At 37.3% G+C, this 219,015-nt stretch overlaps 10 protein-coding genes across 17 annotated transcripts; 5 read left to right on the top strand and 5 right to left on the bottom strand.

Annotated features, from left to right (window-relative positions):
• Positions 1–10,527: 10,527 nt before the first annotated feature.
• On the top strand, positions 10,528–26,244 carry LOC127631952 (TBC1 domain family member 15-like). The gene is made up of 10 exons (XM_052110373.1): positions 10,528–10,791; positions 16,743–16,928; positions 17,092–17,210; positions 18,003–18,106; positions 19,964–20,031; positions 20,242–20,388; positions 21,069–21,159; positions 21,646–21,794; positions 22,532–22,673; positions 23,820–26,244. Exons 1-10 carry the CDS (start codon positions 10,548–10,550, stop codon positions 23,980–23,982), a joined length of 1,413 nt encoding a protein of 470 aa, XP_051966333.1. The 5' UTR covers positions 10,528–10,547; the 3' UTR covers positions 23,983–26,244.
• A 3,792-nt stretch (positions 26,245–30,036) lies between these two features.
• LOC127631950 (C3a anaphylatoxin chemotactic receptor-like) lies at positions 30,037–38,478 on the top strand. Of its 3 annotated transcripts, none has more exons than XM_052110370.1 (4): positions 30,037–30,327; positions 31,482–31,634; positions 34,686–34,776; positions 35,769–38,478. In XM_052110370.1, exons 1-4 carry the CDS (start codon positions 30,175–30,177, stop codon positions 36,836–36,838), a joined length of 1,467 nt encoding a protein of 488 aa, XP_051966330.1. In that variant the 5' UTR covers positions 30,037–30,174; the 3' UTR covers positions 36,839–38,478. The 3 variants fall into 3 exon arrangements, with proteins under 3 accessions (XP_051966330.1, XP_051966332.1, XP_051966331.1); XM_052110372.1 differs by lacking the exon at positions 30,037–30,327 and adding an exon at positions 31,854–32,067 and having other exon boundaries at positions 31,521–31,634; XM_052110371.1 differs by lacking the exons at positions 30,037–30,327; positions 31,482–31,634 and adding an exon at positions 31,659–32,067.
• Positions 38,479–41,096: 2,618 nt separating this feature from the next.
• On the top strand, positions 41,097–44,037 carry LOC127631988 (chemerin-like receptor 1). Of its 2 annotated transcripts, none has more exons than XM_052110429.1 (3): positions 41,097–41,234; positions 42,175–42,201; positions 42,379–44,037. In XM_052110429.1, the coding sequence occupies exons 2-3, from the start codon at positions 42,189–42,191 to the stop codon at positions 43,434–43,436; spliced, it is 1,071 nt and encodes a 356-aa protein (XP_051966389.1). In that variant the 5' UTR covers positions 41,097–41,234; positions 42,175–42,188; the 3' UTR covers positions 43,437–44,037. The 2 variants fall into 2 exon arrangements, with proteins under 2 accessions (XP_051966389.1, XP_051966390.1); XM_052110430.1 differs by having other exon boundaries at positions 41,152–41,179.
• A 4,029-nt stretch (positions 44,038–48,066) lies between these two features.
• On the bottom strand, positions 48,067–54,848 carry lin37 (lin-37 DREAM MuvB core complex component). Of its 3 annotated transcripts, none has more exons than XM_052110264.1 (10): positions 54,776–54,848; positions 54,115–54,205; positions 53,450–53,525; positions 51,752–51,802; positions 51,210–51,239; positions 50,527–50,612; positions 50,102–50,259; positions 49,079–49,210; positions 48,525–48,598; positions 48,067–48,378 (listed from the first exon to the last, which is right to left on the bottom strand). In XM_052110264.1, exons 2-10 carry the CDS (start codon positions 54,146–54,148, stop codon positions 48,300–48,302), a joined length of 720 nt encoding a protein of 239 aa, XP_051966224.1. In that variant the 5' UTR covers positions 54,149–54,205; positions 54,776–54,848; the 3' UTR covers positions 48,067–48,299. The 3 variants fall into 3 exon arrangements, with proteins under 3 accessions (XP_051966224.1, XP_051966225.1, XP_051966226.1); XM_052110265.1 differs by having other exon boundaries at positions 54,744–54,832; XM_052110266.1 differs by lacking the exons at positions 53,450–53,525; positions 54,776–54,848 and having other exon boundaries at positions 54,115–54,196.
• Positions 54,849–54,991: 143 nt separating this feature from the next.
• proser3 (proline and serine rich 3) lies at positions 54,992–71,088 on the top strand. Its single transcript, XM_052109517.1, has 14 exons — positions 54,992–55,020; positions 55,307–55,332; positions 55,412–55,523; positions 57,728–58,023; positions 58,620–58,774; positions 59,652–59,767; positions 62,024–62,109; positions 62,415–62,548; positions 63,288–63,496; positions 66,270–66,727; positions 67,133–67,316; positions 68,530–68,704; positions 70,641–70,722; positions 70,943–71,088. Exons 2-14 carry the CDS (start codon positions 55,313–55,315, stop codon positions 70,998–71,000), a joined length of 2,085 nt encoding a protein of 694 aa, XP_051965477.1. The 5' UTR covers positions 54,992–55,020; positions 55,307–55,312; the 3' UTR covers positions 71,001–71,088.
• Positions 71,089–71,144: 56 nt separating this feature from the next.
• On the bottom strand, positions 71,145–75,612 carry hspb6 (heat shock protein, alpha-crystallin-related, b6). Its single transcript, XM_052109518.1, has 3 exons — positions 75,290–75,612; positions 73,154–73,276; positions 71,145–71,792 (listed from the first exon to the last, which is right to left on the bottom strand). The coding sequence occupies exons 1-3, from the start codon at positions 75,443–75,445 to the stop codon at positions 71,625–71,627; spliced, it is 447 nt and encodes a 148-aa protein (XP_051965478.1). The 5' UTR covers positions 75,446–75,612; the 3' UTR covers positions 71,145–71,624.
• Positions 75,613–79,354: 3,742 nt separating this feature from the next.
• psenen (presenilin enhancer, gamma-secretase subunit) lies at positions 79,355–82,654 on the bottom strand. The gene is made up of 4 exons (XM_052110312.1): positions 82,570–82,654; positions 82,077–82,171; positions 81,879–81,983; positions 79,355–80,160 (listed from the first exon to the last, which is right to left on the bottom strand). Exons 2-4 carry the CDS (start codon positions 82,135–82,137, stop codon positions 80,021–80,023), a joined length of 306 nt encoding a protein of 101 aa, XP_051966272.1. The 5' UTR covers positions 82,138–82,171; positions 82,570–82,654; the 3' UTR covers positions 79,355–80,020.
• Positions 82,655–83,805: 1,151 nt separating this feature from the next.
• Positions 83,806–134,660, top strand: kmt2bb (lysine (K)-specific methyltransferase 2Bb). The gene is made up of 37 exons (XM_052109959.1): positions 83,806–84,114; positions 86,461–86,539; positions 86,849–90,121; positions 91,300–91,493; positions 91,756–91,860; positions 92,356–92,512; positions 94,977–95,187; positions 95,357–95,421; positions 96,982–97,233; positions 97,476–97,582; positions 97,709–97,819; positions 99,115–99,228; positions 99,574–99,720; positions 101,592–101,684; positions 102,235–102,352; positions 103,956–104,069; positions 106,330–106,535; positions 107,213–107,314; positions 107,810–107,920; positions 109,977–110,053; positions 110,572–110,789; positions 110,898–111,001; positions 111,434–111,571; positions 115,223–115,381; positions 115,485–115,602; positions 115,689–115,767; positions 115,886–116,046; positions 116,341–116,478; positions 116,577–119,559; positions 119,660–119,752; positions 119,895–120,004; positions 120,117–120,254; positions 122,299–122,551; positions 123,529–123,636; positions 125,268–125,351; positions 130,437–130,566; positions 130,974–134,660. Exons 1-37 carry the CDS (start codon positions 83,806–83,808, stop codon positions 131,247–131,249), a joined length of 11,235 nt encoding a protein of 3,744 aa, XP_051965919.1. The 3' UTR covers positions 131,250–134,660.
• Positions 134,661–134,802: 142 nt separating this feature from the next.
• Positions 134,803–143,908, bottom strand: igflr1 (IGF-like family receptor 1). Of its 2 annotated transcripts, XM_052109760.1 has the most exons (7): positions 143,747–143,908; positions 143,468–143,660; positions 143,064–143,121; positions 138,475–138,604; positions 138,268–138,360; positions 137,379–137,510; positions 134,803–135,360 (listed from the first exon to the last, which is right to left on the bottom strand). In XM_052109760.1, the coding sequence occupies exons 1-7, from the start codon at positions 143,835–143,837 to the stop codon at positions 135,038–135,040; spliced, it is 1,020 nt and encodes a 339-aa protein (XP_051965720.1). In that variant the 5' UTR covers positions 143,838–143,908; the 3' UTR covers positions 134,803–135,037. The 2 variants fall into 2 exon arrangements, with proteins under 2 accessions (XP_051965720.1, XP_051965721.1); XM_052109761.1 differs by lacking the exon at positions 137,379–137,510.
• A 16,175-nt stretch (positions 143,909–160,083) lies between these two features.
• On the bottom strand, positions 160,084–178,965 carry zbtb32 (zinc finger and BTB domain containing 32). Of its 2 annotated transcripts, none has more exons than XM_052110536.1 (5): positions 178,867–178,965; positions 172,237–173,332; positions 169,373–169,473; positions 162,294–162,464; positions 160,084–160,468 (listed from the first exon to the last, which is right to left on the bottom strand). In XM_052110536.1, the coding sequence occupies exons 2-5, from the start codon at positions 173,232–173,234 to the stop codon at positions 160,239–160,241; spliced, it is 1,500 nt and encodes a 499-aa protein (XP_051966496.1). In that variant the 5' UTR covers positions 173,235–173,332; positions 178,867–178,965; the 3' UTR covers positions 160,084–160,238. The 2 variants fall into 2 exon arrangements, with proteins under 2 accessions (XP_051966496.1, XP_051966497.1); XM_052110537.1 differs by lacking the exon at positions 178,867–178,965 and adding an exon at positions 178,629–178,653.
• Between the last annotated feature and the right edge of the window lie 40,050 nt (positions 178,966–219,015).

Raw genomic sequence — 219,015 nt, 5'->3', positions numbered from 1 at the left:
GTTAATGACACTCTTTGGATTGCTGGAGTTCATGGTTTAGCTATAAATCTTAGTTTCACAGCTGAACTGGAACTGAATTGGCCTGAGTTGACTTTTTGTGTGTGTGTGTGTGTGTGTGTGTGTGTGTGTGTGTGTGTGTGTGTGTGTGTGTGTGTGTGTGTGTGTGTGTGTGTGTGTGACAATACACACACTTTTCACTTTCATTTCCACTGCCAGTGAAGCTTCTGGAATCTTGAATCATTTCCCCAGAAATGAAAGTGAATATAGATTCACTATTAAAAGAATATTGCCACACACACACACACACACACACACACACACACAGACAAAGTCAACTGAGGCCAATTCAGTTCCGCTGTGAAACTAAGATTTATTTATTTTAAAAGAACAAAAACAGAAGTTTTAATATTTAACTATGTTTGTCTATGTCATAGAGCCAGCTTTCCAAGTGCCTTGTGATTTATGAGTGGTGGTGGCGTAGTGGGCTAAAGCACATAACTGTTAATCAGAAGGTCGCTGGTTGCTCCGGGGGATTGTCCCTGTAATAAGTGCGCTGTAAGTCGCTTTGGATAAAAGTGTCTGCAAAATGCATAAATGTAAATGTAAATGTTTACTACTGCTATTGGCTGAAGTATTGTCAGCTATGGCTCCACATGTCAAATTATCTCAAAGAAGGTGTCCTATAATTTAGTGGATGGGTCAACTCAACTGTATCTGACTCACTTAAAATGACTTGATTTACTTATTTCATCTACTAATATCAAGGACTTCATTAGTCTAGTGCTGGAGAAATAGTTTTTACAGTGCAAACTATAGTAAATAAAATTATAAAAAAGGAAGATGCTTTTTTTTTCTTTTCTTATTTTTTTATTTTCTATAAAGCATCACAGGGTTAATAGTGATGCCAACCCACTTTAAAAATGTCAAAGTTACAAGTGTGAAACATAGGGGAGAGTGGGGTAAAGTGAGACATTTTTTACATTTGCTCCCCTCTAAGTGAGCTAAAATGATATATAAGTAAAATTTACACATTTCCCATTAATTCAGGATGTTTCCTAGCAATGGACATTATCAGAATGTATTCAGGACGAAGGGCAGTGAAAATATGATTTTTTAAAAAGTGGTTTTGTGTCTGACTTTACCCCAGCTTAGGGGTAAACTGAGACAGACCAGAGAAATCAAAGGGGTAAAGTGAACCAGCTGGGGGTAAACTGATCCACTTACTTTTTCCACTCTGAAATTACCATAACAACATATGTTGTTACAGTTAAAATCCTGACAGCTAGCTTGACAACCACACATTCAAAAACTAATGTCGGAATAGTAACAGTGGGGATTGGTCAATTAAGCACATTGTTTTTCTAAACACTTGAAAGTAACTCTGAACAAAATCAAATACAACATATTATAATTCATAATGTTTTAATTAACATTCAAATGACAGTCTGGGGGTCAGAACACAGGACCCTTAGAGCTAACTAGTGTCTGGGGGTCATAGAGATGGCGGACAGAGAGATGGCGACGTGCTAGGAAGCTGCCAAACCAATCTTCACCTAGAGTAGACAATTCATTATTAGCTATAAGATTTAGCTTTGTGGCAAGATCAGTTGGGCTTAGTTAACCTACAGATTCATGTGATCTCTTGCACAACATAGCCTACCTGCACATTGTGTCTTTGTCCAGTTGGCAGGGACAGGGATATTGTTTATCTCTGTGTATTCAAATGCCAGTTGACGGCACATAACTGGAGGAAGGCCATGGAACTGATCAGCTAGTTGTTTCAAGTGTTTGGCAAGCTCCTCCTCCATCTCATCTGTGAATATTCTCTTTGCCTCAGCTACTGCACCCCAGGCTACTGGTTTTACTTCCCCTTTCTCTTTTTTCTTTATGAATCTTAGGAGGCTTGACTTGTCAATATTTCTATCCCTTGCAGCTGCTCTTATAGACTTCTTTCCTTCCTTGACCTCAGCGGCTGCACTCTCCATCTCCTCGAGGGGTGTTTTGCCCCAGGTTGTCTTCCTGGTGTATTGCCTTGGCATGATGGCTTTTCTACAATGTTTATGACATTAAAAATAAAACATATGTAATGTAATATTACATTAAAATATGTTTAAGGCTAAACTTAACTTGTGCCTCATGTCTCACTTTACCCCACAGCATTTGTCTCACTTTACCCCACCGCTACATTTTAGAAAAAATGATCTCTCTTAGCAATTCAGGCTAATTTTCAGCTAGCATAATCACATGGTTTTATATGTTGGTAGTTTATCAACATGTATGATATAAGTTTTTCTACCTGAATCAATTTACTTTGGCACAACAGATGATTAAGTTGACAGCAAGAAAATTTACTTTTACATGCAAAAAAAATATTTTTGTGAAAAAAACATGCTTAACACAGCACCATAATGTCCTCTCCTTAATGGCCAAGGGGAAATGGGAGGGGCTTGAAAAAATAATGGTCACTTGACCACAAATGTTTTCCGTTGCCTAGATACAGGGGGTGTCTCACATTACCCCGTTCTCCCCTACATACATTTGGCATGTCAGTTTTGGGTTAAACCACAAAAAGGAGGTTCTAACCCTGCTCTGAAACAGGGTTTCATAACACAGGGCCTTAACCCAGATATAAATATGACTATAACCCAGGGTTAAGTGTGGTGTAAAAAGCCCTCAACAGAAACATAAGGTAGACTTTTTGAGTTTCGCCATATAAACCCAGTTTAGAGGAAGCAAACGATGTACAAAGCAGTTAAACAATGAGGCACAAAAGAGAATACGGTAGAAGATATTGGTGCCATCTAGTGATTCATTGTCCAAATGTAATTTTTTTTATTGACAGTTGCTATTTGCACCCTAGTGCAAATTTAGGAGTGGTGGTGTAGTGGTCTAAGCACATAACTAGTAATCTGGTGATCAGAAGGATGCTGGTTCGAGCCACCTCCACTGTGTTCTTGAGCAAGGCACTTAACTCCAGGTTGCTCCAGGGAGATTGTCCCTGTAATGCACTGTAAGTCGCTTTGGATAAAAGCGTCTGCCAAATGCATAAATGTAAATGTAAATAATGGTATATGCTATTTACACCCCAGTGCAAATGGTGGCAGATATTATTTGCACCCATATTTAAATAATAACATACATGATGGACATCACTGCAGTGTGTTTACTGTGTTTATTTAGAGTCCAACAGACATACTACATTAACACCTACGCCTAAATAACCTTGGTTTTACTACAGTAAAACCAAGCCTCCGAATTTGAGCCTCCGAATCAAACCCTTCTCTGCACTCCCTGACATTCAATGTGACAAAATCACAGCAATGAAATCAACATTTCTATTCATTAGTATCTATTACTTTGAGTAGTATTAAAGGAAATATAAAGAATATTAATATTAAGAAATTCGAAACGCGGTCGCTAGGACAAAAACTGCTACACATTTGCACACCGTATTTACACCCCACACCACTCCAGCGACATCTATTGGTTAGATTGTCACATATTTCTGTTGTTCCACCAGACAATATGGAAGCAAATAGCTGCACTGTGTGGCAGATGCTGTTTACATCGGGGTACAAATAGACACTTTATTCACTTTGGTACAATTTTCACAAGTGGTAAATTACACTTAGTACTTATACTGTAACAGACCATCAGAAATGCAGTTTATTTTTTTTTTACATTTCAACATATTTTCAACTGACTAAGCACAAAACACAAATCACAAAGTAACATTTTCACCTCATCCAATAAGTATTTTATTAATATATACCTTTTATTGGCAGTAACTGTCATTCATAATGCCATTACCATCAATCTTATGGTTTGCATCTGTTCTTCTTCAGATTAATACATTTGTCTATCATTTGATCCAAAAGATCTTAATGGTTAATCAATGATTAATTTGGTATACCTATTGACTTTCATCTGGTTTGACTTTTATGTGTTTGTAAAAAATCAACAGTAAATCGCATGTTCAAAACAGGACAACATACGACATTGTAACAATATTGCTAAATTCTATTACACATAATCACTATTGTTTACAGTATGGACCATATGCATTCAGAGTATGTGTATGAGCATTTGCAATTGGTCTCTCATTTGTAAGTCACTTTGGTTACTCTAAATGTGTCTTCTAAATGACTAAAAGTAAAATGCAATTGCTAACCCCAATCTGAAAAAGTCAACGGTCAATTCAGTCATACTGTACTGTAAGAATATGGCACAGTATGGTACAGTAAATTACATTAGTGTACATTACTGTACTTGTTACTGTAACGTGAGCCAGCTAGTAGAGCGCTGTGCCGTGTGTAAACCTCACTTTGTTAGAGCACCCGCCTCCCACGCTGGAGACCTAGGTTCGAGTCCCGTTCGGAGCGGGGCGAGCAGGACCGGTTACATTGGTGCCGTGACCCGGATGGGAGTGAGGTTTAGGGGGGTGAGTGTAACGGGAGCCAGCTGGTAGATAGCTGTGCAGTGTGTAAACCTCACTCTCCTGACCTCAAGAGGTGCTCTAGCGACTGATGCTAGAGGCTGTAGCATTTAGAGCACCCGCCTCCCACGCTGGAGACCTAGGTTCGAGTCCCGTTCGAGCAGGGCGAGCAGGACCGGTTACATTACATAATTCTTACAGTATCACGTATTGACAACATACTCTGTACTGTCAGAATTGACAGAGAAAGTCAGTCCAGCATCATACTGTATCTTCATTGATCACATTTTTTGATTACACTTTGGGTTGACGTTACATGCATGAATTTACAGTTTAAGTCTTTAAAGTTCATTTGAAACATGTATCTTGCATTGTTTGCTAAATAATGAACAGATTGATAAAATGAATTCATTGAATGAAGATCATTCTATTTAGTTTGGTTGATTAACCCAAATGTTCTCATTATACATCACAATAATCTTATGTTCTGAAACCGTGATTATACTGTATGAAATGAAACATGTACAACTGATGAAAGTATGTTAACTGGTTTTGAACGAATGACTAGTTTTGTTACAAGTGTGATCAGTTTGGTGTTTTGTTCAAAGAGTTCTGCAAATGTACCACTTGCATGTGAAAATAGTACCAAAGCAATAAAAAAAAAACTGAAATCAAGTTAATCAAATCCATACCATAAAATGTATGTGTGGCAGTGGGGGCGTGGTCAAGCGTCCATCCGGAGAGAGAGAGAAAGCGGTAAGGGACCTGTACTTTTATAGATTCTCAAATGTTTTTTTTAATTTCCTTTTAAATAATTTGCATTATTGTAAATTGTTGTACAATGTAACAGCATGCACCAATGAACTAATTTGTATCTCTAGCAGAGGTACATTTACTTGAGTAACTTTTGGGGAAAAAATACTTTGAGTAGGTGTAAAAGGGTGAACTTTTTACTCCCACTCAAGTAAATGCCTAATGATTTTTTTTTTTTTTAGATTTACTTCTTTACAATGGTTGGCATTCCTGTTGTTACATTACAGGGTTTAATTTTAATGAATGCATAATTTTTTGAGAGATTATTGAATGGGACTTATACGAGAGCAAAAGTTCACACAGCAGCACGCTGAGCCGCTGTCACAGACTGTCACTCAATCACTTCTGCAGCATCAAGCTCTTCAAAGTGAAACACTTTCTTCGCTCCGCACAGTAAAAAGTATAGTTTCATCATGCAATGCCTTCATTTTACACCAAGACAAAGTGATATTTCAAGATTAAAATCACAGCTCCAATTTAAGGTCACATTTTGGCTCTAATCCTAACGCGGGCTTTTCTGTGTAATGATATGGTCATTTTCAGGGTGATTCTGTAACTGGGCTCTTATGACATCAGTTTCTAAGTGTACATATTTAAATCAGTGCAGCAATTTATCAGTGTGCTTTGTTCCGCATGTCATGAGCAGTATTTACACATTTACCCCGTGCCCTCATGGGAGTACTGGAAACTATCGCAGCTACTTCAGGCATATTAACTATAAATCCATGTAAACATCCAAGTTAAGTGTTAATAAATGCCTTTTGCTCTGCCATTCATGTGATTGATAACTGGAACGCGAACAGACAGCAGTTGGTCACGAGTCGATCATATGGCGAAGAGAGACTGGCTGTGTCCAAAATCGTTCACTCATTCACTATCTTCTATATAGTTAGTGAACTTTATCTCAGCAGTAAGTGAACGAAATGAGTAATTTGGATGCTGAGGTATATACACTGAGTGTCGGAGCTCTGGAGCTGTTGCAGAAACAACATCATTTATAAAATTTGAAAATAATTGGGCCTTACTTGTTATTCTTATTAAATAATATATTAATACAATGCATCTTCATTCTATTTGTCATTGTTAATATATACTGTATGTTAATATAAAGAGTAAACACAATGATCAAATAAAGAGTACATTAAAATGTATCTGTATGTTTTGTTTCTCTATATGTCATTATGTTATTTTAATCCTGTAATGATTTGTCAAAAAGTAATTTACTACATTCAGCAAGAAATAAATCATTGTAGGAGTGAAGGAAGCAGTAAACTCCCAGCTGCTACCTCTTCCCTATGTTGGATTGTGGAAAATTAGCCATCGTCGCGTGTACATCAAATGTACACTCGAAATTAGAGTGCATTGTGGGTAATAATGAGTGAACAAAAATTGACAGACACGCAAAATAGTGCACTATATAGTGGATAGGGGGAGGTTTCAGACATAGCGAGTGTTCCACGATCATGGTTGGTGCCCTACGTAGGCTGCGTACTGCATTTAGAGAGCGGCAGAACTGCTGATCTAAATTCTTTCAACACTTAAAACTGTAACTACACTGAAATAAGAATCCACACAGAACTTTAAAAGCTATGAAATAGTGAAAGAAAGCATTAATAAAACATGATCTTGCTTTGATTTATATTACATCATTATATATAATGTCCTTGTGGGACATTTTCACGTTTTCACTCTAATAATTACTAGAAATGTTACCAAACCTCTCTTATTTACAAATTCATCCACATCTGACAAGAGACCTTAAAGGGATACTTAATCCAAAAATCTAAATTCTCATTATTTACTCACCCTCATGCCATCCTAGATGTGTATGTCTTTCTTTCACCTGCTGAACTCAAGTAAAGATTTTTAGAAAATTTTCTCAGCTCTGTAGGTCCATACAATGCAAGTGAATGGGTGGCAACATTTTAAAGCTAAACAAAATTACATAAGTCAACATAAACGTAATTCATAAGACTCTAGTGGTTAAATCAATATCTTCAGAAGTGATGTGATAGGTGTGGATGAGAAACAGAGAAACAGAGAAACAGATCACGTTCACATCCTTCTTCTTGTGTTTTTGGTGATTCAAATTCTTCTCTGCATATCGCCCCCTGCTGTCTAGCAAAAAAATGACAAATATGGATTTCTGTTTCTCACCCAAACCTATCATATCACTTCTGAAGATATGGAATAAAACACTGGAGTCTTATGGATTACTTTTATGCACCCTTTATGTGCTTTTTGGAACATCAAAATTTTGGCACCCATTCACTTGCATTGTATGGACCTACAGAGTTGAAATATTCTTCTAAAAATCTTAATTTGTGTTCTGCAGAAGAAAGCAAGTCATACTCATCTGGGATGGCATGAGGGTGAGTAAAAAATGAGAGAATTTAAATTTGGGGTAAACTATCTCTTTAAAGTGATAGCTCAGCCATATTTTCATATTCTGTTATCATTTCCCTACCCTTAAGTTGTTCCAAACCCGTGTGATGCTTTGTATTCTGTGGAACCCAAAAGATGTTAGAAAGAATGTTAGAGACTGACAGTCTCAGTCACCATTCACTTTCAATATATGGAGAAAAAAAAACATTCACTGAAAGTAAATAGTGACTCACATAGTGACTAAACGTTCTGTCTAACATCTCCTTATTGTGTTGCATGGAAGAAAGAAAGTCATACAGGTTTGGAACAACATGATGGTGAATGATGACAGAATTTCCTTTAATAATAATAATTCTGTAATACAGGTTCAATGTGTATTATGTAATGGAATATAGGGGAGTTAACGTCCATTATGTAATTTGTGAAAGTAACAAGTTATTCACTACTTGAGTACTCTTTTAATTGGATACTTTCTTACTCTTACTCAAATAATTATTTATGTTAGTACTTTTACTTGAGTAATTACTTTTTAAGTAATTGTACTTTTACTTGAGTACAGTTTTTGGCTACTCTACCCACCTCTGCTCTCTAATCATCTCAAAGTTGGCATATCAGTTTGTATTTTCTCTATCAGCCTCTCCCTTAAAAAGTGGGAAGCACAAATACAAACTGTTGTAATTCCTTCACCGTTCACCTGATGTGGATGTAAATACCCTCAAATTAAAGCTGAAAGTCTGCAGTTAAAGCACATCTTGTTCGTTTCATTTCAAATCCATTGTGGTGGTGTATAGAGCCAAAAAGATTAGAATTGTGTCAATGTCCCAATATTTATGGACCTGACTGTAACTAGCAGAATACATTCATGCTTTTTATCTCTCTGTTTTGGATATACTTTGAGAGTTCTGACTGGCGTGAGAAAAAAAACTAAATGCAAAAGAAAATAGGTATTCATACAATTTTTTCTCTTGAATTCTGAAAACACTATCTTAAATATGAGCATACATCCAGTTTAACTGTACTGTTCTGAATGTTTCACATACAGACGAGCCACGGACGCATACACACTTTTTGTAGAAATACAAAAGGATGCTTTCTTATTTTCTCTCTTTCATTTCATTCTGTCTGCAAAAGCATTGTTCCAAGCATGTCTTTGGCAAACATAAAAACTTTGCAAGAGACATAACTGATTTTTTGCATAGAGTGGACAAGTGTAAAAACAGACAGCGCTCTACATTTGTCTCTGTCTGGACTAACTTGCAGGGAAAATGAGCATCTTATTCCTTTCTGAATATACGCCAGAGGAAGTGCGACTGTAACAAATGTGTGAAAGCTCCCTCACTGACTGCAATGTGCATTGCATTTAATAAACAAGAAGCCAGGGCCTGATACGAAGAAGAATATATGCACATTATAGGAAGCCCCCTATTTCTGAGAAGCACAGAGGTAAGTGAAACAACAACAAAACAATTTCATCATTATTTCAAAAGGAATCTGTGATCGTACCAAACAAGATTGCATTAAGATGTGTTTTTTCTGAAGGAATAATGGTTAATGGTACTGAATGTAACATGTAAAAATGCATGACTTGTCTTGGCAAGATTGCTAGAGATTGTTCTAAAAAGTGTGATTTATTTGTGTTTTGATAATGTATCTAGTAAAAATCTGTTTCCCTTTCCTATATACAGACAAAGATATGTTATTCTATGATGTTGTCATTGCTGCTGTCTTCTTTCTTTTTGTCTCTCAGGTAACACAACTTTTCTCTAAATTGATTTTATTTTGTTTTTATCATAATTTTTTTAGCTTTTAACCCACGTGTGCGTCTTAAGGTGCCAAAGCCTCTGCCACTCTTTTTCCATATGTGAATATTTTTGGGTGACTTCAGGTGTTTCAAGCAACTGGTTAAAGTAGAAATTTAAGAAAAAGCTTTTGACCCACCATGCATCCAACAGCTTATAATAATTGGCACCCTTTATTGTCTCAATCTGTTCATATGTTTCTATATACTGTTAAAGAATCTTATTGTTTCAACTTACAAAAGAAAATGTCCATGCTGCCTTCAAATTTTAAGTCGTGTCAACTTAAAGGGATAGTTCACCCAAAAAATGAAAATGCTCTTAATTGAGGAACAGTAAAGAGTTTAAACTAATTATTTGAGTAAAACAAGAGGCATCCTTATTGTCATTGATAGCTTCACAATCTGATTGCATCACTTTAAACTAATGAATGGCATGAAACGTACTAAAGCTCTTAAATTAATTCTTTACAGATTAATATTTAAGTCTGTTTAACTTAAATATTATATTATTTATAATATTATAAATATAACTGTGTCTCATCCACACCTATCATATCACTTCAGAAGATATGGATTTAACCACTGGAGTTTTGTGGGTTACTTTAATGCTGCTTTTATGTCCTTTTTGGACCTTCAAAGTTCTGGCCACCATTCAATTGCATTGTATGGACCTACAGTGGTGAAATATTCTTCTAATAAGTTAATGTGTGTTCTGCAGAAGAAAGAAAGTCTTACACGTCTGGGATGGCATGAATGTGAGTAAATGATGAGAGTGTTTATTTTTGGGTGAGCTATCCCTTAGACTTGAGTCCTCGTGGAAGAGAAAGGAAGGGTGTCCCACCACAAGGAGGAGACATTTCAGCATTTATTTCAGGACTTTCGGCTCAAGGGCTTTAAAACCCTGATGTCATGGGAGAGCATTCAAGTCATATGACAAGAGGAGGGGGTGTGTTTAGGTCAAATTACTTTCTCGTCCAATTATCTCGAATGCGCTGTCTGAAAACGGCCGACAGTGACGAGGGCTTTTACTTGTTGATTCTAACCCAATTATGACCTCACAACAACTTTGATTTTGAAATTTTTTTGGGAGAAAGAATGTATGAGGAGTTAAGCAGCATGATCGCATCTTGTGATGAATCACATGTAGAAGGGAACGGGGAAACCCATTTGGAAAGTAATGAACCTGTTGGGAAAGTTAAGGGAATGAACTGCAGTGTTTCTGCGGGGAACAAGGCCATCCGGTCGGTTGCACCCGTGATCGCACCTGCGTCTACCTGTCAACGCGTCTCTCTGCCAGGTGTGATGGACGCCGAGGGCAGAGTGGACGAGTCCAGACTTCGGATGTATATATTTAAAAACGGTAATTTTAAATGGTGATCTTGAAAAGGCGCCTTGGTCATCATGCATATCTACTTCTATATTGATTTATTATTTTACATATTAACTGCTTTAGATATCATGATATTGAGACAAACTCTTATGAAAAACGGCTAATGGGATGATATGAAATTCATTTCTATCATAATTAGCAATCTGGGATCAAAAACGGACCCTCTAAAAATCAAGTAAGATCCAACTGGATAAACTAAAGTGAAACATTAAATAATGTAGGCTACAACAACAGGGCTAAAGGCACACCTTAAGGAATTTTTTTTTTTTTTTCTTCTGGTCAACAAATTGTATCAAGATTTTATTTCTTATTCTTTTTTTTTGTATTGAATACTGATGAAGCAACATAATTTGAGTGAAAATAAATAACAACTGAGGCTATATTGATAAAATTCTATGTAAAAGTACTATGTAAAAGCCCCCCAAGTGATATTGCTTATATACAACAGTTCAATTAACAAGTAAATTAAATAAATAAATAAAAATTAGGAAAAACCGAGTAAGGTCATAAAAACGCATTTGTGCATGGAACTACTTTATTACGCTACGGATCAGAATCTGCCATTGCTGGTTCAAAACAAATGATGCGTCCAAACCTCCATTAGTAATTCAAAAAGTTCACTTCAGAAATGGTATCACGGCTTGTAATGTTTCTAACAAGTTATTGGATAGACAAGGACGGATTGATTGATTGATTGGGCCTGTGTGTGTGTTTGAGAGAGAGAGAGAGAGAGAGACAGGTGTGTGATCACCTGTTGCCACTCCCAAGCAGATAGCTGTGCAAGAGTCGATCACTATAGAAACAGTGAAGTCCTCTGCCATTTTTAAACAATGCCTATCCAATGTGGAAACTAGGTAAGTGCTTCGAGTTCTGTAATCAAACTGTCCATTGTGTCTCTCAGCTGCCAATGAGCCTTAATCCTGAAATTGTTAATTTAAGCTAGCACATTGTTTTAAACCGCTTTAAGTAATATAGTGGTAATACCAGCGATCATAGATTGCTGTTCTATGTAAACAATGACTAACGGATTCACTTTACGTCACCAACTGGCTCATATTACACACAGAAATTATCTTTTGCCACCACCTGCTGGCTAACATATGTAATTTCACAAATAAAGACAGTAACTCCTAACAGATATATACTGCTCTTACACCTTAGTTTAGAATGGCACGAACAAAAGCGGAGTGATACACACAGTGAAGCATCCGAGTGCTGATGCCGTCAGACATCAGTGCTCATGGAACGTCTCTCGTCCAATCAGATTTGAGGACCGGAACTAACTGTTGTATATTGAGTACTAGCTTATAGCGATATTGTGTAGATATAGGAACAATAGTTATAGGGCAAAATTTGTCAACTTAGGCAACTACGATTGAGACAGCAAGATGTTTTTTGTGTAACAAGTTAAAATAATGCTTATTCAAAATAAACGATTCAGAAAAGGTTTAACACCGTTGGCATTTCATAACATCTCAAGTATTCTTTTAACAAATTAATCTCCATTGTGATTGGATCAGTCAATGTGATCCCACTTTGAACATTCTTTATAACAAATTTGTTCCCACACAGAAAATCATTGTTTTAAGGGGGCCTTTAGTCCCTGCAACAGGGAGGCTTTTTACCCCAAATATTATCCTTTCACTTATTGGACAGTTATTAAATTTTTTTATTTGTGTTTAATCAGCTTGAATGAAACTGAAAATGAAATGCGTACTTTTACTCAAAATGAATGTGATAATTTCAGGGATTCTCATTAGCTATGTACATTTGTAACATTTTAAAAAGGATTAATTATTAGATTAAATGAACTTAAAATCAAACTTTAGACATTGCAGGCAAAGATCTCATAGATCAGGAAAATGTTGCAGTACATAGTGGCAAAGTGACAGGTGTTTAGGAAAGTATTGTGTTCGTTTATTATGCTGTTCAGTGTTTTGAGAGAAAATTACATGTAAAGTGTTTACACCCATTGCCCCATTGTACCCTACAATTATGAATGTCAGTTTATGCAGTAGGGTCATTTTGGTTCCTAGATCTTAACAGGACTGCTTCCAAATTATAATAGACATTCCATTACTTTTATATGACAATGGAAAGGTAGGACAGAAAATATGAATATGATCGTTTTATTCAAATACCTTTTTTATTGTATTCCAATGGAAGTATTTTACACATCTGCCAAGTTTAATACACAATAAAACCCTGCTTGACTTGAAATCAGTGGCCTACCCATCCTCTTCCTGTCAAGTGCTAGTCAAGTGATGCATTGCCCAACAAAGTTATGAAAATGTCCTTGGTAAACTGAAGAACAGTAGATTCTGGGCCTTGTAGAACTACAATCATGAGATTCATGTTTAAGGCATTGGCTATTGGCTCCTTCAGAAAGTACTGTAATAGTCAAAGAAGACAGCAAAAGACATGCTAACAGTTGTGTCTTTGTTAAACAATTGAGTTGCAGGTCATGTGTAACCGGTCCTGGTCGCCCTGCTCCGAATGGGACTCGAACCGGCGTCTCCGGCGTGGGAGGGGGGTGCGCTAACAAGGAGGCTAAAGGCTACAGCCTCTAGCGTCAGTCGCTAGTGCACCTTTTTGCGGTCAGGAGAGTGAGGTTTACACACTGCACAGCTATCTACCAGCTGGCTCCCGTTACACTCACCCCCCTAAACCTCACTCCCATCCGGGTCACGGCACCAATGTAACCGGTCCTGGTCTCCCCGCTCCGAACAGGACTCGAACTGGCGTGGGAGGCGGGTGCGCTAACAAGGAGGCTAAAAGCTACAGCCTCTAGCGTCAGTCGCTAGTGCACCTTTTTGCGGTCAGGAGAGTGAGGTTTACACACTGCACAGCTATCTACAAGCTGGCTCCCGTTACACATGCATATGCAGAAGTAACTGGTATTGGCTGGGATAATGTTCATGGTTTCCAGCTGGTCTGTTTAGTTATAGTATCAATAATTGAAAACTAGCCATGTCAAGTATGGTATACCAGACCAGGAACAACCCTGCAAGAAACCAAGATAGGCCTGCAGTTACTGGGTCAACCCGGTTGATACTTTGATCTTTCAAATAAATAAGTACTCATCCTTCAGGATACTTTGTGTTGAATGTGTTAACATTGTTTACTCTGTCCCTCAGAATCTTATGTCTTCTTCCTTTAAATGAATATTCAGCGTTCAACACAATTTAAGCTCAGTCGACAGCGTTTGTGGCATCCTTTACAAAAATTGAGTGTTCACTGCAAATGTGTCGCAAATGAGCTTCGTGGCAAATCTTTCATTGTTGCCAAAGTGGTTCAGTGGTTCACCACTAGTGGTGAAGAGCTGCAAACATTTGAGGCAAATCACAAGCTCATTTGCCTGTGAAAATAACAAGATGCAAATTTGCAGCAAGATTTAAACAACTTTACAGCTTAAATAATACACACATTTTAACAGAAGACTTAACGCAAGCGTGTTTATAAAGTTATGAGCTTCATATGTTTAAACCCTCCAAAAATTGTTCCCATTCACTTTCATTGTAAGTGCTTCACTGTAACCTTGATTTTTGCTTCTATCTTTTTTTTTTTTTTTTTTTTTTGGGTGTTAATCAACATTATGCTACAAATGCTATTGATTGTGCTAAACTTGTATTGAACTTGGAATATTCTTTTAAATTCAACATGCAGCATATGTGGCATAATGTTGTACCACCAAAATTCAGTTACAGTGAGGCGTTTGCTATGGAGTTGAATGGGGCTAATTGTAAACGTTAAAATACTTACTGTTTCTAAAGTATAAAGCCACAAATGCTGTCGAATTAAACTTAACTTGTATTGATCCCGGAATATTCCTTCAATGTCAAGACATTCTATTATTTCACTTTTTTTAAGAATCTCTAAATTTGTTTATTTCCAGAAGATGGAAAAAAATTGAAATCTGAGATTTTTATTTTATTTCTTTTTTCAATATGATCTCAGACATTGGGACCTCTCTGTATGTTTTTATAAAAGTTTGTTTAAATCATGGAAGCCACAGAGCAATCATCTAATTTGTATCTTTTTGAATAATCTTCAAATAAGCTTCATAAATCTCATATTTGTACAGAATACAACAAAACAATCATACATTTTATCAGCTGTGTTCCTTGCTGGGCTTGGTTGTAATCCTCTCAAAGTAGCTGTTGGTCATTGCACCCATCACCGCTCATGAGATCCAATCACATTTGTACATAAGCTACTGTAATATGCAAGATAGATACAGTACTATCTTACTGCAAATGTGTGTTGCACGAGTGTGTGATGAAAAGGGTGATCACGCCATATAATTTTGTTCCGAACCCAAATTACTTTTTTTTTTTTTTTTTTCGGACATGAACGACAAAACGAAATGTTAGGGAGAATGTTAGTCTGTCACCATTCACTGTCACGCATTTTTCTCCATACAGTGAAAGTGAATGGTGACTGAGAATGAACATTCTGCATAACATTTCCTTTTGTTTTCCACAGAAGAAAGAAAATCATACGGTTTGGCACAACATGGGGGTGAGTTAATGATGACTGGTGAACTATCTCTTAAAAAAAACACAATATAAATCCAACAGAGCTGAACAAGCATTAGAGATGAAACATTTACAGAACATGCAGATGGCGATGATTACATTCCTTCAGCGTATGCTGTGCTCTGCATGAAGGGCTTCTCATCCTCAAAACACATTCCTCTCATTCATTGACATGTCATTTGTTTGCGCTTTGCACAAAATCTCATGATGAAGTCCTCTCAAGCTCTGTAAGAATGGGGATCAAGCTGACATAGAAGGGGATTAGAGGTTGTTTTTGTCCTGTGTGGACCTTCAAATTCTCTCTGCTCCAACCAGGCAAACGCATTGTGAAATGTGGAACTAGATTGGCCTCTGTATTTGAGCTAGTAATTTGTTTAAACTCTTTACTGTTCCTGAATCATTGCCACACTCCGTAGTAAGGTTATCCGTTAATGTTAATCAGTTAATGGGATAGTTCACCCAAAAATGAAAATTCTCTCATGATTTACTCACCCATCTGGCATGCCAGATTTGTATGACTTCTATTCTTCTGCAGAACAAACATTTTTAGAAGAATATTTCAGCTCTGTAGGTCCCCACAATGCAAGTGAATGGGTGCCAAACTTGTGAAGATCCAAAATCCAGATTCAGGGAGCATAAAAGTAATCCATATGACTCCAGCGGTTAAATCCATGTGTTCAGACACGATATGATAGGTGTTGGTGAGAAACAGATCAATATTTAAGTCATTTTTGTGATAAATTCACCTCCCTGCCCAGTAGGGGGCAATATGCACGAAGAATCTGAATCACAAAAAACAATAGAAGGAGAAAGGGAAGGAAAAAGTTATTGATTAAAAGTTATTGAAAAATATTGATCTTTTTCTCATCCACACCTATCATATCACTTTAGAAGATATGGATTTTACCACCAGAGTCGTCTGGAGTACTTTTATGATGCCTTTATGTGGAATTTGGTTCTAAATGTTGGCACCCATTCACTTGCAGTGTATGGACCTGCAGAGCTGAAAATTCCTCAAAAAATCTTCGTTTGTGTTCAGCAAAGTCATACACATCTGGGATGGCATGAGGGTGAGTAAATGATGAGAGAGTTTACATTTTTGGGTGAACTGTCCCTTAAACAACTTCAAACGATCCAAATGATAGATTGAACTAGAAGCGTTTTTCAATAAAGTAAGCCTACTTCTAGAGCAGTTTAAGCGGTCATTATCATACATTTTTACTTTTATGACTTTAAATATTGATTACGTATTGAAATGTGTCACACTTTTACAGCTTGCTGAAATAAATTGAAATTGTTGCTTTCCATGTCTCAAGCAATGTTTTGAAATTACACCTGCAAATCATTTGCTAATGCATGACTTGTTCTGTTTGGGTGTTTCAGGTGGTGTGTCGCCTGAGGAACGGGGTCAGGTATGGCGCTTTCTGTTTGGGATGTATCCCTGCAGCTCAACGGCTCTGGAGCGCTCCCTATTGCTGGAGCAGATGGCAGTGCGCTATCAGGCCATGAAGAGGAAATGGCAACAGCTGCTTCCTGAAACCGTTTGCCTGCATCTCAATGGCACAGATGGTAAATTATATTCTTGGGTAGAACTTCTGCAATCTTATTTAGAACAATAAACCCCTAAATTTGCATTAATCCCCCACTAATATGCTATTTAAAGTGTCTTGATTCATTACTGACATGGTGTGGCGATGTGAAAGAAGCGCTATACTGTTTCTTTATTTCCTAGGGGAACTCTTGAAAGCTGTGAAATATTTTGATCAGAGGCAGGACAGAGAGCGCAATCGGCAGCAGTACCGGTCAGAAGAAGTCAAAGAGGGGTTGTCTTTTTTGGAGCTGCAGGCTCAGGTAAAAATACTCCATACTCTTACTAATTATTTTTTCCTTAAAGGGATAGTTCTCTCAAAGTGAACATTCTGTCAACATTTACTCACACTTATGCCATCCCAGATGTGTATGACTTTCTTTCTTCTGAAAGAAGATAAGCTATATTTATTATGAGGGCTTTTCTAAGGACACGTCAATGCACACCTGCGTCAGATGCTTTTGGAGCGTCTCGTTTGCATCACGTCATAAATGTACCGTTTTTAGGTTGCTGTGTTAAGTTAAACATAATTTCAAGCTTAGAAAAACACGTCTTGAGATCCTTGCGTTCGTTTTTGCACTCCAAGCTGTGTTTCAATGGAAGAATGTGTTTTCATCTTGTTTTGTCTACTGTCGTTGGGTGTGGTTTGTTCTCTGTTTAACTGCCTTGCACAAATAGCTGAAATGTAACTTACTGCCCCCTGGAGAAAACAGGTGGTACTACAAGCTTGAATTGCTCAGATCACAGTCCGGGGACACGATTACTTAAGTAATTTTTTTTAAAGCGTTATTTTTTTTTTTATATAATTAATCGCATGGAATTAACACATTATATCGACAGCCCTAATTATTATAAGTAGTATTAATGGAAATCTTAATAGTGGAGACAGGAAACAGGATAGGGTCGAACCCGGGTTGTCCGCACGAAAAGCACATTCACATGGTCGCTACGCCCACTCTACTGCAGCTACAGGGTTGCAATTTGTCTTCAGTTTCTGTGTTTCCACCAGACTATTGGAGTCCACATTGATTTCATGTTGACTTTTTAATGTGCAGGTGCTGTTTGAACGGGTAACCTTTGACCTGGAAGAGCTTCAGGAGGCCATACGCATTATTGACAAGGATGTTCCTCGAACGGACAGAGATCTGCCTTACTATCGGTAAGACCTACCAAAGTTGTGCATTTAATATGCCAAATACAGAAAATGTTGTTTGTGTCTGGTTTCAATACAAGCTCAATCGACAACATTTGTGCCATAATGTATATAAACCCCTCCCTTTCTTTAGAAAAGCAAAAATCGTTACATTGTGAATGGGGGCAATTTTTGAACGTTTAAATACTGTTTCAAAAGTATAGCCACAAGACACAAAGAATATGCGTTAACATGATTTTAGTGTGCCAAAATTACTTACTATCCTTTTCTGTGTAAAGTTATAGCCAATTTTACAACTTTGTTGCCATGGCGACGTAATGCCATCAAACCCTAAAATGACTGTAAATATGATTTATCTATTTATACAACTTTATAGCTCAAATAATACATGGGTTTTAACAGAAGAATTAATGCTAGTGCTTTTATTAAATAAGTTTCACATTTCTGTTTAAACCCTCCAACAATTGTTCCCAATCACGTCCATATGTAAATAACTCGCTGTAAACTGAGCTAAACTTGCATTGAACTCAGAATATTTCTTTAACATCTTGTTCTGGCTCTATGGAGCTCAAAACAACAGGGACAGACATGCAATTCGCAGGCTTTGTTTATGCCTCAATAATTGATTATATCTGCTCACTTCCTTTAAGACTTCCTTGTTCAGATGATTGATTTTCTTTTGTCCTTTTTTATGAATATATAGCCATAAAGATCTGGATGTTGGAAAATTGGTTGCTTCTAAAAAAAAGTAAAGTGCTTACGTGTTAATAAGGTCTGTTGTCTTTTGCGTGATGGTCTAGAACAGATCCACCATCTCTGTTTTGCCTTTAGTGCAATTGGAAACGGGAATTAGCACTAACATTTCAAGTTGAACTGTAAAGTTTAATGTTTGTTGTACTGTTATACAGTACTTTTGTCAAACAACACAGTTCCTCAGAATTCTTTAAAGTCAATTACTGCGTACTAATGTTTAAACAGACAAGGTGTGTGACACATATGGCTCATTTTCCATTGCAAATGTTTGTTGCCTGTGCTAAGCATTGCCACACTAGTTTATCACACAACCTTGGAACTCAACGCAACTAACACTCATATCAGCTCTCATATCAGATTGGGAGAGAGGTTCTATCACACCATTTTACTGTGGTTAAACAATAACAAGCTGATGATTTGAATACTGTCAGTTTTGCTCACTGCAGTAGCAAATAGACCATGTAGGATTCACAATAATGCCAGTTTAGTAGCAGTACTAAATGTGTAACTCTTGCCTTAATCCACTGAGGCCTATGGTTCTAAACTGTAATGTGATAATTAAATGCATTTTGATTTTCTCCCGTTCTTCTTCCGAATTTGGAATGCCCAATTCCCAATGTGCTCTAAGTCCTCGTGGTGGCATAGTGACTTGCCTCAATCCGGGTGGCGGAGGATGAATCTCAGTTGCCTCCAATTCTGAGAGTCAACCCGCGCATCTTATCACGTGGCTTGTTGAGCACGTTATTGCAGAGAAATAGGGTGTGCGGAGGCTTCACGCCTGCCACCCCGCCATCATGCACCCAACCAAGAGTGAACCACATTATAGCTACCATGAGGAGGTTACACCATGTGACTCTACCCTCCCTAGCAACCGGCCAATTTGGTTGCTTATGAAGCCTGGCTAGAGTCACTCGGCACACCCTGGGGTTTTGTCGTTTTTTGTAGTTATGATTTTCTACAAAATACCATGGTGAAATGATGGTTACTGCAGTAAAACCATGGTTAATTTTTGTAAGGGAAGGTTAGGGTTTGGTGTAAGGATTTTGGGGGGTTGCAGGTGAAGCATTTACATTTTTCCAATTGGTGTGTGTGTGTGACTGTTTCTCACAGGAATGAAGGCTTGGGAAACCTACTTGTGTTAAGAGATATCCTGATCACATTTGCTGCTTTTCACCCAGGTATTTGGTTGTTAACATATTTGTCCTTTCATATTTGGATTTATTTGTTCAGATGTGTTCGTTGCATGAAACCTATTTCACCAAGAGAAGAGGGCGGCATCTGGTGGTTGAATTGAGAAGTTGAATTGAGTTCATTTTCTGTTGTGTGTGTGTGTACATGGTATTCAAGGTTTATCATCAGTTTCTTGCACTCATTCTCTTTCTCTGCAGAAGTGAGTTACGCTCAGGGTATGAATGACCTGTGCAGCCGCTTTCTGGAGGTACTGGACTCAGAAGTAGACACGTACTGGAGTTTCTCCTGTTACATGGAGAAGTTTTCCAAAGACTTCTGTGCTGATGGACTGTATCGCAAAATGAGTGGGTTACCTTTTAGTATTCAAGACCTGTTATTAAAATGGATTCTATGTTTTTTAGTGATCGACCAATATTGGTTTGGATGACTGATATGATTATTTTTGTGTTAAATTGTCCTGTAGTCAATTATATGATTAACTGATTTATAATTCTTGTTATATTTCTGATTTTAGGCACATTAACAACTTAATCATTTATCAATAACCTCTGGTGGACTGCTTTACAAAACTAATATTGTGCACTGTCTCCAAATAACTAATTTGACTAGTTTTAGTAGCAATATACAATTGTTTAAAGACCAACAATTCATTCATTTTTTTTAATCTAAAGTATTTTGTGCCCATCTTTATCTGTAGACCTGATATTAAAGAACCTATAAATGGTAAATGGTCTGCACTTTTATAGCACCTTTTTATCCTCAGCTGTTACAAAGCGCTTTACACTGTGTTTCATTCACCCATTCACTCACGCTAATGGCGGCAGAGCTGCCATGCAAGGCACTAGCCTGCCATTGGGAGCAACTTGGGGTGGAAAAGTATATATATTTGTTTAAAAAAAGTATTGTTCAGAACGATTATTGGTCAATCTGTAATGTTTTTCTTGAGAGTTGCAAAGGGGTGGAACTCTAATTGTTCATTATAACGTATTGGTAAAATGCTTTTTTCTGCTGTGGTGTTTCTCAGAGCTGGAGGCTGCTTTACTAAAGGAACTGGATCCTCAGCTACATTCTCATCTGGTCACAGATAGCATGGATAGATTCTCATTCTGTCACAGGTGTGTGTGTGTGTACTACATTGTGGAGACCAAATGTCACCACAAGGAAAATAAAATCTGAGATCACCAACCTTGTGGGGCACAGAAAGCGGGAAATGGCTTATTAAACATACCAAAGTTTTCAATGAGGGTTAGTTTTAGGGGTAGAGTTAGAGTTGGGGGATAAAAATTATCTAAAATCTGTATAAAATGCATGGAAGTGTATGGAGAGTCCCCGCAATCGTGTGTGCGGGCGCGCAGGGTGAATTCAGCTAAATTAGGCCACTTTTTTTAAATTGAGAGGATTGTCAAAAAGTGTCTGACTTTACTTGAATTCACCCTGCCTGCTCTACAATACTTCATTGTTTTTCCTAGCCTAACTCTCTTTCTTTTATTTGTCTCTCCTATTTTATTTACAAACCATCTCTTTTCTTTTTTTTTTTAAGTTGTCAGTTGGTAATTAATATAGCATGACTCCCCCAAACCACCCTTATTATTATCTTTTAGGTGGCTGCTTTTGGGTTTCCAGCGTGAGTTTGAACACAGCGAGGCTCTGCGTCTATTCGAAATTCTCAGTTGTGATCACCTGGAGCTCATCTCACAGCAGGTGGATCAAGCTCGATATCGGGAGAGACTGGCACGAAAACACAGCCTGGGTATGATTTGAAGTCATGGGCTTGATTCAAGGAATGCATAGATGGATAGAGAAAAGGCATGCTGTGAATTGCTCTGTATGAAAGTGACTGCCGAAAGCATTCATGTAAATGTGTTTTAGGCAATCAAACTTAGAATTGTTGTGAAGTGTTCTGATTGGGTAGCATGCAGGCTGCAATCTTTTTGCTGTCTACAGTGTCTAGGGCTGTCACAGAAACAGGTGTGATTTCTCATGACATCAGTTTCAGTTATTCTGTATCTGTCACATAATCGCAGCAGCTTTGATGTAATACGTTGATAAATAAGGTTGTCCGAGGTGATAAAAAAAGAAATATCTTTTAATAGTCTAGTTTAAAACACACATCAAGATTGTAGTAATGTAATCTTTGTGTCCAATCTGGTTTTATATAGTTTTGAAAAGCATTTGTAGCATTTTCTAAAAAATAAAAGATACCACAAATGTCATGTGGTGTAACCATCAAGTAAAATGTATTACTTTCCTTGCACCTTTAATACATGTGTACATTTATGTACTGCATAATCTTTCATTTACAAAAAAATGTTTCAGAACAAATTTTTCAAGGATTTTTTTAATTTTTTTTATTCATGAATGTTTGAGTCAAGAATATATAAGAAGTCTTCTCAGTGTCACTCCAGTTGACATGAACAAAATATGTCTTTCATGAGGGTCTTGTTTTTTTTTTTAAACACTTTTGATTTGTGATTGTGTGATCTCCAGAGGATGAACCTTTGACGGAAGCTCAGGCGGTCAACACAGACTTCACCTTTGAACTCTTCATGTGTGCTGCTATCCTGCTGGAAAACAGAGATACTGTACTGAGCTGCAGGAACGAGATGGAGCTCATCCAGTTTACAAGCAGGTCTGTGTGGGCATGAGTTTTTACCATTTTGAATTTCGAATTAATTAGATACATTTTGGAATTTATGCACCTTTTGTAGCCTTGTTGTCATCTTGATATTTTATTACCTTACACGGATATTAACAATAAAGGTATTCAGTACAGTGGCTCCAATTTTTGTACAATTTAGCCACACTTTTAGTTTTTTATTCCCTTTCAACTAGCTGGTCTCAAGATGATTTTTGGGATGTATGATGTCAGGTCCCCTCAAATTCACACCGGTGTCTTAGCTAACACAGTAAAAACAAGTGCCGTTTCTAACTCCATTTAAGTTCCACTAACATTTCACAACCAAAAAGTGTCCAAACACTTTTTGTCTTGATTTCAAAATGTACTGTATATCTATTGTTTTATCATTTTAAATCCTATCAGACTTCTTTTTAAAAATATTTAGCTTACAAATGTGCTGTATAAATTCCACTTGGTTTAATATTTTGTCATTGTGTGTACATTAAGTGTACTGTAGCTTAAAGGAATATTCCAGGTTCAATACAAGTCAAACTCAATCAACAGCATTCATGGCATAATGTTGATTACCACAAAAATAAATTCACTTTGTCCCTTGTTTATTAAAATTATATATTTGTTTTAAATACAGGAAGGTGTTTACAATGCATGTAAATGGGACCAGTCCAGAAACATTAAAATACACATTGTTTTAAAAGCATAATTTTTTCAATTTTTATCCAATATTATAACTTTATTGTCAGAACAATGCAGCGCCGGTAAACACAGAGTGATTTATCACTCTAAAACCATGCGGAACTGAGATGTAATCACATTGAAATCATGTTAACATGTATATTTCTTACGTCTTGTGACAATACTTTTGAAACGGTGTGTATTTGAATGTTTATAGACTGGCCACATTGACTTCCATTGTAAATGTCTTGCTGTAACTGCAATTTTTTTTTTCAAATATTTTTTTTTGTGGTAATCAATATAATTCTACAAATGCTGTTAATTGAGCGTAACTTGCATTGAACCCAGAATATTTTTTTAAAATGTCCAAATGCAATTTGGGGCCACTGTATAATTGAATGTTGTTATGTTTCTCGTGGAGCACAAGAAGTTACTAATGATTCTAACAGTGCTGTCACTGGTCAGTCTGCAGGGCAAGCTGGACCTGAACAGAACCTTACAAAAAGCTGAGGAACATTTTTATAACTACTGCAAACGCTCGGCTTGGGACTATTTGATCGCTCGCTATCGCTTGCGCAAAAGCAAAGAGGACAACTTCTTATATCAACTACGTAACCTTTTCTCCTGAGACCAAAAGGCCTGCATGGGATTTTTCTGGGAAAGGTTTTGTTTACTGATACTCATGAAACTCGGGGTCTTGGGTTCTGTGTTCTCATGGGACCATCTGATTTTATTCTGAAGAATGATGCTGCTTTTATCCAGGGATTGGTTCAGGAAGTTCAGGAACAATTTAAGGACGAAGGATTTTCCATTCCAAACCATTTCAGTTTCTTCTAGGATGATTGTTGGATCTCCGTTTATGAGCCTTCTATTATGGTGTCAGGGTTTAGTTCTCCAACAAATGAAAATTCACTTATTATTTACTCACCCTCATGTTGTTCCAAACCCATATGCTCAAAAACACTACTGTCAAGCTCCTAAAGGATAAAAAAAAACACTACAAGTACCATAAAGGCAGTCCAAATGACTTTAATTTATTTACTGAATTTTCCTTTCTGCCAAAGCTTTTAAAACTCATTCAGTATGTGTCTGATTCAAAGATTGAGCACTGACATGTCATGCCAGGTTTGAAGCTATTGGTTCTAGGACATTTATGGTGTTTTTTTATTTTTTATTTATTTATTTTTTGGGCTCTTTTTGTTGTCTTCCAAATAATAGCATGCAGGTTTGAAATGACTTGAGGGTGAATAAATAATGACAGAATTTTCATTTTAGCTTGAACTATTCCTTTTAAGAAATAAGACACTTACTTGATTAATTTAAATACTTTACAACTATAGTTTTAATTACCTTTTACCCTCATTGTGCTTGAAAATATAGGTAGGATTTTGAAATTAAAATGTTTTAGATTTTTATTTATTTATGTTTTATTCTTTTGGTGTCACTTAAGACTTGATTAAGCCCATTGATTTCAGATATGCTTCATTTGTTACAGTGAAGCTTGCAATATCAGACTTGGCAACACAGGGAACAGAAATCCTACTGCTAATTTAAGCAGGACCTGACCTGTGAGTATTATTCAATCTCACAAGTATCAAGTGCTGGCTTATGTATAGGCCACATTAGAACACGAAATAATAATAGAAACACTACATTTGAACAGCAAAAGTTCTAGAAGACACACTGTGGTGTTCTATGAACAAATGTAAAGAGTTCTCAAATTTCTACTCATCAGAAATAGCTTATTTAAGGGTTGGGGGTGACCCATGAGTCTGTACCCTTGTTTTAATATGTAAAGGCCACAAAATATAAGTGTACATGGGTATGTGGAATATTATACGAATAATGTCACATGTAAGTAGGATGCAATGGTTAAATAATTTTTTTTAATGTATTTTTGGTTCTTATGAACTGACAAAATATGACACTGCACATTCAGAGAGGGAGTGCTGTTAAAGTGTGTTTTCTACAGTATGACTGATCAACACTTTTGGGATCGGAGACTGTTATTTTAATGCAACCCATTTTTTTTAATGCAACCCATTTTTTTTTTACCACAAAATAAATAAATAACTTGTCCCTTGTTTATTTAAAGAAAAAGCAAAATTTGTGCTTACAGTAAGGCACTTATAATGGAAGTCACTAAACGTTAATAAACGCACTGTTTCAAAAGCATAGGCACAAAATGTTATGTTTACATGATATTAGAGTTATAATATTTATTTTCTGCGTTATGTTAATTAAATCACTCACAGGGTTTAAACGTGTTGCATTGTCATGGTAGCAATGTTGAAATATTGGCTGTAACTTCACACAGTAAATTTCATTTATTTTTCATTTAAGCTGTAAATAAAAATAATGTTCGCACTTTTAATGTTTACATCTTGTGGTTATACTTTTGAAACGATGTGTATTTGTTTTGTTTACGGACTGGTCTCATTCACTTCCATTGTGAACGCCTTTCTATAACAGCAATTTTTGCTTTTTCTTTATAAACGGGACAAGTCTATATATTTTTTTTTTTTTTGTGGTAATCAATATTTTGCCACAAATGATGTTGTTTGAAACTAGAATTTTTTTTTTTTTTTCATTTAATGTAGCAAGAGTTAAAAGCAATGTTAAATAAAGTGTATGAATCACAGACTGATTTTCTTTTATCTATTTATTTTTTGAGGTGACAAACTTATGTGATGTCTCTGTACTTCATATCATTCACAAACTGTATATGTGTGAGAGATGTTGAGAGGGAAAAGTCGTGAGTGTTTTATTTTAAGATTACTGTCACATTGTCTCTTTCTAGAGAGTCACTTCACAAAGAATAGACTCATCCACACTGGCCTTTTTGAACCCACAATACTGATCTAAAGTGAAATCTTCTTGTGAAATAAAGTGTGGCAATCTGAATATGACTGCTTGACCTCATTTGAAGGCTTCTCTGAACAAAATTACACATACTCCTAAAGCTGAGCTGTAATACATAATATTTAGTCTACATCATTAGATGCACAGAAAGCTAAATGTGTTGTGTATGGAGGCTAAGACTGTGTTAAATGATGAAAATCATTATTTGAAGTCCATAATTGGGACTTTTAAATGTGCTTTTAACTGACATATCCTGGAAGAATGTCTTACTCTTAAAGGGATAGTTCACCCAAAAATGAAAACTCTGCAGGAAATATAATAACAGAGTGAAACCGGTGCATATAATGGCCACATACAGCATGTTAGCACATTAGCGCCATGAAAGCAGAATGTAAACATGGCAATTTACACATATCCACTGCATGTACAGTATATTACTTTAAATCATCATTAAGTGGTTAAAATAGCTGTGTGTGAATTCTACTCATTATATATAGTTTGTGATTACAAACTATATATAATTTTAATGTCACGTTAGTTAAGGTTTTACATGTAGTCTTGTGTGTCCTCATATTTAAATGCTCCTCTAAATGCATCCCCCAGTGGCGTGTCTGGCGTCTGAATGTCCGCAAACTGTATACCATTACTCGGCTGTTTCGAACTTCTATTTGGCTCTGATTGAAGTATGAAGAATTTCTCTGTGTATGCATTAACATGAATGTCCAAGCTGCTCTTTTCCAAATAATGAAAGTGAATGGTGACCATGGGTCCACAGCTGTCAAATGAGAATTTCAAGGCAAGATTTCTGGTAAATAATTACTTAAATGTGGATATCGCTGGACATAGCACACAAGTCAGATGGAATACTTTTATGATGCTTTTATGGTGCTTTTTGTCAATTTTTTTTTAAAGCTTGACAGTCCTTCTTCCCCATCTGCTTTCATTGTATAGAAGAGAGCACTTGTTTTTCCACTGAAAAAAAGAAAGCCATGTGGATTTGGAAGGGCATGAGGGTGAGTAAATAATTAAATAATTTTATTTTATGTGTGGACTATCCCTTTAAGTGTTACAGTGCTGAGCATTTGTCTATTTGCATGTTGCACACTACAGCAACACCAGTCATTTTGAGGAAAAAACACAAAAACATTCTGAATGTACTTAAATATGTAAGAGCACTACACTTAAAGAGCCTGTACTACACTTAATGGAGACAGACAATCCACTTGAATGGAAACAAGTGCCTTCTGTGTTTATGTGCCTTGCTGACACAGCTCTGAATGGCTGGCGAGCCCAAAGCACATGAGAGCGGCAGCCTGGAACATTCTCTGCTCTGGGGTCAGGTGACTGCAGTCTGGAAGCCCTCCGGCTGGTGTGGCTATATACATAGGAGAGTCCAGGGCTTCTGTCTCCGAATCCAGCAGTGCAGGAGTGCGCAAGGCACCAGAACACGCTCTAGCATGGCTTTGGCCGAGGGCACAAGGAAAGGAAACACATCCACTCAGTTATCTCTCAAGTTCAACTTTGCCAGTAAGGTAAAATTTTTCACTGAAGCCATGCAAGCAGCCTGGAAACACTTGGCTTGGTGCTCTGTTCTGTCCACTTTAGTTTGTTTTAGATTTGGATAGTTTTTTTTTAAGTTTCCGTGCTTCTTGATTATTGTGTTGCGTTTGCTATAGGGCCACTAATTTCCAAAGCTCTGTGTTCTAGCACAAACTGCACTGGCTGTGCTTCTATCCTTCAGAGCCCAGAATAAACATTTGATATCTGAGAACTAAACATAATTTGTACTATACTGACAGAGCGTATTATTTAACTTAGTGGTGATAATAGTACCTTGCTGTAAAGGCATGCTTACATTTCAAGCATTCATGTGCATGAATTAGAAACACACTAGTAAAACATTTGCTCACAGTAATTTATAATTGCCTTTGTCCACATTGTGAGTAAAAGTAAAGTCGTAAAAAATGGAATAAACCAAATATAAGTATGGAAGTTATGTAGTGGGCAAACAATCACATCCATTTGATTTTTTTTTTGTTGTTGTTGTTGTTGTTATTGTTTTGTGTGTGTGTAACAAGTGTAACAGCCCTTTGTCTAGATTAGTGCTCAGAACACTCCGAGCATTCTCTTAACCAACTTTATGAGGTGCATCTTTAGAAAAATAAATAAATAAAATTTTTAAAGGCGACCCCATGTATGCAAGCCACTCATTGGCTGCTTTTCCTTCACTAAACGGAAGTTGTCCATTTAAAGAAATCTATAAGTAGTCTACAAAACTAATTCAAAGCATTTTAGCATTCACCTTTAAATAAAAGGTTTAGGCTTATAAGATCATGAGAAACATCAATTCAGTCAAGTGTGCCCAAACGTTTGACTGGCAGTGCATGTGTCAACATGCAAAGTGTGCTGTAATCTTGGATTTGATGAATGTGACACCCTCAATCCAAGGACAATCCACTGAAGCAGTCAACATACACACACTGCACACCACATACTGTACACGCTTCCCTCGTGTCTCAGAACATGCAGATGCAGCTACGCTTGACGGTTCAGGCCACATGACCCCACTAGGTCACTAGGTTATTTGTATCGCTCAACTTTCTCAGTGTGCTCCAGTCAGATTGGCTGTAGGAAGCAAAATAGCAAATATGATGCTTTATCAGGCCTGTTTTTTTTGTCATAAATCCTTCTTAATCATTTAAAATGGTCTTTTATATGTTATAATTAATTAGAATTCATTTTACATATTAAAATGTCTATTAATAGGAATAAATAAATCATTATAATGAGAATAAATGAGTGTCGCCAGTAGGCAGTGTCAGCTGACAGCACTGGGCAACATCATAACATTGCACAACGGATGTGGTTGCAGCTAGAGAAGTGCCAGTCTGTCTATTTTATACATTTCCTTCATAAATACAAATTATGCATTTATGTTTAGAGATCAACCAATATTATTTTTCATTACTGATACCGGCATCCTACAGATTTCCTTTTGTGTTTAAATTTCCAATAACCGATATGCAGAACAAACTGTAAAGTGTGCAATGCTATGCATTTCTGACTTGAGAATGAATGTACAGTATGTTGCATAAAAAGTTGAATGATTTATGCAAACAATAACCTATATGTTACTTCACCTAGACCCACTGTGAGACCCACAAAAGGATGGCACTTGTGTAGGCATCTTCCAGCATGGAAAAGTGGAGATCATTGCCAACGACCAAGGAAACAGAACGACACCCAGCTATGTCGCCTTCACAGACACAGAAAGACTGATCGGAGATGCAGCCAAGAACCAAGTAGCCATGAACCCCACCAACACAGTGTTTGGTAAGGCAGTCCTTTCCAGACTTTGCATACTTTATTTGAGATCTTCAAGTGTTCAAGCCATTATTCAAGCCATCCTTTGCAACACGTGTTCATACCATGTGAGGCTCCATATGTATAGATGAAGACGACATGCTCGATTCAGACAATTATAAGTTATGATGTGTTACATGCTCAAAGAAGACTTGTAAAAGAATGAAATATATTTGTTGAAATTGCATTGACTCTTGTATGCATTCCTCTTCACCATTAAATGGTGTTACAGTTGATAATGTTAATACTGTAATTTAAGTGATAAATACAGTAAGTTCTATAAAGTATTTAAAAACAGCTACCAGACATTTTATTGGTTCAACAGATGCCAAGCGCTTGATTGGTCGATGCTTTGATGACCCAGTGGTCCAGTCTGACATGAAGCACTGGCCCTTCAAAGTCATCAATGAGGGTAGCAAGCCCAAGGTGGAAGTGGAACACAAAGCAGTGAGGAAGACCTTCTACATTTACATTTACATTTATGCATTTGGCAGACACTTTTATCCAAAGCGACTTAAAGTGCCCTTATTAAAGGGACAATCCCCCTGGAGCAACCTGGAGTTAAGTGCCTTGCTCAAGGACACAATGGTGGTGGATGTGGGGCTCGAACCAGCATCCTTCTGATTACCAGATTACCAGTTATGTGCTTAGACCACTACACCACCACCACACCACCTTCTACCCTGAGGAGGTGTCTTCCAGGGTCTTCACTAAAATTAAGGAAATTTCAGAGGCATATCTGGGCAAGGTAAGAAGAAGATTTAAATAATTCAAGGGTCAGACAAAACATTTAGTACTCAAGAAAAGTTACACTTCTAAACTCTTTCCCTTTGTTAAGATTGTTGTCGTCTGATCATTCAAAAGTAATAGAACACATCTCCTCAACAAGCCGACAATTTAATTTATGATTCATGTCCATAGCACGTGCCACTAAATAAACAGGAACTGGAAGACCATGCCAAAGAGAAGATTACATTGTTGTTAGATTCATAATAAATATGTGTGCAGTGCATGTATGAAAGATGCATGCATTGAAACTAATGAGAATGTGGTGGTAAATTCTGAAAAAATAGACGCAGATGATGAAATGTGCATACACAAGAACATTTTCTAAAAAAAAATTCTAAGAAAAAATTCCCTAAAGTATATTAAAGTAGAACCTAACCTAACATATACAAAACTAAAGCAGAAAAACACAAGTACTGTGGTAAGGAATAACTAAAATCTAGCACTACAAGTCTTTTTGTAACATGTTGAAGGGTGGTGGAAGGTAGAAATCGGCATGTTACATGTTGAATTATACATTCAGTTTTGTTTGAGATGTGTTAGAAGATTCAGCCATTTGATAACACTGCAAAACAACGGATTACTGTTGTTACAGGAAGAACATGAGTGTAGTGAACTTGATAGTAATCAAAAAGGTTGTATTTCTGAACCTATTTTTCCTGTAAAGATTTTCATATTGCATTATGTGTAGCAAGAAATGTTCCTGAACCACTGTTTCTTCTTGATAATTGTAATGGGAAAATAAAATGTTACAACCAAAGTGAAAAAATTGGTAATCATCATCACTAACATCACAAACAAGACTCTTTCATTATTCATTTCATAGATCAAACTTACATTTAACATTGCATCAGGCAGACACTTGCTTTTCAAAGTGACAGTGCATTCAAGGTATATACCTCTTATCACTTTGGGTGATTCCTGGGATTCAAACCCACAACTTTAGCATCGCTAGTGCGATGATCTTTACCAGTTGAGCAATAGGAACTGTTGCATAAGGTTCCTAATAAACAGGACACACTTAATGCTTGTTTTACAATGGATGCAAAACAAATTAAAATATGCCTAAATTATGTGAATTAAACGAATCATGATTTGATCTTCTTGATATTTCAGACTGTATCAAATGCAGTCATCACAGTGCCAGCTTACTTTAATGACTCTCAGCGCCAAGCCACCAAGGTTGCCGGGACCATTGCTGGCCTTTATATCCTGCATATTTTCAACGAACCAACAGCAGCTGCCATTGCATATGGATTACACAAAAAGGTACACAGATATCCTGATCTACACTGGTCTGTACTAGTACAGCATTTTGAATATTATTAGTTTAAAGGGATGGTTCGCCCAAAAATAAAAATGTAATTTTTGTCATCAGTTACTCACACTCATATTGTTCATTTAACTTTTTCTTTGGAATACAAAAGGAGATGCTAGGCAGAATGTTCTATCACAATCGCCTTTCGCCTTTTATTGTATTGAAAAAAGATGCAGTGAAAGTGAATGATGACTGAGAGCCAGTGGAAAAGGCTTTGCGTGATGCTAAGATGGACAAGGCGCAGATTCATGACATTGTGTTGGTTGGTGGTTCCACTCGCATTCCCAAAATTCAAAAGCTGCTTCAAGACTTCTTCCACCAACCATGATGCAATCCCAGATCAAAGAACAGAGTTACCGTCCAATTTCCCTGATTCAGCTAGAGGTAAAAATATTGTCAAAAGGTCTGGCTAACCAATTACGTAAAGACATCTCTTATAGATCAGGTGGGGATTATTCAGATTTGTAGCTCTTCTGATAACATTAATCATTTCCATGTTGCACACAGAAAAGTACAAATAAATACATGTATAAATAAATATATATGGGAATATATAAATATGGAAATAAATATATGTGGGAATAAATAAATATAAAAAATAAATTAACACATAAATAAAAAAATATGCAAAATAAATGAATAAATAATTAAAAGCTAAAAAGAATAAAAATAAAGTTAAAAATAATAAAGGAATAAAGTCATACAATAATAAATTCAGGAATTAATTTAATTAAAAACTAATTATATTTGTTTTATCAAGACTTTTATTCCTTTATTTATTTTTGTATTATTACATTTATTCATTTATTTATGCAGGTTTAGGCCTCCATACATTATAGCTTAGCGTAAAGCTGACAATTTCACAAGGTTTATTCTATGTAACTGTATCCTAATTACCAATTATTTAGATTGTAACTGTAGTTGAGTACAGTTACTTATATTTTGTATTTTAAATACGTAATCCTGTTACATGCATTCCATTACTCCCCAACCCTGGTTCTGGCATGGTGGCAAATTGTATGGAAAACAGTTTACTTCTGCTTTTCAAACTTCATAGGTCCATTTACCTCACATCAGCAGTAAAATCTGACAACAACGGTTTCATCAAATTTTCTTCTTTATCTCATATCATGTTAAAAATGCTATTCATCAGGTTGGGTTAACTGACAGAGGTAATATTTGTATCTGAAAGGGGACTGGCTCGTTTCCTGTAAAGCGGAACTTCCTATTCTACATCCGCCATATTGGATGTTCTAATTTCTCCTATTGATTTTAACGCAAGTGCTCCATATCTAGCTACATAGTCTGGTCTAACGCTGACAGGTGTGATTACTCAGGGCTTCTATTTCAGTGATATCTGTCAGGTAACATGGACATTTTATGAGTGGTATTTTTAAGAAATCACTTACAAAACTGTTGGGGTAACCATTTTACTTGAATTTTCGCTGAATTTTGCTGTCAACATCTTTTTCACATCATTACAACATAATTTACACACACAGGTAATCATGTAATATTTTCTTCCAATTCCTGCTCGACTGTTTTAGACCATGACTTATTCAGTTAGCATACAAGCCTTTCACCAGTGTCTGATTTTACATCATATCCTTCTAGCTGCTCCATATAAACGTCACAAGCAATTAAATTACATGAAGAAGCTATCTTCAGCTTTTTCTCAGTATATGTAGAAATAAAAAAACGATTTGCTCCATTATTTCATTAGGGTAAAACACCTCTAGATGGCACACTCTCTGCAGCAATAAAACCCTCGAGAAGCATATTATACTATCAACTATCAGCACTTGTGTCAAGCCAAATTTGCATGTTTTGAATCATAAAGAAGTACTGAGTTTCCTTCTTAAAGCTACACTATGTAGCTTTTTTATTTTAAAAACAACAAAATTGTATTAATGAAAGAGTGCAACAAACAACCATCTTCCAAACCATGTCTTTACTTTACCCATATACACTTTCATAAACCTATAATAATTATTTATATTTTAGAGCTGCCGGGACGGATTTTGCATGAAATTGGATACATACGTCATTCGCCCGTGCATGTCACGTCATATCCGTTCTTAGAGAAATTAAGTGAGTAGCATGAAGTGAGTAGGTTTGTGAGTAGCATGAAGCTGAAATTTTGTTGTTACAACGAATGAGAAAAATTGACCATGGATCACATGGACTGTGTGTGTGTGTGTGTACATGTTTAGTGAAATACAATAATTATACTGTAATCGGTGCAGGACTGTTCACTTGCTAGCACACGTAGTCTATTTGTCTTTATAACGGCAATAATTTATATAAATAAATCCTTTAGTCCTAGGCTTGCAAGGACATGTGAGTCTTGAAATGATGTTGACCACTGGTTGGAAACAATGACAATCTATAAATTAGTTACTTCCGTGGTCTATTTGACCAGAATATCCTGCAGGTATAAAAACTTTACAACGTTTGACCTTATAAGACGACCAATCATTGAGTCTAATGTTAACAAATGTTGCCTAACATTTGTAACGTCATTTATTTCAAAACATCAATGTTTCCAATAAGTCAAAACAACAGCATAATATATGACACTTATCTGCTCAGATGACATGTTTTCAGATATCAGTCTTTTCCTTTCTTTCGTTATTTATTTGTCAATTCGCTCTGATGAGATTTCCTGTATCCATGTGTACAGCGGTGCCTCGAATCACATTCATCCGCACAGAGGAGCAGAGCCGAAGCACAACCAAAACAATGTTCTTCCGCAAGACGCATGCAGTTTTATAGCTAGAGGACCAAAAATTACATAGTGTAGCTTTAACTGCTATTGTAACATTGCACATTTTTAGAATATGCTTTTATAAATAAAATGATGTATGCTTAATTTAGGGTTCCTATGGGAGATAGCACATTTTTTCCTTAGAAAGTTGATATTCAAAATTGTTTTCTACTGAAGCACATTTCCCTTCTTCCATCATCACTCGCCCCACCCCACTCCACTCTCCCTATAACAGCTACCAGTTGTTCATGCAAAGAGATTGTTGTGGGCTTTCATAACACACACCCGAAGAGAGAAAGAAGGAAAGCAAGAAAGACAGAAAATGGGTAAGAATCTATGAAATATTTGTTATGCTGATCAAACACATTTTATGATGCATAAAATGAATAACTGTTGTAATTCAATTTAACAATCAGTATAACTGAGCAAAAATGTGTTTATCACTTAAGAAAAAGGCAGGCATTTGTTCTTCCCTCACTCCTTTATTTGTGTCATTATATAGCCTTCTTCAGAATCTAAACTATGATTAAGATTGAGCAGCATGACCACTTAAGTTAAAAGCATGGTTTCTAATAGACATTTAACAGATATGGAATTGAAATTTCTCAGTATGAACTGCTTATAAATAAATGTTACAAACAATCTGCAGTATGTAATAATGTAGTATTCAGAAATTCACATGCAGTGTAATTCAGTGGATACAATGTGCAATTATACTCTCTAATCATGCTGCAGTACATTGGGGGAGCATTTGCTTAAATGCAAAATGGGCTACAATCTGTATAAAGTTGTAACTTCAGAACAGAATAACAGGTAAATAATTATCCTGGGTCACAGAAGTGCCATTACAAAACAGAATGGTGTGTTTGTAGTCATATTCAGACAATGCGTTGCATGTGAAACCCATTTTAGTTTAGCTGACATGGTATGGACTTTCCTTCCTGACACTCAAAAGGGGATGTTTCAGGAACAATTCACTTTAATTACATCTTTTTCTTTTTTCTTTTATGAATGAATGAATGAACGAATGAACGTTACATTTATATAGCACTTTTCTGACACTACAGTACACTCAAAGCACTTTACACAGTGCACAGTGGACTCTCCTCAACCACTACCAACTGAGCCATTTCTCTAAGTACAGATTAAGTGTTTTGTGCATCATCAAACATTTTAAACCAATGGATTCTAACATTATTTTACCTTGATCATGCTTTACATGATGGTTTATTTATTTAATTTCAATTAAATTTGACTATATATAGCCCATGTTTGTTTATATTTATCAAAAGCCATTTTCTCTTTTTTCTTTGTGTAGTGAACACCACTTTGGGACCTCAAAATGCGACCAGAAACCCAACAAACAATTCCACAGGCTTGTCAAGCCTTAATATCTTCATTATATGCATGTATTTTGTCATCTTTGCTGTTGGTATCATTGGAAATGGGCTCGTCATATTTGTGACTGGCTACAAAATGAAGACGACGGTCAACTCCATTTGGTTTCTCAACTTGGCGATTGCAGACTTCATCTTCATTTTAGTCCTGATTCTCAATATTGTAACTGCCTTTTACAAGAACGCTTGGCACTTCGGTGACTTCACGTGCAAGTTTGTCTCCTTTGTGGCGGTGCTAAACATGTTTGCAAGCATTTTTTTACTGACAGGTATCAGTCTGGACCGATGCTTGTGCACATGGGTGATTGTGTGGGCTCAGAATAAACGGACTCTTGTCAAAGCCAGGATTATCTGCACATTTGTGTGGTTTTTATCAATCGCCTGCAGCATCCCTTTTGTCATCTATCGCAAAGTAAACGAAGAAAATGAAATTGAATACTGCTCCTTTAAAGCCAGCACAGATATCTTAAAGTCTCTAACCACGTACAGGTTTGTGGTGGGGTTCCTCATCCCCTTCCTGATCATTGCATCTTCATACTTAGCCATTGGAGTACGGGCCAAACGCCTCAAAAGAGGAACGCAACATAAACCTTTCAGGGTCATTATAGCTGTGATTATGGCCTTTTTCATATGCTGGTTTCCTTTCCATGTTCAACAATTGTGTTACATTAGTGCAGTGCAGAATAATTTGAGGGTTACAAATACAACTGAAATCTCATTGAGCTTACTTACCTGCCTGGCTTATCTAAACAGCTGTCTGAACCCCATTCTTTATGTGTTCATGTGTGAGGAGTATAAGCAGAAGCTTAAACAGTCCTTGCTGCTGGTGCTCGAATCGGCTTTTGCAGAAGAACATCTAGGCTTCCAATCAACTCGCTTCTCCACTTGTTCACGCCTCTCAGAGACACAAGGTGCTAAGCAAATGACACCACCATCTGCTCCACTGCCAGTGGCCTGGACAAAACCAGCCTTTAAAAACATCAGTATATGAGTAATTGGAAAACATGTATTCTTCCTTTAATACTGAGGAGTCAGCCATCTAAAAAGCATATCTACAAGCACTCCTCTTTTGATGCCTTGATTGAAACATAGGAAAAATTAGGTTAAATGTTATGGAATATTATATTTAATCATCCAGTTAATCCATTTTTGATAATGTGTAATCAATGTACTACAAATAACTGCGTTATGTATGTTATTCAATATGTTAGATATTTAATCATTCATTTATTGATTGAAATATAATTTACTCCATTTAATAATCAAGTGTTGTATGACCCAAAGGGTGTGGGGAAATGTGTGGGGATACTAAAAGGATAATTTAATGTTGTAATAAGAGCAGAGCTGGCTTTCCATCTGTAACAGGGTGTAGGGCGGGGCCGGGTCGTGATTCTACACACCCTGCCCCTTATCAGGCTAATCAAGCCTCCGAGAGGGATAAAGGCCAACTGTGGACGGTGGGGCAACAGAGAGAGAGAGAGCATTTACGGGCAGCTGTCTGACATATGTGTGTGTTTGTGTCTTTTGGTTCAGTTTTATATTAAAAATATAATTTATATTGTCAAGCCAGATCTCGCCTCCTCCTTTCCATGAATCCCCTTAACGCTGGTGCCGAAACCCAGGGATACTCCATTGTGGAGTTCTCGCCGCTACCATCCACCACAACGGAGCAGCCTCAGCCATCTGCCGGTGGAGGGAGGAGCCCGGCCGCCTGGAAGCGGAGGAACAGCTGCCGACCGCGAGGGGAGAAGTGGCTCCTAGCCGACCACCTGGAGTGGTCAGGGCCACTGCCAGGGGCAGGGGGAGACCCCTACCAGCCGCTAAACGTGGCGGGGTTAAGAGTGGACCGCGAGGGGAGAAGTGGCTCCTAGCCGACCACCTGGAGTGGTCAGGGCCACTGCCAGGGGCAGGGGGAGACCCCTACCAGCCGCTAAACGTGGCGGGGTTAAGAGTGGACCGCGAGCGGGGAGGGACTCCCGGCCGACCACCTGGAGCGGGAGAACCGCTGCCAGGGGCCAGGGAGACCCCTTCTGTTCCCTGAGAATGCGGCGGGGTGTTCCGTCCGCCAGGGTCCGGAGGACTGCCTCTGATCCGACCGGGGAGGCACGGCTGTCGTCCGTTAGAGGTTGGAGGAGTGGCCGAGGTCCAAGCTATGGCGTATCGGAGAACAAGTGACTACATTTTTGTTTCTCTCTCTTTCCCACTGCCGCTCCGTGTTGGCCTTTTCCCTCTCTTTTAAATTTTACAGGCTAATAAGCCTCCGAGAGGGATAAAGGCTGACTGCGGATGGTGGTGCGACAGAAAGCGAGAGTGTTTATGGGCAGCTTTTGGTTTAAGTTCATAATTAAATATAATTTATATTGTCAAGCCTGTTCTTGCCTCCTCCTTTCCAATAATCCCTTTACACCATCATTGAAGCAAGCTGGGTTCAAGGGTGACCAACTAGAAGGGAGACGGTGAAGATGAACCTATCGAGGCATCAGATGATTTCATTGGATGAAGAGGCCATCACTCAAAGTGATACGGGGGAACAGAAGCTATATAAAAAAATGTATGATTCTTAAGTGTAATTTTAGATGCTCCATGGACCACCTCAGCTTTGTTACTCTGTAATAAAGGTCTATTTTTGGTATCAGAACTTTGCACCTCTGAGATATCTTTGACTGAACTGCGTTGTGGGGAATCTTCCACAACAATGTAGATTGTTATGTAGATGGCCTATATATGTCAAGTTCCACAACATAACATAAAAAAATCTTGGCAATAAATATAGAACATAATGTTGCAGCTATGACACTGGTCTTCTTAAATTGGCTAAACAATATTAGAACTTATTGGGTTCCAAGCAAGAAGCATGATACAATTAACTATACTTTATAATATTGTATTATAATGTTATTATTGGTTCAAATTGATTATTAGAATAGCAAATTATTTTAAAATATTTATTTATCAAAAAATTCTTCAGAACCAGTGGAATTTGTTTCCATGGCTTTTGCATGATGTCAAAATAAACAGCACCATAAACATATTACATAGGACAGTGTTTCCCAACCACTGTGTTGCGGCACAGTAGTGTGTCATGAAAGATTGTCAGGTGTGCCTTGGAAAATTTTAAAACTCCACAGAATAAATAAATGCATAAATAAAAAAATATTTGCTGTGGCATTGCAAGTAAAAATCTACAAATTAGAAACGATGCAAATTTGTTATGTTTTCATTACCTAGTTAGCACACCTGTGACCTCATTATGCTGCTATAAGAAGGTTCTAGGTATAAGGAAGGGAGTGGAAGCTGGTTTGCAGTCCAATAAAGTCAGTTTTTAATGTTTGTCTACAGTTTGTGCACGTCAGTTTCACAACACAACATAATTCAGTTTCACAACTCATTCAGCTTCACAATTTAAAACTATCTCAGCTTCAGCTACAGGCTTCTCGGTTTCTTTATTCCCAACTCTCCTTCCCTCACTGGCGTTCTCGGCGACCTTTTAAAGCCCCTCTCCATCGTCACTGTAATGAGACACAGGTGTTACACATCATTAATCACTAGGTGATGGCCCTAACTGCTTCCTCTCTCCCCAGTGACAGACACAGGACCACTTCCCTCCACAACAGCATATCTATGTGACTTTTTTTGCATAGCCGAATTTCAAACATTACGAGTAAAAATGCTACTATGACAGACAGAAAATACGGACAAATTCTTGAAAAGGAAAACTATCTATGATGGTTATGTGGGATATTGGGTTAGTGGTGTGGCGTGGAATTTTTTGTTTTTTTCAGTGGCAGAAAAAAGGTGAAATATGCAATCCTCTGGAGCAACCTGGAATAAAATACATTGTTCAAGCGTAGAATGCTTCTGGAAGGGATTACACCAACAAAATTACCTGCTATCTGCTTACCTGCTTTTGGCCTAAACAATTACACTACCAAGTTTGTAGCATGTGTGTTTGCATAGTAAATGAAACGATGCATTCTGCTATAGCTGTAGCAAAAATGACTTAAAATTCGGCCATTAAACTCTACACTGGTAAGTCGCTTTCACTGTAGTGCGCTACAAGAGTTTTCACTCTGAAACCCTCCTCTTCCCCAGCACCACCCGTCAAGATCTTCTTCATGGGGGATTGTATGTATGTATTTTTAATTGTGTTGCATCAGCATGTCTTTCATGCTTGACACAGCATGTCCGTGTGTTTAGCAGTAGCAAGTCTCATACTTGCTCCACGGAAGCGAGGAAAACCTAGTCCTCTAAGACCAAACCTACTAAATTGTCACATCCATTATAGTTCTTAAAACTATTCCGATAGATGAACTGAAATAAAACACCACTTGCTGTGAATAAAATAGAGGTGTAAAATGTGTGAAAGAGAGAAAAAAGAAAATAGAAATGGAATCAAAAGAAATGTTGAAATTTGGGTTCCTGATGGGACACGGGAAAAAACACAGGCAACAATTCAATTTATAAATATATATTATTACGCATTTATTCAATTTATTAGAATTACCTACATGTGCATATGCAATATATATATATATATAAGTATTTTCAAATGTCACTGCCAGTGAATTAAGTAAAAACAATGCAATTTACATGTGCAAAACATTGTTTTATAACATTGTTTTGCACATGTACCTCTTTAAGCTTATTGAACTTTCACACAATAAACAAATGTAGAATCGAGACATTTTGATAAAAAAAAAATATTTTTATCATTTTATGGACACAGTTTGTCTTGCGCACACACAAGTTACAGACTGACTTGTGTCTGACTGACAAGTTTCTGAAACTAAGACCTAACACTTCGCTAGTATTCATGCTTCATTCACATGTTGCATTTGTGAGATTTGATTATGATTATATTCCACCGTAGAAAGAGTGAATTTTTCACGCGCGTGCGTGAGTGAGTCAGTGGGTGAACACGCGAGAGAGAGAGAGAGAGAGAGAGAGAGAGAGAGAGAGAGAGAGAGAGAGAGAGAGATCAAGGGGAGGGGAGCAGCACTGCTCTGAGATCTCATTTTAGAAAATTGCAGAATTAACAGAATCATTTTTTATGTCAGATTAAATATATGCATTAGCCTACTACTTCATGAAAAATAATGGCGTTAAATTATTTATTTACTTGATTGCACGATTTTCAATGAGACCCCCAAGAATGTGCAAGTTCCCCACAAAGTGGGTATTTCTGAAGTCAATTAATTTCTGTTTCCTTTAGGTGTGAGCCTGTGAATAAGTACATGTGGTGTCCACTCCTCTTTACTTACCCTTAAAAGGACATTTAAGAGAGTGATAAGGCACAGTGTGTGAGTTACAGTAAGGGAGCATCTCCTAGCCGGTAGGCTACTTGTTTATTATTTACTAACTCAGCGATCAAAGACGTCAGAAAACTGGTAAAATTATTTTCTTTTTCACTTTAGTATTTTAACTTTAGTCGTTTTTACACTAGTTTTTTTTAGAGGTTTCTTAGTCTCCGTATTTTTATATCTTTCTTGGCCAAATTACTTTCATTTTTGCCTTTGATAGTCCTTAACTATCGATTTTGACCTGAAGCACTCAAGTATGTTAAAGATCATTTCAGTTGTTTTTTTTTTTTTTTTCATATATTCACTGTATTATAAACTGTATTTGTATATATACAGTACTGGGCAAAAGTTTTGAGACACTCATTCTTTATTATAATGTTTTTCTTCACATTTTAGAATAATATTAAAGTCATCAAAACTATGGAATAACATAAATGGAACTTTGGGAATTATGTTGTGACCAAACAAAATCCAAAATAAATCAAAACTGTGTTTTATTTTAGCATCTTCAAAGTAATCACCCTTTGCCTAGAATTTGCAGAAATGTACTCTTGATATTTTCTCAACCAACTTCTTCAGGTATCATCCTGGGATGCTGGCTAACATCTATGTTGGGCACTTTTTGGCTGTCTTTCTTAATTATTTGGTCCAAGTCATCAATTTCAAAAATGTTTTATGTTTTTATTAAATTTTAGTTTTGTAATGAAATAAATTAATATGATGGCACAGTTATATTTTTGTCTACAAAACTAAATTCAAACATTTGAGCATATGCTTTCAGATCAAAATATTTTTAAGATCATGAGAAACATTTCAGGCAAGTGTTTCAAATCTTTTGACTAGTAGTGCATTTGAAGTCACTGTACATATATACTGTATATGCATATATATATATATATATATATATATATATATATATATATATATATATATATATATATATATATATAATAATGTGCCATTCTGCATACAGACTAACATAGTTTAGATAAGATTTTAAATTCTTTTTGTGTGTGTACCTTTTCAGCCTCTTGAACAAATATGGTCAAAATGAGTAAGTATATGTGGTTCTTTCTAAAATGACATTGCAAATACAATGAACTACTTCCACATTTTGAAATATCCTGTAGCATTGTTGTATTTTCCAAACTGATAAGGAAATATCTAAAAACAATGACCATGCATACTTTTCTTTCTGTTTGCTTTTTCTAACACTTAATTAACGCTTCAGACCAAACCGTATCCCAATCCAGTATGATGGAATCAACCAACAATACACAAGTCAAAACGGATCCCTTAATGAGCATCACTATATTCATCCACTGCATAATATGTGTGCTTGGTGTTGTTGGCAATGGACTGGTCATCTACGTAACAGGCTTCCGAATGAAAAAGACCGTCAATACCATCTGGTTTCTGAACCTGGCAATCGCTGATTTCATCTTTACATTCTTCCTGATTTTTAACATAATTTATGAATGCCGTAATTTCGACTGGCCTTTTGGTGACGTCATGTGCAAGTTGAGCAGCCTGGTGACGGTGTTGAACATGTTTTCTAGCACCTTCCTGTTGGCTGCTATCAGTCTGGACCGTTGCCTGTCCACATGGCTGGTGGTATGGGCCCGGACCAAACGAACAGTACTGAAGGTAAAAATATTCTGCCTGTTTTTGTGGATAGTGTCAGTCGCCTGCAGCCTTCCCTTGGCCATATTTCGGCAAACAGTCTTTGATGATAAGAAACAAAAGACGACATGTTTAAATAAATATCCGAATGGACTACAAACATACAAGAGTCTGGTAATGTTCCGTTTTGTGGTTGGTTTCCTCCTTCCCTTCATCCTAATCTTTGCTTCGTACCTGGCAATTGGAGTACGAGTTCAGCGCCTCCGGAATAACAACAAACTCAAACCATTTCGTATTATCCTGGCAGTTATTCTTGCCTTCTTCTTTTGCTGGCTTCCATTCTATATATTAAATTTCATTGATGTGTGGCTCCATGAAATCTACTCTACAAACCCATCAGCTGAGCTTACAAGCTTTAAGGACCTTTTGGACTCGATAAGACTCTTCATAGTCAGTTTTGCCTACTTCAACAGCTGCCTGAACCCCATCTTGTATGTATTTATGTGTGAAGATTTCAAGAAAAAGCTCAGACAATCTTTGGTGATGGTGTTCGAGAATGCATTTGTGGAGGAACACCTGACTCTCCTCTCACATTTGCAATCCAAACGCAATACCCATTCCCATACTGGAACAGAGATGACCAATTCATCAGCACTTGAGAGTTAAAACAAGGGTGCACTTGCTGAATCGCAAATGGTGTACGATAAGGAGATTAACAAATAAGATATTATTCTGTATACTGTATGTGTTGAACAGTGCTAAAATAAGTAATCTTTAAACATTTGTTTATTCACAAATTCTTTAAATTAAGCAATCACAACATTTTACAGGTATACTTTCAGCATATGACTACATGTACTTAATTAAGGTTAGGATTGAGTTTATGTTTAGAGTTAGTACCTAGTAATTACTGAAGTTGTTGTAATTATATAGTAAGTAAATGTAGAACAGTTCTGTGAAATAATGTGCTACCGGCTTTCTAGTAGCCAGTTTATAATAGTATGATATTTATATTATCAATACAGTTTTACATGTTTAAAATTCATATTGTATTCAAAGGGATTGTTCATCAAAAAATTAAATTTCTCTCATCATTTACTCACACTCATGCCATCACAGATGTGTTTGAATTTCTTTCTTCAGCTGAAAACAAACAAAGATTTTTTGAAAAATATCTCAGTTCTGTAGGTCCATGAAATGCAAGTGAATGGTGATCAGACCTTTGTAGCTCCAAAAATAATATAAAGTAAACATAAAAGGAGCCCCCCCCTACTCCTGGCAGCGGCACTGACCACTCCAGGCAGTCGGCTAGGAGCCTCTTCTGGATGGATGGTAGCGGTGAAAATTCCACTACGGCGTATCCCTCCTCCTTCCTGGGTCTTGGGCGCCAATGTAAAGGGATTAATAGCAAGAAGGAGGCGGGACCTGGCTTGACAATATAAATTATATTTTAATGAGTACTTAAACCAAAAGACACAAGCACACACATATGTCGGACAGCTGCCCGTGAACGCACTCTCTCTGTTGCACCACCATCCGCAGTCAGCCTTTATCCCTCTCGGAAGCTTGATTAGCCTGATAAGGGACCGGGTGTGTAGAATCATGACCTGGCCACACCCTCCGCACTGTCACACATATCATCAAGTGTGCTGGTGACACCACAAAACCTTATCAGTAACAACAACAAATCAGCCTATAGGTATTAAGTGCAATGGCTTTGAGTCTGGTATAAAACCAGATTAATTTCTCTGGTTAGTTTGATAGAAAGGCTTTGCAATGGAGGCATAGGGGCAAGAACTTCCTGTTCAATACAAACCCAGGGAGGGGCCCTCTCAGGTGGAAGCGACCAATGAACCAAATGTCTGAGACCGAATGCATAATAATAAAACAATTCTTTGGTAGGCCTAGCCCACCTTTGTCAATCGGCTCATTAATATACTGGAATGTAATCTGGGACATTTACCATTCCAAATGAAGAATTTTGCTATTGCTTGAAATAAGAGACGGAGACATTTATAGGGAGAGATTGTAGCCGGTAGTTGAATTCTGGAATACAATTCATTTTAATAACACTAACCTTCCCAATCATAGATAAATGTAATGAAGCCCACCTGCTCACATTGCTCAAAAAACATTTAATTAAAGGGTCAATATGAACAAAATGTAAAGCAAAAGCTTAGGTGCCACACCTACCGCCCCTGGAAAAATCATCCTCCTTTCTTATCTTGGCAGCTAATGGTTCCAGGGCAAGACAGAACAATAATTGGGAAAGAGGGCAACACTGCCAGGTGCCACTATCCAGAGTAAAATAATCTGAAATTAATAAATTTGTTTGTACCGCAGCTACCGAGTGTCTATAAAGGAACTTAATCCATCCAATAAAAGTATTCCCGAACCCGAACATTTCCAAAATCTTAAAAAGATAATCCCATTCTACCATATCAAATGCCTTTTTGTTGTCAAGTGAGAGTCTGATCCGGAAACTAGCAAAAGTGGAGCCGGTTCTGTAGCATAAGATCTAAAAGAATTCAGGCATCTGGCCTGACTTGCTCACTCCACTGACTTTATGAAGGACATCACTTGCTGTGGGCTTGTGAATGTTTTACGGCCATCCTTAGCATCCATTCTCAATTTGGCCGGGAATGTCATTGCAAAAGTGACCTTCTGTTGGTGTAAAAGTTTCTTGCATTCCTTCCATCAATCACGTTTCTCTCTTGCCTAATTCGCAAAGTCTGGGAACAAGAAAATGCTGTGGTTTTTCCAAGAAAGTCTTCCCTTACTCCTCACCTCGCATAACACAAGATCTTTATCGGATGATCTCAGAAATTTGGCCAGAATGGATCGGGGTCTGTCTCCCTCTGTGGATCAAGGAGCAGGAACCCTGAGAGCTTGCTCAATTTCCAGCTAATGGCCTGCTATATCAAGCAGATTCAGAAAGAGCCCATCCAGGAATTTCACCGTATCCTGTCCCTCTGCTCCCTCAGGGATACCAACGATATGGACATTATTCCGTCAGCTACGGTTCTCCATGTCCTCCAACTTCTCCCAGACAAATTCCAAATCCACCTATGTCGCTAGCAGATTATCAGATATTTCCCTCTCTGATGATTCCAGATTATCGATCCATTTCTCAATTTCCCTCACTCTTGTAACCACCTCAGTAAACTTCGCCTCCATGGCAGTGATAGATCGACGTATCGCAGCAAGATCCTCCAAGTCAGCAACGACCTTCGTCAGCAATGCCGACATGTTCAGCATTTCTCGCACATCTGAGATTAAATCGACTTCTAGGCTTGCGGCATGCTCGGGGGTATCAACTTGAGCATGTAAGTGTCTTTTAATGTCTCCAGAGCCCAAAAATGGTCATTCTTATTTCATTATACGGTGTAACAGGGTAAAAATGTGAGTTTATTGAAGAAAATTATTAGTCATTATGGCATTTCTGATCCAAAAACAAATCATCACTGAATTTTCTCTGTATTCTTTGTGTAGTGTGAAATTAAGCTGGAAATCTTAACACATTTATGCATTCCACCATGCAAAATAAGGTCATCAAAATAAGATTTTCATGAGTCTCATTGGAAATGGACTTGTCATATTCATGACTGGAAAACTCCAACTCCATTTGGTTCCACAAATTGGCAATTGCATACTTTCTTTTTATCTTAACCCAAGTTGTATATCTCTTATCTAGATTTGGTGAGAGAGTCTTCAATGACTCCATTTGCAAGTTTCTTCGCTTTGTGCCAAGGCTGAACACATTTGCTAGCATTTTTCTGCTAACAACAATCAGTCTGGACCAATGCCTATATGGTTGAGTGGGCTCAGAAAATACAAACTCAAGTCAAAGTAAGAATCATTTGCATTATTGTGTGGCTTTCATCCATCAGCTGCAGCATCCTTTATGTCATAATAACTTTAAAAATCGTTAAGCCTCTGGTGTTATTTGGGTTTATGGTGGGCTTTATCATCACGTCTTCATACATGGCTACTGAGGTATGAGTCAAAAACCTCTAAAGGAGAACGCATCTTAGGACTTTATTGGTTCTATCTGTGGTCCTGTCTTTTTTAAATGCTGGTTTCCATCGCATGTTTGTCTAATTTGATAATTGCAGCAGAGAATAAGTAGTGGAATAACCAGATCCAGAGGTACGTTTTATAGTAGCACTTTTAGCTGAATGCATGTATTGTCTGTTTGAACCTGATTTTCTATTTGCATGAGTGATGAGTATAAGCAGAAGCTTAAACAGTCCCTGTGTCTGGTGCTCGAGATGGCTTTTACTGAAGATCTGACCTTAAGGCTCACAAAGCTGAAAAAATAACATCCACATCCACCCCTTCCAGACGCTAGGATGACAAACCAAACCGTGGGAGAAAATAAGCCTGGGAATTTATATTATTCTACATGCTGCTCTGAAGTTTCAGTGGTCTGAATAATATGATCAAACAAGCCAAAAATGCAGCCTTGTTATGCACCACCTTGTGACAGATCAACTTGAGATAAAGACTGAAATTTGGATGACTAAAGGGAAGATCCCCTCATTTATAGTAGGCCTATGAACTACTTTAGGAATGATAAAATAAGGGATTTTCCATTCTAAAGAATTCACAGTGACTGGTGTAAACAGAACTTTAAAAGAGGCATACTTTTCTCATTGTCCTCATCTTAAAGACATTGGTATTGTAATAGAATATCTATACATATCATCAATTAATTTCAGCAATGTACAGCTTTAGATATTCTGCATTGAATGCATGTAAGAAATCAATCATTTGCTTTGTACATTTCTTCCATACCTACATACACATACCTTTTTGTTACTGTTTAAAGAATGTTCCAGGTTCAATACAAGATAATTCAAAATCATTTTTGAGATTTTCTTTTGTTTTTTGTGGTAATCAAAATAAAACATTTACTTGTCCCTTGCTCGGGTTACAGTAAGGCACTTACTCGCCTAAAAGATGCATGAATGGTATCTGTTTTCTGTGGCTTGTACATACACAAAAGTAAAGCACACAAGCAATCTAAACAAGTGTATGTTCCATGAAGGCATGACTGGATCCTTCCCATACATTTTTCTCATCTAATGCATTGTCAAAATGCATTACCCATGCAATAGAATTCTGTGTTTACTTACAACATACAAACAAACTCTATGTTCCCATCTCTACTATAATGGCACTTCACAGAGAGGAGACATTGTGTCAAGAAAAGATCATACTGAGCAGGCAAGTCTAAATGGAAAAAGCCAAGAACTGTCATAAACAGTCATTTAAATTCATGAGTATTATTTTATTCAATATAAACAAAACATTAAATTACTCTAGGTCAGTACTGTAGATTTATTTCAAGAGAAAAACAAAGAGATTACAAAATACAATTACTCACTCACATATAGTTTTAGTTCAGTTATCAATTCACAATTTAGCTTGAACTATTTTAATCACTTAAGGCTTCATACCAGACTATTTGAGTGTCTTTGTTTGTCCCTTAACACAGCATTTGATGACCAAGTGATGATGCGTGAACTAACGCTCATACATTTCCTTAAGAATTTTTATGCTCTCGCTGTATCTTAGCTGGTTTTTATTGGAGGCCTCCTTCCACCTAAAACACATGTGAATCAAAAGTAACTTATATGTGATGATTTCACTTGTAAACATCCAATGGCATGGCATATCCAATACCAATAATAACACTTATCAATCACCAAATAAAAACAAATATGATATATCATAAAGAAGAACTCATACTTCTGTCTAATTTTCTTCCAGCGTTTGATGTGACTGAAGATAAGCGGTGTCGCCCCTGATGCAGTGTCTACAGACTGACAAAGAAAGAAAAAGAGCACAATTTGATATAGATATGAGAAGTGCAAGATTAAAGGGTTAGTTCACCCAAAAATAAACATTTGGTCATCATTTACTCACCCCAATGACTTTCTTATGTGAAACATAAAATGTTGGGCAGAATGTTGCCACAGTAATTGCTGCAGTACATATTCACGTTCACTTTACGGAGAAAAGATGTAATGAAAGTGAATGGTGACAAAGACAAATATCTTGCCTAATATCTTCTTTTAAAGTCTTTTAAACAAATAAAGTCATACAGGGTTGGAACAACATGAAGGTGAGTGAATGATGACAGAACTTTCATTTTGGGTGAGCTATCCCTTTAAGAGATGAGCATAAGCACTGTCAGTTTAGAGGCAACGTTATTTCCTCTCCATGTCAAAAAGAGGTGCTTAGATACAATTACAAATGATTAAAGAAAGATAAGCATTTCCTGTAGACTGCAGTGAACTCACCTGGCTCTCTGCAGGTTTCTCTACAGGAGGAATTCTGAGATTAACCAGTTCACCAGCAGAATTGACTGAGCAGGAAACAGGTGGAGGAAGTCTGTACACATTCTGACCTTTGCCATTCAACATGTCAGTCATCTGAAAGAATGAGAATCAAAGAGCACTTGAAACAATAGTTTCATCTTTCTCAACATTTTCCCCTTATTGTGATACTTCTCGTTGCATGAACTGAACCTATTTTATAAATCGGTGGAGGTAAGGATGATCCCCAATGGATACAGGAGCCAACTGGGCAAATTCAAAGAAAAACAAAGGTTGAATTTATTTCTCCACGGGGTAAATGAATTCAGAGGGGAAATTGAAGCAGAAAGGTTGCAGCTTATTTAGCAACAAACAACAAATTAGTTTTTAAGGATATCCTCACAATTAAAAGGTTATTATATAACATATGTTGCATTGAGCCAAGGCATGTTTTATTCTTTGTTTACCTAAAAAATAAAACTCAGCTAAGAGAGGTACAGGGAGAGCTAACTGTGCCTTAAAAGGAATGTTCTGAGTCAATTAAAAGTTAATCTCTAATAATAGCATCAGTTGCATCCTGTCAGTTTCCACAGAAAAATAGGCCAATCCCACAATTTGTAAAAACAAAACAGAAATCAATACTGCACTTTCAATGGGGTCTACAGGGAAACTTTTGAGCATTGGAATAAACATTAAGTATCACACCATTTTAAAAATATATTAAAAGGTTTTAGTATAAAAAGAGTGCAACACCAATTAACACTAAAGACACTGGTTAACCAGAAAATATGTGATTACATCAGTATATTTTGTTCATTGTCATGGGTATCTTGGCATGATCATCCGTGCTTTCCATATTTGGGCATCACCATCAGAGAAATTCAACACACTACATTTCCTTGAGCAGTTCCTGTCTGGAATAAAACAGTGTTATAACGACAAGCTAAATGATCAGGTCAATGGCCAATGCTGAAGAGCATTTCAAATCACTGCAGTTGTGGGTCTGACCTCCTCCTCTCCAGAGCTGTGAGGGGGGCTAGGGGCAGTTTTCTCTCGCACAGCGGGGTTGTTTCTCATCCATGCCCGACAGATAGGGTAGAGTGGAGTGGTGGTGCTGAACTGTGCCAAGTCCACACTACGGTCAAATAACTTGATGACATAAGCATCTGATGGAAAAAAGTGACATGTGGCATGTAATGTTTTTTTTTACAATTTAATTATCAAAAACTGGGCTTGAGATTAAAATCTTGTCCAAAGTTCTTTTTCACTGATTTTACAATAGACTGGAAATAAACCAACAGAGTTTCTTAGAAATGGTCAAATGTGCTAATACCTTTAAGATCCAAAATTGTCAACATACATATACTTTGCTATTTGCCCTTTTCTTACATAGTTACATTTAACTACATAGGTGTTCATCTTTTGTCTCTTACTTTGTTTGTGCTGGTTGGTTTCAGCCAGGCTATCATCCATCTCTTTGCGCTTCTTCCTTCTATGTTGTGGGAATCGTGATGATGGTCTGTCAGAGGCAACGGTGCATTTAAAGTTCTTACAATCTTTGCCAAACTTGTGATTTTATATATATATATTCTTCCTAAGCAAGAATTCGGCAGTGAAAGGTAATTGAAAGATTAGAAAGTTTTAATTTGATCTTAAAATAAACTTTGAATATCTTCTGTTTTGTTAGGATTGGGTAGCGTACATTTTTACAAAGCGTGCTTCAAATGATAAAGGGTCTTAAAGGGTCTTACTGGTTCACTCAGAAATCGCAAATCACTATGGCTTGCAAGTAGGTTTTACTCTCATATACCAAAACTAAAGAGCAATATATAGTTGATGAAATATTTTAGAGCATTAAATTAATTAAATTCACTATAAAAATGTCGTACTTTTAGGATTTGATTAACTCCCATGATTAGCTAGGTCTAGAAAACACAATTTAAAAATTCGTAAGAGGCTAACACAAAGCATTCTTCATGTTGGGGTGATTTATTCAATGATGTCTTTCAGGCTATAAAATGTACTGCTGGACAACTTTCAATAGTTAGTAAATAAAACAGACAATGTCTCATCCATTAAAAATAAAATAACAAAGAACAGAGAAGATTTTGCTTACCTTTTCCCAGCAGAGGAAGGTGACAAATCCCTGTTAAAGAGAAAGGAGAGTAAGAAATAAATCATCTGTATTACACAGAATTTTTAAATATTGGGGGTTCTCTCCCTTTTCTCCCCAACTTGGCATGCCCAATTTCCAATGTGCTCTAGGTCCTCATGGTGGTATAGTGACTCGCCTCAATCCGGGTGGCGGAGGACAAATCTCAGTTGCCTCCACGTCTGAGACTGTCAATCCGCGCATTTTATCACATGGCATGTTTATTCTCGCTATTCTCTGTGGCATCAACGCACCACTCTCCACGCACCCCACCGAGAGCGAGAACATCATTATAGCGACCACGAGGAGGATAACCCAACTTGACTCTTCCCACCCTAGCAGTCACTCAGCACACCCTGGTTTCGAACCTGCGACTCCAGGTGTGGTAGTCAGCGTCTTAACCATTTATTTAAAAAATGTTTTACCTTAAATGTCTTTAAAAACTTGACAACAATTTTCTGACAGGGTGATGTGTTTATGTTAGTCACGCAAAGATAAGTGCATACTTGCTCAAAGAGTCTGCCGCCATTTTTCCAGCATCCTCTTCATTTTGCTCTCTGGACCAGAAAAGAGAGCAAAGAAGATTATTCACATGCCAATTTTCCGCAAAATGCAAGTTTTAATTTGTTTATTTACAATAATTACTCTGCTACATTTCTCAGGCAAATTTCCCTTTTCTGAATCAATATCAAGGTTATCAGAGAACATTTGAAAACAAACGTCAGCATGTCTGCTGTAGCAATAATGTACGTAACTTCTTCTGAGAAGAATTATTTATAGCAGTTAACAAGACCATTAGGTTTAAGTCAGATTCACATAAGTGATGGGCTGTAACGAAGATATAATCAACGCTCTTTAAGTATCAGTCTGAGCAGTGGAACTTGAGATCCTTGAAATGCCTTAAATGGCCATTATGTTTCAGTTGGCCACATTGCCTAAACACTGCCTGTTGTCCTATAACTTATTTCATTCGAATTTCTGTGTAAAGTCAATAATAGATTCCAAATAATTTCCAAACGGTCTGGGAAAGCAGCTAAACAAATGTGGTATGTTTTTCTTACTATATTAGGTAACTCTATAACACCAGAGTGCAAATTTGTTGGGCTCTCACACTAAGCAGGATACAACATCATCATAGTAAAAGCGGTCATTTAAGGTAAATTAGGGCTGTCACAATTCTGAAATTTGGCTGACAATTATCTGTGAAACAAATAATTGCGATGATATGACAAGTGTATGTTTTAGGGCTAATACGATTATTGTCATTAAAACTGTCATATTTCTTAAGGTGCATGTGTGCTTCATACACATTAGGTGTGTAACGGTTCAAATTTCTCATAGTTTGGTGTGTATCACGGATTTAGTGTCACATTTTCAGTACAGTTCAGTATTTGCTATGTTCAGAAACAAAAATACTTCAAAATCCAAAGAATACTCTATTTGTAAACACTTCAACAGGTTTGCCCTTAATAAAAATCATGGTTTTACAACAGTTACCATAGTTTAATCATGGTATTTGTAGTAAAACCATAGTAACACATTGTTACTGTCATGGTCACAATATATATATAAATTATGATTACTATATAAAAACTGCAGTATTACTGTTATAAAATGTGATGGACCATAACATTCCACAGTGAAATCCCATTGGTATAAAATCCTACTTCACACAGCTGGAAAATAAAAAATCATATATTTTCTGATTGGCTGTTTTTGTTGAGTTGAGCAGCATTTTATCTTTTACTGTGATTAAAGAAATACTTAATACTGAAAGCATGTCGCACCTGGTAAGGACACTGTTAAAGGAAGTGCTATTTCAGCATAGTTCAAATGTATTATGCAACCAGAGACGGTTCCATTGCTCAATCACAAATGTCAAATAGAAATTTACAACAAAAAGGTACAACAGATCATTTATGAGATTTCTATGGAAAGTGTATTTTTTAAAGTCTTAACAGGTCCATGCTTACAGAGAAAATTGTCATCATTTACTCACACTCATGTGGTTCCAAACCCATATTAATGATTTCTTCCATGGAACACAAAAGAAGATGTTAAGCAAGATTTTAGCCTCAATAACCTTCACTTTAATTGCAATAAGGAACGTCAAACAGGTTTAGAAAAACACGAGGGTGAGTACACAGTCACAGAATTGTATTTCTAAGATGAACTGTCCCTTTTATGCACATGAATCCACTAACCTCTCACTGTCACTCCTTTCAACTAGACCTTGCAACACTGCATCAAGGCGGTTTCGAGCTCCTGGTGTTCCAGCATCTTAAAATCAAACTCACATTTACAGAGACATATTTTTTTTTCTTTTCTCCCCAATTTGGAATGCTCAATTCCCTATACACTCTAAATCCTCGTGGTGGCCTAGTGACTCGCCACAATCCGGGTGGCAGAGGACGAATCTCAGTTCGCTTTGCGTCTGAGACCGTCAATCCATGCATCTTATCACGTGGCTTGTTGAGCGAGTTACCACGGAGACATAGCGCATTACTGCGGAGACATAGCACATGTGGAGGCTTCACGCTATTCTCCACGGTAACCACGCACAACTCACCACGTGCCCTACCGAGAGCGAGAAACACATTATAGCGTCCACGAGAATGTTACCCCATGTGACTCTACCCTCCCTAGCAACCGGGCCAATTTGGTTGCTTAGGAGACCTGGTTGGAGTCACTCAGCACGCCCTGGATTCGTACTCGCGACTCCAGGGGTGGTAGTCAACATCAATACTCGCTGAGCTACCCAGGCCCCTACAGAGATACATTAGTCCAAACTGCACCAAAAAATGAAGAAGCATAACTTCCACTCAAAAATATTCCACATATACGAATACTGTACAAATTGCATCCTCACCTGTTTTCTCAGTCTTGATTTTACAATGAAGCATTGTACCTCCAGAATGCTCCTCATACAACAGGGATGAACTTCTTTTGTTTTCATTCAGCTGTGGATTTAATATATTTAATGATATTTAAAAGTTATTCACAGCTTGATTCATTTACTTACTACTATTGTAATAAGCATGCATGCATCAATTTGTGGCATACTAATATATATATATATATATTAGTATGGCATTAACATACATGTGCATTATTAGATCTATAATTATAGTATTAATAAAAATGCATAATAACTATTATTATTATTATTATTATTATTATATAGGTTAATAACGGCTTGTAGTAATATTTGAAAACAACACTTGCATTCATTTACATTATTTGTAAATCAACAGGGCGACGTTTGAAAAGGAAAAAACACAGGATGTATGAAAAATAAGAGAAAATAATGCTGAAAACATGTTGAAACAATGATCGTTTTGTTTTGCTAATCAGCTTCCATGACATAAACAGTTGATGTTAGCTAGCCAGAAAACCAATACAGTTCTTCATTAACGACATTAAAACGCTTCTCCGCCTGCACGAATATGTTAATAATAATACAATACTGTAAATAATAACAAAATGACCTTTATTTACCCTTTATGAGCGCAAAATTCAACCTTATTCACCTTTCAATGTTTAGCTGAAAGACTGACGACGAGCCGCTTCTATTCGGTTTCAATCCGACATTCCTCTTCCGCGCGCAATAACGTTCGTGGCTCGTCATTGGACGCAGAAGATGGGCGTGTATAACTTTCATTGGTTCAAATTGCTGTCGATCACTAACTAGGAACACTATTGGGCTTCGACGACAACGTCAGCAAAATCGGTTCTGACTTCATTTCCCAGGATGTGCAGGCACACAATTCGAAACGTAAGTAAAGATACCTCCCTGATCAATTTCAAAATATATGACATAATTATGTGCGGCTGTAGTTATTTGTTATGAATGTTTTGCATGTTTCAAATAGCTAATGGTATATTAATAAGTGTCTTAACTGAGCTACACTAGTGTTTAACCCCTTAGTAACGTAAACACGCGGGGGTTAAGGCAGTTCAGGTTCACGCAACAATTTATGTTGTTTTTGTTTATGCCATCACTGACCCAAAATAATTATGAAACCTCTCTTGCGTTCTGTGGATTGGATTGGTCGGAACAGGTGTGAATGATCAGCATGAGATCTAGGTGAGTTGCATACTAATTTACGATAATCTGTTTTACTTGATTACTTTGACGTACTAAAACTCTGCCCTCATTTTCTTAGTGGTGCAGCTGTTTTCACAAGACAGAATCCATTTCCTCCAGGTCCCCCTTTGCCCAAGAGCCACTACAGCCCATCTAGAGAAAGAAAAATCCCAAAGCAGCAAAAGAAGCTTGTGAGAGAAATTATTTTGCTTTTCACTAGATCAGTCCTGATCATACCTACCAAATAGTCATTCATTTTCAGGATTTTAACCCTTTAAATGCCCGATTGTTTATATAATACCACTGTTTTTTTTTGTATGAAAACAAACCAAAAAAAAAAACATTAGTGTGTGTGTGTGTGTGTGTGTGTGTGTGTGTGTGTGTGTGTGTGTGTGTGTGTGTGTATAAGAGCTGGTTCTGCTACACTTGTGCAAAAGTTCAGATGAGAAGCATTTAGCTGATTGCAAAGTTATCATTAAATCTTCCTCGGCAGTCCTAAATAGGCCCAATCACTTGATAGAATTCATGATTTTATGCTTTAATGGCACTGGGATTAAATATTGCAGTGTTAATGGGTTTAAATGGGTACATTTTTGTCCTGAAGGTTCTGATTGTAACAATTGTGTATATAGATATGTATTATAGATGTATTTTAGGAACTGAGATTGAAATATCAAAATTCCTCCAAAATATACACCTTCGGCAAAATTTATGCCGTTGGCATTACCACAGCCAAAATGATTGAAAAAGACAAAAATGTCCCAAAGGACGAACAAGGGTTAGCTATTCAGAAGGAGAATAAGGTAAATTAATGTATTCAATTGGAGTATTTCAAGATGAAAGGATGACGCTATTCATTATTTTCTTTTTTAGAACAAAATATGCCTCAAATAAGTACAAAATTCCACTGAAAAACAAATTATGGGGGCAATTACTGCCCCTTTAATGAATAGTTCACCCACAAATGAAAATTCTCATCATTTACTCTCATGTCATCCCAGATGTGTATGACATTCTTCTGCTGAACACAAACAAAGATTTTTAGAAGTGAATCTCAGCCCTCTAGGTCTGTACAATGCAAGTGAATGGGTACCTACAGTTTGAAGCACATAAATACTGCATAAAAGTAATCCATAAGACTCCAGCAGTTAAATCCATATCTTCAGAAGTGATATGATGGGTGTGGATGAGAAACAGACTCTAATACACATCTAGGATGAACATGCTTTCATTTAGTGAGTTCTGGGGCTTAAAGTATTCAACATATGATCGAACTGTCCAGAAACCAGTAAAAATAAAAAGTGTAATTAAAAGCTGAAATTCTTGAAAAAATAAACATTTGCATGAGTAATACAGAATAAAATTGTATTTAATGTTTCTGAGAGCGAGAGAGAGAGAGAGAGAGAGAGAGAGAGAGAGAGAGAGAGAACCCTTAAGAACTGTGTAAAGAAATATATCCAATATTTTGACAGTTTTGAAAAGCCACGTTTTGTTCTGGTAATTTTGGGTAACCCAGAGAAAACTTTTTTATTTTTTTACTCAATTTATAAAAAGAATTATATGTATGTACATCCGGAAAGTATTCACAGTGCTTCACTTTTTTGTTATGTTACAGCCTTATTCCAAAATTGATTAAATTCATTATTTTCCTCAAAATTCTACAAGCAATACCCCATAATGACAACATGAAAGAAGTTTGTTTGAAATCTTTGCAAATTTATAAAAAAATATCAAATAATAAAAAATCACATGTACATAACAGTGCAGTCACTGTTAATACATTTTGGAATAAGGCTGTAACGTAACAAAACGTGGAAAAAGTGAAGCGCTGTGAATACGGATGCACTGCATGTACATACACATACATATATATATATATTTTATACAGCTCTGGAATAAATTTAGAGACCACTGCAAAATTATCAGTTTCTCTGTATTTACTATTTATAGTTATGTGTTTGAGTAAAATCATTTTTTTGTTTTATTCTATAAAGCAACATACTGACAACATTTTTCCCAAATTCCAAATAGAAATATGGTCATTTTGAGCATTTATTTGCAGAAAATGACAGCTGGTCAAAAAAAAACAAAAAAAGATAGTGTTCTCAGACCTTGAATAATGCAAAGAAAACAAGTTCATATTCATTTTTAAACAACACTATTCTAATGTTTTAAATTGGGAAGAGTTCAGAGATCAATATTTGGTGGAATAACCCTGATTTTCAGTCACTGCTTTCGTGCATCTTGGCATGCTATCAACCAGTCTTTCACATTGCCGTTGGGTGACTATGCCACTCCTGGCACAAAAATTCAAACAGCTCAGCTTGGTTGGATGGCTTGTGCCTTTAGCAATGTTTTTTTTTCTGTTTTGGGTTTTCTCTTGTACTCTTGGTAGGCCTTGAGTCCTGTCAGGTTTGCTGAGCCACTCAGTCCTCCAGATCCTCCTAATCAAACGTCACCTCGGAGAACAGAGGACCAGGACTTCAATGAAAGATCACGTAGTGTCCTCCTGTGCCCTCCAACATCTACAGAACACCAGTTGAGCTTCTCAGAATCCTGGCCATCTACTGACCTGAGTAGTTCTACACTCAACGCTACATCTTCTCCCCACACAGAAGCTCAGTCACAGGCAATGAGAAACACTGTAGTCACAGCGACAACTGGAGCAAAGGAACCTTCTATTCTTGCAAAGTATGAGCAATTATTGGGCTTGGTACAAGTGTTATAATACACCCACAGATAGCGCAAACACCCACCCATGTAGCATGAAAGTTGTGCTTAGATTTAGCACGCTTGCAAAAATTGGATAAGACATAGCGCATGACTGCTGCACATAGCGTTGTGCTTAGCGTGGCCATGAAAATAGAGCCCCCAATGTCTTTTTTTTCAGTATTTTTTGGAAAAGTATTTAAAATTCTGTTTAAAACTATCCAACCTCAAAGGACTCCCATAGGCCTGCATTAGAAATGAGCAAAACCATGTATAATTTTATGTTGCAACAGCTGCTAGGGTACGAATGGTCAGTGACGTTTTTAAGGTGCAGCTTAGCGAAGCGGCTATTGAATACAGTTTAAAAGTTTACCTATGAACCGCACTGTTGTCAATAATAGTTTCAATTATATTTTATTTAGCTATAAACTAAACTACTGATATGTCAGATGTATAGCTTTCTTTCTTTAAGAGCAAGCTAAAATTCTAGAGAACATTCAGTCTTTGTTTTGTTTTTAAAGGTATGTTGTTTCTTTTCCTTTATGTAACCTCCTTCTTGCAATTTAAATCTTTTCAAGATACATTGAGCGCTTCCGTTTTGGAAAGCCACAGAGTCGAGAGGAAAGGCAGCATCAGTCCACTGAGGGAGAAGGTGACCAGCCTTTTTGGTGGACCTCCACATCCCCTCCATCCAGTTCAACACCATCTCAAACATCGGAGAAACTTACCAGAGGTGTACAAAGTCTGCAAACCCTGTTATTTAATACTGAACCTACTGTAAAGTCAACATGATATTAAAGTTTACCCTATTGACTATCTTAATACATGTTCCCTGTCATATGATGATGCTGATGATCTATATATACACTGATCATCCACAACATTAAAACTGCCTGCCTAATATTCTGTAGGTCCCCCTCATGCCGCCAAAACAGCGCCTGCCAATCTGCATCTCAGAACAGCATTCTGAGATGCTATTCTTCTCACAACAATTGTAAGAGTGGTTATCTGAGTTTCCGTAGACATTGTCAGTACGAACCAGTCTGGCTATTCTCTGTTGACCTCTCTCATCAACAAGGCATTTCCGTCCACATAACTGTCGCTCACTGGATGTTTTTTGTTTTTGGCACCATTCTGAGTAAATTCTAGACACTGATGTGTGTGAAAATCCCAGGAGATCAGTAGTTACAGAAATACTCTATCCAGCCCATCTGGCACCAACAATCCTGCCATGGTCCAAGTCACTGAGATAAAATTTGTTCCCCCATTCTGATGGTTGATGTGAACATAAACTGAAGCTCTTGACCCATAGTTGCATGATTTTATGCACTGCACTTCTGCCACACAATTGGCTGATTAAATAATCACGTGGATGATTGCTGGGGCCAGATGGGCTGGTTTGAGTATTTCTGTGACTGCTGATCTCCTGAGATTTTCACACAAAATGATATTCTGAGATGCAAGTTGGTGCTGTTTTGGCAGCACGAGGGAGGCACCACAATATTAGGTGTGTGTGTGTGTGTGTGATTATTTATATTCAGTATACTGAATATTAGGGCTGCCAATTGATTAATTGTTTTGCTTGTCTGTGTGTGTGTGTGTCGCTGTAGAGCCCCTTGATGTCATGAATTATGGCCCTGCCAACACCCACAGCCCCATCTTAAAGCCGCTGCATGCTGCAACCACACAGTCTCCCGCTAGAGGTGTGCTCGACCTCAGTATGCTGGTGAGTTTTGCTTTAAAGTGTGCAAATGTTGCAGCTGAGGTCATGTTAACCACATATTAAGGCTCTTCTTAAAAAGTCAGAGAATTTATATTGTTCAATCTGTTGATGCAATTGTCTGTTTTTATTTACTATGTACCAAGTTACTTTAATTTACTTTTTATTCACAGTTTTCCAACAAAAGCAAAGAGTTTTTTTTTCTACCCAGTATTTGAATATTGCAGAATTGTTTTTCAATCTAAATGTATTTGTATAGCGAGTTTCACAGTTCATATCTATCCAAAGCAGTGGTGCCATACAACCTGTAAGCAAGCTGAAAAACTCATGGGAAAGATACAGAAGTATATGCAGATTTGGTTCTTATTTCTTACTGTTAAGATGCTTTATAAGATATTTTTTTAGATCTCGCATATTCCATGAAGCGCCTAGCACCTCCTTACAAACCTCCATTTAAAAAAAACAAAACAAAAACAAACTCTGAATTGGAATACTAGCTCCAATCAAGTGTGCCGCACAAGCTCTCAAAAGTGAAGCCAAAACGTCTCAATCGCCCCCGTTGACTGGTCCTTGTATAGGTCAAAACCCCGCCTCCCCATGTTATTCAACAGGACGTGAGACCAACTAAACAATTAAATTACACTTCACATATGTTTTCTCCAAAGATAGAAACTACAGTAAATGACAGAAACTATCACGTTGATGTAATTTCAAGTGTTTGTTTTCAAAATAAGTTTGTTTTTAGTTAGTTATTTGATGCTATAAAAACAGTGCTGTGACATCATGATTGACAGGTTCTCTGAGTGAAGTAGTCACTGAAACACCAACTGACTTTTTTTCGGGATCTTCGGAGGTCTGAGGAGATTGGAGCTTTAAATGTAATATCTATAATTAATTATTTCACACCGTCAAAAGTCAAAAGTGCAGGGGCGTGTGCTTGCGATTGATTCAGCGAGAGTGAGGGCGGGGCCTTGATTTTGCGGCTTTACTTCCTGCTCACTACTGCGCAGGTCTGGTCCCGAAATCGCAACTGCGCAGACTCAAGTCCCAAGATGTCAGCGCAGTATCGGGACACTGGCGGCTTCAGTTCTCACCAATGGAAAAGAGCGAAGGGGCGTCGTCCATCTTTTTTTACAGTCTATGGCTCCAATATAAAAAAATGTAAATGTTGTAAATATTGTTGTGGGTGACTGTTGCCGTCTTGTGGTGGTAGCCGAAAAGAACACTACAAAGGTTTTGTTTAACTTCCTGCTTTCAATGTTCCAAGGCTCTAAAATGCCTCAGCATTAAAGGAAGAAGAATTTGCTTGCATATAAAACCACACTGATATGAAGTGTCTGTTTAGTGTCAAACTTGATATATTTACAAACTCCCCAGAAAGAGCAGAGAGCTGTTATGCAACCCCTGGTCCCATGTGGAAATGACAAGACAGGGGGCTGTGATGCGGTCCAGTAAGGCTCTTTATTTATTTGCCTTTTTATGTCTGTGCAGTCCTCCCCAATTAAATCAACATGTGACACAAAATATGTTAACATAAACTTCTCCAGTCTTCAGCTTCACAACACTATACATTTCAATACAATCTCTTCAGCTCCACAATAAATATTTAATATGACACGCCATTAACTGGTCACTCGTGTCGTTCTCTCTCTCCCTCTCTGGCGGTCGTGTCGCCGTTTATATGCCGCTTGCCCCGTGCTCTCTGGAATTAGAGACAGGTGTTAGACATAATTTAGCTCCTGTGTAAGCACCCTTACCTCTCTCTCTCTCAACCCCAAACCCCCCCGGACGGATGCTTGACATTTATTTTCACATGGCTCATACTTTATACAATTTAAAAAAAACCCAATGCTAAGTATTAAAGGAATGTTCCTGGTTCACTACAAGTTAAGCTCAATCGACAGCATTTGCGGCATAATGTTGATTACCACAAGAAGTATTGTTGACTCGTCCCTCCTTTTCTTAAAAAAGTTTCAGTGAGGAAAATTAGGAATACAACATAAGTGATTCATCCTAAAGAGACTTGCATTAAAGAAGAGACCAAAGCCATATCTAGGGACCTAAATATCATAGATTTTTGTGTGGGTTCTTTGACTTATGTGGCGTATATGGAAGAACGGTCCTACAGTCTTCTTGCCATTTGCCATCGATGTTCTCGCCCATATAAGCCTACTGTAGATCTTTTGCTCTGTTGTACAGTAAGCAACCTCTCAAACAACTAGTTGTTGATCTTATGAATATCCACCTCAAATTTCTCTCCAGACATTATCTGAGTTGTCCCTCTGTGACACAGAAGAACCTGAGATACTGCAGCTACAGGAGAGGGCCAGTCATTTACTGCAGAGGAGGTGAGACCCTCACCACACATAAACACACACTCACCGTGACCGGTGCTTTGAAAATACCATTTCACAATGATAAACAACCTCTGATGTGTTGAAAGTTTCCTGCTTGGATGCCAGTACTGAATGTTCAGTGGGGAAACCAAGCCTATTTTGGTGTTGCACAATAAAATCTATAGTACAGGGTGTTCTTTCATGTTGCTTTTTTAAATGAGATAAGTGATCTTGTGCTCTTAACTCTTAAAAATATGCAAGTCTTTAGCGTTGAATAGTTTTAGATGACCTTTAATTTATGTTGTTTCTTTTGTCAGTGAACACTCTCTCAGCAGTGGATCAGTCCCTATCAGTTCTGAGGGTTTGGGCTGCTCTGATTTTTCTTCCCCCGTAAGCACTGATGAGCCAGTTCGTAGACCTGTCATACCCACCTTAATGGGCTCAACTAACTGTAAGTAACGGGTGTAACACTAAAAAGCAGCTTGGCACATTAAGTGTACATTTTGTAGCCCGAAACATTTAATCTTTTTTGTGCAACTTTTTGTTTCCTATTGCATAAATGCATCCTCCTTATCAGATAAAAATGCACCAGTGCCTCTAACCGTGGTGGTGGTGGTGTAGTGGGCTAAAGCACTTAACTGTTAATCAGAAGGTCGCTGGTTCGATCCCCACAGCCATCACCATGGTGTCCTTGAGCAAGGCACTCAACTCCAGGTTGCTCCGGGGGGATTGACCCTGTAATAAGTGCACTGTAAGTCGCTTTGGATAAAAGCGTCTGCCAAATGCATAACTGTAAGTGTAACCGGAGGTTTAGCTGAATGGAGTAAACAAGCAGTAGTTTTATAAACACTTCCTCTTGACTTCAGTTCAGTGAAAAGAAACCAAAAAAGAAATACCGGTAATGGGTGGTTCAGTTTAATCCTATACATTCAATCCTATTTTAATTACATTTCCTAGCACCATCTAGCACTCCAATTAAAGTGAATGGTGACTGAGGCTTACATTCTGCCGAACATCTCCTTTTTGTGTTCCACAAATGTGATAAAGATTCAGAACAACATGAAGGCATTACAGAATTTTCTTTTTTGGTTAAACCGTTCTTTTTAAATTAGTTTTGTTTTGGTTTGTCAGGCACTAACTTTGTTACAATATTCGTGTAATGGAGCTTTTTCCCCTCTGTCTCCTTTAAGTGGTTTTAGATCCCAGTTTGTGCGAGGGAACGTCTTTTCCTGCTCCCTTTGCTGGCTCCTTGGGGTCAGGTGTCCGTCGTGAAGATGACATCCTTTTTCAGTGGCGTCTAAGGAGGAAGATGGAACATGCCAGGCTTTGGTGTCAGGAAACCCCTTCTCGCAATTCTGTTCTCCATATTCCCCTGACTCACACTCAAGGACCAAACCAGGTGAATCAACGTCAAGGTCGATTCAGTTTTAAACATCTTAAAAAGAGTGATTTCACGTACAGTCTTAAAGTTAATGGTGCAAAAAGCATCTGCTGAATATTGTTCTAACATTCGACATGGAACATTTTGCTTATTGCAGATGAGCAGGGTTAATTTTCACAATTTGTTTTTTTCTTAGTTATAGTTTTATTCTTTTGATGAAAATATCGTTTACATTTCTTCATGCTTTGGAGACTAAGAAAATTTGTTCTTGCCACTGTAGGATATTGCACTGTGTGTTTTACGGAAACAGCGTACCCACAATGCAAGTTATGCATTCTAAGACACATTTGTATTTTGATTGGTTGTAAAGAGAAACTCATATGAACTCACAATAGTTTTTCTTTAAATGACTCAATTCATTTATATTTGTATAACACTTTTCCCAATACACCATTTCAGATCAGCTTCATAGAAAATAATGCCTTGTTGTCTGAAAGCCCCCAGAGAGCAAGCTAAAGTGACTGTAGCAAGAAAACAACTTCTGTCAATGTTATTTAGTGAAATGAATTTAGTAAAAAAAACACTTGAGTGGAACCTGATCTCTGGTTTTATGATATATGATCATCCAATATTATTAATCGGCTTGAGCATAAACCAGCCGTCACACATAATTGTTTTGGCCTCTTCCCCCGGTTTTGTGTTGCATGTAAACTGTACCAGCTTCTAACATGTGCGCAAGTGTTGTATTACCTGTTTACAATTCAACATCAAAAACCAGAGAATAATAAGTTATCGTGTATATTGTCAGATTTTTGAATAAGCTTGTTTTTTGTTACTTATGAGCATCTTGCTCGTCGTCTGGGAGAGGTGCAACTTGCTGCTGCTATTTCTGCATCTTAAATCCGCCAATTTGCACTGTGATGTCGGCATAAATATAACCGATTGGTTGAGGATGGGAGGCGGTGGAGGTGCGCATTTCTGTTTGTGCGCGTCCCCGTTGTTAGCGATCGTGTTCCGGGATATGCCGCTATAGTGATCGCCTTCCATGGAAGTCACCCTCCATTGCGATCAGTGGGCCCTTTGAAGTGCAGGGCCTGGTGCGATCTCACCGATTGCACCACCCTAAGAATGGCTCTGGCTGTAACGCTACAGTCTTCTTGCCATTTGCCATTGATATTCATATAAGCCTTACTGTATATCTTGTGCTCTGTTGTCCTATAAGCACTCAGCGCAGCCTCTCCGCTGTTTCGTAGCTCTCAATGTTGCGATGCTTGGTTTTAAATACACGATAATGTGTTTATGTATCGTACGATACAAATGGTAGTGAATCGTGAGGGTCATATTGTATGATACAATACAATATTTTTTACACCATATATATATAAAAGGCTCTTTATTTGCCTTTTTATGTCTGTGCTTATATATATATTAGTGGCAAGAAAAAGTATGTGAATCCTCTGGTTTTCTGCATTAATTTGTCACAAAATGTGGATTTAACAACTGGTCGATCCTCCTTTGGCAGAAAACTTATTCCTATTAGTGTTGTGGAGTGTCAAGGTGGTCTTTGGGAAATTTCAGGTGCACAGCAATGTTTTGTTGGAAAGTAGCAGCTTTCTTCATGGTGTCCTGCCATGGACACAATACCTGTTTAATGTTTTCTATACAGTAGACTCATGATCAGAGATCCAGTTCCAATTATTCCTTCAAGTCTTTAGCTGTCACTATAGGATTCTTTTTTCATAGATCACTCTGCGGTGTGCCATTTGAGTCAACTTGTCTGGATAGCCACTTCTAGGGAGAGTAGCCACATTATTAAATCATCTCCATTTCTAGACAGTTTGTTTAACTGTGGACAGATGAATATCTAAGCTCTTTGAGATAACTTTGTTACCCTTTCCAGCTTTAGGTCTTCTGAGATCTCTTTTTGTATTTTTTTGTTTTTGAAAGACATTGATTGTCTATGTCAGCAGAAGCTTCTTTTTAATAGCAAACTCAAAATGTTTGAGTGCTTTTGTATAAGTTGAAGTAACTCCTAACTTCAAGAGTTTCTTAAATTGATGCTAGGTTTGCCCACTCCTGACTCTAATTAGCTTTTGTTGATGTCATTAGCCTAGGGGCTCACATACTTTTTCCAACTTACATTGTGTATGTTTGAATGATGTATTCAATATGTACAAACATTTTACAATTTATATTTGTTTATTATTGTAACTTAGATCAAACCAGATTTTATGACAAATTTGTACATAAATGCTGGTAATTCCAAGGGGTTCACACATATTTCTATTTTGTGCATGTTTAAAATTTTGCCGTATTTTGTCCACATTTTTTCAATTAAAATAATCTTTAATCATCTAAATTATATATTAAAATAGCCATCCATAAAACACCTGTGCTATTTTCTAGACCAGAAGTTCTCAACTGTGTTTGCTTCAGGACACCATGGACATTGAATGACGGCCCAACACAAAACCGAACCTGTACCCCTTATTTAATGTAATCTAGTGATGTATTCTTTGACCTCAAGTAGTTTTGCTCATGGTTTGAGGATGAGGGGCATTGTGCAACCTTTCCATGTTGTCATCTGCCTAATTTGGCTAGCTCATACCAAGTCACAGATTAATTTATAATACTGTAGAGTTTTATTGGATGCATTGCTTAATGTCAAAACAACAAAAGAGTTGGGAAGTGTTCTGTCTATTTTGGAAGCTATTAATAAATTATAAAGTTGTTCATTTTGCTTAAGAACTTTAATACATTTATGAAAATGTTCTTCTGTTTTTCCTTTCAGAAGGCACACGACAGACCCAACAACATGCCCCCTCAGAGAGCAAATCTCTCTTTCACACCTGTCTCCTTTGCTAGTCTTGATCCTCCAGTCCCTGAGTCATCTCTCCCTATTTCAAGCCCCAGTGTCTCCAGACTCCAGCCTGATGCCTCCATCCAGGTCCAGAGGCAACCTGACCTCAATATTCGACCACATTTTCTTCCCCAGCTCTCAAAGGAGAATGTCACAAAGAATCTGGAAGCACATTCTGACCTGCCACAACATCACAGAACACAAGTCAGCCTTGTGAAGACTGCAGCAGAGAAGAACATAAGGCAGAGGTCCTCTTCTCAATCTTCACTAGCTTCAGATAGATCAGAGGAGCGGTTGACAGCCTCTCATGTGAAGAGAACCATGGCAGTCAGAGGGAAAACTGAGAATGAGAGACGTGAGAAGATTGCACCTTCAAGCCGAAAGAAAAGGTCTGATTGGTACTTCAAATGTCATGTCTTATTGTTCTACGTTGTAATATGTTACTGATAATTAAAGCTGAACATGTCATTTCTGCACCACTACCATCAGCAAACAGAATAAAAAATCGTTTTTAAACAACTATTTGGTTTAAAACAACATATCCCCGTCTCAAACAAATGCCACTGGTGGAGTCAGTTTGGCTGATAAGGATTCTCAAACATGTTGTGAAAGCTTCATAAAGTGACAGTTTTTGCATTTTTCAGTGAAACCATCCAACAATATCTTGCATTTGTCTATTCATATTTGGCTGGGCTAGGAGAAAGTATTTCACTTCAGCTTTAATGACTTTTACTTGCATTGTTGTGGTACTATTGTATTTGAATTGTTCAATCTGATCTGTATGTCTTATTAAGGCATAGTGCTATGCAAGGCAGCAGTCCAGTGAGGGCCAGACATTCCAGGGCTTCTGAAGGGGTCAGTCACAAAGACGCTGAGCCACGTGTAAAAAGCAGGTGGAAAGAAGAGTGTGAAAGATCAACAGGAGGAGAACGGTCTGGAGCACCACCACCTTCACCAGTACACAATGCTCTGGGACAGGTTTGTGTGCTACCTTAATACTTTTTAGGGCCTCTGTAGTAAAGTTGTCCATTTGCCTATTTAACTGTGGACTACTAAAGGAATGTTCCGGGTTCAATACAAGTTGAGCTCAATTGACAGCTTTTGTGGCATAATGTTGCATTACCACAAAAATAACATTTTTACCCCCATTTCTTTAAAAAAAGCACAAATTAAGGTTAAATTGAGGCATTTACATATGGAAGTAAATGTGGCCAATTTTTGGAGGGTTTAAAGACAGAAATGTGAAGCTTATAATTTTATAAAAGCACTTGCATTCATTTCTTAAATCTCATTTATTATTTGAGCTTTGAAGTTGTTTAAATTGCCAATTTTACAGTCATTTTAGGATTTGTTGACATTACATTGTCATGGTAATGAAGTTGTAAAATTGGCTATAACTTTACACAGGAAAGGTTATTAAGAGATTTTATCACACTAAAATCATGTTTACACGCAATTAAAAACAGTTAATATTTAAATGCTCCAATTGTTAAATTAGCCCCCATTCTCCCCCATGTAACCTTGTAACTTTTAAAAAAAAGAGAGTACATTTTTTAAAAATGTATTTTTGTGGCAATCAATATTATGCCACAAATGCTGTCGATCTTGTATACTGAAATGTGTACCTGGGGCCCTTTCTAAGTAAATATTGAATAAGTGATAAATTGTTATTAATTTGATTCATTAATCTGAACATTTTTAATTGATTAACAGCCCTAATGTTGATTGCTTGATGTTATGTTATCTAATGCAGTGGCAGGCCAGATTTTGGTTGTTGCCACTGGTGGAGACATTGTTGTTTCTATACTGAAGCTGTTGACACAAACTCTTCCCTTGCAGAATAAAGTCCCTTAGTTAAGTAAATGTACATTTAGACATTTAGCAGATGAAACAGTATCTGCATTATGGTACTGCCAAGTTTTCAAAGTGGCTAGACTAGTAAAGAAGCTAGTGTCAAGTTACAGACAATTCAGGCAAGAGACAGACAATTCACTTTTTTATTTTTTTTATTGTTAAATAGTAAGTCCAATTAGTGTGGACTGGTCAAGAAGATCAGCGAAAGGGAATGAAGGCAGTTAAAATGTTTATTCAATTCTTATCTTGAATAAAACGTCTGATGCAGCCATTGATGAAACCTTTACACATTTGTATTAGACTACTGAATAGTAATATGCTGTCCTTGCATTGACAGGTTGTCTCTGAGGTGCTCTTTCCAGGTGCAGATTCCCCAAACGAGTGCAAGACTCCAAGTTCTTCAGATTCAACAACGTATACCCCACCTCCACCCCTACAATCCCCTGTTGCCCCTCATTCCAGTGGACAACAACCCTCTGAGGTCATACATCAACTTATGCAGGATGCACAAGGTATGAAGGCTGCAGTATTGGTGTTCATGTACTTGTTTTAAACTATGAAGTTGATTTGACTGGTCATGTTAATGTTGCATAATGTAGCCTGAACCTGTTATAATGGCAGGTTTGTCACTTTAAAAGGTCACCTAGTACAACAGAATGTGTACTTTCAGTAATATATAAACTTAATGTTTATCTTTTTCCATAAACATGAAATTCCCAAGGCATTCCATTTTATGTACTTGTTCACTGTACTGTATATACTGTATGTATTAACAACTGTCCAGTACAATCAATTTGACCACAAAGCGTGTGTGTGTGTAAGTAATATCACACAAGTAAGAGTGTGATATGGCATATATATGTGCAATCTCACACAAGCAAGAGTGTGATATGGCACTACATCAGCACTGCTGTGATTCTGCTGTATCAGATTCTGCCGTTGGTGGTTCAAAACAAATGATGCATCCAAGCCTTTGTTAGCCTTTGTGCATTCTGAGCGACAGTGTTTTTGGATCAGATGAACCATTTAACATGGGGATGAATTTGTTGGACTTTCAGGCTGTGTGCAAAGGAAATGTGATCTAATCTACTCATTGGCTTCGAATCAGATATGTTTGAAATTGGTTGTTGAATACTCTGCCACCACAAAAGTGAGTGAGAGGAAGTGAGAATTGGTCTGTTTTGGTCTGTCTTTGTGTTTGAGGTGGTGAGAGATTTTAGTGCCTTGCATACATTTTTTTAAAAATTAACTCACAAAAGACCACAAAACATGAAGGTGTGCGTGCGCACATTATGGTCCAGTCCGATTCAACTGTCTGGAATTCTCCCCTTGTCTCAGAGGTGCAGAGATTACAAGCATTCCTTCTGGTGACATAGCTGATTCCAGAGCCATGATGTCCACTCCAACTGGGATTCGATATCGCCGATTAAACTGGCGTGCCATTTGTTAGTAATTAAAAAATGTAATTTCAGAAATAGTATCAAGTTATTGCATAAGTGTACGCATCTGTGTGTGAGAGATCACCTGTTGCCACACCCAAGCAGAGATGCTGTCAGCTCTCTGAAGATCAGCTTTCTCACTGGAAAAATAGCCGTCCAAGCGGGGGTTTTCCTCTCTATTTCATGGTAGCGGTGCACAAGAGTCATTCACTATAGAAACCGCAATGTCCTCTGCCATTTTAAATGGTATGTATCCAATATGGAAACTCCGGTAAGAGGTAAGCACCTGAGTTCTGTAATCAATCAGTCTGTTGTGTCTCTCAGCTGTGATGAGCCTTAATGCTAAAGATGTAAGTTTAAAGCTATTTCCTAGCTTTAGTAATACGAGTGATCACGGAGCGCTGTTCTATGCAAACAATGACTAACGGATTCACTTCACGTCACCAACCGGCTCATTTTACACACAAAAATTATCTTTTGCCACCACCTACTGGCTAACATATGTAATGTAAAAAGAGACACACAGACAATTTAAATGATGCTTGTTCAAAATAACTACTTGAGGAAAAAAAAAAAGTCAACCATTTCCTGTTAATTTCAATCACATTTGGCATTTTGTTACATCTCAAGTATTCTATAAACAAACAAAGCTATTATTATTGGTGGAGTCAATATAAACCCCCTTTGAACATTTTTCATAACCCATCTATTCACCCTGCTTAAGAAAAACAATGTGATTTATAGGGGTAACAGGGGGCTTTTAACCCAAAATGCTATCCTTTCACTTATTGAACAGTTATTGAAAAATGTATGATTTAGTGACCTAAAACAAAACTGAAAATGATAAATAAGTATTTACAACATTTTTAAAAATAATCAAGATTTGATCAGATTGACTAAAAATCAAGCTTTAGGCACCACACAAATATCTCACATAACCTTATTTTAAAGTGTTACCCCATACATGGATTTCCTATGGAATATCTTGATCTCACAATCTTGCACACAGATTCAGACGGACAGGAGTTTGAAGATGATCCCTTACTGCAAGTCCTCAGACATCAGAGGAAATTGGTGAAGGAACAACTTTGGTGAGAATATTTACAGTTTAGTTGTTAAAGACGTAATTTCATATTTTACTTAAATCTGTGTCAGTCACATTCTACTCTAAACAGACCTTCATGTCAATGTATTAATAAAGACATAATCTAATGGTAAACTACGTATGTTAATCAAGACTAACATGCAATTTTATAGTTGGACTAGTAGAAATACAACTTTATTGTAAAGTGTTGCTATATTTTTTTTCAGTGAAGTTGATGTGATGCTCCAGCAGCTCCTCCCATTGGCTTGTCCCACAGGCACATGATTATTATACAAAGGTGCAATATTCCAAACACACAATCTGTTTAATTTTGCTACTACTTATTTATGTTGTTTTTTTTTATATTGTGGGCTTAAACATGTTTTAATATATTTATAAATAAAGAACTTTGCAAGTCAATATAGGGTGTCACATTATATTTATTGATATTCAAACTGTACATCTCACATTAATTTACGATATTAACGGTTATGTTTTCATTTGATCATTTAAAAATATGTACAATCTCAACATAGCAATTTCTGAGTAAATTTGATACAACACAGGATAATCTTAGAATGGCCGCTCCTTGTAGATACACTAAGTGCATTCTGAGCGACAGTGTTTTTGGATCAGATGAACCATTTAACATGAGGATGAATTTTTTGAACTTTCAGGCTGTGTGCAAAGGAAATGTGATCTAATCTACTCATTGGCTTCGAATCAGATATGTTTGAAATTGGTTGTTGAATACTCTGCCACCACAAAAGTGAGTGAGAGGAAGTGAGAATTGGTCTGTTTTGGTCTGTCTTTGTGTTTGAGGTGGTGAGAGATTTTAGTGCCTTGCATACAAATTTTTAAAAATTAACTCACAGAAGACCACAAAACATGAAGGTGTGCGTGCGCACATTATGGTCCAGTCAGATTCAACTGTCTGGAATTTTCCCCTGGTTTCAGAGGTGCGGAGATTACAAGCATTCCTTCTGGTGACATAGCTGATTCCAGAGCCATGATGTCCACTCCAATTGGGATTCGATATCGCCGATTAAACTGGCGCGTCACCAGTCCTGAACCATCCTACAGTTAAACATACACACATCAACTCAGTCGCGTGCCTCCAAAGTCCAGTACAAACTAGTGCTTAATTGCAGGATAACAGCTGATGATGTTAAAGGAATATTCCATGTTCAATTAAAGTTAAAGGAATAGTTCAGCCAAAAATGAAAATTCTCTCATCATTTACTCACCCTTGTGCCATCAGAGATTTGTGACTTTCCTCTGCTGAAATCAAATGAACATTTTAAAAGAATTTCTCAGCTCTTTTGGTCCATACAATGCAAGTAAATGGGTGCCAAAATTTCAAACTTCAAAAATCACAAGTCAGCATAAAAGTAATTCTCCTGTGGTTAAACCAATGTCTTCAGAAGTGATGTGATGGGTGTAGGTGAGAAAAAGATCACTTTTACGTAAGTCATCTTGATTTTCATTCTTCATGCATATCGCCCCCTACTGGGCAGGGAAAAGAATTTCAAACAAAAAAGAACATAAATATTGTTCTGATTCTTACCCACATCTATCATATCACTTCTGAACATATGGATTAAAACACTGAAGTCATATAGACTACTTTTATGATGCCTTAATGTGCTTTTTGGAGCGTTAACATTTTGCCACCCATTCACTTGCATTGTATGGACCTACAGAGCTGAAATATTCTTCTAAAAATCTTCCTTAGTGTTCTTCAGATGAAAGAAAGTCATACACATCTGGGATGGCATGAGGGTGAGTAAATGATAAGTTTCATTTTTGGGTGAACTATCCCTTTAAGCTCAGTCGACAGCATTCATGGTATAATGTTGATTACCACTAAAATGTACTTTGGCTCATCCTTCCTTTTCTTAAAACAAAAAGCAAAATCAAGGTTACAGTGAGGCATTTACAATGGAAGTGAATGGGGCCCATTTTTTGGAGGGTTTAAAGGCTAAATGTGAAGTTTATAATTTTATAAAAGATTAACTCTACTGTTAAAACTCATGTATTATTTGAGGTTGTTTAAATCATCGTTTTAGGGTTTGTTGACATTACATCACCATGGCAATGAAGTTGTAAAATTGGCTATAACTTTACACAGAAAAGGTTAGTAAGAGATTTTATCACACTAAAATCTTGTTGTTCATGTCTTGTAGCTATTATACTTAATAAAAAGTGAGTAATTTCATGTTCAGAAATTGGCCCCCATTCATTTCCATTTGTAATTGCCTCACTTTAACCCAGATTTTAGCTTTTTTTAAAGTTGTTGTTGTAGTCTTGAATTGAACCTGGAATATTCCTTTAATATATGCCATTTATATTGTAATAAACAAGTAGTAACCATGGGTGGGTGAACTTTATCTGACTAATAAAATTACTCCAGGCACCTGAGAGAACATATTACTTACCTTTCTTTGTTCATGCTTTCCCTCCACCACAACATAATCTCCCACTACTTTAACCAGCAACTCCTCAGGATTAAAGTGTTTCACATCAACCTGAACAGTAAATCCATTGTGATCACAGGTAACCTGAAGAGAAAGTGAATTGAATTAATTCCTCTTGCAGAATTCAATGCTCAATCCAGGGCCGGCCCGTCCTACAAGCAATACAGGTGACTACCTGGGGCCCCGTGAACATTGAAAGCAAATGAACAAGTCATTGAATTTAAAACATTGATGACTTTTAATTTGAAACTCTCCGCAGTCTAATGATTTTCAGAGCACTTACTCGCTGAGTAATGTGCAGTGTGCGTGAACCTGATCATTTAACATACAAATCACAGTGATGCTGAACTGAAAACCTATTACTTATAAAATGAGCTCAAAATAATAAAAAAAGACAAATGACTGAAAGTGATCTAAAATTAACAAGAAGTAAAGCTAAGCACTACTCACTAATCTGCATAATTTATTCATAATGCAAATCATTGCTGGGAACTGGAGCGTGGCTTCTTTTCACAGTATTATTAGACAGGAAGGAATTCAGACACTGCCGATAAAAAGACGCAAAAAACCTCACATAGTGAAAATATGAGCAATTAATCTGGAAAATAACCAAACCATCCTATCTGCAAAGATGTCAGCTCTCTAAGAGGGTATGTGCTTTTTCTTTACATTTGTTTACAAATATATACTTCTAGTTGTTGTGTTAATAGGCCCTATTTAAAATATGCAATTTTATTTATAAATAATTATACATGGCTGTAGTTACCTTATTTTCCCCAATGTTTTAGCTTTTATTAACTTGCACACATTCTGGCCAACTTTTAGTTTTCATTGATTTTTGTTGCTCTAAATAAACATTTCAAGCATTTTCAGCAGTGTCCTATACAATTAAAACCGTTTTAAACAGCATTTTTCTTATTTAGTGTAACTTTAATGGGTAACACTTGTGGTTGTATTTGTTAACATAAGTTAACAATTAGTTGAACTAACAATGAAAAATACTTAATCTTATTTAATGTTAATGTCTTTGACATTGTTAATGATACGTAATGCAATCCTTATTGTAAAATGTTACCCATTAATTATCATACTTGCAGATTCCATGACCTCATTTTAAGTGAGACACTAGTTTATTTGTACTTTTAGGAAAAAAGTTGATCAAAATAAGGCAATAAAATGGTATATTGTCAAAGCATCTAAAATACACATGTTCCTTTATGCATTCATGTACTTTTTAACCTAACACCTTCATGTTGGGTAATAAAAGCTATTGGAATACGTTATTTGTCATCTACCGAGCTGTATACAGGATGGGTGGGGTGGGGTGGGGGGGGAATTTTCATAATTTCGCCAATAGGGCCCCACAAACCCACGGACCGTCACTGACTACACGTCATGCATCAGTCATGCAATCATGTCATTTCCAACATTTGGGGTTACACTTAACATGTTACATAAAAACAAATGAGTCCACTGGGTAATACCAAAGTCTTTCTAACAAGTCAGCCCACTGTCGGCCATGTTTGGAATGCTCTCAGGAGGCTATTTCCAGTTATGAAAGTGCAGCTTCAATCTACTCGAAGACCGAAATCTCCTTAACGGTTGGTCAAAATTACGATCAAAGGACATATTTCAAATCAGCAGTAAAGTCTGAAAACACTAGTATCATAAATTGTTATTCTTTACCTCCGATTTTGCTAAAAAACACAATAATAATACAACAAAACTGTGGATTGGAGTGCGAGGCATTTACATGTTTCCATTTATCATGATATATAAATAATGTACTTGCTTGTTTTGATTATTGAGGGGGCTACCTTCCCCCATCCCCACAGAATCTACGCCCCTGCTTGTTTTGGAAGTGGTGTCTAAGTCTGGATGAAGTTTTAGAACTATTAAATTAGCTTAAAGCACATTTAAAACGCATGTTGACACACCTGTGTTCTGTTCTAGCCTATTTGTTGCGCTTCTAGCTTTTTTCTTTTGTGGCGCAAGAACGCTTTATGTGTGAACGGCCCCTAACAATACCTGTAGTAGTCTAATTTGGCAGAAAATATGGTTACCATGGAGTGCTTGTAAGGGAGAAGATTACTCCACCTGTGCTGCTCCGGTGTGCTCGGAAACTGGGATGAGAAGTTCGGTCGGGGTCCACGAGTACGGTCCAATCGTCCCGTTTAACCGGGGAAATAACGGTGGCAGAACCCTCTCCCACGGGACACCGCTCACCGGGAGAGGAGGCAAATCGAAGTCCATTGTTTTTTTTTTTTTGATGAATTAGAAAACGAACAACCAAATTATCACTGCCTCAAATGTAACGCTGTTCGGATATTAATAACGTTTGCAGATTTGTTCTCGAAAGGGAAAACGTCCCGTAAACTCTGGGATAACTAACGCAGGAACAATTATTGCTCTCTTGGTTGGTTAGAAGGTATAAATAGCTTAGAAATCACCGCCCCTTCACATGAGCCCTTCCTCTAAACAAATGTCATAAATAAAGGGACTGATTGCGCTAGCAGGGATCTTTCTCGCACCTCTTTCACGCTGAAAATGAAATCTTGGAGCACGATGCCAAAAGTGCAATTAAAGTCACACGTGCTGTTATGGAGTGCCAATGACAGGGATGAGATCCTGTACGTACCTTTATTCCCATTAGGAAAGCATCTTTTATTTATGAGCTTGGCCTTATAAACGCAGTGGAGGACTTGATGGTAGTGTCTGAGAGATAAAAAAAAAATATTATGCAAAAATGGTAATGGTCATATGGATTATTAAAAAAAATAAGAAAAATAATCCACGGTTTTCTCCACATAAGCCTACCATATCACTGAATTTTTATTTTATTTTGTGTTGAAGTAAATACAGCTGAAAATAAATTAGTACTTTCTACATTGAATATGTTAGTTCAAGCGTGAACTTGGAAATATTAAGTCAATTCTGCAATTTATAATCAATTGAAACATGAAAAAATTTATGCTCTAGCTTTTAAGTAAATATTATTTATGATTGTTTGCTATCTTTACGCTGTGTCACCATGTTATAATCCTAAAGTTGAAAAAATTGTCGTATTTATTTGCTAATTTGAATTAAATTCACAAATAAATAAAATAAGCTAGTTTTACTTAACTTTTTGTAGCAGGTGTTCCAAGCATGCACAATTATTGACACCGTTTTTTATTGTTAATATTGTTTTTACATTTGGTAACTTGTTGTTTTGTGCAGTCGGAAGTTTATTTTCTACTCTATATTACCTGTGTAAAAAAAAAAAATAAGTCATTGTGTTTGGTGCATTAAATATTGAGGGCTGTGTGCAGTTATGTACTATGATTTCATCACCCTTAATGAAAGATGAAGATGTATCTAATATACTGTAGTATGTATTACGATTCCCTGTGAAAGGCTTTCGTAATGAAGTACATGATTAATCATTTGTTTATAAGGAAAGTTCAAAATGTGAAATGTTCTAAAAAAAATCATACAAAAATAACTTAAGTATATTTAAGTACCACATACATCAAATTTGTAAGTAAACGTTACTGTATGTGCTTTAAGTTAAATTTACTCTCTTCAACCCTTATTATTTCATGAAGTCGATTTATTTTAATTTCATACCATTAAAATTTACTTAATTTAAAAATTGTGTAAATCTTACTAGTCATTCTTTTCAGGGTGGTTGTTGTCGGAGTACTGTAAATTATTAAATCAATTACAGTACAATTGCAAAATCAATATGGTACGTCGTTTGAATGGTGTAAGACTTTTCTCTATTAATTTAATTATTTATTGGTGGTTTATATCTAATATATATTTTCACAGTTGTATTATAGCAATATAATATGCAAGTGTGATAAAAATGACTTTATAACCTTTTCTTTGCCGTTATATTATATTTTACATCTTTGTTGCCATGACGATGTACACCATAAACCCTAAAATGACCATAACAACAAATCAAACAACTTTACAGATTAAATGATACACATGTTTTACCATAAGAATTAATGCAAGTGCTTTTAAAGAAATGATACATTTCACCTTTCTGCCTTTAAACCCTCCTAACAAATTTACCCCAATTACTTCCATTATACATTGCTTCACTGACCTCAATTTTTGCTTCTTTCTTGTTTTTAAGAAAAGGAAGGAGGACCAGTCGATTATTATTATAATTTTTTTGGTCAACATAATGCCGTAAATACTGTCGATTGAGCTTAACTTGTATTGAAATCTGGAATATTCCTTTTAAATATTTTGTATTTTTGTAATGTATTTTCATAGTTTAATATTGAAAGTTTGGGTCTGGGAAAATATTAAAACAGTAAAATCTAAATATAAAATAAAACAATAAATGAACGCATGGTTTAAAGTTTCCAAGTCAGATTTAATGCAAACTTAAAGACAAATAGAAAGGAAAAAAGCAATCAAATTCAACACCCGGGACATGAAATTGCCTGAAGTTGAAGAAACACCCCAAAATACACGGCCCAAACAGAACATACAGTATAGAATCTTTCCAGTATGCACCGAGTCATATTTTCATCGTTTCACCTTTAGGTTATCCGTCTGCTGCTTGATGACATGAGTTTTGTCATGCTCTCCATATAGCACCCACACAAGCTCTACATGGAGGGGCTTTATAATAGAATAAAATGTACCATGTTCTTTCATTCAAGCAATATTATAGACACGAGACGTGAGAATCACGCCTATTTTAGAACTTGAAATTGTAGCATTCTGCAATATTGAATGGCACACCCAATTCCAGGCACTGGCATTTTTTTGTGTTAGTGTTAATGAGAAATGTGTTTGGCAGGCATTATGGCAATGATGCCATATTGCTATTGGTCTGTTTTCATGTACGTTTAAGGATGAGTTCATGCTACCACATTGCGTAATATGTGACAAATGCACACCCTAAACCCTAAATAAATAAAAAAATCTTTAAAAAATCTAATTGTATTAACTGTAGAAAGGGATTTGTGCCTGTTTCAACACAGATTCCAGCCAAAAGGCTGAAACATCTTCTACACATTTCGACATTTCAAGTCTTCAAAAAGTTTTAAATCACTGAAACGTCCTGACAGAGGAATGAAGGGAATTATAATGATGTTACACGAAACATATTGTCCAACTGCTGAACTCTAACAACAGAAACAAGCCAACAGAATAACTCACACCTCATTTTAAAGGACATCTACTAAGTAGAACTTCATCAAGTGCCTACTACACGTGGCTTCTGACTTGGAAAATACAGCTACACACATTCCGGCCTTTGAATGCAATACAGACCAATGTACTGGCAGCAGAAGCTAAAGTCATCAAAGCTGAGGATAACATGGCCTTCCGCTGTTGGCATCTGCTGGTAACAGAGGCAGAACTTTCTGTTCATGCACCGGCTATAGGTGACTAAAAACAGCACCAATGAAGATTCATGGGGGGCTTAGCATTCACTCGGAAGTGGGATCGAGTTTCATAATAGGTGCCTATAAAGGGTTACATATGAGACGGAGCATTCATACATCAATATTACAGTCTAGATAGCAATCTGTGTTGATTAGTAAGCAAGAATAAAAGGGGAACTTGCCCCCGTGTGGATTTTTCTGGAACACTGTGCGTAGTCTCCTGGTGCTTTTGTTTTCCGTTCACAACAAGCTCTATAAATGGCAAACAGGTAGTTGATTGGACATGGATATGTTCTGTCAACAGATTCAAATGTAGGCTTATATATATAAAGGAAAGTGCATATTTTAAGATGCTGTAACTATTTATTTTAGGTTTTAATCAGGTTTATGATTTCACTTCCATTTCAATGGTCCTGATGGTTCCATATGAAGTCTTAAATAAAATTGCAAGCACATTAATTATAATATATAATGCATTTCTATACATTGACACATTATTTCCAACAGTTAGATTCCAGTGTGCTAATATACACACAATTTTCACTTATTTCATGCTTCTTAATGCTGAAAATCTCTCATTTGGTGTGGAAGCCTCACTCCACAGGACTTAATAAATGAACATGGAAGTAGTTATAAACATTAAAAACTCATTATTTAAAAGAAAAAGTAATTCAGACATTGAAAAATGTCATTTCCTGTTGGGGTCCTAATAAAAAAACAAACCAAATTGATATTGTGAGTCACTCCACAGAACTCAATGTCTTTTTATATTGTTTATTTTTATACATTTATCAATATTGCATTAATTTATTATATAAAGACAATCAAACCAGAGGACAATTTCCACATGACTTGAAATGTATTTCAAAGTAAAACAAAATTTGAACAAATAATTTAATGTCAATAGTAAAATCTGTGTTCATTGCTGCCCAGCCAAATTATGAATATATAACAGACAAAAATGTTTTTTTTTCATTGTGTACAGTTAAATTATGTGTCAATCAACTGACTAAATATAGTTTTAAAGTCTTTATTTTGGATCGACCTGCCTGGTGCGGCGTTTCGTGTTTCCATACATTCTCTTCAATGCATTGAAGGGTCATGATCAGAACTGGTTATATTAATGTGTTATCTCAATTCTACTATAATAAACATTCCAGCTGAAGCTTCAATAAAAGAGAGGGAACAGGTATTTTATTAAGAAGTAGTGCAGCAAACGAACTCGCTTGCACTTTAGCATGGTGCATTTGTGTCCATAATATCTCAACCAACAAATGATTTCATCAGTTCGCAAAATACCACAACCCCCCAGCCAGATCCAGTTTATCTTGTATGCGATGACAGTGGTAAAATTAGGAGGGAGCATCTGGTCAATGGGAGAAGAAAAATGGAAAGAATAAAAAAAGAAGTTTTGTAATAAAGTGCCATCTCATCAGGCTGTGCCGAGAGGAATGGTGAAGGAGAGGTAATCTCCCACCTCCCCCCACTGTGCTCTGAAATGCTGGAATATGGTGATCCACGTTGTCAGCACAGCAACCCACAATAAGAGACCTAGTGCGGACTTCTTTATGTCTGTTGAGAGAAGAAGAGTTGGTATACATTATATTCTATACACTACAACATAATAGAACAGACAGCTTTAATCTCCATGAACTACAACCACAATTCTGAAAAAGTTGTAATTGAAAAATGTGTGATTTGTAAATGATATTCACCTTTTCATATTGAAAGCTCTACAACTACACATTATATGATGTTTCACTCTGTGAAGTTCATTGTTATTTTTTTTAAATGTACAGTCATTTCAAATCAGATGCTTGCAACACACTTCAAAAAAAGTTGGGACAGTCGAGTGTTTACCACTGTGAAACAAAACCATTTCTTTTAATAACACTTGGGCATTGAAGACACAAGTTACGTTTAAAAAGTGGAATTTTCCCCCATTCATGCATAATGCAGTTCTTCAGCTGCACAACTGTACGGGGTCTTTGTTACAGTATTGTGCGCTTCATAATGCGCCACACATTCTCAATTGGAGACAGGTCAGGACTGCAGGCAGGCCACTCTAGCACACACACCCTCTCTGCTTACACAGCCATGCACTTGTAATCTGGGCAGTGTGTGGTTTGAAGTTGTCCAGCTGAAAAATGCAGGGACATCCCTGGAAAAGATGGTGCTGGATGGCAGTATATGTTGCTCCAAAATTTGAACAAATCTGTCTGCATTAATGGTGCCCTCACTGATGTTTGAGTTACCCATGCCAAGGGCACTGACATACCCCTGGCCATACAGACACTGGCTTTTGGACCTGATGCTGATAACAGAATGGGTGGTCTTTTTGCTTTTTGGCCCGGAAAACACAACGGCTGTTTTTTAAACACTATTTGAAATGTGGACTCATCGGACCAAAAAACACAGTTCCACTGATTTACTTGCCATCTAAGATGAGACCGAGCCCAGAGAAGTCAGCAGTGCTTCTGGCCAGTGTTGATGTATGGCTTCTGCTTGGCATAGTAAAGTCTTAACTTGCATCTGTGGATGCAGCTGTGAGTGGTGCAGATTAATTATGTTTTTAATACAGGGACGTCTGAGGGATCAGAGATCACGCACATTTAGAAGTGGTTTTCTGCATTGCCCTTTACGCACCAAGATTTGACCAGATTCCTTAAATCTTTTAACTTATTTATATTGTGCACTGTAGAGGGTGAAATACCCCAAATCCTTGTCTTTGGGGAACATTGTTCTCAAAGTGCTGGATTATTTGCTGAAGCATCTGTTGGCAACGTGCGATTCTTGAAAGATGCTTGCTCTTGAAGGACTGGACTGTTTTTGGAGGCTCCTTATATACTATGACACAATTGCCTAACCTAACATCTCCTGTTACACATTGCCTTGTTATTTCAACCCATCCAAATTTTATTGCTCTTAAATTGCCCGTCTCAACTTTTTGGAGAGTGTTGCCATCATCTGATTTGAAATTACTGTACATTTAAAAAAACAAAAATGAAATTCACAAGAAAAAACATCATATTATGTGTAGTTGTAGTGCTTTCAATATAACAAAGGGTGAATATAAATTTACAAATCACTCTTATGTTTTATTAGCATTTTTCATACTGTCCCAACTTATTCAGAATTGGGTTTGTACAAATCATCATTGTTTGCATTAAACTAAAGGTTCTTGGCCAGGAATTGTAAAACCGTGATCAAGCTGTCACAGTGTTAAGGCGTTATAACACCTTAAATGATGTGGGAAATAATGTTGAGTTTTAGGATTCTGTCATACTCACAGGATTGAATCTGCGGTTGTTCTGTATAAGCAGGTTTTAAAAAGGCCTCTTTGAAAAACCACACCACATTAACCAGCCAGAGAAAGGGGAGAAATGCAAAACCACCTGTGGAAGAAAAATGACACCGCATTGTAACTACATGTGTACAAAAAATGTATTACAAGTAACGTTAACATGCCATGCAAGCAGTCATCATACCAAGATAGTATCTTCTACAAAGGCTTAGTTTGTCCTCATTGGGAATACGTTCAAGATTCATAGTGGCTTCAGTCTTTGTTGTGGTGGTGGGTTTCCTGTGAAGGGAAAATAAGTTAATTTACACGTTAAAGCCACAGATATCCAACTGAACTGATCAATATCTTAAAACATTGCTGCCATCTGCCTACACAAGACAGTACTGCCAAAATATAGCGACTTTCATGAATGCTAAAGACAAATTGGGATTATTTTTTAATATCATACACTACAAGCCCTATTACAGCCTTATCGTTAAATTAGATAATCTAATCTAGAATAAAACAAAGATATTGTTTGGAAAATAGTAAGAGATAAGATCAATATTCATCTATCATCTATCTCAATCAAAGCAACTTATTAGAACAGCAAACATGCATTAACAAATATCACACGTAAGATGTCCTTCTCTATAATCTTAAAATGATCATTTGTTTTATTAAAAATAGGTGGCTACCTTATACGCCGAGTTCAGTCGAGAAACTGATGGTTTAACACAACAAAGGCGACGGTGAAACAATTTATATGGTTCCGCTTCCTGGTGAAAACTATGTTATGACGTCACTCGTCTGCTTTGCATGATGGGTTATGTAGTTTCAATGATTCGGAAAAATTTAACTGAAATCGGAAAATTAGATTAATGGGGGAATGTCACAAAAAACATGTCCAGGTCACATTTCACCCTAAATCAAAAGAAATAATATTTTGCTTAAATAAAATTCAGACTTCTGTGGCTTATTGAGATTGTTAAGTATTTTAACCATATTTTTATGACAATTAAATGTAAAATGTTGTTACATTCACTAGTAAATTAAAAGCACAAATACTTACATTATAAGTATTATACTTACATATAGCATTCACAATTTCAAAAATATATAATTTCGTGATTTTTCGTATCAGCATTACAGTTTCTTCACATTCGAATTTCGTGGACATTATGTTTAGTTGAAAATGAATGCAGAAATGTATTTTATAGTCTTTTCTCCCCTTTTTTAATTGTCCTTTTAATAAAATACCTTATTTTGTATTTCTACATTTTCATGACAATGACATATTTAATTTAAACCAACATAAATTAAAAGGACACAATATTAACATGATATATAGCCTACATATGTCACAATTTCAATAAAATATAGTTTAATAATGTTTTGTATCAACATCACATTACAGTAATGAGAATTTGGTGGACATTGCCTTTAGTTAAAACTAATGTCAAAATGCAAAAAACAAACAAAACGATTATTCCCCCTTATTTTATATAAAACATTTTCATGACAAAGAAAAGCATTTGAAAGACAAAGGAATGTATAGGTCTGCTGCTTGCAACCAATACAATATATATATTTTTTTACATTTAAGTTATCATAAATTAAAGGCATAAATACTAACACGATGCATACATCACACATTTGAATACTATATAGTTTGCATTAAAATGTGGAGAATATCGTGCTCAGTTGCGAATAAAATTTATGTCACAATGAAAAATTATTAATGGTCCTTATATATATATATATATATATATATATATATATATATATATATATATATATATATATAATACTACTGTTACAAATCATACCCAGACTACATTTCCCATACTGCACCCTGCGCCTCCCTCCCCATCAGGCGCTTTCCCTCTTCTCTCACACTGATTTCCTATCTGTTGGTTGTTGTTGTTGAAGCTATGATGGCGGCGGCGGTATGCGGATCAGCAACCGCGGCTGCCGTAGTGGGCGCAGGCGGTGTTGGCGCGGCGCGGGGTCGCTTCCCCGGTCGGCCTTGGACTTCGCGGAGCCGTTTGCGCTCGGAGAAGCGATGGCAGCTCGGCCGCTCTGGGACAGATGAAGACGAGTGCTGCTCCAGCGGAGGCCCGAGGCCCACCGGCCTGGAGTTCGCGCTAAACGAAGACCCGTCGCACTTGCGCCTTCTCGGTATAGAGGCGAGTTACAAGAGGCTGGGAGAGACTGGATACAGCTCCAGTGGAAGCGAAGAGGTGAGTGTATGTTTGCACGTTGTTGTTGTTGTTTTTTTCACAGTCTTATACGAATGCACAATCGTGGCCTCATTGCTATGTTTAATAGGAAGAAACAAGAATATAAGTTTAGTGGCTCTGCAATCGTAAACTGCGCTGAACAAAATGGACATGCGAGCAGCAGCACACCTATTAAAGGGGTGTATCACACAGGAAGGACTGTAGTTACACCAGTGTTGTTTAAACTTGTAGCTGTATGCATGCATGCATTCACACTTTACTGTGCATAAACAATGTTTCCGCGATTGCAGTATCAAATGTTGCATTAAAACATGGAGGGGGAGGGGTGCAATAACTGTAGCTTTGTAGCTCCCAGCAGAAACAGGGTTATAGATGATGCAAATTACTAGTTAATGCATGCACCCATATGTGCTACATATACATGTAACTATTCTGGTATTTGCGCAAAACATCTCTTTATTTATATTAAGAATACACCAGTTGCTACACCCCATTATTGTGGCTGATTGCTGATAACACCATTCAGTTTGGTTGGATTACCTGCAGGGAAGAGCAAGTATGTTAGTTTGATGCTTGCTTGAGAGAATAGCAGGGGTCATCATAAGGTAGACTGAAACACTGAGCCATGTGTTCTTTAAATGCATATTGCTTGTTGAGATTGCATGCATGGTTATAACTACTCAATGCAAGCATGTGTACTGAACTTGTATATTGGTCAGTCAGTGTTATGCACAGGGTTCCAATTGTTTCCAAAACATGGACATATCAGGGAATTTTAAAATAGTGAATTCAAGGCCTAGAAAAGTTATTGAAATGGAAAATGTTTTAACGTCAATTTCTGTTGTGACTGTAGTAAGTTTGCCTTATTATGCTCTGATTGGAATATTTCATTGGGTAGAAATTGTTCTCTGTTTATTTTTATTTTGTTTAAATGAACGACTGGAAAACTCAAGGAAATTGATTGGTCAAAAGTTGTGTGGTACCATGCTGTATGTCTTTGCTTTTATACTGGAGCACTTGTTCTGCTGAGTGTCATGCACTAATGGTGTGGAAATGTGCTATTGTGTTGTGTTCTGTGAGCATGCAACTAAAATGGAAAAAAGTAATACTTAGAAGGTCAAAGTTTGGTGGACTTTGATGGCTTGAAGACATGCTAGTTTCATATATAGGATACTTTTCTGTGTATTGGTTTCTGTGAAGTTTACAGTTTCAGTGAATTTGATTTTATGAGTTCGGGAAGTTTACACCTTCCATCTCTGCCAACGTGCCACCTTTTATGGAATTTTAAATAGTGTGTGATACTGGTCAGTTCAGAGTGTTTGATAATGTACTCTTGTCATAAAGAATAACAATTTGATATTAAAGGGTTAGTTCACCCAAAAATGAAAATTATCCTGTAATTTACTTTAAGCGAATGTACAGTAAACTTTTAAATAATCAGTTAACATTACCTTGTTAGTGTTTTTGATTTTTGTCATAATACTAGCCTAAATAATTGGTTAATTTTGAGGTGATAAACGGAAAAGTTGTTGCAGTTGTGTTGCGCTAAATAACAGAGTAGTGGGGGTGTTGTTGTTTCTAGGTTTTTCGGCATGATATTTTATTTAATATTTTAAGTATATTTTCATGAATGTGTTGAACATGAACACGGGAGTTGCTTGTTCTCCTATAAAACCTTTTTCAACCACCGTAACAGCATTACTTTATTGTTTGAATACTTTGTTTTTAACAAGATCATACAAGATGCTTACCTGACTGTATTACCAAATGCATACAATCCTGGCTAGCTAAAAAGCATGTCTCAGAACTTCTATGAATGATAACAAAACCCCCCTTTTAAAATGCATAATTATCTCACTTTCTTAATAATTGTGTGCTGCCCATTTTTTAAGGTTTAGTGTTTTAGAAAACCTGATAGCATAGATATAAAAAACAGTGTGTTTTTGTTTCTCATTGCATAACCCTGACACATTTTTCTTAATAAAAGCTTCCTATATCTACAGTTTTGCCATTTTACAATGACAGCCATAAAAAAAAATATATATATATATAAAAATATAGGTAAAAATGCAAATATGTTTACATGAGTTGAATGGCTTCTATTATTCTTGTGAACTGTAATTTATACTGAAAACATAATATAGCCATAGGCATGTGAAAATGTATAGGCTAGGATATGTAATGTGTGCTATATTAAAGTATAGCCTATACAGTACAGTAAGTAGCGATTAAATGCACAGATATACGTTGCAATGAAAACAAATAAAATGTACTCTTGAAGCATGTTACACAGCCTATGTGTTAAATTCAATTATGCTTATACTTAATTCCTTTGTTTACTTTCAGGGAGCTGAATTCAAAGGTTTTGCTGGTGAAAATGCAAACAGTAATGTTTCCGTTCGCTCTGGACGAAAGCCTCGTAAACGTAAGTAAGGCTTCAGATGTGTTTAATTTTGTTTGCATCATTTTTTATTGATCTTACATTTATCCCATGTTATAATATACACTTAAAATTAATAATAAAAAATACCATGATGTTTTTCCATGTACATCAGTGTCACTTCAAGGACTCCAAAATAAACAATGTGCATTTAAAAGATTTTGTCATCTTGATATTCAGTGCCTACTGTGAGATATTTTTTGGAATTTGAATGTTTAGCCACTGTGGGATCATGGTATATAGATAATTTAAATCTAATTGAACCTAATTCTGTCTTCAATTTTCCACTTACAGGTGATAATGCTTCAGCAAAGTCATCTAAGAGGGTACGTCAAAGGCTGACTCGTGCAGTGGCTCCAAACACAGAAAACGCAGGTTCACAAGACCTTCAAAATGATTCAGGTTCTGCACAGCAAATCTTCAGTCATGAGCCTCCAAAAGACACTTCAGTAGATGATGATGGTGGTGGTGGTGGTGAAGGAGGATCAGAGAAGTCTTCTAAAACCAGGAGAAAAAGAGGGTCAACAAAACAGGCGAATAAATCAACTCCGAGGATTACCATCAAATTGGTGACTAAAAAGACTGTGACAACAGTACCTTCATCGCAACACAAATCTGTTAAAAAACAGAAGGTAATCAAATTTAAATCTGAAGCTGTTGAGAGTCAATGTGCCCAAATCTCATGTGCTCATGTGAAATTAAAGACTAACATACCAGCCAGTGAATGCACAGCTAGTGAGTCAAAGGAGGAGGTTTTTACCAGAAGGCGAGGAAGATCTGCTGACAAGAAATCAGAATCTATTTCACAAACAGATCCTGAAAAAAAGGCCAGTCACCCAAAACTGAAGTTGAGGAAATCAACTCGACAGACACAAAATTCACTGCCCAATGAAAGTACAAAGCCAAAAACTGATGAGAAGTCAGGACAAGAGGGCTCTGAAGTAAACAAGCTTGTGATAAGGAGACAACGGAGTAAGTCCTCAAATTTTATAAAGGAATCTGGAGACCAGAGTTTGGCTGAGTCGTTGTTGGAAGTCTCAACAGTTGAATCCAGGTCACCTTCCAAAAAGAAAAAGGAAAAAAAGAAGAAAAGGAAAAAGAATCATAAGGAATCCAAAAAGAATCAGGATTCCCATTTACAATCAGCAGCCAATCTTGGTCACTCAGTAGCTGATCCTCATGGAAAGTTATCTTTCAACAGTGATTTTGTTGGAATCCCAGGTTTGAAATTGACCAGAATACGAAACCCCAAAGCCCGATCTAGGAAGAAACGCTGCAAGTTTGTATGGACTCTTACACTAGTAAAGAGCAAAAGCAAAGATACCCATGTCCAAGAGAATCTAGACAAGCCACCAGACAGCAAAAGGAAAGATTCCCAAGACCAAGAGAATCTAAGCAAAACACAAGAAAGCCCTAGCAAAGAGTCAGTACCTTCTAAATCTGAAGAGGGAGTAATTGTTTCTACAAAAGAATCGACATCTACTCCTTCCAACACAGTGGAGACTGACATTTTGCAGGGGCCAAAAAACTTGGAAAACACTGCCAATACTGTAACTCCTGAAAGCCCAGAGAACCCAGTGACCATTGAGAAGGTTGAAGAGACCTCAAAAAAGGAAGATGCAGAGGTCTTTGAAAGGTCAGAAATTGTCAAAGAAGCACATCCAGATGAGGCCACTCAGACGGACCCTGAAGAACTGATCAGTAAGGATATTGTTCCACCACTTCAAATAAAGGTTGTCTCCTCACCAGGCAAAAGCAACAGTTTGAAGCAATCATTTTTAGTTCAGCAAGTCACAACATCACCTGAAATAAAAGAACTCCCTGCAAAATTGGAAGACCATCAGCATCTCGAGAAGATGGAGAGCTTATTGGAAATGACTTCTCCTTCAGTACCCAAAGTACAGAACAGACTACGGCAAAACACTGCCCGGAAGAAGCGTGCGAAACATAAAAACTGGACAAATTACAGACGAAAAGTTAAAACAAATCCATCTCAAGAAAACTCTGCTTCTGAAATTGTAACTGAAACTGAATCTCAGGAGGAGGAATCACCAATATTGCCAACAATAGTGCCAGCACCTGTAGAATCAAAACCAAAAATGGAAACTGGTGAAGTTGGGCGGAAAAGAGGAAAAAAATCTATTCCACCAAGTACGGAACCGTTACCTGTAGCAACCGAACCTCAGGTAATTGAACAGACTGTTGAATCAACTCCAACCAGTCCTTTCATTGGGAAGGAGACCCAGCAGGAGATTAAACTGGAGGAGACCGCATCAACAGAGACTAAAGAGGTTCTGGTTTTAGAGGCTTCTGTGAGAGATCAGCCACAGGTTCCTCATCCTCTACACAGACGAATTAAACATGCCCGACGTAGACGAAGGGTTGTGATTGGCCGTAAGTTAAAAAATCCAAGGCTGCCACACAAGGAGTTGGTTGAGGTTAGTGAAGATTGTCCACCAAAGATTGGCTCCAAAGAAGTGGAGCCTACACTTGTTGGCATATTTTCAACAAAGTACAAGAGGAAACAAATTTCAAGTATTCAGTCCATAGAGGATAAAAGAAAAAGAGTCAAGCTCTTGTCCATGCCGTTGAAGAACACCAATGGAGATAATTTGTCCGATCAAGCAGAAAAGGATTCTCTGAATGAAAAACTGGACCAAGATCAAGATGTTCAAGACATTCATCACAGCAAAACGAAGTTCATGAAGAACATACGGCACTTCATAATGCCAGTTGTGAGTGCCCGATCCTCTCGGGTGATCAAAACGCCAAAGAGGTTCATGGATGATGTTGGGATGTCTGAACTGCCTCGCAGGAACTCCCAAAAGAAGCTTGGTCTACAACCAAGATCTAAGAAGCAAGATTCTAGTGAAAGAAATGATTCTGGAACCCTTCAATCTCAGGATGAAGAAGATGATCTGAGTGAAACTCAGACTGATCTTGATTTGTCTTCCATTTGTGAATCAAAACCTAAATCACCAGATGAAACGGAGAACCTCAGTGCCGAAAAGCCATCTGGGAAAAGACGATCACTCCTCAGAAATCCTGGTTTCAAATGGCAAGCACTGGAGCCGACCAGCGAGGACATTTATACCTTCGATGAAGACCTTGACAAAGAGTTGGAGACCTTACTATCTGCCAAAGATTTTACGGTGGACACATTTCTTGATCCTCTCCAAAAGAAGAGAAGATCCACAAAGTTCAAAGCCCAAGCATCCAAATTGAGGCTATACAAGAAACTGAAACTCAAACAGAGCCTCGCAAGGCGTGAAAAGACCCCCACAGATGAAATAGGGAAAGTGGTTTCATCCCCTGCCAAGGCACAAAAGATAGAGTTGGAAGAAGGAGCCAGTCTAATACAGTCCCTTAGAGACATGAAAAAGGAAAAAGCTAAACTTAAGATTGAGGATCTCAACAGCCCTGGGGTTGTTCGCAAGGTCTCCATCTGTGTCCGAGCTCTGAGTTCCAAGTTGCTGTCGCAACACCGGGCAAGAGATGTCCAAGAGGATGAACAGCCAGATGAATTCTCCATTTATACAGACATTTCACTTCCCAATAAATGCAAAGGTTGGTTAATGTTTTAGTTATGTAATCCTTTATTTATAATGAAGGTTCACTGCTGTTCTCTTTTATTTTAAAATCAACATTGACCCTAAGTCTGTGTTGATACAATTAAATATCGTGATTTTTCTCACAATATTTATTTTGATACTTAGATCCATGTATCGTGGTATATCGTGATATTTTCAGTGCAGTCAGAGATGCTTATATGAGGCACGAAAGAGACTGAAACTGATCCTGCAGTATTCACAGTTTGTCGCTGGACCTCTGTCACACGTTATTCATTTGTACAATCCAAATGTCAATTTTTTAAATGCCAAGATCGCTCTTTCTTTCTATCTGCAATCCCCTATAATCATATGTGCGTAAATACTTCCAATATGCTGCAAAAAATGTCTGTGATTAGCTACTGGCTGGTACATTTTTTAGATTGTACTCACCAATGTTTGAGTTGTGTAGTGGCGAAGAATTTCAGCACTGAGAACCTTTCACAGCGAGCTGAGAGTAAAATCTTTACACAAAAAAACCCTTTTTGTGTGATGCGAGTCCAAAAACTAGATCCAAGTAAACCATTTGTTATTTAATACTGTTCTCTACAGTCAGTTATTTATGAAAACATTTTTTTTATTCTAATCACACCATTTGAACTAACAAACCCTTCTGTCAAAGTTTCTGCCACAGGTCTTAAAGAGACAGTACTGTTTTTTTAGCACTTGTTTTACTTATCTAAGTAAATACTTGTAAATAGTACAAATTAGGCATGTAAACAACAAGCATGAAACAATATACTGTATATATGCAATATAATACAAGCAATTTCAATACGTCATATTTATTTATGTAGTACATGGACTATTTTGTTTTTTAAAAAGCTAAAATGTCACCAATTGATGAAAAACTAATGATACAATAAAATTTGTAAAATGGATATGTCCCTAATTTAACAAGTTAGAAGGTCCCCTGTATAATGAATAACAGCATTAGTTGAAAGATAATTTATTTCATACTGTAAGTAAGCAAAATTGACATTATAACTGAAATATACCTAAACTAATTGAAATTAAAATCGAAATGTTATCATGATATAGTTGTATATCGCAATATATATCAAATCGTGATGTGTATTGCATTATGTATCGTATCAATTGGTAAAGTTTGGACTAATTGTTTTTTCTATACCTTAGAATTTGAGAAACTGCATCTCACAGAATCAGAACGTCTGATTTCTGAGGAAGCTGAGGAACATGCTGTTGAGGATAAAACCACTTCCCAGCGTCCTCGCCTTACAGTAGCTAACAAGCGCATGTTCAACCTTCTGAAGAAAGCCAAGGTTCAACTCATCAAAATAGACCAGCAGAAACAGCTGAAATCATCCGGGGTAAGTCATTAAACCACAGATTGGATTGCAAAATGTACCTTTCTAGTCAACAGTTTTATCGTTTTTCTTTTCTTTTTTTTTAACAGTGAATACAGGTCTAAGACTAAATTTTGCTTTGCTCAAGCAAACCCTAACACATGCTTTACAAATGTATCAGCAAAAAATTCTGCCCAGTATGTGCTTTGCGGTCAGATTTATAATTGAAGCACAATTAAAATTGTGTGTTTAATCTTTTCTCTAACCTCCTTATTTATTTTGGTAGATCTTACCAGAGAGTAGAATCACCTCAACAACGCGGCAGAGGCGAAAACCGAAGGAGCGCATTGAAAATCCCTGTCCAAACAAGACTGACGCCTCTCCAGAACAGGTAGTGTCCTGTTTATGTTGTATAGAGCAAACAATTTAAAATAAAATGCCAAAATGGATGGCTTTAAAAATAACCCTTCCCAAAAAAAAATACATGGTGCAGAATTGCTAATGGAATTTCTTTCATTTTTTTTTTAACCAGTCCTAATTGAATCGAACAAGAATCCTACTGAAAGAACTGAAGTTCTTATTTTTAATTTAAATTTTTCAGTGTATTCAATATGATCATCCTATACTTAAAGGATTCTTATTTGATCCCATTAGGATTGGTTACAAATTATGAGAAGAAAAAAAAATCTATAAACAGTCATGTCCAGTGAGTAATAAGTCTTATTTATTGCATTGTAATATGTGCACTCCACCAGTAATAGTCATGAATATGGCTAAAATGAGGCTGAAAGCCTTAATTATAAAAGTTCATTTAAAAATGGTCAATATCGGGCATCAAATCATTATTCTGAATTTGTTCTGTGCTTTTGTTGTTTACATTCATAAGGAACCTGGCAGAGGAGGACCTCGCATTAAACATGTATGCAGAGCTGCAGCTGTGGTTTTGGGGCAGCCTCGTGCCATGGTTCCCGATGACATTCCCCGACTCAGTGCGCTACCCCTGCACGAGAGATCAGACATATCTCCTTCACCTGCAGAAAAAGGTACTTTCACATATTCATTCATATACTGCAATCAAAGGCGGAGAGTTGTTACTGAACCAAAGAGAAGAGCTGTTAATGTACCTTTGTTGATTCATGATAAAATCTTGATTTTAAAATTAAGAGACCACTGCAAAATTATCAGTTTCTCTGTATTAACTATTTATAGATATGTGTTTTAGTAAAATTAACATTTTGTTTTATTCTATAAAGTACTGACCAATATAAATTTTTTGTCATTTAGAGCATTTATTTGCAGAAAATGACAATTGGTCAAAATAACAACAAAAGATGCAGTGTTGGCAGACCTAGAATAATGCAAAGAAAACAAGTTAATATACATTTTTAAACAACACAAAACTAATTGTTTAACTAAGGGAGAGTTAAAAATCAACATATGGTGGAATAACCCTGATTTTCAATCACTAATTACATGCATCCTGGCGTGCTCTCTGCCAGTCTTTCACATTGCTGTTGGGTGATTTTATGCCACTCCTGGTGTTTGATGGTTTGTTTGATGGTTTGTGGCCATCCATCTTCCTCTTGATCACATTCCAAATATTTTCAATGGGGTTCAGGTCTGGAGATTTGGCTGGCTATGACAGGGTCTTGATCCGGTGGTCCTCCACCCACACCTTGATTGACCTGGCTGTGTGGCATGGAGTATTGTCCTGCTGGAAAAAATTATCCTCAAAGTTGGGGAAAATTGTCAGAGCAGAAGGAAGCAAGTTTCCTTCCAGGATAACCATGTCCGTGGCTTGATTCATGCGTCATTCACAAAGACGAATCTACCCGATTCAGCCTTGCTTAAGCACCCCGAGATCATCACCGATCATCCACCTGGTCATCTAACGGTTAGACGGAAACCTGGAGAGGCCTTCTTGCCACAGTGTCACTCATGATGGTCAAAATAACAATAAAAGAACACCAACAATCATGCCATGGTCTGGTTTGAGTATTTCTGTAACCGCTGATCTTCTGAGATTTTCACACACACTATAGTCTGTAGAATTTTCTCAGAATGGCGCCAAAGACTAAAAACATCCAGTGAGGGGCAGTTCTGCGGACAGAAATGGCGGAGGAGGGCGTGGCCAGGCCGTGAGGATGTTGGCTCTTCCTTTTTTTTTTATCTCTCCTGCCGATTAGGCAACTCGGCGCCGGGCGTGCATCATCACGGCCCGGCCACGATCTCCTCCTCATCACACTCCTCCACAACCATTCAGACCGGGGACCCATCCAGACTGGCTTACTCCCACCCCACATCTCTGGAGGGGAGCCACTGCCTTTCCGGCTGTTCCACCCCCCGATGGTCCTTCCAGCCTCCTGAGAATCTGAGAGAGACAAGGGGAGGGAGAGACAGAAAGGAGAGGGAGTGAAAGGAAAAAAAAACTTCCCACGTTGCCCACTTCAGCGGCACCTCTGGCAGACAGCAGTGGGCTCCTCCACCTCCTGGCGGCTGGCAGAATGATCCTTCATCCCCTGGTGGACAGAAATGGTTCCTCTTCTTCCCGGCATATGGCAACGGCTCCTCTGCCCCCTGGCGGTCGGCAATGGCGAGTTCTCCCAGACAGCGCCCCCCCCCCCCCTTTTCCCAGGTTTTGGCACCAATATAACACATTGGTGCCAAAAGGAGGCGGGCTAAGCAGTCAGTGTAAACTTTAATGGTACAAAGGAACTTAAACATAAGATAAAACACACAGACGTGCACACAGCGCGACCACGTGCGTCTCTCTCTCCCTCTCTCTGGCATCCCCGGCTCTTTCTTTATCTCTATCCCACTGATTAGGCAACTCAGTGCCGGGCATGCATTCTCACGATCCAGCCACACCCTCCTCCTCGTCACAGCCTTGTTGATGAGAGAGGTCAACAGAGAATGGCAAGACTGGTTAGAACTGACAAATCTACAGTAACTCAGATAACCACTCTGTACGATTGTGGTGAGAAGAATAGCATCTCAGAATGTCTCAATGTTATTCTGAGATGTGGGTTGGCACTAGGTTGGTGCTGTTTTGGTGGCACAAGGGCAGTCTTCACAATATTAGGCAGGTGGTTTTAATGTTGTAAGTGTGTGTGTGTGTGTGTATGTATGTGTGATATATATTTATATATATATAAGAATAATAATCAGCATTTATGTAGGCAGCCATTTGAAAAGTATCATTAAAAACTATTTTGCCCAAAATGTGTTGATATTTAATGTAATATCCTTACTAGAATTTTGCATTGTTAGTTTAGCAACATGCAAACATCAAACTGTCTATATAAAGTGTTCCAAATAACGCACATATGAGGTTTCAGTTAGGATGCTATCTTAGAATGCAGCTTTCTATGGAGGGAATAGACGGCATAGCAGCTCACTAGGGTTTGGATGGAACAGAGTTAATGTGTTTACTGTTTCTGATAGCTTTTTTTTTTGGTGTGTTTGTGTATTGAGGTTCTGTTTTGACATTTTCTGTCATGGTTGCAGGTGTTGAGTCACACTCTGACCCAGAAAGCCCTGTGCTACAAGAACACAGAACACCGAAGTTTCGCAAAGGTAGAGCGCACTTGTTTGGGCCCCGGTCCCGAAGGTGTGGTGAGTGCAAAGGTTGTCTCCATGAAGAAGACTGTGGCAAGTGTATAAACTGCCTGGACAAACCCAAGTTTGGTGGACCCAACACAAAACGGCAGTGTTGTGTGTAAGTATGCTAGTTCTAGTATTATTTTGGCCAAAATGTTCAAGGACTTAATTTCATGCAACTGTTTCCTCTTGTGTAGTCTCTTTCCAGCCCAATGATTTTTCAAACTTGAGTCAACTCACTCCTTTCAAAAGAAAAACTAATAACTAAATCTTTCTTTGTTTTGAAGATACAAGAGGTGTGACCAAGTTGAGGAAAGGAAGGCCTTGAGACTGAGTGGCAAGTTCCAAAAAGGTAAGAAAGTTCTTAAGTGATGTTTTTTTTTTTTTTTTCAGTTAAAATACTTTTTCTATCCTGGCTTAGTATGGCAATGAAAATTTTAAGCCCTGGCTTTGTGGCACTTTCAACATATCGGTTTTGTTTTAGTTTTTTTGAAAATCGCAACTGGACCGCTATAGCAACATTAGCTCAAACAATATTTTGGTCTGACCAATTACAGATGATGGCAATGTTATGGAAACCTGTTTATCTTGTTGATATGCAATTCCCCACACACGGTGGTGACGTCACACTGCTTACATTTAATATATAATTTACCATCTATAAATGTAATTAATGTTAACAAATTATACATCTTTTCAAAGGTCTAAGGGTTCAACATTGATATCCGATCTCGGTTTCATGAAAGCAATGCTTCAGAAACAGCAATTTAGTTATTTGTGCCAGGAGTACAAATGAAAACATGCAATATTAAAATGGGACTTTATATCTTTATGAAAACGCAATCGCTAGAGGAATCCAGTTCACCACACTTGGGTCAATTGCCCATCACAAGCGTTCATTGAAAAACATCCAGTAGCACTTTTTGTCCAGAAAAGTGATAAATCTGAGAAATATTGGTATATTCTCCATTGTTTACATGAAGAACTCGCCTGAAATAATTACCCTTCATTACCTTTCTTCAACAAACTATGCAATCTGAGCAGCATTCATGTTGTAAAACTGTATATTATCTTATATATTAGAGTCTCATAAACAAAATGAGTGTCTCTCCAAAGTCTATTTTTTTATTTATTTAAATAAAAAATAAAAAAAATTATCTATTGTCACACATTATACATACATTTTTGCATATATACAGTGAAATAATTTTTTTCACATATCAGAGTGCAGGGTCAGCCATGATACGGCGCCCCTGGAGCAGATAGGGTCAAGGGTCTTGCTCAAGGGCCCAACAGTGGTGTCTTGGTGGTGTTGGGGCTTGAACCCCCGACTTTCTGGTCAGTAACCCAGGGCCTTAACTGATGAGCCACCACTGCCTTCCTTTTATTCATAATAGCCGAGCAGTGCAGTCAGATTTTGTGTCATCTTGAAAGGTGGAGCCTTAATTTTACTCTGTACACTGGCAGTGATTTTACAGAGGATAAAATCTTGCAGGAACCTCATTTTTTGTTAGATCATCTTCAAATTTGAAACGTAACTTCTTTAGACTTGTGGCTTTGAGAACATTGTATTTCTGGGTTGTCTTGGCACTTTTATTATTGTTTTTAGATTATAAAAACATGTTCAGCACAAAATATTTCCATTACTATAAACTTCAGCTTCTCTAACTTTAAAAAAAATAACAACATATAAATTCTGAATTCTTGGGAAATAAAGCCCAAAGTGTCTTCTTTCAAAAGATGCTCAAAAAGGGGGTGCGTATCAACAGGTTAAAGTAATTAAACCACTGTTACTAGTGCCGTTGAATTTGTACACTTTAGCTTTAAGAGTGTAAACCAGCAAAAAGGATGGACAAAATGAATTGCATTGTGATCATTCTAGAAACACCAGCCTGTTTGCAACTGTTCACAGGGCACAAGAAACGGCGTCCATCGATCAGTGTGGCTTACTCGAGTAATGAAGAGGGTGAGGGCACTGATGGACTTGGACAGATGTTTCCACCATCTCTGGGTGACAGTCCATCTGTGCGGAAACAGCCACGACGACACGTAAAACCACGGTCCTACAGCGACCAGCTAGATTACGATTCTGATTTCGACTGGATTGGAGGTTTGAACTCCACCTCCCAAGCCCGGAGGAGAACTCCTGGTCTTCGCAATGCAGGTTAGACCTCTCAATAAATTAAGCATGGAAATCAAGAATCAGCCGTTATTCAAAGCACGTTCCATTTTTAAAACTGGAATGGCAAGATTTCCATGCAAGATTTCCATCTGGATGTAAAAAATATAATAAAATGTTTTTTTTTAGATAGTTAAAAAATGTATTTATATTAAAATATATTTTATTTAATTAAATTACAAACCGATATATATCAGCCAAAATGTTGTCTATTTAATGCATCAAAGATTTTGTGTCATTGGATGACTTCATTGGTGACGCATTTGACGAGGGAGTGCGGCATCGCCGCCCTGGCTTCCACAGAGGGCAACCTATAAGACGGAAATTTGACAAGGTAATTCGATTGTACAAGACGCAGATGATAACTGTGGGCACTCTCAAACAAATCCTCTTTTTGCCAACATCTCAATAATAAAAAAAAAATGTTGGAAGCAAATTCTCTTATTTGTTTTCTTTGCAGAGCCCTCATGATCAGACTCCACCCAGCGTCCTAGCGGCACTCGCCAACGGTTTTGAACAGAGAGAGCAGGAGCCTGCGGAGCCCACACACAAGATCTGTGTCGATTTCAAGGTACATTTCTTAATCCTTTACCAAAAATGAGTTTATTTAAGGTGGACTAGAGTAAATAAGTCCAGTGATACTCAAAAAATATTATTTTTATGTGATTTTAAGTTGTTTTCAGTGCTTTGCCACATGGTGGCAGCACCTTTTTATAAATTAAAGAATCTGTTACCCAGAATTCTCTGCATACACTTTCTGATAAATCTACACCATTCTTAGTGGTTTTTTTTTCACTTAGAATGCAGAATTTTTGCAAATCTGGATGCTCAGTAGTGTTTGTCAAAATTACATTTACATTTGACCCATCTTTAATATTTAGCATTTAAAGATTAATTGAGTTTTTTTTATTTAACCTTTATTTAACCAGGAAAGTCCCATTGAGGTTAAAAACCTCTTTTTCAAGGGAGTCCTGGCCAAGAGGCAGCAAAAACACAATCAATTACATTTATAAAGGTTATACAACACAAATAATTAAAAACATTTACAATTTAAACAGGTCATTTCAGGTTCTCTCAATCTGGACTTAAAAGCATTTAAGGAAATGAGTTCAGATAATTTCAAGTCTTTTTGCAAAAAGTTCCATGCAGAAGGAGCGGAGTAGACAAAAGCCCTTTTCCCCAGTTCTGTTTGGGCAAATGGAACAAAGAGCAGCAAGTGATCATTTGATCGCAATGAATAAGAACCAACACTTCTCCATGTGATTAAACTACTGATGTAGGATGGCAACAGACCAAGCATGGCCTTATAGATAAAAATATGCCAATGCCCTGATCTCCTGTTGGACAACGATGGCCAACAGGAGTTTTACACCTAAATAATAAATAGTGTTTTTGTCAAGTACGTGTACAATAATGTAAACTTAAATGAGATGAAGACTCCAATCACATAATTGGCCAAAAAAATTAATGATTTATTCTGCATAAGTGTGGTCATTCCTTGCCCCATATTGGACATTTCCAGTTGCAAAATAAATGAGTTATTGGTGACAAATGTGCTGCAAATGGGGTATTTCCACAATGGCGTTGCTAACTAACTATTTTATCTTTTCTTTAATGATGTGTCTATGCTGACTAGTGTCAATATAAAGACCAAGACCAGTGTCCTTTTGACCTTTTAAAAAAAAATAAAAAAAACCTTATAGACAGACCTTAATAAAAAATGTGTATGCTTTTCATAAGGCATCATTTTCTTTTCCATCATTTATTCCATCATGCAAAGTTATTTCTGGTCGTATCTTCAGGTGAAAGTATGGTGCATGGCTGTGTGATGCCATTTGTTACTAATTTCTCTCTCGTCCCCCACAGGAGGACTGTAGTGTGCAGAGCGTGTGGGCAACAGGTGGCCTCAGCATTCTCACCTCTGTACCCCTCGTGCCACACTACGCCTGCTTGCTGTGTGCCAGTAAAGGCCAGCATGAGGTACATTGTGACTGCAATGACTAACTATAAAAACAAATTTCCCAACACATGTACATGTACTAAATGTTCCTATATTTCCCAGTTTGCTTGAGACTTTGGACTGACAGTAACAGACTTAATAAATATTGAGTCTCTCTGAGATTTGAGACATGGACTTTTTGAGACTTAGACTTTACTTCAAATGTCAAACTTGTGAATGTGACTTCTAATGAAGCTTAGCTATACTATAATACCAGGAAAACCCATTAAATTTTATCACAGCTAGTCTGCAGTATTGTTTTGTCTTTGTGACTGTTCTTCAGTTTTTAAATTGTTATTAAGGGAGTTTGTGGTGATGTTCTGCAGATGCTGCATTGTCAAGTGTGCTGTGAGCCTTTCCATCGATTCTGCTTGGAGCCCTCAGAGCGCCCCCTGGAGGAGAACAAGGAGAACTGGTGTTGTCGCCGCTGCAAGTTCTGCCGCGTTTGTGGTCGCAAGTACAAAGAATCAAAGGTAGTTTACGAAGCATCAGACATTAGCATGATCATGGGCACTTGCAGGGATAGTTCACCTTAAAGCAAAACTTCTGTCAGCATTTACTCACTCTAATGTTGTTCGAAACCCGTACGACTTTATTTGGTCGAACACAATATGACAGAATGTAAGCTTCAGTCACCATTCACATTTATTGTATGGGAAAATGAACAGCATCAACATTCTTACAGTTTCTTCTTATGTGTTGTATGGAAGAAAGTCATACAGGTTTCTATTAAAAGTAGTGTGAGTAAATTAACCATTTAACTCCATGTAGATTTCATAACCCCAACCCTCTACAGACATGTTGGAGATAATGTAAGTGTAATGAAACTGAAAACTAAAAAAGACACTAATCAAATCGAGAAGGGGTCATCTTCACATAAATACAGTATATAGTATTCGTATATGTGACTTCACACAATATAGTTTGCAGGATTATATATTTTATTTTATATTTCACTTTTCATCATTTTAATCACATTTTAGCTTTTAATTATTTATTTTTTTACAAATGTCACATTCTATCAATTCATATGATTTTTCTTTTCTTAATAATGAAAGAAGCTGTTGCCTCTATTTGAAATTTCATACATATTTTTTAAACAATATATTCACTAGGTTGGAACCTAATAATGAACATAGAATTATATGTTTAACAGTTATTTAAGAATTGTTTTATAAAAATACTAATTAAAGTGCTACTACATCAAAACTACTATGCAAAAAAATATATTTAAATAAAATTACCAAACCCCTGTATAGATGCGGCATGGGTGTATTTGTTAAAATCTTAAATATTTACACTGTTTTCTGAAGTTAAAATGTTTCACTATGTATGATTGTGGCTTTAAATATTTATTTATTTACACATTTATTACAATTACTACATTTTGTTGAATGTTTGTTTATGCACTTGTGTGATTTATATTAAAATGAATAACCAGTGCTAAAATGGTACCGTCTCTTTAAGAGATCCTGCAAATGTTTACGGTTGAATCATTGCAACATAAATTAATGAGAGAGAAGTTGCAGTTGTTATTTGAATGAATGTTTATGTTTACCTTTTTGATCACCAACTCTCTGTAAATAACAAAGGATTTTAAAAGAGACATGAAATGAAAGTAGGGTGCGTGAATCTTGTCTTTGGACACAAAATACACGGAACGAGCCAAATGGAAACTTTACATGCATAATAAGTATTGACTTGGTTGTACAAATATTTATTGTACAATTTCTCAAATGAAAATCTACGTGCTTCACTTTTACCGTCCAACAGCCATTCAACGGGGCAGGGGTGTTTCTGGTCTGTAGCCATGCTGTAAAACAGAGCATGTTGTGAAAACAGTCTGTGGAAAAGTGCAGCCAAATAAGGTCAAATTCCTTGAGAGTGTGCACTCATGAGGCACAAAGCAATGTAAGAGACGAGGTTGAATCCAGCTTCACATTCGGCAGTTTCTTATTCAGTAAAATGATCGCTGTGTTTAAGTTCTTCTTCACCACTACACAACTCAATAACTGGTTAGTGAAATCTTAATATTTTCTTGCCAGTGGCTAATAACAGACATATTTTAGTCGCATAGTGCAAAATGTAGTCATATATGCGAGTGATTTACTTGCAATGTAGAGGACTGTTACCCAGTAATGACAAAACTGAAATTGTGTCCAAGCTTTATGCTTTTAGTTCCTTCATTGTTCTTCAAAGTTTTTCAGGAGCTCTGTAGAGCAGTTTTGGTTTGAAAACTTTGTGTCTGAATTCACTATGTTTAAGGGGGATTTCAGTGGAAGCATGTTTTGTGGAAGCCTTGTGATGTCATCAGTCATTTTTATTATGTTTAATTCCTCTGCAGCCTCTGTTGGAGTGTGAAAGGTGTCAGAATTTTTATCACCCTGCCTGTCTTGGTCCCAACTACCCTAAACCCAACAAACGAAAGAAGCCATGGGTAAGTTGACTATGTCGGGACTTTTCTCTATACAACACTTTCAGTATGAGGAAAATCTCATTGTGGTTTGCTGACTCTACTTCCATAACCTTGCAAACTAACAAAGAAAGCTTTTGCAGCAAAAGGGGAAAACGTGTTTGTATTAGGACCAGCTGAAATATCAAGCACAAGACACTGAAGTACAATTTAAAGGAACATGTCATGTATGATCTTATAGGAATAGTTGAACAGTCTATTCACTGTTTTGTTCGAAACCAGGTGCTGTTATTTTCTTCTGTGGAACACGACAGTATAATTTTTTCAGGAGTCTTTAAGCGGCTGTAGGAGTGTGGAACACTAAAAGGCCACAAAAACACAAAAAAAGCACCATCAATTTGACCATACGACTGCAATATACCATGATACGCAATATACCAAGTCTTCTGAAGATATATGATGGCTTTGTGTGAGGAACAGGCTGAAATTTCTGTCAATATTCCATTGGAGTCAATTATGTTGATGCTTAATTTTTGTTAGTTTTCTCTTTTATTACATTTTTATTTTTTTTCAGGTGTGTATGACGTGCATCAGGTGCAAAAGTTGCGGTGTGACCCCAGGAAAGACCTGGGACACTGAGTGGAATCATGACAAGGGTCTGTGTCCTGACTGCATGAGATTGTTTGTTCAAGGTGAGACTTGTTTGTTCTTATTTTCTGATAGACTTCTCACAAGCTGCACTAGGATGTCCATTGCATATTCGTGATTCATTCATTCAAGTTGGAGGAGCTCGTAGGGCCTCAGTGGAAACCCTACTTAAAGGGATAGTACACCCAAAAAATAGAAATTTTCTCATCATTTACTCACCCTCGTGCCATCCCAGATGTATATGACTTTCTTCTGCAGAACACAAAGATTTTTAGAAGAATATCTCGGCCCTGTTTGTCCATACAATGCAAGTAAGTTGGTGGCCAGATATTTAAAGCTCCAAAAAGTACAACATCAGTATAAAAGTAGTGCATACAATTCCAGTGGTTTAATCGATGTCTTCTGATGCAATAAAATCACTTTAGGGTGAGAACAGATGAAAATGTAACCCCTTTTTCACTGTAGATGTTGCCGTTGTAGTCTCTATGTATGATCATGATTTCAAGCTCCATTACTCTTCTTAGCGCTTGACATGCACTGAGTGCTAGATGGTGTTTGGAAGTGTAATCTAGCTTGAAATCACAATCGCCAAGCAGACTGCTGATGTCAAGGTTTATAATGTAAAAACTATTTGTTATATTATGAGTTATCTGTTCTCCCCCAAAATTGATTAGATCAATTCAGAAGACATTGATTTAACCACTGGAGTCTTATTTGATTACTTTTATGCTGCCTTTATGTGGATTTTGGACCTTCAAAGTTTTGGTCAAATTCACTTGCATTTGTATAGACCTACAGAGCTGAGATATTCTTCTATAAACCTTTGTTTGTGTCCTGCAGAAGAAGTCATACACATCTGGGATGACATGAGGTTGAGTAAATGTTTGGTGAACTATTCCTTTGTAGAGGCACTATCTAGGATCACAAGCTCTGGAGTTTTATTTATAGTAATATCACTTGACCATGAGTTTAGATGATGTTTGATTAATCTCAGCTGTTTTAAACAGCTGTCTTGGGGTTTTTATCATTGCACTAAGCTTCCTCTTTTTATACACACACACACACACACACACACACACACACACACACACACACGCTCTCTTCCGGTCAAATGTTTTGAAACACTTGCCTGAAATGTTTATCATATTCTTTAGAAGTTTATTTAAAAGTAAAAAAAAAAAGTAGAACATTTTGTTTTTATTTATTTTTTTCCACACTTTGCCTAGAATTTTGCAGACATGTACTCTTGACATTTTCTCGACCAACTTCTTGAAGTAACAACCTGGGATGCTTTTTAAACAGTATTGAAGGAGTTCCCATCTATGTTGGGCACTTATTGGCTCCTTTTCTTCATTATTCGGCCTAAGTCATCCATTTAAAAAACAATATATATATTTTTTGTAATTAAATAAATTAATATGTTGGCACAATTATATTTTTGTTTACAAAACCAATTTAAAACATTTGAGCATATGCCATCAGATCAAAAGATACTTAAGATCATGAGAAACATTTCAGGCAAGTGACCCCAAACTTTTGAATGGTAGTGTGTATAACAGCCAACATATTTATTTTTAAATATATCCACTCAAATATATAATTAACAGCTGCACAAAGTTACTAATTTATAATTACATTTTTTTGTAGGGAACTACTGCACCATATGCTTCAAGTGTTATGAAGATAATGATTATGATAGTCAGATGATGCAGTGCTCCACATGTAACCACTGGGTCCATGCTAAATGTGAAGGTCTGACAGGTGAGTGAGTACACCTAAACTGTTCTGCATATGAGTAGACCGAATGGAACGGTCAGAAATGGCAAATGGTTTTTTCAGCCCAGATTATGAAAATCGCATTTTATGTTGCACTAAACTTTTAAAGGGGTCATGACATGAGAAACCAAATTTGCCTTGATCTTTTGGTATATAAGAGGTCTTTGTATCATTAAAACGTCCTGCAAGTTTAATATTTTAAGACGTCCTCCCCATTCTAAACGAATCATTTATTTAATCAAGCTCAAAATACAGCTCGTTCTGGATTCATGGTTAGAAGTGACGTGACGGTTAGAAGTGACGCACCAGCGTTTGCATATGACCGCCTCCAGCACAAGATAACTACGCTTTAAGCCGCAAGACAACTACGCTCATTTCAGTATCGCCGTGAACCTCACAAGTGTTCAGTCGATGGACAGCGAGCTCTGACAGAGACTACTTGTGCACAGGAAAATTACGATGCCACACAGATGTGCTGTTCCTGGCTGTGGTCAAACAAAACCTCTGAATAAGCTGCCGAAAGATCCAGACGTCAGGGAAAAATGGATGCAGTTTATTTTTTGCGGACGTCCCAGTCACGGCAGTGTTAACTTAAGCGTTTGTTCTGTACATTTTAAGGATGACTGTTTTGAGAACAAATCTCAATATGATGCTGGCTTTGCCAGAAAACTGTTGCTCAAAGATAAGTCCGTGTCGACTATTCTGGGAACAACGACGACGCAAACTGTAAGTAATCTATTTTAAACTTTAAACTACTTTTTAAAGCGCAATTTCATTCATTATGAATAATCACAGTGTTTTTACTTAGTTTACTTGCATATTGTTCTGGCAGGGGCGTCAATAATTGATACATAGGCACTGACGTTAGCCAATCATAACAGTGGGTGTTAACACTGAAGTCTTAAATGGAAAACGCCCCCAAAACAGACTGTTTGAATCAGAGGATGAGAAACAGGGTGGGAAAAGGTCATAAATCACTAGATTTTAAAAGTTTTTCTTAAAAAAAAATATATTAATACTATAATTGCACCTAAGGGAACATAATAATACAATAAAAAAAACCATGTCATGACCCCTTTAAAGGTTGACTCACGCTCTTCACTAATACAAATATGCATTAAAATGTGATTTTTAAAAAATATATATTTTATTGCTTTTAGTTTTTGTTCTCTAAATGTGATGATCAAACTTCACATGCATCTTTGGACTTCTTTTCAATTATTAAATTAGACAAATGTGGCTCTTAGGTTCACATTAAAAAGAGCTTCAGTTTTATAATGACTTTGGGTTTGTAAATAAATAATTTTATGGTAGTTTGTATAGCATAATATAATTATTGCAAGGTTGTTTATGCAGTTGGAATAAGAAAGAATTCCTTAACAGAAGAAAAGCAAATGTGGCTAGATGAAAAACAAAGCATGCAACATTTAAAGATGTGTGCCATTTTATTTCTTCCTCTTTGAAATCTTGATTTCTTCACATGCTAACCTCAAATTTCTCAATGATTAAAAGGAAAATACATTGGAATTTTCCACAGATTTCACATTTCCATGTTATGCGCAATGAAGTTACAAGCCCACTCATTATCCTACTTACCAGAATGTTTGTTGCTCATGTCACCTTATAATAATAATTAGAATTTTTTTATTTTCGTATGGGTGTTTCCTTGGAATTTAGCAAATTCCTTAGACATAAAGTGTCAGGGGGGCCTGGGTAGCTCAGCGAGCAAAGACACGGACTACTCTGGAGTCGCTAGTTCAAATCCAGGGCGTGCTGAGTGACTCAGCCAGGTCTCCTAAGCTACCAAATTGGCCCGTTTGCAAGAGAGTGTAGAGTTACATGGGTTAACCTCCTCGTGGTCTCTATAATGTGGTTCGCTCTCGGTGGGGCACGTGGTGAGTTGTGCGTGGGTGCCACAGAGAATGGCGTGGGCCTCCACATGCGTTTCGTCTCCGTGGTAATGCTCTCAACAAGCCACGTGATAAGATGTGCGGATTAACGGTCTCAGATGCGGAGGCAACTGAGATTCGTCCTCCACCACCAGGATTGAGTCACTACGAGATTACAAGGACTTTGAGCGCATTCGGAATTGGGCATTCCAAATTGGGTAGGGAAAGAAATTGAGTCAGAGATGACAAAGCGTTTGAAAAATATTGGGATTCCTGAGAATTTTCTGAATCAGCATGATTTAATCTCCCTTTTGCTGACTCAATACATTTGTGGTTTCATTATACATTCCTCACAGATGACTTGTATGAAATCTTGTCCAGTCTACCTGAGAATGTGGTGTACTCTTGTCAGCCCTGCTTACAAGATCAGCCTGATGGAGGTGAAGTGAGTGGAGCAGTTTGGAGAGTACTGCTTGATCAGGAGCTGAAGGTGGGGATAGAGAGAGTGTTGGCTTGCCTGCTGAGCTCCTCCCTCACCAAACACTTGGTCGTCTGCAAGAAGGTGGGTGTCAGATATCTTTTAAATGTATTATATTGTAATTTTAAAGGTACAGCTTCCTGTAGGCATGCAATATTCCTTAAGTGATTGGGACCAAAGTATGTAAGCGATGCAAAGCAGGAAGCAAGGTTGCATGATTTTGCTTGAAGAGTTTTTAGTTTTTTTCATCCCAAGATCACTCCAAAACCACTTCATAACAGACATATCCCCTGTTAATGGCCTGTTAGGCCATAGACGAGGTGCCAGCGGTTTGTTTTTATTTCACTTCTAGAGGCGGCTTTTATACTGTAGAATCAAGCCATTTTAAATGTAGAATCCCCCATGCTGGAAAAATACATTTCTAAATTAAAATATTAAATATATTAATAATAGATATAATTTCTCATAGCCTTCAGAGTGAGTACTCTGGTTGTTATGCTGCAACTTTGTATATATCACTTGTATGTGCACATTATATGTTTCCATAACGTTCACTGTGACAAGCATATGGCTTTCAAATAATCTTTTCCCAGTCACGCTTTATAAAGCTCAGCATTACAGAAATCAAAGGAAATGTGACTTAAGTTGTTGTCTTCTGCTTAAACACTTGAAAATTGTAGTTTAAACATTTATACTCAAAATGAAACCTTTGTATATAGGAACACTAGTCACTGCTTACAATTCCTGGCTTTCTTTTGTAGTGTTCTTCGCTGGATACTCCAAACACTTGGACTGAAGCCTTGACTGTTTGCGACTTGCATGCAGTGGGAAAGAAATTTGATGAAGGCTTGTACACAACTCTGGTCAGTCTCTTAAACATCATCATTTTGCATGAAAATGATGCTTAAGCGTGAACCTTTCACTCAAAGTTGCCTTTTAATCATTTTTCTTGTTTTTCGTCTGTGCCACAAAGTCTGTTGTTTTGAAAGCATCAAACAAGACCAAATATTTAAAGATTGCAAGTTAACGTCTTAGTCAAATTGAAGTTGGCAGCACAGATCTGTCACTCTTTTGCACTCTTTTGCTTTCATACTTCTCATAAATAAATAAGACTGTTTTCATGATGGCAAATGATTACTTTAGTTAATTTGCCTTGCACATGTAATAAACTTCAGTATTTCTAGCGCCTTAGGTTGCCGACCGCTGTGTCATTATGCTTATGATTTATTCGTATTTTAGGCACAGAAATTAATGTGCCTGCAAAACCTTTTCCCATTTTTTCCCATATATTTTCATTCTAGAATTAACAGAAATACAGAATAACAAATTAGAGTTTCTTTTGTGGTTTTGCGGAGCAGACTTCCTTCCACGAGGATGTGGTGAAGGTAATTCGCAATAATTTGGAGGAAGAGGAAGCTCTACCAGAGGAGCAAAGGCCCACTGCCCTCGCCCGCTCATTCTATCTAACGGTCAGATTCTTGTATATTATTGATTTTTTTATTTTTTATTTAATGACCAATATAGCGTATTGTACATGTGATATCAGTACTCAACCAGTCAAGAGTAGTTCAAGTTCAAGACCTCTCTTGTACAGTGCATCCGGAAAGTATTCACAGCGCTTCACTTTTTCCACATTTTGTTGTTACAGCCTTATTCCAAAATGGATTAAATTCATTATTTTCCTAAATTCTACAAACAATACCTCATAATGACAACATGAAGAAGTTTGTTTGAAATCTTTGCAAATTTATAAAAAAATGAAAGTATTCACAGCCTTTGTTGAAGCATCTTTGGCACCAATTACAGCCTCAAGTCTTTTTGAGTATGATGCTACAAGCTTGGCACCTATTTTTGGGTAGTTTCTCCCATTCTTCTTTGAAGGACCTGTCAAGCTCCATCAGGTTTGATGGGGTGCGTCAGTGCACAGACATTTTCAGATCTCTCCAGAGATGTTCAAATAAGGCTGTAACATAACAAAATGTGGAAAAAGTGAAGCGCTGTGAATACTTTCCGGATGCAGTGTAAACCTTACTAATCATGAACTGTTTAGAATCACAAGCTCTGGAGGATTTATTTAAAGATAGGATATGATTATGACTTTAGTTGTTATTTGACTGACCTAATCTAATCATCAGCTGACTGATACAGTTTATATTTATTTCATTATGTTTCCTTTATTAATGTAAGACTCCTTTTAAGACTGTAAATGCAAAATGTGCTTGTTTGGCGAGCTGACTAAAGGCTTTTTTATACTAAACCTAGTAATGTTCTGCAGATATTTTGTATCATGTCAGATGACTTTGTATACTTGCATACATTGTACAGTGGGGTTAAAAAATATATTTGTATTTATTTTTGCATTTAAACAAAATAAATATATATCTATATATTTTAGGAATCTGAAAATGTTAAAGGAAGCTTGATGTAAAATTTAGAAGAAATATTGAATATTCTGCACTATTTTGTGGTCTCGAATCAAATGTAAGCAAATGTTAAAATGTAAGACAATGTTAAAAGAATAGTTCAACAAAAAAATGAAAATTATCTTATCATTCACACACCCTCATGCCATCCCAGATGTGTATGAATTTCTTTCTTCAGCAAAACACTAACAAAGATTTTTTAGAAACATATCTCAGGTGTGTAGGTCCATACAATGCAAGTGAATGGTGATTAGACCTTTTGTAGCTCCAAAAATCATGTAAATGAAGCATAAAAGTAATCTGTATGACTCCAGTGTTTAAATCCATATCTTTAGAAACAATATTATAGGTGTGGGAGAGAAACAGAACAATATTTAAGTCTTTTTTTACTCTAAATCTCCACTTTCACTTTTAAATGTAAAAGTGAAAGCTAAAGTGGAGATTTAGAGTAATACAAAAAAGGAATTAAATATTGTTTCTCACCCACCTCTATTATATCTCTTCTGAAGATATGGATTTAACCACTGGAGCCTTATAGATTACTTTTATGCTCCCTTTATATATTTTTGGAGCTTCAAAGTTCTGGCTACCATTCACTTGCATTGTATGGACCTACCGAGCTGATATATTCTTCTAAATGGTTTAATTTGTGTTCTCCAGAAAATGGTCATACACATCTGGGATGGCATGAGGGTGAGTAAATGATGAGAGAATTTTCATTTTTGAGTGTACTATCCCTTTAACCACTTTTTGTACAATATGCCTGATTTTCCTGCATCTATTGAAGCACATAATATGCTGTTTGAAACATTTTAAAATGATGCTGTTAACATGGATCATCATGTTTTGCAATAAGAGGATTCTGTGCCAGATTGACTGTGTGCTGTCATTGAAACAAATAGGGAGACATGCCATGACCTGCTAAGAATGTTTTGTTTTCTGTATTTGACTCAAATAGATATGCGTTTCATTTTATTAGATTAGTAAATAATGAACAGTAGATTTATTTTCAATAATAGTCTCCGGCTTTTGGACCACCCTGTATAATATTTAAATATATATTTATTTATTGTTTTGTTTTAAAATGTACTTTTTACTCCAGCTTTTAGAGGACGTTTACAGTTGGTTCAACAGTCAGGATCCGAAAGTGTGGGATCCATGCTCCAAACATCTGCCAGCGTAAGCGTTCATTGTCAGATTATGTGATTTTAGTGTTTGTGCGTTCTTGGTGAATCAAAATGTATATTCACAAATGAATCACAGCTGCCTACATAAAGTAATTTATTATTAAATATGTTTGCCGTTTTTGTACAGCGGTGTTTTATAGAAATGTTCTTTTTAGAATTTATTGTATAGCAATGTTAAAGGGATATTTCACCTAAAAATCATATTTGGTTGTCATTTACTCTGACAGAATCGGGTCTGCATTGTTTCAAAACCTATATGACTCTCTTTCTTTGGTGGAACACCAAAAGGAGATGTTAGGCAGAATGTAAGCCTCAGTTATCATTCACTTTCATTGTACAGTACAATGAAAGTAAATGTTGACTGAGACTAGCATGCTGCCAGAATTTTGAGTAGATTATGGAATTTCAGTTTTGGATGAACTATCCCTTTAATTTATCTCCAGCAGACCTTTTGCATCTTTGATAATCACATATGCCTGTTTCCTTCCTGTACCCTCCCTTGTGTTATAGTGGGATGCTTTCACACGCTGTGATGCCACCAAATTATGAACATGTTTATGCTCAATGGCGCGAGAGGGATGGCTGTAGTAAGGGATTGGACGACACCCCACATGTGACTGGGGGACACACTGATGTTAAGATTGGAGAAGAACCAGATCTATCCACACCTTTGGGCCATAACCAAAGTCACTATATGGACATGAGAGCATTAAGATTGAAACTGAAAGGTAAATAAACACCAGCAGGATTGAATGTCAGTAGTAAGCATTATGGGTGTACATATGGAAAACTGTGAAAGAATAATCCTAACTCATGATTATGGTGGATTGTTTCAGGCAAGAAAGGTGGACTAGCTAAAGCAGATCTGGACACAGGTTGGACAAAAGAAGACAAGAGGCAGTGCGTTTTGTGCCAAAAATATGGTGATGCTAAGGCCAGTGTAAGTACTTTAAAGACTTCATTTTACAGTGAACTCATTAACTCTGAACTTAATGTTTTTGAGATCTGTAATGTTATGCAGTAAAGCTTAAAGGACAACATATGCTCACTGGAAATTATTTCAGAAGTAATATTTTTGCCCCACTGTATATGTAACATTTTAGTAGATGTAACAGCTTGTTAGTAGATTTTGGGGGATGGTAATATTGTAGTAGCATTCTATATATCAAAGTAGGTGTTACTTTCTGATAACATCACTTTGGCACGATACTGCCATAGTGCATTTTTTTAAGGGTGCTTATGAAGTGAAATTTTTCAGGTACCATTTAATAAAGTTAGCAAATACACGCCTAACTGGGATGCAAGTACATTGATATTAGTGTCCCTAAAGCTGAAATTACACATTTTGTATCATATACCTTACTCTTGCCAGGATGCAGGGAGGCTGCTCTACCTAGGGCAGAATGAATGGGCTCATGTGAACTGCACCATGTGGTCTGCAGAGGTGTTTGAGGAGGATAATGGCTCACTTCTGCATGTTCATAGTGCTGTAGCACGAGGACGTCTGATGGTATGTCATCTCATAAAACTCTGGTTCTACACTGCTCACAAGAACTTTATCAAAATTAATTGCTGAACAAATCATCAGATACACATAGACTCTGTTTCCACCTGGTATTAAGATGCATCTCGGGTGATCCTATCACATGTGGTCAGGTGAGACACATCACTGTTTACACCTGGTTGTTTAAAAGCATCTTCTTTGACCACTTGTGATCGGATTTGGAGGGGCGGGACTCTGTTTGATGACGACATACATCAGTCACTATGTCAGTGTGTTACTGCATGATAATAAAGCGCAACGAAGTCAGAAAAGACAAAGGAAATGTGAAAGAAACATGCACTATTTCTGCCTGATGCAGCTGAAATTTAATCTGAGCACAAAATGGTAAATGGTCTGCACTTATATAGCGCCTTTTAACCTTAACGGTATTCAAAGTGCTTTGCACTGTGACTCATTCACTCATTCACACACACATTCACACACCAATGGCGGCTGAGCTGCCATGCAAGGTGCTAGCCTGCCATTGGGAGCAACTTGGGGTTCAGTGTCTTGCCAAAGCACACTTCGGGATGTGAAATCGTGTGGGCCGGGTATCAAACCACCAACCCTGCAATTAGTGGCCGACCCGCTCTACCAACTGAGGACAGTTTGGACAGTTATTTCCTTTTTAAACCACTTTGTAAACAACACATTTTTGTGTAGCATAGTGTTTGATTGACAGGTGAGGGGTGACACTTCGCATACAGGATGAAGTTAGCATTTACACATCAAATGTGATGAATTCAGATCCAATCACAAAACCTTTTAGAGAAAATGCATCTTAATACCTGGTGGAAATGGGGTCATAGATGTAAGAAATTGAGTCCTACAGTATTCAGGGATGCAAACTACTCCTTGTGAAACAAAACATGTGATTCATGCAGATTTTAATATTTTTTTTGTCTGGGGTTGGGAGGGTTAAGTGTAATTTATCAATGTAAGTACTAGTGGTTGTCCGATATATTGTCGACTGACAATATGAAGCAACTTTATGTGAAGCAACTTTAAATGACCAGTCATGGTTCGTTTTATTATGTGCAATCGTGTTACTACAATAATAGACCGTTGTGCAACACAGTGTTATTTAAACACGTTTGAGCTCATAATGTTAATGTGCTTGCCTGTTTCATTCTCCCTCTCTCTCCTCAACAGTTCCCTGTAACTTTTAAATGTCTTGTCGAATGATAAAAAGGCAAATATGAGTCAAACTAATATCATATACCATCTGCAAATATGCGCATATCTTGATTTAATGGTAATAAACCAACCTCACACAACTTCAGCAGATCCAGCATTTGGTGGAGCACTCATAAATCTTCCTCTGAAGCACATATCCTAACAGTCTCTCCTCATCAGTTCCCTGTAACTTTTCTAATGATAAAAGGCAAATATCAATAAAACTTCTATTATATACCATCAATAAAACTTGTATTATATACCATCTGCAAATATGCAGATATCTCGTTTAAAAAGATGTAACTCACGATCCTCACGAAAATCCAGCTTTTTCTTCCCGTTGAGCGGTCATCTAATATCTTCCTCTGAAGCACATATTCTATCAGCCAGAATCAAAACTTCAGGATCAGGAACAAAAGTTCCTCTCATTCACAAATCATGACAGTCTGTCTGTGACAATCCAAGTAGGCGACCCAGGCTGTTTAAGGAGTTGTGCTGGATCCGCACGAGTGTGTGAGTGCATCTGCAAGGCTGCATCCGAAACCAGGAAAATGCTGCCTCCGGAGGCTCAATGAAAATAAGGTTCTTTTCAAACTGTTCCGGAGACCAGTTTGCTTAATAGTTCCATTCATTCAAAACAGCTGTCAGTTAAGCCATTAAATTATTTGGCAGCAATGTAGCAATTCAACACCCTATGTTTTCAGATGCAGCCCAAGGTAAAAGTGCTTCACGTGTGCTATAAGGAAATGTCTTATTCATTATGCACTGTATGTACAATTGGTTTGATTCAGTATTTTTGGAGTAAATGCGATTGTGGACATGCCTTCCATGGTTGCTGGACTACTGTGTGTACTGCTATTTTCTTCTTCCTAATATATTAACAATTTCTTAATGTGCAAATAATTGACAAAAATGTTATGACTAAACAGAAATCTGATGAAACTGCTATCTACCATTTAAAATACAATACATTTTGTGAAATTTAGTAAATATAGTGCTAAATAAGAGTTTATTTTAACAATTTTATGTTTGTCGTTTACTATATTAAATTGTGTGATAAATCTGCATTTTATCTGCCTTTCGGCCACCCTGCTCTCGGAATATCGGCATCGGCCATTAAAAAAACCCATATCCATAGCTCTTTCTACCCTTGCAGTGTAGACACACCAGAACTGGCTGATCTAAATTAATTCAGGATTGTACATGAGCCGCAGAATGTGATGAAAACAGATTCTGTGGAGGACTTTAATGTTGTGGAATAGTGAAAGTAACGTTTTTACTGTAACAATGAATAAAACATTTTCTAAACATTTCTTGCTAATTGAGAGGTCTGACCACATCTGTTTAGATTCCTGTAAAAGACTGCATAAGCACTGGCACAGCCATGTACACAGTCTTTATTTGGAAATGTAAGCACAAAATAGCCATTACTATAGTTATGAATTGTATGGCTATATTTTAACCACCATGTTAAATGGGAGCTTTCAAAATAATAAAAAATAAAACATGCCCTAGTACCATCACATTAACTATCCCTTTTTGAATCCCCCTTGAATCCTTTTTGGTGATGGAAGAAACATTACAGTGAGAATATAAAGAATATAGGAATATAAAATATAAAACAGAATATAAATCAATATAAATATAAAATAATATACAAATATATTACAAGAATATAAAACAAGTCCTTTTCAAATAATAGGACATGTAACAGAATGGCATATGTGCAGGTGGTAATGTATGTGAAAGGTAGGGGTATGTACAGTTATTGAATGAAATGTGTGAATTTACATATGTACATTATATATTTATTTACATTATTGCACTATGGGGGAGTCCTGAGGCAGTTTAAATGTTCATGTGTAAAATGGCCTGAGGGTAAAAATTGTTCTTGTGCCTGGATATCCTGGCACTCAGTGCTCTGTAGTTCCGGCCAGAGGGCAACAGTTCAAAGGAGTAGTGGTCAGGTTGTTTGCTGTCCAGAGTGATTCTACCTGCACGTTTCCTCACTCTGGAGACATAAAGATCTTGGCTGGGGGGGGTCACCAATAATCCTCTCAGCAGTCCTGTCTATCCGTAGTTTCTTTCTGTCTAATTTGTTGGCTGAACCAAAATCAGTTATAGATGTACATAGGACAGACTCAATGATGGCTGAGTAGAACTGAGTCAGCAGCTCCAGTGGCAGGGTCAACTTCCTCATCTGGCAAAGGAAGTACAACCTTTGCTGAGCCTTCTTCACAATGGAGTCTATGTGGGTGTCCCTCAGGCCCTGAGAGTTGGTTGAGCCCTGGAGCCTCAATGACTCCTGCTATATATACATTCATATTTGATCTGTTAAACTTTCTGGAATGTCTTTGGTTACTTAGATATTATGTACATAATTACTGAAACAGAATGTCTTTGAGTAATGGTTTAACTAATCATCCATCATCCTGTCCATAGCGTTGCGAACGATGTAACCGAACTGGGGCAACAGTCGGTTGCTGCCTTAGTTCATGCCAGAGCAACTACCACTTCATGTGTGCCCGTTTCCGCAACTGTGTCTTCCAGGATGATAAGAGAGTCTTCTGCCACAAGCATCGTGACCTTATAAGTGGAAAAGTATGTTTTCAGTTAATTTGCTTGTGGTTTAGTTATAGTCTTGGGGGGGGGGTGCCGGTGCCTTGCATGGCTGATTTGAGACTTTTTGTCTTTAATTTGCCAGATCATCTCTGGTAAAGGGTTTGAAGTACTCCGCAGAGTTTATGTGGATTTTGAAAGGATAAGTCTTCGCAGGAAGTTTTTGACTGGGTTGGAGCCAGAATCGATCAACTTAATGATAGGTTGGTTTTTTGTTTAAGGTTACAAAGAGATAGACTTACAATGTTACATAATGTGCGAATGAATAACATAATTTTGTTTTGTTTAGGTTCTTTACTTGTAGAAAAGCTGGGAAAGCTTAGTGAATTATCGGCTTGTCATGGAAAACTTTTCCCTGTAGGTTACGAGTAAGTTGCTTTTGATAACATCTTATTTTTGAAAGCCATTTGCTCCAGATATAATAGTTATAGCACACTTTCAGTTTTTCCCCTTGCTTGCAAATTAACTAAGACTATTTATTTTTAGATGCTCTCGCTGGTATTGGAGTACTGTGAACCCACTTTATCGCTGCAAATACACGTTTCGTGTTAGGGAGGTCCGTCCACCTGTTCCGGAAAAACCAGTGGAAGAGTTGCTTCAACAGGGTGGAAATTTTACAATTGCCCACAGTCCATGTGCCCTGTCAGGTAAGTTCAACTTTATGCTATTGCCTACAAAGTGATGGTTTAGAGATTTTCGGGTTTTTATAGAACTGGTAGAGCATGGTCCTAGCAATGCCAAAGTTCATGGGTTCAATTCCCAGGGAAATGCACAGACTGATAAAATATATACCTTGAATGCATTGTAAATAATTACTTTAGAGTAAATAATCTGCCAAATGCATAAATGTAAAATATGGGATGACAGCAGAAATATTCATATATATATATATATATATATATTTATTTATATATATATATATATATATATACTTCCATTAGAATCTAAATACGCGGAAATGGAATTGACCTCCACATCTGCCTTTGCCAAACCGTACCTTGGTGTCCGTCCCAAAATGCCATCGTATCCTCAGAACAGAAGACCTGCTGGAGGACTGTACAGACCACTGCCTTGCCCTGGTAATCAAGATCAAATAAGTGAAGTAGTATAACAGCAATAATTTTAAGAATGTTGTTATTTGAATTTTGCTTGTTAACCATTAATATGTTTTTCCCAGGAGCTGCCCCATCCAAGTCTCATCACATCTTGACCATCAGTGATTTGGATGACACTCGAAGGCCACGAAGGCATAGTCCACACTCCCAGAATAGTGGTACCCACAGTCACGTGACCTCCCCCACTCTTGGGTCCCCAGCCGGCCCAATTGCATCTAGAGCATGTGGTTCCCTCCACTCGAAGACCTCCCAGCCTACCTCCCCAGTTTTCCCCTTTGGTGCTACTGAAAACCTGCTGACCTCTTCATCAGCTCGTCCCACTGGTCGAAGTGCTTCCTCAGTTCGGGGTCCTGGAATAATTATGCCTCATTCTACCTCAGGACTGTTCTTACAGTCCACATGGCAAGGTGGCATCGGCAGCTCCCCTTGCACCACCCGATCCCTCACCTCTCCCACCCACCTCCCCACAAGATCACAGCCTTTTGAGTTCAATCAGTTGGACTCTCTAGAATTTCCACACAATTTCATAGCATCACCACAAGAGCATCCAGCAGAAAATGGTGCCTTGCCATTTGGAGACTCTTTGGGTACACAAAACCCCTACACCTCCTTCCACATGGAGGCAGACTTGACCATAGCACCTGAACTGAAAACTGAGCTTGAAATTGAAGAAACTGTGCTGAATGAGGGAGTTGCTATGAACTGCAGTGCGCAAATTATAGTTGAAGGTGAAGACAACCAGGATGACTTTTGGAAGCAAGATGAAGAGAAATCCAAAATGTCTGCCAACAGATTGTCTTGTACTGTCAACCCGAGGGAAGACTGGGGTAATAGTTCCTCTGATGAGGACATGGAGAACTACTTCAATTTCACTCGCACTGTTGTTACTTGCAAGGCTCAAAGGGATGCCTCTCAGACACCTACATCTCCATCGTTGAGGCATATTTCCCAACTTGATGGTGTAGATGATGGGGCAGAGAGTGACACAAGTGTAACTAATAATGGTAACCAGAGCATGAAGAAGTCAAATCAGGCCCAAAAGCCACACAAATCACCTAATGCTGAATCACATGAACAGACAGCCAGCAATGGGCTATGTTTGGCTTTTCCAAGTCCTGTCTCTGATATTTCATCAGTTGGCTGTCGGTTAGAACCTTTGTCCAACTCTCTTGACACTCATTCCTCAGAGGTTAATGCTAAGCAAGATTCCTTTGTTATAACTCAAACATTGCAGCCAGACCCTGTGGTAGGTGTACTCACACAGGATGCTTTGACAAATTTTGTTGACCCAAACACAGCATTTTCTACATATGGTAATGATTACCAAGCCACCAGTTTAGGTGTTGAGCCAGAGATACCCTTGTTCCTTGTAAGATGTGATCCACCTTCACCCAATGCACATTTCACAGAGCTGGTGCCAGTTCAGGAAGATTCTGTTAGTGACCCCCAAGAATCTATAGACTCAAAAGAAATATATTTGGATCCTAGTAGTGGGCACTTTGTATCTTCTATGGATGGCTCTACAGTTAATGGAGTTCAGACTCCACTGGAGCAATCTCCTGTTCCTTCCTCAGTGTTGCCCAAATGTTCATCCTCCATTCTCTCTGCACAAGTTCCTTGTCTAACATTCCCAAACCTGGCACCTTTGACAAATATTCCCCTGTACCCTGTCCAAATTCCTGAGGGTAAGACAGTCTTGCCACCTCTGGAGAGTTTCAGAACCAAACTACATCCACCTACAGACCCAAGGCATTCTTCTCCAACAGTTCCTGGAGGGGCAATGCCCTGTGTTTCCACAAATTTTCATCAGAAACCAGAGTCAATGCTCTCTGTGCCAACAGCCACTGGTATGCCCCTTGGGACATATGGGCCAGTTTCAGGTACAGTGTCTGTTCCGCTGTACCCCACTTACTCACAGCCTATTGGTTCTACAACAGTCGCTGTAGTTTCCTCATCCCCCTCTGTGACCTCCCAACCGTCCATGCAGTGCCAACCAATGCCTTCTGCCATTCAACCAGCCTCTGGTCCAGTTGTCATGAATGGGTACAGCAGCATGCCTATGCAACGAGAAACCGCCTCAGGACGGACAATTTCCATAAATTTTTCAACCCCCAGATCAACGTTGGAACCCCAACAACCGTTGGTTACCCAAGCATTACCGGGTCATGCTATACTCACTGTAAAGGAGGTTGGTGGACCCAACGTGGATCCTACTCCACATGTTTTACTTGTTAATCGACTTGGTCAGATTTTTGTCAAGAACCCCGAAAGCAACACCTTCCAGCTGCCATCTCCAAATTCCCCATCCTTCAGTTGTGTCACCCAAATTGCCAGCCTCTTGCAAAGCAATGCCTTTTCGGCAACGCTTGCAGCAGCTGGTAACTTGCCAACAGTTGGTGGTGCCACCATTCCAATCCAAGTCCCACAAATTTTGACCCCAGTGGTACAGACCTCTAATACCATTACCCAGCTACTCACTACCAGTAACAGTGGAACCGCTTCATTACCGGCAGATGCTAAGAAGCCACGTAGGAGTAAAAAAGCTTCTGCCGATGGTTCCACATCAGGAATAAAGAAGCCTCAGAATAAGAAAGAGTCTTCCACACCTAGGAGGATAAAGTCTGCTAGCACACCAGGCCCCACAAGCAAAAAATCTTCAGGGCAAACAACAACTTCCTCGGATGCATCTAATCAAGCAGAAAGTGCCCAGGCTATTATCAACCAAGCAATGGCTGGCTATTATGACCCCAACAAGACTGTTTCCCGTATTCTTAGCCCATCATCACCTTGTAACACTACCCCTGTTGGGCGAACTCCAACAACGTGTTCTGTAATTTTACCCCAAGATCTCCTTGTCGAACCAGAGACAACAACTTCCCCACCAGCTACACCAGGAGAAGAACTTCGACCAAAGCAGGTTCGAATGAAAAGAGTGTCCTCCCTCTCTGACCGTATTGCCACCAAGAAATCAAAAGCAGACTTTTTAGAGCCAGAACACTCTAGTGGATTGGAAGAACCACGGAAGTCAAGCGCAGTATCTGCTAGGTAAACGGAACCAATTAGCATTTGTTGCGACCTAAGGATATTGTTGTTACTCTCAAATTGCATGGAATCTTAATTCATAAAGTCATTTTTCCCATTGCAGGTATGGAGTACGCATCAAAACACCAACCGTCAAGGGAATTCTTGACTTAGACAAGCTAAATGAAGACCGAAGTAGTGACTCTGAGAATGCAAGGTAAGCCATCAAAAGGAAAGGGGGTAATTCAGAAGGAATATGACTTTGTCTCATTTCAACATAAACAATGTCATGACTAAATTACTCACATGTGGCTAGCAGATTGCTTCAATATACTTAAGCATTTTTACTTTTGTTTTAGGCCTGGGCCTTGGGATCGTCTTTCAATGCCTCGAAGTGGAGACAGCAACAAGCCAGCAACTTGGGATTCTGCCAACCGCAGTGCACTAACTGAGTGGAACAAATACTCAGGTATACTATTATTCCTTTTATACTTGTTGTTTTATTTTAAATTTCTTGTCAGTTCAAGGTCTTTTAATTAAATGAAACATTGATGTTAAAATATATTCTTAATTCTTGTTAGGGACGCTGTCCTGCTCAGACGAGGAGATGCCTCCCTCAGAGAGTGAAGAGCAGAGTCCTCCTAGCCGAGACCAACCCCACCTACGCTTTGAGATTATTAGTGATGATGGCTTCAATGTAGAGGCAGACAACGTTGAAGGTATGAGGTCATGTCTTAAAAATCTGTTTAACTCCTATTGCAATTTTGCCCGTAAAGTTTTCTTGTGGCAGAAGAGTTAATCATTGATAAGACAATACAAAAAGCAGCTTTAGAAAACAATGTATTGTTTACTACCATATTATTGATCATAATTCAATCATTGGCATACAATTCACAGCAATCCATTTCACAAGAGAATTTGTCAATCAGTTCGATATTTATTACGAGGGCTTATTTAAGGACCCGTCAATTTACACCTGTGTCAGACATGCTTGTGTAGCATCTCGGGTGCGTTGCGTCATAAACATACAATTTTTATCAAGTTAAATATAGTTTAATACTCAGAAGACATCTTGAGTTTCCTTAAAGTTGGAATTTGCGCTCCAAGTGTTTTGAACACAAGAATGTAACGCATGTTTGTATTGTGCTGTCTGCTGCCTGGTTGTTTTCTTCACTGTATAAACTGTGCATTGCCCATACAGCTGAAATTTAAATTACTATCCTCTGGAGTAAACAGGTGGTACTACAAGCTTGCATTTCTCAGGGATCCGGGGGCATTGCGATTTAATTACGTACATTTTTAATAAAATTAATCGCACTGAATTAATGTGTTAAATCGACAGCACTAATATATATATACATGTATGTATGTATGTATGTATGTATGTAGATATATATATATACAGTATATACTGTGTGTGTGTGTGTGTGTGTGTGTGTATGTATATGTGTATATATATATATATATATATGTATATGTGTATGTGTATGTATACATGTCATTATGTATAGGATGTACAGTTGAAGTCAGAAGTTTACATACACTTAGGTTGAAGTCATTAAAACTCATTTGTTAACCACTCCACAGATTTAATATTAGCAAACTATAGTTTTGGCAAATCGTTTAGGACATCTACTTTGTGCATGACACAAGTCATTTTTCCCACAATTGTTTACAGACAGATTGTTTCACTTTTAATTGACTATCACAATTCCAGAAGGTCAGAGGTTTAAGTTCACCAAGTTAACTGTGTCTTTAAGCAGCTTGGAAAATTCCAGAAAATGTCAAGCCTTTTGGCAATTAGATAATTAGCTTCTGATAGGTTGTATTTTATGACCTACCTTCAAAATCAGTGCCTTTTTGCTTGACCTCATGGGAAAATCAAAAGAAATCAGCAAAGACCTCAGAAAAACATTGTGGAACTCCAGAAGTCTGGTTCATCTTTGGGAGCAATTTCCAAATGCCTGAAGGAACCATGTTTATTTGTACAAACAAGCAAAGTGCACCATCCCAACCATGAAGCATGGGGGTGGCAGCATCATGTTGTTGGACTGGTGCACTTCACAAAATAGATGGCATCATGAGGAAGAAAAATGTTGTGGATATATTGAAGCAACATCTCAAGACATCAGCCAGGAAATTAAAGCTCGGTCGCAAATGGGTCTTCCAAATGGACAATGACCCCAAGCATACCTCCAAAGTAGTGGCAAAATGTCTCAAGGAAAACAAAGTCAAGGTAATGGTGTGGCCATCACAAAGCCCTGACCTCAGTCCAGTAGAAAATTTGTGGGCAGAACTGAAAAAGTGTGTGCGAGCAAGGAGGCCTACAAACCTGACTCGGTTACACCAGTTCTGTCTGGAGGAATGGGCCAAAATTCCAGCAACTTATTGTGTGAAATTTGTGGAAGGCCACCCAAAACGTTTGACCCAAATTAAACAATATAAAGGCAATGATACGAAATACTAACAAAGTATATGTTAACTTCTGGCCAACTGGGAATGTGATGAAAGTAATAAAAGCTGAAATAAATAATTCTCTCTACTATTATTCTGACATTTCACAGTCTTAAAATAATGATCTTACTGACCTAAGACAGGGAAAGTTTTCTACGATTAGTGTCAGGATTTGTGAAAACTGTTTTTAAATGTATTTGGCTAAGGTGTATGTACATTTCTGACTTCAACTGTATATATGTTATTATATATGTATGTATCCTGTACATATACTATGTTTTTTTAAAATTTGGTCTCAATTCCTCACAGTGGCTTGGACAGCTGTTATCGAGGGAGTTCAGGAGGCCCGTGCAGTTGCAGGTCTGAGGCAACTGTCTTTCTCTGGGATGACAGGGGCTCGTATGATGGGAATGCTGCATGATGCTGTTGTCTACCTGGTGGAACAACTCCAAGGGGCCAAACGTTGCCAGCGTCACACCTTCCGCTTCCACAAGCAGGCCAGTCAGGACGATGATTTACCCATCAACCCAAGTGGCTGTGTTCGCTCTGAAGTCTACCTGAGGTCAGTTCTCCTTTTAGTGTTAATTTAGTACAATTACTTAAAAAAAAAAAAGATAATAGTGATAAATTAATGATTGATTGCGGTGTACTGTAGGCCACTGCTATGTTCAATGATAAGTAAATAAAACAAACAAAATATTGACTTCTAAAACCACTTTATGTAATGCCTATTCAACGCATTACACTGCATTTTTTTGTGGGTTTTTTGTCTCCTTTTCCTGCAAAATTATCTAAACATTCTTTAAACATGATTTATTTACACGTCAAGCAAAATGGCATAAGATATTATGTGTTGTTTTAAGAGAAATTTGACAAAATTAAGTTAACTGTAGTCTTAAACAAGAAATCAGCCAATGGGTTAAGAATTATATATTTTTTTTTTACCCCATTGGCAGACAGTTTTCTCTTGTTTTAAGGATTTATCTTGGTAGATTTGGTTAGGTTCATCTCAAACAAGACTTAAAATCTTAAGGAAGTTTTCTTGTCAAGTAAATAAGTCACATTTAAGAATGTTTAGATAATTTTACTGGAAAATAAGACAAAAATACTTGTCTTGAAAATCATGTTTTTGCAGTGTATTACTCTGCCACGTTAACGTAATGTCTTTCATTTGGAGGCTTTTATTGCCCATGTTTATTTTAATTAATTAGATGATTACAGAGATCACAGTTGTGCAAGGTGATTGTCCCTATTGCATCAGCTTTTGATGAGAAGGTGTCTGGTAAATGACTTCTAACTAATGTCTATCAACAAGGGAGTGGGTGTTGTCTGGATGCAGAAAAATGTTTTGCACACTGCTTGTGTGTGGTAAGAAGCAGATGTATAGTGTACTTTGGTTGTGCTATGTATCTGTCTTAGAAAGCATGACTGCAGTAATGTTATCTAGGAGCTAAACGTCTGATGCAATTTAGTATGTCTAATACAGGATGTTTTCTTAGTAAAGCTTTGAAAATTCACCTACTCTTATGTGTTTCACAGGAAGTCGACCTTTGATATATTTAACTTCCTGGCGTCTCAGCACAGACAGCTTCCTGACACGGGCCTTTATGATGAGGAAGAGGATGAAGTTCTACTCAAATCGACCAGGTATGTATTTTTCTTAATGAAATTGTAAGTCGCCATGGTCAACCAAAGAAGTTGAGTGCATGTGCTCAGCATGATATCCAGAGGTTGTCTTTGGGAAATAGATGTATGAGTGCTACCAGCATTGCTGCAGAGGTTGAAGGGGTGGGGGGTCAGCCTGTCAGTGCTCAGACCATACGCCGCACACTGCATCAAATTGGTCTGCATGGCTGTCGTCCCAGAAGGAAGCCTCTTCTAAAGATGATTCACAAGAAAGCCTGCAAACAGTTTGCTGAAGACAAGCAGACTAAGGACATGGATTACTGGAACCATGTCCTGTGGTCTGATGAGACCAAGATAAACTTATTTGGTTCAGATGGTGTCAAGCGTGTGTGGCGGAAACCAGGTAAGGAGTACAAAGACAAGTGTCTTGCCTACAGTCAAGCATGGTGGTGGGAGTGTCATGGTCTGGGGCTGCATGAGTGCTGCCGGCACTGGGGAGCTACAGTTCTTTGAGGGAACCATGAATGCCAACATGTACTGTGACATACTGAAGCAGAGCTTGATCCCCTCCCTTCGGAGACTGGGCCGCAGGGCAGTATTCCAGCATGATAACGACCCCAAACACACCTCCAAGACGACCACTGCCTTGCTAAAGAAGCTGAGGGTGAAGGTGATGGACTGGCCAAGCATGTCTCCAGACCTAAACCCTATTGAGCATCTGTGGGGCATCCTCAAATGGAAGGTGGAGCAGCACAAGTCTCTAACATCCACCAGCTCTGTGATGTCGTCCTGGAAGAGAACTCCATTGGCAACCTGTGAAGCTCTGGTGAACTCCATGCCCAAGAGGGTTAAAGCAGTGCTGGAAAATAATGGTGGCCACACAAAATATTGACACTTTGGGCCCAATTTGGACATTTTCACTGACAGCGGTTTAGACATTAATGGCCGTGTTTGGAGTTATTTTGAGGGGACCGCAAATTTACAATGTTATACAAGCTGTACACTCACTACTTTACATTGTAGCAAAGTGTCATTTCTTCAGTGTTGTCACATGAAAAGATATAATCAAATATTTACAAATATGTGAGGGGTGTACTCACTTTTGTGAGATACTGTTTGTATATATATATTTACTTAGTTAAGGTATCTTTAAAAAGCCAGAATAATTTCCCTCCTCTAGTAATACAGGAAAATATGCATGATGATGATGATGCATAAAAGCCATTTCTGGCTATTGCTGTTTTTGGTACTTTATTGTCCGCCTAAGGAAATTAGTTTTTGTGCTGTACACATACAGGAAAACATTGTTGCTCTTCTTCAGATAATAACATATATAAGAGCAGTACACAAAGACCAATAAAATGAATTAAAACAAAATACAAATAAATGAATTATTTGTCTACATTAAAATGTATTATAATTTATTTAAACATTTAAAAATAAAGCAGTGAACAATAATGGATTACAATGAAAATAATAAATAAAGGAGTAATAAATAATAAAGCAGAAATAAATACATAAATGCATAAGAGCTTTATGTTCCTTTAAGGTGCTGGTGGTATTATCATTCCTCTTTATTGGTGTAATTTTATTGGTGTTATTTTAGATGATTGATAAGATTAATAAATGTTTTTCTAACTCTTGTTTTAAAGGCGTGCAACAAGTTTGGAGCTTCCGATGGCTATGCGCTTTAGACATCTGGAGAGGACATCCAAAGAAGCCGTTGGTGTTTACAGGTGGGTTAATGGATTTTTTTTTTTAACCATCAAATGGGGAACTGAGTCATAGTTTCAGTTCTATCTTTAACCCAGTCTTGTGGAAATTATCACTTTACCTTGTGAAGTTTTTGCAGAAGCCACAACAGGATGATGGCTTGTTTGAAAATGGCAATAGCAAGAAGGAAATATTGAGCTAATGTTCCTTAGTTTTTAGCTGTATGGCCAGTCCCCAGCATGAATTGAGATTAAATGCAGAAAGTACAGCCATGTAAGAAGTAAAATATGCCTGAATTCTTTCCACAAGGTCTTTAAGTCAGGCTTATAAATACCGTAATTTCCAGACTATTGAGCGCACCTGAATATAAGCCGCACCCACTGAATTATATATTTATTTATTTATTTTTAACATAAATAAGCCGCACATGTCTATAAGCCGCAGGTGCCTACCGGTACATTTGAAACAAATGAACTTTACACAGGCTTTAATGAAACACGGCTTGTAACTAAAATAAATAGGCTTTAACGAAACACGGTGTGGCAGCGGGGGCGTGGTCAAGCACCCGTCCGGGAGAGAAAAGCGGTAAGGGCGCTTACATCAAGTGCTGAAAACTGTCACACTGGTGCCAGTGTGACAGTTTTCCCAAGAAGGACACGTGAAGCAGGGCACTTGATGTTCCAGGTAAGGCTTTTAATGGCCACAGCAATGTTTACAATCAATTTTTATGAAGTTTCTCAATTCTTGGTCTTCTATGCGCCAACACTAGACTGACGTGTGTCTGTCACTCACTTACTCACTCACTCACTCACTCACTCACTCACTCACTCACTCACTCACTCACACTCTCTCTGCTGCCTTTTTATGCCGCTCTCCCCACGCTTACTGAAATTAGACACAGGTGTTAGACATTAGCTCAGGTGTAAGCGCCCTTACCGCTTTTCTCTCCCGGACGGGCGCTTGACCACGCCCCCGCTGCCACACACGGCTTGTAACAAAAAATTTAAAATTAGCAGTAAACAGTAGCCTAGCAAGAAAGTCATTGGTCACTATCTTCCTCCTCTTGTGCACATGAGACCAATGAAGTCATCTCCTTCGGTGTCGGAGTTGAATAGCCTCAGCTTTAGTTGTCTTTTTGCACTGAGTCAATTCATCACGCTGCTGTTTCCAACGTCTCCCGTGCAGCAGCTCTATTTCCTTTTCCAACAGCCAGTTCAATCGCCTTAAACTTGAAAACTGCATCATATGCATTTCTCCGTGTCTTGAGGGTGACAAAATGACTACCGTAATCAGAATGATGGGAAGTTTGAGCGCGCTCGATTTAATCTAAACAGTAAACTAAAAAGTTGTTTGACCTTAACCCGTTCGGCAATTTCATTGGTCTAATGAAAGCTTCATGCCGCCAAAAAACTGAGCACGTCACAGAATGTTTTTTTTTTTAAATAAAATTTGAAAGCGGGAAAAATTCATATATTAGCCGGGTCGTTGTTTAAGCCGCGAGGTTCAAAGCGTGGGAAAAAAGTTGCGGCTTATAGTCCGGAAATTACGGTAGTCAATTTATAATGTAATTTGGAAGCAACTTAAGGGATTCATGATGTTTCTAATAATCTTTGGAATCCAGTCTACAAACCATTTCCTGATTCTTGGTGGTGTTAGGCTTGGTTTTATAGAATGTTTCTTGTTTTGTTAACAATAAAGTGACATTACTTTATCAATGGCATAACCAAACAAAATAGCAAAATAATGACCATTTTCGGGGTTTCGTGAACATTTACATTAGTGGCATACCAGAATATATCTATATTTTTTCCTGATTTAAAATTGTTATTCATTCACATACAAAACACGAGAAACAAAACATATATACATGGAATCAACATTTAACATTTAATCCCCAACACTACTCCTCCCCAACCCCACCTCGACCCCAACAAACACTTCTGTGGTCACATGAGCATATACACACAAAAATACTAATATGTATATATATATATATATATATATATATATATATATATATATATCACATCTACATCTAAACCTCTCTTTCCAATATCTCTCCCTGAGAGCCCTCCAAGATTGCCAACCACAAACAAATACAAATTACCCAGTCTACTAAATACCAATTCCTCATATGCCACCACCCTCCCCATCTCTGTGCACCACTCCTGAAATGGGGGTGCTCCAGCCGACTTCTATCCCCTCAAACAATCTGTCTGGCAACCATCACACTGGTCAGGACCCAATTCTTTGTTTTTATTCCCCACATCGATGACCTCCCCATTGCCCAAAACACTTGAGTCTATGGCAAAACTAAATCCGAGTCACACACAAACACGTCACACAAAACTCTGAACCTTCATCCAAAACCCCTGGATCTCAACAAACCACCAAAAAACATGGGCTGTGTCTCCATCCTCCAATTGGCATCACCAGCACTCCCAGACTATCTGCTGCTTTAAGGTGGTGCATGCTACTCCCAAATATAGTACAGAGCAGGTGGCACAGCTGTAGATACCAAAAAACGAGAACTAGGAATCTCAAAAATATTGAACCAAATCTTCAAAAGATATCAACACTCTGCTCTCATTTATGTCACTGAGTGTATTAACCCCTCTCACAATCCACTCTGACCAGCAGAAAGGGTACTTATCAATACATAATTTAGGGTTCATCCATATGCTTGAGGCAACATTTAAATAAATGTCCGAATTCTGCACACTTTTTCCATACTGAGTGCAAATGCGAGATAACGGGGTAACTTAACTTCTCTGATTAGTTTGATAGAAAGGGATTGCAATGGCAAAATAGTGGCACGAACTTTCCGTTCAATACAAAACCAGGAAGGGGCTCACTCAGGTGGAAGCGACCAATGAGCCAAATGTCTGAGATCGAATGCAATATAATAAAACAAAATCTTGTATAGGCCTAGCCCACCGTTGTCAATCGGCCTATGCAACTTATTAAAATTTAATCTAGGACGCTTGCCATTCCAAATGAAGGACTTCGCTATGCTATGAAATTGCTTGAAATAAGAGAGGGGGACATCTACAGGGAGAGACTTTAGCAGGTAGTTGAATTTGGAATACAGTACATTTGATTAACACTAACCTTCCCAATCATAGATAAATGTAATTAAGCCCACCTGCTCACATTGCTTGAATTTTTTTAAGACGTCAAAATTAACTTACTAAATCACACAAATTAGCTGTGAATAAAATGCCCAAATACTTAATGCCCTGTTTGGGTCACTTGAAGGTGTCCGGCTGGAAGGCCATTATGGGCAGTACGCTGTCGGAGCCAAGCTTCGGATTAGTCCAGTTGACTCTGTATTCTGAGAACTTAGAAAATGTATTAATAATTCTGTGAAGGCAAGACATAGATCTAATGGGGTTGGAGATGAATAATAAAATATGATCTGCGTAAAGCAAAAGCTTATGCACCATATATCCCTCCACCACCCCTGGAAAATCATCCTCCTTTCTTATCGCAGCTGCTAATGGCTCCAGGACAAAACAGAACAATAATGGGGAAAGAGGGCAACCCTGTCGGATGCCCCTATCCAGAGTAAAATAATCTGAAATTAATAATTTTATTTGTACCACCGCTACCGGATGTCTATAAAGTAACATAATCCATCCAATAAAAGTTTTCCCGAAATATTTCCAAAATCTGAAAAAAAATACTCCCATTCTACCATATCAAATGCCTTTTCCCCATCAAGTGAGATGGCAGCAACTGATCATTCACCACTGACCACATGATATTGATGAAACGCCTAATGTTATCAGAAGAGCTGCGGTCCCGAATAAACCCCACTTGATCTATATGTATGACAGATATCATAACTTAATCGGTTAGCCAGGATTTTTGACAATATGTTTACGTCTAGCTGGATCAGGGAAATTGGATGGGAACTCTTACACTCGCTTGGACCTTTTTAAGAATCAGACTGCTCCAGGCTTGTGTCATGGTTGGTGGAAGCTTCACATTCTTTTATGATTCTGTATAAACTTCTAACAAACATGGAGCCAGTTCTGTAGCATAAAATCTCAAAAATTCAGCAGCAAAGCTGTCTGACCCCGGAGCCTTAATTACCTCGCCAAGCTCCTCTAAGGTTATCTAATAAGATAATTTTTTTTGTTCAGTTGTCAGTTTATGGAGTTCTAATGGTTCCACAAAGTTTCTAATATCTTCATCAGTAGAGAAAGATGTGGAACTATAGATATCAAGATAGAATTATTAATATCTTTGGCCGATGCAAATATTTCACCACCAGCAGATTTCACTGAGGGAATGATAGAAAGACTCTCTCTGCTTTATGTATCTTGCCAAAAGCTTCCCTACTTTGTTCCCCGACTGAAAGTATGACTGTCTTGCCCTGAATAGCCAAAACTCCACCCTCTGCAACAAAATAGTATTATATCTGCATTTCAATCAAATCTGTTCTAGAATAAATCTTAAGGACTGATGAAAAAAAAAAAAGAATTATAGTCCCTACCAGATGGGTTCAAAAGTCTCCAAATATCTGTACACAATCTGTATACAAGATTTATACACATCCTGTGAATCGTCAATGTTGCTCTAAGGGGCTTACACACTTTTGCTTCACTATAATCAAGGACTGAGTCCATCAAAAGATTAAAGTCTCCTCCCAATATTATATCATGAGGGGTGCCAGCAGCTTGCAACATCCCTTCAAGATCTATAAAAAAAGCTCTGATTATCAACATTAGGTGTGTAAATATTAGCCAAAATCAAACTTTGCCCCTGAATGTCTGCTACAACAATAATGACTCTTCCGAATTTATCTTTAATCTGTTTGAGACATTTGAATGGTTGATGTTTACTTATCAATGTAATGACTCCCCTGCTTTTACTTGAGCCAGCACTAAAGAAAACATGTCCACCCCATATCATACATACATTTTAACTTTCTAAATCTTGCAACTTTTGCAATTGCTGAAAGCAAACATTCTTTTAAATTTAAACCACAATATATTCTTGGGCAGGCTGAAGCTTTTTCTTGCTGGTTTGATTGGTGTTGCTTGTATTTGTGGGTCATTGAAATCGAGTCACATTCATTACATAACTCATTTATGTCTTAGGTCTGCGATTCATGGAAGAGGACTTTTCTGCAAGCGGAACATAGAAGCAGGAGAGATGGTCATCGAATATTCAGGCATTGTCATTCGTTCCGTTCTTACAGACAAACGAGAGAAGTATTATGATGGCAAGGTAAGTGGAAAGGCACAGATTTCTCACAGAAATTGTGTATTTGTGATCTCAAAATGATTATCACCTGGTTAACCAAAACAAATTTATTTCTGAGAACTCTTATTATTTTGACCAATTGTCATTTTCTGCAAATAAATGCTCTAAATGACAATATTTTTATTTGGAATTTGGGAGAAATGTTGTCAGTAGTTTATAGAATAAAACAAAAATGTTTTCTTTACTCAAACGCATACCTATAAATAGTAAATCTAGAGAAACTGATAATTTTGCAGTGGTCTCTTTAATTTTTTCCAGAGCCCTATAAATCAGTGGATTCACCCCAAACCAGAATTTTTGATTATTTGAGTCAGGAGTCTGAATATTGCTGTTGTTTGCGCTTACCACCTCTTCTTACGCTGTTCTTTTAGGGCATTGGATGTTACATGTTCCGCATTGACGACTTCGACGTGGTAGATGCCACCATGCATGGTAACGCAGCACGCTTCATCAACCACTCCTGTGAACCCAACTGCTACTCTCGAGTCATCAACGTGGAGGGTCAGAAACACATAGTCATTTTTGCCTTACGGACGATATACCGTGGAGAGGAACTCACGTATGACTACAAGTTTCCAATAGAAGACGCCAGCAACAAGCTCAGCTGCAACTGTGGAGCCAAGCGTTGCCGACGCTTCTTAAACTAAGGAAAAGTTGCAGTGCAACTTCACAACAACGGAGAAGACGGGTAAAAACATTGGAACAAGGCTTGATGGGTGAAGGGGGTCCAAGCAGAAGGTTTCTCCGAAAAGAGTCAGGTTTAATGGAATCACCACTTCAGTTTGGAGGTTCATCAACAGGTCTGACGGCACATATAACGAAATTTCGGGAGAAACTGAAAAGACACCAACTTGCAAGACTAGCAGCTCAAAAATCTAGTTTTTTGTGGGGAGGCAACATAGAAATGGAGGGCTAGCATTTCTCAGCAGAAAGGAACCATCAAACAGCCATTGTGGATGCATTCATGTGCTTCATGTTTTTATTGTATTCCAGCCAATCACTAGATGTTTAGTCCAATAGAGCCATTAATCCAAGAGAGAATGAGGCTAAGGGAGAAGATAATGGGTGAAAATGTAACCAGGGCCCCTCAAGAAGATTTTACACTATGCTTTATCCTTTTTGGTTATTTTGTCATATTGGGGGGAAACATTTGCTGTTTTGAGTCTCAGCCTTACATAGTCATGGCATGTTTTTTTCTCCCTCTTTTTTTTAGCAGTTCATAAGCCGCAAAGTACAAGCAAATAGGGCACAAATATTGCAAGAATGTTGTTAGACATTGGTTGGCAGAGTTGTGACTCGTGGCAGCTTTTTACATTTTCAGTGGGTCTTTTTAAAAGCTTAGAGAAAGTTTTCAGCAGGGCTGTTCCAGCAACCACTCACCTAATAAACCTTTAAACCTAAAACAATGAATATCCCCCTCCCATTTATCCTCTAGCACATGTTAAAGAGCTGGATTCTCAAGCTCTTGTACTTGAGAAACATTTTATAGTGTAGACCACATTGTGTGCAGAAGCTAAGTGGCAGTCAAGATGCTAATGATATGATGTAAACGTATAATTGAGATCTATTTTCTATAGTTTTAATTCTAGATCACACTTGTGTTTAGCTGAGAAAGACTTAACCCTGCTCAGGACAACACTGTATAACCCCTCAGCATAACCCATCAATCCATTCCTTGTGCATGGTAGTAATGGACATGTTCACTGCATTTCACTGGTTTGTCTTTGAAGCATCTTTGCTTGAAAAACCCTACTTTGTAGCATTTTTTTTTATTATTTATTTTACATTTTTCTTAGCATTTTTACAGGCAGGCGTAAACCTATTACTTCATTCTTTTTGCAAAAGCTTGTTCTTCGTTTTTTGTGCTTGTTGTGTGGTGTAATGCTGTATAGGTTTTATTTTTTTATTTTTTTTACTCCTAGTCCACTTGAAAGTCTCCATGGTGCTAAGCCCTAACATGAGTCCTGAAAAGGAAACAACTTAGTTCTTCTGACTTGTTAGAGGACCAAAAAAGTACATGCTGTATTTGCTTCGTCTGGTACTAAACTAGCAAATATGCTTTCTAACAATAATGTGGTGCCCATACGTGTCTATGGAGCAAAGCCCATACTGAATATTCAGACGGTGATGTTTTAGCCTGTTTGTGATTTATTTGTCTGAGGAGTTCGTCTTTCGCAAACAAGAGCCTTGTGTCAAATCGAAATCATGTCTGGAGAGTATATAAATATTTGTATTTTTTTGTCGTAAAGTAGAGCACACTACTTGAGCTAATTGTGATGGCTAGATGCATCCTCTTTGCATCACAGCTTTAGAAGCTGTGATGACATCATGCAATAAAATAATTTCTTTGCCACAATTGTACATACAATTGGAGCATTATCTTGGGATTTAGAAACTGCTTAAATGTGTCCTATAGATATAGGAATTTGTACTGGTGACTTACAAAATCTCATTACTGCATTATACTGTGCAGCAGAAATATATCTTAATATATTTATAGAAGAGTTATTGAAACAACAGATGGTAACCTGGCACTCAGCACCTTTTGAGTTGGTTCACTTCTCCATGCAGAACAATCAACAAGCTGATGTCATTGTTCTTTTCTCAGAGTGTAAAAGATTGCTGTAGGAGTGTTGTATTTATTCCCATTTGTCTTTATGGGTATTAGATACCCATAGATCTGTGCTTTGTATGTGACCAAGGTCTTATCGGAATTTTCTTCAGGGTTTTTCCATTGTTTTTAACCTTTTTTCCGTTTTCTTTTTTGGAACATTGTTTGAGGATGAGTTCTTGCAACGTGGCCTTTTTAAGAGGTGATGTGTTGTGACAGCTGTGTTTTCTTTTTTTATGTCATGGTGTTATTTGTTGGTTTTATTTGGCATAGTAAGAGCAGTTACCGGAGCTCACACCATGTGCATTTTCCCCTCAAAATCACATTGACGTCTTGTGCTTTATTCCTTTTACGGGGGCGATCGCAACCAAGAACCTGACATTTTAATCAAACCTCCCCAGACTTGCAAGGATTCTACCTCAAGCTGTTCAGGCAACGTTGAGAAATACTAATGCAAAACTAGGTGAAAATAAACAAATCGCTTGGTCTTTACTGTCCGAGTTGTCTTGTGTGCAATGAAGGATGGAAAGCACTAGTCAGCACCTCCTGTGATGATGCGCCTCCCAGAGCTTATTGGAAAAGATTTGTCTGTTCCTGTGTAGGTTATTTTAAAAACGTGTTGGAAAAAGACTTAAAAACTGAAAAAACTTGTCTTTGCTACCTTGTACAAATAAACCCTAAGTTTGTAAATAGTTGTATACATATTTCTAAACCTGTTTAATTTTTCTATGCACTTTTTTTATTTATAATGTTTTTGCTTAATAAAGATGTACAATGTTTGAACAAAGGTTAAGATTTATTGTGATCTTTGGGCTGAGCATACAAAAGCACAAGTTGTTCTGATGATCTCATACAACGTGTAATGCCAGTAATATTAACTTCATAGATTCATTTGTTTATGTGGTAAAATCCTTTGTCAAATGAAATTTATAGTTTCAGAACTTACAATTGTTCCATGATATAATATTTAGGACAGTGTTCTGGAATATTGAAATGAAATTAAAAGTTTAACTTTTTTGTCAAATATGATATGATATATAATAATAAATGTATTACAATATATACTAATAAAAAGTGTAAAAATATTACACTGTAATAGTAATTTAACAGAATAAAAACAATCATATTTGGTATGTCTTTTTATAAAATACAAAAATTGTAAAAACAGGGCTACGTAGTGAGATTTTAGTAAGGATTACAAGATATATAACATTAATATGTAGTGTTATGCAGGGGTGGGGCCAGAAGGGTGGCAGCCCCTACTCCCCACCCCAGATAGACAGTATAACAGTGTTCCTCCTCCGCCGACACCTGGGTCACCCACCCCGTCAAACGAAACTCTGCCGCAAGCAATACCCCCCTCAGTCAGACTAAATTACCGGATGCCACCCCTTACTGATTCTTGCCAACCCAGGCAAAAAATCTTGCACATGCCCCTGGTGTTATGCACATTTTTTAAAGGTTGAAATTTTTGGTCTAAACAGAACTGTTTTGAAAAATTATGATACTTAAAATTAAAATGCAACAAAAATACTTTTTCAAGGAAGTAAAATGGCTTTGTTTGATTAAAGAATGAATTATCGGTAGTCTTTGTCTTTACTGCATTGACTCCAGCCACACATCTGTTAGCAATTACACAACATTGCAGACTGAAATACCCCCTTTTTTTTTTTTTTTTTTTTTTGTCGTCTAACCAAAACATGTTTATAGGTTCACTGTATGTATTGATCATCCTGTGCTTTAAAAACTGTCAAAACATACTGAAGTTAACTAGGAAATATGCTATTTAGAGGAGTATATTTTCTTAAATTGTACAGAATTAAATCAGTCTTCCACTTTTGCAGGGAGCTTTGCTAAAATATCCACTGCGTCATTGCGATCAATGCTGTTTAGCAGCCCAGCAAGGTGACCAACAGTCCAGTCTGGGTTCTTTGTGACGACACCCTCCAAAACAGCAATTAAGGGGCTTTTGTGGTCCTTCATGGAATAAGCATAGTTGATCCAGGCAAAGGAAAAGGAGCACTGGGCAGCAAGGTGACGCGTGTTCTTAGCACCAGCGATGTCTGGGTCCAACACCAACACAAGCTCCTCGAGAACATCCAGGTTGTTCAGCACGGTTTTCAGAGGGGCATCCTGGACCTCAGGAGCTAGATGAATGGGAATGAAATCCCCAAAAATAAATTATTGTGACTCTATATATGCAATTTAGATGTACTTAGGTTGAAGACAATAAAACTCCTTTCCACTCCCCAGATTTAATATTAGCTAACTATACTTTTGGCAAGACATTTAGGACATCTACTTTGTGCATGACACAAGTCATTTATCCAAAAAAGTTTTACAGACAGATTGTTTCACTTGAGTCGCTTTGGATAAAAGCGTCTGCCAAATGCATAAATGTAAATCCAATATGTGTCATGTTCACTGTGTGTATATTAGGAAGAAAATCAGCGATACGCAGCTCTATTAAGAACAGAATTTTTTTTTTTTGTGAGTTAAAGATGGATTGAAGTGAACATAAATGTGAGACAGTGTAATCCACTATACACTGATACTAAATACATATATGAATAGTCTATTTTGGCTTGTTTTCCAAAATAATATCTATAAATCCTTTAAATCAATGTACATTTACATTAGGAGCTATACTGCATCTGCATTTTTATATTTGTATATAAAACATTGTTATCAGAGAATGTTGAAGACAATATTTAATCAGGGCTTGACACATTAATGCTTGTCTTGGACAAGTGGATTTTTGAAGTGCAAGTAAAAGAGAATTTTACTGGTCAGACTGATTAAAATGCCAATAATGAATAAATAGCCTGCTATATTTGTGACAGGCCAATCACAAATCTACCGATTCCAGCATTGCTGAAGCACCCCCAGATCGTCATCGTTCCTCAACCAAATTTCACAGTGGGTGTGAGACACTGTGGTTTGTAGGCCTCTCCAGGTCTCCGTCTAACCATTAGATGACCAGGTGGAGGATCGTTGATGGTCTGGGGGTGCTTCAGCAAGGCTGGAATCGGGCAGATTTGACTTTGTGAAGGACGCATGAATCAAGCCATGTACAAGGTTATCCTGTAAGAACTTGCTTCCTTCTGCTCTGACAATGTTCCCCAACTCTGATGATTGTTTTTCCAGCAAGACAATACTCCATGCCACACAGCCAGATCAATCAAGGTGACCTGACCCGGATCAAGACCCTGTCATGGCCAGCCAAATCTCCAGACCTGAACCCCATTGAAAACCTTTGGAATTTGATCAAGAGGAAGATGGATGGCCACAAACCATCAAACAAAGCCGAGCTGCTTGAATTTGTGCGCCAGGAGTGGCATAAAGTCACCCAACAGCAATGTGAAAGACTGGTTGAGAGCATGCAAGACAAATGAAAGCTGTGATTGAAAATCAGGGTTATTCCACCAAATATGAATTCCTGAACTCTTCCTAAAACATTAGTGTTGTGTTGTTTCAAAATGAATATGAACTTGTTTTCTTTGCATTATCTGAGGTCTGAAAATACTGCATCTTTTTTGTTATTTTGACTAGTTGTCATCTTCTGCAAATAAATGCTCAAAATGCAAATAATTTTATTTGGGAGAAATGTTGTCAGTACTTTATAGAATAAAACAAAAATGTTAATTTTACTCAAACACATACCTATAAATATTAAATCCAGATACATTTTGCAGTGGTCTCTTAATTTATTCCAGAGCTGTGCGTATGTATATAATAAAGAAAATAAAGTCTATTAGATAAACTTATAAGCCTTAAGATTTTATGCATTGTGACATTATTTTCAGGACAATTTAGTACAATTCTGATTCATGATAAATACCTTCTCATTACAAGAAAATAAATATATTTTAAAGGATTTATACATGGTAGCATTTGTTGTACTGCCTTTAAAATTAAATTGAATTGGATTTCCTTTAAATCATTGTAAAACAGTATTTTTACTGTAATTGAGTAAAAAAAAAGGCTTGCAGTAATCAGGAAGATAATACAAGCACATTACATCAATGAGAACTGGGTACGAATAGTAGATTTTTCAATAGACTTTTTTAATTTGTTTGGTGACATGTGACCTGGACGTTCATGAGATTCACCCTTATGAAAAATCACGGCAGGACAATTCGCTCTCTTTTTTTTCTTTACTCACCTATTACGTTATAGGAAGATGCATTCGTGTAATCATTATTACTGTTCTCTTTGATTACATTGTAGGAGATGGATTGAGTAATGCTCGTTTTTGGCAGGTATTCCCGAATTGCACCTTTACCGCACTTAAGTTCTGTTGAAGACAAGGGAAACATCTCTTGTGGGATACATACAGTACTGCTTTACAGCAACAGACAAGACCTTGTGATGCAACAATTACAAGCATGAAATACACGGATGATTAAAGGATTAAAAATGTATATAAAAAATGCTAATTATATCTTGATTTGTATCATTTGCAATATACGTTACTTTCGCATAAAGCAGAAATGTCACTGTAAAAAACAAAAGATCCTCTAAAAAACATCCAAAAGGAACTTTTGCAAATTCTAGAGCAAGATTTTACAGTATGTTCCATTTTGTAAGTACTGCTGAGATAACTGGCCTATTTAAAATGGTGCCTAAAGGCTTTACATGTGGTTACACTAGTGTGGTAATCTGAAGAACCCCTAATAGTCCTTTCTACACTTCTGTCTCCCAAACATTAATAAATCCAATGGCTGTGTCTTGTTTGGAAGCTTGCATGCTAGGTAGGACGCATCCTTTGAAGGCTGCAGTATACAGAGTGTCCTTCTTTAAACAAGCCTTGTTTAAACGAGACGGCCTTCTGTTGAAGCAAAGAATTTTGAGTGCCCACGAAGGATACACCTCATGCATCCTCCGAATTCCCGTGAAAAAAGGTCGCATTCGAAGTGCCCAACTCCCTTTTATGAAATGAGACAGCCTCGATGACGTATGCATCCTTCCAAACGAGACAGCTAATGTTTAATATGTATAGGACTCAGTACTCAATTTCCTGTTTTAAAGCCTCCAGAGAATGCTTGACTGACCTTTGTTGAAATGTCTTGTCCTCCACCTCTTAATAAACAGTATCAGACATACAAGAGTGAGGGTAGATAAAATCCCTGCACATATGGAGATCCCTGCAGAGAAGTACACAAACAAAATATATCTTATCTGTAAATTATTATAAGTCTATAAAAGCTATAAAACGCCTAAAACTAGACCAACAATAATACTGATATGAAAAACAGTACCTGTTAACTTAATAATATTTGGATGATGGGCAACAGAGGGAACTGGACTGATAACAGAAGCAGCTGGATCGACAACAGTGATGGTTGGATCAGTCACAGAGGCTGTTGTCGTAAAAGGTCCACTACTAGTCTAAAAATAACATAATTTTACACCATTAACGGCATGTATTTATTTAAGCTTTAACTATGCACCTAAAATCAATTTTTATGTCCTCTTCATTTTTAATGTTTAGTTCTTTATTTGGAAAGATTAAGGAAATGTTAAAGGTATATTCTAGGTTCAATAAGTTAAACTCAATCGTCAGCATTTGTGGCATAATGTTGGTTAACACAAAAATGAATTTCAACTCTTCCCTCCTTTTCTTTAAAAGGGTTTTCTTTTATGGGTTACAGTCAGGCACTTACAATGGAAGTGACCGTGGCCAATTCGTAAATGTTAAAATACCGTTTCAAAAGTATAGAGATGACCCACAAGATGTAAACAATACGTGTATTAACATGATTTGAGTGTGATAAAATTGCTTACTAACCTCTTCAGCGTCGAGTTATTTACAACATTACAACTTTATGACAACATATAACGCTATAAACTATGAAGGTAAAATGGTGCCTGAATGATATGCATGCGCAGAGTGAGATTTGTAACAAGTTGCAAGCATAAGAAAAAAATTATGAGCAGTACTTTAACGCTTTGCATATGTGTCATTTATGTAATTTCGAATTAACCCAAAGTTAATTTGGTCTGTATTCTTCTGACATTCCTTTTTTCGCGCTTAAGGTGCGTACACACTGCCAGCGACTTTCAGTGTTGCCAACTATTTTCAATGGAAAGTAGCTAAAGCCTGCTCGAAAAGTAGCTAAATGTCGCCAGATGACGTCATGCGTCATTAGCATATTAATGACGTCATCGCGTCGTATTTGCATTCTGCCTAATTTGTCGGTACTGTACTTCAGTTTATAATAACGGTTATCTCCCCTAAACCGTGCTCATACTGTTTTTATATAAGTATATAGCCGAATGTCCAGTAAAACGGTTCTCAATTACATATTTTCTGTTAGACAACGGAACGGCCCCGCGACCCTGTACACAGGATAAGCGGTTGACGATGGATGGATGGATGGACAACGGAACGGAACTTAGCTAACGTTACATGTTTATGAGTTTGAAGAAGGTTTATTGTTGTGTTTGGATAAGTAAAATGTATAGAGTCTGTAAATATACGATCTGAAGTCGGAGAGTTCAGAAACCGTACCGGAATGAACTAAAACTCGGATTAGTAGTGAATATAAGCGCATGCCAAGAAAAAACAGTCAAATTAAATGTTTTGAATTAAAACAAAGGAGAAGGCAGCTGCTATGTGATCACTGATTGGTTCCTGCTAACAAAGCGTGCACATGCGCAGCTCATTCATGTCTATGTCCGCTGGTGTGCAGTCAACGGAATGTGCTGCTCCTCTCAGCCGCTCACTGAACAGAGCAGACGCAGCGGGGAAGTAAGACCTCACGCTTGCAGTACTGGCGATATTTGGAATTTGGAAAGTTGCTAAGGTTTGTCCAAAAAGTCGCTAGATTTGTCGCTAGTCGCTTTTTTGAAAAAATGTCGCTAAAGAGGTCTGAAAAGTCGCTAAAAATAGCGACAAAGTCGCTAAGTTGGCAACAATGGCGACTTTGTCGCTGCAGGTTGCCAGTGGCTGGTGGTGAAGTCGCTAGTGGGCGTTCCCACTACTGGTTGCCTAGTAACGTTTATAAATGACATTCACGGATGCCATTCCATTGCTGTTGACAGCGAATCTCTTTTCTTGCCACTAAAAACAAACATTTTGGAGGGAAAAGACTAAATTTAAATGGAATCAGTACATAAAATACTGAGATGAAGAAACAAGGCGTGCTGTTTGCCATAGCGGCTGTTTATCTGCGGCGAAAATGCAAATGCCGGTCCATAAAATCCCCGCGATCTCAGATACACCTTTCCACGCAGTATTTTTCTTAAAAATGTCCTTGTACGTGGGAAGAGACATATCACAGAGCGCTGGAAAATTTCTAACAACAAGAATTATCCTTTCATCCATCTTTCCGTTACTGCAGGAACTGAGAGAGAGAGAGAGAGAGAGAGAAGGATCACGTGAGCTCTCCCGTCGTCTCTCCTATTGGCTGTCGCTTCCGTTAGTCGCTCCAAAGTTGAACTTTTCTCAACTTTGTCGCGTCGCTGGACACGCCCACATCTAGCACCAATGGTCGCGACAGCTCGTGCCGCCGGAAGTCGCTGTGCTCGCATTGAAAATGAATGGTATTGAGTCGCTGTCGCGCGCGATGTAGCTGGCAGTGTGTACGCACCTTTACCTTTTGTTGGGCTCAGACTTGTGACACGAATTTCTCACTGAAAAGAGTTTTGCAAGCACGAGGGGGAGGCGGGTCTACCTGCTTCTGGTAACCAATCAAATGACCAGTTTACTCTGGCCTGATTGGTTTAACAACATAACGGACAGTTTCCTCTTCATAAGTCTCAGCGTCCTTCCTCTGGGTATCTTTCCTCTTTAATATTTAATATTAAACTTAAATATTAATCCATACTCATTCTTTTATTGTAAGAGTAAAGTTGCGCCAAAATATTTATTGATATAAATAGGATTCTCAATCTGGTTTTCAAATGTTTCTTCTTGTTAATGTTCATTATTTTAATTATATAATTTTTTTTTTGTATTATCATCGGCATGGCAAATGAGTGGATGGATCGATCAAATTTGCTGGTATCATACCAGCAAAGAAGGTGTCGTTATTGACTAATATATTACTCATATTAAAAGTAAAAGCATACACAGATTTACAAAACATATATGTCAATACCAAAACAATCATAGCTTGTTCGGTAATTAAATGTGTTTTTTTCGGTATGAACTGTTTTGGGTTTGGCAATTCAAGCTAATCTTGCTCTTATATTAAAATGTCAGGAAAGTACAATTCTAGACATTACTCATTTGACATTACAACACTGCTATTTCAAACTGTTACAATAGCCTCTACTCATCTACTCCCCACATGAAACAGGGAAAGGAAATGGCATTATTTGTCTTTCCAGTCACATAGTTTGGGGTGTAGCAATGTTTTGCTTCAATGCAGAGAGACTTTTGAAGCCAAAAAAAATGGAGGACAACAATTTTTCACTCTAAATAAATTATAAAAAAATAAAAATGGAAAGGCAGAAAACTCATGTCAACTAAATGTCAGTAGGACTTGACAAGGTGCATTACGTTTAAGTGTTTAAAAAAATATGAAAAATTATTTACGTGTTTAATTTTTAAGTGTGTTTTTCAGGATTAGATTGGGGGACATGTGGCACCCAATAGAAAAGAACATATAAAACGATTTGTTAAGTTATTACATAAAATATATTTATTTATTGCCTCTGTTAGAACACAATTTGACTTTTATAAATATGTCACAAACACAGAAAAGCACATAATAGTACACAAATATAACAAATAACCATTCATTTTTGTGTAGGCTATAATACAAGATAACGTGTAAACATGAACATTACTACATTCATATTAGCTACAATGCTTAACAGTTTATTGCATATTATTAATTAGTTTATTAGATAGAGTAATAAAGTATTAACAATGTTCATAGTAGCCTAATAAAAGGACAATTAATGTAAAATTAACAGCATATAGATACATATTTAACATAAAGTTACCATACCATTGTTCTTAGCAGTGTATTCTACACTATGCAGCAAGAAACTTACCCTGATATATATTTTGTAAGTTAATGTGGGACTATAATTACAACAGTCCCAATTTTAGTGGAAAAATATTCTTACACATTTTACAAACAGTATGATCTGTATATAAACATAAATTAATTTTAGAGATCAGGTGCATGTGTTTTTTATAAATTCACAGTATGCCAACCTCTTCAGACACTACTACACCACTGCTTCTTGAGTAAATTCAGGCTAACAATAACAACATATCTAAAGGTGACATTTCTTATTTCTTATAATTGTAATTGTTGTTAATAAATAATTAACAAAATATTTAACCATGGTTTTACTACAGTAATATTGTAGTAGTTACTGTGTGGGAACTATGGTTTAACTAAATACCATGGTTAAACTGGTAGTTACTGTAGTGAAAAAATAATGACTTGAATTATGACAAAAAATATAAATTTAAATGACCCATTTTATCCCAAGTAATCGCAAAAAAAATAAAAAATTAATAGAAGTACTGGTATTGTTAACTTGAAATGATTGGTATCGGATCGAAAGAAAATAAGTGGTATCGCCCATCCCTAGTTTAATGAGAAGAATTATTGTAAACGGTTTTATAAAATTGTAAGCTTCACATTTCTACCTTTTAAACCTTCCAAAAATCAGCCCCATTCACTTCCATTGTAAGTGCATTGTAATAACTTCAAATTATTTTTGTGGAAATCAATATTATGCCACAAATGCTGCCAGCTGAACTTAACTTGTCTTGAACCAGGATGGTTACGTAAACATTTTTAGCTCTCTGGTTTAATGTAGATACGTGACAAAACTGGTTGGGCTCTCCTAAATCCATAATCTTAGCAAGCTCTATTACCGTTATCACTGTAGTCTTCACTTCTGGATCAATGCAGCCTCCATGTAAAACCTGCTTCCTACAAATAAAGGTGAGGATTCCTCAGTAAGGAACATCACATAAACAAATTACAAAAATGCCAATAAAGCAAACAAGCAGACAACAATAAGTGTTTAATCTGAAGCACACATTGTACTTTGTGACGTCTAAATCAGAAGTATGTGGGCTCCTCCATCCCTAATGCTTACTGGAGCCTACTTCATCTGACCTGAGAAAACACGCTGCAACTTTCGAACTTTGGCATGTTAGAACTAACCGAAAAACAAATACATGGAATTTCTCTTGGTGCATAAAGAAAAATGTAAACAAAACAAAACAAATGGAATCAAGGAAAGACATTTTTAATTAAAAATAAAATACTTCACCCTTCACTGCAGCAGACGGCATCAGATTCGGCGCTGCAAGCAGAAGCAGCCAACAATGGCGGTGCGCAAAACCCGCATTTCTGGCAATTAATGAAAGATCCGTTATTAAACGATCCGCCGCTGCATTTTTTGTACTGTCTTTTGAGCTGGTCTCCCCTATCGCTCAGTCCGCAGTTTGGACTGAATTCGAACCCTGTCGTAAAATAAACAAATAAATAGATAAATATGAAATAACTAAATATTGTAGACAGACGGTGATGCACTTTGGAAGAAACTTACCCTTTATAATCCTAAACCTAGTCTCACATCGCTCGCATTTATAAAGGCTAGGATCCCAAAAAGAGTCGTCTAAACAGAAGTCTGAGGTCATGACTATACTGTGCTGCTATTTTACCCCACAACGCATATAAGCAGAACTGAAGCAACAGCATCCCTGAGATTATTTCAAGCTGTCTACCACTGAAGGGGGAGGAGCTGAGTTAGTCATTCTATTATGAAGGCCCAAACCTGCAAAAATAATAAATAAATAAAAGTAATAATACAAATAAATAAAGGAATAAATGTCTTGATAACACAAATTATTCGTTTTTAATTAAATGTATTCTTGAACGTATTATTGTATGACTTTATTCCTTTATTATTTTCTATATTTATTTGTAACTTTTTTAATTTATTCATTTATTTTGCATTGTTTATTTTTTTTTTCCAAATTATTGGACGTGTTTTTGATTGATTAATGTTATTTGTTGATTTGGGTTGTTGTCTTATTAACCAAAAATAGATGGTTTCAATTAAACTGAAATACCAGTCCATAATAATGTTAGAAAACTGATTAGTGTAAATGTGGACTATATAAAAAAAATTTTTTCTTTTTTTTTTTTTACCTGTAACAGAAAATTACTACGGAGCCCCCGAAGTGACCTGTGTTTCGCGTGCGCACGCGTTACAGTTTCCGGTGTGTGTGTATAGCTCTTTTCCGATTGCGTCATTGCCATCATTCATTTACTCAAAGATACTGAGAGCATGTGGAGCTTTTGTGCGTTCAAGAGCTAGATGGATAGAAAAGGGAGAGAAGAATACAGCCTACTTTTTTGCACTTGAAAAAAGGAATTTTAAGAGAAATTCTTTGTCTGCATTATATATTAACAACACCTTATGCAAGGATCCCAAACTAATTTCAGATTTTGTCAGCTCCTTTTATGAAAAACTTTATCAGTCTAACTTTAATTATGACTTTTGTAAATCATTTACTAATGAAATTCAAGATTGTATTCCGTTAGTCCGTAATGACTTCAAAAGTCTTTGTGACTCCGCCCTCAAGAAGGAGGAATTACTCTCAGCTGTCCAATATATGAAAAAGGGTAAGAGTCTGGGTCCAGATGGGCTTTCAACTGAATTTTATCAACACTTCTGGAAGGTATTGGAAGATCCCCTTTTCTTATTGTTTAATGAATGTATTAAAAAAAAGGATTTGGTCACAACTAGGCCTATGAAACAAGGATTAATCTCCCTGATTCCTAAACTAGATAAAGATGCCCAAAATATAGATAATTGGAGACCTATTACTCTATTAAATATAGACTATAAATTGTTTGCTCTAGTGTATGCAAAAAGATTAAAATCTGGATTAAATGAAATCATTAATGCGACTCAAACAGGTTTCATGAAAACTAGACACATTAGTAATAACATACGCCTTATAATTGACCTTCTAGACTATTCTGATCAAATTGATTCAGGGGCTCTTATTGTGTTGTTAGATTTTTGTAAAGCCTTTGACACCATCGAACAAGGCTTCTTCACTCTCTGAAAGCTTTTGGTTTCGGCAATAATTTTATTGATGTTATAGAAATGTTTTATAAAGATATTAATAGCTCTATTATTCTTAATATGGGAACCTCTAAAAGATTTGGGATCCATCGTGGCATACGCCAAGGCTGTCCAATCTCTCCCTTTCTGTTTTTATTAGTGGCTGAACTACTTTCTATTCACGTTTTGAATAATCATAACATTCTGGGACTTAAAATATTTGATAGAGAAATAAAAATTTCTCAATTGGCAGATGACACTGCTTTATTTCTGAGAGATAAGTTATTTATCGCAAGTTAAAACGGCCCTGGAATGTATTTCCAAATTTTCCAAATCCTCTGGCTTAATGTTAAATCTAAATAAATGCGAAATATTATTTATACACGATTCTATAGATATAATTGTTGAAAACATACCAGTAAAAGACTCTGTTAAATACCTTGGTATTCATATTTCTAAAAATAAACATACACGTGAACAATTGAATTTTATGCCTAAAATTAAAAAAACTAAAAATATTCTGAATAACTGGTTACAAAGGGATCTGACTTTGTTTGGGAGAGTGTTGCTTTCCAAAGCTGAGGGTCTTTCCAGATTTGTTTACCCAGCTCTCTCCCTTTATGTCAGTGATAAAACTTCCAAAGTAATTAATAAAACCTTTCTCGACTTTATTTGGAAAAATAAACCTTGCAAGTTATGATGAAATGAAAATTCATTATGGTTTTTTATTCCTCAGTTCATTTTCAAAAAGCTTGGAGGGTTATCTTTTCTATTGAGATGTAACTATATCCCTGGGAAATTACCAATTAAACTATCCAAATTTTACCAGTAAGTGTTATTAGCTTGGAATATTGGTTTCCATCACAATTTTTCTCCACACAAAATGCTTCTCTGGAACAATTGTTTCATTACCTCTAGGAAAAAATCTTTATTTTTACACAAATGGTTTGAAATATATACTTTGTCATGGATTTGTTTGATGAAAATGGAAATGTTTTGTCTTATGAAGCTTTTATGTTTACCTACAATTTCCCCATTCCATTTAAAGAGTTCCAGCAAGTTGTAAAAGCTATTCCAGATGGGTTGAAACATTTGATGAAAAGTCACCTTACTTTTGGAAGTAACGAAAGGAAACTTCCCGAGTTAATAGTTGATAGTATCAAACTATTTTCTCATTCTTGTAATAATAAAAATATCAGATTCATTTTTCAATCCAATCATAAAATCTCTCCTAGAGGGAAATTTTTTTGGAATGCACAAATTGTTGATATTCATTGGAAAGAGGCATGGTTAAATCCATATAAATTTTGTATGCTGAATAAAGTTAAAGAGGTACACTTTAAAATACTTCATAAAATCTACCCGTGTAAAGCTTTGTTATCCAAATTCATGGACATTGACAACAAATGTTCTTTTTGAAATGTAAATGAGGAAGACTTGGCTCATTTGTTTTATAAATGTGATTTATCTCAAAAATTTTGGTCTGATGTTAGTCATTTTTTTTTTTGCCCCAAGAAAAGTGAATTATAAATTATCTCTAAAAGATGTCATATGTTCTTACACACACAGAAGCAAATTGTATGAATATGTGGTGAATTTCTACATTTTGCATGGTAAATATTATATCCATAAATGCATACCTAAATGTAGCCTATTCTTAATAGAGATTGAATCATTGAGGAAGTCATTAAAATTAATAAAAAATAAAAAGAATGAAATGTTGTTAAACTTTATGGAGCTATTCTTTAAATTGTAATTAATGGCCCCAATATGTTTACCAAATTCTATAAACATTGAACTTGTCAAAAGGAAAAAGGAAGAAATATTTAGTGTTTTTTTTTCTTTTTTTTCTTTCTTTTTTTTCCTCTCTTGTTGTTGTTCATTTTTGTTTTGTTTAAATTGTTTCAGAACATGTGATATTTGTCATGTGAAGCATTCTTGGTGTATGCTGAATTCTGTCATTTGAATTATTTGTCAATAAAAAAAAAAAAAAAAAAAAGATACTGAGAGCATGGATGCGCATGAATTTATAGAGGTATATTTTAAACTTGGCCTTCAATACAAAGACATTACTGTCTATGACATTTGTAATACTGTCATGGCTGAGACACGCTTTGATCTTCAGGAAGTGGCACACCAAAGGACACAAATATAAATGAACTTAAAATGAACTGAAAGTTCTTGGTGTTTAAATCTCATTCAGAATTCCCAAATGTTCTTAAATGCTGACCATGTATTTACAAAAAATGTTTTGTGTCTTGTGTCAGCAGGTGGGAGTGGTGTGTATTCATTTATATATTTTGCAGTTCTGCACATGTTTCTCTCTTATTTAACTCTTTACCGTCTATATTTGCACTTTGAATCTTCAAGTAGTAACCAGTATATGGTGTATGTTATGGTATAAGTAGACCCTAACTTATGTTGTAATAAACAATAAAAATGGTTTTGTATAAAACACAAAAACTGCTGCTCTGTATCATTCCTTTTCTGCCATTTTGCCTATTACTTGGGTGCATCACAGAGACAAAGGTGATACAACCTAGAAGAAAATCCTGAAAAGTGCTCCTGCCATGTGTAACATACAGTAAAATTAGAAAACTTTCTTTGTTTTAACCTGTTTTTGCATTTGGGTACTTGGAGTCTCCAAAATGACAATTGGACCTTTTGCTTCTCTTTAGTTGCAGTTCAATAGCTTCTGTTTAGAAATGGATAGAGGGGGAAAAAAAAATTCTTTCATTTACTGCCACCTGATGGAATCAACCAAAACTTTTAGAACTGAGCTACATCAAGTAAGTCCTGAAAAACACTCTTTTTATTTACATTTTGCAACAAAGAAAATCCAAAAAGTGCCTATTTGTTGCGATTTTTTTTTTTTATAATATTTTGAACATCTACAAATATTTATTGAATATTTAACATATAATTTTTTTATTTGAGGGGTTGTCTTTTAAAAATAAAAAAGAGACCAATCTTTTGCATTTACTCCATTGTGTGTTTAAGGTTTAAAATCGGGTAGGATAGATTTAATCAGAAATCCAAAAAATGGGAAAGAGTTTAAGGACTGTGTAGTGCAACATTACATCCATCCCTTTGTTTTAGAAATGTAACTTTGGAAAGGGAAACTTTCACATACTTTCACTCAAAGTAAATGGTCTAAACGGTCTTCCACCAGCCATCGTAGACACGATCACTCAAGCCAGAGCTCCCTCTACCAGGCATCTTTATGCCCTAAAGTGTCTTCTCTTTGTAACACCATGATCAGGTTTGATTGCAAGCATAATGACATTAACTGCAAAACTGACACCTCAAATAAAAAGTTAAAATGCTTAACTTTGACAAATAATAGTTTGATAATATCTAGATATATATTCAAATGCATATATTGTGATAAAATATAAAATTAGATCACAACTACATCTACTACGTTACATCAGGTGACACTGTAGTAGGCTTCAGCCATCTACTGGCTTTAACTGGTATGACATGGTTTTCAAGTCATGTTATTTATATTTTGTTCACCAGATGGCAGCAATCTGCCAACAATTTATGACATGTTCTCATATTTTCTTCATGTTTCAATTTAAAGAAGTGTAGGTTTGGATTTTTTTTTTAATTTATTTTCTTCAAACAATTGATTATTTGTATATGCAAATTAATGGTAAAATGTATATTTAAATATTATACAAATAGCATAAAATCCCAAAAGAATGTTATTCTTCAGGGAAAAAGAAATGGTATCGTCATTATCATTAACATGACCGCAAATGTCAAAGGGAGGTGTCATTCATTAATACCATAGGAGAGTTAACAAGAAAAAAATCATCCCAGAAGATGTTTTCGAAAAAGTTGTGCACCCAGACATGTGTTTTAATCATTATCATAATTGTAACTTTGCATACAAGTGAATCTCCCTGTTTCCAGCTTTTTCCCAAACAGTTCACTGCAGCTAAAGTTATTGAGCCAATTGTAGTTTAACAGGAGTGCATTTGTTATTTGTACTAATACTCCTGAACAATGATTTGTTGTGGAGATCATTAAAAGCTTATTGTTTTGCCATTTTTGTTTTTGTTTTTTGTTTTGTTAATTTTTTTATTTTTTTAATTTTTTGTCCAGGAGTGTACTTCTATGTTTGCTTTGTGTGACTTCTGGAGCTACAAAGGTCTGATCATCATTCACTTGCATTGTATGGACATACAAAGCTAATGTATTTTTCTAAAAATCTTAATTTGTGTTCTGCTGAACAAAGAAAGTCACACATCTGGAATGGCATGAGAGTGAGTAAAGGATGAGAGAATTTTCATTTTTTGTGGACTATCCCTTTAAATCAAAAAGAGGAAATATCAAATACAATGAAATTCTGAAATTCATATACATTTTTTCAGTTCCAATTTTTTACATTATATAAAATGATAATAAGTGTTTGTCTGATAATATATATATTTTTTGTAATAATTTGTTATAAAAATGTTTTATTAAACAAAAAATAAAAAGTGTACATATGTAGTAAGTTTGAATACTAGGGCTCTATCTTATACTAGAGCCTCGTTACCTCTTATCTTTGAGAAAAGGCCAATGAGAATTGGTGAACAGAATTTGCATGCCCCTCCCCTGGACATATGGGTATAAAATGAGGTAAGTGTGCGTCTATTCAGACATATTTTTTCTTCGGACTTGAGCGGTTGTGTTTCACGAGCTGAGTAAAACACACTGCTGTTCCACTCACCTCTAATGAGCATACGCAGTTGGAAATACGGCACATTACAGCGGCTTTTCTCTTCTACTGCACGCCAGTGCAGACTACGCCCTGAGCCTCGACAGCCCTCTAAAAGAGTATATATATATATATATATATATATATATATATATATATATATAAATATACATTGATGTTGAATGTCTTTTTAAAGACGCATCTTGACATTACCTCTCCGCTTCTGACAGCCACGGGTGTCAGAAGTGGAGAAGGACATACCGTGTGACCCTCACCCCTTCCTACCATCACTTATTCAGCCCTTGGACAGACCTCCATTTTCTATGGGCAGGAGTCCCCCTACAGCAAATGTTCAGATGCGTCGTAGTTACTATGGACACCTCCCAGTGGGGCTGGGGCGCAGTGTGCAATGGGCACGCAGCCGCTGGCTCCTGGATGGGGCCCCGGTTGGGTAGGTACATCAACTGCCTAGAGTTGTTGGCTGTATTTCTTGCCTTGCCATTAATCCGCGGCAACCACGTGTTGATTCGCTCAGACAACACAGCGACAGTAGCATATATAAATCGGCAGGGCGGCGTTCGCTCTCGTCACATGTCGCAACTCGCCCGCCATCTCCTCCTTTGCAGTCAGCAGCGGCTGAGGTCACTGCACGCCACTCATATCACAGGCAACCTAAACACACTAGCGGACGCAATGTCACAACAGGTAATGCTCAGTGGAGAGTGGAGACTCCACCCTCAGGTGGTCCAGCTGATTTGGGCTTGGTTCGGCAGAGCACAGGTAGATCTGTTTGCCTCCACTTCCACTCACTGCCTGCTCTGGTACTCTCTGATAGAAGCCCCCCTCGGCACAGACGCGCTGGCACACAGCTGCCCCCAGGGGCTGCGCAATTCCGCATTTCCCCCAGTGAGCCTTGCAAGGTCTGGGAGGACGAGAGACAAGTCATTCTCGTGGCCCCCTACTGGCCTACTTGGACTTGGCTCTCGGATCTCAAGCTCCTCGCGACAGCACCTCCCTGGCAAATTCCCCTGAGGAAGCACCTTCTTTCTCAGGGACGGGGCGCCTTCTGGCATCCGCGTCCAGACCTCTGGAACCTCCACGTCTGGCCCTTGGACGGGATGCAGAAGATATAAACGGTCTACCACCAGCCATCGTAGACGCGAGCACTCAAGCCAGAGCTCCCTCTACCAGGCAGCTTTATGCCCTAAAGTGGCGCTTATTCACAAATATTCCATCACGTTCATTACGGTCACAAAATTCTGGCATTTTAATAGTTCCAAGAATATCAAAATCCAAAAGGAGGTAGATCCTTTTCATATTTTGCTCTTATATGGAATAGTCTCCCTAAAACTGTTCGAGATGCTGACACACTCACTCAGTTTAAGTCTAGACTAAAGACTCATCTATTTAGCCAGGCATATACCTAATGTATCCTTCAACTCACAATTAGGCTGCTTTAGTTGGGTCTGCCGGAACCAGAAACAGTGATCATGGTTTATAACTCTACAATAAATTGAATGGCATCTATGTTAATATTATTTTATTTGTTCCCCTTTCAACCTCGAATCCTGAGGTCACCAGAACCGGCAGGATCCAGCTTCATTCCTGCTTCGTGTTGGACTCCACTGCTACATGTCACTGTGTGATGATGACTAATAGCAGCCATGCCAGTCAAACATCACTTCAGCCTATTACGATGGACTTCAGAGGATGAACTGATGCCAACTCCAACCATAAGACATGGGATAATTCATATGACATCCTTGGATTTAGGATAGACCTCACAGAAATTACTGGCCAGGTTGAACTAAGATGCACCTAACTGATCTCTGCCTGCATCACCTCGGACTAATGATGGACTACACTCTTATAATGGAATGTATAGACTATCAATTAACTGCAAACAAAAGCCTTCATCAGCCAACTAACAAAGACAATTGCATCTATGTGAACTTCTGCAGTTAATCCAGGATGGACTTTAAAAGACATTAGTCATTAATCTTACAGTTCATACAAAAGCTATGTTTAGACACTGACCCTTAACACTTATGTAGTTTAAGAATTTTAAACCATGACTTGCACATTACATAAGTAATATTGGCATTATATTCACCCACACATTGAGTCTGGTTTCTCACAAGTTTATTTTTCTTATCTTATGGAGTTTTGTGTTCCTTGCCATAGTCGCTTTGGCATACTCACTTGGGATATAAATACAATTATTATTTAATTACTTATTTTTAAACAAATTCACAAGCGTATTTTATCAAACTACACAATGATGCCTCTAAGACATTATAGACATTACAGTTGTATCTTCTGTTAATACCTGATCTTCTGTAAAGCTGCTATGAAATGATGTGTGTTGTGAAAGGCGAGATACAAAATTACATGACTTCACTTGAAGCCACAGGTGTGTTTACAATCACTTACCCACCCAAGCAGCCCAAACTCTGGATATGCTGACCTACTGACCCAAATGTCTTGCCATGGCTTAACCAATATGGCATTTCAACAAAGAATGTAAGCAAGCAGGCACGTGCAGAGGGGGTGGCTTTAGAGGCTCGAGCCCCTGCCCTTTTGCTTAGGTCCCCCTCAAATGCCACCAAAAATGATTGCTTGCACACCTAAATTACTTTTTTACATATAATAATAGTATATAAGGGTGTAAAAATGTGTGAAAATATTATGCTGAAACTACGATGCATGGATTATGAAATGTAATAATCAATTACAAGGACTATAGTAATACCCAATGAGTTACAGAGGCTGTCTCAGATAACATGCACACTCTCGCAACAGACACGGGGGTGCATGACTGAGAAAACAAATGCAACCTTTAAATTAAGAAAGTTTAGTTCCTGCTGCATTGTTCTTAATTGCATTCATCTATATAAGCAAAATAAGATAATTGTTGTACTTTTCTTCCCCAACTGGGATAAATTATGCATATCGTGGAATATTTGGAGAATACACTTGGAAAGATATGAGATATTGTACTGCAGCTACAGGTCCTTCTCAAAAAATTAGCATATTGTGATAAAGTTCATTATTTTCCATAATGTAATGATAAAAATTAAACTTTCATATATTTTAGATTCATTGCACACCAACTGAAATATTTCAGGTCTTTTATTGTTTTAATACTGATGATTTTGGCATACATCTCATGAAAACCCAAAATTCCTATCTCAAAAAATTAGCATATCATGAAAAGTGTCTCTAAACGAGCTATTAACCTAATCATCTGAATCAACTAATTAACTCTAAACACCTGCAAAAGATTCCTGAGGCTTTTAAAAACTCCCAGCCTGTTTCAATACTCAAAACCGCAATCATGGGTAAGACTGCCGACCTGACTGCTGTCCAGAAGGCCATCATTGACACCCTCAAGCAAGAGGGTAAGACACAGAAAGAAATTTCTGAACAAATAGGCTGTTCCCAGAGTGCTGTATCAAGGCACCTCAGTGGGAAGTCTGTGGGAAGGAAAAAGTGTGGCAAAAACGCTGCACAACGAGAAGAGGTGACCGGACCCTGAGGAAGATTGTGGAGAAGGACCCGATTCCAGACCTTGGGGACCTGCCGAAGCAGTGGACTGAGTCTGGAGTAGAAACATCCAGAGCCACCGTGCACAGGCGTGTGCAGGAAATGGGCTACAGGTGCCGCATTCCCCAGGTCAAGCCACTTTTGAACCAGAAACAGCGGCAGAAGCGCCTGACCTGGGCTACAGAGAAGCAGCACTGGACTGTTGCTCAGTGGTCCAAAGTACTTTTTCGGATGAAAGCAAATTTTGCATGTCATTCGGAAATCAAGGTGCCAGAGTCTGGAGGAAGACTGGGGAGAAGGAATGATGGTCTGGGGTGCCATGTCAGCTGCTGGTGTTGGTCCACTGTGTTTTATCAAGGGCAGGGTCAATGCAGCTAGCTATCAGGAGATTTTGGAGCACTTCATGCTTCCATCTGCTGAAAAGCTTTATGGAGATGAAGATTTCATTTTTCAGCACGACCTGGCAGCTGCTCACAGTGCCAAAACCACTGGTAAATGGTTTACTGACCATGGTATTATTGTGCTCAATTGGCCTGCCAACTCTCCTGACCTGAACCCCATAGAGAATCTGTGGGATATTGTGAAGAGAAAGTTGAGAGACGCAAGACCCAACACTCTGGATGAGCTTAAGGCTGCTATCGAAGCATCCTGGGCCTCCATAACACCTCAGCAGTGCCACAGGCTGATTGCCTCCATGCCACGCCGCATTGAAGCAGTCATTTCTGCAAAAGGATTCCCGACCAAGTATTGAGTGCATAACTGAACATAATTATTTGAAGGTTGACTTTTTTTTGTATTAAAAACACTTCTTTTATTGGTCGGATGAAATATGCTAATTTTTTGAGATAGGAATTTTGGGTTTTCATGAGCTGTATGCCAAAATCATCAGTATTAAAACAATAAAAGACCTGAAATATTTCAGTTGGTGTGCAATGAATCTAAAATATATGAAAGTTTAATTTTTATCATTACATTATGGAAAATAATGAACTTTATCACAATATGCTAATTTTTTGAGAAAGACCTGTATACTTGCGATCATTATTTATTAAGGCTGCAAGTTGATAACTTGGCACTAATAAGGACTACAACAGTTGTCCATTTTGTAAAGCATGTAGCTCACATGATAATGGTAGTTATAGTCCATAATTAGCGTTGCAATAGCAGCATGTTTTTAAAAAATACACTGTAGCTTCAAAATTATTATTTGAGGAATGACTGGGTGTAACTTATGCTCTAGGACAAAAGTTGAATGCCTCTTTATTTATTTTACTCGTAGGGTTAGAATTTTTGAGGCAAGCCAAAATGTTGTGGAATGTTGTGGAAAAGGAAAATTGTGGGTTCAATACAAGTTAAGCTCAATCAAAAGCATTTGTGCCATAATATTGATTACCACAAAAATTTATTTTGATGTGCTCTCTTTAAAAAACAAATCTGGGTTACAGTGAGACACTTACAATGGGGCACTTACAAAATATAAACTTTTTCAAAAGTATAGCAACATGGCTATGGCTAACACTTACTAACCTTTTCTGTGTAAAGTTATATCCAATTTTATAACTTCATTGCCAAGATGATGTAATGCCAACAAACACTTCAATACATTAGTTTTAACAGAAGAATTAATGTAAGTGCTTTAATACAATTATAAGCTTCACATTTCTGTTTAAACCCGGCAAAAAAAAATTTTATTTATTTTTTTCTAAATACATTTTTGTGGTTATCACGATTATGCCACAAATGCTTCTGATTGAGCTTAACTGGTTTTGAACCCAGAATATTCCTTTAATTGTCCTTTTAATTGTCAAAAACCTAATTGGGTTTTTGGATTAAACCTGATCTGCTGTTTTGCCAGAGACGGTATTGGAGGCCCATGTAGGCAAATTTCGTCTGGCCCTTCAGTATGATGACAAAGCTGAATGTTCTAAAACTTTTCTATTGGAAGAACTGTATGTTTCTCAATAAAAACAAGGGAGCAGCTGTTGAATGTTGTTGTTGAATTATGAAATATGCCATGTTGTAGGCCTACTTCTACAAATACTGAGTGATTTTATAGCATTTTGTATTATATTTGAAGTCATCTTGTGGCCATCTTTTGCTAAAGCCTCCCATTGGGCCCAGGTAAAAACATATTTAAAGGAAAATGGCACCAGCTTGAGGTCATATTGTGATCTGTTGTGGAGTGTAGTCCTTTTTCACACTAGTGCCGTCTTTTATTTTTAATGGGAATGACAACGAGGCTGAGAGGGATAGAATTACCATCTCTTCAATGGCATGAATGGTATAAAGCTGTATAAAGTTCTTAGATCACATCAGATATTCCACAACTCACATTGTCAGGAGTTCTTTGTATACTGAATGTTCTTGGATAGATATTTTATCTATGTTTTGCCTTGGAACGACACAAAAACACTTTAAACCAGGCCCGGCTCCACGGTGGGGCCAGGCCCACCCAATCAGGAGCTTGGTCCACCTTGATCCCACCCCCCATAACTACCAATCACAAAATTGGTGTGAAGTTCAATTCAGCTCCAGATTTTCTTCTTCTTTTCTTTTTTTTTAAGCATAGGCTGTCAAAACAATAGCCTAGCCTCATTCACCTTTACTAAACACTTGTACATTAAACAGCACAACATGCAAAGATTTCTTATTCCGAAAGGACAAAAGAAAAGCACTTTTGCTCACTAGGACGCAGCTACCACTTCTTCCATTTGCGGCAACGAGGTCAGAGAAATATTTGGGTCAAGTTCAACGGCATCTTCGGATGGAGTCAAAAAAACACAATTACAACTACACAAAAATGCAGCAATTCTGTCCCAAATGATTTAAACAAGGCAAATCCTCATCAGCCGGCTCTGAAATCATACCCACAAACTCTTCTTGGAGGGAGGGAGAGATGTACACTTTTTGAGTATCTGTACTTTACTTGAGTACTATTTTTTTCTGGAAACTTACAGAAATAAACTACATTTGAAATAAAAGTCATTATTCTATAGCAGATATGAAAATCAGTGGATGATTTTTTTTCTTTTTCTCTAAAACGTGATTGTTTTTTTTGCAGGTGACAGACATCAATAATCACTCTTGTAGGGTCACATGTCGTGAAGTTCAGTGATTTCCCAGCATTATTTGAACACTGTTCAGTTAGCAAAATGGAACTCGCCATCCAACCTGCGGAAGCATATTGAGGTACAGTATGTAAACTTTTCATTTCTTGTGAAAGCTTGAAATTATCTGTGCTTTAGAGCTAAAGTTTCAGTATGAAGTATGGTCGGTCAAATAATATTTTATGCATTTGCCCACCAAGTTACCATAGCCTTGTGCATACACCGCTAATGCATAGGTAAGGTTCGACCGTGACGTTAGTTAGCATGCAAAAGCGTGAATTCAAATGTAAACGAGCTTAAGAGTTAAATAAGTTAATATCTTTTAACATTTATATATTTTTAATTTTGTTGTTGTTGTTGTTGTTGTTGTTACCTTGCATAATTACTATAGTTATGAGTAGAGCTGCACGATTAAATCGTAAAAAGATCACAATCTCAATTTAAACACACACACAATCCCTTTCCTAAATGATAACGATTCGCCTGTCTATTAAACCTTTGACAAAAATCATACAGGAACATTCAGATCTGCGTTGGTGCTGCTGCTGATACAGAGAGATCATGTATCGGTATGAAGCAGCTTCATAAACAGTCTTTTCTAGTCCTGGACTTACAGCCAAAGTGCGTGGTCAAGTCTGTAATTACAGCAATTTCAGTGTCCGCTTGATTAAATTGTGGATGAATGAATACATACAGATGTGTGCACACTGCCAGAACTGTGTGAGAACACTACCATGCTTTTGTGGGGGTGGATAAGAGTGTTAAATAAAAAAATTAAGATTATTTTTGTCAATTCAGTCGATTCATTTCTATAGGTTTTGAAACATTCTTAAAGCTCTTTAATTCACAGACACTACAAGCTAGTCAGTGTATTCAGTAGGTTGCTTCAGAGGCATAAGGTATTGTCACTATTGCATACAAAAATAATAAAACAATGTGTTGACATAAAAAAGGAAATTTACATTGATACTTAAATACTTTTAAAACCAATTACTTCTGTACTTTTACTTAAGTAAATATTTGTCTCTACAACTTTCTCTTGTAATGGGGTAATATTTGACCAGCAGTATCTGTACTTTCACTCAAGTAATGGAGTTGTGTACTTTGTCCACCTCTGCTAATAACATATTCTATTTGCAGTTGATGTACATCTAAAGGCGGGTGCACGTCTGTACATCTAAAGGCTGGGTCGTCAATCTTACAACGATCAGTGTGACATGTTCACAGACGGCCGATTAATAGCCTTTGCGATGATTATCAGCCTCCGACGAAGTACTGGCAGTGTCTGAAATGTATCATCTTAGCCATACAGTGTGACTGTTATTACGACGACCTGATGAGATATTCCGCTCCTCCCTCGCACCCGAAAGAAACTTCCCCCGCGTTTGCACCACCGCAACATTTGTGCCCAGTTATCACTCTACTCAAGCACTATCAATGTTTTTTATTCTTTTCATTTAATATCAAATGTTTTAATAAATAAATAAGCAGAAAATACTTGGAGAAATGTGTAACACGTCAGCAATATGAAAGCATTATTCTCTGAATTAAATAAATAGCTTACAAAAGGAAAATAAATAAATCTTTCGTTATTTTTCTTTACATTTATCATCCATTTTCTTTACAACATTATTATAATTTCTATTTTACTTTTAAGAAATTGACTTTAAACATTTGTAAATGTCTTTAGTTAAGATTCACACCACTTTTGATTCAAAAAGATTGAACAATTTATACTGGTAAGTATTTATGGGACGTTTTAATCCAAATCAGCAAATACAGTTGGATATAATTATAGAAATCTATGTCATTTTTGTGCATCATGCATAGGGAATTTGCAAGCATGACATATTATCAGCCTTTATGAATTTTCAAATATTTTCCGTGACCTATAGGTTACTAATCTAAAAGAGGAGAAAGATGTACTATAACCCACCTTTTTTGCTTCCTCCAATGTGAACGGAGAAGTTTGTAATTTTCCGTGCCACAAGTCTTTTTATTTCCACAATGAATATTTGCTTTGGAAGCTCATTATTAGGCTACCTCCCTCACTCACGTTTATTCTCAACATCTGTAATTTTCTGTATTTGTGATCAAGCTGTCTTTTTATGGGCCTATTTTACAAAATCCATCTTTCTTGTAAATGTTAGCCTATGCTCGTGATGGAGTGGTATTGGAGCAACGGAAATGCTGATGTCCTTACTTTTAGAGATAAAAAAATGTGATCCTCCGTGGTGGGCAAATTTTGCCGTTTCGCTTCTATTCCGCAACACTCCCATAACGTGAGTCACGTTCACTGATCAGGACGATTGGGACCACAGTCAGCTACAATATGCATCGTGCAGTCTGACATAATGTCGCACAGTGTGCCATGGCGATATCAATGCGTTCATATCGTACAGTCTGACAATCAACAATCGTAAAAGACTATTATAAATCGTACAGTGTGCACACGCCTTAAGGCTGTGTGACAGTAAGACAGATCCAATTGTTGTGGTGTCTGCTGATTTGTTCTCTTGTTTTCCTCTTCCTGTTGTTCCTCTTTCCTTCAGTAGACTCTGCTTGTTAACAGCAGGTGTCATCACTAATGATCAATCATCACTCAGAGAGTGTAACTACTTTATTTAATTATCTGCTTGGCCAATTTAACATTCAACACTAGATTCAACACTGCTTCAGTGTTTGTTTATAACAACAGGAGTGTTCATTTAACACCAGGGATTTTGCGGTTTATAGTATAGTATTGAGTGGACAGGAAAGTAGGGGTTTAAGAGAGGGGACTGGGATGAGGCCGGACTCGAAGCTAGGTCTCTATGAACCAAGAGCTCTTACATGTTGTACCGCTATCAGTAATATGATTCGCTGTATGATTCACAGTTTTTCAATTTTACAGTGTCTGTCTATTAATTTATTGATTCATTCACAATGTAGAGTATTCTGTTATCTCTAAGGCATACACTTTCATATACTTCTTATACTTTATACTTAAAAGCCTATATTTAATAGCCTACACTTTCAGAGATAAATATGCATCTGGTCATTCTGCTGCTTAAAAAAAGACTAGTTTCAAAGAAATCTGCTTTAGAAAATTTACTGACAGATTTCTATGGTTTATTATAATGCTTTTAATTAAAATATGGCATATTTGTGTAAATAGATCACATAGTGAGTACTTGGATAAATGGTACAAATTTCATTGGTTAAAAGAAAAATAAAACAATTGCTGTACTATTGTGATGATATTACAATCTGCCTTATAGTAACTAGGGGATAATATATTCACCTAACTTCAGTCCTCAAAGAAATCCAATCCAAATGCCCTTTGTAATATAAATATATATATACACACATTACAAAGGGTATATATATATATATATATATATATATATATATATATATATATATATATATGTATATATTATCATATTTGTATAATGGCTCTGTAAATAATAAAACATAACAATTAGATTCATAAAATGTATACCAAAAATAAAAATATTATTAAAATTTTAAATACATTTTCAACACATTTTGTTGAAAAAGCCACTGGACCCAAATGTCCAGTGGCTCTACAGGCAGCTGAAAGCAGATGCCACCATCAGGTGTGGCTGTTGTACAGATATGTGCTGCTCAGACTCCAGTCTGGTGGGAAGTCTTGGGAGGGGTGATTCTTCAGGTGCTTCTGCATGGTTGCTAGACTGCTACAAAACTCCAGACACAGGGTGCACTGGTAGGGTGTGGCGCCGCCATGTGTACGCAAGTGCTTAATCATAGCCGAATAATCACGAGAACGTTGGCCACACAGTCTACACTCAAATGGCTTCTCGCCTGCAAAAGAAAGAGAGAGAAAACTGAACTTGAGGGTTAATGTAAACAATTTGATGATATGTAATGACAATGTACAGTCAGCTAGTTATTATTGCAAAATAAACCCCGACCAGTTGAACTTTAATCATCCTGAAGGGCTTTATTTCACAATAATCACTGGTTGATTGTATATACAGTACTACTACATAGCTGCTTACCAAGTAAATAAATAAATAGACATGAACTATTGATGATTGAATTTTAAATGATTACATTTGGGCATGAATTTAATTCTTCTGCGGAACATTAACATTAACAAAGATATTTTGAAGGAGGAATGACATCTTTTTGATGGGGTACTTTTACACTGCATAAAGGACTTAAAGGCAGCATAAAAGGAATCAATATGACTCGAGTGGTTTAATCCATGTCTTCTGAAGCTTTAAGTAAGAAAAAAGCAGTATAGCCCTAATGAGAACAAGCACACTCGTCAAGCACTAGAACACAAGAACAAGCTTCTTGTTCTACAAAGCTATCATATTTCTTCAAAACACATGAATTAAACCAATTGAGTTGTATGGATTACTTTTATGCTGCCTTTATGTCCTTTTTGAAGCTTGAATGTTTTGGACACCACTGACTTTTATTGTATAGACAAATAATAATTTTAATAATCTTTGTTTTCTGTAAAAAAAAAACGTCATATGAGTTTGAGATGCCATTAGGGTAAATGATGAGAGATTGTTTCATTTTTGGGTGAATTATTCCATTAATGATACAGTTTAGCAGTCGTTTTACACACACACACACACACACACACACACACACACACACACACACACACACACACACACACACACACACACACACACACACACACACATGTTGTGTTTCCATGTTTTATGGGGACTTTCCATAGACATAATGGTTTTTATACTGTACAAACTTTATATTCTATCCCCTAAACCTAACCCTACCCCTAAACCTAACCCTCACAGAAAACTTTCTGCATTTTTACATTTTCAAAAAACATAATTTAGTATGATTTATAAGATGTTTTCCTCATGGGGACCGACAAAATGTCCCCACAAGGTCAAAAATTTCGGGTTTTACTATCCTTATGGGGACATTTGGTCCCCACAAAGTGATAAATACACGCTCACACACACACACACACACACACACACACACACACACACACACACACACACACACACACACACACAGACACACACACACACACACACACACACATGTAGTGTTTCCATGTTTTATGGGGACTTTCCATAGACATAATGGTTTTTATACTGTACAAACTTTATATTCTATCCCCTAAACCTAACCCTACCCCTAAACCTAACCCTCACAGAAAACATTCTGCATTTTTACATTTTCAATAAAACATAATTTAGTATGATTTATAAGCTGTTTTCCTCATGGGGACCGACAAAATGTCCCCACAAGGTCAAAAATTTCGGGTTTTACAATCCTTATGGGGACATTTGGTCCCCACAAAGTGATAAATACACGCTCACGCACACACACACACACACACACACACACACACACACACACACACACACATGCGCGCGCGCACACACACACACACACACACACAAATTATTCAGAAAGCTGCAATTGACTAATCAGAATCAAGTATTGCAGCGATTCGTAACATTAGTGGATCTATGCATGTCATAGTACAGATAAATCAGACCTAATCCCAACCTGTAGATGAAAAACAAAAGTCAAGTCCAGTTTCTCAGAAAGTGGTGAATTCTTTATTAAACCATAATGATTTAGTTTTTCCCCCAGGGATTATAGAATTGTAAGATTTGAGATGTACCTGTGTGTACTCGGTGGTGTGTGTCCAGCTGGTGTTTAAGGCTGAACCTCTTGCTACACTGTTTACACTGGTAAGGTTTCTCTCCAAGACCCCTTCTGAGCGAACGCAGAGATCGCCTTTCCCGTCCACCTCGTCCACAAAACGTACACCTGAAAGTCATCACTTCCGAACCTGCAAACAGGTGATAACAGAAAAAGAAATGCAAGTGAATAACTTGTGTGAGTAAACTGATGAATCAGCTTTTATCATGTTAGACCATTTTTGAATTCATTTTCAGAATATCCTAAAGCTGTGAAATTTGTATATCCTGTGTATGCACCGATCATCCGCAACATTAAAACCACCTGCATAATAATGTGTAGGTCCCTCTTGTGCCGCCAAAACAGCACCAACCCGCTTCTCAGAATAGCATTCTGATATTATATTCTTCTCACCACAATTGTACAGAGTGGTTATCTGAGTTACTATAGACTTTGTCAGTTCAAACCATTATGGCCATTCTCTGTTGACCTCTCTCATTAACAAGGCTGCTGTGTTTGAAAATCCCAGGAGATCAGCAGCTACAGAAATACTCAAACCAGCCCATCTGGCACCAACAATCATGTCATGGTCCATATTCCCCCCCCCCATTGATGAACACTAAGTGAAGCTCCTGACCCATATCTGAATGAATGTATTGGCTGACTAGATAATCACATGGATGATTGTTGGTGCCAGATGGGCTGAACTCCTAGGAACATTTTACACACAACAGTCTTCAGAATAAACGCAGAATGGTGCCAAAAACAAAAAACATCCTGTGAGCGGCAGTTCTGTGGACGGAAATGCCTTGTTGATGAGAGAGGTCAACAGAGAATAGCCAGACTGGTTTGAACTGACAAAGTCTACAGAAACTCAGATAACCACTCATTGTTGTGAGAAGAACAGCAGCTCAGAATGCTATTCTGAGATGCAGGCTGGCACAATTTTGGTGGCACGAGGGGGACCTACACAATAACAGGCAGGTGGTTTTAATGGCTGATCGCTTTATATAGAGTATATCATTAGAACTGGATCAGAAAATATGAAACTATGTGTCAGTTATTTTAAAGAAAGATAGAAAAATATCCTTAAAAGCAAACCATTTTAGAAAAAGAAGCTTGTTCTTAGAAATTGGTAACAGTTGATATACTGTCCAAAATTAGACACGAGTATTTTGACACTTTGTTATTGATGAAGATTGGTGGAACATTTCCATAGTTAATGTGATGAACTACACATGTGGCGCACTGCTAGGTCACAAAAAAAAATATTAAAAGTAACAAAAAAAATGGCTCAGAAAATGCAATTCTCAAAAAGGTCTAGCATTGTTTGATAACCTAAAAAAATCAGAGTGTGTATTAACATCTAAATGAACTAGTTTTATTTAAGTCAAAAACATTATTTAACATGACTAAACCAGACTACATTATTTTACACAAACAGAAGTCATTTTTAAGGGTTAGTGTCAGCTAGAAATAAATGTTGACCTGTTTGACTTTACCTATGCACTAAAACTACCACACCATTTCTGAGACTCGGGCCAAAACATCATCATTTGTACTTTAGGAGAAAACTGGGCTATTTTTGTTTTTGGTCTGATGCTCACTCAAAAAAATTATACTTTAAACTAACTAATTTCAATTATGGACAGTGGTTCCACACAACCAAATTAGTTTTTATCTATGCAAACTCATGTGACAAACTGTTGGGACAACACAACTTAATGAGTGTGAATCTATGTGAAATAGTAATGTCCAACCAAATCAATTTAATAATTTCCCTGTAACTTAAACTGGTTATGTTTTTGTCTATTAAATGTTGGTCTAATGTTATTTAATCAAATAACAATGGATCAAAGTTTTTTAATCATTAGTACATGGCAGGGGAGCAAGTATAAGGACATAAATGGGGCTTTTCCACTGCACGGTACAACTCCACTCTGCTCTCTTTTTTGGGGTTTTCCACTGTTGATGGTACCTGATACTTTTTTTATTATCACCTCGGTCAAGGTTCCAAGCGAGCCGATACTAAATGTGATGTAAAAATCCTGCAGATCACTAATTGAGAATAGTCACTATCAGCGTCACTGGATTTACGACACGCTACATCAACCCGCTCGTTTTAAAGTTAGCAACAGCGATAACAGTATAATTTGTTCACGTGACCTTCGAATTGTGAAAAAAGAAATGGCTGTGCGCAATACCACGCCGTGGTCAATAAACGAGGTGCAGTCGGTCCACTCGTTAGTGATGAGCGAAACGAAAAAGTCTTTCAGGAAGTGTATCAGCTGCTGGCCACACACGGCTACCACCGGACCTACCAACAGTGTAGAGAAAAGTAAAAAAAAAAAAAACTTTAAAAGTGACTACAGAAACATCAAGGAAAAGTGGAAGTGGTTCGACCAAATGGACACTATCTAAACCGGCGAGCAATGGGAGGGAGAGTGCCCTGGTGGAGGATGGTACATTTTGTTAAGTTATCTATATACATTGCTTGAAAGCTTCACTTTATTTAGTTGACCAGCTACTGGAAGCTTGCTTCTAAAACAACCAGGCCAATTTAACTGTTACACTTGTGTAAAATCACCATGCAACAACTGCTTTATGCAGCACAATGAGCTAGTAGCTAACAGCTAGCGGTTGCGTTATTGTTTTGGACAGTTTGTGTCGTGTTCAAGATGATGTGCAAATATGACAATCATCCTATAATCCCACCCAAGTTGAGGTGGCACTAAACTGCAATGGAAATGCAAGCTCAGAAAAGTAAATCGAGTAGACTTGAGGCGAGTCGAACCGTAACGTTCAGTGGAAAAGTACCATTAAACTGTTACACTGTCAGGATGATAGCAAGTGATTATAAAGCTCAGAATCATTCAAATAAACCATCACTTATCAGCGCAATTTCAACTTTTTTTTATTTTTACACATTACTGAATTTAACGTAATTAATTTAAGTTAAGACAAAATGTTCTAGAATGGTGTTGCTTTAATTGATTTTAATTAAGTTAAGTGAGCAACCTGTAAAAGTCCTTGTTTTGAGTGCTGGTAACCGTTCCCCCAACACATTTATTCAAATGTGTTTAAAATTGACTAAGTGTTGTCTAATGTCTAATGTGATTGTTCCATTCTGCTAAAACACCAGTTAACCACACATTAAAAGTTTAAGTGAAAGTGGACTTGTGAAGTTTGCTAATAGCTGCAAGCAGCAATGCCACCATTTAGCCACCAGACATGTCAAAGATGAAGACATTAAGGCATGAATTCTATAAAGCTGTTTACTGTCGGCTTTAAGTCATTAGAGTAGGATTTTTTGTAAAGCTACTTTTAAATGATATGCATTGCGAAAAGCACTTTACAAATAAGTGTATTTGTATAATATACTTACAAATATTCACTAAGTATAATGCAAAGAGTTCAGAACAGCAGAGGTACATGTGTATCCCTTACACAAATCTAGAGGTCTGGCCAACTTGCTGCAAATTCACCACTCATTATTTTTACTTGCAATGAGCTTGTGATTTGCTGCATATTATTGCCAGAGGTTTTACGGCAATGTGAAGACTCAAAGGTAAAACAGAAGCACACATTTTAAAACCATCCATTACTGGATACAAACACCAGACTTTTGGACCTGTGGTGCAGAGCTTTAATCACTGCACCACCCAGTTGGCGAGTCTTGTGTTGACAAAGAGACATGCCAAGTTAAAATCAGAACTGATTAGCATACTAAGCTAATGTTGTCTAGGGAAAGCACTGTAACCATTTGCAAAACAAAAGAAAGAATAGCTTATAGTTAGCATGCTATCCGATTAGCATGCTAAGCTATCATAGCATGTAGTATGATAGTCATGCTAAAAATAAAGATTTTCTAAACTGCTCAGGTTCCCTCAGGACATGGTGCAGGTGACACATACAAATTTTTATTTAAATTCGACAAAGCGTACAACAGATGTCACTTTTTTATAAATATACTGTATAATTATTTTTCTTGAACATTTTTATTCATAAGTTTTCCTTACATATTCAGAATGCTAAAACTTTGTGTATTCCAGGTAAAAACCAAAAATGTAAATCCTAGAATTGTTATGTCGTCTCAGACAAACCTGATGTTTTGTACAAAGGAGTTTACATGCTCAGTGTCACAAATTTGCTTACATGTCATTGTTTCATAAGACCTAGAAATAGCGCAGAATTCTAAGCACTTCTTCGTTTTCCATCATAAATGCTTAGATACTAAATTGTTGTTGCAATCATCCTGACACAGTTAAACTAAGTACTTGTCAGATATTGTGATGGCTTACTTTAAAGAGACCAAATGAATATTATATGAAAAAAGACTCTTCAGTTGTTTGATCTGTTAGGAATTTATAATGTGTTTATTCATCTAAATGTAAAAACGACATGGAAGACCAAATTTGAAAAAAACTGATAGAGAAGTGATTTATGGTCAAAACTAAAAAGTGACATGAGCTTTGGCAGTGCACAGCAAAGGGGCCCAATTTTAGATAAGCACATCCTGTAGCAAAACACTCTTGTTGTGAGGCCTAGTTTATAGCTCTCCCTGTCCACACACACACACACACACACACACACACACACACACACACACACACACACACACACACACACACACACACACACACACACACACACACCACATCCTCCCCTGTACAGCTCAAAATGTGAAAAAAAGCATGGTTAACACTTTCTGCCTTTATAATCATAAAGAACTAATTTGTGACAATCAAATGGACACATGCAACATTGTGTAAGTTTACACTTCTGAGCATGCTAAAGACAAAAGCAAAAGTACATACATGACCACATACACAAGCACATGAAGATGCACATGTATGTATACACCCACACATTCCCACATACCCTGTACTCTCTCTCTAACCCATGATGTAGCACAGTTACATTCTGCTGCTGCAACTTGCGCTTTGCAGCACAAGTTTTCGGTTTGAAACACACTCTTGCGTAAGGATTCGTACGATTTCTCTAAATTTGGCTAATGCATATGTTATCATAAGATTTGTTAGATTTTTCATTTTTTACGGTCATTTTAGGGTTTATGGTGTACATCATCATGGCAACAAAGTTGAAAATCTGTATGCAACTTTACAGAGAAAAGGTTAGTAAGTGATACTATCACACTAAACTCATGTTAATACGCATATAGTTTACGTCTTGTGGCTATACTTTTGGAAAAGTCATTGTTTTAATGTTAACGGATTGGCCACATTCACTTGTCAATGTAACACATATTTTTGCATTAGGGACAAGTCAAAATAAAAAAAATGTTGGGTAGTGTATCCAGGGATTTTTACATTTTAAGTGTGAACTTATAACACATTACTGGCTCCGCTCCGCTGTTTCCCACATCAGAGTGAAAGTGGTTAAGTATCCAAATCCTTTTTGGGGCCACTGTATAGCATAACCAGCTTTAAACAGCATTTGTCCATTATATAGGTGATAAGTGATAATATCTCATAACAATGTGTTACTATCATTCTAACCCCCAAAATAATCAGACACGCACACAAAAAGTAATATGCGTGCTCGCACACATAAAAAGCACTCTAACACCAATTAGGATGAAAAAAAAGAACAACTCAACAATTCTCTTTTGGTACTGTATACAAACCACCATGAAGCACAGAGGCAATCGACCGCAGGACTGTGCTGATGTGCCACGACTTAGAAGCCACAGTTTTCTCTTGCACACATCTTTACACCCCAGTTTAGAACAGGTTAGGGGTCAGATATATCAGTGTTTGTACAAAAATGTTTGGACACTTAAGCTGCCTCAATACTATTTTTTGACTGAAAGTTTGAAGTAAAAAAAAAAATTTTTTTAATCTAAAACGTTAAAAATTCTGCTGTTGATTTCCCTGAAAGTGTAAAAATTGTGGCGTTTTCTAAACATTGCTCTGTTTGTGCGCATCCCGACCATACCAACACAGCAACATTCGCTCAACCAATGGCACATGGGACGGGGCTATCTGTTTGTATGACCAATGTCACACGGGGAAGCATTCGGGAGACCTGTTTGAAAACAACTGTTATTTTTGCAATTCCGATTTGTGAGACTAGCAGTGCTGAAATTATACTTTAGATTTCAGTTTTACATTACTAAACTATTGATTGAAATTTTCCCTTTAACATCGGTTTCGGCAAACAAACTAAATAAAGTTTCTAGAGTTAATTGATTTGAAAGGAATCAAACATTTTATATCATATTACATATTTGCCTGGCCCCTTGATGCCTATTGTAGATACATTAATTTTGCATAAAAAAAAACCACTGTCATTGTTTCTACTCTCAAAGATGCTTTGTTTTACCACTGTCGGAGGAAGGAGGCAATGGACAGCATCTGTACACTAGCTTGCTTTCCACACTTTGAAATATCATACACAACATTTACATCCTGTTGCATGCTTATATTCCGCTGATCTTGAGGATATGCTCAACTACGACAGCTTAGCCATGCATTCTTGTTGTGTGCATGTGTGTATTTATGTATGAGTACCCAAGCGCTTAGGATAAGTGTAAAATTATCATAATTGTCTTGTGTTTGTACATAAAGTGACCCCAAAAAGTATTTGGCCAATTAAGCCATGTTTAAAAATGGATAAATGGCATTGTAATAGAAAACAAAATATCAAACCAAGCGAACCTGCAAACAAATGACGCTATGGGTTTTTTTTAAATTATTATTAGAATTGAACTTTTTGGATAGTGTCATGGTCCTAGCAGAGTAACCATAGGTGTACCTCATCACATTAACTATGGACATTTTTTTTACTTTTTTTGTCTATATTTAAAACAGTATATCTTTCTTATAATTTCAAACCTAACAAACTTCACTTTTTGGAAAATATTCTGCTTGCAAAGTGTGCTTGTGCTACGTATATTTCTGTAAAAAAAGAAATGACACTTTGCTTTGATATTTTGTGAAGTAGAGCAATGACATTCAGATGTTTAAGTGCCCAATAATATTTTGGAGACATTGTATATGATTGTATGCACATGTGTGCTTGTGGACGACGTGTTACCTGATGGTGACGACCCAGTCGCCGTCCTCCAGGTGTTTTCCAGGGCCGGCTTACCACAGTGTCTGCAGCATATCTCCCTCTCCTCTTGTACCTTTGGCTTCCTGTGGAAAATGTCGTCATTTTCATTCTTATTCAAAGATGCCCATGTTTTCCATATCAAGTACAAGTGACGATTACTTTGTTCATCATGGACAAATAACTTGAGACTTGACAAACTGAGCCATTAAGTGCTCAACAGGTGTTATTTAAACCACTTGCTTGATCTGGTCAGCAAACACCTTCAGGTTGGTCACACTTCTAGGGCTTAACTTCCACACATACTGGGGTTCTGCTGAAAGGTGACAGACCACAGCTAATTCTGACCAACAGGTATGTCAGCGAGAAACCCACGCATTTGCTAATGCACAGAAGTTTGCAGCTTATCTCAGAGATGCAGCAAATGCATTAATACAAATGCATTGTGTGTGTTTGAGAGCTTGAGAAATAAGTCTTTGCACATGTACAAGAGCGATCGTAAGAGAAGCATGTGAGGCTTCTCAGGAGAGAATATATATAAAAAGAATATATGTGAACAGATGTGTGTACACTACAAGCTCAAAGTCACATACAGACTACCAGTCAAATGTTTGTACACCCCCACTCATTCTGTATAGAATAATGATCAAGTATCAAAACTATAAATATATATATGGGGACTATGTGCAATGCAAGATAAAAGGCTTTAAAAGGCTATAAAATCATATATTTTAACTTCTTCAAAGTACTTCCTCAAAGCATAGATTACAACTCACATTCTGGGCATTATGCCAACAATCTTAATGAACTAAATGAAACAGAATCAAGTGCCCATGTACGCAGGGCTTTTATTAGCTGCTTGTCTTTCACCATCTAGCTCAAATCATCCATTAAAAAAATTTAAAAACGGAACTAAAATAAAATAAATGCATACAAATTATGTTTCGTAATGAGATGCATACATAGGCATGGTTTTCATATGTGTCAACAAAATTAATTATAAAAATGTCAGCATCAGATTTTTGATCAAAACATTTCAAAGATCATAAGACACATACTGTAAATACAGTCAAGTGCATCCTAGTGAACAACGCACACATGTGCTGTAACCAAACATTCGTAATTGCACAGCAGCAAACAGTCGCTACTTTTCAGACTTGTCAAATGCATTGGGCTTCAAACCTGTTTTTATCAAATGGTTTAGAAGATCCATTTAGACTTACATCACCTCCTTCTGTCTAAAAACTACCAAAACTGCAGGAACAAAAGGGTTTTGCGTTCAGGTAGCAGGAAACAAAGCATGCAAACGATGGCTTCCTCTGCCAGAGAAAGCAATCTGAAGTGCATCTACAGTGTGAGGGAAAGAAGATCTGAATGTATGATATCCAAATATTTAGACCCCACAAGATGAATGCAAATGAGCACCAATATGTATATAAAAATCAAAGAAGTGGCACTAATATATTTGCCCAAAGGGCATTTGTAGACTTCACATCATTCCAGATGTATTACAATGTTTTCCTACCTATGAAATGTGATCATTTCAAGATGTGTGTTGGTGGTTTGTTCTGTTTTTCTGTATATATCCATGCCAAAAAAGGTAAAGGGATACTTCTGCATCTACTCTCAGTTATTTCATTATTAGCACACAATAAAAACCAGAATAAAGATCTGTGTTTGAACTGGGCAACTGTTTGAGTTTGTGTGTGTAAGATTTTGTGAGATTTTGCCTAGAAATGAGACTGAGATAGAAGATACTGCACTGGAGGTGGAGATGACTGACTTTCATGTTTGCTGTTTGTAAAGTCGGGGACAGTCGGGGGGCTCCCCTTAGTTCCAGCCCAGATAGTAAGTGTTGTGTTCCAAAACACTCCACCAACATATCCAGCATTTACAATACAGTGTATACTCTTATTAACATGGTGTTTCTATGATTCTATTATGAATAAAATAGATGTTCAATGACTTGGAATACTTAAATAGTGACTCACAGATTATTATGATGATTAACTAGGTATTATACATCAAATCGCTGTCATTGATCACAATAATTACATTACACATACCCACAATATTTTTTTTATATTTTAATTTATAACACTTAATAAATGTAGGGTTAGGGTTATTCCTCTGTACCTTAAGAGACAGTTATTAGTCCCTTCATTTAGCTTTTATAAAGATAACTGATGTGGGTGAAACAGGGGGCTGGTTGGGGAAAATATGTCTGTTGGAAAGTACAGAAAGTGAAGGGTATCACCTACAGTAGGACTCATTGACACATTTGCACGCATACTCAGGTATGTATGTAAGAACTCAAGCACACACACAAGCACATTGAAAAAAGCACAATTGCTTATTAAAACCTGAGCATACATGCTTAAGTAGAACACACAATGGTCATAAATAGTTGTCTGTATAATCTCAGTGTTCACATATAATCACATATCTCCATTCATTTTTATATTTAGATATTTAATAATAAAAAAGTCTGTTTTATTAACTTAAAATTTTCTACAGTAAGAAGCTAAGTGGAATCTTTTCTTGCACTTCTTCATTGAGCTATTTTTTATTTGAAAGTTTTAATCAAATAAATGAACATGCAAAATCATAACTCATTTGCATAGTTGTAAATCATAGTAATGTAGGCTATCTTGCACTTTAAAAAATATTTAATAACGGAGGCAAAGTTAGCTAACCCAAAAGCACAAAAATCTAAACTGTTAAGCAAGGCCAGATTTAAACGTGGTTGCTTTTGGTTAAGTGTTTTGTAAATGGTTTTAAATAAAACAATGTTTAATGAAAATTATAATTGTATTTTTCTGACATGAATAAAATGTTGAGAATCATACCTCTCTTGATCATCTGGGCCGGATCCTTTTAAAGCTGCTTTGGTAGAGGCATTTTTCGGTCTTAGACCACAAATAAAAGAACTGTCCTGAGTCAGTGTTGGAGAGTGTATGAGCGGATGATAGGGGTGAAGCAACCCTGTATAACCCATAAGTGAAGAGGACAGCTGGGGCTGGAGTGACCGATGGAGGATGGGGTACATGGGTGTGGGGTAGGGGTAGGCCAACATGTGCTGGGAAGCTCGGAGAGAGTGAAAGTTCATGATTTCTCTACAGTTGAACAACATACTTCGAGATGCGCTGAAAGGGGGCAAACAGAGACGAGAGGAGGGAGCTGGAATGCAAGAGGAGATATTGGTTTCTCTGGAGGATATAAGTGGCAGAAGAGACACAGGAGAGCAGCTTTTCTTCTGTGGAGGTGGAGAACTAGGGATATGGGGTGAGCTCTTAGGAATTCTTGGAACTTTATTGGTAGGAGAAATTTCTTCTTCTACAGAACAATCATTGAGGTCTTCATCCAAAAGGGGGCTTCTTTTTGACATCTGAGAGTCTTCGTGCATTTTGTCATCTTTGAGTAAAATGAGTTTCCGTGTGTTATTTTTGACCCCTTTTCCGTCCACTTTGTCTGGGGACTCTGGGCCCCAAATTTGTGATTCACACTGCTCCACCAAAGACTCAACTTCCAGGTACTGAGCACCCCTTAACAGCTCCTCCAAGTCATCTTTGGGCACCTCCACCGATTCGCTGTACACATAGTCCAGGATCTGTTTAAATGTATGGGGAGAGATGCTATCTATAGCACAGCTGTACCCTGGACCAGGACCATGTTGATTCGTTAACTGACGTTTGAGTCGTTTGCTAGCCAAAGCTAGTACAAGAGCATGTGCTTTAAACGAAAGGCCCTCCACAGTGAGAAGAGTGTCACAAAGGGTCCCTGCTTGGCGAAGCTGCTCTGTCTGGAGTAGAAAAGGTACGTGGTGAGGGTTATGAATGCGGATCATCTTCACTCAAAAGTGGAGAAGGGAACAATAACGAGTAAAAGATGCAGATGCTGTGAGGTGATCGGGTTTAGTGTCGCGCTGCGAAAACTCATTTCAACCTTCAAAGGGAAAAAACAAAGGTTAAGCTTTTCATTGGAGACATAAGGAAACATAGTCAATGTGAAAGAGTATGGAGAGACAGAGAGAGAGAGAGAAAGAAAGAGAAAGAAAGAAATAGAGAACATTGATGACAAAACTTTATCGGTATGAATTTCTTAAGAAACTTGAAGTGCAAATTCTATTACAGTAAAAGTGACAAATGGCGTAATTCCGATAACAGAACAAAATACAAATTCTGTTACAACATTACAAATGTCACAAACATGATATCATTTGAAATCACTTGTTGTGATTTTAACATATTAACCTTGTATTTAAAATGCTAGTCAATAAGATCAAATAGGATGAAATTAACCCTTTGTCATTAAACTCCTATTGCACACATTATTAAATCATCGTTTTAAAGAAAAAGTTTTATTAACTTTTGTTGCATAAAATTAACCTAATTATAAAAATTAAAAACATAAAAACCCCGCGACCCGACTTTGGATAAGCGGTTGAAGATGGATGGATAGATGGATGGATAAAAAGCAAAAACAAAATTAGAAAAAATATTTAATATCATAATTGTAGGTATGTTGCTTGGAAGCAACATTGTGCAACAATGGAAAAAATATATAAATTGAAAGGTTTTTTTTTATATATTTCAAGTGAAAATGTATAATAATAATTAACCCATCTCCCCCCAAAACACAGCAATGAACAATGCTGTTAAACCGTTTTATTACACTCAATTTTCTGTGATTCACTTCATCTTCTACAATTAAATAGAATTATCTTTTATGGAACTTTTACCTAAATTTAATAGACCATAGATTTTAAGCAAACACTTAAAAAATATATTTTTTTAAATAAGTGATTCATTTGTAAGAGATAAATAATGTATAATCCAATCCCCAACATTCTCTATATTAGCTGCAAGTTTGGCATCACTGCACAGGTGAGCTTTTATCCATTCCACCGCTGCACAATGTTGATTCTAGGAAACAAACACATTTAAACAATTTTTATAACAGACAAATAAAAAATATGACCTTAAATGTTTTAAAAACAAATTTCCTCACTAGCAAATCTGGATTATATTTTTGATGGGTGAAAAAATGCTGTTCTAAGTGCAGTTTTCTAGAGCAAAAATGTGCAGCCATCACGCCAAAGACACTAAAAAGACAGCCAGGCCATATTTGACCAAAAAAGGCATGATGTATTTAATATAAAGTGAATCCTTTCATTATTAACCATTTTATTGCCATTTTACAAACATCAAGTTCTTATTTTAGTTACTTAGTTAATTTTGTGTGTCGCAAGCAAGTCATTCCACTGGATTTCTAACAAATACAGACCATTAATTAGCCAAATAAAAAACAAACAAACAAAGATATTATTTTGATTATTTTCCCAAATTTGGCAACCTCAAGTGAAAGTAGCCATTGCCATTCTGTGAGATCTTTGATTCAAAATGATACAGCGAAAATAAATCTCTAAACATCTTTCATCCTTGGATAAGAAGACTATTTCTTCTAAGCTGACAAGATAAAAATGTAATCCGAACCTGTATCATGACCATTTAAAAATGCACTACATTTTTAATTCAAACTTGCATTTAAATTTAAAGACGTAAAATGAACAATAACCATTTTATATTGCAAAAAGCGCAAATGTCTTTCAGAATGAAAGACCGAAAGAAAGATTGTAAGATCGATAAGCCCAAAGACGTAAATATACTAGGCTATTATACTGAATTTCAGAGTTTGTGAAAGACGTATTGAGATGAAGGGTTTTTTTCCTCATTGGTGTCAAAACACCTCTAACCTACTTTCAGCCATCAGACAATCTTATTCACAAAATGAAAGTCTGGCGATGTGTAATGTCTATCTCAGAATACATTCAACCTTGGACTGGAATTGCATTTTCTGGGTGCACCAGAGAGCGGAGGCGGCCATGTCTGGCCATGTGAGGCAAGGGCATTTCGCCTTTTCGTATCAGCTTTGAAATTCTGTGATGAAGCCACAGAACTCCTCAGAATGTGAAACTGTGACTAATGCTGGTACGCTGAGGCTCATAAGAGTTCAGGTTTGTTTGATCAACAACAACAGTATCAAAGGCCATACAGTAGGTCGGTTTAGATATGCATCTACTGTAGTAGCATTGTGATGTGGTGTCTGGTGCTGTGCTTGATTACAGCGCAGAACATCGCAAAATTGAGGAGAACTATCGGAAGCGTATGGGTTCCTCATAACTGCACAGACACGGCTAGTGTGGTGCTCGTGAAAAATCGATTTCGATTTTCGGCCTCGAAGCCTGTGCAAAGAATGCAATTCCAAATACCACTTTGAAAAACACTGTCAAAACATACATATTGACCTATAAAGAAACTACAGTAAAAATGCTTAATTGTTTTTATAAACAACAAAACAAAAAGACAATGAGCCCTTTTAACAGAACATAGTGTAAGTATCTAACATTTCTGTAAGCGATAAATGTATCTAAAGATTTTAACCCTACCAATTGTTTTGTTATCTGTTTTTCAGTATGGCAAAAAGAAAGTCGAAGAGTATCGAATGCCTGCAAAAACAAATCGCTGATACGATCACTCCCCCTCAGCGCAGACGCAATGATGACGGATTGTGTGGAAAAAACTGTACTGAAATGACGATGCTCAATGTTCTTATTACTAGAATTGATGCTAAACTGGCATAAAGTGACACACACACACACACACACACACACGATGCAGTCTATCTAATTATTCAGACACATTAATAGTGGAATATTATAATGGACAGCGACTTCTTTTTCATAAATGTTCGGAGTTGTCACACTCATAAGGAATAGTTTTCTGCACTTAGCATTCAGGTGTTCTGCGACCAAATTATTTAATGCAGAATACTATTGGCTACAAACAGACTCCAACATGAGTCCTTTATTTATTTCTTTGTAGTATTAGCCTGTCTATGCATATTTATCTGGAAAAAAAAGTGTGAAAAGTCATGAAAATATTAATAGTCTAGTGAGTCACATTATTAAATATTAGTAAAATAAATTTGTCAAACTGCTTTGAGGAGTTTGACTAATTTACACACAAAGAATATTTTCCAGATTTATATTCATGAACCATATAACTTAGAATATGTAACTCCAAATATACTAGGCTGCAAACATAAAAGACTTCTTCTTTGGTCTTTTTCATCTTTGTTTGAAGTATTAGCTTGTGTGTGTCTATGTGTGTGTGTATCATGTTATAATATTCAGTGTTGCGAGTCAAATTACTGTATTAAAAATAATTTGTCATATTACTGTATTTAAGCTATACTCAATGTTTCATAACTACACTATTTTCATAAATGATGGGAGTTATCCCACATAGGGAGTAGTTTCCAATTCACACTTTCAAATTTCTGGTGGTCTCGAACCAAACAACTAAACACAGATTGACTACAAACAGTACAAGGTTTCCTCTTTAGTTCTTTACGGCTTTGTTTGTAGCATTAGCTTGTGTGTGCACATTTTTCAGAGAAAAAAAAAAAGTCTAAAGAGCAATGTTTGAAGATGCAATATGTTACTGTATTAAATATTAGTTAGTCACCTTACTGTACTAAAGCTACGCTGTAGGCCTACACTTTTTCATAACTGTAACTAATTTCACTACAGTTGGGATGCGGCACACATAAGGAGTAGTTTCCAGTTCCCACTCTCACAATTCAGGTGTTCTGAAACCAAATAACTAAACACACACAATAAGATTGACCTCAAACTGTACAAGGTTTCTTCTTTGGTACTTTACAGCTTTGTTTGTAGCATTAGCTTGTGTGTGCAAAAAAATTGTCATGAGCAATGTTTGATGTTACAATATTATTAGTCTACTTGAGTCATAATACTGTATTAAATATTAGTTAGTCACCTTACTGTACTAAAGCTATGCTGAAAATGTTTTCATAACTGTCCTAATTTTAACATATTGAGACATGACACAAATAATGCATTAAATAAGTGTTAGTCACATTTCTGTTTGAAATATTAGTAAACGTTATTAAACTGTACTAAAGCTACTCTGTAAATGTCCTAATTTCACAACCATTGGGACACATCACACATACATTAAGTTGTTTCCCACTTTCACAATCCAGATATTACCTAAAAACATCATTTGCTTTTCTACAAACAGATAAAACGTACTTCTTTTTGACCATTAGAGTTTAGTTAATAGTATTAGCTTGTAGTAAAGCTTGTAGTCTGACAAGCCATTTTAATGTATATAGTAAGTCTGTATTAAAGCTATGCTGTAAATCCAGAACAATATGCCAAGACCACTCCAAAAAATATAATGCAAAAATGTATTTACTGCATTCATTTAAAGATTGCTGCCCATTGAAAAGGCCACCAGCTTGAACGTTTTTGCTCTAGAAATGTTTTTGTATGTGAATGAAAATCAAAAACGCTTTTCTACTGCATTAATAATCTCCATAAAATATGCATAGAGAATAATATTCATCTTAAGTCATAACAGAACTCTGAAATGTTTACACACCCTTGCATATACTTTGTTGTATAACTATTGCGACTGCAGTTACACTAGCAACTAGAAAAGACTAGAAATTACACAGAAGCAGAAACAAGGTAAACGTGGTGCAACAGTATGTGATTATTCTACATTTACCATTTAAAATGCAATATATCGAAACTTCCAATAATTAGCCTACTTGTTTTTTAAAAAGTTTGCAAAACCATTTCTGAAACAGACATCTTTTTTTTGTTTAGCGATTGTCGGGTCAAGACCGTTGCAGCAAAAGGTCGACATCACCAGTTCCTACTCTTTCTTTGCCCATTTCTTCTAAAGCCCTAATGCAGGTGAATTCTCTGTATAGCGTGATAATCAGTAAAATGAAACTGAAGACACAATGTAAATGCATCACAGAAAATGACAGCATTTTCTGTAGAACAGTGTGCAATCGACTTATCCGCTGTGCAGTCCTTTGAATGTTTAAAGGTGAAAGTATTTCAAATGATATTTAGGTTTCACTCTGTCCCATCGCCAAATTGAACCCTTCCAATCAGTGTATTAAGGTACGGCAATAAAATGTAAAAACTGTAGTCCTAAAACAGGCATTAGCCCTGGTCATGACAATCTTTGAGCTCTATCAACAACATGTCATGAACCTGTAAGGATTCATGACATGTACAAACACACTTCCAATAATTCACAAGCAGGTGATACGTTTAAAAACTGCACAAGTGCAACGGTCAGGCCCACAAAGAGACAAAGAGACAATAAGAGGCCCATGAGTAACAGGGGAAAACCTGTCTGCAGTGACGCATCCTCTCCGGGCCTGAAGACCTCAACGCACAATCAGTCTGAGACACTTGCGCAGATGCTTTTGTAATCAAAAGATGTTTTTCCAGATATAGAAAGCACAGAGTGATGGGGGAGGGGAAGATATAGAGAGAGACAGCAAGAAAAGACACAAGATGAGAGAAAGAGATGACACAAGAGGATGGAAAAGAAGAACCTGACTCACAGAAACTTTGAAATACGTACCTATGCGCTCAAAGAAGAGGCTGCATCCCGAGGTGAACAAGTGCATAGAGACACATTAACGCAGATTGCGACCTCAACCAGAGGTGTCATCGACCAGCAGATATGTACATGTGGGTGAGATACAGCACGGCCACCTCTAAACTCTTGCCAGCCCCTCCCCTAACACTTCAGTCATGTGTGATTGGTCTTTTTTCTTTCTTTTACCTTTTTTTCCATCTTCTAGAAATCTAGCCTATTTGTGCTGTTGATCATAACCTCTACACATTGTCACTGATGACTCTGGAATTAGTAAGGCTATGTAGAATTTAGCTAATGGGCCATACTGAAGACTGCAGTACTTTATGTACACTGTAATTGTAAAAAATGTATGTTTATGATGTAATCTGTGGAAGTCTTTCTATATAAGTGTATACCATACTTTTAGAAATATGCTCTGGTTAAGCTCAGTAACTTATTATAATTGATTATTTACACAATGGCAAGAAAGTTAAAGAGATATTTGGGTTCAGTACGTGTTAAGCTAAATCGACAGCATTTGTGGCATAATGCTGATTACCACAAAGATGAATAATTAAAAAACAGGGCAAAAATGTAGGTTACAGTGCGGCTCTATGAATGGGGCCAATCTGTAAACATTAAAATACTCAATGTTTCCAAACTATAGCATTAAGATATAAAAATCTGCATGTTGAGATGATTTTAGTGTGATAAAATTGCTTACTGACCTTTTCTTTGTAAAGTTATATCCAACGTTACAACTTTGTTGCCAAGACGATGTAATATCAGTGACAAATAACTAGAAGTTCATTCGCTTGAACAGTAGCCTGCCAAAAAAATGCACATTTTAAACAACTTTACAGCTCTAATAATAGTGTGCACTGGTTTAACTGAAGTATTAACGTAAATGCTTAAAGAGTAAATGTAAAGAGTTTAACATTTCTGACTTTAAACCCTCCAAAAATTGGCCCAATTCACATCCATGTAAGTGCCTCACTGAAACCTCAACTTTTTTTTTAAAGAAAAAAAAGAGATGAGTGGAAATGCATTTTTAGTGGTAATCAACATTATGCCACAAATGCTGTTGATTGAGCTAAACTTGTATTTAACAAGTAATATTCATTTAACAAAATGGAACCAAACAAGATGAAAATAAAGTCCTAAAGTTAGGCATTGCTCAAGAGAGGCATTGCATTCATACTCAGATGGTGTGACACCAAGGTTATGGGTTCAAATCCAAGAGAACGAACATACTGATAAACACGGATATACCAAATACACCACATTCACATATATTCACTGTGTATTCTTTATATTTATATTATATAGCACATTGTATATTTACACTTTATCCCACTTCTCATCATTATTTTTTGGAACCCTGTCAACTTGAATATTAATTTATTGAATGATGAATGATAATATTACCAAAAATAATTATAACTATTATTATTAAGATAATACATTACTATTGTTTAATAATAATGATGATAATAACAACAATAACACAACAATAGTATTATTATTATATTTATTGCACAACAATTATAATATATTTTTCTAAGAAGTTCTGTAATAACTTGAACAGGGCAAAAACAAAAAGGCTGATTAATTAGTAAACATACTAAACTATGTTTTTTTGAAAATGTAAAAATACAAAAGGTTTTCTGTGAGGGTTAGGTTTAGGGGTAGGGGATAGAAATGATCGTTAGATCCGTATAAAATCCATAGAAGTCCCCACGATGATGTAAAACAAAACTAACATGAAACTATCTAATATGATTTGACCTTTGACCTTTTCGTGAGTAGGGTCTAAATTCCTTTGCAGTGCCCCCTGGAGTGAGATATTTTTGCACGGGACACTGCACAGCCAGCAGAAGGGGCAGAGCGTAGTTTTTATTTAAATTTTGTATTTCCGGTCATTATAATTTTTTTATAAAATATAGTAAACATGTGAATAAACGGGTTATGTCTGCTGTACTATTTTTATTTAGTTATTCTAGATTTAATAAAACAAAGACGCTACTCTGCAGGGCCCAGTTATCACATGTGTGACGTATGAAAAGATAAAAAGTTTTGTAATTTTTTAATCTAATTTATTAAGACATGTATTATGGGGACTTTGGCAAAATGTACTGCATAATAGGAATGACTACTATGCATAAAACTAATAATAGTAGAATACGGTAAACACAAATTTAAGCCATGTAAACAGTTCAATCATTTATATCTTTGTAGGTCACAATTTCTTATTTATTAAAAATAAAACTCTCAAAAAGGCCCAAATTAGTAAAGTCTATAAAAAGTCTAAAAAAAAAAAAATGTTCATGTTTGTCATTTTTTTCAACAGTTAATTCATTTTTAACTGCCCACTCTTACCAGTGTTCCACACTCGTAAAATACCAAGTTATAAAAAATAGCCAGTTAAGAGTGAAAGGAAGAGCATGATGAAAAGAGTCCTGTTCCCTTGGCCACAACTGAAATGTAAAAAAGAAAACAAAATAAAAAGTTTAAGACTCCTCTTCGCCTCTCTGAAGCATCCTTCCTCTAAACACATGCAAATTCACACATGCATCTCCCAGTACCCACCTCTGTGATACCACAGCGATGATAATCGCATTTTGCAAAAGTATTGCATCAAAGGCTCGTGGGAAACTCAGTGTGCCAGATAAGAATAATTCCATTAAGAAAATGAAAGTGAAGTTGCACAAACTGTTATGGAAGATATCATATTATCAGTCATCAGTGTGGAGGCAAAGGATTATCACCTTATGATGCACAATGCTTCAAACGATCATGGAAACATACTTTTTACACTTCCCTCACACAAGGATAGGCCTGTTTTCAGACTGACTTGGAGTCTTTGCACTGGTTCAATGGGGTCCCTAGTGGTCACCAACCAGCTACAGTATGGAAAACACACCTCTGCAGAATCTGAAAACACCAAAAACTAAACAAATTACAACAACCATTATTTAAATTATATTAAGAATGAACTGTAACCTTCTTGAATTGCAGCTTTTCTGCTTGTACCAAAACTTTTTGCCCATTGCAGGCTACTGGTATTGCATTGTAGAGTCAGTTTCATCATATAAATGGAACAGCAAGCCAAGGCCCTTTTGGCCCTGTAATGTTGTAGGCAGGCAAACAGGAGCAAGATGAAGACATTTATGTGAAGAACACATTTGTAAGTGCAGTTTATTTACAAGACATGGAAATCCAAAACGTGAAACAAAAAGACCAGACTACAACTTGAATAAACTATAAAATAAAACCATGAACGAGAACATGAAATGAGAGCTATGAATAAGAACATGAACAATAACAAGACCAGAGCGTTATACAACCACAATACTTGACAAACAACAAATGGCAAACATGAAGGTTTAAATACATGGACATGGGTAACCACATGACGAGACTAAACTAATGAACATAAGATACTAAAACATGAACCAATGACACAAGACTGATAATGAGTTAACAAGACAATGAACCAATAAGGAGACACATGAACATGGAGGGAAACAGGATATCACATGACCAGAAAAGAAATAGGAACAAGGAACAATTTGAAAAATAAAAAAGACATGAACACAAAACATGAACAAAAACACATTTAAACATGATAGACAGTGACGAGGGAATGACCTCCGTGGCCATGAACCCTGCTGTGGCAAGCTCTGGGAGTGGAGCCGTGGCAGGCTCAGGGGTCATGGCGACCTGGCATGACGGGATAGGGGCACTGAATTGACAAGGTATGGACGATGCTGGATCATCGACCATGTCTGGCGACTCAGATGCAGCAGCCATTGTGAGAGTGCCGTGTCCCTCATCAGCCACTCACACAGTGAAAGACGAACTGCTCAGTACCAGGGCATAGTCCATGAACTGAGCCAGAATCCATTGAATTTTGCCTCCAGGCATCATGGAGCATAGAGACTTATTCAAGCAAACACAAAAACAGTCCTTGAGAGTGACATCACTGAAGCTCACCCGGTCACAGCCCACATAACTCCACAACGAATTCCTAAATGGAAAGACTCCCATGACATAAACGGAGTAGCTGAACTGCTGGGTTCATTTTTTAGGTCAAGTATTCTGTAATGTTGTAGGCAGGCAAACAGAAGCGAACAACAAGACGAAGACGAGATGTTAAGATCACAAGTGCAGTTTATTTACAAGACGTGGAAATCCAAAATGTGAAACAAAACAAAGACTATACTTAACATGCATACAACTTGAATAACTATGAAATTAAACCATGCACGAGAACATCAAATGAGTGCTATGAATAAGGCCATGATCAGGAGCTACAGAGCATTACACAACCATAATACTTGACAAACGATAAATGGCAAACATGTGGGCTTAAATACATGGACATACAGTATCTCACAAAAGTGAGTACACCCCTCACATTTTTGTGAATATTTGATTATATCTTTTCATGTGACAACACTGAAGAAATGACACTTTGCTACAACGTAAAGTAGTGAGTGTACAGCTTGTATAACATTGTAAATTTGCTGTCCCCTCAAAATAACGCAACACACAGCCATTAATGTCCAAAACGCTGGCAACAAAAGTGAGTACATCCCTAAGTGAAAATGTCCAAATTGGGCCCAAAGTGTCAATATTTTGTGTGGCCACCATTATTTTCCAGCACTGCTTTAACCCTCTTGGGCATGGAGTTCACCAGAGCTTCACAGGTTGCCACTGGAGTCCTCTTCCACTCCTCCATGACAACATCACAGAGCTGGTGGATGTTAGAGACCTTGTGCTCCTCCACCTTCCATTTGAGGATGCCCCACAGATGCTCAATAGGGTTTAGGTCTGGAGACATGCTTGGCCAGTCCATCACCTTCACTCTCAGCTTCTTTAGCATGGCAGTGGTCGTCTTGGAGGTGTGTTTGGGGTCGTTATCATGCTGGAATACTGCCCTGCGGCCCAGTCTTCAAATGGAGGGGATCAAGCTCTGCTTCAGTATGTCACAGTACATGTTGGCATTCATGGTTCCCTCAAAGAACTGTAACTCCCCAGTGCCGGCAGCACTCATGCAGCCCCAGACCATGACACTCCCACCACCATGCTTGACTGTAGGCAAGACACACTTGTGTTTGTACTCCTCACCTGGTTTCCGCCACACACGCTTGACACCATCTGAACCAAATAAGTTTATCTTGGTCTCATCAGACCACAGGACATGGTTCCATGTCCTCAGTCTGCTTGTCTTCAGCAAACTGTTTGTGGGCTTTCTTGTGCATCATCTTTAGAAGAGGCTTCCTTCTGGGACGACAACCATGCAGACCAATTTGATGCAGTGTGTGGCATATGGTCTGACCACTGACAGGTTGTGTTGCGTTATTTTGAGGGAACAGCAAATTGACACTGTTATACAAGCTGTACACTCACTACTTTACATTGTAGCAAAGTGTCATTTCTTCAGTGTTGTCACATGAAAAGATATAATCAAATATTTACAAAAATGTGAGGGGTGTACTCACTTTTGTGTTATACTGTAGGTAAGCACATGACACAGACAACCAATGAGGAGACTAAACTAGTGAACATAATAACAAGATACTAAAACATGAACCAATGACACAAGACTGATAACGAGTTAACAAGACAATAAACCAATGAAAACAAGACAGGATATTACATGACCAGAAAGAGGAAACAGGAAAAGGGAACACATTTTTCAAAATAAAAGACATGAACACAAAACATGAACAAAAACACATTTAAACATGACAGGCCCCTTAGTTAAACAGGATTATTTTAAATTCTTAATCCTTAAGCACATTAGTAGCATCTATATTTGGTTGCATCTCTGAACATGTTCTAAAGGCAGAATGACAGTAGACTTTTACGTGCTAAGTAATAAAATGATATCAATATAAGTAAAAACAATGCAATGGCACCAAAATATAATTTGACACATAAGCCACTAAAAAGGGTTGAAAGTCATTGTGTTTGCTAACAAAATATCAAACCAATTAGCATTTATTTTAAAGAAAGCACATAAAACACACACATCATTTTTTAAGCAAATCATTTCATAAAAAGAATGTAAATGTTTTCCCCCTGGGACTGTGCTTTCCTCGAGTGTGTGTTTTCTTCTTCTTTTTCATTATTATTATTATTATTATTATTATTATTATTATTAAATCCCCCTTGGACTATATGGATATGGTAAAGGATGTGTTTTCTTCTTCTTCTTTGTTTTCATTCTTATTATTATTTTATTTATTTATTTGAAAATGTATATTTGATTTTGATTATCTATTACAATGATATTTGACCTTTTAAAACATGGCTTAATGTCCAAATCCTTTACTTCAGATACAGTACATTCTACTTTGAGCAAATCAACATTTATTTAAATCAGCGTAAGTGTTCACAAAATGAATAGTGAACATGTATGAGGAGTAAGCTTTGATAAAATTACATAATAAATGGTGATTTGGCAATCCACATTCAGTCTACAAATTCAGTCCACATTCAGGCTTCTCTCATGTTCTGGAAACTGTTACAACAAGAAACCACAACTGAGAGAGGTAGCCTGTAAGCCAACTACATGCATATAACGGTCTCCTGAAGCCTTATATTTACTTTTATGACACATTTAAATGAGTTTAGGTCAGGTTTTCTGTTGCTGTTTGAATTGATTGAGCATTGATAATTGTAAACATGTTTGGTTTAAATATATTAAATATGTTGCAAAATGTGTCTAAATGTCATTTTAAGTGCTATCAAGGAGTGTAGAGATTAACAGTCTGATGTGTTTGCAAATACACATAGTTATATCTTCCAAAACCTTTCTATTATTTTATAGAATTTTAAAAGTGTGAACACATTTACGGTAGGGTTACGGTTAATTCTATAGTAAGGGGTTAGTATACAGCTTCGTTGGTAGCTCATTTAGCAGTTGCTGCTTAAATGGTTCAGTAATTTCCAGACTGCCCCCCACCCTTTGAAAGAAATGCTTTGCATACTGTACGCAACGGTTCTCACAGCCACATGAACATGGTGATGCACAGTGAAACTGTACTACAACGACTGAAACCTCTCAGGGAACCTAAATCACCTTGAAAATACACTACTCTGCACCTATCCTCTTCTGATGTGTTTTCCCCCCCCACCTTCAAAAGAGGGTATCCCCACCACAAAGGCAGTGCAGTTTGCTCAGGGGGTCTGTCTACAACTGTCTCTCAGAGTACTGGGTTTATAGGCACTATTTATTTCTTTAGTAATAGCATTCACTTTTGGAGAGGACACAGTCTTATGAGCATTAAAGACTCCAAGAAATGGCTTGATGAGTGCACAAAGGTTTGGGTGGGACACATTACTGTAATCCTCTTTGATTTGATTTAGGAGAAATAATGGAACATATGAAATATGCATTATATTTTCTTGACAGGAAAGGACTGTACATTTTAAATGCATACATCTGCTAGACGATTAAAGAGTTTACTATCATGTATATGGCCTCAAAGCAAACAGAAAGGCTAGAAGACTAAAAGCCACACAACTCCAATTTTGATTTCACAGTCTCTTTGAAATAATCTTTCATTGGAGATTATTTGAAAGAAAATGTCCTCTTTACATAAAATGAAGCCAATTAATATCATGCACCATCTGTGTGGTGCCAGCATAGATGATATAACGGAAGCTTTAATCAGTAGAGTTGCTATTTTACACAATTATGTTACAACGATGCACAAACATATTTCCATGTGCCTATAAATCTGGACAGAGTATAAAACCATACACTAAGGAGGTTCAATGATCATGATACTGTATATATGAAATAAGAACTAATACCCACAATCTGTATCATCTTAATTACACTGGTTACTAAGTTGAGGTTCATAAAGGGCTGAAACGATTAGTTGGCATTATCGACAAGTTGACAAAATTTTTTGTTGTCAAATAGTCTTTTGATCTCATTTAACGTAACATGAGATAATATGAAACCCAAATGAGGAGGAGGCCTGCAGTTTGAGTTTCTGATAGAGGCAGGAAGAGAGGAAGAAGACACAGCTCACAGTCCAGATGCACTCCAATCTTTTCAAACATCTTAAAGGGATGTAGATCGCAAAGTAAGGGGGAATTATACAAAAATACAAAATAAGTAAATACAGAAGCATTGTTAGAGCATCTAAAACACCCCAGTGGTATATATTTAATGCATTCTTCATTAAAGTTTGAATAATATGGAAGCAGATCATCTAAATAAGATCAAACAGTCAGAGCCACTTCTTTAATTCATGTGAAGTGACCCAATCTGAGCGAGAGAGAAAGTGCTCTCAGCTGATGACAGATGACACTCTCATACAGAGATGATGGTCGCTCATATGCATTTGCCATAGCTTGAACTGATAAATGAGATGGCATGTGATGTATTAAATTAAAATATTTGTGATGCAGGGTGTATTGTGGAGAATTAGGCAATATATAGCTCTTTTAAACAAATAGTTCACCCAAATAGTTCATCTGCTGAACTCAAATGAAGATGTTTAGAAGAATTTCTCATCTCTTTTGGTCCATACAATGCAAGTGAATGGGTGCCAAAATTTTTAAGCTTCACAAATCACATAAGTCAGCATAAAAGTAATCCATAAGACCCCAGTGGTTAAATCAATATCTTCAGAAGCATTATGATAGGTGTGGGTGAGAAACGGATCACTTTTACAATCTTCTTCTTGTGTTTTTGGTGATTCACATGCATATCGCCCCCTACTGGGCATGGAGAATAATTTCAAGCAAAAAAGGTCTTATATATTGATGTTTCTCACCCACACCTATCATATCGCTTCTGAAAACATGGAAGAAACTCATGGTCATATAAATTACTTTTATGATGCCTTTATGTGGTTTTTGGAGCATCACAATGTTGGCACCCATTCACTTGTATTGCATGGACCTACAGAGCTGAAATATTATTTAAAAATCTCCATTTGTGTTCTGCAGAAGAAAAAAAGTCATACACATCATAGATGGAATGAGGGTGAGTATATGATGAGATCATTTTCATTTTTGGGTGAACTAACACTTAACCTAACAAGCTTAACTGTCGGTTAAGAGCTGTCGATTAGGCTAATCATTGCAATAATGGTCTGAATAGTTTTGTTCCAAGAATTGTTAGTCAATTGCCAATTATCAAAATAATTGTTATTTGCAGCCCTATCTGTGGGGTTACTGTAGGAGGTTAATTACTAGCCCAAATCAAAAGAGCCCACCTCAAAGTAATCTCCAAGTTTTTTGCCTTCCTGTAGTCCCTGCCAATGTAATTGTAGTGTTTGTTTGTTTTTTGCCCATGACATAATCCATCAAGATGAGTAAATCTGATGTTTTAACTTGTACACAAGTTTTAAAAGTACTGTACAACAGCACACATATCTTCAATAAGTTCCATTGAACTATAACTCATGTCCATAGTACAAACAGTGTGAGACGAGTTAATTACAGACAGTAGCAAGCACAGCTATTTATAATTCTGTTTTGACAATCCACTTATACAATTACTATTATTCTGTGTCCTACAACGCCACACACTTCAAGAAAGAACAGTGTAATGAGAGGATTTATTCCAACACTGAACATGTATTGTAGCTCACTTTAAGCATGAGATCATTTTAATCACAGCGACACACAGGAAGACGGACTGTTCCGAGACTAGCCTTACAAAAACCACTGTCGGTGCATGAGTAAACATTTACGGTTTAAATAAAGAGTATAGTGTGCAAACTGTGCATAATGAATTTAAATGTCATTGCAGTACAATAAGAGAGCAGAAGACCAACTGTTAAGTGAGCAAAAGGGCTTGACATTAATATCAAAAGCCACAGGTTACAGATCACTCAAGACATTAACATGTATTGACACTTCCACGCTCTAGATTTTGACCACTACCCCATGTAGCTGAGTAACTCTGAAAATAACTGCATCATCTGTGAAAATTAATGTGTGAATGTGAGGTTTGGTGTGTACATGGGTAAAATTGAGAAGAGAACATGGGGGGCTTCTGAGCAAAGTATTTTTACAGTTCTGTAGAGCTTAGCAAGAAATAGTTTTTGCTACAATATTATACAAAAAAATATATATTTTTATTTTTGGCAGGTGGTCCCTGCTGAAAAAAAAAAAGCCTAAACTAGCATAAACTGATTTGCTGGTCTAAACTGGTTTAAGCTGGTCTAGCTGATCAAGATTCAGCATCATTTCGTCTCATGTGTTACACAGCAGAATGTCACAGGGGGTTGGAACAACATAAGTGTAAGTAAATGACTGCGAGGGCTAACCCTTTAATTAACTAGTACAAACCCAGTACATTAGATTTACATTTATGCATTTGGCAGATGCTTTTATCCAAAGCGACTTACAGTGCACTTATTACAGGGACAATCCCCTCGGAGCAACCTGGAGTTAAGTGCCTTGCTCAAGGACACAATGGTGGTGGCTGTGGGGATCGAACCTACAACCTTCTGATTACCAGTTAAGTGCTATAGCCCACTACGCCACCACCACTACTAGATCATATCATATTGGCATTTGCAGCTAACTGTAAGATTACACAAGCAGGTCAACTCTCAAGTGCTGGTCGACCTCAATGGTTTGACTATGTGGGCCAATGTTTAAGAAGCTAGGAAGCTGTGTGTGAACAGTAAAAGTCCAATTTGACTCAACAGAATTACAACATTAAAAAAAGTTGCAGTTTGCAAGAAATGTATAAGAAAAGAGAAGGAACCAATCAAATTGTCATCTTCCAGCAAGATACGCAAACAGGTCCGAGTCATACCCACCTTATGTCTTATATCTTTTGAAAATGTCTAGACCCACTTCTAAGAGTCCTGAAAAACCACAACTATAACATCTCTGCAGTGGATCATCAGTTCTCAGAAACAATTTTGAACAGCCCCCCTTGGTGTGACAAGCTTCCTGCAAAGAAATGGACTGACATAAGCAGCTTCCAGTCCTAGTGAATGGTCTCAAATTGTAATTAAGCCAAGGTGCATTTTTATTTATTTATTTTTATCTCCTTTTCTCCCAGTTTGGAATGCCCAATTTCTTAGTAGGTCCTCGTGGTGGCGTGGTTACTCACCTCAATCTGGGTGATGGAGGACAAGTCTCGGTTGCCTCCGCTTCTAAGATCATCAATCCACGAATCTCATCACGTGGCTCGTTGTGCATGAAACCGCGGAGACTCCACATGTGGAGGCTCATTCTACTCATTCTCCACGCATAACTTGAGCCATGCGCTCCATTGTGAGCGAGAAATAGTGAATTACGACCATGAGGAGGTCACCCCATGTGACTCTACCCTCCCTAGCAACCAGGCCAATTTGGTTGCTTAGGATACCTGGCTGGAGTCACTCAGCACTTCCTGGATTGGAACTCGTGACTCCAGGGATGGCATACAGTGTATTTTTTTACTTGCTGAGCTATATTTTTTTAAATATAACCGCAAGTGGAAATTATGGACGGGAAATGGGCAACATGATCACAAAGGTAGTCGGCAGATTGTTTCAGAGAGCTCCAATACCACATTATGTTGCAATTTGAACTCAAATAAAAACCAAGAATTATAGGCTAACTATCAATAAGGATTCTTTTGATAGTGATATATTTCTGTCATGTTTTTGTCCATCAAATGGAGCTTTTATTTTGGCAGGATACTGAGTGAAACCGGTTTATGAACTTCAAACCTCCGGAAGAGCAGGTCGCTACGTGACCCAGTATGATTTTAAACCGCAAAGGCTGCTATTTAATGACTAAATATGCAGTCTGCATGTGCACATGTAGACTATATACAGTATTTATTTAATTAAAATGCAGCCTTTGCTGTTTAATAATCACACTAGGACACATCATGGATTTAATCTGTGCACTGAATGTTTGCGTAATGACATTCGTATGTTGGTTAGTATCAGTTTACTGTATAGGAGCCTTTTTACACAAGTACCATGTGCGGTCACAGTATGTACTGTATTTTATAAAGGAGGCACATATCTGCAGCCAAAACAGTATATTCTTTTAGGTATGCATGAGAGTAGTATGAATAGATTTCAGACATACTTCAGCCGTGAACATGGGCATAGTCTCATGACCCTTATATATACATATGAAGTAAGAACAACAACCGCGAAAATGGTCTGCTCTGGTTTTGATAAACAAGCACTATTTAAGCACATGGAACAATTATGTTGGTGTATATATATATATATATATATATATATATATATATATATATATATATATATACATCACACGTACTAGAAGAGAAGAGCCGTCCGACTCGCAGTTAATTTTTTCTTTATTTTTCTATATGTTAACTTGGCATAGTCAATATATATTTTTTATTGTTTCCTATTTCCTGTGGCTTGCTTTTCGAGCAGTTTAGTCTTTTCCCCTTTTTTTTCTTTTTATCCAGTCTCCAGTCCCCCTGTCTCCCAGGCTGCTGGACAGAGCTATTTATTTCCCCCACCACCTCCGGATTCCCAGCAGTCATCTCCCTTCCCCCTCGCCTCACCTGCCACCACTGCCAGTTACTCTCCCGTCTCATTCGCCACCATTCTTGAACTCTTATGCGGACTGCTCTTGGCTGGGAGTTACCGTTCCATGGACCAAGTCTACGCTCTCTGAGGCCGTTAATTTCTGTGGACCTTATCTTGTCCGGCTCATGCTTGTTTGTTTCCCAATAAACCATGGTTTACCCTGCAAATTGAATCCTCTTCTTTCTGAACCCTGAGATTTTTATTCTGTTGTCCATTGTTTGTTAACAGCTATTAATGCACATTAAATACATTATTGTGGGAATGTCCTTCAAGCAAATTTACAAAACAACGTCACAATTAGGCCTACTTATTCCCTGAAAGTTGGATGAATTTTCTTTCATTGTTAAAATACTTTCTCCAGTCCCAGTTTAATATGCAGACAACTATACTGTATTAAGCTATTCAAACACTGATTCCACCGAAAAGTGTAAGAATTCAGTTCCATGCCGCAGTTCCTTTTGGTACCAGTAGTATTGCAGAAATTACACATTTCACCTTCTAAAAGAGGCAACATCCTTACTTATTGAAATCAGGAGGCCATACCCACCTTTATCCTGACTTTTCTGTGAGTGGCGCCATTACGGCGAGAGACTTCCCATCGAATGCACCACACTTCCGCTTAGTTGTTGCTATCAGCTAGACTAATGTTGCTGGTGATTGCAAGCAATGGAGGCTCTGGATGATTGTGTGCTGTTTAAGGGTATTATAACAACTACAGGTTGCTTAAAAACTACTGCAAAATGAATGTCACAAGCCCCAACAAAAGCTGCCAATACTGAAACATTTCGAGTTGAACCAGATGTAATAAGCAGAGGTTGCATAAAACTAATTATCTGTTACTTGCCTATTTTTTAAAACATTGACAGATAATTCCAAATGGTGTCTGTCATTTTGAAAGATAACAAAGATGAAAAATATTTAAACCAAGCTCCTTTTTTTATTATTATTAATCACCTTTACGAGGTTCACATCTCATGTCATGCTGTGAGTGTATGTAAATGAGGTAGTGTCAGAGTTGTTCTTGGCAGTGCGCATGAGAAGGCGACACTTGTTAATGCAGAAATTTTGTCATCAATCTGAAGATTTTTAAATGGAACCTATGATGAACATACACCCTCTTTTCACGGACATGTCCTCTTTTTCGAACATTAATAAAGCATCCGGTCAGATTTGACCGTTTTCATACTGAAGTGCTCAACAAGAAATGCAATGAAATCTAGCGCATCATATACATATATTCTCTCTATCTCTGCATGCTGTATGTCTGTGACTCTCTCTTTCACATACACATACAGAGTGCGAGCAGCAAGTGCTAGAGTCCAATAACGTTACCACGCAGGTGTGTGTGTGATTGTGTTCTCATTATTCAGGATTGCCGTCGAAACCTAATATCCATACGTAGATATTAGTGAGAAAGTGATTTATGTTAAGTAAACACAGAGTGTTCTGCCGTTTTTGACTGTTGTTAGTGATATTATAGTGATTGGTAATGGAAATAAGTTGTGAAACGGAAGTCTGTTGCATCCGCATTGGAAGAACACGCTAAGCATAATGGGTAATTTCGTTGCCTGTGAAAAATGGAGGATTGAACATTATGATGATGACAATGGGACTTTAGACTACATGTATGCCACATTTTATGCACTTATTACTTAGACCATCTCCAAGCTTGGTGCCTCTTAATACATATTTATAGTTTAATTATGAGGAAAGTAATGCGTTTTTTGTAGTTTTTTTTATACCTTTATTTAACCAGAAAGGTAAATAGGTAAAAAAGAATAGTTCACCCAAAATTTTAATTCTTGCATCATTTACTCACCCTCATGCCATCCCAGATGTGTATGACTTTATCTCTTCTGCAGAACGCAAACAAAGATTTTTAGGAGAAAGTTTTAGCTCTGTAGTTTCATACAATGCAAGCGTTTCATACAATGCAAATAAAAATAACATTTTTATGCTCTGAAAATCAGTTAAAGGCAGCATAAAAGTAATCCATATGACTCTAGCAGTTTAATCCATATCTTCAGAAGTGATATGATAGATATGGGTGAGAAAAAGATCAATATTTAAATAATTTTTTTGCTAGAAATTCTTCTCCATACCCAGTGGGGGGCGATATTCATGAAGAATGCGAATCACCAAAAACACAAGACGAATAATGTGAAAGTTAAAGTGGACACTGACTGAGCAAGAAGGAGAATCTATAGTGAAAACGGACTTAAATATTTATCAGTTTCTTATTCACACTAATCAAATCACTTCTGGAGACATTGATTTAACCACTGGAGTCATGGATTACTGGATTACTTTTATACTGACTTGTGTGATTTTTGGAGCTTCAAAATGTTGGCACCCATTCAGTTGCATTGTGAGGATCTGCAGAGCTGAATTAGTCTTCTAAAAATCTCAATTTGTATTCTGCAGAAGAACGAAAGTCATGCACATCCGGGATGGCATGAGGATGCATAAATTATGAGAGAATTTAAATTTTTGGGTAAACTAAGACCTTAAACTACTGCATTTCCCTACATTTACGGAAAAATACTTGCCTTAGTATGTCTGTCAGCCAATCAGAATTAAGCATTTAACATATCTTTGGTTTAACACATCTTAAATTACTTGTTTTATTTGTATAACATCACTAAATATTATTTGCATAAATGTCACTGAATATTTGTCAGGAAGATAAGTAGGAATTGGACAAGAGTGAATTGACACCTATAACAATTTACTTGGAAGAACAGCTTCCAAAATGACTAGCAGAAAATGCATAGATGACAAGCATTTCTTAGCTACCACAGCTTGTCACCAGACAGATCTCCGTAAACACAAGCTAGTGAAAAAAGCAAAGAATGTCAAGAGTTGTGGTTGAGAGAAACATAGAGTGAGAAATAGAGAGAAATGAGAGAGCGAGTGAAGGAGAAAACAAGAAACAGATTCAGTGAGCACTGAATGTGTCATGAATGAATCTTGTACGGGGAAATCTCCAGCCGTGGTTTATCGTGAAATTCGCTGTAATTTGTTGGTTTCATGAAGCGAGATGAAGAGACCAATGGAGACCAACTTGGTTACTTGTCAGAAATACTAATATACGGGAAATGTGATGACTAAATATAGTTTTCCATTTTATGCTGAAATTAAGATTTTTCTTTCAACACTGTATTTTCAGGTTTTCTGTGGTGTCGGCTCAACTTCAGGTCAAAGGATGTGATAAGCAGCACATAGTTCCTATTGAGTTTTCAAGATAAATGTTATATATTTGTAAGCTGTACAGCACTAATAATTAAGTGAGGATCCAGGACCTTCGGGGAACATGATCATCATAAACTAGATAATCATCTGACCGTAGATCTTAAATCTGTCCCTGAAAAACCTCATGAATGCCAGAGCATTTTTATCCTTGGGGAAAAGGTGGTCTGTTTTACAATATGAAAAAGTTGTAATTATGGCTGTTGATTTAACTTGTTAATTTAGAGCAATTAGTCATATAAAAATTATATGTTAAAAAAAAATTATGCAATTAATCATGCCCCCTGACCCTTACGTATTTTTTTACCATTTCTTCAAAGTGTAATCAAGTTGTCATTTATCACTCCAAAACGTCATACAGGTCGCCCGCCACAGTGGCAGGTAGATGAGCAAAATTACCCACAGCTGTGCATGAAATAGCCGGATATGGCAGGTGGCGGGTGCTAATTTCATACCCTAATACATACCCATCCTTACAATTTATAAACAATTTGTAAGGATGGATGAATTTCCTGAGGGAAAAGTTCCAAGAGGGAACATGGAAAATGATTGTTCTTCTACCACAAACATACAGTAAGAACTGCACATGTCTTAAATTACGACTGTTTGATGGCTTAATGTCCTAAGTTATAAAAGCCCTGTCAAAACTCAGACGTCAATGATCTGTGGAATTACTTTTCACAAATGGTCTTAACAGTTATTGTTTTACTGAGCTTGAGTGGTTTAAGTGCGGCAGTGAAGTCAACTGTTAAGATGGGTTGGCTTGTCAGTGTCATCTAGAGACTTTTTGTCAATGCCGAAGGTGTTCATATAAGAGGAAAATAAATATCTTTGTCTGTCTGAATCCATAGGTAATACAGTAGTTAGTCCAAATAGAGTGATTTTTTTTTTTTGACAGATGCAGTCATTTGGAAGCGCATTCTTCAGACATGTTAACTTACTCTTCAGTACTCAAACATCTCAAATAAATGTGGTGTTTGTTTTTGTGCGAGTATGCATGATGTATATTTTTGGTGAACAATGAACATGCGGGGAAATACCTCCAGTCAATCGGTAGCTCGGGGAGACACTACTGTACCTTGTTCAGTAACTTCTCTTCTGATTCTGAAGCCGGTCAGGGTGTGGTGAGCACTAGCATTTCTGAAGAACCTGAAACTTACACTGCAGCCATGGTTTGGAGTGGGTGAGTTGGAGGTGTTTCATGCAAAAAGTGAGTTTCCTGAAGCAATATTCATATCCTCACCTCTAAATTTAACATGGTGGATTTACAGCCACAATTGTGGGCTATATAGACAATTGTTTTACACAATGAAGTGTCACATAATTAACATCAAAGACATATTGATGCAATGGAATCTATTTTGAAAGGTTGTTCTATCACCTTAGAAAAGGTTAGACATGATATAGATGTGATATGTGTGGCCACTGACAAAAATGTGTCACTGCCCCTAAAGTAGTGGTTAAGGCTTTGGGCTAGAGCAAAGATTGCAGATTTAATCATATTGATGGATGACCCAAAAATGGATGATTTACAAAAAATAACCATAAATCACTACTGTTCCCTTGAGCCAGGCAAAAGATCATAGGTTGCTCTATAATAGCGAATAACCTACAGGATTTTGAGCAGCAGGGGGCAGACCTGTAGACCACCCCCTCATGTATACAGCAGATTCAAGATTCTACTCACTACTGGTGGTCTTCACTGTAAGATTATAATACATATCATTATAAAGCTACTAAAATAACCCAGTCAAGAGCAGTGAAAGGGTTCCTCCTTTTCTTGTTGTTTGATTAGGCCTATTAGTAACATGCTAGACAGCGACAGAGCTGGAATTTTTTGATACAACTATGCTTTTTTCACCACTGTTTTCATTTACTTTAGAAATAAGTCACAATTCTATTATGACAGAATTCGTAAGCATTTTTTGAGCATTCTTGCGTGAATCCACATCGCGCGCGCGCACACACACACACACACACACACACACACACACACACACGCTGGCTACAGAGCCGAGGAAATGTTGTACTACACGGACGGACTGTGCGCACTGTCTCCACATTTACTTCCGCTTCTCCCACTGTACAGGTTAGATGCGCTCCACTCGCAAACGCCAACTGGGAAGAAGGATGTCGTATGACGTTAAATGTTGGACAAAACAGCGCAAGCGCATAAACAGCGCGCAAGTGAATTACAACAGTGTGAGCATCATGACACAGTTCGCACGTAAACGTCATAGATGTCGGACCGCCTTGGAGTTGTGGTTTGCCCAGACGGCATTCACTAAAGTACAGGGGTTTCAGTACAGCGACGCACAAGGGGCGTGACCATGACATAAAACAAATTTCAGGTCAGCGCACATGCGCATTATAGTGCCTTCTTTCCGCGGGCGTTTCATATTTTCATCGCGGGCTTCAGATTGTTTACATTGATACTATTGGTACATTAATATTTACATATTTTAGCGTGTGATTTTGGATTAATCTACTTTGCCAAACTGACATATTACATTTCAACATCAGTTTCTATTAGCGGCAAAAAAGGAAAATAATTCAACCGTTAGCGATGTGGGTTATCATCATCATTCACTTTTAGTGCGCATGATCGGTGACCTATGCAAATTTTGAATTAGGAGAACGCCTACACTACCACGTCACATTTTTACGCTGTACTGAAACCCCTGGAAATAAGTGACTGCCGACTGCAGACCGCTTAACCCTTGTGCATCCTTGTGGACATTTTTGGCTTTTTCAGTTTTGTTTTTTTGATAACTTTGTCTGTGTTAATGCTAACTGCATAAACTTTTCCACAGGTGTGAATATTTATTGGAATTTTAATATTTCACCCTATTTTCTTTAAAAAAAATATTTTTTGCACTAGTTACACAAAATACTCCCTCTTAGCGTCGTTTTGGACAAAAATGGCACATTGAAACCCATTAAAACTGCGATTTTTAATCCCAGTGCCATTTAACTATAAAATTATGCAATCTTGTTTAACATGCTTTCATTATGTTGGCAAGGCTTCAAAATTTACATTTTAAATATCTTTTACCAGATCGTGCCATTTTTTCAGGTTTGGCATATCATCTCTTTTGTTGTTGTTTTCTGCTGTTTTTGGCTTATGCATATTATAGAGCCAATTAGATACATTATGAATATATAATTGTGTGAGTGTGTTGGTATGGATTTCAGAGTGTGGTTTGTATGTGTCTGAGGCTCTAATAATAAAAATAAAAAAAATTCTGTTTAGCATTTATTAAATTGAAAATAATTATAATTATTATATTTTTTTTATAAAAAACAACAGTGGCATTATGTAAACAAAATGGCGTTTAAAGTGTTAAAATTCTGAAAATAAATGAATGTTTGGTAATTATGATTAGAACTGATGCTGGTTAAAATATAAGTCAGTGAAAGTAGAAAAAAATATTACTCTATAATATTTTTATGACACTTTTTTGACATGGCCATTTTTGTCCATTATGGACCTGAGTGGTAGCTTTTTTTTTTTAAATCTGATACTGCATAAAAAATATGAAAGCATCAAAATGAATGTTGTTGTTAATCATTGACATATCCGAGGCTCTAATAATCAAAGAAAAAAATTCTGCTTAGCATCTATTAAATTGAAAATAATTATTATTTTTCATTTTTTCCTAAAAAAAACAACAGTGGCATTATGTAAACAAACCAGCGTTTAAAGGGTTAAAATTCTGAAAATGAATGAATGTTTGGTAATTATGATTAGAGCTGATGCTGGTTAAAAAAATTATGTCAGTGAAAGTGGAAAAAAATATAAATCTATAATATTTTTATGACAGTTTTTGGACATGGACATTTTTGTCCATAATGAACCTATGTGTAACTTTTTTTAATTGATGCACAAGGGTTAAGCCTGTGGATTAATGCCTGCCTGATCAGCACATTGTTTTACAGTGCAGGAAACGCTGAGAGAGATATATCTAGAGGAAAAGCTAGTAATGAAGGGATTCACGTTAATTAGACCCAGTACACAAAGATCGACCCATTGCTTTTCCGAATCGAAATTGAATCGACCAAATAAAAATACAATAATAAAAAAAATAAAATCGAAAAATATAAATATAATTTTTTTTGCCCAGCCCTAATGGAAATGCAATCTGGCATAACGGACCAATGAACCAAACACATTTAAAATGGGAGTTGTTTAATAATTCCAGAGGTCATTGAACAAATCGCTCCTACTGGCAGAACAGACACAGGAAGGACGGCATTGAAAATGTTTTGACATAAAATGGTAGCTTCACACTTTCTGTGTGTATGTGTATGACCGTGAGAACCAGGGCTGGACTGGTCATCTGGCATACCGGGCATTTTCCCGGTGGGCCGACACACTTTTGGGATGATTAGTGTGGAAAGTCCATCGGGAGAACCGAGCGGCCGGGTGGTTCAGCCGCGAAACGTGCCAAATGGGCCGTGATAAGCAACAATGAGCCGCTGCTTTATGCAGAAAGGACCACAAAACGGTGCCGCGATATGCAGAAAAGGACAGCGAACAGTTTTGGTTCATTTTTAAATAGTCTCTTGAAGCGAACAGAGCATGAAGACAATGCAACATTGTAACAATTGTAGCCCCTGTTTTGGAACAAATCAAGCAAGCTATAGGTTTGAAAACATCTTGGTTACTGTCGTAACCTCCGTTCCCTGATGGAGGGAATGAGACATTGTGTCGATGTAGTAACACTAGGGGTCACTCTTGGGAGCCCCAAACACCTCAGATCTTTGAGAAAAGGCCAATGAGAATTGGCTAGTGGAATTTGCATGCCACTCCCCTGGATATACGGGTATAAAAGGAGCTGGCTCGCTACCACTCATTCAGGTTTTGTGCTGAGGAGCCAAGACAGGGTCCCGGATATTTCAGCGGTTTCAGTTTACAGTTAAGGTTTCCAAATTTGCCAAATGACAAAAAACACTCATTCAGTCTACAGTTTAAGAGTCTTAACACCTTATGGCAAATTTCACATGTTTAGCTTATGGAGCAAATATATGCATCCTATTTTCTGTTTGGTGTATTCTAGAGCACTGCAGGCCAATTGAATAAATGATGCAGCTAAAAATTATGTGTGTGTGTGTTGGTATGGATGTCAGTGTGTGTTTTGTATGTGTGTATTGACACTACTAATGTGATGTCAATGTCTCTTTCAGATTGAGCTGCAGTTGCTTGTACCAATGGCAAAGTGTGATCAGGCAAAAAGGCTGTTTAATTTTGTTCAGTGTCCCAAGGACTTAAACTGTTTTCTAGGATACTTGCTAATCTTGTGTTACATTTCAAAGTTTACAAAGTTTTTTAAGCTTTCCTTACTGCTTCCTCCATTATTAGGCTATGGTAATGTTATTTCAGTTGATTTATATAACATATAACGGAGAAGATCGGAATTGGTGCAACATGACTTTAATGTGTGCAGTGGATGATTTGTCATTGTAAATACAGAATACAGTACTTGAAAATAAGAGATGGGAATAACACTTGTGAGTGAGACTCGATTGTTCTGGATAATACATTTAATAATTTATTTAATGTTAGTTGCTATAATTTTTATTCCAATCAACTCTGTTCCTTTTTTATGTTTGTCACATGGAGCATTCAGATGCTGTTATATTAAGTTAAACACATTGCTTAATATATCACACTTAAATTGTAAGACCACCCCCTCATGCATACAGCAGATTCAAGATTCTACTCACTACTGGTGGTCTTCACTGTAAGATTATAATACATATCATTATAAAGCTACTAAAATAACCCAGTCAAGAGCAGTGAAAGGGTTCCTCCTGTTTTCATTTACTTTAGAAATAACTCTGTTTACATTCATACCGCTAAGCATTGTAAGTTCTTCTAATATTTTTTTTACGTTTATGTAGCTATAAGTAATAAAATATTTAAACCCTTTAAAGAATGAAACCAATTTATAATAGAGCTGTGCTGTTAGAGATTCAAGTAGTTTTGTATATTATTCTTTTATTGCAGTTTCACTGCAAAAATTAATTTTATTGTTGAATAAAAGGAACATTTACCCACAAGCCTTTTTTTGAAGGACTTTACCTATCTGTCTGAGGAAAAGGACTCCAAAGTGAGGATAGAAAGAGTAAGTTAACTCATCACCACGGATCATTAAAAGTTGGATGATATCACACAACATATTAATGAAGACATGCTTAAATAAAATGATTTAAATAAGTTGGGATTTTACTTATCCATAGTGCTACAAGTGGTCAAATATCAAAAGACAGGTTCTGAAATTTTTTATTAAATCAGTTATTCTGCAGGTTTATTACAGTCACCAAATTATAGACACATGAAATTAAAGGTATAAAAGAAAACAATGTGGACTGCTTTTTTTTTTTTTTTTTTTTTAGCTAAAGTTTGCTCTGTTGTATTCTAACTTAGAGTAATCCCTTCTTCATTGAATGCGGTTTTCAGCAGGGTGGACTGGCCATCGGGAGAATCGGGACCTTTCCTGGTTGGCCGGCTGCGAAACGGGGCTGAATGTGTTGCGATATGCAGAAACGGGCCTCTGTGTTATGCCGCATGGGCCACGACAGGCTGAAGAGGGCTGCAAAACAGCATCGCGATATGCAAAAAAGGACAGCGACCGGTTTGGGCCAGTTTTCACGTAAAATCCTGTGCTGATTTATCTTCCCATTCCACCCCTGGTATTCAGTAACACAAAACTCATTTTACAAACTGTAAACCTTTACAAAACTGTGAATATTGTAGTCTATACATACATTATTCGACACTGAAATCCCTTTTCAAAATAATTCTTCATACAACTTGAATCATGACGGTGGTGCACTTTTGTTTTCAGTTCCACCTCAATGGGCATGTCAGGAAAATTAATGGAATGTGTGGTCCGCCCACTGGAACACAATTTCTCAGGAACTGAATATATTGTAACACCTGTTGCAAAATTTAATTAATTATCAAGAATTTCTTGATTAATTATCAAGAAATCATGAGCATATTTCTCTAAATGTGCACATTTTGGACTAAAATTATAAGAGATATTGTTAATTGAAGCATTGATATGACATGGCTTATTCAGCAGAGCTTGCATGATTGGACAGGTATTATCATTTTATTTATTATAATTATTTTATTACAAATCATACATGTCGCATTTTGTACGTCATGATTGCCTGAGGCAATGCAGGGAGGAGTGTAGAGTGGAGGAGGGCGGGGCCGGGCTGGAAAAACACATGCCCGGTCCCCAATCAGCCTGATGGTGGCGCACGAGGGATTAAGGCGGCCGGTGACGACAGTTCGAGAGAGAGAATAACAATCAGCTGCTCTGTGTGTTTATGTTTGTGTTTTTGGTTCAGTTTATCATTAAACTATTATTAATGTTGCCAAGCCGGTTCTCACCTCCTCCTTTCCCTTAACCCCCTAACACTGATAATTTACACAAGGTTTATTTCGATTTCTTCTGCTCCAAACTTACTTCAAACGTACTTCTCTGTCTGCTCGTATAAATGTAAGACATCATAAGAAAGTGTTTCACAGCTGTTCAAATGCACTTTGGATCAAGTCATTTATATGTATAAATATTTTCCATCTGAAAGGACTAAATATTAAATGAAACAAATTACAATAAATGCAAAGTACTCTCTTCAGTAATCAAAATACTTTTTGAATGTAATTGTATTCTAAATTAACAATCATTTAAATTGTAACTGTAGTGGAATGCAGTTTATTTTGTATTTTAAATATGTAATCCCATACAAGTATTCTGTTACTCCCTAACCCTGCTGACAGATAGGCAGCAGCTAGTGGGCCCCTCACTATTAGCACTGGTGCTCCTCAGGGTTGTGTTCCCTCTCAAATGCTCTTCTCCCTGTACACGAATGACTGCACTGCAAAGGACCCCTATGTCAAGCACCAGACGTTTGCATATGACACCATATCATTGGCCTCTTCCGTGACGGTGACGAGTCTGCATACTGACAGCTGACTGTCTTGTGTGGTCACAAAAACTTTGAACTGAACAGACTCAAAACAGTGGAGATGATTTGGACTCCCCGTTTTTCTAAAACGATGTCAGACACTGTAATATGCTCTGGTCCCATCCCTGCTCGTTGTTGTGACGAGGTTTATAGTAGATTAGTGTCACTGAATGGCTGGATGTTTGAGTGGTGTCTGAAGAATAAAATAGTATTTATAGACAATTGGAAGAGTTTTTGGGGTAGACCTGACCTGCTAAAGAGAGATGGACTGCATCCCTTCAGGGAAGGTGCCGCTCTCCTCTCTAGTAATTTGGCTCATAGTCTTAATAATGATAGTATTTACTGGGGCCCAGGTCAGGAAGCAGACAAACTGGTTAATCCGAACGTCTGCTAGCTGCCTTGAGATGTCACACAGGTCACATAAACTACAACACATAGAGACTGTATCACCTAGATATCTCATAGAGACTATGTCTGTTCCCCGAACTACCAAACACAATACCCTCACTAAATCATTTAGAAAAAATGTCATTAAGGTCAAACTTGAACAAAACAAACAAATTAAAAATACACATCATATAAAAATAGGGCTACTAAACATTAGATCTCTTTCTACCAAAGCATTAATTGTTAATGAAATGATTAGAGATAATAGATTGGATGTGCTCTCTTTGACTGAAACCTGGCTTAAACCGGCTGAATATATTAGTTTAAATGAATCTACTCCCCCAGGTTATTGTTATAAACTTGAGCCTCATCTGAAGTGTTGAGGAGGAGGTGTTGCTACAATTTCAGAAGTTTTTGGTGTTACTCAGAGGACAGGATATAAATGTTAGTCTTTTTAACTAATAATGCTTAATGTGACACCGTCAGATATAAATAAAAAATCTCTGTCATCTTTTGTCCTTGCTACAATGTATATAGATCAGGCCTTATTCTGATTTTCTTGGTGAATTTGCAAATTTTTTATCAGATCTTGTATTTACTGTAGATAATTGTTTAATTGTTGGTGACTTCAACATTCACATAGATAATGAATATTATACATTGTGATTAGCATTTATCAATATTCTCAACTCTCTTGGAGTCAGACAAAATATACAGCCAATTTCCTACAGTAAAATACTGTTATTTCAATAAACAGTTTAATCCTGTAAATTTACAGTCTATGTTCCATAAATTAATTAATTGCGGTAAATTTACAGCATTTATGAGTAAACCCATTTGTTCCTGGAAAAAACAGTCTTGGACTGTAAAAAATAGCACGTGGGGGAGAGGCATCTTCAACGCGGTCTATTTTCGAACAGAAAGCAGCAAAGAACAGAATTGTTTCAGAACACTCCTCTAGGCTGTCTTCAAAAAGGGCACTGTTCAAGGTAAGTTTATTTCTTTGTTGTTATTCTATTATGTTACTTCAAACCTGTAAAATCGCCTTTTTCACGAGGTATTTTTGACTGTGCTAAGTTACTGAGTACGAATCGCTTTTTGCAGACAGAGCTCTCAACGGTTGAGGCATTTCACATGCTAATGAATGCTCTGAGCTCCGATTATTACTGCGAATTCTTTGCTAGGTTAAAGTTAAGTTACCATTTAGAAATTAGTTTGGATTTCTTTTGTAGTCGATTTACATTAATTTGTGATTCAGTAACGTTACACGATGCGAATCGTACCAGATGCGTTATTCGCATAATATCATGCACATAAGATGGAGAATAATTACAAAACTACTCGAAATATCCAGATCCATTATAAGATTTAAAATTTAGTGGTCAGTTTTGTTTAGTTTCCATGCAAATAATGTTAAGCTGTTAAAATTCCCAAAGCAAAATAGATATTTATATATATATATATATTTTCGATTTAGTGGTGCGAGTCTGCGTTTTTGTGAGATTCACATGTACGTAGTATTAAAAAGTCAAAGAGGTTGTTTTTGAAAGACGAGGCAGAGACGTATATTCTTGACTGCACTTTTCGGCGCGAAACGCGTTTTTGCAGACAGACAGTTCTCAACAGCTGAGGAATTCCACTATTCAATGTTCTCCGTGCTCTGACGTCGAATTTCTTTGCTTGGTTAAAGATTTCGTAATAATTATTTTCTTCTTCTTTTTTTCAAGGAATCATTCACTTGATAAATGTTTTACTGAGATAGTACCAGCCCTAATCTTTGGTAAGTTTCATACCATGTATCCTTGCAAACTTTGTGCACAACCATGCAGTACCATTTGTGCATTTGGACTAGTTCACCCAAAATATTCTTTCATCAATACCTTCCCTCATGTGATCCCTGATATATATAGCTTTTTTTCTTCAGAAAAATTTGATTTTAAGGCAACAAATCCATTGAATGGCTGTCGCATGTCTGACACTTAAAAAAAACAAACAGCGATCGTGATGGTAATTCATATGACCCCAGTGGATGAATCAATGCCTTCTGAACCCACACGATAGGTGTGTGTAATAAAATAAAGAAAACCTAAAAATGCTAAATTAACTATAACTCATTGCTTCCAGTCTATTGTCATATGAGCACTTACAAGAGGGACAATGTGACATGTGATGTAAGTGCATTGTGAAAGCTTGTTCGAGAAGTAACACAGAAGCAAGGATGACCGACACTTTGCATGAGCTTCACAACTCACTTACGTCACGTCACCATGTCCCTCTGGTGAACACTCTTATGACAGTAAATCAGAAGTAATGATTTATAGTTCATTTAGTATTTACATTTTTTTGTTTTTCTTACACAAAAAAAAAAAAAGAGTTAAAAATATTAATATTTGTATTACACACATCTATCGCTTGGCTTCAGAAGACATTGATTCATCCACTGGGGTCTTGTCAATTAAAGGAACACGGCGACTTTTTGGGACTTTAGCTTATTCACCGTATCCCCCAGAGTTAGATAAGTCCATACATACCCTTTTCATCTCCGTGGGTGCCGTAACTCTGTCTTATGCACCCACTGCTAGCCTAGCACAAAGACTGGAGGTAAATGGCTCCAGCTAGCTTACTGTTCCCAATAAGTGACAAAATAACACCAAAATTTTCCTATTTATATGTTGTGATTAGGCGAAGCACTGCTACTTGGGCGGAGTGATTTGCTCGCAGCACCTGAGAAGCCCCGTGGTGAGGAGCAGAGAGTTCGCTCAGAGTGTTGTGCTAATCACTCTACCCAAATAGCAGTGCTTCGGCTTCTGAGAATATAGTTCCCAGTATGTATACGGTTAAAAGATGGCTGTGTCTCATATGACCTTGCTATTTGTACACACTGTGACTATACAAATCACAACATATAAATAGGAAAATGTTGGCATTATTTTGTCACTTGTTGGGAGCAATATGCTAGCTGGAGCCATTTACTTCCAGTCTTTGTGCTAAGCTAGGCTAGCGGTGGGTGCGTCAGACAGAGTTACAGCACACACAGAGATGAAAAGTGTATGTATGGACTTATCTAACTCTGGGGGATACGGTGAATAAGCTAAAGTCCCAAAATGTCGGTGTGTTCCTTTAATGTCTCGATTGTTGTGTTGTTTTTTAGGTATCAAAGGAATGGCAGCCAATCAATGCCATTGTATTGACTCAAAGATTGTCATGTATAATAGCATGAGAGTGAGTAAATGATAATTTTTGGGGTGAACGATCCCTCTAAGGACATTGTGTTTGTCTATACTTGTGACTGGTGAAGATCAGATGACATTTTATGACCAATTAATGCAGAAAACTAACCAATTCCAAAAGGTTGAGGGTTCACATAGCTTTTTCCCCACTGTACTCTCAAATGTGCTTTAAACATTTGTTTGCACATAAAACTTAACAGATCTCTATACATATATACACTAATAATATACATACACACACTCAAATCAATTAATTATCTACTCCTTTCCGGCTAACTGGAAAACACACAATAACTTTCTTTTACACACAGCTAAACTTTCTGGTCTTGTCTTGACCCCATAATCTTTCTGTTAAGATTATGGTTTTTATGTTTTTCCTCTATGCTGTAACAAACATACACCCTCATTTGCTCTCTAAGATTAGTTAAGTACATTAACATGATCATTTTATGTATCTTTTAAAAGTGTTCGCTGTGTTTTAAATGTGATCACTAGTTTTTGCCATGTGCTTTATTTTACCACTAAGATTTTCTTGATTTTCTTTCCTCTCAGACCTGGATTTCCCCTCAGACCAGATGTCAAAAGCTGATGTGGGACGTGTTGGCTGTTTTTCGCCTCTTCCTACGTTGGGTTCTCTTGATTATGTCCCAGACATAATCAAGAGAATTTTACCTCTTTGTAAGGTTTCTGTTTTTGGATCCTCTCATTGAATTTTAAAATTTATTTTCTGTGATTTTTTTATTTTCTTAAATACTGTTAATATATTGTTAAAACATGTTACCTGTTTTAAATAAATGTCAAACAATGCACTCTATTTTGTCTTTATTATTTCCATTGAGTAAAAAGTCTGTTTAGAATGTCTGTATACATTATGCTACATATTGTTAATAGATATCAGACAATAGAGTAAATAGAAAACAGTATTTATATGCTAACTTTTTTATACTGTAGAATTATAGCTGGAAACATTGCTGCCAGTACTTTAAAAATTACAGCACAGCCGTAAAATTAAAAACTAGAATTACGGTAAATGGCTGGAACCACAGCTGCCAGTACTTTACTGTGAAATTACAGCATTGTTGAAACTGTAAAATTATGGTAAAGGGCTGGAACCACAGCTGCCAGTATTTTACTGTGAAATTACAGCATTGTTGAAACTGTAAAATTACGGTAAAGGGCTGGAACCACAGCTGCCAGTATTTTACTGTGAAATTACAGCATTGTTGAAACTGTAAAATTACGGTAAAGGGCTGGAACCACAGCTGCCAGTATTTTACTGTGAAATTACAGCATTGTTGAAACTGTAAAATTACGGTAAAGGGCTGGAACCACAGCTGCCAGTACTTTACTGTGAAATTACAGCATTGTTGAAACCGTAAAATTACGGTAAAGGGCTGGAACCACAGCTGCCAGTATTTTACTGTAAATATACGGGTGAATTTTTTACAGTGTAACAGGACCAACTCATCGCCATAATCATACGCTAGATATAATTCTGTCATATGGAGTTGATGTTGATTATATAGAAATTCTGCAGCAGAGCGATGACATCTCGGATCATTACCTCGTCTCTAGCTGATTGCAGCATACAAATGTTACTCAATCTACACCACACTATCGTTCAGGTAGAACTATTCTTTCGATCACTAAAGATAGCTTCACTAATACTCTTCCAGATCTATCTCATACACTCAATAAACCCCAAAGCCCAGAAGAACTTGATGAAATAACAAAAAATATAAATGCTGTCTTCTCTAGCACTCTTGATATTGTTGCCCCACTTCGATTAAATAAAATTAAAGAAATAAGCCCTGCACCATGGTACAATGATCACACTCGGAAAATGGAGCGCATGTGGAAAAATACAAAATTAGAAGTATTTCATGGTGCATGATGATAGTGTCTGTAGCTACAGACAGGCACTAAAAGCTGCCAGGTCAGCATATTTTAGTAAACTCATAGAAAATAACCACAACAATCCTAGATGTTTTTTCAGTACTGTGGCTAAATTGGTTAGGAATAAAGCCTCAACAGAACCAGATATTACGTCACAGCACAAGAGTAATGACTTCATGAATTTCTTTACAGATAAAATTGAAATAATCAGAAATAAAATTGGAATTATGCAATCATCTGTCATAGCACCTCAGAAAACAGGGTCTAATAATTTTCCTCATGTGCAACTTCAATCCTTCTCTGTCATAGGTCATGAAGAGCTAACAAAACTTATCGAAACATCAAAAGCCACAACATGTTTGTTAGATAGTATACCAACTAAGCTCTTAAAAGTTGTATCTCCTGTAATTTCAGAACCTCTTCTTAATATTATTAACTCCTCGCTATGCTTAGGACATGTCCCAAGAAACTTTAAAATGGCAGTTATCAACCGCTTATTAAGAAGCCACTATTATTAAGAGGCTAATTATAGACCGATTTCAAATCCCCCGTTTATGTCAAAAATACTAGAAAAGGTAGTATCCTCCCAAATATGTTCATTTCTACAGAGAAATAGTATATACAAAGAATTTCAGTCAGGATTTAGGCCTCATCACAGTACAGAGACTGCACTTATCAGAGTTACAAATGACTTGCTCTTATCATCTGATAGCGGATGCATTTCTCTTCTAGTGCTTTTAGATCTTAGTGCTGCATTCGACACGATAGATCATGACATTCTCTTGAATAGGCTAGAGAATTATGTTGGATTTTGTGGAGTGGCATTAGCATGGTTTAGGTCATATTATGTAAATGAGGATTTGTCAATCCAAACAAAAGTAAAATATGGAGTGCCACAGGGATCAGTTTTAGGGCCTCAATTGGTTCAAAATGCAGCCAGATTGCTAACGAGAACCAAGAATTATGATCATATTGGCCCCATTTTATCATTGTTACATTGGCTACCTGTGAAATTCTGAATTCATTTTAAAATTCTTTTAACTACGTACAAAGCTTTGAATGGTCTAGCTCTGCAGTGCTTAAGTGACCTTCTACCACGCTATATTCCATCACGGTCATTACGATTGCAAAATTCTGGCCTGTTAATAGTTTCTAGAATATCAAATTCCACAAAAGGAGGTAGATCCTTTTCATATTTTGCTCTTAAACAATGGAATAATCTCCCAAACACTGTTCGAGATGCAGACACACTCCCTCAGTTTAAGTCTAGACTAAAGACTCATCTATTTAGCCAGGCATACACCTAATTTATCCTCCAACCCACAATTGGGCTGCTTTAGTTGGGTCTGCCAGAACCAGAAACACTGATCATGATTTATAACTCTGCAATAAATTGAATGGCATCTATGCTTATTTTATTTTATTTGTTTCCCTGTCTCAACCTCGGGACTCCTATCCTGAGTTCACCAGAACCGTCTGGATCCAGCAACATCCCTGCTTCGTGTTGGACTCCACTGCTACGTGTCACTGAATAATGATGACTAAATGCAGCCAGTGCCAGCCAAACATCTCTTCAGTCTATTTTGATGGACTTCAGAGGATGAACTGATGCCAACTCCAACCATGAGACATGGGATACTTCATATGCCATTGTCTGAACCTTGGATTTAGGATGGACTTCACCAAACCTCACCGAAATTACCAGCCAGGTTGAACTGCGTTTCACATCCCTGATCTCTGCCTGCATCACCTCAGTCTATTGATGGATTTCGATCTTGAAATGGAATGTATAGACTATCAATTGCCAACAAAAGCCTTCATCAGTCAATTAACAAGGACAATTGCATCTATTTGAACTTCTGCAGTTAATCCAGGATACAACATGGTTAAAATGACATTAGATATGAGTGGTCTAATTGAAATGGAATGCTGTGGCACACAAGTTAGAAAGCATATTATTGTTTTTGTTATGGTGTTTCCCTTTCCATTAATAATAAATGCTTTATGTGTGGTGACTGAAGGTTTTGGGCATTAAAATTCGGAACTCCCTTTTAAATCATTCCTATTTGTGTAAGGAACAACCCTTTAGTTTGGCCATCATGATTGCTCTCCCTTTAGTTCCCTGTGGAGGCATCATTTATGAGGTTTGGTACAAGTGCTGAACGATTGACTCACTTATAACACAATTGTCGCCATCTGCTGGCGTATGATAAATGGCCACAAACCCACATACATATAAAATAATAGTTGATATTTAAGCATATGATATTCAAATTCCATTAGGCCTGTAGTTTGGGTAAACATGCTACAATATAAAAACTATCGTTTTTGTAGCATATATACATACATATATATATATAGCATTTTGAATTGCATTAAAATCATTAAAAAGCCTTTGCACTAAGAAAATTCCTGATGTTACTATAGCAATGCAAAAAGCACTTACCAATTTTGCCATTTGCTGACCAATAGATCCAAACGTTTTATAGTTCCAACGTGCAACCGCATTCATTTTCAGTGTTTCCGAATCACGCTCGCTGGTAAGTTGATTAAATGACTGAATGCTTTTCTTATTCCAAGCATAAGTGGACCTCTTATCAATTTGGTCAGTAGTGGTATTTTATGTAGCCAGCTTTATCGTAAGATAACAGATCGTTAGATTCTAAATGCAGGTAGCACTTGTTTGTCATCAAGCTCTGCAGAAGCATTTGAATCAGGTGTGCCGGAAGAGGGGAACATATAAAACATGCAGCGCAGGGGGTACTCGAGGACTAAGGTTGAAGACCACTGATCTAGAACCCCGGATCCAGCACTACAAATAACAGGAGTATAAGACAATGGGTGGGGGACAACCTTTAGCCTCTCACTGGACATATTGTATAATAAAATGTTTTACTGAATGCAATTGGTTGCCTTGTATATTCTATTCTATTGACCAAACTCCTTTCTTGGCTTAAATTGAGCAGCTGCTGGTGTGATTGATATTTAGATTAGATTTCCACCAAGAACAAATCAATCAATCTGATTGGCTGATGAATCTGACAATCTGATTTAAGATACCTATTCACTGCAGTGTTGAGGGATTCTGTAGAAATTCTGAAGGCTTAAGGGGGTGGAGCTCAGACTCACTCGCTGCTTCGGCTAAAGCACTTGGTTTTGGGAATGCGATTTGTGAACCAGTCACACTTTGCTTGTAAGCATCGAGGAATAATTAAAATAAATTCAGAACATCTTAAATTAATGTTCTTTTCATCCAAAAATCCTTCATGTGCAGCAGTAACAGCTCCTTGGCATTCTAGCTGTCAGTTTTTCCAGATACTCAGGTGACATTTCACCCCACACTTCCTGTAGCACTTGCCATAGATGTGGCTGTCTTGTCGGGCACTTCTCACACACCTTACAGTGTAGCAGATCCCACAAAAGCACAATGGGGTTAAGATCCATAACACTCTTTTCCAAGTATCTGTTGTCCAACGTCTGTTTCTTTACACACTAAACATTTCTAAACATTTTCTTTATTTCTGTTTCAAAGGTGTCTTTTTCTTTGCAATTCATTCCATTAGGTCTGGACCCCTGAGTCTTCTCTTTACTGTTGTACATGAAACTGGTGTTGAGCGTGTAGAATTCAATGAAGCTGTCAGCTGAAGACATGTGAGTCATCTGTTGCTCAAACTAGAGACTCTGATGTACTTATCCTCTTGTTTAGTTGTACATCTGGTCTTCCACATCTCTTTCTATCCTTGTTACAGTCAGTTGTCCTTTGTCTTTGAAGACTTAGTGTACACCTTTGTATGACATCTTCAGTTTTATTTTGCAATTTCAAGCATTGTATAGCCTTTATTCCTCAAAACAATGATTGACTGACAAGATTCTAGAGAAAGGTGTTTCTTTTTTTGTTGACATTTTTGACCTAATATTGTCCTAAAGACATGCCAGTCTATTGCATACTGTGGCAACTCAAAAGCAAACACAAAGACAATGTTAAGCTTCATTTAATGAACCAAATAGCTTTCAGCAGTGTTTGATATAATGGCAAGTGATTATATCAGTGTATATACACAAGAGAATTGTTAAATACTCCAAAAGAAAATAAATGAGTTAAGGATTTATAATTACTACTCTAAATACTAAATACAAAAAAAATAAAAATCCATCTGCCCCTATCCTAAACCAGGGGTATCTCTAGGATTTCAAAGCATCAGGCTCTAAGGCAGGCTTTAATCATGCAGTGCAAATGCGCCTTTCTGATAAGAAGCCTTCTTAGCACTTATAAAGTGCAGAATGCGAGATGAATATCATTTAATTCACTTAACAACCGGGCAGTTGATCTGAAATATACATTCGGCTGTGCGGCTGAAGCATGGTTTTCGCATGAGTTATGAACAAAAACATTCAGGGCTAGACCAAAATCATTCAGGGCTCAAGCCCCGAATGTTTTAGCTTAACGACGCCCCTGCCTAAAACTGCACCCTAAACCTAACCAATAGCGTCCATAAAGATAAATCAGAGTTTAACAAAACAAACATCCTTATCCTTAGTGTTTAAAATGCAAATTCAAAACTGAAGACAAAAAGACAGGTTTACTGAAGCAATCATTTCATTCCATTTCACTTCTATACCACTTTCATTTTCATGATTTTTTGACTGGATTTGCACACAAGCTGGACAAGCTTTGCACACCTGGATTTGGGGACTTTCTGCCATTCTTCTCTGCAGGGCCACTCAAGGACAATCACAGAGTTGTCGCTAAGCCTCACTTGAATTGTCTTGTCTGTGTGCTAGGGTCATTGTCCTGTTGGAAGGTGAACTTTCAGGCCCAGTCTGAGGTACTAAGTGCTCTGGACCAGGTTTTCATTAAGGATATCTCTGTATTTAGCTGCATTCAGCTTACCTTCAACCCTGACCTGTCTCCCAGTCCCTGCCACCGAAAAAAACACCAGTGTGCCTGGTTTCCTCCAGATATGATGCATGGAATTGAGGCCAAACAGTTCAATCTTCATTTCATCATACCAGTGAATCTTGTTTTTCACAGTCTGAGAGTCCTTTACATGCTTTTTGCAAATTCCAAGTGACTTGGGATGTGTCTTGCACTGAGGAGAGGCTTCCATCTGGCGACTCTGCCATAAAGCTCAGATCGCTGGAATGCTGGAGTGATGGTTGTCCTTCTGCAAGTGTTTCTATCTTCACACATGATCTCTGGAGCTGAACTAGAGTGACCATCGGGTTCTTGGTCACCTCTCTTACCAAGGCCCTTCTCCCCCAATTACTCAGTTTGGCCAGGCAGCCAGTTCTAGGAAGAGTCCTGGTTTTCCAAACTTACATTTAAGAATTATTGAGGCCACTGTGCTCTTGGCAACCTTCAATGTGAGCAAAACATTTTTGTAGCCTTCCCCAGACCTGTGCCTCGACACAATCCTGTCTCTGAACTCTACAGGCAGTTCCTTTTACCTCTTGGCTTGGTTTTTGCTCTGATATGCATTTTCAGCTGTGAGACCTTATATAGACAGGCGTGTCCCTTTCTAAATCATGTCCAATCAATTGAATTTGCCACAGGTGAACTCCAATCAAAGTGTAGAAACATCTCAAAGATGATGCAGAGAAATGGGATGCTCCTGAGCGAAGTTTCAAGTGTCATAGCAAAGGGTCTGAATACTTGTCAATGTGATATATTAGTTTTTTCTTAATTTGCAAAGTTATCAAAAATCTGGTATTTGCTTTGTCATTATGTGGTAGATTGATGTAAAATATATAAATGTAAAGCATTTTAGCATCAGGCTGCAACATAATAAAATGTGACAAAAATGAAGGGGTCTTAATACTTTCTGAATGCACTGTATACAGAGTAACATTTATTCTATGAGACCAGGTTGTTTGTGACAGGACAATGTGTTTCCAGAGCGCCTTTAAACTATAACACATTTTTTCCTGTCTAAAATAAGCTTTATTAATCAGCATGTTACGAGCCTTTCAAAAACAGATTGTTTTTGTGGAAATTAATGAAACATGTTATAATTTCTGGCATAGATGGCAAGAAAAAAACAGAAATGTGATATTACTAGTAGCATGGAGTTCACATGAGAACGTTTCCATTATTTGATAGTCTGACCATTTATAGGACTACTTAACTTGCTAACAGTATTTTTAAGCTGTTCTCTACTGTGATGTACATTGATTTTTACTTTAAGGAAAAGATAAAAATGTGCAACCAGTCTGGGTTTTAAACCAGTGTCAGTCGGTATGGGAGATGGGAATGCTAATGAGGCTAAATTCTACAGCCCTTAGTGTCAGTCGCTAGTGCGCCTCTTAAGGCCAGGCGAGTGAGGTTTACACTTATCGATTCCCCGCCCACACGACTCCACATGCCGAAGTGTCCTTGGGCAAGACACTGAACTCCAAGTTGCTCCCAATGGCAGGCTAGTGCCTTGCATGGCAGCTCTGCCGCCATTGGTGTATGAGTGTGTGTGTGAATGGGTGATTGGAACACATTGTAAAGTGCTTTAGTAACCTCTCAGGTATATATATATATATATATATATATATATATATATATATATATATATAGTTGACTTTATGATAATTTCTTCTTTTACAAAAAACTTTTACAGCCAGCATGGAAATGTATAATAACCATTTCAAGAAATGAGCATTCCTATAACTATACTTCTATCAGGAAGACACGCAGGCTTGAGTGAGGTTTAAGATGCCATTTATTTGATAAATGTAAAACAAGGTAATGTCTCTCTCTTTGGCGTAGGCCCCGTCCAGCGGTCCGAGGGAGTTGTGCCCGGAACCGTCATATCCTGCCGGAGATAGGAGGCAGGGGCGAGGAGCCTACCCCCAAAAGAGATGATCCTGTTTGGTATGAACCGGGTCTTGTGTTGGGCGTTCATTCTGGAGAAGAAAATAGAGATGTGAGCATCAGAATTTACATGAAATTTGTGATCTCTGGTATGGTTGTGTGAAGCCTTTGCATGGGAAGGGGTTTTTTTTTTTTTTGTGTGTGTGTTTTTGGGCTCTCCGTTGAGGCCCCTGGTTGTGCAGAATCTGCCTAAGGCGAGCAGCGTGGTATGCGGCCCTACGTTAGGCCGGTGTTGCTGTCTTTGTTGAAGGACGACGTTTGATATGAAAACCCTCCGATGAGGGAGGAGTTGTTTGAGGTATCCTTGCCGAAGGTGGGGAACGTGTATAAGCCATACGATAATGGCAACGTTGCGTGCAGTCCCTTCATTTGAAATACGTTTGATATGAAAACCCTCCGGAGAGGGAAGGATTGTTTGGGTATCTTTGTTGAAAGAGGTGGGTGACGTGCATAGCCATACGATAATGGCGACATTGCGTGCAATCCCTTTGCTGAAAGGAAACGTTTAACTGTGAAACCCTCCGAAAGTAGTGTTAAAATGTGTGTGTGTTTTTTTTTTTTTTAAATATAACCTGCTGGGGTTATGGCATGCATGGGGCCGTATGATAATGACGATGTTGCAATCCCTTTGTTGAAAGATCCCTTTGTTTGATGGTTATCTTTGCCAGAGTGAACGCATACATAAGGCAATACGATAAAGACGATGTTGTCGTGCCATACCTTGTTGAAAGCCATCTCGTTATGGTGAGAGTTTCCGGCGAGGGCGGCTGGTTTGAGCGATCCCAATGCGACGGAACTATGCTTGATTATGGAAGCCCGGCGAGGGGAGGGGGGGGACATAGTTATGTGCTGTCCTTGCGAGCGGTGAGCTTGCTTGAATCAGTGCAGGTAAGGATGAGCTGGGGAAGAGCCACCGACCACCACAAGATATGCATGAGAACTTATGCAGACGTGTCTGGCTGGGATGATGAAGTCACAGGAAATGCACTGCCATGTCAGACGTCTCATAGGGGACATGTTGGTTCGAGGAAGGCCGAACTTTATTGATTGTAGTAACTACTGCGGAATTGTCGCATGACTACGATGCGTTTGAGGGAACCCATATGACGCTGGCCGTGATGATGGGTGTGGAATAAGGAAGGTACATTTTAAACGTTTGTAGATGTAGCTTGCTGTGTCATCGCGGAACGAGGCTGCAGTGGTTCTGCGAGTGTATTTCCTATTTCTGAACTCGAACATATATTTTACCCCGTATGGGGTAAAGAACCATTTCATTGGAGGGTAGAGTGGAAGGTTGTTTGCTGGACCATATGATGAAGTGCTGTACGAATGGCAAGGAAGGATTTGAAGCTTGGGTCTCGGTGTCATTTCTTTCTTCCCTCCGCTGAGCCGCATTGAGACTGGGATTGTAGGTCGAGATCATTTGTTAAATACATTAAATTATTAAATATCTAGCAATGGGAATACTATCGAAGAGAGTGTCTGGAGCGTAGGAAGCTATATTGAAGAGAGTATCATTCTGGCCATTCCCTTGTGAACCATGGTCCTAGACGGCAACCCCTGAATCCTATGGAGGGAGCCATGTCCGAGAATAGGGGCGTGGCGTCCGGAAATTCATCGATTGGTGGGTAGGAGAGGCCGTCTATGGAATGAGCTAGTGTGAGGAGGCGGAAAAAACGGCGGAGTGGCCTTGAGGAATGATAAGCATGGCAAAATTGAGGTGGACTGATGGGGCTGGAGATTGCGTTAGGAGAACCAGACGGACCAGGGAATGACGTGAAAATAGACCTGATCCTGTCATGTTTCTTTAGGGGGGGAAGCTTGCATGGTTAGAGAAGGTGTGTGATGTCTAGAATTCTAGAGATGTGGCTCGTTGTGTGTTTTTTTTTTCCTCTCCTCTCTCTCGCTCTCCTCCCTCTTATCCTCGAGCTGGAGCAAATAGGGTGAGAAGAATAATGTCTCAGCTTCATGATTTTAGTTGTTGGCTGTAAAAGGAACATGAGAGTCTTCATGTACTCCCGGCATAGAGCCCTGAAGATGCAGTGGACAGTTTAGTTTTTGAAGGAGGTGTGCCCCAAAACATACAAGAATGTGTGCATGTTTGTGAAAATCATCTTGCACGAGACTGCTTTGTGAATGTGTGTTGATATGAATCGGGATCTTCAGGATGTGATTCTCGAGCATGGATCAGTTTCGGCTGTTCATGTCCCACCTTTACGACCTGAAGATGCAGTATCGCGCTTTATATTTTGTGAATATTTGCAAATCTCCTTCCGAATGTGCTTGATAGCGGATTCGACGGCTGCTGTGCAGAGTTACCATTGTCTCTGACATATTTCGGAGACCAGATACACGCACGCCTAAACATGTATGGCTGGATTCAGGCATTTACGCTGTCAATCATATTGGTTCGGAGTAGTGGTTGCTGTAGTGGTCTGACCACGATGAGTGAATGATTTGTGAAGACATGCCAATGAATTTCTGCTCTTTGATGATGCCTGAATGATAATAAAATGAAAGTATGCCATGAGATGGGAATTACTCGCTGCATGTCCTGATCATAGCGGAATGCCTTACGCTGGTGGTAGATAATCTGAAGAATAGGGGAAGCGGTGCGGAGCCTACCTCTAGGTGTCAGAGGTGCGCCGCGACAGTGGTGCTAGCGATGAAAACATGGAAGCACGTCTGGAGTAAGAAAATGCTTCGTTTTATGGATCGCGTAAATTCGCCCTTGGAGGCGCTCTGGGAACCTCATCGAATGTTGTACTGAATGAAGTAAATTCTTTCACAAGGCTTGGTGGAGGCTATATTAACCCGTTGATACGTATTAGTTTGCGCTCGGGAGTGAAGTCACTCTGCTTACGTTTAATAGATTTGCATTCTGATATATGCATGAATGAATATGCGATTAATGATAACAGATTATATGTCTTTTCAAAGGTCTAAGTGTTCGACGTTGATATCCGATCTCTGATGCATGATGACAGTCCTCCAAAAACAGCAATTTGTTTATTTGTGCCGGAAGTGCGGGTGGCAACATGCAATATCAGAAACGGGACTTCATACCTTATGAAACAGCGATCGCCAGATGAATCCAGTTCAGCCTGCTTGGGTCAATTGTCGGTGACAGAATTCATTCTATAACGCCCAGTAGCACTTTTGTACGCAATTATAAATCTTGATATGTTCTCCATGTTTACATGAGATCTCACCTGGAAGAATTACACTTCATCGGTTGCATAGTCTGTCGAAGAACGGAGCAGCATTCTGTTGTAAACACTGTTGACTTACCTTTTGTAAAACTGTATATTATCTTTTATATGAAGTCTTCTAAACAGAATGAATTTTTTTTTGCTTTAAAATAACAACATACATTAATTCTGAAATTTGAGAAGTGAAGCCTGAAGTGTCTTCTTTCAAAAGATACTACAACTGTGTCCATACTCCAGGGGAGCATACAGCCATTTAAGTTGGGCATGTCATTTGCATGGTTTGTCCTCGGAAAGGGGGGGCGCACATCGACGGGTGAAACTGATGTCATGCTCCCTCGGAATGCTCACATCGTGGGCTCGGTCTTCCTAGTGAGTAGGGCATAGGGATGATGAATTGGATTGGAACGCACCCGTTACGTGATTTGGGCGATGGCGGCAACAAAAAAAATGGGGGAAAGTAATGAGAGCCCGTATGATAAGCGTTGACTGTACATGATGATATGCCTGAATAATTATCTTAATTCCCCGATGGGGAACGCTCGGCCATGCGGACTGTGAATGACAAGTGAATGAACCTTGCCTTCATGAGATTACGCGAAATGTCTGCCATACTATGAGTGAATGCGCTGTTGACGTGAAATAGCCTACTTTTGATATTGATGCGAATGCGTTATGATGAACAGGCAACGTTGCAACTTTGTGATGAACAGGTTTGCATGGCAACGGAAGATCTAGACCCATGACTAGATCTGAATGCTTTAGATGGATATGAA

Source organism: Xyrauchen texanus, chromosome 38 (assembly GCF_025860055.1).
Source record: "Xyrauchen texanus isolate HMW12.3.18 chromosome 38, RBS_HiC_50CHRs, whole genome shotgun sequence".
NCBI lineage: Eukaryota > Metazoa > Chordata > Actinopteri > Cypriniformes > Catostomidae > Xyrauchen > Xyrauchen texanus.
The sequence above is the reverse complement of the archived record's forward strand: the minus strand, read 5'-3'. Positions and strand labels throughout refer to the sequence as shown.

Coding starts and splice junctions, on each gene's coding strand:
- LOC127631952 (XM_052110373.1), top strand. CDS start 10,548: ATGATCGCATCTTGTGATGAATCACATGTAGAAGGGAACGGGGAAACC. Junction 20,389..21,068: donor TGGACTGTATCGCAAAATGA/GTGGGTTACCTT, acceptor GGTGTTTCTCAG/AGCTGGAGGCTGCTTTACTA. Junction 21,160..21,645: donor AGATTCTCATTCTGTCACAG/GTGTGTGTGTGT, acceptor ATTATCTTTTAG/GTGGCTGCTTTTGGGTTTCC.
- LOC127631950 (XM_052110370.1), top strand. CDS start 30,175: ATGTGGGGCTCGAACCAGCATCCTTCTGATTACCAGATTACCAGTTAT. Junction 30,328..31,481: donor CAGAGGCATATCTGGGCAAG/GTAAGAAGAAGA, acceptor TTGATATTTCAG/ACTGTATCAAATGCAGTCAT. Junction 34,777..35,768: donor GCAAGAAAGACAGAAAATGG/GTAAGAATCTAT, acceptor TTCTTTGTGTAG/TGAACACCACTTTGGGACCT.
- lin37 (XM_052110264.1), bottom strand. CDS start 54,148: ATGCTTCATTGTAAAATCAAGACTGAGAAAACAG. Junction 51,803..53,449: donor GAAAGGAGTGACAGTGAGAG/GTTAGTGGATTC, acceptor TTTCTGGTCCAG/AGAGCAAAATGAAGAGGATG. Junction 49,211..50,101: donor ACAGCTCTGGAGAGGAGGAG/GTCAGACCCACA, acceptor TCATTCTTTCAG/ATGACTGACATGTTGAATGG.
- proser3 (XM_052109517.1), top strand. CDS start 55,313: ATGATCAGCATGAGATCTAG. Junction 58,775..59,651: donor ATCGGAGAAACTTACCAGAG/GTGTACAAAGTC, acceptor GTGTCGCTGTAG/AGCCCCTTGATGTCATGAAT. Junction 63,497..66,269: donor ACACTCAAGGACCAAACCAG/GTGAATCAACGT, acceptor TTTTCCTTTCAG/AAGGCACACGACAGACCCAA.
- hspb6 (XM_052109518.1), bottom strand. CDS start 75,445: ATGGACTTCGATTTGCCTCCTCTCCCGGTGAGCGGTGTCCCGTGGGAG. Junction 73,277..75,289: donor AGCACACCGGAGCAGCACAG/GTGGAGTAATCT, acceptor CTTTCTCTTCAG/GTTACCTGTGATCACAATGG. Junction 71,793..73,153: donor GAAAGCATGAACAAAGAAAG/GTAAGTAATATG, acceptor GTTTAACTGTAG/GATGGTTCAGGACTGGTGAC.
- psenen (XM_052110312.1), bottom strand. CDS start 82,137: ATGAATCTTGAACGTATTCCCAATGAGGACAAACTAAGCCTTTGTAGA. Junction 81,984..82,076: donor TTGTAGAAGATACTATCTTG/GTATGATGACTG, acceptor TTTCTTCCACAG/GTGGTTTTGCATTTCTCCCC. Junction 80,161..81,878: donor ACAACCGCAGATTCAATCCT/GTGAGTATGACA, acceptor TTCTCTCAACAG/ACATAAAGAAGTCCGCACTA.
- kmt2bb (XM_052109959.1), top strand. CDS start 83,806: ATGATGGCGGCGGCGGTATGCGGATCAGCAACCGCGGCTGCCGTAGTG. Junction 97,820..99,114: donor AGATCTGTGTCGATTTCAAG/GTACATTTCTTA, acceptor CGTCCCCCACAG/GAGGACTGTAGTGTGCAGAG. Junction 116,047..116,340: donor CAGTCCATGTGCCCTGTCAG/GTAAGTTCAACT, acceptor TACTTCCATTAG/AATCTAAATACGCGGAAATG.
- igflr1 (XM_052109760.1), bottom strand. CDS start 143,837: ATGACCTCAGACTTCTGTTTAGACGACTCTTTTTGGGATCCTAGCCTT. Junction 138,605..143,063: donor TGAAGACTACAGTGATAACG/GTAATAGAGCTT, acceptor TGTTATTTTTAG/ACTAGTAGTGGACCTTTTAC. Junction 138,361..138,474: donor AAATATTATTAAGTTAACAG/GTACTGTTTTTC, acceptor ACTTCTCTGCAG/GGATCTCCATATGTGCAGGG.
- zbtb32 (XM_052110536.1), bottom strand. CDS start 173,234: ATGATCCGCATTCATAACCCTCACCACGTACCTTTTCTACTCCAGACA. Junction 169,474..172,236: donor GGCCCAGATGATCAAGAGAG/GTATGATTCTCA, acceptor CATTTTCCACAG/GAAGCCAAAGGTACAAGAGG. Junction 162,465..169,372: donor GACTGGGTCGTCACCATCAG/GTAACACGTCGT, acceptor ACCTGTTTGCAG/GTTCGGAAGTGATGACTTTC.